This window comes from Pelobates fuscus, chromosome 4 (assembly GCF_036172605.1).
Source record: "Pelobates fuscus isolate aPelFus1 chromosome 4, aPelFus1.pri, whole genome shotgun sequence".
Lineage (NCBI taxonomy): Eukaryota > Metazoa > Chordata > Amphibia > Anura > Pelobatidae > Pelobates > Pelobates fuscus.
The window spans coordinates 93,583,556-93,830,199 of NC_086320.1; the positions used below are offsets into that span (position 1 = coordinate 93,583,556).

The following is a 246,644-nucleotide window of genomic DNA, read 5'->3' on the forward strand; positions in this document are numbered from 1 at the left end:
TGCGGCCTCCTGGATGTCGTGGAGTTGGTGCGTCTCTGCCCCTTGTTGGATTAGGAGAGCTCGGGGGAGTCGCCATCGGTACCCGATCTTATGCCGTTGAAGTAGAGTGGTTAGGGGCCGGAGCGACCGACGCCAGGCTAAGGTGCCGTTGGATAGGTCGGCAAAAAATGTCAGCTCCATGGATTCAAATTGAAGAGGTGTTTTTCCTCGCAGGGCCGTGAGTACTGCAGCTTTTTCTCGGCCATTTCGGAACGCAAGTATGACGGCCCTGGATGCTGTGGCTGGTGCTTTTGCGGGCTTGGGGACCCGAAAGAGGTCTGTAGGCTTGATCTCTGTGGCTTGCCTGGTCGGCAGGATGGTTGTAAGCAAGCGTTTCACGACATGTGGTAGCTCGGCCTCCGGTACTGCCTCGGAGACCCCTCTGATTTTCAGGTTGTGTCTCCGTCTGGAGTCCTCTTGTGCCGCGGAGCGGTTTTCCAGCTTCTGGGCCTGTAATTGGAGGTTGTGCACTGCCTGTTGTAGCGTGGCAATGTCCTGTGCATGGGCCTGTGTAGACCCCTCCAGTGTGCCGATGCAGCCTGTCAGACCCTGAAGGTCGTTTCGAAGCGCCGTGACATCCGCCAGGATATTTTTCTGCAGGTCAGCCAATAGAGATTTGAGGATCGCCGTGGTGACCAGCTCAGAGTCTGTGCCTTGTTTGCTGAGTTTAGGCGTTTGCTTTGGGGCAGGAGCAGGTAAGTGTTCGTCCTCTGCTTCCTCCGACAGTTCATCCGAAAAGTCGGAGCAGCCGCCATGGAGAGCCGCCATGTTGGGCCCGTTTGCGTAGCCTGCTTGCCGCCACATGTCTCCTATTGTTAGCCCTGGGGTGGGCTTGCCCGGCATCGGTTTCTTAGTTTTTCGTCCCATGTAGTCTCGGGGACCTTTACCGTCGTTTGGCCAGTCTTTCCGCTTTTAATATCTAAGTTGATCAGGATATAGGGTGATAATTTAACAGGGTGTCATGGTCCTTCCCAGGTTTGGGGATTGAGAGAACATTGGCCTCTCTTTTGCAAATAGAGAATTCTGTATAAATGCGTTGTAACACAGGAGAAACTATTTTGTTAAATATTTTATAAAAAATCGCTGAGAATCTATCTGGTCCTGGGGCTTTGGCATTTTTCATCCATTTTATTGTATTTTGGATCTCAAAAATAAAGAGAGGTCTATTTAATTGTTCTACATTTTTTGATTTGGTTTTAGGTAAGATACAGTTTTTTTTTTTTAGAAATTATTTGATAATATTGTCTTGTATTTTCTCATTTCAATTAGTTTTTAAATTATATAGAATATGATAGTAGGATCTAAATGCTTCCACAATTTGTTTAGGGGATAGATAAGTTTTATTCCTTATCTTTATTTTAGATATTCGATTATTCTTTTTTTTTTTTTTTTTTTTTTTTTTTATTAGAGAGGAGTATGTAAATTGTATTATTATTTAGATACCAATTTTGCTTTAAAATCAAGTTTCTATTAATTTTTTCTTGGTTTGATTTTAATTTGATTTAGAATTTGCATAGACTTTTTTAGAAGTGTTTGAACTCGGATTATCTTTATTTATTTTCTCTTGTTCAGGTAAAGATATATTATACAATTTGATAAAGATTCTCCGCGTTTTTGTTTCCACCTGTGAGCCAAGTTTTACAGACCTCTCATATAGAATTTAAAGGATCCCATACTGAAATTGAAGCTTCTCCGTTATCATTAATTTCAAAGAAATCGTCAGCTTGTTTTATAAACTTATCCGTCTGGGCCAGGTGAACATAAAAAATAATTTAGTCTCAATGTTGCTTGAGGAGTATATTCTCTATTATTTTTAATCTTTAAAAACAAAGGTTCATGGTCTGACCATGTAATTGAGCCGACCTTTAAGAAAATACATCTGTTTATTGACTGTAATTTGGTAGTAAACAAATCAATCCTTGAATATGAACAGTGTACGTTTGAGAAGAAGGTATAATTCCGATCTTGGGGCTGTAATACTCTCCATATATCATACAAATAATTTTTTGCAAGTAAATCTGATATATGTTATATTTGGGATCTATAGTTGCATGAAGTGGCAACTTTTTTTAAATCTAATTTGCTGTCTGAGACACAGTTAAAGACCTTGTGTTATCCGATCTATTCTATTCATTATCTTTTCTAAAAATGTTGTTGGAGATTGATTAGGACAATACATTTACTAATGAATATATTAGATCTCTTGATTTTACAGATCAGAATAAGGTATCTACCGTTATTATCCATTTCCTCAAAGATCAGCTCAAACTTGACCTCATTAGAAATCATTATTGCTACCCCTTGTTTTTTTTTCCCAGTCCATCATAGCTTGATAAACTTCTGGATAACGGGAAAATCTCCACAATTTCTTAGTCAGATCATCCCAATGAGTTTCTTGAACATACGCTACGTCTATATAATTTTGACATAGAGTATGATACAATTGACCTCTTTTATATGGAGTATTCAATCCCCGAGCATTGATTGATATAAATTTAAGTGTCATTTATATTTGTTTTATTAATTTGAACCTTTCGTTTTTCAAGCCAATGTGCTCTTCCCTGCACTAGTTCCCTCTGAAAAATTATTACATTAAATAATATGTAAAAGGGAAAATAACTTCTTTCATACATTACATACATACACCGTTTATACTTTATGCAAACACCATATGTGATCAGAAAACACATTTCCGATCTGACCTATTTCCATTTTAGGCCACACTTAAGGTGTACCGACTTTCTATCATATTTTATTAAATTATAAATGCTTTTGTTTCTGTTAATATTTATTTTTCTTTTCATATTAGACCTTACTGTTTTATCAACATTTCCTTATATAGTTTCCTTTTTAATTCAAGAAGAAGAAAAAAAAAGTTATGTTCGTAAGTGCTATAAGTATTGTAATTTCTTTACTTCTAACAAATATTAGTGTTATCATTTTAATATTTAATCATATACCAATAAAAAATGTTATATTCTATTTTCTAAGTTTTATAAGTGTTACATTGTGTCAAAATCCATATTATGTAAAACCAATTAAGGTTTTAACTGTGATATATTTGTATATTCTTTTGTGTTGAGTGTTTAATTAGTAAGACCATTTCCATAGTCTCACTAAGTATATTGTATATAATTCCATAACTTTATATTATCTTTTCCATATATGAAAAAGTCTAATCTTTAGATTTAACACAGTGCCCCTTCCTTTTAACCCCAACTTCCTTATAATACCCTGTATAATGAGTAAATAAATAAAATTTAAAAAATTCTCTCTTCCCATTTTCCCTTTCTTTCCTTCTCCCTTTATTAATTAAATTTTCTAGTTTTTATAAGTGTTACAATGTGTCAAAATCTATCATATTATATAAAGCCAGTTAAGGTTCTAATTGTGATATATTTGTGTATTCTTTATTGTTACATATTGTGTGTTTAATTAGTAAGACCATTTGCATAATCTTACTAAATATATTGTGTATAAAATTCCATTGCATTATATTAACTTTTCTATATATGAAAGGTCTACTCTTTAAATTTAACATCGTGTCCCTTCCTTTTTAATCACATCTTCCTAAAGAATAGTGAAAAAAAACAAAAAAACAAGAAATTAAATATAAATATGTCTCTTAACCTAGCTTCTATATATTAAACTATGCATATTTTTCTTTTTTTCCTCTTTCTTAACTTTACCCTTGTATCAATTAATTTTATACAAAGGCTATATAATTATACAAGTGGGTCAGATATATAGAGATACAAAACCAAAGCAGGAGAGCATCTATCTCATATTGCCTCAAATATTATCTATATAGTTAATTTAAATAACAGTTCAAGTTTTCATGAGATTTCGAGATTATTAAGACAAAAGCTTTTATGGGCAGGTTCTGTAATTATTTTTCTTAGGAGAAAAAAAAATTGTTATGGAAACCATCCTTGGTTTTGCCATGTTAAAATGTTCCACTTTTTCAGTTCTTCTTTTGCTTGCATTGGGTTCAAATAATTGTGCATTCTACCTTTGTGATTTATTATTAGTTTGGTTGTGAATCCCCATTGATAATCGTTCTTCTTTTGTCTAAGAATCGTTGTTATATTTAGGATATGTCTTCTTGCTGTTAAGGTGGCTGCTGAGATATCAGAGAAAAATTTGATATCTTGATGTTTTTCATCTGTAAGTGGATTATTTCTGATTTGTTTCCTAATTGTGTCTTTCAGATGATGGTTTGCAAATCACACAATAATATCTCTAGGTGCTGTCACCTCTTTAGGTTTCCTTGACCTGTGGTATCTTTCTAGCGGATGTGCCCCATATGAAGATATATCTGTAATTGAAGCAAATAGTTAAGTTTCAAATTCTTGATTTATGACACTTTCAGAGACACCTCTTATTTTAAGATTTTTCCTCCTAGATCTGTCTTCTAAGATATCTTTGTTTCTAAGGATTGAATTTTAGATTTGAGTTGAAGATTGTCTGTTTGTACTTCCATGAAGTCACTTTGAAATTTATTTTATAGATCCGCTTGTTAAGAGAGTTTTTGACTTATGTTAGTTACTTAATTTTTCAGTTCCAACTTGTTCAGATCTAAATCTGAGATCATCCATCATAGAGATTAAGGAATCTTGAGAAATGGGCGGATTAGTCACATGATCTTCTTCTTGTGATTTTCCTTCTGAGAGAATTGATTGATCTTTATTCAGTTCTAATGATTTTCTCTGAGTTCTGGAGCTTTAGGAGAACCAAGCAGATATATAGATTTGTTTTTGTCATACATTAAGGATTTTTCTTTTTTGGGAGCCATTTTTTTTCACTTTTCCTTCTTTCTCTTTCCTTTTTTTTCCCCCTTCTTTTTTTCCCTGTTTATCTTCTCTTTTCCTTTCTTCTGTTTTTTCCTTTTATTTTTTTAGCCTCATTTTTATCACTACAGTTTCTCATCACTCTAATAAATTGGCTCTTTGGGATATTTGTATCCATGATTACAGCTTTCCATTCCAGTTAAACTGTTGGTGTCTACTTTCTTGAAATAGGTTTTTGTTTTGGTTTGATCTTGGTCGATATAGATGGTTAAATCCCGAAAATCCACTCTTTGTAAACAATGTGTGGAGATGGGAATATCCCTTATGTATTATCCTTTAAATAGCTTAAAAATTGGGTTAAAAGTTCCTAATTTCTTCTCCAAATAAAAAATATATAGTCAATGTACTGCTTATTAGTTACCTAGTATTGCGCCCAGTTTGTCCTTAAGAAAATAAACTTTTCTTCTCAATAGACCATAGAGAGATTTGCATAACTGGGCACAAACTTGGTTCCCATAGCAATTCAGAAGTTTGTGACACACTAGTTAGTCATCAACACTTTAGCAGCTATCATCAATTTCAGTTATACTGGATTTTTTATTTAAATCACTATGAAAAGTATGGTAGCAGCTTAGGCAAGTAGGAATGAAAGAGATGTAACCCCTGTTACAGGCTGAAGGGGTAATAAACCCTGCAGTGAATCATAAAGGAAAAAAAACAAAAAACAACCAATGGTAATTGATACTGAAGATCAGGTAAATTAGTTACAAGTAATCGCAATCCTTATTTGGGAACCAAATTAAGGTTGGGATATGTGTTTATTAGATCGCTCCCTATTTGGTATTCTTATAGGGCAATCCTGCAAAAGCATACAAAATTTGGGAGCTAGGTTAAAAAAAAAAAATCATTGAAGAAGCTATTACAGCGAAACACATTTTGGCACACTAGGACTGGACTGCAAAAGACTGGATAAGTGCTTGACATTTATTTGTTTTTATTTTTCTGTTTTATTCCTGTTAATTATAGCACGTTTTGGCACTCTGTCCTGTTCCAGATTGTGGAGTGTCACCCCACAAATTGACACAAGGCATTTCCACCTGAGAGCCAAGGCATATATGGGCTCTTGTAAAGAGAGTCCTTTTTACATTGTGATTTTAGGTCTGTGTCATATAGATATACTGCACCATAATCTCCTTTACCTGTGTATCTTGAGATCGATACTCATCCAAGATGGTGGGGTGCCGTGCTGCCTATAAGAGCACATCTGTTCTATTATAGAGCCTTATCCTCAGGCTCTGAATATTGTGAGTGATCTACTTATTTCATTAGCATACTTGCACTTTTTTAGTACCATCTGCACTAGTATTGTTCTATTTTTTTCTCTTTTCATGTTACTACACATCGAGACTTGTATACTCTTCCAGAAGGGGTAAGCGATTATACATTTGTTTATTAGTCAGCAGTCCACTCACTGATTACAAGTTCATATCTTGTTAATCATTTTTTGGTGTATTTTTAGGGTGACGGAAGGAAGGTATCCCCTCATGGGTGTTTAAGAGCAGCTACCTACTAAGTTTACTTTGAAGCGTTTTCTTTGCACACCAAACTCACTTGTGAGTTATTACTGTTACCCAGACAACTTCAGCTCATTGAAGTGTTCTGAGTGCATTGTCCCATATCCCTTAACCCTACAGTGGTAATTATTGCAGTTTGTGAGAAACTACAGTAATTACCTCTGAGGGTTAACTCCTTCTCCTGCCTGGTTATAGGTTTAATCTATACTTTGAGCTGGAGAAATCTTCATTAACCCTTTAAGGACACAACACATGACATGTGTGACATGTCATGATTCCCTCTTATTTCAGAAGTTTGGTCCTTAAGGGATTACATTAAAAGATTAAATGAGCACTTTAGTGTCCTGCAGCTGTTAAGGTGTCCAGCCTCCCTCTGAGTGTATGAAAAGGTAAAATTACTTACCTTTTTTTTTTCCCATCACTGTACTGCTTTCTCCATGGTTGTCCTGCTTTCTTACCTAGGACTGGTACATGTCTCCCTAACTTCCACCCCTCCAGTGGTCCACTGAGTCATGGTGCGCCTGACCAGGAGCAGCCCTGAAACTCTATGGAACTCTGAAGCGGATCGCAATTTGCTAAGACTTCAATGAGGGCGCTCTTGGTCCCTGGACCAGCTATCAGGGCGCCTTTTGGAGGGATGAAAGAGGGAGTGTCGAGGCATCGAATTACACCAGGGACTTGAGAGAGGTCCATGTTCCCACGGAAAGCGGTCATTTTAGGTGACTAGGAAATACTACTCAGCTCATGAAACACCACGCTGGATCAGGGGCTAGCGACCAGCTAAAACTCTACGTAACCTCCACGTAACTCGTGCTAGCCACATCCTATCCGGTAGCTTTTTTGACTAAGTGGGTGCTCTAATCCATGCTTCCTGGGGACACTGGTTGTGTGGGGATATGGGCAGGGGAACAAAGTTATATTGTATTTTCTGCACGAGTGCCAAGTTGTCTGGTCACTAGTTAAATTACCAACTCAGGAACAGACACCAGGGATGTTGCAATTGACCCCAAGTATAAAAAGCGATGTTTTACCAATAACCACTGTGCAGCTCTGACCCAGGAAGCACCTCTAGTGGCTTGTGGTCTGGCAACAAGAGGTGTTCCTGGGCTGTAATGTAAATAGTAAGCTGTAGTTGTTATAGTGTCTCTTTAGGTGTGTAAGGTATATGTTTGCTCAGCTTACATTTGTTTTCCTTAATAGATGACACCAGTGGTATCATAACCTATGATAGCCTTACATTATTGTATAGTTATATTTTATTTTTTATTAAAAAAAAAAAAAAATGGGGCTTTCTAATCTCATATGTGACATGCTGTTCTGTTCACCTTCTGACCATAGCCTGATTACAAATGCTACTTTCTTATTGGACACCCGCTAACCATGTCTCAGCTGTATGAATATGTGATTTTATCCTGTGCCTTAATAAAAAAAATTTACAATCGGAAGGATGAATATTAAACTTTCTTTTTCCTGCAATCTATATTCATTCACCTTTCCATGTATTGGACAATCAGCTCTGTGTGATACATTTGGCATTGCTGTTCTCTAGCTATTCATATTTGAACATAGACAAATACTGACCCCTACTGGGCTTACTGCTTCTTTGTGCCAAGTAGCAATTAAAGGGAAAGATTTTTACTTGTAGAGATATCTGTGCTTAAAATAGGCCCTTCTCCAGGCTTAGAAAACAAATTTCTATGAGATAAATAGTAACATAAGGAAAATAAGATTTCTTTGTAGCAATTTAGTGTATCATATCTGAGAATTAGGCTCATGATATACCGTATATACTCGAGTATAAGCCGACCCGAATATAAGCCGAGGCCCCTAATTTTATCCCAAAAAACTGGGAAAACTTATTGACTCGAGTATAAGACTAGGGTGGGAAATGCAGCAGCTACTGGTAAATTTCTAAATAAAATTAGATCCTAAAAAAAATATATTAATTGAATATTTATTTACAGTGTGTGTATAATGAATGCAGTGTGTGCGTATGTGTGTGTGTATGAGTGCAGCGTGTGTGTATGAGTGCAGTGTGTGTATGAGTGCAGTGTGTGTGTGCATGAATGCAGTGTGTGTGTGTATGAATGCAGTGTGTGAATGCAGTGTGTGCAGGGCCGGTGCAAGGATATTTGCCGCCGTAGGCAAAAAACATTTTGCCGCCCCCCCCATATGTCCTGACTTCCCCTCCTCCTCCCTCAGTGGTCCTTACCTCCCCACCCCCGTGTTCCTTCACCCCCCCCCCCCCAGTGGTCCTGACTCACCCCTCCCCTAGTGGTCCTTATCCCACCCCCTCCCTCCCATAGTGGTCCTTATCCCCCTTCTCTCTCCCATAGTGTTCCTTATCCCCCCCATCCCTCCCATAGTGGTCCATATACCCCCCCCTCCCTCCCATAGTGGTCCTTATACCCCCCCTCCCTCCCATAGTGGTCCTTATCCCACCCCCTCCCATAGTGGTCCTTATACCCCCCCTCCCTCCCATAGTGGTCCTTATACCCCCCTCCCTCCAATAGTGGTCCTTATCCCCCCTCCCATAGTGGTCCTTATCCCCCCTCCCTCCCATAGTGGTCCTTATCCCCCCCTCCCTCCCATAGTGGTCCTTATCCCCCCCTCCCTCCCATAGTGGTCCTTATCCCCCCCCCCTCCCTCCCATAGTGGTCCTTATACCCCCCTCCCTCCCATAGTGGTCCTTATCCCCCCCCCCTCCCTCCCATAGTGGTCCTTATACCCCCCTCCCTCCCATAGTGGTCCTTATCCCACCCCCTCCCATAGTGGTCCTTATACCCCCCCTCCCTCCCATAGTGGTCCTTATACCCCCCTCCCTCCAATAGTGGTCCTTATCCCTCCCCTCCCATAGTGGTCCTTATCCCCCCCCCTCCCTCCCATAGTGGTCCTTATCCCCCCCTCCCTCCCATAGTGGTCCTTATCCCCCCTCCCTCCCATAGTGGTCCTTATCCCCCCTCCCTCCCATAGTGGTCCTTATCCCCCCCCCTCCCTCCCATAGTGGTCATTATACCCCCCTCCCTCCCATAGTGGTCCTTATCCCCCCCCTCCCTCCCATAGTGGTCCTTATACCCCCCTCCCTCCCATAGTGGTCCTTATCCCACCCCCTCCCATAGTGGTCCTTATACCCCCCCTCCCTCCCATAGTGGTCCTTATACCCCCCTCCCTCCAATAGTGGTCCTTATCCCCCCCCCTCCCTCCCATAGTGGTCCTTATCCCCCCCTCCCTCCCATAGTGGTCCTTATCCCCCCCCTCCCTCCCATAGTGGTCCTTATCCCCCCCCTCCCTCCCATAGTGGTCCTTATCCCCCCCCTCCCTCCCATAGTGGTCCTTATCCCCCCCCTCCCTCCCATAGTGGTCCTTATACCCCCCTCCCTCCCATAGTGGTCCTTATACCCCCCTCCCTCCCATAGTGGTCCTTATCCCCCCCCCTCCCTCCCATAGTGGTCCTTATCCCCCCCTCCCTCCCATAGTGGTCCTTATCCCCCCCCCTCCCTCCCATAGTGGTCCTTATCCCCCCCTCCCTCCCATAGTGGTCCTTATCCCCCCCCTCCCTCCCATAGTGGTCCTTATACCCCCCTCCCTCCCATAGTGGTCCTTATACCCCCCCCCCTCCCATAGTGGTCCTTATACCCCCCCCTCCCATAGTGGTCCTTATACCCCTTTTTTTGTTATTAATTTTTTTTTATTATTATTATTATTATATTATTATTTCTTATTTTATTTTATTTCGTCCCCCCTCCCTGCTTGATATATGGCAGGGAGGGGGGCTCTCCTTCCCTGGTGGTCCAGTGGCAGTTCAGTGGGGGGGAGAGGGGGGCTGGCAGAGCTGTACTTACCTGTTCTGCAGCTCCTGTCAGCTCTTTCCTCCTCTGCGCCGTCCGGTCAGCTCTTCTGTCAGCTCACACTGTAAGTCTCGCGAGAGCCGCGGCTCTCGCGAGATTTACACTGGGAGCTGACCGAGGTGCTGACCGGACGGCGCAGAGGAGGAGAGAGCTGACAGGAGCTGCAGAACAGGTAAGTACAGCTCTGCCAGCCCCCCTCTCCCCCCAGTCTGTATTATGGCAATGCAAATTGCCATAATACAGACCTTGACTCGAGTATAAGCCGAGTTGGGGTTTTTCAGCCCAAAAAATGGGCTGAAAAACTCGGCTTATACTCGAGTATATACGGTAATATGGAAAATAATAGACTCAGATTAAATAAAAATCACTTTAATTAAAGGATTTAATTCTTTAAGAAGTAGTTGTGGTGGTAGGAGTCTGTATGTGCAGCGTTTTTGCTTGAAACGCTGTACATCCAGAGAGAAGGTTACTATATTTAACATTCAGAGAGAGCTTCAATTTAAGTCAAGGGCTAATTACTTCTGAATGAAAATTTGAAACTGTGGGCAATGAGGTAATCCATAAGAGACGTGTTTTATGTATGTGGCCAGCCAGGGCCGCCATCAGAAATTTTGGGGCCCCTAACTCAGCTCAGGGTGTGGGCCCCCGGGGGCACGCCACCACGCCCACCCACAGGGGCCGCCTCCAAATCCTGCCCACAGGAATACACACACAGACACAAAAGGACACAGATACACAAACACACATATAGGCATACATACATACTGACAGATACACAGATACATACTAACATACATACAGACACATACTTGCATACATGCCGACATGCATATGTACATACTGACATACACACAGCTCATTTTTCAGTCACCCTCCTATTTCTTGCCTTTTCCTTGCAGGAGGGTGGCTGGGGCTGATGGGAGTTGGCGTGGCTCTTCCTCTTCAAGGCCTCCTCTCTGTCTCTCCACTTGTGTGGAGTGAGATGGGAGGAAGTTACCGTCCGTTTTTTTAAAGGGTCCCGATCATGCAATTACATGGCCACAGCGCTGACCGGGCCCCTGAAGATATAGGGCCATCGGGTGGCCCTAAGTGCGTGGGGCACCCAATGGGCGCCATGAGCGTGCGGGCCCTGGAGGCAGCCAGATGGCTTCTCAAGGTTGCTTCTCCAATATAGAGGTAGTAGTAATTACTTCAAAATGTGGGAGATACATGAAAAGTGTTGACCCACTTAGAGTTTATAAGGCTTCCACTTGTGTGTGCGTACACACACGCACCATATATCTCTAAAAAACATTATTTATTTTGCATTCAACATTTCAATTCACAATCTGATCAGTATGTATTTCATCTGTGTACAAGAACAGTTAGAATATTTTTTTACAAACAGAATATTGTTAGTTCTAGCCCCAAGAAAGGTGAACTCGAAAAGTAATCCAATTAAATCCTGATTTACTAGACAAACCAATTAATTAAAAAAAACCAATATGTTTCTCTAGGTTACATTGGTTTGTGCATTTATGCCACATTTGGGTTTATTTACTAAATTCCAAATTGTGGAGAATTAAGATTTCAATTTAAAAGCAAAAGGAGCTGATGTAGAAAAAATAATATAATCTGCAGATCATCTTAAAGTAATACTAGAACAAATTGAATTTTGTTTGTTATTTTAGCATAAATAAATGAAAATCAGCCTTACATATAATATAGAATCTTTGAGATGAGTACATTAACACTGACAACATTTATTATTCATATTATAGATTGCTACAAAAGAGTTTAGTGAATAATATTCGAAGACACTTTAGTGTCCGAAATTCCAGTTTATTTTGAAATTCTAGGCAAAACCCCCCCAAAAAACTAGAAATTTAAATTAGCTGTGGTATATTCACTAAACTCTAAAATGTAACAAACTGCAATACAATAGAAAAACAGACTAAATTAGTCAAGCTATAACTAGACTGTAAGCTTGTCTAAATAGGGTCTTCATCTGCCTATTGTTCCTGTAACATTTTGTAATTGTCTCATTTATTGGTAAATTCCCCCCTTCTATAATATTGTAAAGCACTCCTGAATAAGTTAGCACTATATATTAAAACAATAACAATGACAACAACAACAACAACAATATAGGCGAGATGGAAAATGTTTCCAGAGCACCTATTGTGGCTATAATTTGGTATTTTGGATTTCAATTAACTAGGTTCAGAGTTTAGTGAATAAACCCAAGCTATGTTTTCAATTCAACTATTCTAGTTTAAAAAAACCTTTACATTTACTTTGTGATCCTGCTAATTCTGATTTTTATATTTGAACGTATCCTCCTAAACAGAAAAGCCATGACCCTGAAAGAAACCCCAACCTCCAAGGTATCATATCAGAGAGCCCCAGGTCAAGCACATCCCAAGCTGTTGCAGGGCTCACAGTGAGGCCATGGCACTCAGTGACAGGGCTCCCAGTTTGAGGCCATGGCTCTCCATGACAGGGCTCCCAGCAAGGCCATGGCACTCCATGACAGGGCTCCCAGCGAGGCCATGGCACTCCATGACAGGGCTCCCAACGAGGCCATGGCACTCCATGACAGGGCTCCCAGCGAGGCCATGGCACTCCATGACAGGGCTCCCAGCGAGGCCATGGCACTCCATGACAGGGCTCCCAGCGAGGCCATGGCACTCCATGACAGGGCTTACAGCGAGGCCATGGCACTCCATGACAGGGCTCCCAGCGAGGCCATGGCACTCCATGACAGGGCTCCCAGTTTGAGGCCATGGCACTCTATGACAGGGCTCCCAGTTTGAGGCCATGGCACTCTATGACAGGGCTCCCAGTTTGAGGCCATGGCACTCTATGACAGGGCTCCCAGTTTGAGGCCATGGCACTCCATAACAGGGCTCCCAGCGAGGCCATGGCACTCCATGACAGGGCTTACAGCGAGGCCATGGCTCTCCATGACAGGGCTCCCAGTTTGAGGCCATGGCACTCTATGACAGGGCTCCTAGTTTGAGGCCATGGTACTCTATGACAGGGCTCCCAGTTTGAGGCCATGGTACTCTATGACAGGGCTCCCAGTTTGAGGCCATGGTACTCTATGACAGGGCTCCCAGCGAGGCCATGGCACTCTATGACAGGGCTCCCAGTTTGAGGCCATGGTACTCTATGACAGGGCTCCCAGTTTGAGGCCATGGCATTCTATGACAGGGCTCCCAGAGAGGCCATGGCACTCTATGACAGGGCTCCCAGTGAGGCCACGGCTCTCTATGACAGGGCTCCCAGCGAGGCCACGGCACTCTATGACAGGGCTCCCAGTTTGAGGCCATGGTACTCTATGACAGGGCTCCCAGTTTGAGGCCATGGTACTCTATGACAGGGCTCCCAGTTTGAGGCCATGGTACTCTATGACAGGGCTCCCAGTTTGAGGCCATGGTACTCTATGCCAGGGCTCCCAGTTTGAGGCCATGGTACTCTATGACAGGGCTCCCAGTTTGAGGCCATGGCACTCTATGACAGGGCTCCCAGTTTGAGGCCATGGTACTCTATGACAGGGCTCCCAGTTTGAGGCCATGGCATTCTATGACAGGGCTCCCAGAGAGGCCATGGCACTCTATGACAGGGCTCCCAGTGAGGCCACGGCTCTCTATGACAGGGCTCCCAGCGAGGCCACGGCACTCTATGACAGGGCTCCCAGTTTGAGGCCATGGTACTCTATGACAGGGCTCCCAGTTTGAGGCCATGGTACTCTATGACAGGGCTCCCAGTTTGAGGCCATGGTACTCTATGCCAGGGCTCCCAGTTTGAGGCCATGGTACTCTATGCCAGGGCTCCCAGTTTGAGGCCATGGTACTCTATGACAGGGCTCCCAGTTTGAGGCCATGGTACTCTATGACAGGGCTCCCAGTTTGAGGCCATGGTACTCTATGACAGGGCTCCCAGTTTGAGGCCATGGTACTCTATGACAGGGCTCCCAGTTTTAGGCCATGGTACTCTATGACAGGGCTCCCAGTTTGAGGCCATGGTACTCTATGACAGGGCTCCCAGTTTGAGGCCATGGTACTCTATGACAGGGCTCCCAGTTTGAGGCCATGGTACTCTATGACAGGGCTCCCAGTTTGAGGCCATGGTACTCTATGACAGGGCTCCCAGTTTGAGGCCATGGCACTCTATGACAGGGCTCCCAGCGAGGCCATGGCACTCTATGACAGGGCTCCCAGCGAGGCCATGGCACTCTATGACAGGGCTCCCAGTTTGAGGCCATGGTACTCTATGACAGCGCTCCCAGTTTGAGGCCATGGCACTCTATGACAGGGCTCCCAGTTTGAGGCCATGGTACTCTATGACAGGGCTCCCAGCGAGGCCATGGCACTCTATGACAGGGCTCCCAGTTTGAGGCCATGGTACTCTATGACAGGGCTTCCAGTTTGAGGCCATGGCACTCTATGACAGGGCTCCCAGTTTGAGGCCATGGCACTCTATGACAGGGCTCCCAGTTTGAGGCCATGGCACTCTATGACAGGGCTCCCAGTTTGAGGCCATGGCACTCTATGACAGGGCTCCCAGTTTGAGGCCATGGCACTCTATGACAGGGCTCCCAGTTTGAGGCCATGGCACTCTATGACAGGGCTCCCAGTTTGAGGCCATGGCACTCTATGACAGGGCTCCCAGTTTGAGGCCATGGCACTCTATGACAGGGCTCCCAGTTTGAGGCCATGGCACTCTATGACAGGGCTCCCAGTTTGAGGCCATGGCACTCTATGACAGGGCTCCCAGTTTGAGGCCATGGCACTCTATGACAGGGCTCCCAGTTTGAGGCCATGGCACTCTATGACAGGGCTCCCAGTTTGAGGCCATGGCACTCTATGACAGGGCTCCCAGTTTGAGGCCATGGCACTCTATGACAGGGCTCCCAGCGAGGCCATGGCACTCTATGACAGGGCTCTCAGTTTGAGGCCATGGTACTCTGTGACAGGGCTCCCAGAGAGGCCATGGCATTCTATGACAGGGCTCCCAGAGAGGCCATGGCACTCTATGACAGGGCTCCCAGAGAGGCCATGGCACTCTATGACAGGGCTCCCAGTTTGAGGCCATGGCACTCTATGACAGGGCTCCCAGTTTGAGGCCATGGCACTCTATGACAGGGCTCCCAGTTTGAGGCCATGGCACTCTATGACAGGGCTCCCAGTTTGAGGCCATGGCACTCTATGACAGGGCTCCCAGTTTGAGGCCATGGCACTCTATGACAGGGCTCCCAGTTTGAGGCCATGGCACTCTATGACAGGGCTCCCAGTTTGAGGCCATGGCACTCTATGACAGGGCTCCCAGTTTGAGGCCATGGTACTCTATGACAGGGCTCCCAGTTTGAGGCCATGGTACTCTATGACAGGGCTCCCAGTTTGAGGCCATGGTACTCTATGACAGGGCTCCCAGTTTGAGGCCATGGCTCTCTATGACAGGGCTCCCAGTTTGAGGCCATGGCACTCTATGACAGGGCTCCCAGTTTGAGGCCATGGTACTCTATGACAGGGCTCCCAGTTTGAGGCCATGGCACTCTATGACAGGGCTCCCAGTTTGAGGCCATGGCACTCTATGACAGGGCTCCCAGTTTGAGGCCATGGTACTCTATGACAGGGCTCCCAGTTTGAGGCCATGGTACTCTATGACAGGGCTCCCAGTTTGAGGCCATGGTACTCTATGACAGGGCTCCCAGTTTGAGGCCATGGCTCTCTATGACAGGGCTCCCAGTTTGAGGCCATGGCACTCTATGACAGGGCTCCCAGTTTGAGGCCATGGTACTCTATGACAGGGCTCCCAGTTTGAGGCCATGGCACTCTATGACAGGGCTCCCAGTTTGAGGCCGTGGCACTCTATGACAGGGCTCCCAGTTTGAGGCCGTGGCACTCTATGACAGGGCTCCCAGTTTGAGGCCGTGGCATTCTATGACAGGGCTCCCAGTTTGAGGCCATGGCTCTCCATGACAGGGCTCTCAGCGAGGTACTCAGTGACCGGGCTCCAGGTAAGGTCTAGCTCACCGGAAGGGGGAGCGAACTTATTATAATGTCCCTGGATTTGCGACACCTCCATTTGTGGCCGTCGCGCATCACTTCCGGTCGGGTAGCTGAGAGAGCTGCTTGTTCGCGCAGGCGGGAAATCGCTTTTTGCCGCTGTGAGCCCGGGGAGGTCTGCTCACTGACTGACTGGCCCCTGAACCTGTCCCTCCCACCCCCCGCCTGCCACAGAACGTGGAGCAGGCTGTGTTTCCAAACAGAGCGTGCGGCCATTGCCTTAGTGCTCGGCAACCATGAGCGCGGCCACGGGGGAAGAGATCATCCGCATCGCCAGGAAAATGGAGCGGATGGTGCAGAAAAAAAACACGGTGAGTTCCTTGCAAGCCGTGCTGGAGGGGTGGGGAGGTATAATGGTACAGGCTGTCCGTACCGGGGTAACGGCGGATAATCTGAGTAAGGGGGAGCCCTCACCCTCCATCCCCGGTTAGTTGGTTCGTTCTGGGTTGCAGGCGCCCTCGGTGTGTCAAGGCAGGTGCGCGCACCCGTGTCAGACACTGTGCACCCTCTATCACATCTCCCAACATTGCAATAGGACAAAGAGGGACGCTCTAATTTTAGGGGTGGGGGTGTGACCAGAGAATGGGCTGTTCAGGGAAATTCTAGGTGACTTACTGATCATTTTATACAAATAAAATGCAATTTGGAACAAGAACAATGTATCTCATTCACACAGACTGATTTCTAAACCCATTTATCGTAGTTTAACCCCTTAAGGACCAAACTTCTGGAATAAAAGGGAATCATGGCATGTTACACATGTCATGTGTCCTTAAAGGGACACTGTAGGCACCCAGACCACTTTTGCCCATTGGAGTGGTCTGGGTGCCAACTCCCACTACCCTTAACCCTGCAAGTGTAATTATTGCAGTTTTCTTTAAACTGCAATAATTACCTTGCAGGGTTAAGTCCTCCCCTAGTGGCTGTCTATTAGACAGCCACTAGAGGGAACTTCCTGCTCTATAGCACAGGTTTTCTGTGCTAGAGCGTCGCTGGACGTCCTCACGCTGTGTGAGGACCTCCAGCGTCGCTCAATTCCCCATAGGAAAGCATTGAAAATCGCTTTCAATGCTTTCCTACGGGGTGCGCTAATGCGCATGCGCGGCATTGCTGCACATGCGCATTAGGTCTCCTCGGCCGGTGGGCGGGATCAGTCTCGCCCACCGGCCGACGTATGCAGAAGGTGGAGCGGCGGGGGAGGAGCAGGCAGCGACGTGGGACATGTCGCTGCCTCAGGTAAGTCACTGAAGGGGTTTTCACCCCTTCTGCAACTGGGGATTGGGGGGTGGGAGGGAGAGGAATCCTGCAGTGCCAGGAAAACTGATTGTTTTCCTGGCACTGGAGATTCCCTTTAAGGGGTTAAAGGAACACCGCGGTCACTGCAACAACTTCATCTTATAAAGTTGTTATGGTGCCTGGAGACCACCCGGTGCTTTCTTATCTTGGCCTACAAGGCGGCCTCCAGCGCCGGTTCTGCACGTACTTGTATTAAGTAATACAAACAGCCCACAAACACAACACAACGGACAATCCACATACACACACAATATCCCACAAGCAGCCTTTCACATGCAATAACTCAAGCAGCCCCCCCCACACACCACCAAGAACATATAAATTCCCCAAGCAGCCCCCTTACACAGCCCACATTCATAGGTATCATACGCTGCAAAGCAACTGCACAACCCATAAATAGCACAAGCGCAATACAGCAACATACACACTGATTTTAAAAATTAGGATCGGCACGCCATGGGACTTTAAGATGTTCTTTGGCACAGTACTACTAAAAGATTTCTTATCCCTGCCCCTAGACCATAATGATAATGTTTAGTAAAAGGAGCATTTTAAACTTTTGTAGCACTTCAGCTTTCAGTGTCTCCTCTGGCTTACTTGGCACTTTTTAAATTAATTTAGTGCTTCTCTAAGGGAATCATTCTATTGCTGGTGTGTGACAATTACTGTGCATGTGTCATAGTACCTTAATGTACAGGATTGTCTCTGGTGATGCTCACTAGCAAGGATCTCTTGTGGATGGAGTGGAGCTGTGGCCAATAGACAATTTTGCAGCAGGAGTAAGACAAAGTAACCTGTTCTTTTTTGTTTTCTCAGTGAACAGGAGCACCCCCTAAATCTATAATGTGTTGTTGTTGTTGTTTTTTTTTTTAATGCTAGAGCCTTCTAACACATCCTGTTATCAATTTTAACTTTGTCCAATCAGGAGCAGTTATCCCAGCACTCTTAGCCACTCACTGTCATTCAGATTGGGCAAAATAGTATAGAGCTCAGTTTTATCATCCCCATTTGTTCTTTATTACGGAACCCTGGCTTTAGCAGTCTGGATGTGTGTCTCCATGGCTATGCGCCTTTATGCTTCGTGTTCCCCAGGTTGTGCTTTACACCAATACTTGGATGGGAGCCTGGACGAATGCCTTGTCTGTTGTGAGCCCCACTCTTGGAGGAACCTAGATGCCCAATGGAACCGTGGTTGGTCAACTTTACTCAAGGTTTTTGTTAAAGCCTTAAATCTTTTTGTTTTGACAATCCACTACTGCTGGATCCTATAGCTACTGAGTAACAGTCAGAGTCAGACATATACTGATCAGATTTTTCTTTCAGTGTCTGTTATGTTATTCATTTTTTAAATTTAATTTTAGTTTCTAATTTGTGGCCTATTATCATATTTCAGGCTTAAAGGCTGGCACATTTATAAAATATACTGATATCTTGATTGCAAATATTGGAATCTCCTGAAGGACTTCATTTTTGTTTTTTGCACCTGATAGGATTGCTGCATGTTACTGCATTCACCTGCCCTTACCTTCATTTATCTCCTTCTTCTGATACATGAATGCCTTCTTACTTTCTCTACCACTTTGCTTGACTGCGTACTGCATTACAAACTGGGCTTATCACTTCTTGGCGTTCAGAAGTTCTCCTGGGGCAATGCCAGTTAATATTTCTCTGTTTATATTTTGTGTGCCCTCGTTGATATATCAACATTATGCTATTGAGGATGAGGCCTGATATAAACTCGTTTTTGTTTTGAACTCTGTTGTAACATTATCTGCATTTGTTCACAACTCATTTGTCTGTTTTGTATCTTGTACGAGGTGCTTTCCTTTCATTTTTTTCTCAATAAGACTTATTACTATAAAATGTTTAATAACTATGTGGAGAAGTGGAATATATATATATATATATATATATATATATATATATATTTTTTTTTTTTTTTTTTAAATCTTGTTTTATTGATGTATTGCAATTGTGAAGACAAAAAGTGGTAGGCACACAGACCGCTGTATATGCAAACATATCCATAACACCAATATATACATTTTACATAAGTTCAGTTACTTTGTTAACTCTTTGATAGTTGCCAACGGTATGGTGCAGAACCGCCAGGTAATGGAAAATAGTATGATAACATGATATGTAGATCGATCCCCTGCATTAGCTGCTACCTGAATTTTCCTTTATTACAGTAAGTAAGCCAGTGCTATGTGTGTCGGCGTCCTGTACTAGGTGATATTAATTTATAGTTGGTTTGAGAAGTGGAGTTGTCAATGTACTTTATTCCTCTTCATATGGGAAAACAAAGGGTGCAATAACTTATAATGGGACGATAAAGTATAGTGTGATTTTTGTAAAAGAACTACATATATCTGAGTAAACGATTGAACTTCTGCATAAATGAGATAAGCATTTAGAATATGAAATACTCAGTTTTAACCCAGTAATAGATTCCAAGGTATTGGCCCTCAGCATTTGTGCATGTAGTTGATCTTTGTGACTAAAAAGATGTGTTCACCTTATTTTATGACTCAAAATATGTTTTTCTGCATACCGTATATACTCGAATATAAGCCGAGGCCCCTAATTTTACCCCAAAAAACTGGGAAAACGTATTGACTAGAGTATAAGACTAGGGTGGGAAATGCAGCAGCTACTGGTAAATTTCTAAATAAAATTAGATCCTAAAAAAATTATATTAATTGAATATTTATTTACAGTGTGTGTGTGTGTGTGTGTGATGCAGAGCCTTGGTGGGGGGGTGGGCATTTTTTTTATTATTTTTTTATTATTATTTTAATATTAATTTTTGTTTTATTAGTAATTTTTTATTTTTTTTATTTACATTTTTATTTATTTTCATCACCCCTCCCTGCTTGTTAGCTGGCCAGGGAGGGGGGCTCTCATTCCCTGGTGGTCCAGTGGATGGCTGTGTAGGAGGGGGCTGGCAGGAAGCATTTACTTACCTTTCCTGCAGCTCCTGTCAGCTCCCTTCTCCTCCGTGCCGGTCCGGTCAGCTCCCCTGTCAAGTCCCACTGTAAGTCTCGCGGCCGCGCGGATTACCGTGGCAACGCTCTGACCCCGCAGCTCTCGCGAGACTTACACTGGAGGAGAAGGGAGCTGACCGGACCGGCGCGGAGGAGGAGGAGGGAGCTGACAGGAGCTGCAGGAAAGGTAAGTAAACGCTTCCTGCCAGCCCCCAACAGCCCCTTGTCTGTATTATGGCAATGTAAGTTGCCCTAATACAGACATTGACTCCAGTATAAGTCGAGTTGGGGTTTTTCAGCACAAAAATGTGCCAAAAAACTCGACTTATACTCGAGTATATACGGTACTTATTATTCGGTCTTGAGTTGACTTGAATCCATTTTATGCCTAGCTTTTGATGTTCTGTATTTTATATACTGTACATTTAGCAGATCGTAGCCTTATTTTTATTTATTTTTTTTATTGGTAAAATTATGCATATGACATTGTTCAGTTGGAAAATTGGGAAAATACATTGGTTCCAATTACTGATGTGCCTGTTATCAGTGGGGCCATTGTAATGACATTGGGGGGATGGGACCATTTTTGGGTAGCAATCCAGGTGCTATGAACCAGTGAGGTAGAAGAATCAGATTGGTGAATTGTCTCTTATTGTTTTTAATACCACTGAAATTTTCTGAAGACATAATCACAAGGTTTTCAAGAGGCCTATAAGTTCTCTGGAATAAAGTAGTGTTTTAGTGTTTTCTTACTGCATAGCTCACCATTTATATTTATTTATTTTTGTCCATCATTCAATTAGAGTTGGATTTTACTTGATTCACTTTTTAATTTGATGTACTTGATTTTAGCATAATGTATAACAACTGTACTGGGGTGGGCTGCGGGGCAGGCAGGGCTTATACAGTTCCGATGGAAAGGATAGTATTTCTTTTACCACAGTCTAGCAAAAGTTTAGAAAGACCGGGAAATGTAAAGAGTAATGAAAGCTCAGTTGAAATTCATGCTCATATATAATCTTTCTATACAGGTGGGAGCTCTCGATCTGTTGAAGGAACTTAAAAGTCTGCCTATGACCTTGGAACTTCTTCAGGTAAGTTTGTTATTCCGCATTTGAGTGAGAGAAAAATGTGAAGACTAAGGCTGCTACATGTTATGGTACACTATAATTCCTTGATTGTCGAGTATCTTCTATAGTCCACAAATCTCTGCAGCGCTGTGACTAGCCATCATTTTAACACACCAAACTACTGGTAACATAAAAAGCATTAAACAGTTGTGTTTTTAAAAGCAGCAAACATTTATAGAATGTAAAACAGAAAATGCAAGCTAGGCAAATGTTATTGTAGATACAAAGAAGCTGACTGCTTTTAAATCTAAAATTAATTCCATATGATGTCCATGTCTAAGAATTCTAATGTCTAAATTGAAAATGCAATAAATAAAATAAAAAATAATAATAATTCCATAGAAATCAAAAGAAAACCAAGAACTTGATTGAAAGATTCAATCACAATATTTAATTTGGATTTATTAAAGAGTAGATGTGAGTTAAGTCAGGTCTATTTAAATAATGTTTTTTTTTTTTAAATGTAAAGACTAATTCTTGCCGGTTGTTGTAATTTTAATATTTCCAACCAGGTGGAGACTTCATCTTCAGAGTAATAACTGTTCAGACCAGTTTAACAATTATATCAGAGCTGATTTTTATATATATATATATATATATATATATATATATATACCATTGTACATGATTATGAATAGATAATTTATTGCAAGGGGAACTATATCCAATTTAATAGGTTAAAGGAAAACTATAGGGTCAGGAACACAAACATGTGTTCCTGATCCTATTGTGTTACAACCACCATATAGGTGGCTTGTCCCCCTTTTCCCCTTTAAAAGGTAATAAAACCTATATTGTTTGCAGCGCAGGTCTGCCAGCGCTAGCCAAACTTTATGATTTCAGCCAATCCAATGCTTTACCATAGGAGGCAGGGCAGGGCCAAAAGCTAGCTTGGCCCATCAGCACCCCCTTATAGAAATCCATTGAATCAGTGCATCTCTGTGAGGAAAGTTCAGCTGCTTGGAGACGCCGTACGGAAGCACCTCCAGTGGCCATCTGAGACATGGCGACTGGAGGTGTCCATAGGGGGCAATGTAAGCACTGCCTCTTACAGCAAAAGGCCTGCAGGGAATGATTATACTCCTTATAACAACTACATTAAGTTTCCACCAGGTGCTCCTCGATGCTGGATTATATGCATCTGACTTCTGCAGAGTCCAATGTCGATCCCGCCAGTCATTCATTGGCTGAATGTGTCAGCAGAGCTCATTTAGAAAATGAATAAACCTGTGTGTAAAGTGTATGCACAGAATTGACATTAACCAGCATAAAACTCTTGCTCTCCGCTGGATCATGGCGTTACAAATGGCACTGCCACCTCTGACAGCAATATAAAATATCTCAATATATGCAGAGATTCATTCTGAAAAGCTTCAAACACAGACTCCAAGCACCATGATCACTCAAAGGCACAGAATTGGTCATGGTACTTGGATTAACCGTTTTAAAGTAAGCTGTGCATAGGTTTGTTGAAGAACGATGGGAATCAGGTATTTTTCTGAACTTTATTTTATTAAAAAATTCAGTGAAAAGGTGCATGTTTTCTCTGTGGAGTCAAGGTCAGTTAACTTTTAGAATTGATGTAAATGTTACATGAATATACAGCATCATGCTACATAACTAATCTTGTTTTCATGCTGAATAACCTTTGGACTATCATCTAGTTTTAAATAGATTTTTCACCCAAAATAATTTTATTAAAATAAATCTGATTTTTGAAGAAAAAATTAAAATTAATATTTTATTTTTTTAATCCATTTTTTTTGCACCCTGACTTATTGCTGTGTAAAGCTTCTGCAACTGGTTCACCAGCGCTTGTGACATTATGTGGTGACATATTGCACTACCAGCCAATGCACAGAAATCCCCTTCTGCTTTTTCTTTCTAGAATTCTATTTGTTTCTTTGAGATTTTGTTTCAGTATTTATGTTGATCCTCTGAACTCAATGAGCAGACACAAGTGAAAACCATTAAAGGTCCCTTTAACTGTACTGAGTGACTACAACAGCTGTGTGTGTGTTACAACTGTGCATTGCATTCTGACTGTGATGTGGAGTCACACATGGTTTTGTTCTAGTCTGAGTTTTGGTAACATGAGTTTTCTAGGCTGTTATACATGCTTAACTGGATACAAGCCTGAGTGTGTTGTGGTGGCAGTGCACACCATCAGGTGTTGGGAGAGCGGGGAAGACTTTTTTTTAATTTTATTTTTTTACTAATTGTCTTATGAGTGTAATACACTACACTTAGGCATACTGTATTTAGATGTGTTGCAGTGTTGATTTGTTACGAATTAGGAAAGTCAGACTGTACTTGCTTCAGCTGAATAGTAGTGATTTTACTCTACCATGGCAAATAATTTACGCAGGAGGTGTTTACATTAATTGTGGTCCTCCGCTTCATGGCCTCCATTGGGGCTACCACTGGGGCTCTGGCACATTCCTCTGCCGTATGAGGAAGGGTTAGCTTGGAGGCCGCTGATGGGAACAATGGGGAAAAAACAGTATATCTGGCAAGGAACAGAAGACTGGAATCAGAAGTGCTGGGTGACAGAGCCCCAACTTTAGGGTTAAACGGTTGCCAATGACGGCAAGAAGGCACCTTAAGTGGTTTGGAGTGCTGATTTGGAGTTTGGAGTGCTGATTTAAGAGCTGATAATGTCACATCAAAACCAGCCTTTAAAGCATCACTGTAACCACTACAACCTGCTGAACTAGTAATGGTGACGAGTGCCTTGGTGCCGTCCCAGGGTAAGTATGTCAAAGTGTTTAAGAACGGTTTGACAACTTACTTGACAAATGCCAGTCTCATCATTGACTAAGAGCTTTAGACTTCTCAGTACACATAGCTTCGGGGGGCACAGGAGTAACCATTGGCACACTCCAGGTAAAATGTGAGACTGTTCTCAAATTATTTAACTAATCTGCAGTGGTTATGGTGCTTTGCGTGTTCCTTTAGTTCCTCCAGTGCGTCAGTCATGGCAGGTAAAACCTGCATCGAGGAGTGGGAGTCAACGTGTTTAGACTTCGCCTTCACCTTTTACACGGGCACCAGGCACAGTCTAGGCAGAGGAAAGGGATCCCCTGACTCAGGAGGGCAGGGGTCGCTAGTGAGGGCATAAGCATGGAATGCAGGGACTGGGAGAAGGAGGAAGAAACAGCACCCATAGCTGAAGCAAAAGCTTTTTGCAAGGAGGATGCCATAGTGGCATCCAGCAGGGCCTGAAATTCCTGGGAGGCCATAGCCCCTTCAGGATTGTCAATATTAAAATCACCAGTGGGGCCTTCAGGCCCTTCCTCCCTATCCTGCATGTTGACAAAGTAATAGGTAAAGTATAAAAAAACTAGGGAAATATACCTTTAAATAGGTAAGTATAAAAGACTAGGGCATATACCTTTTAAATGAGCAAAAACGGAAGGGTTGATTGACCCACAGAAAAACACAAGGGAAAAGGAAAACCTGCCCGCTGGTGCACTCAGGGGACCCAGAGACCAGACCGCACAGCAGCAGAGTGAGCGACCGATCAGCCTGAAGGACTGCCCAAAATGGCCGCCGCACGTGCAGAATATCGATCGCAGACTGATTCCTGACGGGGGAAGGGGCGCGTGCACCCTACCCGCGCGGGCAGCCCGCGATCGAGGAGAAAAGCAGGAGAGCAATAAACAGCCGCGGCAAAGTAGAACAGCCGCGGCTAGGAAAACAGCACCGGGTCTCGCACGGCACCTGCAGGGAGAGCGCAGGGGAAAGCAAACGGTTGAGGGGAAAACCAGGGCACAAGTTAGGGGCTAGCCCGAGCACACCAGCGGAAGGCAGGCATAAGAAATAGAAAAAAACAGCTGCACAGATAAGGCAACTACACACAATAATAATGAGCAAAGATAATAAACATTAACCCCTTGAGGACGCTAGACGGTTCAGGACCGTCACCGGCATTTTTCCCTTGCCGACCGACGACGGTCCTGAACCGTCCTAAATTTAAAATGTACTTACCCGATCGCCGTCGTTCCCCCGGCGGCGATCGGCGGTGCTCCCGGTGTGGGGAGACTGCCTGCAGCCCAGACAGTCTCCCCATGGCGGTTTAGGACCCCTGGGGCCATGTGATCGCCCAACAGGGCGACCACATGGTCACAATAGGTGTCCTAGTCTCTGCCTGCAGGGGGACTGTCTGTGCTGACAGGCAGTCTCCCTGCAACTGTAAAATCATAAAAAAATTTAAAGTGAAAGTTAATAAAAAAAAATATTATATATGATATATAGACATATATTATACCTATATAATATAGGTCTATATATCATATATATAAGTGTATTTTTATATTAATATGTACATATATTAATATATATATAATATATGTCTATATATCATATATATAAGTGTATTTTTATATTAATATGTACATATATTAATATAAAAATACACTTATAATTAATTTACACACGTGTATATATATAATATATATAATAACTATATATAGTATATATATATTATTATAAAATACTAATAATAAATAATTTAAATTAAAAAAATTAAAAATAATAATAAAAATTAAAAAAAATTATATATCTATACGAAATTTTATTCTAACTGTATTTTGATATTAATATATATATTTATATCAAAATACACTTAGAATGAAATTGTATATATAAATAAATAAAAAGAATGCGAACTATTCATATGTCCATATACAAAATTACATAAATAATTATATAAATATACACGTAGACTTCAAATATATAAATATGCATATATATTTAAATTCTACGTGCGTATTTATGTAATATTTTTACATAATTAAGTTATTTTATTGATGCCCAGGCCGAAAGTCCAGAGAATTTAATTTGCTATCACTGTATTTTACCCTGTAACGTTCTACGACACCCTAAAACCTGTACATGGGGGGTACTGTTTTACTCGGGAGACTTCGCTGAACACAAATATTAGTGATTCAAAACAGTAAAACATATCACAGCGATGATATTGTCAGTGAAAGTGACTTTTTTTTGCATTTTTCACACACAAACAGCACTTTTACTGATGATATAATTGTTGTGATACATTTTCCAGTTTTGAAACACTAATATTTGTGTTCAGCAAAGTCTCCTGAGTAGAACAGGATCCCCCATGTACAGGTTTTATAGCGTTTTTGAAAGTTACAGGGTCAAATATATGGGTCAAATATTTTTACATTGAAAATGGCCAGGTTGGTTACGTTGCCTTTGAGAGCGTATGGTAGCCCAGGAATGAGAATTCCCCCATGATGGCATACCATTTGCAAAAGAAGACACCCCATTTGCAATACCTTGGGTTATGTCCAGTCTTTTTTAGTAACCACTTAGTCACAAACACTGGCCAAAATTAGCGTTCAATTTAGTTTTTTACTTTTTTCACACACAAACAAATATGAACGCTAACTTTGGCCAGTGTTTGCGACTAAGTGGCTACAAAAAAATTCTGGGCATACCCCATATTGAATACCCTGGGTTGTCTACTTTTAAAAAAATATGTACATGTGGGGTGTTATTTAGCAATTTATGACAGATAATAGTGTTACAATGTCACTATGGATACATTTTTAAAATGTATGTTTTGAAACCGCAATATCCTACTTGTACTTATAGCCCTATAACATGCAAAAAAATAGCAAAAAGCATGTAAACACTGGGTATTTTTGAACTCAGGACAACATTTTGAATCTATTTAGCAGTTTTTTTTCATTCGCTTTTGTAGATGAGTAAAAGATTTTTCACATAAAATTCAAAAAACTTGTATTTTTTTCAATTTTTCATCATATTTTTTCATTTTTTTTAAATTAAATTACATGAGATTATATAAATAATGGTATGTAAAGAAAGCCCATTTTGTCCTGAAAAAAACAATGTATAATTTGTATGGGAACAGTAAATGAGAGAGCGGAAAATTACAGCTAAACACAAACACCACAAAAGTGTAAAAAGATGCCTGGTCGCAAATGTACAACATCGCAAAAAAGTCCGGTCCTTAAGGGGTTAAACAAGAAAACAATAATATCAGGAAAAAAACAATAACAGGAGCAAAATATTTAGCGGTCTGTGGAAGCAGCAAAGAAAGACGGGGATTGTGGGAGACACAGGCCTTATATAGTCACTTTCTCTGTTATGTGATTGGTTGCCTGTGTACCTATACAGTTTTTTCTTTCATTTGCTGAGGAAATAAAGAAAGAGTTATGCATAATATGAGCCTCCGTGTCTTTAATAAAATGTACCAATTTCTCATTGTGCCCTGTTATATAACTTGATCTGTAAGGTATAGCAAGAAGGAAAACACAAAATCATTTAGTTTAAGTTTAGAACACTAGATGGTGCTGTTGTGCCCCACAAAATAACACATAACTTTTTTATTTTCTTTTTTTTTATTCTCATGAGTTGCTTCATTTTATTTTACATTTTCAATAAACAATGGCAAGTAACGTAATCCGTTTCAGGGACATGAAATACGAAAAAGATCCTTTTTTTTTTCATTTCTCCTCTTCTCTGCGGGTTTTCACTTTGCTACCTGCCAGATGCACAGGGCAGATTGTGTAACGATTGGTAGATAGCTTAGATAAAGTCCCCAAATTGCAGAGCAGAGAAGTGTGGATTTCTATTTTTTAAAGGTTACTCCAATCGTCATAACCACCACAGACCACTGTAGTGGTTATGATGTAAGGAGTGTCTTGACCCGGTTCCCAGTAATGAGGTAAAACCATTTAGCAACACGACTGTCTACTGACCTCTCTGTCAATGAATGCAATTCTGTGCAATGGAACTTTAGGGCTGGCTGATAACACCCCAATGATGCTCCTGGAGGTGGACTTAAATGTGTATGTGCAGTTTCATAGCAAAATGCTGCACATACAGACTTAACCCCTTAAGGACCAAAGTTTTGGAATAAAAGGGAATCATGACATGTCACACATGTCATGTGTCCTTAAGGGGTTAAAGCACCATGACAACTTCAAATCACTGAAGTGGTCATGGAACTTGGAGTAACCCTTTAAATTTATCTTTTCATACCACACATGCATATTAGTTAAATATAGGGAAATGTAAATTTGCAGTCGTAAATGAGTGTGTTGCAGTTTCAACCCTCTGTCAGTTCTAGGAACGTTTGAGATGCTAGTGTCTTGCATCACACCTGCAGATAAATCAGAACATGTTATTTTGAGAACTCCTCTGCACATTTAGAATCACGTCCTTAAACAAATATTTGTTTCTGACTCGAACATTTCCAGAGAAAACGAAACTTCTTCCCAAAAGCCAAGTGCGAGTTTTCATTTTCTCATGATACGTTGAGGTTAGAAACCACGCCATTTAACCCAATAACATTTCACTTTCACTTTGATTTTTAAGCTTCTATTTAGTCAGAGCATAATAACCTGTGAACAAAAGGCACAATACGATCTTGGCAGGCTGACTGGCACATGTTTACACACACGTCCAGTTGTAGGGTTCTGGTTTTATTTTTATTTTCCTAGCTCCCCCTTTCAGCTTCATAAGCGTTCTTCTGCTGAAACGTATGGTTTGTGATGTTAATGGAGAGCTTCAATTTGTAAGAAAATTGAACATTGCATTGTATACAGGATCATTAAAATGCTGTTTTACCCTTTATTATACTCTATTTTATGTGTGTTAGTTGTATTTTATGTATGTTATATTTTAGCTGACGTGCTCAGCTAATGAATGATTTTAAAATATAGATAAAACTAATATTGTTAGTGGCTTTTTTTTCCCCTCCTGCCCACAGCATAGTAATAATCCCCCCATGCCTTTATATTTGTAATCTGTGTTTTTTTCCTTGTGTTAGATCTCCATACCTAGGCAGAGCGATTTTCTTCTCCTCTGCCCATAATGTTTACTGTTTGCCCTTCTGTGGGATTCATATTACTGGTGGATTGTGGGTGCTTTTGATTAGCAGCTGAAACAGAGCCCTGTTTAAGAGCGATGCTTTGTCAGCTTGTCTGCCATAATTAAAGGACCACTATAGTCACCCAGACCACTCAATGAAGTGGTCTGGGTGCCAGGTCCCTCTAGTTTTAACCCTGCAGCTGAAAACATATCGGTTTCAGAGAAACTATGTTTACACTGCAGGGTTAATCCAGCCTCTAGTGGCTGACTCCCCGACCGCCACTAGAGGCTGCTTCCACGATTCTCAGTGTGAAAATCTCATTGAACTCACGTTGGACGTCTATAGGAAAGCATTTGAAAATGCTTTCCTGTAGGCGGTTTGAATGCGTGCGCCTCTGGCAGAGGGAGGAGAGGTCACCAGCGCCGGGCTCCCTCCCTCCCTTGGAATTCGCTTGTTGATTATTTACTATTCACAGTTTAACCCCTTCAGGACGGGTGACGGACAAGGTCCGTCATCCAGGGAATACCCTTAACGACGGGTGACGGACCTCGTCCGTCACGCGGTAAAATTAACCCCAGATCGCCGCGATCGTGGGGTTAATGGTGCTCCCGGTCTGCCTCTGTATTAGAGGCAGACCGGGAGCACCGGATCGGGCTGCCCCAGTACATGTACCCGCTCTGACAGCATGTCAGAGCGAGCACATGTGCTGTGTATACTTACCTTCCGCCTCCCTGCACTTCCGGGTTCAGTGTGAAGTGCAGGGAGACGGATCAGTGCTGATCCTGCCCCCTAGTGTAAAAAAAAAAGTAAATTTAAAATCCCACCCCCCTTTACCCATTTTAATAAAAAATTAACCCCTTCCCTGCCAATTGATCACTGACTACAGTGATCAATTGGCAGGGATTACATTTTAATATGATCTGATTTTTTTTTTTTTAACCCCTGAGGGGTTAAATTTATTTTATTAATTAATTTAAATATTTTAAAATGATAAATTTAGCTAGCTGGGGAGGGTGGAAGTTAGTGGGGAATTGGGGGATTTAGTGTTAGGCTAACTAGGGGTTAACGTTAAAAAAAGTTTTAAAATAAGCTTTAAAAAGTTAAAAAATTAAGATAAAAAAATAGTTTTAATAACGTTTAACCCCTTCAGGACGGAGTCAATAGTGCACGTTCTGAACAAAACGTAAACAAAAACTGGAATTTGCGCTATATGTCTGTTCAACCGTAATTCACCTCTTTCATATTAAATGCACCCACACTTATTATATATCATTTTGTTCAGGAGAAACAGGGCTTTAATTTCATATAAAATATTTATATATGAAACAATTTATTATGAATAAAATAAAAAAAACTGTGAGAAATTTGATTTTTTTTTTTTTTAATTTGTAGTTCCGCCTCACATTTTAGCTGTAAATGTCATAATACTGTTAGGTTTTACTGCAACAAAATGCACATATTTGTAATCAGCGATGTCTCACGGGTACAACAGTAACCCCATTAACAGGTTTTATGGTGTTTTGGAAAGTTACAGGGTCAAATATAGAACGTTCCATTTTCAAATTGAAATTTGCCAGATTAGTAATGTTACCTTTGAGACGGTGTGGTAGCCCAGGAATGAGAATTACCCCCATAATGGCATACCATTTGAAAAAGTAGACAACCCAAGGTATTGAACGTGGGGTATGTTTAGTCTTTTTTAGTAGCCACTTAGTCACAAACACTGGCCAAAGTTAGCGTTCATATTTGTTTTTGTGTGAAAAAAGCAAAACACTAATATTTGGCCAGTGTTTGTGACTAAGTGGCTACTAAAAATGACTGGGCATACCCCATTTGCAATACCTTGGGTTGTCTACTTTTGCAAATGGTATGCCATCATGGGGTAATTCTTATTCCTGGGCTACCATACGGTCTCAAAGGCAACATAACTAATCTGGCAAATTTCAATGTCAAAAAAATGAAATGCAAGGCTTATATGTGACTCTCTAACTTTCCAAAACACCATAAAACCTGTACATGGGGGATACTGTTATTCTCGTGAGATTTCACTAAACACAAATATTAGTGTTTTAAAACAGTAAAACATATTACAACAATAATATAGTCCATAAAAGTGCCGTTTGTTTGTAAAAAATGCAAAAAACGTCACTTTTACTTAAAATATCATCGTTGTAATACAATTTACCAGTTTGAAACACTAATATTTGAGTTCAGCGAAGTCTCCCGAGTAAAACAGTACCCCCTATATACAGGTTTTATGGTGTCTTGGAGAGTTACAGGGTCAAATATAGTGCTTGCGAATTAAATTCTCTGCACTTTCTCCCTGTGTTGTCAGGCATGTCAATCAAATTTTAATTAATCAAATGACATAATTATGTTAAAAAATTACTTGAATATACACGTAGAATTTTAATATATATGCATTTATAGGTATTTAAATTCTACGTGTATACTAATGTAATCTTTTATGTAATTATATGTATTTATCTATATATATATATATATATATATATATATATATATATTTGCGTTTATTTGTATTTTATATATAGATAGATATACATAGAATGTCATTCTAAGTGTATTCTGTTTCTAATATATATATATATATATTAATAACAAAATACAGTTAGAATGAAATTACATATGAATATATAATTTATTTTAAATTGTTTCAATATTTTATTTATTTAATTATTTATCTTATTTATTTATTATTTTAATTATACGTGTATATATATATATATATATATATATATATATATATATATATAATATATATATGTAGATCTATTATATATATATATATATATATATATATATAATATATATGTAACGTCATTCCAAGTGTATTTTAATACTAATATATTAATATTAATATTAAAATACACTTTGTATGAAGTTACATATATAATATGTATATATATATTATATATATATATATATATATATATATATATATATACATACATATATTATATATATATAAATACTTGTATTTTATTTTAACATGTGTATTTTTTTTTTTTTATACTTTCCTACCAGCAGGGGGACTGTCTAATATTTTAGACAGTCCCCCTGCTGGCAGATCCATCGCCAGCTATAGGGGGCCATGTGATCGCTCTTTGAGAGCGATCACATGGCCCCCGGGGGCCTCATTTGCCGGAGGGGGGCTGCCTGGGCTCTCAGGCAGCCCCCCAGAAGAGGATCGCGGCGGAGGTGAGTACACAGTACCTCCTGGGGGCTTCAGCCGTTACGGCGTTCTATGCCGCCGAAACGGCTTTAAAGCCCTTTAACCCCTTAAGGACACATGACGTGTGTGACACGTCATGATTCCCTTTTATTCCAGAAGTTTGGTCCTTAAGGGGTTAAAGCCGCGACGGCATAGAACGCCGTAACAGCGTTAAGGGGTTAAGTAAAAAATTAAAAAAAATAAACCCTTTACCCAGTCCAAATAAAAATTAACCCCTTCCCTGCCAGTCGATCACTGCCTACAGTGATCAAAATACAGATCACAGTATTATACTGTGATCTAATTTTTTTTAACCCCTGACGATTAACTTTTATTTATTTTTTAACCCTCAGGGTTAATTTATTCAATTAACTAATGTAAATATTGTATAATTAAATATTTTGCTAGCTGGGGTGGGTGGGAGTTATGGGAAAATGGGGAATTTACTGTTAGTGCTGCTTACTGCTAGTTAGGGGTTAACGGTAAAAAAAAAAGCTTAGAAAAATGTTAAATCTGTAAAAAAACAGTTTTACGAAAGTTTAAGAAACTTTAAAAAAATTAATAAGCATAACAAAAGTTTAAAAAATAGTTTTAAAAAGTTTTAAAAAGTTAAAAAATACATTTAATAACGCTCATTACCACTACACCTGGTACAAGCTAGCGGAAAAATGATCCCACGCTAAGGTTCAAAATATGCCTTTTGAAATACCCTGGGATGTCTTCTTTAAGAAATGGTATGGCTTTATGGGGTATTTGGATTATATAGCCTGGTATAATACTCTAAAATGGGACATGGGCACAGCGTAAAAATGTAAAGTTTGAAAAAAATGCAATGGCTGTGTCCCAAATGTGCCCCTCCGATGTCCACATTTACCTGGCAAAGGTAAATACGGGGGTATTTTTGTACTCAGCCGACATAGCTGAGCAACATATAAAGTATTATAGAGTGGTGGTACACATAAGGTTTGCAAAATATACTGTGCAAACTCACTTTGTGTGTCAAAAGGGCAGAAAAAACGCTTATTACCACTACACCTGGTACAAGCTAGCTGAAAAATTATCCCACGCTAAGGTTCAAACTATGCCTTTTGAAATACCCTGGGGTGTCTACTTTAAGAAATGGTAGGCCTTTGTGGGGTAGTTTGAATTTAAAACCTGCGAAGATGCTTGGAAATTGCACATAGGCCCAGCGTCAAAATCCAAAGTTCTGTAAAATCTGATATGGATTGGTCTCCAATATGGCACTGTAGCTTCACAAAATAGTACCAAAGACATTCATTGGGGATGTCTTTTTACTCAGAAGACTAAGCTGAGCATAATTTGGAGGTTTTGAACTTAGTGGCACATATGAAATATACAAAATGCCCAGCAAAAATGCAATCCGTATGTAAAAAAAAATGCCCCAAATTATTATTTACCACATACTTTGGCATATATTGGTGAAAAAATGGGGGCATGCTAAGGCACAATATGCACCTTATGATATACCCTGGAGTGTCTACTTTTACAAATGGTAGGCCTTTGTGGTTTTTTTTTTTTTGAACCGTCAAACTGTTATAATACCCCAAATGGAAGCATAGGCTCATTAAATCCGTCTCTCAAAATTCTACTGTGAATACTGACAAGGACAGGTCTCCTATATGGCACTGTAGCTTCACAAAATAGTGCCAAAGACATACAATGGGGGTACCGTTGTACTCAGCAGAAGTAACTGAACACATAATAAAACTTTGTACAGGAATAGCACACACCAACTTTACAAAATACACATGAGAAGTTCTTTGTTATACGTTTGTGTGCGAAAACCCCCAAAAAACACAATTTTACTCCAATATTTAGCAGAGGTTGGCGGTAAAATGGCTACGTAGAAAGTGTCAAAACAACCTTAGGTAAATAGCCTGTGGTGTCTACTTTATACAAATATATACTTTTGTGTGGCAATTCGGTTTTCTTTTATGGCTATTAAGCTTACAAGACAAACATACCAAATTCTAAAATCTCTCCACATTAAAAGTTTATTTTACTCCTTGTGCTTTGTGACCTGTAACTACCACAAAAAACTGAAAATCCCAGACACATTATATATTCTGTAAATCAGAACAACTAAATTAATTTATTTTTAATTACTTTCCTTAACCTGCACTAATTGTGCACACATTATTATTGCAAAAACTGTTAAAAAAAATCAAGATTTTTCATTTTTTTTTATTTTTCTGTATTTTTTTTATAATAAATAAGCATTTATGTATATATATATATGTTACATCAAATTAAAGCCCTTTCTGTCCTTTAAAAAAACGGTATATAATATGCGTCGGTGCAATACATTAGTAAAATGCAAATTGCAGTTGAACGCAAACAGCAAAAAAATGCAAAAAATGCTTGTGTCATTAAGTGAAAGACAAGCTTCTGAAGCTCTGTCCTTAAGGGGTTAACCCCTTAAGGACAGAGCTTCAGAAGCTTGTCTTTCACTTAATGACAACAGCATTTTTTGCTGTTTGTGTTCAACTGCAATTTGCATTTTACTAATTTATTGCACCGACGCATATTATATACCGTTTGTTAAAGGAACGAAAGGGCTTTAATTTGATGTAACATATATATATATACATAAATGCTTATTTATTATAAAAAAAATACAGAAAAATGCAAAAAAAATAAACATTTTGAGGTTTTTTTTTACAGTTTTTGCAATAATAATGTGTGCACAATTAGTGCAGGTTACGGAAAGTAATTAAAAATAAATTAATTAAGTTGTTCTGATTTACAGAATATATAATGTCTGGGATTTTCAGTTTTTTGTGGTAGTTACAGGTCACAAAGCACAAGGAGTAAAATAAACTTTTAATGTGGAGCGATTTTAGAATTTGGTATGTTTGTCACCACAGGCTATTTACCTAAGGTTGTTTTTACACTTTCTACGTAGCCATTTTACCGCAAAATTGTGTTTTTTGGGGGTTTACCACAAACTTATAACAAAGAACTTCTCATGTGTATTTGATATATACATATCAAGTACCGGTATATACATATCTGATATATACATATCAGTATACCGGGCACATGAGCTGGGACAGCCGGATCCGGTGCTCCCGGTCTGCCTCTAATACAGTGGCAGACCGGAGCACCATTAACCCCGCGATCGCCGCGATTGCGGCGGTCTGGGGTTAATTTTAACAGGTGACGGACGAGGTCCGTCACTCTTCGTTAAGGGTTTCCCCTGAGTGACGGACCTTGTCCGTCACTCGTCATTAAGGGGTTAACTATTAAACATTTTGTTGATTACTACCTGCTTGCTACAAAAAAAAATAATACACAAGGTTATTAAAGGGACATCGGCACTGGATTAAGGTAAGTTGCTGAAGGGTTTTTTAACCCCTTTAGCTCAGCGGGAGGGGGGTCCTGGCAGGACACACCCCTAATAACCCTATAGTGCCAGGAAAAAGGGTTTGTTTTCTTGGCACTATAGGATCCCTTTAAGGAAAATTAGTCCCTACTTTTCCTTATATAATATATGAAAACTAGAGTCATCAGGAAAACAAATGGAGATTCAGACACAGGAAGATATAGAAGCAGATTGTTAATTTTATTAAAGGACACGGAGGCTCCTAGTATGCTATTCTTTCTTTTATTCCTCAGCAGCAAAATAGAGAAATACTGTAAATATTCAACAAAATGTAAATAATATCATTTACCCCAAAGGGTTAACCATATATAACACATTAACCAATGAGAGTGTCCCTATCCTAATAATGTCCCATGTGACCTTAAGCCACCCCTCTTTCTTTTGCTGCTGCCTCCTCAGCTAAGTACACTTTTACATCTCTCTACATATTTGGAAAATTATCTATTTATCTCTGTTTAGTTTGGTACATTTGCCTTAATTTAACCTTGTTGCATTACCTATGCCTTATTTGTCCTTTTTTCTGTGGTAAATTATTCGTTTTTTTTTATCACTGTTTTATTGCTGTGTTTGTTGCTCCCTTTTCACTCCCCTCCCTCAGTCACCTGGTCAGTTTGATTATCTTCCGACCAGACTTTTCTACCATCCTGCTTTGAAGGGACCTCAGTCTGAGGCTCCCTCCTCGCACCGGGTACCGTTTCCCGCGGTTCTCGGCGTTAGCTACGGCCAAGTGCCGCTCGCGCATATGCACATAGCGAGTGCACATCACGGCGGCCATGTTTTGATTGGCGGTTTTGCCGTGCTTTTTCCTAACGCGGCCAATACGCTCACCTGGGGGCGGGAACGTGTCTGTGTTACTAGCCTGCTCTACTGCTCTAACTGTGCCTAGTTTTTTCGTGTTACTCAGCTTTGCATATTGTTTTACTTGTGCTTCTTAAAGCTGTATTGCTTAAATAGCTGGTGCCTCTTAAAGCTGTATTGCTTAAATAGCTGGTGCCTCTTAAAGCTGTATTGCTTAAATAGCTGGTGCCTCTTAAAGCTGTTGGCTTATTTAGCTAGCTGCTAAACTGTCACACTCCACAGATAGTAGTGCCCAGTTAAGGCTAAAAATATTTATCTGTCGGTCATTTAATCCTTTGCTCCTGGCCACGCAATTATTGAAGGGCCACAGGAGCAAATGGACTCTGAAGAGTTGCATTCCCTCCTGGACGCGGCTATGACGAAGTCCGTGACACAAGCCATATTTACCGCTATGTGGGCCATGTCAGACAATATCTCACTGTCAATTACCAAGGCACTGAAATCCTCCACTTCTAACCCCCCAGAGGATAATCCGGTAGCCCCTAATGGGCGTAAGGCTGTCAAAAAGTCCAACCACCTGGACAAAAATGCCTCCAAAACAATACAGACGGACAGATCATGTGGTTGAACTACAACAAGGAGCCCCCCACCGGGCAAAATCGGTGAGGAATTGGAAAAGGGCTAGAGCCCTTATTGAATCCTCCGAATCTGAGTCGGAGTAAGAGGAGGCACAGAGCGAGTCCGACGAGGAGGACTCTTGTGACCCCAGTTTTTTATCTCCCTGAGCACAGCTCCATGACAGGAGCGGGAGTAGACGACTCCGCCCTGGTTGATCCGCAAGGCAAACCACTTTTTGACCCGGTCACCTTGCAACGCCTGAGATCGTAGGAGTGGTATCCCCTAGAGCAGGTTGCAAAATATATTGCTGCTCGTATTAGAAAACCACTCGACAAGGTGGCACGGAGCAAACTCCGGGCGGAAAGCCCACGCCCCACTATTCCGGATATGGCATGCGCCACCCCTGACGTAGACCCCAAAATTGCCCAATTCTTGGGGACATCAGGCTGGAAAGCCAAGAAGGGCCTGGATTTTGCCTGGCGGAATTGCCAGGACAAGGTCCTGGATATCCTAGGGCCAATTGCAAAAATGTTCGACATGGTCGAAGGCGCAATAACAGGAGGTACCCCGGTGGATTTAGAGGCGCTCAGGGGGTGGATCCAGCGAGCCGTATGCCTGCTGGGCAACACCAATATGGCGGTAGCCACAGAACAGCACATGGCAATCTTGATAAAAATAGAACCTAAGCTAGTGAACCTAGCTATTTCAGAGCCTGGACCCCAGGCAAAAGCCCTCCTATTTGGAGATACTTTTGTTAAAGAGCTAGGCACATATGTAGGCACCTTTACGGCACTTGATAAAGCTCAGGCCAACATGAAACGAGTGTTCCACCAGAGAGTTTTTGGCGGGGCCGTCAGATATTGGGGCCGTCAGCCCGGCCGAGCACCCCAGGGTTCAACCGGGGCTACCGAGGCCCCATACAGTCCAGGCTTACAACACCTGAACCCAAAACTACCACACCGTTCTTCCCAGTCCGGGGCAGACCATGGCAGTCTTGAGGACCCAGAGGTTCTTCCTATGGCCGACAACCTTATGGTAAGTTCTATACCTCGACATCTGGCTTCACTAACTATGGTAGGCGGCAGACTGTGTCATTTTGTCACTGCATGGCGCAAGCTCACTGCAGATGCATGGATCCTTCACACTGTTCAGGGATACTCTATAGATTTTGTACACTACCCTGTTCAAATACAACCCCCCAACCGCATGGTGTTTCCCACTCACGACCAATACCTAATATCTCAAGAAGTACAAGCCTTAGCCTCCAAGGGCGCTATTGCAGAAGTCCTCCCTCTCACACCGGGTTTCTTAAGCAACCTCTTCCTGGTTCCCAAAAAGGGCGGAGGCGTCCGTCCAGTCATCAACCTACGACCCCTAAACATGTTTGTCACATACCACCACTTCAAGATGGAAGGCATCCACTCTTTAAGAGATCTCCTGCTTACAGGGGACTGGATGGTCAAGCTCAACTTGAAGGATGCGTACCTCACGGTTCCGATGGCCGAAGAGTGCCAAAACTTCCTACAATTCCAATGGGAAGAGACCTTATGGCGATTCAAATGCCTACCGTTTGGCCTATCGCCGGAACCATGGTGCTTCACAAAGCTCATGAAACCAGTGGTCGCCCTCCTACGCAGCAGAGGAGTTCGACTCATAATATACCTGGACAATATCCTCATAATGGCGCAAGACCCTCATATGCTCCACGAACATTTCTCGTGGACGAGGACTCTACTAGAAAACCTGGGGTTTCTAATCAACTGTGAGAAGTCGGTCACCAAACCCTCTCAGTCAAAAGAAGTCCTGGGATTCACTATAGATGCTGTGAACGGAGCACTCCTACTCCCGACAGCCAAAGTCAAATCCATCAAAAAGGAAATCAGGCGGACTTTAGCATGTCCCATTCTTTCCCCATTCTTTCCTTGAGACAACTGGCCAGGATTGTCGGCCTCCTCTCAGCGTCAATCCAAGCCATATTCCCTGGGCCTCTGCACTACAGGGCACTCCAACGACTGAAAGCCAAATACCTTTGCTCAGGGCACTCATACTCAGACTCTGTTCCTCTCGACTGCACCGCCAAAGAGGAACTCAAGTGGTGGCTACAACACATGGAAGCATGGAACGGCCGAGCGATCTTCGGAAACCACCCCAGACATCATAATGGAATACGATGCAAGCAAGCTCGGCTGGGGAGCGTGCTGTGGAGCTATCTCCACCAGAGGAAAATGGTCCCTAGAAGAACACAAACTACATATCAACTGCCTAGAACTGCTAGCAGGATCATTTGCTCTACGGAGTCTTTTAAGTATATCGACCAACTGCTCCATTCTATTACGCATGGACAATATATCAACGGTCCGGTATATCAACCACCTCGGGGGCACGAGGTAAACAATACTAGCAGAACTGGCGAAAGATTTCTGGCAATTCTGTCTGAACCGCAACATTTCGGTACAAGCAGAGTACATTGCGGGGATGTCCAACGTAGTGGCGGATTGGAACTCCAGACACCTACGAGATGCCAGCGACTGGCGGATGAACCCGGTCATCTTCAGCCACTTACAATCACTTTGGGGCCCCCGGACATCGATCTCTTCGCGTCACGTTTGAACACACATTTGCCAAAAAAAAGCTGGAGGCCGGATCCGGAAGCTCTGGCGACGGACGCTTTCCTCCAACCATGGCCGAAAACCCGCCACTACGTTTTCCCTCCTTTCTCCCTCATCGCACGAACTCTACTGCATCTCAGACGTCACCGAACCTCCCTGATCCTCATAACCCCCTTTTGGACGTCTCAACCCTGGTCCATAGATCTCCCGAGATTACTACCGGTGACAACCGACCTCATACGGGATTCCGACGGGAACTCACACCACATTTTACTTCAGGGACATCTCAAACTCTTGGCATGGCTCCTCTCAGGGGACCCTATTACATCACAAATGTTCCACAGGCAACTCTGGATCTCTTGGCAGGAGCTTGGGCCCCAGGAACAAGGAAGTCGTACCTACATGCCTTTAATGCATGGAATGGTTGGTGCATGGAACAACACATGGATCCCATATCTGCAAATGTGAGTCAGGTTCTGAGTTTTCTGACTTCACTTTACGACTATGGTCTGGCATATCATACAATTAACTTGTATAGATCAGCGATCTCGGCAGGCCATCAAGGCTGGAATGGACTCCAAGCAGGAAAGCACCCAGTGGTGTGTCGACTTCTTCTACGTGGCATCAAGTTTGCACGCCCACCAAGACCTAAATATGCAGCCTTATGGGATGTTGGCCTAGTTCTCAGACTTTTCGAAAATTGGCCAAGAAAGGAACTCCCGGTCAAGCAACTCACTACTAAGTTGGTTACGCTATTGTGTCTAATCTCCTGTAAATATGTCTCAGATGTCAAGCACTGGACCTCACGGCACGCTCGTTTACACCAGAAGGAGTCTCCTTCAACATATCGAGACGTACAAAGACAACCATTACATCAGTCTTCTACCCAGCCCTTCCACATAACGTTAAGTTATGTCCAGTAGCCTGCCTAAAGGAATATGAGGCAAGGACGGTCTCGATTCGTGATTCCCGGTATCCAGATCTGTTTCTGGCACTCCGACAACCTCACCATCCGGTTTCTACTATCCCCATATCTCACTGGGTTAAATGGATCATGGAGTCGGCGGGCATTGATACCTCCACGTACGGAGCACATTCTGTAAAGGGTGCTATGGCATCAAAAGCCGTTTCTCTAGGTGGTAGGCTAGAAGACCTCCGTGCAGCTGATTGATCCAGAGAATCTATGTTCCGAAAATTTTATTTCCGACCAATTATTAATTTTTCCACTTGAAAATCATGCAGCTTTGAACTAGCATAATAGGAGCCTCCGTGTCCTTTAATAAAATTACCAGATTTTACTAATTTCGTGACGTAAAGTCATGATTTTATAAAGGACACGGAGGCGAGTATTATCCCACCCAATCCAGGTAAATTACGCCCTCCCTGTGAATATACTGTCATGTAATGGGGCACGAGTTGTGTAACAATGTGATTTATTCTTTCACCTGATGACTAGTACTAAAATGAAAAATTGGTTTTTGGTAGATAGGATCGTAATATAATATGGATATAAGATCCAAGAACGTATTTTACCATTTCATTTCTTTGTTTTACAGCCTCCTAATTGGGTTGTCATTCTGGTCCATGCCTGCCCATACAAGTTCAAGCAGAATGTTGCCTGTTTCATCTCGAGCCCGTTGCTATAAGTTTCTGGAAATCACGGTTCTTCACTTTATTGACTATATCGTTTTCTGTTTGAGGAAGTGTTCATCGACAACATCAAAAGAAAGGAGTGGCTTAAGGTCACATGGGACATTATTAGGATAGGGACACTCTCATTGGTTAATGTTATATATGGTTAACCCTTTGGGGTAAATGATGTTATTATTTAAATTTTGTTGAATCTTTACAGTATTTCTCTCTTTTGATGCTGAGGAATAAAAGAAAGAGAATAGCATAATACTCGCCTCCGTGTCCTTTATAAAATCATGACTTTACGTCATGAAATTAGTAAAATATGGTAATTTTTCCTTTTTCCATCTTTGTAGGTGATTGGGATTATTAGGCAACTTATTTATCTTTAACTGGTAATTTTTGGTGACTTCATTGCTTTAGTCCAAAAGTGGAATTTCTGCATTGACTTTTTAAATCTGGTGCTGCAGGACCCCCTAGTATTACTAACTAAGTTTGTACTCAAAAGTCAGGCACCTCACTTTATGGTACCTCTGCCTTGAGAAACCCACATTACTTTCGACTTCTACTCGACGGCTCTCAGCCTAATGGCACCATAGCCCCTACATCGCCATGTAGAGCTTATGATGCTTAAATTTCCCTTTTAAAGAGGATCTTTTCGTTTTAGATTTACTAAAATCATATAACATTGTAAAATTCATTTTCAGAGGTTCCTAAAACTAAGTTTGACATTATTTGACTATATCACCGACTTGAACAAAATATTGGCACTATCTGGTATCCAAATAAGTTGAGGGGGGTGGGGGGTAGATAACTTTGCAAAAGTAAAAAATAAAAATAAAAAAAACATTCAGAACACTGCAATTAATGGATCTTTGCACATACCCACTTCAAATACAGTTTCACATTATTCTTCCCCCATTGTTTATTCTCTTTACAGTCCACCCGGATTGGAATGTCTGTGAACGCCATCCGCAAACAGAGCTGTGAGGAAGAAGTGACTTCTCTAGCAAAGGCTCTTATAAAATCCTGGAAAAAGCTATTGGGTATGTGAACGGAGAGATAATTAATCATGCAGTGGTTAAATTGTGTAGAACTAAATAATCACTTTACCATAACTTAAAAAATATATTTTATTCTTTATTAATTTTTTTGATACAGACCACAGTAGCACATGTATCAGACACTTGCAATCTACGGGTGGTAGTCTGTTTCCAAAGTACTCTTAATTTTAATAGGGATCCAATCTGAGGAGTAGGGGTTTAATGGGCCACTAATGTCACATAGACCACTTCATTAAAACGTGGTCATGTGATGCTGCAGCTCATAGGTAAATATTTGAATCAATGCTTTACTATGAGAAGCATAGGAGGCACTCGCCATGCATGTGTATTAGCTCCCCAATGTTGCAGCAGGAGAAGAGGTGAGCATCACAGAGAGAGCCTCTTCACTGGAAAAATGTGAGAGAAACCCTTTTATTTTATTCATTTTATTGCAAACAGGGGAGAGGGGGAATACTCTATACAGGGATACTATAGAGTTAGGAATACAGTCTTGCCTCAGTTTTAATTGGTATACAAGATTGCACTTCAAACGGTACATGGTGAAAGTGCACTGTGGCGTCTTATAAGCATTTTTATTCCAACAGCTGTTTTAAAACCTGTAAGAACAAATACCTATTTATTAATTTGATTTCCTATCCCTAGATGGCCCCTCTGGTGATAAAGAACAAGAGGAAAGGAAAAAGGAGCCTGCCCTTCAACCCCAGAGCAGTCCAGAAGTGAAAGAAGAGAGGTATATTATGGGTTCTTTGTGCTGTAATTAGAATATTAAATGTCCAGCTTAGTGGTTTGAGCGTAAAGTTTGGAATTCGCTTGTTTATTATTAACTATTCACAGTTTAACTATTAAACATTTTGTGGATTACTACCTGCTTGGTACAAAAAATAATACAGAGGATTATTAAAGGGACATCGGCACTGGATTCAGGTAAGTGGGGGTTTTAACCCCTTCAGCGCTGTGGGAGTGGGGGGCGCGAGGGAGGGGGGACCTATTAAACCTATAGTGGCAGGAAATCGGCTTTGTTTTCCTGGCACTATAGGATCCCTTAAATGTTAAAGAAATATCATGTTCTATATTTGAACCTAACACCACATACATTTATGTAGCCATTCATACTCCATGCAGTTCTTTGTGAGCTTAAAAAGAAACATGACTTGCAGACGTGCTTTAAGGGTTAACAGGGGTTTTTCTTCCTTCCTTAAGAGAGTGCAGATTTCTTGAGAATCTGCACTTTTCTAAAGCTCTTAGGTTGCACTCTCCCGGCTGTAAATCAGACTATTTCTGACATGCTTTGAGTATTCAGTTAGAGTTATGAGAGGGTTGTTGCATGTGGGCCCTGCTCCCTGTTGCTCCTCTATGTGAAATATTGATTTGTGAGTATCTCCTGGAGGTGAAGCAAAGCTGCAGAATGGTTTCCTCTCGTGACTCAAATGGACGAAACCTTAAATATATATATTTTTTTCTTTTCTTTTTTTTTTTCCATTCATTTATTTTAGGAGAGGGGGATACAGTGCACTTTACAACACTCCAGCGTTATCAATAATTGTATTTTTTCATAATGCTGGAATGTCCCTTTTAAACAGTCTGACTTTTTTAAATGTTCTGTGCACGTGAATAAATCACTCCCTGGTAAACTTCAGCTACATGAGAATTACAGTTTTGTTCTCTGGTTCCTTATTTACTAATCCTTTAATTTCATGGATTCGTAAACACAAGTAGACTCCACAAAAACAAATCCTGACATTAAAATAAGACTGCATCAAAAAAAGCAACAAACACACATTGGGAAACGCTCACCCATTCACAAGCAGTGGAGTCCTAGAGCGGCGGAGGTTAATCCCAATACTACAGATTAAGCCTAACTAATAACATTGAAGTAAAACATTGCCTAAACGGTGAATTCAATGTAGCAATCAAAAATTGGCTACATATTGTTACAATTAACCACATACATGAATCAAATGTTATAAAGAAACTTCATATGGTTTGTAACTTAAATGTTACAAATCACTGTGTGAAGTTCAATAAATAAAAAATAGGATTCCTATCTAGTTAAATATAATTATGTTGTAAAGTATAACCGATTCTCTTTCTATTGGTTTTATTTTTTTTAATCAAGAAAGCTGTTTTTCGTGAAGTGCCTAAAAATGCCTTCCTTAGTATCCATTGAACATTTGAAAGCCTAATTTGCAGAAATAAAGAGTTTACCAATAGAGATACCTAAAAATTGTCAATAGACCTCCCCGTAGGAAAGCATTATTCAATGCTTTTCTATGGGGATTCTGGAGGCGCTGGAGGTCCTCATGCAGAACGTGAGGATGTCCAGCGTCGTTTAAAACACCTTTTCGTGTTTTAAGAACCCGGAACTCCCTCTAGTGGCTGTCGGCTAGACAGCCACTAGAAGAGGACTTAACCCTGCAAGGTAATTATTGCAGTTTATAAAAACTTGCAGGGTTAAGGGTGATGGGAGTTGGCACACAGACCACTCCAATGGGCAGAAGTGGTCTGGGAGCCTGGAGTGTCCCTTTAATTAAAACCGAAACATACTTTTTGAAATAAAATAACTTATTTGCCTCAGGTGTTTTATCTTTCAGGAGGGTTGATCTATCTGTATCAAAGCACGTTGAAAAGTTTTATCTAAAGCAGATTTGGAATAACCTCTATCCTTAAATATTTGTCCGGTTTGATGCAATTTAATCATTTACGACAGTCACAAAAAGTGGCCTGTTGAGATGTTCTTAGCCTGGTGATGTGGATGGCAAGATGTAGCTAGAAATAAATTGTTGCAAGAGCACTGTTTCGGAAACAGAGTGGTTTGAATAGTTATCACCACGTGTACTGAGCAATAAGTCTTTAAAAAGGGAACTTCAACCTCATCAAAACTAGAGGTGAATTTTAAATAGTATCCACTGAATTAATGTGGGTGGACAAAAGATTCACCCCAAATTATCAAGAGTTCCTCAATATGACCCTTCTATAAAATTATATCCAAGTTATGGGTGAAAGTGCCTCTAAAGATGCTGGACCCTTCCCACCACCTCAGAGAGAGCTTTTTTTGTTTTTGTTTGGTTTTTTTTACACTTATTTGGTGTGTTTTTTTATGCTATTTTAAAATCGAATTTTCAATTTTTTGCTATCTGTAGGCTAAGAATCTTTCCTGGGGATTCAATTATTTATTAATGCCTATATTCTTATGTCAGCAGTTCCAGTAGCAACTCCGGCATCCGGAAAGAAGAATGTCCACCCCCCTCTGATGGATTTCTTACCTCATTTCCACGAGCACCGAGCACTTCCGATTCAGTACGGATAAAATGTAGGGAGCTATTGGCTACAGCTCTCAAAACAGGAGGTATGACCATGAAAAGTATAAACAGGTGTTATATTAGTCACCTTTTATCCTTAATGCAGAATGTCAAAAAACCTTTTATATGTTTTGTTTTGCTTTTGTCAATAGATGTTTTTATACTTGAACATTTAAGCTTTAGTGGAATTAAGTGGTTTTGGTGTATAAATCATGCCCCTGCAGTCTCACTGCTTGATTCTCAACCATTTATGGGTTTACAGAAAAAAAAAAGAAAATCTCTGTAAAACTCACTCCACTAACATCCAGTGCCAATGAACTTTGATTTTGGAAGTTTTTCAAAGAAGACGTGCTACAGATAGATCTATTATCTGTTCCGCTGGTCATCAGAGCCGTTAGTCTTTATTTTATTTTTTTCCCCTGCACCATATTATTTGTACTCAAGGGACCAATTGTAAGATAATTTCAGAGATGCTGAATCTACCATGACCCCCACCGGTAATCCTGTTTACAATTGTTAATAACCATATATAAGTGCACTGGGTTCTGACCTCCTATTGTGTTTTCTTCTTTATCTTAGATGACTACATTACTATTGGTGCAGATGATGAGGAGTTGGGGGCTCAGATCGAGGAAGATATCCTTTTTTTTTCTTCCTTACTTCTACTTTTTTCTTTTTTTTCCCTCAATGATGTTTCAATCAAGAAAGTGACCCCAGTGTATAACACTCATACCAGTGATGGCCAAAGGTTTTTTTTTTTTTATTAGATTCTAATGCACATCCACAAACATTTTTTAAACAGCTGAATTAGTCTATTACTGGTAGTGTTATTGATATTTGTAACTGAAAGCTGCTTGGCTATGCACTGCATGTACAGCAATGACAATGCAGCAAACAGACAAAACAGTGATTTTGGGTTAGACAGTTGATGATTTACATTCAAGACCACTCAGAATTGCTGCCCATATTGTGAGAAGAGGTGAAGGTAGCAGAGGCAGTATCTGCTTAATTTTTAGTAGACCTTTTTTTTTTATAAAATACCAAAAAGAATGCTGACCTTTTTGATACACTATTTGAGAATACTGTTGTGGGCAGCAGTCTGTGCTGTTAACAAGATGATATTTAAACCTTTCCACATTGCATACCCTCTTGTATGAAGCCTCTTATTTCACCCTGCACATTAATGTTGACCTGTACTTGGTGAATTGCATTAGTCACCTGAAACGGCTAGATTCACTTCTGCCATTCATATTCTCTACGTAAGCGTAGCTTCCATATGCAACATTACAAGCAATAATTGCATGTGTCATAGGGTCATGGTATTTCATGTAGTTAATATAACACTTGGAAAACCTACAGTATGCCTACACTCCTGCTAGACCTTTTGTGCTACTATTCTGAATTTACTTTACTGAGGTTAGCATGTTTCCTTAAGTCCTCTGCACCAGTGTTCCAAGAGTTTAAAAACACAGACGCAAAATACAAAAACAGAGTGCGAAGCAGAATTGCAAACCTCAAAGATGCAAAGAACCCAAATCTGCGAAGAAATGTCCTATGTGGCAACATTGCTCCTGATGTATTTGCTAGAATGTCTGCAGAGGTACGTGTTTATAATAATTTTTTTTTTTTACTGTACAGTTGCTCCAACTCTTTTGCATGTAGAAGGAGTCAACAATATGCTTCCTACTCAGCAATCGTTTGTTAAAACGTATCTGAAATCATGTCACTTTGATCCCACAGCAACTGGAGCACACTGTACTGTCTTCTCCCCAGAGGCCTTAGCCTGCCCTCAAATTCTCAGTAGGGACTTGATGTAAATGTTCCAATGACGTCAGATGCATTAATTGCAGACTGCTGTAAACATTCAGCTTTTCTGACCACTTTGTCTGCATGGGCTGCATTTTAAAGTCTTTTTAAATTGAATCCAGTGACATTGACTGTTACGTTCTTCTCTAGTAACCTTCTAATTTTCACTAATAAATCTAGAGTAATAGGTAACAAGGAGGCTCTCCATCAAGGAGTCGAAATAGCAGTAATGGAATGCCCACTCAAGGTTCTCCCTAGTATAAAGAAAGTATAAATCTAGAACAGCTACCTTCTAGGCTTCAGTCAAAACTTGGCAATGTTTAAATGAATTAACGAAATGAATAAAAATAGCAATGGCAAAATTTAAGACCGCTCAGTTGGAGTTCTGGATTTATTATTGTTTATTTTTTATTATTTCTAATCTGTAATGGTTACAGTTGTTAGCATGCTTGTAAAGACTAACTTGAAAGTATATATTGCTTTAACGTGTACTCAATTCTTGCACTTGACAATTTTATCTCACCGACTGCAGACATAACATGATACATTTAAGGATGGAGGCTTTTTTTTCTCTTTGTTCTTGTATGATTTGTGAGGAAACTGCATCTCTAATAAGATATATTTAGATTTGAAATTTTTGCTCACACAATCTCTAGGAAATGGCAAGTGATGAATTAAAAGAAATGCGGAAAAACTTGACCAAGGAAGCAATCAGAGAGCATCAAATGGCACGGACTGGAGGCACAGAGACTGACCTGTTTACTTGTGGCAAATGCAAGAAGAAGAATTGTACTTACACACAGGCAAGTGCACCATCGTAGCAGCTGCATAAAATTAAAATGATCTCAACTTGAGTTGCATATTTGGATGTGAATCTGGCATAACCTCTCCCAATGTGGCATATAAACACACTTGACACTATCTATGTTTTGCATTAATTCTGGTCCTACAAATCTCTGCTTATTTATTTGGTTATGGTATAGGGAAGTTGGAGTAAGTTTTAGAATGCTCAAAAGGGAAATTTTATTCACTCGTGCCGAAGGTGAATTTCAAGTTTAAGGCCAGCATAGCTAACTTTTTTCCAGTTCAGCCATTTTCACCTTAAATTGAAATTCTTTTTTTAATTCACCGGTTGGTGAATAACCCTGTCTGTTTCTTCAAAGTAGGTCGCTTACCTTGTATCGCTTAAATTTTTCTTGAATCAGATTTTTCATTGATAATATATTTGTGCAAAATTTAGAATTTGAGCAATTGTTAAAAATAAACCTTTTATATCTTTGAATCTCAGGTTCAGACACGCAGTGCTGATGAACCTATGACGACATTTGTTTTCTGTAATGAATGTGGAAACCGGTGGAAGGTAAGAATTTTTATTGCATACATACAATGTTATTAAATTAAATACTCAATTAACCACCTTAGAAATATCACCAGTGGAGAATGAAATTAAAAGGCACAATTACCCTTTTAAATTCCAAGGATTTAAGAGAGTAAAAGATTCCTCCAAATCTTCAAGACTGAATAAAAGTTGGGAGTGGAAAATATATATGATTGCACTCGCAGAATATATAAGGGAGTAGGCGTATCTACCAACCAAGGATACAATCAGTATTTCCAATTCCTTTCTGAGAAGACTTTTCTAATTGTGCATAAACATAAAAAGAATGGTGAAACCTAGTATGTACCTTTTTATAAACAAGAAACCTTTAATAAAATTGCACTTAAAAGAATAAACGACTATCACCAATAACTGGTATCTTCAATGAGAGCAGGTGTCCATCAGGAAATAGCAGCCCTACGCATTTCAGTCTGCACAGGCCTGGGGGGCAACAGATTCAATGTATCAAAATCACACCCTAATCAACTTTTTTTTTTTTTTTTTTTTAAATATCCTACAAGTCCTTTCAATAAGAGATTCGTCTTGTGTATGCCAGCATCGGCCTGCTTTTATTCGCTTCCACTTCATGTTTTCGTGCCTTTTGGTACGTTGAACTACAGAAGATGCTATTTCTATGGTCCCACCTTCAAACTCTGGCAGCACAGTAGTACAATATATAAACCTAAAAAGTGAGCAGATAGAGTGAAAAGGCAGAATTAAAAAAGGAGAGAGATTGGATTCACAGCAACATAATCATGAAAAACAATAAGAATGAACAAATGACAATAAAATAGAAAAAGGAAAAGGAATTAAAAATTTAAATTGATAGTGAAAAATATAAAAATAATAAAAGAATATAATTTAATATTCTTTGAAATAAATTAGAAATAGAAAATAAAGCAATGACCAAGAAAATTTAATTAAATATATATTTATATAAAAAAAGGGGGGGGGGAGGGGGGAGGCGGGATAGTTTTTATTCAGCAATTAAATAGTGGTTTACCTGGGTGTTATATTCTAATAGGGGGTTATCAATATGCAAATACATTTTAACTAGTTTGTTGCAGGGGGAAGGATCTTGGAAATAGATGGATGATACAATACACCTGTCATCTATCTTGCATCTATCACACCTTTGTGAATCAATGTCGAGACCAATTTATGGATATCTCTCTGAGCATCTCTACCACTTTTCCATCTTATCTATTTTAGTCTCTTTGGTCTTTCTGTCTTCTTTTTTTCATCTTCCCTCCCTCCCTGTGTCTCTAGTTCTGTCTTAGTCTTTAAAAGACCTTTATTAGTTAAAATAAACATGAGATGCTAGAGACCCAAAAAGATAAAAGTTCAGATGCACACTTTGAAGAATCCAAGAGATAAAAAATAGGCACATCAGAGAGAAAATTGAACAAAAAATAGACTGATGAAATGGAACCGTCTTTTTTTTCCGATTAATTTGCCCTCCTCCCTTAGATTATCGATCTCTCCATCATGTATCAGTTTTCCTATATTTTCTTGAAGTCTGCCTCCCAATTTTTGTTGCATCTAATATGAGATGCAACAAAATTGTGAGTTGTCTTTTTCCCTTTTGCCATTTTTTAATATTTAACAGTATATTTACAGGTTTTCCTATCTTTTTCTACTTTCTTGAGATCCATGTGTTTTATCACATTATTGCATACATTAAGCCCCTCTTTCCTATCTTTTGTTCCTCTCATCCTTTTTCTCAGTTTAACCTCTGTCAGTGTGTCTGCCTTTCCATTTTTCCTATTCTCTCTTTTATTGTATCATTGTCAGCTCCCTTTTTTTCTTGGTATCTCCGTACCCAGCACTATACCAATCTTTCTCTTGGCTCCCCTGTGTCTATCTGATATCCTCTTCAGTCGCTCTGATGCCCAATTCGTTTACAATTATTTATTTTTATGCATGTGTTTCAGTCCTCCACTCATTTGAGTCCCCCACCATCTGGTGATGTCACAACTGCCCCTCACCTTTGTCTTTGTTTTTAATAGTGTTTCTTACTTACATCAGTCCCATTTCACTTGCCATATTCTCATGCTTTGTTGGTGCCCAACCCCAGGAAACCTGAGAAATAAGCTTTGGATGGATAATTTATTGTTGCCCCTGCTACTTTGCACTCTAGAAGGGCCTTGTGAGATCACATTCATATTCCAGATTGAGGCAAATCTCCACATCATGAGGGTGGTGGACACTTGGGTAACCGGGTGGAACTAATGTTCAGTTTTCACACTTTTTAAGCCTCAGGAGATTTGTGAATTGTAGTTCCCAGATCTCATTGCTATGTACACAGTGTACAGATAGTTCATGTTTGTTTTTTCTTATCTAAATCAAAATTTTCAAGCGACAGAATATTAAACTGCCTTTGTAAATAATGTACCGTATATACTCGAGTATAAGACGAGTTTTTCAGCACATTTTTTGTGCTGAAAAACCCCCACTCGTCTTATACTCGAGTCAATTGTCTGTATTATGGCAATTTACATTGCCATGATACAGACAAGGACCGGGGGCTGGCAGGAAGCTGTAACTTACCTTTCCTGCAGCTCCTGTCAGCTCCCTTCTCTCTCCTCCGGTCCGTGCAGCTCCCAGGTCAGCTCCCTCTGCAAGTCTCGCGAGAGCCTTGGGGTCAGAGCGTTGCCACGGGTTACTATGGCAACGCTCCACGCGGCCGCGAGACTTGCAGAGGGAGCTGACCTGGGAGCTGCACAGACCGGAGGAGAGAGAAGGGAGCTGACAGGAGCTGCTGTGAAGGTAAGAGCTCTCTGCCAGCCCCCCTCCTACAGCCCATCCACTGGACCACCAGGGAGTGAGAGCTCCCCTCCCTGGCCAGCTAACAAGCAGGGAGGGGGGACGAAAAAAAAAAATCAAAAAATTATAATATAAGAAAAAAAACCAATATTAAAATAATAATAATTAAATAATAATAAAAAAATGCCCACCCCCCACCAATGCTCTGCATCACTCATATACACACACACACACACACACTGCACTCATACACACACACACTGCACTCATACACACACACACTGCACTCATACACACACACACTGCACTCATACACACACTGCACTCATACACACACACACTGCACTCATACACACACACACTGCACTCATACACACACACACTGCACTCATACACACACACACTGCACTCATACACACACACACTGCACTCATACACACACACACACTGCACTCATACACACACACACACACTGCACTCATACACACACACACTGCACTCATACACACACACACTGCACTCATACACACACACACACACTGCACTCATACGCACTCATACACACACACACTGCACTCATACGCACTCATACACACACACACTGCACTCATACGCACTCATACACACACACACTGCACTCATACGCACTCATACACACACACACTGCACTCATACGCACTCATACACACACACACTGCACTCATACGCACTCATACACACACACACTGCACTCATACGCACTCATACACACACACACACTGCACTCATACACACACACACACTGCACTCATACACACACACACACACACACACTGCACTCATACACACACACACACACTGCACTCATACACACACACACACACACTGCACTCATACACACACACACTGCACTCATACACACACACACACACACTGCACTCATACACACACACACACACACACACTGCACTCATACACACACACACACACACTGCACTCATACACACACACACACACACTGCACTCATACACACACACACACACACTGCACTCATACACACACACACTGCACTCATACACACACACACACACTGCACTCATACACACACACACACTGCACTCATACATACACACACACACACACTGCACTCATACACACACACACACACTGCACTCATACACACACACTGCACTCATACACACACACTGCACTCATACACACACACACTGCACTCATACACACACACACTGCACTCATACACACACACACTGCACTCATACACACACACTGCACTCATACACACACACACTGCACTCATACACACACACACACTGCACTCATACGCACTCATACACACACACACTGCACTCATACGCACTCATACACACACACACACTGCACTCATACACACACACACACACTGCACTCATACACACACACTGCACTCATACACACACACTGCACTCATACACACACACACTGCACTCATACACACACACTGCACTCATACACACACACACTGCACTCATACACACACACACTGCACTCATACACACACACACTGCACTCATACACACACACTGCACTCATACACACACACTGCACTCATACACACACACACTGCACTCATACACACACACACTGCACTCATACGCACTCATACACACACACACTGCACTCATACGCACTCATACACACACACACACTGCACTCATACACACACACACACACTGCACTCATACACACACACACACACTGCACTCATACACACACACACACACTGCACTCATACACACACACACTGCACTCATACACACACACACACACACTGCACTCATACACACACACACACACACTGCACTCATACACACACACACACACTGCACTCATACACACACACACACACTGCACTCATACATGCACTCATACACACATACACACACTGCACTCATACACACATACACACACTGCACTCATACACACACACACACTGCACTCATACACACACACACACACTGCACTCATACACACACACACACTGCACTCATACACACACACACACTGCACTCATACACACACACACACTGCACTCATACACACACACACACACTGCACTCATACACACACACACACACTGCACTCATACACACACACACACTGCACTCATACACACACACACACACTGCACTCATACACACACACACACACTGCACTCATACACACACACACACACTGCACTCATACACACACACACTGCACTCATACATACACACACACACACACACACTGCACTCATACATACACACACACACACACACACACTGCACTCATATACACACACACTGCACTCATATACACACACACACTGCACTCATATACACACACACACTGCACTCATATACACACACACACTGCACTCATATACACACACACACTGCACTCATATACACACACACACTCAATACGTTTTCCCAGTTTTTTGGGGTAAAATTAGGGGCCTCGGCTTATATTCGGGTTGGCTTATACTCGAGTATATACGGTATCTGATATATTTCTGCCCAATCATTTGGGACTGCAAATCTTCTGTGGCTTGAAGTCTGCCATACAGGGTTTCATATCCTTAAAACCTCTCAGACTCTGCCCAGCTGCATCACAAACTATTAAAACTGTTTTAGATAACACTGCACTCATACACACACACACACACACACTGCACTCATACACACACACACTGCACTCATACACACACACACACACACTGCACTCATACACACACACACACTGCACTCATACACACACACACACACTGCACTCATACACACACACTGCACTCATACACACACACACACACACACTGCACTCATACACACACACACACACACACACACACACTGCACTCATACACACACACTGCACTCATACACACACACACTGCACTCATACACACACACTCTGCACTCATACACACACACACTGCACTCATACACACACACACTGCACTCATACACACACACACTGCACTCATACACACACACACTGCACTCATACACACACACACTGCACTCATACACACACACTGCACTCATACACACACACACTGCACTCATACACACACACACTGCACTCATACACACACACACTGCACTCATACACACACACACTGCACTCATACACACACACACTGCACTCATACACACACACTGCACTCATACGCACTCATACACACACACTGCACTCATACGCACTCATACACACACACACACACTGCACTCATACACACACACACACACTGCACTCATACACACACACACACACTGCACTCATACACACACACACACACACTGCACTCATACACACACACACTGCACTCATACACACACACACACACACTGCACTCATACACACACACTGCACTCATACATGCACTCATACACACATACACACACTGCACTCATACACACATACACACACTGCACTCATACACACACACACACACTGCACTCATACACACACACACACACTGCACTCATACACACACACACACACTGCACTCATACACACACACACACTGCACTCATACACACACACACACACTGCACTCATACACACACACACACACTGCACTCATACACACACACACACACTGCACTCATACACACACACACACACTGCACTCATACACACACACACACACTGCACTCATACACACACACACACACTGCACTCATACACACACACACACACTGCACTCATACACACACACACACTGCACTCATACATACACACACTGCACTCATACATACACACACACACACACACACACTGCACTCATACACACACACACACACACACTGCACTCATATACACACACACTGCACTCATATACACACACACTGCACTCATATACACACACACACTGCACTCATATACACACACACACTGCACTCATATACACACACACACTGCACTCATATACACACACACACTCAATACGTTTTCCCAGTTTTTTGGGGTAAAATTAGGGGCCTCGGCTTATATTCGGGTTGGCTTATACTCGAGTATATACGGTATCTGATATATTTCTGCCCAATCATTTGGGACTGCAAATCTTCTGTGGCTTGAAGTCTGCCATACAGGGTTTCATATCCTTAAAACCTCTCAGACTCTGCCCAGCTGCATCACAAACTATTAAAACTGTTTTAGATAACTTTAAGTTGTTGTTGCTGTTGTAGACCTTCAACTCCCATGATGGATGGACTGTGAGTTAATTATCTTATGGTAACTGTAGTTGCATAGAAGCTGTAGTGCTGTGGTGTATGCAGCCATTACCTTATTCTTTAGAAGTCCTGTCTCATCATTGTAGTTGATGTTAAGGGGGTCTGTCTATTCAATAAAAACCGAATGGCATGCGAACAGCCACTGAATGCTGTTCTATTGTTGAGCCAAATTATATCGAGCCAAATTTGGTATTTTGTGAATAGACCCTCAAGGTGTGCGATCAATGTGCTTGTAGAAGTTCTTACAATGTGTATCCTCTAGTTTTAATAGATGCATTTTCATGTATATTTTTTCTTTTTCTGTTTTTCAGTTTTGCTGAAAGGATACTGTTGCAACCTCTTTCGTGACCTGGAAGAGACTTTTTTTGTAATTTGGTAAATCAAGTAGTTTTCTGAAAAGAGAATTTTTTAAAACATGGATTCAAACCACATGGATATTTTTGGGGTTTTATGTCACAATCACTAGTAAATAAATCATCTTCCTTTTCCCAAAAGGAAGAGAGAGCCCCAATTTTTATGGTGCGTGCAGAGGGGTTTAATTTTTATAACTGTCACCATTAAACTTTTACCAATAATGCTATGGCAAATGTTTTTTTTTTTCCTTGAGTGTACTAAACAAATGTTGTTATTCCTGAAATAAAATGGAAAGGTGTTTTTGTACCAAGGGATATACCGCTGCATTGTAATTATATTTGAATTCTGGGAAGTGTCTGTAAATTAATGGAAGATGATTATTGCTGTTAATAATTTTGCAGCTGGTGATTTCCTCTACCCTCCCCAATATTGCATCAAGTAGCTTATCATTCGAGCTAAATTTGATTGTTACCCCCTTAATTCTACATTGTCCTATTTAACTCGAATATATTCTTGCTTGAAGCAGGTGTCATTTTCATTTTCCCTTATAACAAACATACTAAGGAAGTATACTCCAGTTTTTAAATCCAGTTTAAGAATATTATGTAAACTTGTTATATTTTTTTTTTTTTTTTGTATGTCGCTCCTCCTCATCAATACTTTTCAGCAAGTGTTATGACCATTTTTACTTTATAGTTTCTCAAAAGATGTATATGAAATGTTTTTGTATTTTATTTAAATACCGGTCTTGATAAAATGTGCAAGACACTTACAAAAGCATGCAAGACAGTGAAAAGAAATGCTACTTATGTAGGAACTGCAAACCAAAGAATGTGAGAGTGTACCCTTGGCCATGCTGGTGGGGCCAAGTGCTTTTTAAATCCCATAACAGGGCATGCAAATTGTCTGTGGGTGTACTGGCCATCTATGATTCTCTGCAGTAGTTTGCTCCATGGTTAGTAATTCCCAAAATGGTAGCCTATTCATATACCCATGCTACCCAGTCTTCGGGTTCCATGGCAATATACAACTTTGCCTATATCTGATGGATTTAAGTGTAACTTGTAAACCTGTTAGGAACCACTCATAAAATGACCCATTCCAAACTGAGAACAAGTATGTTTTGGTTTTGTTTTGTTCCCTAGTTTTTTTTGTCTTTGTTTTTTTGTTTTTTGTTTTGTTAATTTGGTGTTTCATATGCTCTAAATGTAACTTTATTAAAATGATCACAAAGACCTCGGCAGTTTGCACATTGTTCTGCTTTTATTATCACTTGTCTATATTCTTTATCACTTCCTGCTCTTATTAAGTTTGTGGTTTGCAAATCCTTATGTCCTTTATGTCTCACAGATGTATTTTTAAAGGGTTACGCCAACCAAAAAAAGTTTTTAAAAAACCTACTAGTTTTTATTAGAGTAACCCTTCCTATCTTGCTTCCCCCTTTCCCTGGGCCCAGTCCTCCTGCTGATGTCACTCCCATTAGTTGCTGTTGGAGTAACATTGGGGTTTGATAGCTGTAGGAAGGACATGGGTTGTACAGAGGGGAGCCATGCTGTCAAGCATCCTGTATGCAGTCCTTTTTATCCAGGCTGGCTAATTACACCACGATGATGCTGCTTGAGGTGGAGTTACACTGCCGGCAGCAGACAGGTTAAACTCTGTATGTGCGGTGTTTCATAGCGAAACATTGCACACACACTTTTTTTTTTTTTTTAATTCTGCAAGGTAAATTAGTGTTACTAAATTTGATTACATTTTTTTCAACTTATTCACATCCTTATGAAACCAGGAGAGGTCATGTATCTTGATTTAAAAAAAAAAAAAAAAAATGAATAAAATATATAATATAAACCTAAACACTGGCTCCACATTCCTAATACCAAAAAGAAGTTATTCACTAAACTGTGAATCAAAAAGGAAACTCAAATTTTAGCCCAGAATAGCAGAGTTCGAAAAGTGTTGGCATTGGATATTTTTTCCATCTGAACTTCTTATCACTTTCAAAAACTCTCTAATTTAGGAGAAAGCCCCAAGAGTGAATTATGGAGGGACTGGAAATATGATTTATTGACCTGATTTTTCCGTAATTCCTTAATCTTAAGATGATCATCAAACTGAGATCAAAATATTAAAACTGTTTTGTAAAGTGTAGCTTTGCTCCGTCTCTAAATAAGAAGTAATGCAAGCTTTACAAAAGTTTTCTCCATTGAAGTGTACCTGTTGAAACAAATATAATTTCATCTTGAATCACCCAGAATCCCGTTTTTTTTTTCTTCTATACATTGTGCTAGCAGAATTGCTAGCAAATGCATAGATTTCTCTAAAATCAAATGCCAAAAGTCTTTCCTCCACACCCCCCTTCCTGTCAGTCATTTTAGTCTGTGCTTATCCTGTATATGTTATATGTCTGTTATAAGGGGAACCCTCCTCTGGGTGTCTCTCCTGTTTTAATTCAGTCTAAGGGAAATAAATACCTGCAAGTGGAAGTAGGAAGGAGGGGCAGGCTCTGAGTGAGTGCAACCGCATGGAGAGAGGAGAGAAACAGCCTTGATTTATTGCAGCAACTTTGGACAGGCATCTGAGAAAGGAGAGAGAGAGAGAACAGATGAGTTTTAGTTACAAAAAGCCATCCTAAAGTGTTGGGGATTTTAACCTGTTATGGTAAGTAAGTCTGTGCTTCCAAAACAGGGAGTTATAGAAAGTGTAACACCCACTGAAAATATAGGTCTCCGCAGAAATGGACACTGTAGGCATTACAACTTTTTCTTATTGAAGTTGTTATATTGCCTGTTAATTAATTTAATTAAAAAAAAAAAAAAAAAGCGAGGACTGTAGTGTTAAAAATACAGATACGTATTCCTAACACTTCAGTGTTCCTTTAATATCTGAGCTTTTTAAAGTATTTAGGGAAGAAACACTAAATTGTATAACATGAGTCAAGCCAGATTAGAAAACTGCAAACGTATACCTGGCATGACAGGTTCACTTTAAAGCAACAAATCTATAAAAACATTTCCAACATCATTGAGTTTAAAAAAGGGTTTACAGATAAACATTATATAGCTTGATTCATTTGGGAATGCAACTTATTTCTCTAGGTAGATTTAGCAATCTTCAGTGGTGATGGCATTTTTAAGTACTCTATGACTATTACAGATTTAAAAAGTGTTGAAATTGTGTGACGTTAACAGCTGATCATAATCTAATTTGCTTATGAATTTACAGCAAGCATGTCAAACTTGAGGCCCACAATGAATATGTTTGCGGCCTGCCTGCCGCTTTGTGCAGTGGCTTATATATTTGAAAGCTTGGCCTGTAGTTGTGGGAGGGACTTGGATTCCCTTTAAAAGGGTTGCCAATCCACTCCCACCTTACCGTTACTGGTCTGGCGAGTCTGAAATGTTTACTTCCGGTTCAGACCGCCATCTTGGATTTTTCTTACCTGTTTCCTCATGGTCTCTTGGTCTGGTGCTCTCCTGGGTGGTCCGGTGCTCCCCTGGCTCTCCTTCCCGCCGCCGGCGTCCGCACAGCTAGTTAGTTACTTGCTGCCGCAAAAACCGTAAGTTAGGCCCTCCGTAAAGCAACCGCTGCAAACTTCCCGGCTTTACACGGCGGAGCCCCGTTCGTTTCAACCTGCGTTCGGTACTTTTTCGTTTAAATACAGCACGCCGCTCGGCTAAATTCCCTTTGCCACTCGCAAATGTTCATATCACTTAAACTAACGAACGCTAGCATTCGGTTATACACATAACAATTTCTTTTCGGTTCAAATTACAATTAAATGTATCTATTCCTATGTATCTATACTCCATCTAGTTCATGCAACTACTCATGGAATAAGCACGAATTTCAACCAGTACTCCAGGGGAATTTCGCCCCTACTGGTCACAAACGATATTACAGTCACTCATAAATTCTACTATAAATGTATATAATGTTCAAACCTAGATTGGTGTCCTGATTTCCCTGACCTTTTCCCACAGGTTTTTCTAACCAGGGATTCGTACTAGGATTGGTGAATTCTGACATCTGTATCAATTATATTTACTTTCTAGGTTGGTTGGAATTTAATTATGATTCATGTAAAGGCCAACAATACCTATGAAATTAGTTAAGTGTGTAATTTACTCTTCTAGGTTATCATTCATTGGACGGTAGCTTTTACAAGCAAGAAAGCAGTCACTTTCTCTCGGTTAAATCCCCTCTGCAGAGTGTCGGGTAGGTTCTGGTTTTAGGGCCCACGATCTGGCCAAACCACTACCTTATATTCTGAAATTTATATATCATCTTATACCCACAGGTCAACTACTCGATATTATCACAGTCACTGTTTACCTCTTCATTGACAGCTTGGCCTGACTCACATATCAGGTACTATGCCAGAACCCATTCCTTTCTATGCTTTAAGGGGTACTGGTCCTAGGTTATGTGGCCCAATTAGGTAAATTTTTCTGGTCTTAAACCATAGGCTAGTGGTCCTGCGAGGCCAACATCCTCATACTCGGAGGTACTACGCCCATCGGGCCAAATCATAGCTAGCCGCCTCGCAACAATGCAAAGAGAGGGCCTCACCTGTCACTCCCATTCTTTCTTATGCTTTAATTGACACCGAAAGGCCAACACCCTGCCACAACGTTCAGTGGCCTCAAAAACTTCCCCTCGGGCCCACGCATAGTGCCTCTCAAGCCGCTTGGCAACTAGCAGGGACTGATCCGTCACGGTCAAAAGCTTAATTGTTTCGCCGCTTTGTATTTAGCTAGCCCACCAGTACCCACCAAAAAAAACTCATTACATACGACTGATTATACCATTTTATAATTTCAGTTATGTCACTAACTCCTGATATCCCTGAGGAACTTTCACTACCTAGCACACCCGCTAGGCCTGCTACCCCTGGTCCTGGTACAGATGTGAATAGCCCTGCATCCCTTAGATCATGGACAATACCATGTCTCACAGCAGAACTCAGAAGACGCTGCATCCCTTTCCCAGCTACGGCTAGGAAGGCGGAGTTGTTCAGACTACTGAACACTACCACCGACAACTCAGAGGCAGGGGAAGGCCCTAGTGGGACTCAATTACCAGCTTTTCATGCCATGATGACTTCCCTAATGGCATCCCTTGGCACAATAAGTGACAGGCTGGATAAATTGGAGGCCGGTGGTGCTAGTCAGTCCACTACCAATACGACGGTCACCAGTCATCCTCTCACTAATACCATGCCCGGTAATACCCTGGAATCTACGGCAATTATAGATTCTATTGATCCCTCGCATATGGTCCCATCTCACCTTTAAAAAGGACATTCTGGAGGGCAAGGACGTTAATCTGGTGTCATTGCTCATTGCCTCCCAGGATGTCCTAGAGAACAGGACCTTTGCATATGGGGATATTTCGATAGTACTAAGGGCTAGATACCCCCGGCTGAACAGAAAATTGACCATCCCTGAATTCGTACTGGGGTTTGGGATTTATAGAGATGTATACTGCTCTGTTTACCCCGGGAAAAGAGCAGAGATGGATGCATACGTGCACAAATACGGTGGTACTGCTTTTTACGATTACCACCGTTCCTTCTCTGCAAAGGTGGCTGCGGCTCTGGCTCAGTTCAATTTAAGCATAAATTGGACACGGAGCTATTCTGCAGGCACTTTGCAGGCCTCAGACCCCCAACTTGTGCAGTGTGCGCATCAGCAACACATAGCTCTAATTTCTGCCTGAATTCGGCTGAGGTCGAACAAAACCAACCAGCTGCTAACCTCCAAAGACCTACTAGAGGTTTAAAAGACAAACTGGGCAGGGATATTGTCTTTTTAGGCAAATCCCAAGTGTGTAATAACTTTAATGCAGGCAATTGTGGTTTTAGCTCTTGCAGATTGATGCATGTATGTTCACACTGTTTTAGGGCCCATTCCAAGACAATGTGCCCAAATAAAGCATTCCCATAACCATATCTCACATGCGTGAACCTCAGCTTATTCACCACTTTGCTACATCTACACCCGTCACGACATTTCAGTGACTATCTCATAACAGGACTGACTGAGGGATTTCACACAGGGCTGATACATTTACCTACAGGCACACTGGAATGTGACAACCTACTATCCACACTAGATGACCCACAGCTGGTACACAAACTCATCATGACCGAGGTGAACCAAGGCTTCTTGCTGGGTCCTTTCACCACCCTTCACTTCTTGGAGAACCAATCCCATTGGGATTGTCACGGGAAAAAACTCACTTAAACCTAGACTGATCATTGATTTATCTGCACCACATTCCTCCACGGCCCCTAGCCTAAATTCACTCATACCTTCTGAAGAATTTTCACTACATTATGCCACTATCGACCATGCCATAGGTGCTATCATTAAAGCAGGCACAGGGGCATGGTTAAGTAAAACGGATGAATTAAATGCCTTCAAGTTACTTCCCATGCACCCTTCACTTTGGCACCTTCACGGCATTAAATGGCAAGGATTATATTTTTTCTTCACCCGTCTCACTTTTGGCTCCAAAAGCAGCCCACGTATTTTTGATACATTTGCAGAGGCTTTGTGTTGGTTATTACTTAATGTGTGTAAATGTCCTTCAGTTATTCACTATCTAGATGATTTCCTCACGATTGAGAACAACACACTTCCACCGAGTAGTTTGAAACACATGTTGGCTTTGTTTGAATCACTCACTATCCCAGTCTCCCCACACAAGACATTGGGGCCCGACACCCATATGCAATTTTGGGAGATACAACTAGACACTGTACGTATGCAGGCTAGCCTCCCTCATGACAAAATTGAGCGTATCCTGGCAAGCATGGAACACTACCTACGGCAAGGTTGTTGCACCAGGAAAGAACTGCAATCATTGCTGGGATCGCTCAACTTTGCGATGAGAATCATCCCCCAGGGCAGATCTTTTATTTCACACCTACTATCCCTATTTCCAAAATTCACCTCGGACACTTCAAGTATTACATTAGACGACCACGCAACCTCTGATTTACGTATGTGGGGAGTTTTTCTCACCTCTTGGAATGGGCGAGCCATGTTTATACCACCGCACTCTGACACTTCCCCCACACAGTGGACAGATGCTGCAGCAAACACAGGTTTTGCAGCCATCTGGGGAGACCTATGGCTTTGGGGACCATGGCCAACCGAGGTCAAATCACTACTTAAATTCAGAGACCTCAGCTTAGTTTGAACTGTACCCCATCGTGGCGGCGGCGGCCATTGCCTGGGGACCACATTGGTCCGGTCACACGGTTAGGTGCTATTCGGATAATATGGCTACATGCCATATTGTCAATAAAGGCGGGTCAGCATCCTTGGTAATTATGAGACTCTTAAGACGACTCGCATGGGTAGCGGCCACCTGTCAATCCTTTATCACATGTATTCACGTTCCAGGGTGCACAAACACCGATGCTGATCACTTGTCTTGATTTCGTTTTCAGGATTTCTTCACGACACTACCCACTGCCTCCAGACTGGCAACTCCAGCCCCACTTTTCCAAGACATGATAATGGATTAAAAGCTTTGTTAGATCACGCACGTCACATTTCTCACCTCGCACTTTCAGTAAACACTAGAAACACATACGATAGGGCGTTCCACATATTCAAGAAATTCATTACTGAATTCCACATGCACGACATGTTCACGTTAGAATCAATATTGGGTTTCACTTCCTTTTGCCACATTAACCTTAAACTATCATTTAACACGATAAAACTGTACCTTACTGGCATTCAACATCACATGCTTATCCAACAACCCAACGCTACAGGTTTCCTGTCCTCATATCAAATTAAGACAGTACTTAAAGGCATTAAAAAATTGGACGCACATGTCCCCTCACAGAGACAACCCATAGACAACAACATATTCCATTCACTAATCAATTTATTAGATTCTTCTCCTTTCGAGCCCAGGACTAATACCGTAATAAAGACAGCTATATATTTAACCTTTTATGGGTTCCTCCGACCCAACGAATTCATGACTAAGACCATTACAACCCCCGACTACCTAAGAACTATGGACTTGCAAAAACATAACGACCATTACCTACTAATTTTAAAACAATCAAAAACCAGCGCCGTAGGTCATACTATTACAATCCCCTTGTATCCTACTCATAATAAATGGTGCCCTGTACAAGTTTTTGACGCTTATCTTCTTTCACTCTGCAAACAACCTTTACAACCTTTGCTCGAACTGCATGGTAACATTCTGACTACAACATAGTTTATGCTTTATGTACATCTACTATTGACTAGGCTTGGCTTAAACCCCAGTCATTTCTCAGGTCATTCTTTCCGAATCGGGGCAGCATCTACAGCATCTGCTAATCACATACCCCCGCACATTATCAAGACAATGGGACGCTGGTAATCCTCTGCTTACACACTCTATATACCTAATCCCGTTAAAGAATTAAGACCAGCCTTCTGTGACTTATCTAAATAAAGAGAAAGTTGGTCACCGTATTATGTCTTATGGTATTTTATTTTTGCCCACTTTTATTATAGGCCTACTGCTTTGTCGGTTCCGGCACACCACAACCGACTGGTTCCAACTCATTGATGTTATGGTTATTATATGCTAGATTTCTGTATATGGCTATATTGCCCCGGCTACAAATTTGAAGGCTTGGCCTGTAGTTGTGGGAGGGGCTTGGATTCCCTTTAAAAGGGCTGCCAATCCACTCCCACCTTACCGTTACTGGTCTGGCGAGTCACCCCACCCACCACTCCCTCTATTAACAAACACCCTCTAAGGTAGGCCCACTTTTATTACAGGCCTACTGCTTTGTCGGTTCCGGCACACCACAACCGACTTGTTCCAACTCATTGATGTTATGGTTATTATATGCTAGATTTCTGTATACGGCTATATTGCCCCGACTACATCTATATATATATATATATATATATATATATATATAAAATATATTACCTGTCTGATTCTTGCCTTCCCTCCCATGGTCACAAGAGTGCAGAGTTGGTCAGCCACTCCCCCTTCCCTCCTGTTCGCAGTGCCAGAGGAGCGTCTGACCTGTTTGCAGAGAAGAGCTGGAACTGGAGGACAGGCGGCTCGTCTTAAGGTAGGAGAAGAGGGGCTTGGGGGACCTTCCTGTGTAGTGTTTAATTGGGGGTGGGGTGCAGTGTATTAATTTAGGGGTGGGAGGGGGCAGTAAATTAAATTGGGTAGGGTGAGGTCAGTGTATTAAATGGGAGCAGGGAGTGGGGACAGTGTATTAGATTGGATTTGGGTAAATGTATTCGATTTGTGGGCAGTGTATTAAATTGGGTCTGCATGGAGGCGCTAAATGCTCCCCATGGAGATGCGGATTTGCCGCACAGCTTTTTGCCACACATGCACAATAGCCTCCCAATGCTTTCCTGTGGGAAAGCATTGCATTGGCTGAGATCATAAAGTTTGATGATCTCAGCCACACTCATAGCACTTAAAAATCAACAAGATAACGTCATTTGTTTTCTTACAACTGTGCAACAGCATACATTCACCATTACCAAACTTTTCTTCATATGTCAAGGTAGTTTGACTGAAACATTGGTTATATGCAAATGCTCTTAGTAGAATGGATGCAGGGAGCTTCAGAAAAGGGCAGGGGACAATGAATTAAATAGTGTGTAGAAATTGGAAGAAAAGGGTATTTCTAAAAAGTTCATTCTAACTCTAGGTACCTAACATTCTACTACAATACCTAGACCGTGTTAAAACTGAAACCGTGTACAAGTCAGCAGTCAGTCGCCGTTAGTCTGTATTACTCAGAGCAACTGCTTAGAACATAAGTAAACTGCAGGACCATCTCCTAATTAATTGTGGAAATAATCTATAGGAACTAAAATAAGTAAACAGCCTGAATGTACCATTATAACTGTATTATTTGTAAAGCACCAACAAACTCTGCAGGGCTCAATAATAGGTTGTTTAATAAACAAATATTTGCAACAAGATAAGTTTGCAACAGGGTCCTGCTCAAACAAGGTTACATATATAAAATAAATGGCGTATGTGACAGAGGACCAAAGAGAAATGGAATTGAGATCCAAGAGTCTATTTAGAAACCTTTTGTTAAGGCTACAGAATAATGGTACTGTTCTATAGACTTCTATTGGTGGGGGAGTTGGGGTATTGGCATTCGTGTTTTTTTGTTTTGTTTGTTTTTTAAATGGGAACTCGCTTTGGGAGATATCACTGAAATGTCTTGCACTTTTACGCTTCCTCTTTCTGATGACGGTTGGCTCTATTCGATTCCCTAAATCAGGGGCTCTGGAACTATAAACGTTGTTGCTATAGCTTGCAAGTGTTTCTGTGTGTATTAACTTAGACACACACAATAGAACAAAAAAAGGTTGCGCCTAAAATATACAGTAAAACATATAAGAGTGTATAATAAATAATATAAAATAATACAATTTAGGGGCGGAGCCAGCAGCGGAGCTGCACGGACGCAAATTCAGACAGCTCCGGCTGACTTACTAAAATCTCGCCTAAATCTAAGCCCATACACCCCATCCGCACACCTAACAACCGGCAACAAGCTCAGGAGATACACCCGCACCGATTAATGCCCTTCTTCCTCCACAAAAACGCGCCGAGGCGGAGACGCAGGCACGGGGCCTACACCACGCCTGAGACCCTGGACTGGGGGACCCTCCTAAGCGGCACATACGACAGCTTGGACGAAGCTTACCTGCCCGGCTCACCACCGGAACCCGAACCGGTAGCTCAGATGCCAGCCATGGGCCGACGCTCGCAGAAACAACACCCCCCGGCTGCTCACCAAGACATAGGAGCCCTGCTCCAGAAACAAGCGCCGCCAAAGATGGCGCCCACGGTAAGCACACAGGCCGATGCACCCGAACAACGGGACCAACTGGAGAGGGGCAAAATACTCCCCACAACTCAAATGCCCACAGACACCAGTCCCACAACCAAACACGACCTGAAAATTCTGCTTCAAGACTTCCACAAGGTACTAGCAGCTGAACTAGCAATATTGAGAGCTGACATGCAAAACACGACTGACAGAGTGAGGGCCACTGAAGAGGACATAGTGGACATCAAAGCTGACCTCTCCCAGGTACATACAGAGGTGCAACAGCTTACCAAATCCCACCAAGCACTAGCCCTGCAGCTCACCTCACTAGAGGACAAACACAGACGCAACAACGTAAAAATCCGTGGCATACCAGCCACTATCTCACCCGACGAATTGCCTCATTATGTGAGACGGTTGTTGGCAAGCATCCTACCTCAGGCCGTTGCAAAGAAGGTAGCAATGGACGGAGTGTATAGAATCTCAGCCCCGTCCAGGGCCTCACAAAATACAGACCGAGACGTCATACTGCACTGCACTACATCCCAGGACAGGGGTCGCATCATGGCAGCACTAAAGGGCAAAACGCCACTGCCATTCGAAGAAGCACAACTGACCTTTTACCAAGATCGACCCTACAATGGCGCAAAACCCTAGCACCGCTCACCACACAACTGAGAGCAGCTGGCGTAGAGTACCGATGGGGAGCTCCAGGAACTCTCATGGTGTCCCACCAAGGACAAACTCACACCCTCACCTCTCTCTCCGAGGCACCACCACTCCTCACAGTCCTGGGACTACAGACACCATCTTCCGCTCCAACGAGACCCACCTCTACAAAGTTCGGGGATCCCGCCACAACCAGACCATTCACCCCAAGAGCGGCAAACGAAAATCAACCCACGACCTGACGGTCGGGAGGGCCATATTGACACGGACTGACACCTGAAACTTACCGTGGCAGCTACTGCCCCAGTTATCAATACCTATGATGTATACACATATGATGTTAATGTTTGTTTACTTGTTACTCTACCAACACCTCATAAATCAAGCCAGGAGCTCATCACACAAGCTCCTTTAACACTAGTAGTAACACTACCAGGCGAGATACCCCTCCCCCCCCCGCTACCCCCCATAGGTTAGGGGTACTAATCGAACCAAGTGCATACACAAGTGGAAACACACGGATCCATCAGGGTACTAACCCCCTAGACTAACAGGGCTTACTAACCCCCTTAATCACTTGGCCCCTATTCCCCTCAGTGACAAACCTACAGTAAACTGAATACCTACCTACCAACACTGAGCCTTACCTCTCGAACATCTACCTACCCTCTTGCAACACCCCACAACGCACAACTCTTAGTACACAACTTGTCGAAACCTCTTCCTAATGTACGTTGTATAACCCTGTTTAATATAAAAATGTAAAGCCATAAAAAAAAAAAAAAAAAAAAAAAAAATACAATTTAATATTAAATGAAATATAAATGGATAATTGGCAATAGTCCAAAGCACTTATCATAAGTCCATAATGGTAGATGCCGTGTATAAGAACAGGGATCCTGAGGCGTAAAATGGGGTGTGTCTTCACAAAGGTGTCCTTGAAATCCAGTGAAGTAATATGTGAAGAAAAAAGCAAGAGGAACTCCAATGGCACAGTATATAGATGAATAAAATGGTAAATAAAATAAAAATAAAAGTAGTCTTACTCACACTTTTCAGAGCTAAAACCTAGCTCTGATATAACGCACGTGAAGTGTAATAATCCCCACTCAAGGATATGCGGAGTAATATTGATTGGCGAGTATCTGGCTCAGATTCAATGTCCAAGTTGGTATTATTCGACCCAGGGAGATAAAATAAAGTATATAGTGCTCTCTGTATAGTAATTAAAAGGTATAAAAAGAGAATAAATATACTACTCACAGTATATAGAGCAGGCTTGTACTGCTCAATGTAGGCGCTTGGGTGGTATCATCCCCACCTAAGGATTCTTTAGGCTTCTCGTCAGGTAGATAGTATATGTATAGTCCGGTGAAAAAGAAATCAAAATGGCTATAAAATGTTTTATGCCAAAGTATTTTCTTTATTGTAAAATAATAAAATTAATATCTAAACGCGTTTCGCCGCAAGGGCTTCTTCAAGTAGATAATAGGTATATATCTCAACAGAAACAATTGTCGTAGGTTTATACACCACTTATTTCTCCTAAACAACTCTCAGGGCTATTGAGAGTGAAAGCTACTATGTAAACGACAGGATAACTAAATGGCAGAGTATTCGGTATATATGTAGAAGGAGGTGATATTGGGACATAAACCTCAATTTTAAACTATCAACTGAACCTTGTAATGTTTGTTTTACTTTCTGTCATTTACCAGTTAATACTATATTAATATTTGTATCTTCTTCTGTATTATATTGTTTCGAGGTTTAGGATTACTCTCCCTATACATGATGCAACTTAAAGGTAAAGTTACATCTATCACGAACGCACCTTACTTCATTATTTGTCTGCACTAGACCGGAAATAATGACAAAATCTCCCTTAACACCATCCACACTTAAACATAATAATATCACTATTACTATTTTAACGCTGCCACCACCAAGACAATTTATAAATGGGGTGCCTTGGTTTCCCAGGTCAGTCAATAATAAAAACCCACCAAATATTACTTAGCATAATATCTACGTAATTGCAAAATACTAACTAGTCTCTTCAGGTAACTTTTTTTTTTTTTTTTTTTTTTAATTCTTTATTTTTTGTTGTGCAAGCGATACAAACGAGCCTGTTTTGCCACAATAGCAGTCACAAGCGAAATAGATTCTTACAGTGTCAAACATGGCAATTAGATAATCTGCACAATTTTATATTACTAGTAATCAGGCATTAATCTGACAAGGCAACAATAATAGATATAGCGACATTAACTGAAATAACATAAGAGTAGGTCTAGAGGTTAAAGCATTGGTTTTCAGGCTTAGAGTGCTAACATTGCTTGGGTGGGTAGTCATTATAGTATGGTATTACAGTAGGTAGGCATTTAGGAATGCATATGGTTAAATTAATAGAATGCTTCGCAACATGCTAGGTATACAAGATCGAGCTAAGCCTACTACTGTGGCTGCCCGTAGGTGACAATGCTGCCTAACAGGCAAGAGTTGCAGGAGATAACGCCAGAGGAAAGCACTGTATCTATATAGCATAAACATGACAACATGGTGCTTATCTGAGCTGTTACGGTACGATAGATGTAACTTAGATCCATTATTATAGATCATTAGAGTGATATAAGCTTTCGATCTGAGAAGCAGGTTAAGAAACCCCACTGGGTAGAAAATACAGGACATACAATAGATGTCATTATGACAGAAAGGAAGATAAGGAGAAACATATCAGTGAAAATGCCCATGTAGGCAGTAAACAATAGCATCGGTACATTCTCACATGAGCGTCTGCTTCCTTTTATGTTTTGAACGACATCGTGTTATCAAGTTAGATAGGCATATATAAGTATTATAGAGTAACATTCGGTCATATTGGCTGACTGTGTAAGTAAGATTAAGGAGTTTTTATATTATATGAAGATTACAAGCTATTAAAAGTTTTTTTTTTTATGGCATACCGAGCTAATCTAGACATGCATAGAACAGTTCTAGTTGAGCTGATTACATGAAATGTGCTAGTCGTTTAGATGTATGCCTCTGTAGCGTAGTAAACAGTATTAAACAACGAAATAAACAAACAGATAAACAAACAGAAGCGTGAATGCAGCTAGACAATTTGCTTGTGACATGTTTTTGCTGGAATGAACAGTTCTGCTGTGTTGCTTAGACTACATGCTATGTGTGATATGAGTGTGATTACCGCTGGGCATTTAGGTAAACTATATAAAGTATTAAACCAAGTATACGTCAGTGGGTCTATACTAGTAAGCTCGGATGTACATTGCTGAGTCAAACTGATGGCAATACACTATTATTAATCAAAGAAATAAGAGATAACAGCATTCACCTAGAGACATGTGTGAGTTGTGTGACTATGTAAGTATGCTTTGCTAGGCTGTGTGTGGTGTAGCTTGCTAGCTACGAGAATGTGCTGTTGGCTATTTGGGCTCCTTGCCTGCTGTATGTGCTCTGTCATAGCATTCCATGGAGCTGTCTAGTTTTATGAGTTAAGGCAGATACTAGCGTGGGATTTGTGTGTAAGATTTGAGTGGGTAGTCTGGAACCCTGGTGTGGAAGACATGGGTTTTCAATATGATAAAACGAAACTAAAGCGAAATAATACGGTAAAAACCTCTTGCCCTCCCCTGGGGTAGCAGTCTGATAATGTGGTGATAGAGTCCATGTTGCAGAGGAGAGTCAGTCCTTGGCCACGTTTGCTCATCCGATTCCTGCAGAGGGGGCCACGGCGACATCCATATGTAGCGGTATGTCTTCTGGCCATAATGGACCCTGGCGGGTCGGAGTGTGGAGGAAGCAGGTGGGTATTCCGATTAGGCTAGTAGGGGGTGGCCAACGGCTGCCTCTGCAGGGTGGGCGCCAAGAGTACCTTGCAGTGCTTGTGTGTTGGTATGTTTGCTGTGATGGAGCTCTCTGGCCCCAGGCCCGTGCTGAGGTCCTCTTCTTCGAGCTGCTGTCCGGGGGCCTTGCATAGTCCAAGTCTCTCCTTGTATGGGGAGGATGGGTCGGGGTCTTGCGTTGCCGTGTGAATAGAATGCTCTGCTTGCATGGTCGGTTCCGGAGAGCTGGTCTCTTGGTGCCCCCAGGTCCAGGTAGGTGGTTATTTCTTGTGGCGGGTGCTGTATAATGTTGTATGCCGCCATGTAAACCGCAGCCATTTCATGCTTCCCACCGCTGGGTTTTTGCCTCGAGGTCCCGTTTGGGCCTTGCCTCTTTTGCCTCCAACTTTGCCCAGAAAGCGTCTAGGATGGCATCAAGTCTCGACTCTAGGCTCTCCTGTGGTGTCTGACCGCATTTTGTGCTTGTTCGCTGGACTCTGCTTTTGCAGGGGAGTGTGTCCGCCATCTTGTATGTGGGGTTACTCTCTGCTATTTCGATGCATGGGCTGCCAGGAGCCATCCGCTCTGCAGTCAGTGGGGTGTGGACCGGGATATTCCCCCCGGCCCAGAGGGGGGGGAACGGGACTCTTTGTAGCCCTGCTGGGGGGACAGCCAGGGGACGAGAGATCGGCTGTTTCTCCCGCCTGAAGCCGCCGCTAGTCCGTAGCCACTCATTCAAGTTTTCGACGGGCGGCATCCCAGTTTTCCGGCCCGGAACACTACAGCCGTCGTCCACGACAGGTAAGTACCCCTTTAGTGCGGGTTTTGAGTGGCAGGAGTCTCGGAAAGAGGCTCGGGGCAGTTTTTTGGCAGAGCGCTCCTGCAAGTTGCGACCATCCGCCATGCTGGTCAGGCCCCGCCCCCAGGTAACGTAACTCTTAACCAGACAAAGGCAGAACTTAATAAATTAATATTTATTATGAGCAAAACAAATTATTTACACCAACTCGGAAAAACAAAAAGGATAAAATAACAGAAGTCCTAATTACTTACTTAGGTTTTCAAAGGAAAACTTCTGCACAGGAGGCCAATGGCACACATGCCTGATTTGCCTGTTTCCAGCTCCCACTGCTCTCTGGTCACATCTCTCTGGCCACACCTACTGTGCCCATGTAGTAGCTCTAAGAGGAAGAAACCAACAGATTTCTGCAGCACTAGAGATGGATTGACTCAATGAATCTCTATGAGGAAAGTTCAGTGTCTGCATGCAGAGTGAGGAGATACTGAATGTTTGGATGCATTTTAGGCATCCATGACCCAGGAAGGATCTCTAACAGCTATCTGAGGAGTGGCCAGTGAAGTTATCACTAGGCTGTAATGTAAACACTGCATTTTCTCTGAAAAGACAGTGTTTACAGCAAAAAGCCTGAAGTTAATGATTCTACTCACCAGAACAAATTCAATAAACTGTAGTTGTTCTGGTGACTATAGTGTCCATTTAATTGCTGCCAATATGTTATATTCTAGTATTAGCTGGTAGGCAACTTGCAGAACACCAGATGTTGTGGACTACATTTCCCATAATGCTCTTGCAGTCAAAAATCTTGCAAAGCACACAAAAGATGCGACAGGGAACACTCCCAGGGTACTTGCGCTGTATCAACATCCTTCATCTCTTTTATTTTAGGGTCTGTATGCTGGGCTCGTTGCACTATCTGACTCTGAACCTCTGGTTCAGAATCAGAGAGTGGCTTAGCGACAGACTCCTGCTCCTGAGCTGGCTGGGGTGTATGCAGGGTTTGTGAGATGGTGATAAGCTGACAAGTTTCCTGGTTCCCCCAACAGTAGCTCCCCTAAAGACATCCTCCCTGGACCCACAAGCTGAGTCCAGGCCCGGACTGGCCATCGGGCACATCGGGCAAATGCCCGGTGGGCCGCGGTGGCCGTGGGGCTGAGGCCGGCAGGGGAAGTCCCAGGACTTCCCCTGCCGGTCTATGCAGGGCTGGCACTATCCGAGCGCCGGCCCCGCTGTATTCCATGACGGGCCGGTGGGGAGATCAAAGCTCTACCTCACCGGCCCACTTGGACAGACCTGCGGCACATGCGGCTGGGGAGGGAGGGAGAGGACCCGGCGGAGCTCTATCTTGCAACGATCATGGCAACGACCGGATCTCGCGAGAGTGAACTCTAGCCCGCAGGCTAGAGTTCACTTACCACTGGACCACCAGGGATTCTGTTGTGTGATTCTGCCCGTCCCCCCCTCTCTCTCTCCCAGGTACCAGCTTGCCGGTCCCCCCCTCCCAGGCTAAAGGTAAGAAGGGAGGGGGGGACATAATGCCTACTTTTTTTTTTCACACAACACAGCCCTCTCACACCCATCACACACAGCACACACAGCCCTTTAACACACAGCACACACAGCCCTTTCACACACAGCCCTTTAACACACAGCCCTCTCACACCCATCACACACAGCCCTTTAACACACAGCACACACAGCCCTTTAACACACAGCCCTCTCACACCCATCACACACAGCCCTTTAACACACATCACTCTCACACCCATCACACACACAGCACTTTCACACACAGCACTCTCACACCCATCACACACAGCACTTTCACACAACACAGCACTCTCACACAACGCAGCACTCTCACACAACGCAGCACTTTCACACAACACAGCACTTTCACACAACACAGCACTCTCACACCCATCACATATAGCACTCTCACACACATCACACACAGCCCTCTCACACTCAGCCCTCTGACACACAGCCCTCTCACACCCATCACACACAGCACTTTCACACAACACAGCACTCTCACACACATCACAAACAGCACTCTCACACACATCACCCACAGCCCTTTCACACACATCACACACAGCCCTCTCACACCCATCACACACATCACACACAGCCCTCTCACACCCATCACACACAGCACTTTCACACAACACAGCACTTTCACACAACACAGCACTTTCACACAACACAGCACTCTCACACACATCACACACAGCACTTTCACACAACACAGCACTCTCATACCCATCACACACAGTACTCTCACACCCATCACACAACACAGCACTCTCACACACATCACACACAGCCCTCTCACACATAACACTCTCACACATAGCACTCTCACACACATCACACACAGCACTCTCACACCCATCACACACAGCACCCTTACACACATCACACACAGCACCCTCACACACATAATAAACAGCACCCTCACACACAGCAGCCACACACACAGCAGCCACACACACATCACACACAGCACCCCTCAAACACAGCATCCATCACATACACACTACATCCCTCACAGACACCCACTGCACCCCTCACACATACACACTGCACCAAACACACACACACAATACTTCCGAACATATTTATATTATATATATATATATATATATATATATATATATATATATATTTACACAACAGCACCCCTCACGCACATACTGCACTCCTAAACACATTATGTTCCAGACACACACTAGATCCCTTACCCAACTCTGGATCATATACACACACTAGATCCCTTTATACACTCTGAATCCATTATATACACACACTCACTAGATCTCCTACACATTTTGGGTCCTTCAAACACACACTAGACTCCTGTATACACACACACTGCACCACCTACACACACACACTACATTCTTAAAATACACACTCTGGATCCCTTATAAACACACTAGATTCATTGTAAACAAACACATAATACACCCCTAAACACACACTCTCTACAATCCCTACAAACACTACATCACCTATATACACACACACACACACACTATAGCCTGTATGCACACACTTACTACATCCCCTATACACACATTCTCTACAGCCCCAAGCCACATTTGCACTACATTTCACCAAAAACACAACACGACTAAAACCGACCTTATTACACAATACCACACCACAATCAGCTCACTCTACACACACGCAATCCCACAAGCAGCCTCTCTCTCTCTCAGCTTGGTGCTCAGCAGCCTCTCTTTCAGCCTGGCGCTCTCTCTCAGCTGGCGCTCTCTCTCAGCCTCCTGATATTAAAGGATAAGCTGTAGTCTTTGGTTTGCGTCTGCTGAGTCCACCTATTTTAACACGGTTTGTAAGTAACAATCCAAAGGATCTCCAGATCTCGCTACATCACGGACAAAAGCTCCTCTCGCGGACAAGTATCTCCTCTGCAGTGTTTGAGGCATCACTTTGCACTGCTTGTTGCATATTATAGTCCACCAGTGCATGTATTAGTTCCTATTTTGTTTTTCCCCAACAGAGAATAGATCTCTCCTGGCAAAGCTGGTCTAGCGCTGCCTTGGATTGCACCTGGTACATTTAGTAAATAAAAGATTGCAAAGAAAAAACAGAGAAGGGGGAGGTGGGTAATGTTGAGGTGTAAATATATCATATATGCACTGAGTTCAGCCTTTGGAAATTTAGACACAATTTCTTCTAGTGCCTGGATTAACCAACAAATCCAGCAACATCAAAATCTGGTACAAAAATATGAAAAAATCTTTTAGTTATTCCACCACTATGCCACCAATATGTCACGAACGCACCCTACTTCAATAAAGGGTTAAAGTTCACTATTTGTCTGCACTAGACCGGAAAGAATTAAAAAATCCCCCTTAACACCACCCTCACTTAAACATAATAATATTACTACTACTATTTTAACATTACCACCACCAAGACAATTTATAATTGGGGTGCCTCTGTCCCCCAGGTAAATCAATAATAAAAACCCACCAAATATTACTTAGCACAATATCTACAGGGAGTGCAGAATTATTAGGCAAATGAGTATTTTGACCACATCATCCTCTTTATGCATGTTGTCTTACTCCAAGCTGTATAGGCTCGAAAGCCTACTACCAATTAAGCATATTAGGTGATGTGCATCTCTGTAATGAGAAGGGGTGTGGTCTAATGACATCAACACCCTATATCAGGTGTGCATAATTATTAGGCAACTTCCTTTCCTTTGGCAAAATGGGTCAAAAGAAGGACTTGACAGGCTCAGAAAAGTCAAAAATAGTGAGATATCTTGCAGAGGGATGCAGCACTCTTAAAATTGCAAAGCTTCTGAAGTGTGATCATCGAACAATCAAGCGTTTCATTCAAAATAGTTAACAGGGTCGCAAGAAGCGTGTGGAAAAACCAAGGCGCAAAATAACTGCCCATGAACTGAGAAAAGTCAAGCGTGCAGCTGCCAAGATGCCACTTGCCACCAGTTTGGCCATATTTCAGAGCTGCAACATCACTGGAGTGCCCAAAAGCACAAGGTGTGCAATACTCAGAGACATGGCCAAGGTAAGAAAGGCTGAAAGACGACCACCACTGAACAAGACACACAAGCTGAAATGTCAAGACTGGGCCAAGAAATATCTCAAGACTGATTTTTCTAAGGTTTTATGGACTGATGAAATGAGAGTGAGTCTTGATGGACCAGATGGATGGGCCCGTGGCTGGATTGGTAAAGGGCAGAGAGCTCCAGTCCGACTCAGACGCCAGCAAGGTGGAGGTGGAGTACTGGTTTGGGCTGGTATCATCAAAGATGAGCTTGTGGGGCCTTTTTGGGTTGAGGATGGAGTCAAGCTCAACTCCCAGTCCTACTGCCAGTTTCTGGAAGACACCTTCTTCAAGCAGTGGTACAGGAAGAAGTCTGCATCCTTCAAGAAAAACATGATTTTCATGCAGGACAATGCTCCATCACACGCGTCCAAGTACTCCACAGCGTGGCTGGCAAGAAAGGGTATAAAAGAAAAAAATCTAATGACATGGCCTCCTTGTTCACCTGATCTGAACCCCATTGAGAACCTGTGGTCCATCATCAAATGTGAGATTTACAAGGAGGGAAAACAGTACACCTCTCTGAACAGTGTCTGGGAGGCTGTGGTTGCTGCTGCACGCAATGTTGATGGTGAACAGATCAAAACACTGACAGAATCCATGGATGGCAGGCTTTTGAGTGTCCTTGCAAAGAAAGGTGGCTATATTGGTCACTGATTTGTTTTTGTTTTGTTTTTGAATGTCAGAAATGTATATTTGTGAATGTTGAGATGTTATATTGGTTTCACTGGTAAAAATAAATAATTGAAATGGGTATATATTTGTTTTTTGTTAAGTTGCCTAATAATTATGCACAGTAATAGTCACCTGCACACACAGATATCCCCCTAAAATAGCTATAACTAAAAACAAACTAAAAACTACTTCCAAAAATATTCAGCTTTGATATTAATGAGTTTTTTGGGTTCATTGAGAACATGGTTGTTGTTCAATAATAAAATTAATCCTCAAAAATACAACTTGCCTAATAATTCTGCACTCCCTGTATGTAATTTCAAAACACTAATTAGTCACTTAAGATAACATGATTCTTAACCAGACAAAGGCAGAACTTAATAAATGAAAACAGTCACAAAAATATATGATAAATTATTTACACCAACAACAGATAAAAATAAAAAGGATAAAATAACAGAAGTCCTAATTACTCACTTAGGTTTTCAAAGTAAAACTTCTGCCCAGGGGGTCTCTAACAAGGAAGGATGATGGTGACTCACTCAAAATTAGATCTTGGCCCCAAGCAAGTACACCAACATCCCTCCAAATCATTGGATATATGGATTATTAAGTCTTGCCCAGGGGTGGAGTTAAGGCATACCTAAAGAAATAATAAGTGACCACCTCCTTTGTTCCAGACCAACATCAATCCAAATGGAAACATTTGGCTCTATCTTCTCTTATGTACCTGCCACAGAATTAATAATTGCATCTACGAATTTGTTATTATTTTCCCATTCCATAGACACGTTGCGCGATCCAATAGGATGGACATCACAATTCCTTCCCCTATCATCAAGTCAGGCCACTCATGTTTGGGCTGGATTAGAAGGTGGCGCTAGTCACATTCCAAATATAACAAAAATGATGCTTAATTATTATTCTGTGGGGTAAATATGAATGTTTCTCTTTGGATATAATACTGGAACAAGGCTAATGGCCATTAGCATATCAAAAGAGATTGCCTCATAATTTACAAGGTACATGCCAAATGGATGTAGAGACATTAAGACTTTTTCCAAGCGTAGAACCTCAAACCTTGCAGAGCCTTGATTAATGAAAAGACAATATTCTATAGTGCAATAATAAATTATGCTCCCTTGCCGTAACAACATCCTAGATTGCAGAATTCCTTAATGGATGAATTGTATTTAGTTGCATCTCTTTCCTGAGAATAATGACTTCAGTTTTACAGTAAAGGACATATCTGTGCTAAAAATATAGTCGGACATAGTACATGTATTGGAAGTAGTATGTAGTAATTAAGGGAATTTTTCCCCTTGTGTTTTCGTTTTCATTCTCACTCCTTGTGATGTCATGCATTATGATTATAATTTTATAATTAATTATGCAAATTATCATGGCCGGGTATGTTTTTACAAAGGCAACCTTGCTTATCATTTTATTTGCCAATACTGCCTGCACAACTACAGGTTAAAGGATCACTATAGGGTCAGGAACACAAACATGTATTCCTGACCCTATAGTGTTAAAACCACTATCTAGCCCCCCTGGGCCCCTCCTGCCTCCATAAATATAGCAAATTATTACTGTATTCAAGCCAGAAGCTGTAGATCTGCATGCTATTTGCCTAAAAAAAGCACTCTGCTGACATCATCAGAAGTGGTAGCCTGATCCAATCACAGTGCTTCCCCATAGGATTGGCTGAGACTGACAAAGACGCAGATCAGGGGCAGAGCCAGCATGATTCAAACACAGCCCTGGCCAATCAGCATCTCCTCATAGAGATGAATTGACTCAATGAATCTCTGTGAGGAAAGTTCAGTATCTGCATGCAGAGTGAGGAGATACTGAATGTTTGGATGCATTTTAGGCAGCCATGACCCAGGAAGGATCTCTAACAGCCATCTGAGGAGTGGTTAGTGAAGTTATCACTAGGCTGTAATGTAAACACTGCTCTGGAAAGTGTTTACAGCAAAAAGCCTGAAGGTGATGATTCTACTCACCAGAACAAATTCAATAAGCTGTAGTTGTTGTGGTGACTATAGTGTCCCTTTAATTGCTGCCAATATGTTATATTCTAGTATTAGCTGGTAGGCAACTTGCAGAACGCCAGATGTTGTGGACTACATTTCCCATAATGCTCTTGCAGTCAAAAATCTTGCAAAGCATCAAGAGGAATGTAATTATCAGCATCAGGAGTGCCGAATGTTACCTACCCGATTCCTAGTTGTATAAAACGCAAAATAGTTGACAAATTATATTGTAGAAAGTAAAAACTGGAAGGGGAACTTCCAGGATTTAATGTTTTCTTATCCACTTATATTTAACAAATATTATCTTTACTATCAATTTAAAAGAAAAAATGAAGCATCACATGGGAAAAAAAATAAGTGTAAAATAAAACAAGTTATAGGTGATTTTCAATGTTTTGTTCAATGGTGTAATTTCCAGAGAAGTGACAGTTCCTCTTTCTATCTTATAGGTTTTGTATCATTGTTTCCTGAATATATCATTAAATACAGAACTGAGTAAATGTTTAATTTAAGAAAAAGTTCACAAAATAGGAACTATAGAAAATGCTGAACATTAAAAACTCAGACACATTGTAACAAATATATCCCTATCCAATACTAGCAGAATGGATTAATTACTGATACTTACACTATGATATGTTCTTTTTATAGGTTTTTAAATAATTCCCCTCACCCCATCCCCCCACTTCCCATTGAGTACTTGGCTGTTGCATTTTACTTGATCTCAGGAGCTAAAATAGTCAGAATTTTGCTTGATAAGCCACCTCTAATCACTTGTTGTTATTTCTAAAAACACTTTGACCCTGGAAAATACAGTCTGGATTTTCGTTTCATTTTATTCCTTGTGCGTACTTGGTTCTGTGGTTTTAAACAAATCGGTGACAGGTTCCTTACCTTTAAGTTGATCAAGACTGCCCTCTAATGTGAACTGAACAAGAATACTTATGTTTGTAACCCCAGCTGTCTATCAGCAAAGTTAGTGTTGCAAGTGGCTTTACACAAAGTATGTTGCCGATGGCTGAAAAGGTTTCTCTTTAGCATTCACCATAGTGCCTTCTGTCACTGCCTGTATATGACATTCCCAAATATATATTTCATCCATATTGTAACATACGCTTTTTTTGCTATTACCTTTGCTGTGAGCAAGCAGCAGCACTGCTACAGAGGACAGGGTGGGTACAGAACAGAACAGGGAGTGTGTGATCTACTCATCTGGTAGGTGCAGACCAGAGTAATTGCTCCCACATGGTCTGGCACTCACTAACGAGTCAGAGTGCAGCTTTCGGCATTCCATTATTGCTCTCTGACTGAGCTCCAAATTCGAGATATTCGAGAGGGAGAGATTAATGTGGTCTGCACCTGCAGGAGGTGCAGACCACATACTTGCACACCAGATGACCCATCCCAACAGAATGCTATGTAGGAGGGAGGTAAGTTTAAACACTGTACACTTAACACACAGACCGCAAATATCACACAGCCTGTGCCCACCACACACTTGAAGGGGCAACTTAAATCTGAATGGAAAATAGAGGGGAAATGTTTTGACTATAATTGGAGACATTCTTCAAATTTGCTTTTTTTTTGGATACCATTAGCTAATACCTATAGCTTAAATGTAGTTGTTCTGTTGAGTATATTATGACCCTGCAGACTTTTTGTGTTAAACACTGCCTTTTCAGAGAATGTTTACATTGTTGCATCACCTCCAGGGACAGTCACTCAGAGGGCCACTAGAGGTTATTTCTGGGTCAGTGTCTCTACACTCTGCATAGAGGTGCTCAACATTCCTCATAGAAATGTATTTATTCAATGCATCCAATGCATGAGATGCTTATTGGCCAGGGTGGTGTTTGGCTCTGCCCCCGCGGGCTCTGTCTCCTTGGTTGAGATCATCAGAATTGACTATCTCAGCCAATCCAATGCTTTCCCGTAGGAAAGCATTGTATTAGCTGAGATAACCAATTCTGATGTCATCCAAGGAGATTTATCAGGGGTGGGGCCAGCACCGGCAGACCTGCTTGGCGCTGGAATAAAGGTACGTTTTAACAATTTTTTTTAAGGTGGGCCAGGGGGCTAAACTGCATTTTTAACATTAGAGTCAGGAATACATGGTTGTATTCCTGATATTATAGTGCTCCTTTAAGCTTTTCACTTCCATTCCAGGGGGGACACTGATCAAACCAATCAGTGTTCTATCCCTACAAATGCTGGAAAAGTGCATTGCGGATGACGGACAAATTTGCTGACAGGGAGAAGAAAGAGAGTCTGATCAGTGTGATTATGCAAAGCGGGCTCTGGTGTTGGGTTTCTCTATCTCCATTTTTGTCCTTAGTGGACTGTTCTAAGACCGAGATGGGTGAGTATGAGTGAGGTCGAGAAGGCTAAAGAAACTCCCCTAGCTGTGAGTTGTGCCACGCAATTCAGTCTGACCAAGTTTATAGTAAATTTATCAAAGCTTCTCTTACTTTACTTTGGTTTGTATATTTGTTTTAAAGTGTTTGCTTGCTGGTTTAAAAAAAACAAAAAAAAAACAATTGTCATGTGATGCATGTCCTTTTAATGTATTAAAGAAAAGGAACACACACTGCTTGTATCACCATGGACTCAAAGAGCTGAGACCTCATCATTCTGATCATTCTGCTCAGAGGTACATCTAGGATCATGGTACACATTTTGCTATGAGGAGCTAATTTATTTCAATGTTTGTTTTGGGAGAGCGTTCGTGTTACTTGCTTCCTTGTGTATTCCATCTGACACATTTAATAAATCCGTTGGATGTTACAATGTATTTACATGTTAATCCATTGAATTTCATTAGGCTGGTGAACTCGTTCCATTCTAAACCTCTCACATGTGCATGTATTTCAACTATTTTACAATGAACACTTTCTGCTTACAGGCATATTCACATAATTTTCAGATTAGAAATCATCAGGTAAATACAGCCGTTTGGATAAAACTATTGTGCTTTATTACAATTTATTAATTTTTTGCTAGGGAATGTAAATATCCACATTTAGGTTCACATTTTTTTTTAATTATTTCTCCCTTTGCAAAGAAACAAAATAATAAATTATTGAAAACTAAACATTTATAAACATTCATACCTGAAAAAATCCCATTTGTTTAAATTTGCATCTGAGCCAGGCTCAATATTATACATAATTTTTTTAAATATACTTTTTCTTGGTCAGCACACCATTGGTTGGTTTGTGCATACGTACTCGAAGACAAGTGGAAGTACCAACACTCTAAAGTAATGACTGTATTTGTTCTTCAGTGTTCTCATGAATGTAAGTGTTTAAACCTAGTCTGGCCAAAACAAATTATCCTAAAACTTCAAGGCACTTCCACCAGAGTCACTCTTGCCTTTGAGTACATGCAATTTACTGTTGTAAAAATACAACTACTATGTTCAACCTTTGCATGCCAGAGGGACGTGCAAGCATGCTGCACATTTCTAAGACACTCAAAGGGATAATATGCAATTTAAAAATGTTCTCCAGCTATTTTTGGAAAAGGAAACAAAACAAAAAAAGTTCCTAAAGTTGATCACTAGCTGCCAATAGGCATGGCAATTAAGGGCCATTAGCAGAAGATAGGATTTACAGTCCATATTAAAATAAGCCTGAGTATAGCTTTCAAGTGAAGATCTTGGTAGCGTTAAACTACCTGCCAATGATCATACCCTCTTTTTCATTTGTTTTAAAATAAATAAAAAGAAACAATAAAAATGATAAATATAAATACAAAACACACACACAAAAAAAAAAAGAACAAAACTAAGACTCATTGGTGTTCTCCGATAAGGACTGAAGAAGGTTCTTGTATATTACAGAGTTCATAAACCGTGGGTAGGAGTCTCTGTGCATTAAGGTGTAAATTTGCAGTTGGGCATCATCAAAAGTGTGTTGTGTAGGTTCAAGCATATTTCTGTTAATAACTTCCCTCACTCTGGAGTCCAGGCTGACCTGCAAATTAAGCACAAATATAAAGAGTAATGCATATTGTTCATGCAACCTTTCCACTACCACCACACTATACACAGAAAATGTACCACTAACCGAGACCACTTGCTGTGAGCAAGACAATGCTGGTGCATGCTGAGCTATGATAATAAAGGTTCTCTAGGTACTCATAAAAATATCATTAAAGGCAGGCAGTCCGCGTGATTGGCAGCTTTTGTCCCTGCACCTATAATCTCAAATGTTATTAATGATGTTATGATGCATTGTTCAAGTCTATTATACCTGCACGGAAAGGTCACACTGAAAAATAATGAATTTCTTGCACACCAGGCTTTGAGAATGTCCCCCTATGGGATCTCAGTTGGCAATACTTTTAAATGTCTTCCAGTTCATACAGATACATATTTCTGTTTCCCTAACATCTCCACGAAGTAATTGTCTGAATATTTCATTTCATTGTTGCTACTGAAATAAAGTGCTCATTAGAAAGTGTTATCCAGGTCTCCAAAGATCTTACAGAGTCGATCCCGTAAGGTATTATTGCGAGGTGTCAAGTTTGATTCTCTCGCATGTCAAAAAAGATGTAACTTGTTTACCAATTGTGAGAACAAAACAAAATTGTTAGGTATTAAAATAGTTTTATACGTCTACTGGGGTTTATTTTATGTAACAGTCTGGATCTAGGCTTATTCTTCTTCTGTTGGCATAACCAAATAATGAGAACATCCCTAAAACATCATCTTTCAGCAAAAATCTGGCTGAACCAGACGTTGTGTATCATTAGCCTTCATTGCAGTCACTGCATCATAAGACTTTTTGGTACAGAACCCATATTCCATTGAGCAACGATGTAACAAAATTATGGTGTGTTCCTTGTTGGATATTCTCACAGGCTAATGCCTGAAGACTGAAGAATGATGGCTAAGTTATAAACATTAACAGGAATGGCTTAATTGCAAGGTAATAGGGGCAGCTGTTCTAGAACCCTTCAGGGACTACAAGCCTACACTTCGGGATTCTACTACCACAATTTTTTCCTTAATTATGTTAAGCATGTGTCAGACTATTGTACGAGAAATAAGACATAACAGAGTTAGTTACTATAATAAAGGAATGAAATGCTTTTCTTACTTCTCAGCAAGTGTAAAGTCAAAACAATGAAACGACAAAGCACATCCTGAACTGGATGGAACAGTATACACTTTGATACATCCTGTTCATGGAATACTTTGACAATATATAAAATATTTTTAATAATAAGAAGACGTTCGGGGGTAATGATGCAGTTTCACCCACTGTGCAGTGGATGCCAACTAACTATGCTGCAATCACCTACTTACCTGCACTGCTAAACACCAGCATCCGACAGCAAGTGGCAGTTGGCTGGGCTCTCTCCATAATATGTGATTTGTGTTAATGAAATAAATTACCTCTTTGGGAGACAAAATAGAAATGTAGTCCTCGTATATTAGTCGTGCTTTTTCTTCTATCACATTTTTATTGGATTCATTTTTAAGATCTTCGCAGGCCATCCAGAAAAGCATGTTCTCCTCACTGAATTCTGTTCGTAGGAATTCACGAAATGCGTTCCTTCCAGCGGGCGTATTCATGAGCTTGTCAAACGATTGTCCCCACGAGTATACATCTTCAAGTGTAGGGGTCGGACTGTAATGATAAAATGAAGGACATCTTTATCAAATCTTTTAGAGATTATTAATGTCTACTATCTAATTGTCATGTTGTGGAAATCACTGTAGATAATAAACACTTTTTATATCAAAGATCTGACAGAGTAGAGAATAAGTTAGGTAGGTGAAAACATTTTTAGGAATATGATTGGGGTTTCCACTCAATATTTTGAGAAATATGAAAAAGGAAGCATGTTAAGTGTAAGTAGATGTTTTGTTTCTAACTTCACCGCAATTAGTTTACCGGTATTTCAGTTTTTAAAGATTTGGGCATTCAGCTGTGACTGTGTGTGTGTGTCTATCACACAAATCTATCTATCTATCTATCTATCTATCTATCTATCTATCTATCTATCTATCCATCTATCCATCTATCCATCTATCCATCTATCCATCTATCCATCTATCCATCTATCCATCTATCTATCTATCTATCTATCTATCTATCTATCTATCTATCTATCTATCTATCTATCTATCTATCTATCTATCTATCTATCTATCTATCTATCATTCAGTGATTGTCTAATGCAGTGATAGTAATAATGTTACAGGTACCACAATCAATTGCAGTAAAATCTTCTTTTTTATTTATACTACAATTTCTACAAACCCCATATATAACTAGAAAATATGAGAGGTTTTGGCTCCTAACGAGCATTAATCATGCATGGTAAATGAGATTTTATTGCAATAGACTGGTCGTCTTTTACATTATTACCATTACTGCTACAGCAGGGAATGCTAGCAGAATGCTTGGGTGTATAGGGAGAGGTATTAGCAGTAGAAAGAGGGAAGTGCTCATGCCGTTGTACTGAACACTGGTGAGACCTTAGTAGTATTGTACGCAGTACTGGAGACCGTATCTCAAGAAGGATATTGATACTTTAGAGAGCGTTCAGAGAAGGGCTACTAAACTGGTTCATGGATTGCAGGATAAAACTTACCAGGAAAGGTTAAATGAACTTAACATTCATAACTTGGAGGAAAGACGAGACAGGGGGATATGATAGAAACATTTAAATACATAACGGGAATCAACACAGTAAAGGAGGAGACTATATTTAAAAGAAGAAAAACTACCACGACAAGAGGACATAGTCTTAAATTAGAGGGGCAAAGGTTTAAAAATAATATCAGGAAGTATTACTTTACTGAGACGGTAGGGGATGCATGGAATAGCCTTCCAGCTGAAGCGGTAGAGGTTAACATAGTAAAGGAGTTTAAGCATGCGTGGGATAGGCATAAGGCTATCCTAGATATAAGATAAGGCCAGGGAATAATGAAAGTATTTAGAAAATTGGGCAGACTAGATGGGCCGAATGGTTCTCATCTGCCGTCACATTCTATGTTTCTAAATGGCCGTTGTCTGCAGACCAGACATCCAGTCATGCAGAGAAATTAGTTACTTCATGTTCCTGTGTGTCGTTTTTCTACTTACCTCCATACAGCAATGAGAGAGCCTCAAGCTCAATCCCAATGGACAATCTAAATACAGCCTGTATAGGTTTTTATTTAAAATGAATATTTTCTCACTGTAGGAGGAATGAATAAAGACTGCAATGGCAACTGCTTTCTTTCAACTGTTCGAGCCACTAGAGATGGGCTGAGACAGCAGTGTAAACACATCTTTTTCTGGCTGCCCAGCCTGCAAGACATTCTCTTAAAGCAGCCCTTTCAGATGAAATAGGAGGGAGGGAGGTCAATACTTATAATATTATATGTTAAAGTATGTTGATTCTATGTGTCATGAATAAATTAGACTAGGGACACCAAAAGCAGGACATGATAAAGCTATACATGTGGCTAAATTCCCACATCTGTTACCTGACATAAGAGTATTAATAAGGCTTCCGTAATGTTTGAGTTTATGTAATATAGATGTCTACAATTCAATTTTCCACTGGCTAATATATATGTAAAATATAAATGTGAACTCCCATGGTACAGTTTAACTTTAATAATTACCTTTCTTCCCAGTTTGGTATGCCATCACCTCTGATTTCATTAGACGCCCTCCGTCTTTCATCTTCTGGATTTCTAACAGTGAGGCTAAAACAACAAGAAATATATTAGAACCATAACAAGAGTATACACAAAATATACTCCAGTGCTAGAAAGGGCACACAAATACTCGCAGCTATAACTTATTATAGTGCTTTTAGAACTCTCATCATTAAATCAATTGTCAAGCAATGTAACCTATCGGAGTCTCCAAGGTTATTAAATAAATATGGAATGACCAGTTTACAGTGTGTTTCCAATAAGTGAGCTAAATATTGCCCTAAAATCCCATCGTTTTCCTTTGGACATCACTGACCTCCAACAAGTGTGCGCCAACAATGTCTCTACATTCAAACAATCAAACTTTTTATTTAAAAGTTGCAATCCTTTCTTATGTAACCAATTACATTTGAAATCTAGTTTATGGTTGTAACATATTCATTTTCCATATATTATATAGGGTAAAGAATATACATTTTGGAAAGTGATTCACATGGATAGAAGTGATTAAGGGTAATTCATTATGTGATATTATACTTTAATTCTGACGTTTGCTTTGTCAATAAAAGTCAATGTTGCAATCTTTAGCACTGTAATACATGAGGGTATTCGTGTAGATCTGTGCGGTTTGTTGCTGGTCAGATTGAGACAACTTTACATCACAGCCCATCAACAATGGCTCCCGAAGTGAGAAGGCTTCATTTTTATATGAAATTTATACTTTGTGTATCATTGTTTCGGAGGCTGTAAAGCATTATGGAGCGTGTTGTATGACAGCTCTCCCCAACTCTAAACAATACATATGTAGGTCTTTAACTATATGACTTACTTAATTTAGACTATGAAGTCAACAAAATATTTCCTGAATATTTCCTGGATAATTCCTGAATATTTCCTGAATAATCCTGAACATTTCCTGAATAATCCTGAACATTTCCTGAATAATCCTGAATATTTCCTGGATAATTCCTGAATATTTCCTGGATAATTCCTGAATATTTCCTGGATAATTCCTGAACATTTCCTGAATAATCCTGAATATTTCCTGGATAATTCCTGAATATTTCCTGGATAATTCCTGAATATTTCTTTGATGTCACTCCAATCTACAATCCCTAACACGTGTGTTTGGTCATATGGGATGGTGGGAAGTAGAATATTTACATCAATAAAATCATCACTATAATATCTCTACATTCATTTTGCATTGTGATATCAGATGCCCCAATTTAGATAAATATTAACTACTGCACCATATTTAAAACTTTACCCCAGAATTACTATGTTCACCCCTAAGTAGCTATGATCACAATCACTTCTTGTACAACACATTTCAGTATACTTATAGATTAATAGCAGATAGAAAATAATAATAATAATATATACATGTAAAATTCACAATCTTTTTTATTTCTGCAATATTAAAACGGCAAGAAGATTTTTATTTTTTAAATTCTTTATTTTTGTAGTGCATACGATTATAACATTTGCTTGTGAGGTACCCCAAAGGCAGTCCTCTAGCACATTATAAACAATTTAAACATTGGGGTAGACGGTGGGTCTAGCACTTTTTTTGTAAGGATATAAACAGTAGTGAAGTACGTTGCTTAAGTTTTTTCAGTACATAACAAGGATGTACGTGTCTTGAAACTGACTATTTGTGGGTAGGAGCTATGTACAGTTGAATCAACAAGGCTTCAGGTTAGACATTATATGCACACTTATGCTATGTCTTCATAAGATTTCATGCTCGCTGTTTTAAGTGTGTGACTGCCCTAGGGCTTGCTATATGGTTATGCTTGAACACGCATGAGTAAGAAACATTTATTTTGTAGATTAACGACAGGTCTGATGTGGTTGTGTCGTGATAGCAGGAATATTTTACTGAGGACGTTAGGGGTGAGCCCTGTCGTATCAGGTAAGTGATGAGTGAGGTTTGGGGTTAGAGCTATAGCCCATGTCAGGATATTATGACCCCTGGGTGTGTATAAAGAGTGTTGGCAGAGGCTAGTGTGAGTTGTCAGGGTGGTTACAGCAACATAATGTGTAGGAGAGTGATATAATAACATTATAGGAACCTTGGGGACAGAACGAAAGTCACTTTGCGTTTTGTGCGCTATTGGTTCTGCCGTGTTACTGTGGAAGTTCGTGGGTCCCTCAGCCAATTCCCGTTATGGGGTAGTTCTGTGCATGGGCTTTCTCCCGTGCTTCTGCTCTTGGGTTGTTAAGCCTATGTTTCTCCCAGCTCCCCTTCGGTGCTGAAGATTTTTAGTTAGTGTCTATATCACTATTGTTAGTTATCAATAGGACTAGAAAATTGACCAGTTGATCATAACGATTGAATTATTGATAAAAGCACAGCCAAAACCCTGGACACAGGTAAAACACAGCATATAATTTCCATGTCTGCTAAAGGGCACCCTATTACAATTCCCCTTGCAAGTTAGTAGCATCCATATAATAACTGCCAATATCACCAACAGATACACTGATACACCAACCCTTGCGTCATGGAAAATATCATTGTGGAGCCACAACCAGAGGTTTATATTTACTCTAAGTCCCAAAGGACAAAGGAAGTTACCTAGAACTCAATTTAATAAAGTATTAGAGTGCTGATGCACCATGGGTTGTTGACTATAGGCTAATATGTTGGCCATTGTTTGGTTGGATGTGCAACCAAATTATTTGCTTCTAGTTATCAAATCAGTGGGATTATAATGTGATGCTTCTGCCATTGTGACTTTTATTGGAGCTGCTAGTTCTAATATATAACATCCCCTTAACGACACAGCTTCAGTAAAATGCCAGCATGGCGGAACAATTCCGTCATGTGCCCTTAAGGGGATATAACAAGTTGAATTTTAACATTTTTACAAGGCAGCTATGCTTTGTTTTAGTCTATTTTGGTCTAAAATTTTTAATTCACTTTGAATTCCTGACAGCTTTCACTTTAATGTGTTTAGCTGCCACTGATAGGACGAGCTAGAGTGCATGGTTATATGGATTTACAGAAAATAAATAGCATATTTCCACTAAATAGAAAACGAGCGCAGGTCATCAGTAGGTAGATTTATACACATTTGAAATTCCTTTTATATATGCAGATTTAATATTTAATGATAAATCTTACACAGCAAAGCAAGAACAAGGAAGACTCCCGTTGCTTAAATATCAGCACAATCATACCATAGAAAAAAATTTATGTTTAACATACCATGAGCAGCTGCAGCAGCAACACCAACAGAAGCAACAGGCATTCGAGCCCCGGTTTCCAACCCCTTGCTGGGGCTGAGCGGTGCTCACTGTATCCTGATGCACTGACATCTGCCTCTTGCGCATCTCCATCCGCTCTGATCCCATGGGCTGGAACAAAGGCAAACAACTGCATCACATACATGAACAAAAAAAATAAAAATCAAGCTTGTCAACTAAATAATCTCTACGGACTTGGAATCGCTCACAAGGCAGTTAACCGTAAAATATGCTTTAAGCAGCCGTTAAAAGCTTCTAAGAATCCATACTCTGGACCAATGAAGCAAAAACAGACAATGTTCGGAGAGTTCCTTTTCATTACCCAGAATCCCTGCTCACAGGGGAAGAGCTACACAAGAGGTTGGTCTATGAAGTTGCTTATTTTATTATTCCATTGTTCAATAACGACAGAGAGGATTTGTATAATGTTAAAGGGGAACTTTGACTTCTCTAGGAATTACACCACCAAATAAAACATTGAAATCCCCAAGTACTTGATTTGATGCTTTATTTTCTTTTAAATGAATATTAAAATATTAACTCAGTGACATCACAATCCTGTTCAAATGAGGCACACCAGGGCACACCCAGGAGGAGGGGAAATAGAAACGCTGTTTAATTTTTTTTTCTTTTCTCTTCGCTGTTTGCCAGGAGGAAAAGGCAGAGCTTATATAATGGTTGAAAAGCAAATGTGAAAGCATGCGCAATAATACAGCATTGAGGTCTGTGGACGCAAGACCATGGGATCCTCAATAGATACAGCTAATATCTCTACAGCTGTCACTGGTGATGGCTGGGAGATTGACACTTCTAGACAGCGGTAGCTCTGCCCATTGACACTTCTAGACAGCGGTAGCTCTGCCCGTGTCAGGCGTAGGAAAGATACTGAGACAAAGTAGTCCCTCAGTATATCTTTTGACTGGTATGGAATTTCAGTCAGTATTCGAATGTCATAAATATTTAATCTTCTTTAGCTATGAAATACTAATTTTATAGAGGGGTTAAGAGTGCTACTTTAACCCCTTAAGGACACATGACATGTGTGACATGTCATGATTCCCTTTTATTCCAGAAGTTTGGTCCTTAAGGGGTTAAAGGGACACTCCACCGGCCAAGTAAAATGAAAAATAATTAAAATATTACTGTTTAGTAGATATACCCTAAATAGAAACATGCATGCAATTAATTATGCATTTTTGTCATTTGTTATATATTTAAAAACAGCTTATAAAAGCTGCACTACTCTTGTCTGCAGTTTTTGCAAGCCCTCCCCTTCTTCACCAGTCCAGACTTGTTGTGGCTGTCCAATCACAGATTCCCAATGCAGCTCAGTTAGAAATCTTTGCAAGGCAGGTGCTCTGAGCAATTACTGCCTCTTGAGATTATCTGCACTGAGCTAAACAAACCAGGAAATAAAATTGTTGCCTGTTTGAAAGCCAAGGGGGTTTAGCCAGGTTAATTTATAAAGGTGCCAATTTCTTTTGAAATCTGCACTTTCTAAAAATATGAAAATAGAGGACACACTTTCACACATAAAGCATTTCAGAAAACATAAGAGCTTTATGGGTCTGGAGTATCCCAATATGTGTACTAGGGACTATGATTCACTGAACAATGGTAGAGAGAATGAGCTAAAGTGGAGTTAAATCATTTATATTTCACTTGTGGTATAAATCTACTGTTATGAAAACTAATGACTCGATTTTATTTTCATTTGACAGTTCCAAAAATTACTTTGATTCTAGAATAAGTGAACTATCTATGGTACATTGGTAAATGCTGCATTACTGTAGTTAGTACATTGTTTATTTTTTAAGAGTAAAGATACATCCAACATGCATTGTCAGAGAGTACAGTTTGTTTTCGGTACAGATTCTCTTTCATGGAAAAATGTGTTACATAATAATTGTGCACACAGACCACACAGGCAACTGTGGCACACGTATTATTACTGGAGCGAATGTTAGAAGAATAGTTAATTAAAGATAATCTCAGTCTGTTCATTTTTCTATTTAACCCCTTAAGGACACATGACATGTGTGACGTGTCATGATTCCCTTTTATTCCAGAAGTTTGGTCCTTAAAGGGTTAAATTTACTTTAAAATTAGGAATGTCCAATGGACTCTGCTGTATCCTCAGTCTACATACATCACTTTTGTATAATTTATTCACTATACTGAAAAATGTAGTAAATATAAAAACTCAGAACTGTGAAATTTGGACTAAAAATGATTGGATCAATTCATGCCTGCAGACTGTCCCAATTTTGGCAGAACAGTCCTGATTTTGGGTCCTTTCCAGGGAACTACCCCCAACAGTCACAGCACGAGCACACTTTCGTTATGTTTAGGACACTAGGACCCTGTAGAGGGTACTGAAACAATGCTCCATGAAGGGTCAAACCCAGTGGCCATCCAAAATGATTAACAGGCAGCCTGGTGTGTATTCACACTAGGCTAACCTGCCAATACTGTGCATGGACACATCCCTTTCTCTGTGGGTCTGCCCCCCTTTTGGGCAGAGCCCTTTCCCTTTACTCTCCTCCCACCGGTGTTCCGTTCCTGGGACTGCCTTTGTTGGAAGGTATGTTAATTCTACAGCTTAGCTATAGCTACAGCTTAGCTGCGCTCTAACTCCCACTACTCTTGGGCGGCAGCAACGACCATAGTACACATCAGCCCCAATACATACAGTAAAAACAAACAAAAAAAGTTACCTGCGCTCTCTACCAAATCCTTATGTATATTTAAACAAATGGAGGTTATTTAGTTCCTCCAATGGCCATTAGAGGGAATGCCCACCTTCCACGTCAAGGCAAACCTCTTAGGTGGGTCCTACACTAACCATTCACCTTGCTTCCTTGAGCTTCTGGCATACCTACAGCTTGGCTATTTTAGCCTTAAAGGAACACTCAAGGCACCAAAACCCTGTCATGTCATTGAAGTGGTTATAGTACCCTGAGTCCCCGTATTACCACAAGAAATTCACATGAGAATTCTCCTGAGATTTTGCTACATTTTTTAATTAAACCACTGATGTGCTGGACAATCAGGACAGCATAACATCATCCCACATATGGGAAATTTCATTTTTGGAGAAATTAAGGGGAAAAAATTAAAACAAAGGGAAAATTAAGGGGAATAAATAAAAGAAGTAGAAATTACTAGGAATAAATAAAAATAAAGGGAAATAAGTTGTGATTTTTTTTCAAGATAGATAAGAATCACTTGTTTTTATTCAGGCAAAAATAGGTGCTATCCTCTGTGCAATGAGATAACTAAAGAGAAATTGCCATGGAAACCAATATAGTGTTTCTCAACATTTAACATGTTGCCCCCCCAAAAAAAACATATGTTGGGGGTGATTTATATTTGACTGGTTTCTATGGTGATTTGGCCTTAATTAACATGTTGTCCCAGAATAGTACCTGTCTTTGAATTGGAATATTATGCCCATGATATATTTCTTGGCTATCATTACACACCACCATGAAGGAAAATGCCCCAATCCAGTATAAAATAAAGTATTGGTATGCCCCAAGGGGAGTAAGCAATATAATACAATACAAAACAAATAAATTAGAAAACATACAGAGATACCAGAAACATTGCATTTCATAGCCACAAACTTCATGCTACAATACCAAATTTAAAGGAACACTATAGTCACTTAAATTACTTTCGCTTAATAAAGCAGTTTTAGTGTATATAGACCATTCCCCTGCAATTTCACGGCTCAATTCACTGTCATTTAGGAGTTAAATCACTTTGTTTCTGTTTATGCAGCCCTAGCCACACCTCCCCTGGCTATGATTGACAGAGCCTGTATAAAAGAAAAAAAACTGGTTTCACTTTCAAACAGATGTAATTTACCTTAAATAATTGTATCTCAATCTCTAAATTGAACTTTAATCACATACAGGAGGCTCTTGCAGAGTCTAGCAAGCTATTAACATAGCAAGGGATAAGAAAATCTTAATTAAACAGAACTTGCAATAAAGAAAGCCTAAATAGGGCTCTCTTTACAGGAAGTGTTTATGGAAGGCTGTGCAAGTCACATGCAGGGAGGTGTGACTAGGGTTCATAAACAAAGGGATTTAACTCCTAAATGGCAGAGGATTGAGCAGTGAGGCTGCAGGGGCTTGTTCTATACACCAAAACTGCTTCATTAAGCTAAAGTTGTTCAGGTGACTATAGTGTCCCTTTAAGCGTAACAGTAAGAGGCTGTTCGTAAATGTTACACTGTATAAAGACACTTCTCCCTTAACCCCTTAAGGACACATGACGTGTGTGACACGTCATGATTCCCTTTTATTCCAGAAGCTTGGTCCTTAAGGGGTTAAGAAAGCCCACCGTTAGAATAATAGCACATTTAATCAAATGCTTTTCCTTAGAAAGACTTCCGTTTGCCATGGAACTGGAGAGAAAGCTAACAAATATTCATTGCATCATAATTAAGTCATTACGGCAGACTTAGAGATGAAACCAATGTGAATACATGCTAATATTTAGATGGCAAAGAAAAAAAAAAGAAAATGGATTAATTAGCAGGAGAAACATCAAAGAGTGGAAGCAAAACGAAGCATTGTTCACATGCTGTTTTATACAAATGTTTAGCCGTCAGCTACAGTAATTTGCATGCTTGCTACCAGAGGCACACTCCAAAAAAAAGCCAAAGTCAAATGAGTCCATGGAGACGCTGTACATAATAGTAATAATAACAACAACGTATTTAACCAGGAAAAGGACATTCAGATTACTCTGGTTTTCAAGTACGTCCTGGGGATGTTACCGTAGCCCAACATCCAGGGGTTGTTACTATTACCCTTCAACACAAAGTCTACATATGCTTGCTGGTATATTAACCATTTCTCTGACACCAACCTGCAAGTATTCACGGAGTTACTGCTTAACATAAAATAACCGCTGATAGCAAAATATTGCACATTTCGTTTTTAATACGTTCCCCATGGGCAAGTGGTAAGCCTTGCACAATACTCCCTTCCAATATGATTTCACAAAAAAAAAAATATGAAAATAAATAAAAAGATTTCTAGCTAATCTTGGTAATATTGCACACAGAGCTCCAACAGCTTCATCGGTGATAATGATAGCCTGTAATAAACATAAACATGGTAAACTCACCATTTGAACAAATGCATAGAACATACAAATGATGTTTGGAATTTTAACAAAAATTATCATTATGTTTTGTCCCCAAAATCTTGAAATGAATGTGCAAAATATAATAAAAAAAAGAGTAAATCTGCATGCTGTATGCTTTATAATAATAATGAATAATAAAAACAATCATAAATTAAATGTGAGCAAGACGTGGATTGTTCAGCATATTACACTCTCTCTATATCTCTCATTTCGCAATTTAATAAATACACCAAAAAAGTGAGAATAAATTGTTATAATTATCAAAATGAGATTGAATAGTTGTACATAGTGCATATTTCACTAGTCACGCAAAAGGAACTGGAATTAAACCCAGAACAAATTAAGCCTACTTTAGGAACCGCATTGATGCCTAGACCTTTGCAATGAAATCATCTCGTTCTATTGATGATATTATTAAAAAGTAAATGCACATTTGCAATATTTTGTAGGATGATTGGGGCTCACTCTATGCATGCTGCTTCCCAACATCTTGTTATATACACATCACAATTTATTACAGCTTTACAGGAGATGTGTATTGGAAAATTGCACCTTCTGGGATTCCCAAGTTCCTGTCTTGTTTTCAACATGTTCTCCAGAGATCATTGTTATTATCGTTCTCTAAACGGGTAGAAGTACAACTGAGCCCTTGATAGAATTCTCCTTTTGAAGCAGCGATTCTTGCTAGGCTTGTAGTTCCACACGTTATGATGCATGAGAATAAATCGGTAAAATGGGATTCGAGGGTCCTATTTCTTCACTAGCACATAATAAATGATCAACTATTTCATAATTATGCAACAACATATATTCAAAATGTATTTATTGAGTGAAAACCTAATTTGAAAAAGAAAACCTTAAAATTTGCAAATGTTTGGTTTTATATATGCATTAGGAGAATTACTAAAATTAATTTTTCTTAGAATGTTTGTTCAGATGTTGAAACACACCATGTTTGTCAATGAATGGCTGAATATAATTTTTATAATATAATATAACGTATTAAAGATGTTCTGTATTCTTCTTTTGGTTGGCATGTTTATTTTACTTTTTTGCGTATTGGCAAAGAAACAGTTAATGCGTTAAAGGATAGAGGCTATGCAAAATAACTAATAAACAGGTAGCTATTTGAATATTTTGCAAAAATTTCTGATACAAAAGAGAATTACTACAGGCATGCAAAGCTTGTAGAACAATTGGGCTCGATATACTTCACTATTGTATATTTTTTCCCTTGTGGGGAATTGTGTATTCACATACTTCCCTATACTGTATAGGGGTAAGTGCACTTTTGCTATAGCGCTCTACAAAGTGTACTCTTTTGGTGGTTTTGCTCCACCTGTGTTACCTGTTCGTGAAGGCATGCAAAGCTTATCTAACAAGTTGAAGTATCCATCTTAGAATACTATGTGTAACACTTTGCAAATGGATGTAAAAAGGCCAGCAAATAAAGGAAGTGTAACATTTAACATAATTATTTATGATTCCTGTGTGCAAGTTTGTTTAAGAGCTCATGGAATTTGGATTCCCCATTCTGTTCCATTCCACAAATAGCATAGTTCCAGAAGAGTTGACTTTCATGAAAATCCATCAAACATCTATGAGCAGACCCTGAATAAAATATGTCACTGAAGAAAATGTAGAATATGCGATGAAGTGTGTGTGTAATGGCCAGATAATGCCATTATAGGTATATGGAAATAATAAACCATGAGTCGGAAGTTTGAGTGATTTTCTTAGAGGGGCACTCTAAGCACCATAACCACTGCAGTGCCACCACTGCAGTCACGTGGCCCAGTTAAGAGTCAACTATTTTGAAATATTATTTTGATAATTAATTATGTCAAATTCTCGAGTTTAGGATTGGGTTAAGATTGCAATGTATTAACCAATGAGTGCTATAGACTGTAAGCTCATCCTCATCTACCCATTGTTCCTGTACCACTTATTGTTAAATGTTCTCCCTCTATAATAATGTAAAGTGCTGCGGAAAAAGTTGCCACTATATAAATGCCAATAATACAAGTTAAGCAGAAAGATTTAGGGATATGGGTTGGGTCAGGATTTGTACAGAGTTAGGGCTAGCAATCTGGGTTTAACGTTTAGTTTAGGTTATAAGGTTAGGTTAGGGCATGAGTTAAACATTTAAAGAATAAAGGAGTTTGATGTTTTTTTACCCATAAAACAACCAAAAATATATACTTATATATATCCATTGCCATTGTCATGAGTAAATTCCAGTCTCTGTATCTGACTGCACTTAAGTTTGACAAGAGTAAATGCTGGTAGTCCAGTGTGTATAAATGTTTAAATACGGATGTACTTTGATCATGCCTAAAACAATGAGGTGCATTGACATCTAGGCTCATTACATATTTTGCCATCTGTTTCCTATAACCCATATGAAATGACACATTCTGGACCCAGCAGGACAAAGGAGTATGTTCTGGGCCTCGGCTACCCGGTTATATATACTCTCCGTATGATAACTTGTTGGCGTGCCTCATGATTCGTCTTGAGACTGTTTACTGTCTCCCTGTTCACATATTCTCTTAGCAATACCCTACGTTTCGCTGACTTCAAATATTCCCCCTGGATGCTAGCACTTATTTTAAAACATTTCACCTGTTCCAATTAAGACTACTTAGCTTGTCAGGATTTTAAAATGAATCGACCTGAATTCAGCGTGCCTATTTGCCGATACTTTCAAAGATGATAAAGGTGCATGAACTTAACTACTTCCCTGTGATAAGAGTGATAAGTCATTAATGGATTTATGGATGTTTTTATAAAACAAGGATAATGACTTGTTGAAAGTCATGTGCTCTCAGCTCTCCTGGCTGTTTAGGTTGGATGGAATGAATACTGATAATGTAGAAGTATAAATTGGGCATTACCAGTGTAGTGGAGGAGAGGCCTGGTGTTTGGTGACATGTTTGTTTTGCCAAACTGCTCCCAAACAGTTTAACAAGAAATGGAAGATACACCAACAGAATCTAGGCAAAATGAACACTACACTGAGATGTAGCAGCTGTCCCTTCCACCCTTTCCTCTCAAACTGGTGGGTATACCATCTACAGGCTGTGTTACACTATAGATTTCACACCAGCGATTGTACATCATATTTGTGACAGAAAATGCCCTGGCGGTTTGGAGGAAATAATTAAAAAAACAAACGTGCACCTTACTATGTGTTCAAAGGCAAAACAGAAGCCATTTTAATCTCAGAAAGGTATTTCTTTGCAAGGTCAAATGGTCTCCTGTTTTCTGCAGGATCACTGGAAACGCTCTTCTAATTTCTTTATCACACTGCATTGGGGGAGAACTGGAGTCCATGGATTACGCGTCCATCAAGCTCAGCCTTTCTTGCATCTGTTTTTGCTATTGATCCAACAGATGGTAAACAAAAACAAACAATTTTAAGTACTTTCTAATTTTGCAAGAAACTAGGAAAACATTCTTCTTAACCCCAGAATGGCAGTCAGCTCTCTCCTTGGATCAAGAAGCTGTTACCGCACATATTTACAATTATATCACTGTATATTATGTTTTTGCAAGTAGTTGCTTTTTAAAACATCTGTACAGACTCTGATAAAACCACCTGTTCAGGCAGAGAACACCACATCCTTACTGTTCTTACTGTAAAAGACCTGCCGGCTTAGACTAATCTGCTCAAAAGGAAATGCTGTCCTAATTTTTGCAATTTTTATAGAACCATATATGACCTTCTCCCACTAACACTTTGTGTTTCATTTGCCTGGCTATCTAAAACTGAAATCCAAAATTGAGATCAAAGCTGTACTGGAAAAAACTTATTTATTAAAGGGATACTGTAGGCACCATAACTGCTTCATCTAATTGAAGTTGTCATGGAGTCTGTCCTACCATTCAGCATTAAACCTTATTTCATGTTTGATGCTAAATAAGAGTCCCCAGCAGCACCTTCCTTCTGTGCTGCTTTGGCTAATGAGGAAGTATTAGTCTGAGCAGCGATAGGCAGCTATGGTTTGCTCAGAGTGTCAGCTGACTGCATTCAGCCTATCATAGTGCCATTGCAGGTATTATTATTATTATTATTGCCATTTATATAGAGCCAACAGATTCTGTAGCGCTTTACATTATTTTGAGAGGGGGGATTTAAATATAAATAGGACAATTACAAGGTATAAATTAGTAAGGCTACAAAGAAGTGTGTAATCTCTGCCTTAGCCACACCTTAAGTAGGGATGGAGCTCTGTGAAGCCAGAAACCCTCATTCAGTGTTAAACTGCTTGAAAATGGTTCAACACGGGATAGAGGGACTGTGCCAGGGGACTCCATGTACTATAACCAATTCAATGATATAACGTGGTTTTAGTGCCTACAGTATCCCTTAAATACATTAATTTTATTTATTTTGGCTTAATTTTTTTGAATTCACAGTTTAAGTCACTACAATAACTTTTAAGTAAATTAGCGTTTTATCCCAATAAACAGGTAATTTCTAACACCTCTGTAATATAAGCATCCTGCTAGCTATGTGTCATCAGTTAGCATGCTGATTAGCCATTACCGCATTCACCAGTGCCTTTCTACACAACTAATATCTCTTTGACTACTTACACAAAGCCCTATGTTTATATATTGGCAAGTGTAAGTTTTAAGTGCACTAATGGGCTGCTCTAAAAGAAAATCTGAAAAAGACTAAAAGCGGCCAAAACGCCTTCAACAACTGACCCCATATTGGATGTGTTATTTTTTTTAAATAATAGGTTGGGTCCATTTGCCACAATTAATATTTAATTTATTAAAATGCACTGGCCCCAGAAATGACCTAGAAAAAAACTCATCACATAGGGTAGTATTTTCCACCTGTGCGCAAATCCCTTTCAGCTTTATTGAACTAATCAAATGCCTGTTCATCGCTGGAAGAACAAATTGATTTTTTAGGCAATCCATAACGAATCAATTCATTCGTCCATTGATAACAGGAATTTGAAATTGATGCAGGTATTTTTCTAAAGTCACTCCAACTATTGCATCTCGGGCACGAATTCTTTATTCAGTCTCAAAATCAGCCTCATGGCTTAGTATTGTGTAACTGTCTCATATTGTTTTTTTTTTTACATTTAGAGAACACATCATGGCAGGATCACATTACGTGATAACATAAAATCAAGCAATTAATATATTATTTATGACAACAATTACTATAAGTTATTGCTTACATAGCTGTTAACTTACCTTCTTGCCAGCAGGTTCCCTCTTACTTCCTACCCTCACCCTACATGACACTCCCCAAAGCATGGAACATATCCTCAATATCACCAACATGCCGGCTTCATTGCCAGCGAATCAATCTGAATGGAATGACATCAGTCAAAGGAAAACATGGCAGAACAGCCAATCCTAGTTAGATGTCACCACTGTACCTTTACTGTTTATCTTCATTTTTGGCATCTCAGATCTGTGTTATCACTATCGATAGTGTTCTAGCACATAAACTGCAGATAGAAAAGACATTTAGGGGTCTACTCACTAAACAGTGACATGACAACACAAATCAACACCATGACAAACTACAGGTTTTTTTTTGTTTGTTTTGCCTTTTTTTTAGTTTTAAATATGTTTTCAAATGACCATAAATGTTTTTTAAATGTCTCCTCATTTCAGCAGGGTCTTCTTCACCTGTGTCTGTTAACGTTATTTTTTTCCTGTGAATTACATGGACTTAAATATCCCTATTGTTGAACGGTACAGTGCTGCAGAAAATGTTAAATGAAAATAATAATAACAATCGTAAGAATCATAATAGTGACAGGAATCCTGAAACAATATTGAGGTGAAAAATGAAGGCTAGAATTAGAAATAACTTAAAATACAGGATTGAAATATGCAATACAGTAATTGAAAACAGTGTATACCTGTATGTAAAATGCCACCAGTGTCAAACTGGAATCTGCACTAATTCACAACCTCTTCTCAATCGCTCCCATCTGCTGGTGATCTCTTACCCGTACTGCTAAGTCGCATTTACAGGACTTCTCAGAGGCTGCACCATTCTTATGGAACAGCTGTCTGCTCCCATCAGACACTCCCACAGTCTTCAATCCTTTAAAGAGCCATCATCACAATGAAGCGGTCAGGGTGCACTTTCAGGGTAAACACACCTCTACTGGCTGTCTTCCTAACAGCCACTTAAGGTGTTTCCTCGTTGACAACGGAGTCAGACTTGGTACCCAATCAAATGCTGCTCCTAGAGCAGATTTGATTGGGACAGCATGCCGATTTACCATGTAAATCCCAAATCATTCCAAACATGCTGTATTTCATTTTGTGTTTCTACACTCACCTCCTCTTCAATGTAAGGTCCTTTGAGCAGTGTCCTCAACAATCTATGGCTCCTGTCAAAATTTATCATAAGTGTGTCATTTCCCCTTTATAACAATGTCAAGTGCTGCAGAATACATATATTTATATATATATATATATATATATATATATATATATATATATATAATATATATATATATATATATATATATATATATATATATATATATATATATATATATATATATTTATATATATATATATATAAATAAAAGAAAGGTAACCTTGGCACTCACCCTATATAAGAAACTAAAAATGTTTTTTGTGCCTGGGTGCAAACCTCAGCGTTGATATATAAAGCAAAAGTTGGAAAAAAGGTGCACTCACAGGTCTTGATTCAAATCTTCATTGGTTTATTCGTGCAAATTACATGTGCAAAAAAAGAACTCCCTAAAGGGGTCGAAACGTCGATCAGGGAGTTCTTTATTTGCGACGTTTCCTAAAGGGGTCGAAACGTCGATCAGGGAGTTATTTTTCTGCACATGTAATATGCACAAATAATCCAATGAAGATTTGAATCAAGACCTGTAAGTGCACATTTTTTCCAATTTTTGCTTTTTATATATATATCCAATAATAATAATTATTATTATTAATTACCATTGCATGTAACTAATAAGCACTGTAAAGGTGATCAATGCTTCTGGTGAAATAGGCCATATACCGGTGATGGCTACTTAAACAAGTTATATCCATTAAGGTAGGTCATTCTCATTCAGGTAAATAAACATCCACTGACACCTGGGCTCACATTGCTGTTATTTCTATACAGGACAACACTACAAGAACAATTTTAGAGTGTGTTTCAAGCCATCATTTCTATGCAGATAAAGACAGTCTAGCTATTTACTAAAAAAAAGCCATGCAGGTTTATACACAAACATGAGAAGTGTCACAAATTCAGAAAGAATACAAAGTGAAATTGAGCACAACTGAAAACAGAGTCAAATTTTTATTGAAAAACTTTTCCGGTTTGGCTTATTTAGCTTAAAATTTGAAATTCACTATGAATTCACAATGAGTTCCCAAATCTTCACACTTTAGTGAAAAATACTGGGAGTCTGTTAAAGAAATCACCCTTTCTGAGTAATCACTCACATATAAATTCTCAATCTATAACTGAAGAACTTAATAGAAATATCTGCTGGCATTGATCATAGAAAAATATTATGAATAAAGAAGTGCAGTTGCAACATTAACCCAAAAATTAACTGCCAAAATAGCCAAACTCATGCCTCCCAACAGTCATGTTTTTTTGTGTGACAGTCCCGAACTTGGTGTCCTGTTCCTTCCTGCTTCAGTTCCCTAGTGTCAATCATGTAGGGACACCATGGAACTATCCCCAGGCAGGGGACACTAGGGCGATGCAGGGAGTGCTCAGGAGGTAATATCCAGTAAAGTACAGGCACTGTATGAACCTGTAGGATCCATCATCCAAAGGATGCTTTCATGAATGTGAACACTAGCAGATCCACTGCTAGTCCTGTACATAGTTCGTTCATAAATATATAGTACATGAATTGTATTGTCCTGCAGAATGGATAATTCATTGCTGCAGGCAGAAAATCAGATCCTAGGACATATGAAAAATGATGGATATAGCAACCTTGTTGCAGAGCATCGCCTTGAACTGTAGTTGTGAACTTAATCTTCATGGAATTCCATTGGAGGTCCTGGCAAAAATCATCAATTCTTCTCACTGTGCAGGTTTCTGAACACCATTCTATTCAGACTGAATACTTGCATGGACACCTCTAGGCACTGTAACCATTACATCTAATGGAATTGGTTATAGTACATGGAGTCCTCTGGCACTATACCTCCATTTAGTGTTAAACCATTGGTGAGCAGTTTAACACTGAATAAAGGTCTCTGACCTCCCATAGCCAGACCCTTACTGGAGGTATGGCTAAGGCACAGATACCAATTCAAACCAGTACAGGTGGCTGTGATAGGGTGAAAGCAGTCAGTGTCCCCAATGCCCCTCTTTAGTAGTATTGGATTACCTCCTAGATGATGTCACAGGAAGGGGAACAGACGACAACGCCGAGGGAGGCTCAGCGGTGGAAATGGGTAAGTAAGAAACTTTTCATACAGGTTTTTACACAGCAAAAGTAGTGACCCTGAATCTAATCAGGTATAAGGAATAGGAATACAGGTTTGTATCCCTAATGCTATAGTGTTACTTTAAATCAAAGAGCAAGGTTTTAGATAATTGGTAATAGTCAACCGCAACATTTGAACTTGTCGCAAATACTTTTCTACATCCGTACAATAAAAGCATGTAATTTCCTAACAATCATTTTTATTTATTATGATCATAAAATATTTACACATTTTTTAGCTGTTTTGTGATGTGTGGCTTTAATAAGCCTGCCAGTGTTAATTTATTTATATAATTGCTGTAAATGAGCCTGCATGCTAATTTGCCTGAATTGGAAGTGTTTATTAGTAAGACAGAAGTGCAATTTGCTATATAACTTTAATAATATGGAACGTAATTTAAGATCTTAATCATTAATTAAATCGCAATCACCATTTAGTATTTTTAATTTGCATGTGTTAATGAACTAAATAACCATATAAAATAAAAAATGACCAACAATATATGAAAAATCAAATTGTAAGCCACACGTTTCATGCGGCAATGTCTTCCAATATTCTTACTAAACTGCAGTAGGTTTTTTAATGTAAACTGACCTAAAATGAGCTGTATCAATGTATGGTGCGGTCACGTAGGCCAGCATTGTCAGGGAAACCTATGTTTATTTATCCCTGATATTTAACAGATATGTATTGGATAAGGTGTGAAATCTAAAACTAAAATTAGAAATCCACTCCTCTTTTTTTGACAATCTCTATTTAGATTTAAAGGGACACTATAGTCACCAGAACAACTACAGCTTATTGCATTTGTTCTGGTTAGTAGAATCATTACCTTCAGGCATTTTGCTGTAAACACTGTCTTTTCAGGGAAAATGCAGTGTTTACATTACAGCCTAGTGATAACTTCACTGTCCACTCCTTAGATGGCTGTTAGAGAGCCGTCCTGGGTCATGGCTGCCTAAAATGCATCAAAACCTTCAGTGTCTCCTCCCTCTGCATGCAGACACTGAACTTTCCTCATAGAGATTCATTGATTCAATTCATCTCTATGAGGAGATGCTGATTGGCCAGGGCTGTGTTTGAATTGTGCTGGCTCTGCCCCCGATCTGCCTCCTTGTTAGTCTCAGCCAATCTCTATGGGGATTATGATTGAATCAGGCCACCACTTCTGATGATGTCAGCAGGCAGTGGGCAACATATAAATGTGACAGAAGCAGTGGTTTCCAGCATCAAATGCATTGTAACAAAGATACGACATGGGACGAAGACTCCATACACCAAGCTAATCACACGCTGAGGAGGATTCTGGACATAATAAAGGATGAATAGAGATGGGGATGAGGGAAGAAGGGGAAGAAATAAGATAAAAAGGGGGGGGGGAAGGATTAAAAAAACCCTATAGATTGACAGACCTCTCCTCCATTTCATAGCCCCCCTGGAGGTCCAGGTGACCATTATTAATCCGTGCCTAGGCTGCCAGGAACACTCCCTATAAAATCATCTGGGTACATTCCCTATAAAATCATCTGGGTACATTCCCTATAAAATCTCTGGGTACATTCCCTATAAAATCTCTGGGTACATTCCCTATAAAATCTCTGGGTACATTCCCTATAAAATCTCTGGGACCAGTCCATATAAAATGTCTGGGAATACTACCTATAAAATCTCTCCATAAAATCTTCAGGGAGTGTCCTTATTTCAGTCAAACAACATTAGGTCAGAGCACCCGAGACTCTCCTATCAAGTTAGTCATGTCTAAGACATTGAACTTCCTCTGGAAATAAATTCAAGCCAGGGTGTCCATGTTTGTGTACATCTCTCTATGGTACCCTTTAGTTTCACCGTCAAGATATTATGCCATGGTGTAAATCTATCCACACCTAGAACTATGCATGTTTAAAATTGACTATAGATAGAGTACAATTGTCATTTTGTTATTGTCTCATTGTTAAATTTCCCCCTTTGTAGTATTGTAAAGCTCTGGGGAGTAAAACATATGATAATGTCTGGTTTTAGCCAGATAACGGTACATATGTTAGCAGGTATCTACTTTTTGTCACAAAAACAGTACATGTTCAAAATATTATTTTCGCTTCTATGTTAATGTTTTATACTATGTCTAAGAAGATATTACAATTTAAAAGAAAAAGTTACATTTGGAAAACTTTTTATCCCTCCCAGATTTCTGTGCATATACTAAAAAGTGATCTGCAGCTTTTGCCAGCTGTCTTTAGATAAAACCAAAAGAAAAATATGTATAATTAATTGCATGCAAGTTTTCATTGGCGGAATATCTGTGAAATAGTGAACATTTTGTTTTACTCGGGAAATACATTGTCCCTTTAAGTTATCTTTACTATTATCTCATAAAAAATATTTCAGAATAAAAAAAAAAAAAAGGAATTTTTTTCAAATATTTTTATTGAGTTTTTAAAAATATATATATATACATATAATGTAATAACAATAAACATATCAACGATAATTATTTTTTATTGTTATTTTATTGAAATGTAACATACTGTTTGCATCTACACTATATTAATTAAGAAAATAGTTTAGTTATTATGTCATTTTATGGCATGCGTGTGAAGTGCTATGAGCTCACCAGATATAAGCTGCCAGCCAACAGATGTATATTATTACTCTTCACACATTTAAGTTGTATCTCCTACACCCTTCCTTCTTTATATCTCACCATGCATTTTATGGCATGCGTATAAATATATCATCTTAAATACGGTATATCGAAAAATTAAATACCAGTATATAATATATATTATATAGAAAATCTATAGTGCTCTCTTTTTACTCATTTATATATATATACAATACACAAGATCCAGCGCACTCACTTATCCACTAAACAGCAACTTCAATATTGACAGATTTTATTCGTTTTTTTTAAAAACCACCAAATCTAGGCATATAAGACACAGGTTTGATAGAAAATAGACATCATTCTACGACACTCTGTAAAGTTAGGAAACCTGTGTCTTATCTGCACTCATGTCTCTTTAACCTCTGTATCACAACTTAACTTTGAATTCTATGTGTCGTCTTGCTCAGAAATGCTTTAGACTTGAGAAAGGGAGGTTCTCCCGAAAGCTTGTCATTAAAAAAAATCTGTTAGTCTAATAAAAAAGTTATTACAAGATACAAATTGTATCTGTTTTTACACACACACACACACACATTATATTATATATATATATATATATATATATATATAAATAGTTAAAGATTTGCTTAGCTTTCATATTCATTAGTTCCAATAACCAATAATATACATCTGTTGGCTGGCAGCTTATATCTGGTGAGCTCATAGCACTTCACACCTTACTCTTCACACATTTAAGTTGTATCTCCTACACCCTTCCTTCTTTATATCTCACCATCTTTCTGCTATGTCAATTCTTCATACCTTCCTTTTATGTTAATTTTTCACTGAATAATTTGACACTTAATGCTGATCACTGGCCCTTAGTTCTGTATTTCTTCAATTGCCCCATTCAAGTAAACAATAGAAAAGCAATGACAAAATCCTCACAAATTGACATGTAGAACCTAAAGACACTATACCAACGGCAGACAGAAAATATCATTTGCAAAAAACTAAGGCCAATTTAATTTTACACGTCTATACAAGTTTTCAATAATATTAATGTGATTCTATTTTCAAACCTTGGAATACATCACGTCTTCTAACATTAACATTAATTCAACCTGTTAATAAGAGGTTAAATGCTTCCCAAGTTTAGCCATTCATGGAGGATAAAATAAGTATCTTCAACATGTAATTAACGCTAAATACAGGATGACAAGAGGGTGGTGGACACATTAGGAAAGCAGGGAATAAACATGACACTTCTAGTAAAAAAAAAATAAGTCAAATTGTGCACCCCCCCAACAAAAAAACATCATCACAGACCAAATAAAAGCTTTTTTTTTTTTTACCTTAAGGACTCTTCTCTACTCATAGCGTTACCTGAAAAATCTTTTATTAGATGTCCTAATTTTTGGTGGAGACTGCGGATCTCAAAGACTATGATGCAATAAGCTATGATTATTGTGCAATTAGCTGACAAATCTGCTGAAGCACTAGCACAACGGAAACTTCACATATCCTCTAATAAGTAGTTTGACAGATGCAAATGAAATGCACACGTGTTCATATTAGAGGCTCAGCTGGCTGTGTGAACCACCAAGCCCAATCAGTGTAATGAATTCACAGAATTGGACACGCCATGGCATTTTCTTTCCAAACAGGTATAGATAGCCAGTCACACTGAGCTGTTGTGAGCTAAAATTGCTATGAAACCTTGCCCCGTGGCACACATATTCCAAAGTCTGTAGACCATAGCAGCTGGTGGTGCTGTAATTAATGTTCATGTATTTCTAGTAATTAGAAAGAGTGGGTTATATAGGTCTTCAAGATATGGCTTGGTTTAGATGCAGAACTGTGAGCAATTTCTGGTTTTATTAAAAAGAAATCTACTAAGGTTCCACATGACATTCTATGGCTTAGGCTGTGGTATATTGCTCAGTCAACTAAATCAACAGTATACAGTGCATCTCTAAATGCATTGAAGAGAGCAATTGCACTAGTACACCGTGCACTCATACCAGTCTATCACAACACATATAACCATGACTTGCATGGATTCAATGCACATTCCAAGAAGTGGTTACATGTACTCAACAGGTCAATGATTTGCCCTGTTGCGTACTTGGGCGAGTCCATTAATGCTGTGAGCGCACTCATTGACATCAGTGAGCATGACATCTGCAACTTCCTCCAGCTGTTTATTTCTTGTTGAAACCAACAGGTGATGGAGGTATAACCTGTAGATTCCCCCCCCCCCCCTGACATCAAAAATGATGGCATCCCATGCTAACCTAGATAAGTTATCTTACCTTAACTTTTAAGTTGTTTATATCATTTGCTGGTATGGGGATGCAGTAAAGAAAGTAGAGCAAATATGAAGCCTACAGTCATATTGTAAAGTTAGGAAATCCCCAAATCCTAAACACCCGGGACATCGTCAGAACTGGTTGTAAAACCACTGTTCTTAAAGAAACACTAAAACGTTACAAATACAAAACAGTATTTCTAATGCTATTGTGTTACTCTGCCTGTCACTATAAGTCTCCCCCAGTGAATAAAGGGTTAAAATTGCTTTTCACACATATCTTCCCAGCACTAAGGTCTCTCGGCATTGGCCATTTTTCTCCTTTTCCCAACACGCTATGCCGATGGAGGAACCTGATATGTTCCTATGGGGATTTTAATGACGTTGGACATTCTCATGCAAAGAGTGAGGACGCCCAACATAGTTTCACATCGCTGCCTAATACCACAGGACTGACGTTTGGAGTCTGCATGTAGGTGCTCTACTACATTCCTAATGCTAATGCTCCCCATAGGGATTTCAACGCATGCGCTCTATGTTTTCAATTATTTTCTTTGGTAAATCCTTCCTATGGATTGAGATCATCAGTATTGCCAGTGAGGTGTGTATAATGCTTTAATATGGTTAATTAAGTAGAGTGGGGGGCACTAATCTAAATAATTATAATAATATTCTTGCATTCGTGATACATGTTTGTATTCTTAACGCTAAAGAGTTCCTTTAAATGTTCAGATTTAAATTTCAATACACTGCAACCTCAACATGAGTTCATGTCCATGGGCATCCGCCTAATACTAGATATGTATCCAAATAAATCTTGATGCATTCAATGCGACTACAGTATCTCCCCAAAGTGTGCATACAGACTTTAACTACATTATATGCCATCTCTGTAATGATTCCCTTTCTTTGTTAAAGATGGAATACATGTACCTTTTAAATACTGGCATTTTACCATCTTAGTATGTGGAATTAAACATTCTTCTACAATCTAGAATAAAAATATAGTCTTCCATTCAAAAATCTGGAAACCGGGGGGCGTGGCCTGGCGGCGGAACGAAATGGCCGCATAGAGACTGAGCTCCTCCGGCTCCACTCTGCCACGCACAAATAACCAGCCACGGACACGGGAATGGGGAAGCACACCAAAGCAGGGAACACCCCCAGACCAACGGGGACCTGCCAGGTGAGCCAGACCGCTTCCATGCGGCAGTTCTTGGCCGCAGGGCCGCTAGGAGAAAGAGCCAGTGGGCACATGGGAAGGCAATCCCGGAAAGATAGCCCGAGTAGCCCTAGCTAGGGAACACAGCCAGATCCCCAACCGAGCTCCCCCACCTTACAGGGCGACCTCAACGGGGAAGCACGAATGCTAGGGTAGGGGTGGGAGTACGTAAGGGACAAAATGAGGCCAACCAGGTACATACAGCAACCACACCAGCCTGCAAGTTAGCACATAGATACACAATGCCTCACAAAGGGGGGGCTGGGTAGCAGAGGTGTATCAGGTAGGACATGACCGACTCCAGGGGTTTGCTCACAGACATGCACCTAAGTGGGAGGGGGAGGGCTGGAGCTGGGCCAGGTAGCTGCCGACACCGCCCGTACCGACCAGATAGCTCCAGGGAGGAGGGGGGCCGGGGGACATAGGAGACCCAGACAGGAGAGAGTTACACCACACTTGGCCCTTGGAAGGGGGGAAAAGTGGGGTAGAGGTCACAAGGCAGCGCTCCCAACAGACAGGGGCACATAGAAGTTGGCGAGGGGACTCGGCGGTGCCGACAGGTGCGGCGCAGTCGACTCCTGCTTAGCCCGTACCCTAGCCTTTTCTTTTTGTGTTTTTCTCCTTATCCTTCTAGTTCTCATTTTATTGGTGCTTCGATACCGACAAGGTTTATTGTTATATTCTGTTGTAAAGTTTGATATTTGTAGCTGACGCTCGCCTCTTCCAGCGGAGCCCACGGGGACAGGGGACGAACCCGCGAGGGGTGACCTGCCCACGAGGTGCACGCAAAAGCCAGTCGCCCCCATCCACCCCGACCAATCCCACCCACCACACCCTGATCATTTAGAACCGTACCAAATATGCCACGCCACACCACGCACAAACGAGCCGAAATAAGATTTCTCTCCATTAACGCTAAAGGTATGAATGTACCCGAAAAGCGCTCACACGCCCTACGACACTTTCATAGCCAGAAGTCACAGGTAGTTTTTATCCAGGAAACACATTTCAAAGAAGGCCAAGTGCCCAGACTGACGGACCGACACTACGCACAGTGTTTCCTAAGCAATAACCCTGAAGGGAAATCCAAAGGTACAGCGATACTAATTCACAGATCGCTGCACTTTGCACCCACCGACACACTACGAGACGACCACGGACGATTTGTTTGCGTCAAAGGAACGATCGCAAACCGCACATACACGTTCGCGAACCTGTATACCCCCAACAAACGCCAACACCAATTTCTCCGCACGACACTCAAAAAGATTGAGGGGTTTGCGGAGGGTTGCCTGGTCGTGGGTGGCGACTTGAATGTGGCCCTGTCGCCGAACATAGACACATCTATGGGGTCCTCCGCAACTCCCCAACACATCTTGACCCATATTGCGAAAACAATGAAAGAGTTGCGACTAGTGGACTGCTGGAGAGCGCTTCACCCTGACGACCGTGACTACACTTTTTACTCCATCCCCCATAGGACATACTCCAGAATAGACTACTTCCTTATCCCGCATTACTACCTGACCGAAGTAAGACGAACTGACATCGGGACGGCGACGTGGTCCGACCACGCCCCGATCACGATGACACTAGTCTCCCCACTTTTCAGGCCCACCTGCAGTAACTGGAGACTAAATGAATCAATGCTAAACGACGTAGTAACGACAACGGAGGCCAGGGAACGACTGACACAATACTTTACAGAAAACGATACGCCTGATGTCACACCCCTCTGCCTCTGGGAGGCCCATAAAAGCGTGATTAGGGGCCACTTTATAGCAAAAAGTGCCGCGTTAAAAAAAGGCCAGATCACGGGAATCGGATGATCCAGGAACTACTCCCGTACCCTGGGGTCAGCTCAGCAGGCAACAGCGGACACATACCCGCACCCCACGGAACATTTGATTAGGAACTAGCCTCAAGTTCCTGTTGGACTCTAACCCCCAGTTTCCGAATGCGAGGTTTACGTTAAACCCGAGACTGCTCCACCTGCCAGCCGTAAATATAAAACTACCGCTGCAACCTCTATATTCCATTTCCCATAAAACGTTGCTGAGCTTATTAGTGCATAAAACGTAGCTCTGCTTACCCGCTATACCTGGCAAGCTACTCAAGACCGAGCCTACCTATAGACCACTGTGCATGTTGTATTATGTTATTCCTGTCATGCTGAATGATATTACATAGCTACTGGTTAATAGATGCTAAGTATTATAACCTATAAGATTTGCCTTTGAACAGCATACAGCTTGTACTATTGTTGCCTACCGTGGTAGGATTGTAAACCTTATGTGACTTATTGCAGTTTTAAAATGTGCAGCTCAAATACACGACCGCAGGCTACCACTATAAGGATGCTCTTACAATGCTAATAATCTTTGCTGCCTAGGGCCACTACGGTGAGGCATATAGCTGGCCCTGCACCCAGGGATGCATTGATGGTGATCTAACTAGCATGGTTACTTACGATATGATAGAAGTACCCTAGTAATAATATACCCGACATAACCTATACCCTAGTACTGAGCACCCACGAGAGCAAAACGCACAAGGTATAAGTAAAGATGATAATTTTGCTTTGTTATATATAATTACTAGCACTCCCCTGTTCACCCTTAGGGCATAAGCAGCCTATGATAATCTGTAAATATCTGCAACACTACTTAGGTAGTATTTTGTTGTGTTCTGATTCGGTGGTTTCTGGAGCGAATCCAGCCTGACTCGCGCTAAATTTGCTTAATGCATGTCTGCGAAATTGAAGTGTACACTGTTTCTCCCCTGACAGCCTAACTTGACAGGCATTGTTCTCGGTTCTACTATGTTTTTGTTACAACTCAGTCTAACTCGCTGGAATAAGCAATAATCATTTACTTTATTTTATTTTATTATCCTGTTTAGCTATGAACACCAACTTGTATGTGAAGCTTGTCTACGCTATTTTGATCACTTTTGTTTCTCATCCAAGCTTGTAACACTATGTCTACTTGAATGTTTCACAAAAAAAAAAAAAAACCCATGGCAATCTTTCTTTGAGGTGCATTGTACACCATCTTGATATTATCTCATGTTACCCCTCAATGCCTCCTCTTTCTCTTCTGTACCCCATGACGTATATGCCATAATAAAAGAAAGATTTACAAAAAAAAAAAAAAAAAGGCCAGATCCGCTAAACTTAAAACCTTAATAGCGGATATACAGGAGCTGGAACATAGGCACAAACAAACCCACCTACCAGCAGACTGGACACAACTGACTGAACTACGGAGGGAACTTTCCACCATTCTGAACGCCACTCACAACAGGGCCTACCTACACACCAAAGCATTTTTCCACACTAACGCAAACAAATGTGGTGCCCTCCTTGCCCGCATGATCGCCAAAAAGAGAGCGGCGGCCTACATCCCAGGGATCCGGGACAGGGAAGGGAAGCTACAAAGCATGCCGACTGAGATGGCCGGAGCTATCCGGACATACTACGCTGGCCTATATTCGCTAGACGCACAAGGAGGAGACGAGACTAGAGCCGACAGGAAGACTAGGATGACAGACTACCTAGAACCGCGAATACGCAAGCACATCTCTCCGGGGGCGAGAGCGGACCTGGATGAACCAATCGAGACACACGAAGTAGCATGAGCCCTCAAAAAGGCCAAGGCGGGTAAGAGCCCCGGTCCAGGTGGCCTGCCCTCACGCTACTACAAGACCTACGCGGAGCTTCTCGTCCCTCGCCTTACGACAGCACTGAACGCGATCTGAGAAGGGCAACAGTTCCCGACGCAGACCTTGGCGGCTAACATCGCCTTGATACCCAAAGAAGGGAAAGATCCTGAACATTGTGCGAACTACCGCCCCATCTCACTTCTCAATTGTGACCTGAAGCTGTTCACTAAGATACTGGCACAACGAATACAGGCCTATCTTCCGAACTTGATACACGGAGAACAGGTGGGATTCACCCCACACCGGGAGGCACGGGACAACACGATCAGAGCACTGTCCCTGATACACGTCGCGAAGACTAGACAGGAGGGCCTTCTCCTGCTCTCAACAGACGCGGAGAAGGCGTTCGACAGGATCGCATGGGACTTTATGTTCCAGATCCTTGAAACGCTGGGAATGGGACCATCCATGATGGCCTGGATCAGAGCACTGTACTCGCAACCTACAGCTCGGATCTGCATAAACGGGGCCTTCACCGACCCCTTCCAAATACGGAACGGGACCAGGCAGGGCTGCCCACTCTCCCCCTGCTCTTCGTACTGGCCTTGGAGCCGTTCCTGAACTCGGTACGCAACAACCCGAACATCCCTGGGCTGAGGGCAGGACATGGAAAACATTCAGTTGCAGCATACGCTGACGATCTCTTGTTTTTTTTTACCGAACCCGAAACATCCATGCCCGAGATCATGAAGGAATTTGAATCGTACGGAGCTCTGTCAAACTTTAAAATCAATTTCTCTAAATCCACGATCCTCAACGTATCCATCCCGGGGCCCAGAGCAGAGGCCCTTCAACGAGAGCTACCGTTCCGATGGTCTGACACCTCCCTGAAATATCTTGGCGCGGTGCTCACAAAAGACCTATCCCGCTTATATACAAAGCAAACTTCCAGCCGCTTCTGACCACCATACAGAAGGATCTACAAGATTGGGACCAGGTCCGCCTCTCGTGGTTTGGAAGAGTGGGTGTGCTCAAAATGAATGTCCTCCCGAGGGTCCTGTACCTGTTCCAGGCCATCCCTGCGGCCATCCCGGAGGCCTTCTTCACCTCCCTCAGATTGCTCGCCCTTAGGTTCACATGGCAGAAACAAAAGGCGAGAATTAAACACGACGTGCTCACACTACCGAAAGCCAAAGGAGGTCTGGCCCTGCCAGACTTCAAGAGATACCACAGGGCCACTCATATCCAAAGGATACTGAAGTGGACCAAACAAGGGGTGCAGAAACTGTGGAAGGATGTGGAAGCAACGCTAGTAGGGAGGCCGATGGCAGTCCTCCCCTGGCTGGACCCCCAACAGGGTAGACAACTAGCAGCCCCACACCCCCTAATTAAAGCTACCATGCAGGTGTGGCACACGATGGCAAGGCCACTCTCGCTCACACCACACCATCCCCAATGCTGCCACTAGTCCACAATCAAGCCTTCCCACCGGGAAGAGAACCGAGGTCGCTGGCTCTACTACTGGGCCACGAAATACCGAGGCTATGCCACACCATGGACAACGGCCACACTAGGATGCTGGAGGCCATGACGGGAACCCCCAATAACTCATTTATGACGCGATTCAGATACAGACAGCTGGCAGGGTTCATACGTGGAGCTACTCAAAGCAGGCACACCCTCAGACCACTCACAGCTTTTGAAGAGCTATGCATGGATCCGGACCCTTTGGCCAGAGGCCTATCAACGCTCTATGAAATGATCAGGCGGATGAGGAGGCTGCCGCCCCCAAGCTTCATGGGGAAATGGGAAACGGTTTTAGGCACCACATTCACACCTGACCAGTGGGACAAAATTTGCACCCTCTCACTTCACTGCGCACCGTCCAGCGGGACGCAAGAAACTGCATACAAAATCCTAGCCCTCTGGTACCGCACACCACTCCAAACACACCTATAGGACGCTGGAGGCCACGACGGGAACCCCCAATAACTCATTTATGACGCGATTCAGATACAGACAGCTGGCAGGGTTCATACGTGGAGCTACTCAAAGCAGGCACACCCTCAGACCACTCACAGCTTTTGAAGAGCTATGCATGGATCCGGACCCTTTGGCCAGAGGCCTATCAACGCTCTATGAAATGATCAGGCGGATGAGGAGGCTGCCGCCCCCAAGCTTCATGGGGAAATGGGAAACGGTTTTAGGCACCACATTCACACCTGACCAGTGGGACAAAATTTGCACCCTCTCACTTCACTGCGCACCGTCCAGCGGGACGCAAGAAACTGCATACAAAATCCTAGCCCTCTGGTACCGCACACCACTCCAAACACACCTATACAACCCCACGAAAGACGACACATGTTGGCGATGCACCACACACACGGGTACATACCTACACATATGGTGGGAATGCCCGATCATCCGACCATACTGGACAGCCATACACAAGATCATCAAAAGGTTTTCAGGTACCCCACCACCCTTAGATCCCGCAACATTCCTGATCCATCACACTACGACAAAAACGTCGACCTATAGAAAATCCTTAACCATCCGGATACTTAATGTGGCCAAAAGCCTGATCCCTCTTTACTGGAAAAAGCAATGTGCACCCCCTTTAGAAACATGGTACCAACGGATAGAGGAATTAAGGGCGATGGAGGAGCTCTCCCTGCTGGCAGAGGGGAGGACACAGGCGTATATGACAATCTGGACACACTGGATCTTGACAACGACCAGAGCAGACTTCCGAGACTTGTTGACTGACTGAAGAAGCCTGACTTGACGAAATACTATCAAAACCGGAACATGAACGCACAATCACGCAGGGCAGATACCGCAAACCAACCTAGTACGGAAACTAGCTCACGCCCCTCCCCCCCTCCTATCACACACCCCCCCCTTCTCCCCGGGGGAACCCGCGAGCGGAGAGGCGACACAGCAGAGAGAGTAGGCAGACGCAGAGAACCTGGACAGATGGGCGCCCGATATGACGAGGGACGCGAACTAGGGGTTCCCTGCTCGGCTTGAGACCTAACACCCAGACCGACCCAGTAGTGACAAAACCCACCGACGATGTAGACCTTAGGCCTGCACCTGTAGGACTGAGACGTCACACTGACACTCCATAGGGGAGTGAACCGTATCTCACTAAATACCAAGTCACAGATCAGGGATAACACCCGCTACAGTAGAGATCCCAGAATAGCTTTCGAGACCACTCGTTAAGGGGCAAGGCCCGCCTTCACTTATGTTGTAGGACCTGTGAGCCCTACCCGAAACGTTTGCTGACAGATGTTGGGTGACTTGCACGTCACCACTGTTATTTTTCTTTTATATCTACTTCATGTTCAGGAAGTACTCTGAAAAGTTCTATCAGCGGACCTGCGTGTCCATACTTAACACTGCATATATAACTTGAAATATTAATAAAAGGTTCTATAACTTAGCATGGCATCCCTTATGCAACTCCTCTGCTTTACTCATTATTCATTCTTTACCTTGTAATATCACAAGATAGTAAATTAAAAGGTTGGGTAACCTAAACGTTCCAACTGTCCAGTAAAAGCTGGAGGACCATTCCTGGCCATCACAAGACTCACAACTCAAAGTACTTGCAAGCCTTCACTATCATTCATAGCTAGCTATGAATGTATTAAACATTATAAACAAAATAACCCAGTTTCCCCTTTCTCCCTGCTCTTGAGTCCTTTTCTACAGTCCTCATCGACCCTCACTTCAATCGAGCCTGTCCAAACCCCCACTCAGTCTTTGGTAGACTTTGTGGGAGAAGTCAACCAGTTACAGCTGCACCTGCTTTTGACCTTGCCCGGATCTACTCACAAATCTGTGAAACAAATCAGGTTTATTGCATTAGCAAGACCTTTTACAGCCAGTAGGACTGCAACATTTAGTGTGGGTTTTTCTGTGATAAGCAAACGCAATAACCTATCTGCTGGTATTTTTTCCACATATGGAAAATACTTTTTGAAAGGGTAATAGGACATGGAAACAGCTGATATTTTATTACGCCACATGTTTTGGGCATGTGAGATACTTCTTTTAGCATGCCATGGTTTGAAGGAATAAAATAAATTAGGTCCAGGCACTCAGGATTGCTGCAGGAAGGCAGGTTTATTGGAACAAAACTAGCTTGATAAAGGTCTCTGTGTAGGCCAAAACATTGCATAGCTTGATAAAGGCCTCTGTGTAGGCTGAAACGATGCACTTTTTGTTCCAAAACCTGCCTTCCTGCAGCAATCCTGAGTGCCTTGATCTAATTTATTATTTTATCTACTAAACTGGGTTTTGCTAACCCTGGCCCTGATAAGCACCTGGATTACTAAATGTGAGTGCGGTATCCTCCGTTTGTAAAGTTTGAAGGAATGTCAGACTAGTAATCAACCACATTTCGGTTTATGATCGAACAGACTTACAGAAAAATATAAAATAAAGATAGCCAGTTACCACGTAGCGAGCTGCTTTTTGAGTGAAAATAGAATAGGAATAATGCAAAGTAACCTACTTAATGCCACAAAATCTAAATAAATCCAGGCTGGAACAGTGTATCAATGTCTGTCAAGAAGATTGTATGTACTATCGTCAATTATACTGAGCGGCCACTTCTTCACATCCAGCACCCATACCTATTCAACCATCAGCTCCCACCAAACCACATCCACATATCCACTACCCAATGTATATTTCACATCTAGCACATATGTGATTTATATTACTGAGATGATACACCATTACACTATATTTCAGCTTCCCATGGCACCCACTTCATATCAAATACATCACATTGTCTTTATGACGCCTTCAAATCACCCATCACTGAGATGACACTTACTTCCCAGCCAGCAGTCAGATCATCCATTTATTATGCACCTGTGTACCTGTACACCCTTCTTGGTCTTGTCTTTTGTTATTCACCATAAAGATATCTCCTGCACGTCCTCACACAAAATCATTTCTATCAGAAAATGTTTACAGTATTTTAAAAGCACAGTGAGTTCAGTATTCACAATTTCTAAAATCTATTTAAAATAAATCCCTTTTTGACTTATTAATGTATTGAAATTTTGACAAGGTGGCAGCCACACAAGTGCCCTAATTAGACATCAATAAACAGTATTGATTACTATGCTATTGATAGATACTTACTCTATTATTTGATAAACTTTATTTACCTCTCCCATTTGCAGCCCCTTAGTTATCCATTTTATTAATCTTGTGGACCCTTTTCAACTTGTGCAATGAAATAGATAAGGGACTGCACACGCTCAGCAATAGAAAATGTATCTGTGTGGCCGCTCAGCCTAAAATGGCAAAATACCCTGAAGAAGACAAAGCTGAAAGACGTCCGGGGACAGATTTTTCAATGCAGACCTTATTTGGACATTGAATCTGGCAATGTTTCGGCTCTGTCACAACATGTGAGCCTACTGCTTATTTACCTATCTTTTTTTGTCAATGCATTTTCCTTTGAACAAACCCTGCAGTTCACCATGAAGATGGCTTTGTGGGGTTGTCACCAGCTAATTCAGGTCATAAACTGTCCAGAGCACATTTCCCTTCTTTCATTGATAAAACAATTGCAGACTGTTGCTGGTAACACTAGCATTGGATCATCTCTATATAACTTCTAGTTTATTCCTTACTACTCTGGTATTTGACAATAGTGTCCTGTCTCAGGCAAGTTTCTGACCTGTTCTCCTTATCAATGTTTTAGCCTGACTCTACCTATTGTCATTATCTTGTCACTTCTGACCATGTTTGACCATGTCTCTGTCATATTACTCGTATTGGCTATCAACAAAACTCCAGCAGCTGAACGAAAGAAAGAGCTATGGGTGAAAATAAATGTTAATGTGTAAACTTTACTGGTGCGTTAATATCATGTTTACATATCCCTATATTTACCAAATATATATTTGTGAGATATGAAAAGTAAAACTGAATGAAGATATCCACACCTCTTCATCCTGCAACTGGTGTCGTCTTCACCGTAGCTCCCTGTCAATCATTGTATAAGCTTTATCATGTGCACTTGGCTGTCAGTATTAAGAAAACACAAATGAAAAAAGAAATAAAGCAATTTTTTGTTTTTTTCCTCTTCATTTGCAATGTTTGCCCTGTGTTTCCTTGTACCTGTATTATGAAGACATTTGCTAAATCTTGTAAATAAATTAAAGAGAAAACAGAGCAAGTGATGAAAAAAATAATACAAGCTGTAGGCGATTTTCAATGTTTAAATCAATGGTATAAATTCTACAAAAGTGACCGTTTCTCTCTGAATTCCTTCAATCGAAATGTGACATTCTTAAAGGGACACTCCACTGCCCAAATAACAAATAAATGAATCACTACTTAGTATATATATATATATATATATATATATACTAAGTAGTGATTCATTTATGCATACAGGATATATATACAGGGAGTGCAGAATTATTAGGCAAATTAGTTTTTTGACCACATCATCCTCTTTATGCATGTTGTCTTACTCCAAGCTGTATAGGCTCGAAAGCCTACTACCAATTAAGCATATTAGGTGATGTGCATCTCTGTAATGAGAAGGGGTGTGGTCTAACGACATCAACACCCTATATCAGGTGTGCATAATTATTAGGCAACTTCCTTTCCTTTGGCAAAATGGGTCAAAAGAAGGACTTGAGCGGGGCGTGGTCTGACTGCCGACAGAGATGGCCGCCTAAAGCCGGAGCTCCGCACCAGAGGCTCTTAAACTAGCACTATAATCAGCACCAACCTGATCCAAACTCGCCCAGACTCAGCCCCAGCGAACCCTAAGCTGCCAGCCCGCACCGATCGCGGATGTCCAGCCGCAAACCCGCCAAAAAGGGCCAAAAGGAAGCGCCATCAGTGGCGGAGATGTTCACGGCCCAGAGACCGTCGCCTCGTGGCACTGCTACCGACACGGGCCCCAGTGAAACACACCAGCCTGAAGCAGCCTCCACTGCCGCACTAACAGCCCCAGAGGCCTCTTCCCACGCCATCCTTAAATCGCTGGCGGAGGTAAAAGGATATCTCGCAGCTGAAATCAGCCGCACAGCGGCGGAAGTGAAGGCAGAGATTGCCGCCATTGGGGCCCGAACAACCGAAACGGAGCGCAGAGTAGCCCAGATGGTCACTGCGCAGAACGACACCGCTAAGGCCACCAACACCCTCAAACAAAAAATTACTGACCTAGAGATCGAACTGGAGGATATATCTAACCGGTCAAGACGCAATAATTTACGTGTTAGAGGCCTAACAGAAGCTGTGAGGGACGAAGACCTGGAACAGGTACTACTACAAACTTTCCAACAGCACCTGCCTAACATACCGGATTACCTCTGGCTGATTGACAGAGCACATAGAGCCCTCAGGGCCAAAGGCCCGAAGTCCAGTCCGCCAAGGGACGTCATTGTAAGATGGCACTATTTCCAGACAAAGGAAGCCATACTTAAACAGAGCAGAACAAAACCGTTCCAGCATGAAGACGCCGAACTGCAACTGTACCAAGACATCGCGCCTGCAACCCTCCTCAGAAGGCGGGCATGGAAACCAGTTACAGATCTACTGCGCCAGAAGGGAATCAGATTCGCCTGGGGGTACCCCTTCAAGATCATCGTCTTTCATGGGCCCTCACCATCCATACTGCTACCTTCAACAAATGTCCGAGACTTTCTAAAAGATCTGGATATACTGCTCCCAGAGGATCTGCAACTCCCGGTGACGGGCACCACGGACCTGCCACCATTGCCAGCTAGCTGGGAAGATCGCGACTCCCAAGTGGACTGAGTGATCGGACTGTAGCAAACCAGTAATGTATTAACTGACTCTGGACTTGCACACGCATCATAGCAACCATTTTATTAAATGCAATTTAATCGCTCACGGTTAGAGCAAGTTAAAGGGGATTTGAGGTCACATTTCGGCCTCGGGGGTTGAGGCTGAGGCAGGGGGTGTGTGGGAGGGTGACAAGTGGGGTCCACTAACTAAAGAAACATGGGTAGGAGGGGGCGACCAACGGGGCCCCAGGCAATACGTTACCACACATTGTGATAGGCCATAACTGGGACAAGAAAGGGGGGTAAGAAGCAACAGGAGGGGGAAAAAAACAAAAACAATAATAATAATGGAAAAAGCATAAAAAGACAAAAAATTGAAAAACAATAATAATAACTGAAATGAAAATAAACTGCATTTATGGGATGGAGGGAAATGCAAGCTTACAGGGAAGAATGGGGCGGGAAGGCAGGACAGAGTCCAGTAACTACAATAGACCGCTGTCCGAAGAGCGGGAATTTCGGGTCAGGTGACCTGGTGCTCCCGCCTAAATCGGAAACCGGAACGTAAGGATAAGAGAAAGGAATAGACGTTACCAAACATTAAAAGGGTGCCTCTTCCCCACCCCCATACTGCATAACCGCACTCTCCCGGAGGGCAGAAATCAGGATCCCTGTTAGCCGCAACTTAGCAGACAAAACATGGGTGGTGTACATAGCCAGAACCCGGGGGACTTCTGAACCCGCACAAGGCAGCACACTCCCTGACGCCACCCCTCCACCATAATACATAAGCGGTTTACTCCAAGCTTCGACTGGGGTATCCCCCCCCCCCCCAGACCAGAAAACCGAAATAAGGCGTAGTAACGTAGAGCGCAAAGGGCTTGATCAGGCAAGGAATATACGAGTGGACGACCCATCCCCCCCCCCCCCCGAGATACTCAGCAGACACAGGTTGTTTATTCTTTGGCCGAGCCTCGGCAGGGTGCATATCGGCTGAGTTTCCCCCCCGTTAGAGGAGATACCCTCAGCGCGGTGGATGCCCACCCCCTATAGCTCCTGGCGACTGGTAAGACCCGGATAAGTTAAATTTAATTTATTGTTTCACTATATTACGCTCATTGTGAACTTGGTTGGTTCACACTAAATATTGTACTGTTTTAATTAATTATTCATTTGCTTCTTCGTAGGTTGTATTCTCACTACAACCTCCTCTTTCTACCTACCCACTTCAATCTCTCCACCCTCCCCTTTCCCCCGTTCCGCACGCATACACAAGCGACTTAGAGGAGATTGGCACCTGAGGACGCATCTGCTGGGGTGGACGGCACCGGTTTCGACCTGAGCGCGAGATAGACTGACACCTCGCCCTAGGTCAGGTAAGCGGACGCACCATATCCCACACACAGTCATGGACCTAAAGATAACCTCACTGAACGTGAATGGGTTAAATATACCCAACAAACGAAGACTGCTTCTTAGAGAAGTGCGACGACAGAGGGCAGACGTCACATTCGTACAAGAAACCCACATACCTAACGGCTCCCACATAGCCTTAACTGATCACGTATATACAAGGGCATTCGCATCCCGAGCCCCATGGAAAAAAAACGGAGTAGAGATACTCATCCATAAAAAATGCCCCATACAGATCACAAATATACAAACTGATACAGAGGGCCGGTACGTGGTCCTGTCAGGCACAATTCACTCCAACACATATCATTTAATTAACGTATATGCCCCGAACACTCCCACACCAGGGTTCTGGGCAGAACTCGAGACAAGGATCTCCACCCTCCCAAGGGGCATAGTGATACTAGGGGGGGACCTTAATGCGACACCCTGTCCAGCGACGGACCGGGGAGGCGGGCAACACCTCCCACGATCACAATACAGAGGGGGACAGGACAAACTCCTAAACAACTTCATACTCAACACGGGACTACTAGATCCCTGGCATATCCACCACCCGAGTACACGTGATTACACGTTCTACTCTGCCTCCCATGCCACCTACTCGCGCATCGACCTATTTCTCACAAACAAATTGGGCATGCAGTGGGTCAAAACTACTGCGATTAACCTAATCTCCTGGTCAGACCACGCAGATATTGAAATAACCCTTAAAACTGCGGGCGCACGCACACCATGGAAGTGGAGAATGAACCCCTCCCTTCTTAAGAACCTACAGGTCCAAGAGAGTGTTAGACGCGAACTAACACTATATTTCCAAACCAACGACACCCCGGACATATCGCCCACAACCCTATGGGCGGCCCATAAGCCCGTTATCAGAGGCCTTCTTATTAAGCTAGCCACACAACACAAGAAGCAGAAATACGATAAGCTTACGGACCTACTCAAGCAATTACGCAGAACAGAGCAGCAACATAAACAAAACGCTACACCCACAACATATAGAGATTTACAGGAACTTAGACGGATGATCAGAGAGCTGATGGTGGACGAGGTCAGCAATGACATGCGCCACACCAAAAGACTCTTCTACGAGAAGTCCAACAAAATGGACACCCTTCTCGCAAGAGCCCTACGACCTAGAGCACATAAAACCACGACAATCATCGTCAAAAACGCACAAGGAACGGTCCTTACCAACCCCAGCGAGGTGAACGATGAATTCACACAGTTCTATGCACAACTATATAACCACTCCCCCACCCTGACAGAGTCCAATACCGAGTACATGTCGGAGCTTCAGGCATTCCTAGCCAGGGCCCGACTCCCGAAACTTGCCACAGACCTGACAGAGCCCCTGGGAAACGCAATAGAAATGGACGAAGTAGTTGCGGCTGTCGCAGGGCTTAAGGGGAACAAAGCCCCAGGCCCTGATGGATTTGACGGCACATACTACAAGACATTCAAGGACGACTTAATGCCATACCTAACCAACATGTACAAATGCTGGACACAAGGCGACATGCCACACCAAGACCTCTCGACAGCAGACATCACCCTAATCCCCAAACCTGATAAGGATACCACCAGCATCACCAATTACCGGCCCATATCCCTAATAAATTTTGACCTCAAAGCTTACGCAAAACTACTAGCCAACCGGCTGAACCCGCTCCTCACAGCATGTATACACCCCGACCAAGTGGGCTTCGTCCCCACGCGACAGTTGTATGAGAACACACGAAGAGCGGTGGACCTCATATGGAGGACGGGCGAGAAACAGACGCCTTCTCTGATCCTCTCTCTGGATGCGGAGAAGGCGTTTGATCGGGTCCTCTGGCCCTTTCTCTTCACATTACTGCGCGACATGCACCTACCAGACACATTTATCAACGCGATCCAGGCCCTATATGCGAACCCCAGAGCACAAACACTAGTACCAGGAACAACACAACGCCCCTTTGCCCTTAAAAACGGCACGCGACAGGGATGCCCCCTGTCCCCCCTCCTATTCATATTAGCATTGGAACCGCTCTTGCGGCTCATTAGGGAACACCCGGGGATCAGAGGAGTCAGGGTAGCGTCAGAGGAGTTTAAAGTTTCGGCCTACGCCGATGACATCATGCTGACCCTCACCAACCCGAAAGACTCAGTGCCAAACCTTCTTGATCTACTCGACGAATATAACCGCGTCTCAGGGTACAAGATAAATGTTGACAAATCGGTGGGCATGCCCATCGGACTCCCAGACTCAGACATCGCATGGCTGGCCAACACATACCCACTGAACATTAGCAGCCGCCCAATTAAATACCTAGGAGTGGCACTCCCCCCCGACCCTAAGGACCTGTATGCGGAAAACCATAAAAGACTGATAACCACACTGATCAAAGACATTACCAAATGGCATGAAAAACCCATCTCATGGATAGGCAGACTACACAGCGTCAAGATGAATATCTTGCCGCGCCTCCTGTTCCTCTTCCAAGCCCTACCGGTACGGGTCACTAAAGGAGACCTAAAACCAATTCAAACAGCAATAGACGACTTCATATGGGCAGGGAAGAGGCACAGGATAGCGAGACAAACCCTGTATACACCCAAAAGCAGGGGCGGTCTCGGGCTACCCCATCTCCACGCCTACTACCTATCCGCACAATTAGCGCAAATAATAGAGTGGCATTCGCCACCTGACACCCACCGATGGGTCGATCTAGAAACGATGATCATGAACACGGACCTACCGCAATATTGGATCTGGGTCCCCAAGCTGGACAGACCGGTTCTCTCTACGACCTGCCCAGCAATCCTGAACTCGATCAGGATCTGGGACGCCACGGCACACAAACACGCCTTAACTCACCCCATCTCACCCCTAACACCGTACCTACGCAATAACGCCTTTCCACCTGGCCTGACAGCTAGAGACTTTCAGGGAATAGAGAACACGGGCATCCAAAGATATCACCAGCTATACCAGGCAGGTACTCTCAGAACCTTCGAAAACCTCGCCACCTTGGCCCCATTAACCACAAAGGACCACTTCAGATATATTCAGCTCAGGGACTTTGCGGGTAAGACACAGGTGAGGGAGGCCGCTCATACCAGACCAACATTCTTTGAAAAATTGTGCATATCCGAAGGGCCACGTACCGGCCTAATCACCCTCCTCTACACCCAATTAAGCGCACCAACAGACAAGACATACACTCCCGCCTATGTCACACAATGGGAAACCGATCTACAACAAACACTAGAGGGGGGAGAGTGGCAAGATATCTGGGAAGCAGCAGCAAAAAACATCCATCTGTGTACTCCATCAAGAACAATGCTATAAAACTCTTATGCGGTGGTACACCACACCGGTTAAACTGTACCGCATGGGTAAAACACCCATTGACACATGCTGGAGGGGGTGCGGGGAGAAGGGTACGTACCTACACATGTGGTGGATGTGTCCCAAGGCAATGACATACTGGGAAGGAATAGCCCGCCTTATGACAGAAGTACTACACAAAACACTGACCCCGGACCCATGGTCCTTCCTGATAGCCAGACCAGTTGACGGCCTGACCAACAAAGAACAAAGATTGTTCAACAAGATATCCCTGGCAGCAAGGCGAGCCTTGGCGCATACCTGGCTACAAACCGACATGCCACAAATAGAAAAAGTCATCCACAACATCAAAGAGGCACACCTTATGGATAAATTGACAGCACAAATAAGGGACACATATCCTCAATTCATCAAAACATGGGAGCCGTGGGAGGACTATACTGATAGTTGAGAATGACATAGACACAGTGACGAATTTTCAGGAACACACGTTTTGGAGATGGCCACCGGTGCCGGCCACCCCGATCTCATGGATGCCCATTCCGCACGAACGCAACCCTGTACTACCCCTCCCCCCCCCCTCTCCCCTCCCTTCTCTTCTCCTCCCAAACTTCTCTACTTTTCTCCCCAACCCACTCTCGGGTCATATCATAAAATTGTTCATGTCATGATAGGGTGTATAAGACAAAGATACAAGGCCACAGGCCGCAAATGTATAGAGTATATTGATACACAGAGATAAAGAAAGGTCTACACGTGGATCGCAACTAGCATCTGAGCTAGAACAGAGGCCGAAGACATATCCTCGAGAGAGACCGATTGTCCTTACCTCACATGACAAGGATAGTAAACTAATGTATATTGAAGGATGAACCCCCATTACTGTTCATAATTGAATTGGCTAGATCAGTCTTGTGTAACCTGGTATGGAATATCTCATTGATCATTGTATATTTGTACCACTGGCAAGTAATTTTTGTCTGTATAACCATACAAACATATACCCTATAAGTATGTTATATCAAATAGACATGCATGAACTTATAAATAAAGATTTAAAAAAAAAAAAAAAAAAGAAGGACTTGACAGGCTCAGAAAAGTCAAAAATAGTGAGATATCTTGCAGAGGGATGCAGCACTCTTAAAATTGCAAAGCTTCTGAAGCGTGATCATCGAACAATCAAGTATTTCATTCAAAATAGTCAACAGGTCATTCAAACCATTCAAAATAGTCATTCAAACAAATATATACCCATTTCAATTATTTATTTTTACCAGTGAAACCAATATAACATCTCAACATTCACAAATATACATTTCTGACATTCAAAAACAGCCACGCTGTGGAGTACTTGGACGCGTGTGATGGAGCATTGTCCTGCATGAAAATCATGTTTTTCTTGAAGGATGCAGACTTCTTCCTGTACCACTGCTTGAAGAAGGTGTCTTCCAGAAACTGGCAGTAGGACTGGGAGTTGAGCTTGACTCCATCCTCAACCCGAAAAGGCCCCACAAGCTCATCTTTGATGATACCAGCCCAAACCAGTACTCCACCTCCACCTTGCTGGCGTCTGAGTCGGACTGGAGCTCTCTGCCCTTTACCAATCCAGCCACGGGCCCATCCATCTGGCCCATCAAGACTCACTCTCATTTCATCAGTCCATAAAACCTTAGAAAAATCAGTCTTGAGATATTTCTTGGCCCAGTCTTGACGTTTGCATACATTTTTTAATTGGGATATATATATATATATATATATATATATATATATATATATATATATATATATATATCCCAATTAAAAAATGTATGCATTTAATTATGCATTGTCTCATAGGGGTATATCTAAAACAGTGTGCAAAAGTTACATATACAGGGAGTGCAGAATTAATAGGTAAGTTGTATTTTTGAGGATTAATTTTATTATTGAACAACAACCATGTTCTCAATGAACCCAAAAAACTCATTAATATCAAAGCTGAATAATTTTGGAAGTAGTTTTTAGTTTGTTTTTAGTTTTAGCTATTTTAGGGGGATATCTGTGTGTGCATAATTATTAGGCAACTTAACAAAAAACAAATATATACCCATTTCAATTATTTATTTTTACCAGTGAAACCAATATAACATCTCAACATTCACAAATATACATTTCTGACATTCAAAAACAAAACAAAAACAAATCAGTGACCAATATAGCCACCTTTCTTTGCAAGGACACTCAAAAGCCTGCCATCCATGGATTCTGTCAGTGTTTTGATCTGTTCACCATCAACATTGCGTGCAGAAGCAACCACAGCCTCCCAGACACTGTTCAGAGAGGTGTACTGTTTTCCCTCCTTGTAAATATCACATTTGATGATGGACCACAGGTTCTCAATGGGGTTCAGATCAGGTGAACAAGGAGGCCATGTCATTAGATTTTCTTCTTTTATACCCTTTCTTGCCAGCCACGCTGTGGAGTATTTGGACGCGTGTGATGGAGCATTGTCCTGCATGAAAATCATGTTTTTCTTGAAGGATGCAGACTTCTTCCTGTACCACTGCTTGAAGAAGGTGTCTTCCAGAAACTGGCAGTAGGACTGGGAGTTGAGCTTGACTCCATCCTCAACCCGAAAAGGCCCCACAAGCTCATCTTTGATGATACCAGCCCAAACCAGTACTCCACCTCCACCTTGCTGGCGTCTGAGTCGGACTGGAGCTCTCTGCCCTTTACCAATCCAGCCACGGGCCCATCCATCTGGCCCATCAAGACTCACTCTCATTTCATCAGTCCATAAAACCTTAGAAAAATCAGTCTTGAGATATTTCTTGGCCCAGTCTTGACGTTTCAGCTTGTGTGTCTTGTTCAGTGGTGGTCGTCTTTCAGCCTTTCTTACCTTGGCCATGTCTCTGAGTATTGCACACCTTGTGCTTTTGGGCACTCCAGTGATGTTGCAGCTCTGAAATATGGCCAAACTGGTGGCAAGTGGCATCTTGGCAGCTGCACGCTTGACTTTTCTCAGTTCATGGGCAGTTATTTTGCGCCTTGGTTTTTCCACACGCTTCTTGCGACCCTGTTGACTATTTTGAATGAAATACTTGATTGTTCGATGATCACGCTTCAGAAGCTTTGCAATTTTAAGAGTGCTGCATCCCTCTGCAAGATATCTCACTATTTTTGACTTTTCTGAGCCTGTCAAGTCCTTCTTTTGACCCATTTTGCCAAAGGAAAGGAAGTTGCCTAATAATTATGCACACCTGATATAGGGTGTTGATGTCATTAGACCACACCCCTTCTCATTACAGAGATGCACATCACCTAATATGCTTAACTGGTAGTAGACTTTCGAGCCTATACAGCTTGGAGTAAGACAACATGCATAAAGAGGATGATGTGGTCAAAAAACTCATTTGCCTAATAATTCTGCACTCCCTGTATATATATCCTGTATGCAGCCTTGTATTTAAGCCCTTCCCTTCTTCTCCAACCAATACTTTCTGTGGCTGTCCAATCACAGAATTCCCAATACAGCTCAATGAGAAAACGTTACAGGGCAGGTGATGGGAGCAATGGCTGCCTCTTGAGTTTAATGCAACTGAGCTAAACAACCAGTAAGTAACAGGACAGATGTTTGATTGACAGCTACGGGTGTGTAACATGGTTACATTATGAAAATTCCAATTTCTATTGAAATCTGCACTTTTTGAAAATGAAATATACAGGCCACACTCTTCACACATAAAACACTTCAGTAAGATAAAATGCTTTAGGAGTGTGGAGTGTTCCTTTAACTACACATAGCTTTATATTAACATTACACATAGTGTTATAAATCAAGGACTGAAAGAGAAATAATTGTAGATGATGTATTATACCTTTTCTTGGGTCCATAAAAAGTTCAGTTGATTTTTTTAGAATGCTAACATTATTATTTATAATAAATAGAGATCTGTGTCCTAGGCAGTGTTTATTAAAAGCTAAAGATGAACTGTCAGCATTCTACTCTGGTCTAGTTCCTTTGTTGTTTGAAATTATGCAGAATTTCCCCGGAACCAGACACGCACTTCCTCTTTCTAGTGTATTAAACCATTGTTTTACAATTTCCCTATAATAATGCTGAGACGTAGAGCTTGCAAACCCAAATCCTCGAAACGTAACTACTTTTGACATTTTGAATTTTCTAGTTAAGACGTTGCTGAACTGCAGTCAAAACTATTTGAATATTAACCTTTTATCTTTTCAGGGTAGTGTACGCAGCATTACCTCAAAAAATAAAGGAAGCAGTTTACAGTACACTTCATCCTCCATCTATGACAAAAAAAAGGAGTTTATTCACCAAACACAGCATATCGGCTAAAATAGCTGGTTTAGAAAAATTCTCCAACTTGGCTATAGTCAAGTCTTGGTTAATTTTTCCCGAAGACTTATATTTCAGTTTTCAATTAGTTACAATTTGCTGTTGAGTTAATAAACCTCTGATTGTTCATAAGAAAGAATGACTTAATTTCGTATTAAATGTTCACTCTAAGCACCAAAACCACTTAATCTTGACCTTTTTTTGGACAAAGTAAAACATTGAGGTATCTGAGAAATGGCAATGTTTACATTTTGTTGAGGATACACCTTTGGTGGCTATCAGACTGACAGTCACTAGAGGGGTTTCCTCAGTGAAGACATTTGAAAATAGAAGGTCTTCACTTTCAGCATCATCACACACAGCATGATGACGCTAAATGCATACAAAGCTTGACTGGATTATATATCTCTGTATGAGAAGCATTTGATTGGTGGTGCACTTGCACCCATTCTCAATGCTTCACTATGAGAAGCATTGGAAAGGAGAAAGGTCACTGGAGGAAAAGGGACTGCACTGGGGAAACTGTTTCTGAACATTTGTTTGTTTTACTTTTTTTTAAACTAATACTTGGGAGGCATAGAAAGCTAAAAAATTATATGAACACTCTTACATTAAAATATTTATGTTTCAAGTAGCTCTTCCCCCCTCCCTCTCCAAAAAAAAAAAACAGACCGAGTCAAAAGATATCATAAGATAAAGCAGAAACTACTTTGTCTTAGGTTTGTTTACTAAACTTGACACTTGACAAATGGTAGGGCTACCTTTTGCCAAGCCTTGTCAGGTGTCAATTGTCACTGGAGATAGCTGAAGAGGAAAAAAACGTTTTCTGTGGAGGACCCCATACTCTTGCAGGATCTTCCATAAACAACATTGAAACAATCTCACGCATATCCTCTCGTCAATCGCAAAGGACAGGTTCAGGTAAGTAAAAATTACCTTCCTCTGCCCCACATGGCCAGCGAAATGCAAGTGAAGTGGTCACCACCTGGGGTCTTTGCAAAATATGTAACAACCCCAAAAGGTGACAGAACCGCTTTAATGTTAGAATGTCCTTTACAGAGATATTTTGGTGATGATTTGGTAACATTTGTTAAAAGAATTTTTGTTTTGCTTCATAAAAATTACTTATCAAGCCGAGGACTTTGTTCTGTTAGCCTCACTGAGTTGTGTACCACTTTCCTCCTCCAAACACTATATAACAAATAAACCCATAGCACACCAAAAAAGTATTGCACAAAAAGATTTATTCACATAATGTATTAATAAACACATACAGGTATTAATTAAATTAAATATGCAGAGTATTCACCTGACAAATAACCACATAAATTAGGCAAACAAAGTGCTCAATGCATAAACCACGTGTAACAACAGGTATAATCACCCGAGCTGGAGACCATAGCACCCCAACGTTTCGGCACTATGCCTTCCTCAAGGGAAATGTCTGGGTTTAAGCATGGGTTTATGGGTTTATTTGTTTTATGGTATTTGTCAACCTATAGGGGACACAGGTCACTTGTATTCATTTAGCGCCCTGCACTTTCATAACTGCATGATTCACAAAATTAACCCTTAACAGTTGAGCGCTTGCTATATTGTTTTTATATATGCTGTCTCCTTCAAACACTGCCAGAAAGGTCTGCTTGGGGGCCTGAGAATGTATTGCCTCCATTATAAACTTCTATACTGATTCTTTGCTGATGACATGGACTCCTGTTCAGGCATGATCACATACTGCATCCGTGAAAGGGGTAGATATGGACTGTATGGTATTTCTTATAATAAATCCTTTTTTTTCTGTTCTGTTGACTGTGGTGTTTATTCGCAAAACACAGAATTGTAGCGAGTGTTTAAAACCAAATTGCAAATTTACTATAATGTATTACTGCTACGTGGAGAAATGTTATTTATTTTCTCCAGTAATGAAAATGAAAAATCATGTTATTATACATGTTTTCCTTTGTAAGACCAACTACTAGTTCAAATGTAATTGTATATATCTTATATAACGCTATATTTCTCCTATACAATCTGTAATAAACTCTAAGCTGTCAAGAGCGGTACCATGTCATTTCCTCTTTAACCCTTCCATTGAGGAGTGTTTTTAGTTTTGTATAAAACACGGGATGCACGTATAACTCCAGGCATTAGTTATTCGATAACTATACCTGCAATATTAGCAATATTAGATTGCTCTATACCTGCAGGGCAAAATGGCGTACAGATTGCTAAATACCTGCTATAGCCGTCTGAAAATATCTGCTAAAGTGTTTGCAGAACTCTCCTAACTTAGTTCCAAGAAATTTGGTCTCTGCTAAAATATAAAATGCAATATAAATACGAGTATTTCAGACATTCAAACAATACATCCCCCCAAATTTGGCCATTCAGTGGGACATTTATGTTAATTTGATTTTACATTTTAGAAACCAAATTACCAAATAAAGCAAAAGTAATTTCCTGTTTTCCAAAACAGGGAGCAAGTAACTAGTGAAGAATAAAAACATTTAAAGGAGGGATTTGTTTTTGGCATCAACGATGAAAATCAGAAATAGCATAATATTTAGAATTTTAATTGTGAAAAAAATTGCAAGTTTCTCCTGCTGGGCTTATTTCCAAGTGGGGGCAGTAATGCCTAAATGTGAAAAGTAATGTCTCTTGTTTACAACAATTTGGTAGAAATTTGCTGGCTAACGTTTGCTGTGAGTTTTCCAAACATGAAATAAATATTTGAAGCAAACATGCAAATATTCCTATAACACTGAAACTATAGTTATCGCCATATATTTATAAAACTATTTACAGTAGCAAATATGTTCTCAATTAAATGATAAGTGTTAATTAAGCTAGTTGGAAGGACAGAAACAAATACACTGTCAGTTTTTTGCAATTGCATTTATCCTGGAACTCATGACTATTTGGCTAATGTGATTAATATAACCTTGCAGGGTTATTCAATAAACTCTGAATTTTAGCAAATGTAATGTGAATTTTAACATTTTGATATAAATAGCACATTTTTGCAATTGTTCTTCAGAATTTAGGTAATAATCCTGTTGTAACAGGGATTTATTATTTAAGCTTTATATTACAGAAATTGGACAAGAGAACAGCATTTTTTCAAGGCAAATTAATAAAAATCCAAAATAGCTGAGGCAATTCATTTTTCTAAATCATCTATTTTGGCTAAATATTTGTGATTTACATGACAATTCTCCACAACTTAGTGAATAACCCCCTCCTCCTCCCCCCCCAAATTAATGAATCTTACGAAGTATTCACAGGGATCCACTGACATAAGAACCTTGGTTCATTCCATGAATCTGAAGTGAATGTCCAGCAAACATGTCAGATGACCAGGTAAGAGCTATGATCAACTATATACATATTAAAAGAATCTTTATAATGGAATTTTTCCATTGCATTGCTTAGTTGGAACTGTGGGTGTCATGACAAACTGTTAATAGTGACATTTTTGTCTCTATTAATTGTAAGGCTCTCCAATTAAAATCAATGGTAATATTCCCTGTCTGCTTAGTCTCTTTTATCCATAGCTAGGCATCAGCTGCCTGAGATTGATGGTAGTTGTAACTCGCAGCCACTGAAATATGAAAAGAATTAATTAACTGATAATCTTGGAATGTACAGGTTGTGTAATCATTGCTGGATAAACAGACAGTAGGAAGTGGAGAAAGAAATATGTGTCAGCATTATGTCTGGAATAAAAAGACATGCGTGCAGTGCGTGTGGCTCAATTATTAGCATGTCACAGGGTTCCAAAGGATTATTAAATGACTCAGATAATCAATAGTTGGTCAGTAGCAAGAACAGTCTCTGTTCATAGCTACACAGGCACACAACCTGTTTGGAGTGATCAGACCCACTGCTATTTGCTTTAGGATTATTCAAAGGAAAATGGAGAATATTCAGCCAATAATATATATACAATTGACTTTAAATGTTTTACTTATAATGGTGACATATAGTGTGTATCATTGCAAACCTTTTGTGGTTATTCTCTAAACTGGTATTGACAAGGGAACAGTAATTTTAGGCCACGAGAGCAGAACTGTTAACAGAATTATAAATTAGAAAACATTTCTAAATTGGCTGTTTTAGGTCTTAAATCTGCAATTCCCTTGCCAGTTCTCCACAAATCCAGGTATGCTTTAAAAAAACAATATATACATTTATTCATAGATCCTCTCTGTATCAACACGTGAAATGCGTAGTGCGTAGTGCACATTTTGTTTAAAAATACCCCTTCCAAAGAGCGTTTAACAACTTGGTACTAAACTGCATCTAGTAGTATTTAAGAATATACATTGGTTTTAGCAACAGGAAAACTTTACAATAACATACAGCAGTACTTCCATATCGGTATGGTACTTAAACTGAGCTACAGCAATATCTAATTTAGGCACATACAGGATCCTGAGTGGCGTTTGATTACAATTTTTATTAACCTCATACAACTGGTAGTAGTTGATGTGAAATATGTTTGACAAATACGCTTGATATGTTTGACAAATAATAACTGTGAAATATTTAATTACCCATTAACAGTATATATCAATAGTAGGAATCATCAGCCATACAGTTAGGGAATATGATAAAAAAAAAAAGAGAGAGAGAGAAAAATTCTGAGTAAAAATATAATTAAGGAAATACAATAAACACAAACAAATATTTCAGCTAATTTCCTTTTTATTGAGCATTTGATTATGCATTGCCTCCTCATCGAAGATTTACATCAAACATTATAGGGGTTCGTGAAACAGAGATTTGTTCACTGACCCTAGAATTGGGAAGATTTGACAAACATATTGCAAATTTTAGGGCAAACTAGTCAAATAGAAAACTATCTAAAGACCATTTTCAGCTTGGTTATATTGCAATTCCCTTGCCAAATGACCACTACTTTCTGCTTAGTGAATAAAAACACTGCAATTTTGCTACTATTATTATCTGCATATTATATACCGTATATACTCGAGTATAAGCCGACCCGAATATAAGCCGAGGCCCCTAATTTTACCCCAAAAAACTGGGAAAACTTATTGACTCGAGTATAAGACTAGGGTGGGAAATGCAGCAGCTACTGGTAAATTTCTAAATAAAATTAGATCCTAAAACAAATATATTAATTGAATATTTATTTACAGTGTGTGTATAATGAATGCAGTGTGTGTATAATGAATGCAGTGTGTGGTGTATGAGTGCAGCGTGTGTGTATGAGTGCAGCGTGTGTGTATGAGTGCAGCGTGTGTATGAGTGCAGCGTGTGTATGAGTGCAGCGTGTGTATGAGTGCAGCGTGTGTATGAATGCAGCGTGTGTATGAATGCAGCGTGTGTATGAGTGCAGCGTGTGTATGAGTGCAGCGTGTGTATGAGTGCAGCGTGTGTATGAGTGCAGTGTGTGTATGAGTGCAGTGTGTGTGTGTGTATGTGTGCAGTGTGTGTATAAGTGCAGTGTGTGTGTGTGTGTATGAGTGCAGTGTATGTGTGTAGTGTGTGTGTATGAGTGCAGTGTGTGTGTATGAGTGCAGTGTGTGTGTATGATTGCAGTGTGTGTGTGTATGAATGCAGTGTGTGTGTGTGTATGAGTGCAGTGTGTGTGTGTATGAGTGCAGTGTGTGTGTGTGTATGAGTGCAGTGTGTGTGTGTATGAGTGCAGTGTGTGTGTGTATGTGTGCAGTGTGTGTGTATGTGTGCAGTGTGTGTGTGTGTGTGTGTGTTGCAGTGGTGGGGGGGTGGGCAATTTTATTATTTTATTTATTATTATTTTGTATTTTAATATATTTTTTTCCTTATTATTTTTTATTTAATTATTATTTTATTTTCGTCCCCCCTCCCTGCTTGATACATGGCAGGGAGGGGGGCTCCTTCCCTAGTGGTCCAGCATTGGCAGTTCAGTGGGGGGGGGGAGAGGGGGCTGGCAGAGATCTTACTTACCCGTCCTGCAGCTCCTGTCAGCTCTCTCCTCCTCCGCGCCGTCCGTGCAGCTCCCTCTGTCAGCTCACACTGTAAGTCTCGCGAGAGCCGCGGCTCTCGCGAGATTTACACTGGGAGCTGACCGAGGTGCTGAACGGACGGCGCGGAGGAGGAGAGAGCTGACAGGAGCTGCAGGACGGGTAAGTAAGATCTCTGCCAGCCCCCTCTCCCTCAGTCTGTATTATGGCAATGCAAATTGCCATAATACAGACTATTGACTCGAGTATAAGCCGAGTTCCGGTTTTTCAGCACAAAAAATGTGCTGAAAAACTCGGCTTATACTCGAGTATATACGGTACATATATTTAAAGTGATTGCCGTATTGAAACTTAACAGGGAAACATTGTTAATACATTTTTTTGCTGTCTATGTACAGGGAGTGCAGAATTATTAGGCAAATGAGTATTTTGACCACATCATCCTCTTTATGCATGTTGTCTTACTCCAAGCTGTATAGGCTCGAAAGCCTACTACCAATTAAGCATATTAGGTGATGTGCATCTCTGTAATGAGAAGGGGTGTGGTCTAATGACATCAACACCCTATATCAGGTGTGCATAATTATTAGGCAACTTCCTTTCCTTTGGCAAAATGGGTCAAAAGAAGGACTTGACAGGCTCAGAAAAGTCAAAAATAGTGAGATATCTTGCAGAGGGATGCAGCACTCTTAAAATTGCAAAGCTTCTGAAGCGTGATCATCGAACAATCAAGCGTTTCATTCAAAATAGTCAACAGGGTCGCAAGAAGCGTGTGGAAAAACCAAGGCGCAAAATAACTGCCCATGAACTGAGAAAAGTCAAGCGTGCAGCTGCCAAGATGCCACTTGCCACCAGTTTGGCCATATTTCAGAGCTGCAACATCACTGGAGTGCCCAAAAGCACAAGGTGTGCAATACTCAGAGACATGGCCAAGGTAAGAAAGGCTGAAAGACGACCACCACTGAACAAGACACACAAGCTGAAACGTCAAGACTGGGCCAAGAAATATCTCAAGACTGATTTTTCTAAGGTCTTATGGACTGATGAAATGAGAGTGAGTCTTGATGGGCCAGATGGATGGGCCCGTGGCTGGATTGGTAAAGTGCAGAGAGCTCCAGTCCGACTCAGACGCCAGCAAGGTGGAGGTGGAGTACTGGTTTGGGCTGGTATCATCAAAGATGAGCTTGTGGGGCCTTTTCGGGTTGAGGATGGAGTCAAGCTCAACTCCCAGTCCTACTGCCAGTTTCTGGAAGACACCTTCTTCAAGCAGTGGTACAGGAAGAAGTCTGCATCCTTCAAGAAAAACATGATTTTCATGCAGGACAATGCTCCATCACACGCGTCCAAGTACTCCACAGCGTGGCTGGCAAGAAAGGGTATAAAAGAAGAAAATCTAATGACATGGCCTCCTTGTTCACCTGATCTGAACCCCATTGAGAACCTGTGGTCCATCATCAAATGTGAGATTTACAAGGAGGGAAAACAGTACACCTCTCTGAACAGTGTCTGGGAGGCTGTGGTTGCTGCTGCACGCAATGTTGATGGTGAACAGATCAAAACACTGACAGAATCCATGGATGGCAGGCTTTTGAGTGTCCTTGCAAAGAAAGGTGGCTATATTGGTCACTGATTTGTTTTTGTTTTGTTTTTGAATGTCAGAAATGTATATTTCGCACAGTAATAGTCACCTGCACACACAGATATCCCCCTAAAATAGCTATAACTAAAAACAAACTAAAAACTACTTCCAAAAATATTCAGCTTTGATATTAATGAGTTTTTTGGGTTCATTGAGAACATGGTTGTTGTTCAATAATAAAATTAATCCTCAAAAATACAACTTGCCTAATAATTCTGCACTCCCTGTATATAAATCGCGCCATTTGAGTTCTCTTAAATCTCAGACATAGTGCATCTTTACTGTGTAAAAAGTTGCAATGTGAGAACAGTAAAATCAGATTGAGAATCAATAAAGTTATATTTACGTCCCTTTCTCGAGTATAAATCCAGTCTAGGAATCTTTTAAGTTAACATATAGACACTAAGACAAAAATATGGACAAATTGATTACACTTGCTGATAGAAAAAACTAACATCCACCTGCGCAGTTATTCCAAACACAAATAGAGTATTCCATAGATTATCACCTACAGAATACTACGTAGACTATCACCAATACAGTGCTACACAGACTATAACAATACAGTGCTACACAGACTATCAATAATAGAATTACTACATAGACTATAACAATACAGTGCTACACAGACTATCAATAATAGAATTACTACATAGACTATAACAATACAGTGCTACACAGACTATCACCAAATATATTGCTACACAGACTATAACGATACAGTGCTACACAGACTATCAATAATAGAATTACTACGTAGACTAAAACAATACAGTGCTACACAGACTATCAATAATAGAATTACTACGTAGACTAAAACAATACAGTGCTACACAGACTATCACCAAATATATTGCTACACAGACTATAACAATACAGTGCTACACAGACTATCAATAATAGAATTACCATGTAGACTATAACGATACAGTGCTACACAGACTATCAATAATAGAATTACTACGTAGACTAAAACAATACAGTGCTACACAGACTATCACCAAATATATTGCTACACAGACTATAACAATACAGTGCTACACAGACTATCAATAATAGAATTACCATGTAGACTATAACGATACAGTGCTACACAGACTATCAATAATAGAATTACTACGTAGACTAAAACAATACAGTGCTACACAGACTATCACCAAATATAGTGCTACACAGACTATAACGATACAGTGCTACACAGACTATCACCAAATATAGTGCTACACAGACTATAACAATACAGTGCTACACAGACTATCAATAATAGAATTACCATGTAGACTATAACGATACAGTGCTACACAGACTATCAATAATAGAATTACTACATAGACTATAACAATACAGTGCTACACATACAATGCTGCCATTCACTTCATGTGTTCCTTATTAAGGATTAATAAGTGTGTAGGGGTTTAGATAAACACCCCTCTCTGTCATATTAGAGATGTTACCTTAATTTTCTATGTTTGTATTTGCATTCAAGATACTCATGTAGTCGATAGTTTACAGTAAGAAATAAATGTGTAGAAACGCATGGCATGGCAGCCATAGTGGATCCTTATACTGTGATATCTGATAGAATGGGATATGGCAGCTATAGTAGATCCCTATACTATAATATCGGATAGAAAGCGATATGGCAGCTATAGTGGATCCTTATACTGTGATATCTGGTATAATGGGAGATGGCAGTTATAGTAGATCCCTGTACTATAATATCGGATAGAAAGCGATATGGCAGCTATAGTGGATCCTTATACTGTGATATCTGGTATAATGGGAGATGGCAGTTATAGTAGATCCCTGTACTATAATATCGGATAGAAAGCGATATGGCAGCTATAGTGGATCCTTATACTGTGATATCTGGTATAATGGGAGATGGCAGTTATAGTAGATCCCTGTACTATAATATCGGATAGAAAGCGATATGGCAGCTATAGTGAATCCATATACTGTGATATCTGGTATAATGGGAGATGGCAGTTATAGTAGATCCCTGTACTATAATATCGGATAGAAAGCGATATGGCAGCTATAGTGGATCCTTATACTGTGATATCTGGTATAATGGGAGATGGCAGTTATAGTAGATCCCTATACAGTGATATTTGATAGAAAGATATATGGGACAGATAGAGGATCCCTGTACTGTGATATCTGATAGAATGGGATTCAGCAGATATAGTTGATCCCTATACTGTGATATCTGATAGAATGGGATATAGGAGAGATAGAGGATCCATGTACTGTGATATCTGATAGAATGGGATATGGCAGCTATAGTGGATCCCTATACTGTAATATCTGATATAATGGGGTATGGCCACTATAGTGGATCCCTATACTGTATATCTGATAGAATGGGATATGACAGCTATACTGGATCCCAGTAATGTCATATCTGATAGAATGGGATATAGGAGAGATAGAGGATCTATGTACTGTAATATCTGATATAATGGGATACGGCAGCTCTAGTGGATCCCTATAGTGTGATATCTGATAGAATGGGATATGGCAGCTATAGTGGATCCAAATACTGTGATATCTGATAGAATGTGATACGGCAGGTATAGTGGATCCCTATACTGTTGTATCTGATATAATGTAATATGGCAGCTATAGTGGATCCCAGTACTGTGATATCTGATAGAATGGGTTATGGTATCTAAAGTGGATCCCTGTATTGTGACATCTGATATAATGTGATATGGCATCTATAGTGGATCCCAGTACTGTATATCTGATAGAATGGGATACGGCAGCTATGGTGGAACCCAGTACTATGATATCTGATAGAATGGGATATGGCAGCTATAATGGATCCCTGTACTCTGTATATCTGATAGAATAGAATACGGCAGCTATAGTGGATCCCTATACTGTGATAATTGATAGAATGGTATATGGCAGCTATAGTGGATCTCTATACTGTTATATCTTATATAATGGGATACGGCAGCTATAGTGGATCTCTATACTTTGATATCTGATAAAATGGGATACTGCAGCTATAGTGGATCCCTATACTGTGATATCTGATAGAATGCATTATGGCCGCTGTAGTGGATCCCTGTGCTGTATATCTGATAGATTGGGATACGGCATCTATAGTGGATCCCTATACTGTGATATCTGATAATATGGGATATGACAGGAATAGTGGATCCCTATACTGAGATACCTGATAGAATGGGATATGGCAGCTATAGTGGATCCCTGTACTGTGATATCTGATATAATGTGATATGGCAGCTATAGTGGTTCCCAGAATGGTGATGTCTGATAGAATGGGATACGGCAGCTATAGTGGATCTCTATACTGTGATATCTGATAAAAATGGGCTACTGCAGCTATAGTGGATCCCTATACTGTGATATCTGATAGAATGCATTATGGCAGGTATAGTGGATCCCTGTGCTGTGATATCTGATACAATGTGATATGGCAGCTATAGTGGTTCCAAGAACGGTGATGTCTGATAGAATGGGATACAGCAGCTATAGTGGATCTCTATTCTGTGATATCTGATAAAATGGGCTACTGCAGCTATAGTGGATCCAAGTACTGTGATATCTGATAGAATGGGATATAGGAGAGAGAGGATCCATGTACTGTATATCTTATATAATGGGATACGGCAGCTTTAGTGGATCCCTATACTTTGATATCTGATAGTATGGGCTATGACAGGAATAGTGGATCCCTATACTGAGATACCCGATAGAATGGGATATGGCAGCTATAGTGGATCCATGTACTGCGATATCTATTAGAATGGGATACGGCAGCGATAGTGGATCCCTGTGCTGTGATATCTTATATAATGTGATATGGCAGCTATACTCGTTCCCAGAACGGTGATGTCTGATAGAATGGGATACGGCAGCTTTAGTGGATCTCTATACTGTGATATCTGATAGAATGCATTATGGCCGCTATAGTGGATCCCTGTGCTGTGATATCTGATAGAATGGAATATGGCAGCTATAGTGGTTCCCAAAACGGTGATGTCTGACAGAATGGTATACGCCAGCTATAGTGGATCTCTATACTGTGATATCTGATAGAATGGGTACGGCAGCTATAGTAGATCTCTATACTGTGATATCTGATAGAATGCGTTATGGCAGCTATAGAGGATCCCTGTACTGTGATATTTGATAGAATGGGATATTGCAGCAATAGTGGATCCCTTTATTGTGATATCTGATATAATGTGATATGGGAGAGATAGTGGATCCCAGTACTGTGATATCTGATTTAATGTGATATGGCAGCTATTGTGGATCCATATACTGTGATATATGATAGAATGCGTTATGGCAGCTATAGAGGATCCCTGTACTGTGATATATGATAGAATGCGTTATGGCAGCTATAGAGGATCCCTGTACTGTGATATTTGATAGAATGGGATATTGCAGCTATAGTGGATCACTTTATTGTGATATCTGATATAATGTGATATGGGAGAGATAGTGGATCCCAGTACTGTGATATCTGATATAATGTGATATGGCAGCTACAGTGGATCCCTGTACTGTGTTATCATTGAGGATGTGATATGACAGCTCTGAATGCCTACACAAATGAATTCCTGCACCAAGCAGCAAGCACACATGAAGAATGATACACGGGTTCTGCAAGTAGTTACATAGTTACACATTGAACCACCACATCGCCCGATTCCCATTTCAAGATCTGTTCGTTATTTATATCAGACATTAAAGAGAAAAGAGAAGTGACCCCCGTCTGTATCCGCGCCAGCATCAGTCTGTCAGTAAATACACTTCCATATCAACAAGCATGCATTGCTTTCCATGAAAGCGTTCATTGCACTCTGTATCGAAACGTGACATTATATTCTAGCAAATCCAACGATAACGGAAACCAAACAAGAGCACCATTAATCCTCACATCTATGTTTCAATCACACAAAAAAAAAATGTTTATTTTTTATTTTTTTTACATCCACATCATTAATAATATTCTATTCTATATACAGTATGTATAGTTGATGATAGTATTTAAACATGGAACCCGTTGCTCTCCTTGTTATCGCTGCCTGCCCAAGCCAGTTGAAGAGAACCTTATCATACAGAGACATTTTAATTCCCATCGCCGGACGGCCAGCCGGAGAGCGGGAGACCCTCAGCTAATAGCCAGCGTTCCATTTCAGAATACTCACAATTTCACCATCAATGACGGCCGAGAGCTGCAAATCTTTGCCGTGATCACATCCGTTGAAGCTGGGCTGCTCACCCAGGGCCGGCTGCTCATCACCCATGCGCATGCGTGGAGGGTTTCTTCTTCAAGTGTGATGGATGGTGATTCTTCTTCTATATTCCTCTATGGATCCAGCGCTTTCCAAAAAGCAAACTGGCTGAGAGGGTGTCAGCAGCCTCTCTGGGAAGGGTGGCCGTGCCAGGTGCAGCCTGTTGAGGAGATAATGGAGCGCTGTGGCTGGTGATAGGGACCCAGTTTAGGCATGTGAGTGATTACATTGGAGTAAACCAGAAGTGAACCGCTGAATGTCAGGCGGACCGATTAAAGGCTGCTGTTTGCGAGCTAGCAGTGACAGCCTTCCTCTCACGCCGAATCCCTTGACATTACCATCAGCTCACTTTGGGCTGTGCTGCTTCCTGGCAGCGGGAAGGTGTGCACTACATTGTGTGTACAGGCAGCAAGTAAATATCACCCCATTCTACAATGGTTCGACTGATTATTGTGGGATGGCACTAGGGGCAACCTCTGCCCCCCCAGGACATACAACTCCTATCCAGCTCAGCCAGCAGGGGTCTGTCTCAGCAAGACCACCCCAGTGTGATGTGCACTATCTGCTGTAATGGTTCACTCAAAGGAACCATGTAATATTTCCGTTTTTTCTTTTTAATACATTTGCAAAGTTTTTTTTAACACTTAAATAATATAAACTCACAATGTTTATTAATTACAAGGTTAAATATGTGTCTAAAAGTTTCGTAAATGAGCCTTTATAAAAGTTTTTTTTAAAAGAATAATCCAGTTTCCGGTTAATTCAAATTGAAACATAAGGTGATATTACCCAGTTGTTGAAGCTGTACTATCACGGCCGCATCCGTTTTTTTAACCCCCGTCCCGACTCTAATACATCTAAAAGCCCCCCTGGTTGCCCCCAAATGCTCCTAAGCCCCCCATATTACCTATATTTAATGTTTATTTTCTGCTCCGACCTAGGTCCTGGGCGCCACCATCTTTGTGTGAGTAGATGAAGTCCCTGTGGAATATGTCATCTGCCAACACTAAATAGCGCTTTGAGATTCACGCACATGCCAAGTTCATCATTCAGACGTGAATTTCGACTATTCATTCATTCGTCAGTAAGATGAATGAATGAATAGAAATTTCAAACGAACAAACAAAGACCGAATGTCGTTGTTCGTTTGTTCGTTCGTTTATTACAAGGAAGGAGCTGCCGGCGCAAGCTCCCTCCTTGTAATATGTAAAAATAGAAGCATCAGGGAGCTGTGCTCCCCGCCACTTCCTAAAACCCCACATGTCCTCCCTCACTCTATGGGGTCAATATGACCCCCATAATAACATAAGGGAGATTAAAATCTCCCGAATGCCCCTACATGCTATGCCGCGAGTAGGGGCATGTCACCTAAACAGTGAGCAGCCTGTGGCTGCTCACTGTTGTGAACCCCCCATCTATTAACTATCTTTCCACCTATCTATTAACTAGCAGAGGTGACATAGTGTCCCCCCCGACACTATGACAATGAAGGGGATCTATTGTCCAAGTCTCGGCCCCCCACCCATGAGCGGTGGGTGGGGGCCCTAAGATGAAAAGGGGGGCCTATTGCCCCCCCGGTCCCCACCCATGAGCGACGGGTGGGGGCCCGAAGATAAAAAGGGGGGGAACCTATTGTCCCGGCCCCCACCCATGAGCGGCGGGTGGGGGCCCTAGTGACAATGGTGCAGGGACCTAGGTCCTCTCCCAGGTCCCCACCAATGAGCGGCGGGTGGGGGCCCTACATGAAAATAGGGGGGTGGGGGAACCTATTGTTGGCCCCTCCCCCAGCCCCCACCCATGAGCGGTGGGTGGGGGCACCAAGTCCCAGTAAATAAAAATAAATACTTACCATTTGAAGTCTTATTTTTTCTAAAATCTTTTTTCAGCCCCAAAAAAGGCCAAATTAAAAACAATAAAGCCCGTCAAATTTCTAAAATAAAAAAAGACCAGAGTGCAAAAAAAAAATCCACAAGAAAAAAACTCCCAATGCTAAAAATAATAATCCATATTCACCCAGCGAGGGCACCGCGCAGACTGAGCTCCGCATGGCGGGGACAGGCTTATAAAATCTTACCACGCCCTGCAAGTTGACTCAGGTGGTGATTGGTTGGTTTAATTCAACCAATAAGAGCGCTCTGATAGGTAAATAGTGAGCCTTACCTGATTGGCTCACTATTTACCTATCAGAGCACTCTTATTGGTTGGCTTGGAATCCAACCAATCAGAGTGCTCTGAGTAATTTTACACAGCGTGGGATGTTCACTCTGAGTGTCCCCCAGAACTAACTAGTTAAGATGAAATTATTACTAATAGTGTGCCTTGCAAAAATGATGATAACAAAAGACAGCCTATAAAAACTTAGATATGCTATTTAAATTTTTACCAAAAGATAGCTTACTTAAAGGAACAGTCTAAGCACAATAACCACTACAGCCCTCTGTAGTTCTGTAGTTAGTAGTCATATTAGTTATGTGCACCTTTCCCGTTCATTGGTTGGCAAAGATCATCAAGATGATTCCTCCTCCTAATACTGATCCTCCTCTCTCACTCTCCCTTCAAGTCAGTGATATCCACATAAGTCCATCCCTACAAGCGCGCTGTCTTGGCGTCATACTTGACTCTGGTCTCACCTTTGAGTCTCACATCCAGTTTGTTGCCAAGTCCTGTAGGTTCCAACTCAAAAACATAGCCCGCATCCGCCCCTTTCTTACGCAAGATGCTACCAAGGAGCTTGTCCATGCTCTAGTAATTTCCCGCATGGATTACTGTAACCCTCTCCTGATTGGTCTCCCCAAAAGCCGTACTGCCCCGCTACAGTCTGTAATGAATGCTGCAGCTAGACTGATTTTCCTATCCAGTCGGTCCTCTCACACCTCGCCCCTCTGCCAGTCCTTACATTGGCTCCCTGTATCCTATAGGAGTCAATTCAAAGTGCTAACCCATACATTTAAAGCACTGAACAATTCCAACCCCTCTTATATCTCTTCACTGATCCAGAGGTATGCCCCTCCTCGTACCCTCCGCTCTGCCCGCGACCACCTCCTGACCGCTGCTCGCACCCGTACGGCCAACTCACGCTTGCAGGACTTCTCACGGGCGGCTCCTCTCCTATGGAATAACTTGCCTACTGCCATCAGACTCTCCCCTAGTCTTCAATCATTTAAGAAGGGCCTTAAAACCCATCTCTTCAGGAAAGCGTATGGCCTCCCAGAGTAATCTCTCCCTTACATACCTGTCGCTTGCTCTCCTATGGGATAGTGCTTTGCTCTCTCCTCCAGCTCTGCTTCACTCCTACTTGATATTTCCTATCCTAATGTTTCTAATACCCCACCTCCTATAGACTGTAAGCTCATTTGAGCAGGGTCCTCTTCAACCTATCATTCCTGTAAGTTTTCTTGTAATTGTCTTATTTATTGTTACATCCCCCCCTCTCAAAATATTGTAAAGCGCTACGGAATCTGTTGGCGCTATATAAATGGCAATAATAATAATAATAATAAGATGTGCTGATGGAACCCAAGTAAATATCAAACTATTAAAAAATGGTGTGACTACTTATTGTGAGATGGCACTTGGGCACTCTTGGCTGTAAGCTATAGTTACTATGGTTCTTACAGTGTTCCTTTAATAGTATGAATGCTCAGCTGCTACAAGTACACTTACAGTGCTTTCAGAAAGTATTCAGACCCTATCTTTTTCACTTGTTTTTTTTTTATAGATTTTTTTTATGTTACAGCCTTATGCTGCAATCTATATTCAGTAGCCCCTAAAAACAAAGCAAAAATACAAAATACAGATTTTTAAAAACATCACATGGTATTACATGGTTTTTCTGAGTGAGCTCCAGCTATCATTTGTGGAGATGGGAGAAACTTGCGTAAGGACAATCATCACTGAAAGCACACCACTGATCTGACCCTTATGGCAGACTGGCCAGATTGAAATCCTATTCTAACTGCAAGACATAAAAATCTACTTACAATTTGCAAAAAAAAACTCTGAGAGCATGATGAACAAGATTCTCTGGTCTGATGAAATGAAAGTTAAAATGTTTGGCTTCCACTCAAAGGGTTATGTATGGAGAAGCCAGGGCACCGCTTATCCCCTATGTAATAGCATCCCAACTGAGAAGCAAGGTGGTAATCAGGGTTAAGAGAAAGCTAAACACAGAACAATGCAGAGATATCCTTCATGAAAACCTGATTCAATGCACGAAGGATCTCATACTGGGATGAAGAGTCACTTTCGAACAGTACAGTGGCCCTAAGCACCCAGCCAGAACAACACAAGAGTGGCTTAGGGATATCGCTATGTTCTTGAGCAATCCATCCAGAGTTCAGACTTAGACCCAATTGAACATCTTTGGAGAGACATGAAAATGGTTGTCCACCAACAGTCCCCATCCAACTTGACAGAGCTCGAGAGGATCTCCACATATGAAAATCATACTCAAAAAGACTTGAGGCTGTAACCGCTACTAACTGTTATTTAACAATTTTCTTGCATTGTCATTATGGGGAATTGAGTGCAGACTGATGTGAAATAATTTTTTTTTACAATAATTTAACTTAAGGTTTAAACATGGGGAAAAATGAATGGGTCTGAATAAATTTTGAAAGCACTGTTCAATGTTCTAAAGTATGAATTGTAGAGAATTCTGATTGAATTGAAAGTGATTTACACATTTTAGCCCACAGTAGCCCCACTGGAAAAAATGTCCAAGGCAATCCCTTTATTTTTGCCTAGAAGTTATATGAATCAAACAAATATGAAAATGAGTTAATATTGGTAAAAATGACAAACTATACATGGACAAACATTTTATCTTCTTTTGTTATCAACATTATTTTTTTTATTTTTTTTTAAGTTTGAGTTTTAAGCAGTACAGTAAGAGTTGGCCTCATAGTCTTTTAGCATAAGGCAGTATATACAAAGTATTAGTGAAAATGTAATTGCAATCACTCTCCTCAAGGTCTTTTTCCTAGGTTGTGTTCCCATCTTGATGTGTATTGTGGCTGAGTGATGTAGGCATATATAGATTTTACAGCATAAATACATCCATAAATTATATTTTGTAGCATTGCTTGCTCCAACCATGTCCCCTCATTGCGGCATAATGCGGATTCCCAGTGATACAAAGTCATCTGTATGCCATTAGAAATCAAAGGACTCCTTCAAGATGCCCAACTGGGTCTGAGTAAAAAGGTCAAATCTCAGGCTCCACACCTGGAATAATTGATCTTAAAGCCCAAACAGGCTCCTAACTCCACCTGAACCCTGAGAAGTATGGGCAGGAAATCTGCCGATGAGGTCAGCGAAAACAGAATATCATCTGCAAGTAGACTTAAAATACAAAATGAGACCTAGTTTTCTGAGTAATGGAGTAATAAAGTGTTATTGTCGTATGAGTATAGGTATAAGCTGTGAGAAGCCAAATGATGCCTCCTATCCACATGTCTGTGAGTGGAGGCTACATAATACTTTCAACATTCATTATATGGGAAGTGTTAGGTCTGATGATTGTCCTCTGTGGACGTATAATGTTCTAGAAATAAAGGCAATTTAAAAGGTGCTCTCTGTAATAGTTCCAAATAATCCAAGATGATAATTTCCCATTCCTATTGTTAAACTCATTAGAGGTTTTATGGCTAAATGTTCTCCATGGTCTCCTCGACTGTCAGATCTACACACAGTGAGATGCTCTGGAGTGATAAGTACATTCCAATCTTCTGCATACTTTAAATGTTCTTCCCAATGAAGTGAGGGCGGACTCACGAAACGTGTTTGGAGTTAAACGATATCCACTTAAACCAGGGATGCTTACAGGGAGTCTGGCGCATATGGTGCATATTTAAATCTGTATTCGTTTTTTAATTACTTGCTGTATACAAGTGCCTGTATGTGGATACTAATTTTGTGAGCACTTAATTGGGGGTTGATCTGTTGGTTTTATATGAACATTTGCAATAAATACTGCAAAATAAAAAGTGTTCAGTTGTGCTCTGTTTCAGATATATTGAATAACATATTTACTATTACTGGAAATGTTTCCTTGAAACATTGTCCAGTATCTCACTGTATACAGCTCATTACTTTTATAGTAGTTTTCCAAGAGTATTCTGGAGACTTACTGTGTGCCTATTGATTTTTAATCTCCGATATTGATACATCATTAGGTATTTCCATTGTTGTGTGTTCTCGCTGTACATCAATTGAATCCACCCAACATTTCAAATGGCCATGAAGTGGCATAATTGTTTTACAGTTAGGGCTTGGCTAATATTGGTAACTAAATTGGTAACTGAATATTTGGTAACTAAATTATCTATTGATAGTTGTTCAACTGCAAACGACATTCAGATCATTGCATTGTCTCATACATATTTATAAATTCCATATTGTGAATTGTATTATTGCAAACTGCTACACTGAGTTCCTGGGACAGAATATTTCTTTACATGCTGCAATGTTGCAGGATTGTCTGCAGAACAAAATATATCAATAACATCAACAACATGTTTTCCAGTCTCACCGGAGCAGGAATCGGGATTCCCTTACTGTTTAAAGTAATCAAAACAAGGAAAGTTGCTAGATGAACTCTTTTTGTGTAAAGAAAGGAGTGCATTGTAAACCTAATTAATTAGCTTTACATTCTCCTACAATGTAATGCTAATCTCATTTAATCTTGTTATGTTTTGTTTGTTTTGCTGAACTCTTATGGCGCACTAATTATCGCGTAGATTTTAGTGTGTACTTACTGTCCCTCTGTATTTTGTAATTATATATTTGCTAATGATCTTTAATCCTTGCAGCTAGATTAAAACTAGTACTGGAAGTACTCTCTAAATCATATTTGTATTTTAATAAAGACATATAATGGTGCTTACAGATTAAAATAGCCATTACAGAGTGGTTTATCTGACAATCTGTTATCTAAACCAAGATGAATGTCTAATCCGCCTTTTCATTTGATAATCAGTATCTAAATGTGGATCATCCACCTTTTGTAATTGGTTGTCCTCATGAAAAGTAAATAATAGATATCTGTGGATCATCTGCCCCACTTATTTGGGTAAATTCTGAATTCTAAAATAAGTTATCCATTTTTTGGTGACTAAATAAAATTATCTATCTATCTATCTATCTATGTATCTATGTATCTATCTATCTATGTATCTATCTATCTATCTATCTATCTATCTATCTAGCCCTCTATCTATCTATCTATCTATCTATCTATCTATCTAGCCCTCTATCTATCTATCTATCTATCTATCTATCTATCTATCTATCTATCTATCTATCTATCTATCTATCTATCTATCTCTCCGTCTATCCATATATCTATCTATCTATCTATCTATCTTTAACCTTATCATCTGAGACAGTTATCTGGATAACTAATCACAGGACTTGCATGGTCGTATTTCCCATGACAATTTTTGAAAGTTTGCTATTTTTGAAATCTGAAAGAAGAATCGCAGATTCTACCCATATATCATTGGATCAAGCTCTAATTTGGACAAATAATTCCTAAAAATAAATCCTACATCATTTTAAATCAAATATCTCCAACACTATTCATTTGACTTAAATAGCAACTTACAAATATATTCCTGAAAATAAAACCCTATAGCAAAAACGTAAAGTGCAGTTTGACATAAATGACATATGTTTCCTAGTTTGTAACTTGAGTACAAATTTCTAACAATGACAATTCTTAGCTTCAGCACCAAGGACAGCAGAAACAATTGCATACCACCACAAATCTCATGCTCACAAACTTCTAAAATTGCAGTGGCAAAGAACTAAATGTATCTCACATATGCAATATTTTTAAATATTAAACATTTTCATAATCAGAAAGTTTTCCTATAAACCTTGGTTTCATATATAAATATATCTGTGACTCCAGGCCAATTCCGTTAGCTTTGCACCTATCCCTGTCTCATTCCTGGGCCCAATTTAACTTTACACTGCAGAGAGCAACAGGAGGATGGCTTTCCCAAATAACTGGGTTAATCTCACAAGAGCAGGCAGTAGGTTGCTAGAACAGGACCTGCCAAAGACGTGGCACATTGGTGTTGTGCCAATGTATGATTATATACTGAAACTAAATGGGTTTTTGCCTGTCAGGTAAAAAACATTTTTTTAAACTGTTACATTTTGTGATAATTGAAGTTGGTGTTTAGTGAGTGAGTGTGCTGGATCTTGTGTTTTGGTTAAAATATTGGTTATTATTACTACATTACTTTACATTAGAATGTATTACAAACAAACACCATCCAGAATAAAGCATTTAGATAAAATGAATGGTTTTTAAGTGGATCTGCCATGTTTGATTTTCACAGTTACACTCTTTTAATTCTGTGTAGATATTGTGTGTTTTCCCTATGTGTCTTATCTTGAAGTTATAGCTTTGGAATGTGTGGAATGTTTAAAATCGTGTACTTCACTTCCTAGGATTAGAACACTTTAAGTCGTTGATGGTTGGAAATTACACAACAGTCATCTTTAACAGGAAAAAGGGTTAAACACTTTAAGGTTTATTGGTTAAAGTAAGAACTGGCACAAATTCAAATTTAAGGCCAAACTAGTCAAACTGCAGAGAGCCCGAGGAGGATGGATTTCCAAAGTAAGTTGGTTAATTTAATAATAGAAGGCATTAGATTGCTAGAAAATGACCTGCCAAAAATTAGCATTATCAAGATGAAAACAGAATTTACTTCTTTATAATTCTGCTATTTTGGATTACATTCTAAAATTCTAAATTTTCTCACTTTAGTGTATAACAAGTTAATTAACATGCTCTCTATTTAAAAAGTCTCAGAATGAACATCTATGAAATCAAATAGTTCCTATATATTTCACAAAACAATAACCTTAAAAAATACTTAAAACTTACACCATATATACAGAATGGTATGAATAATCTTATTATGCACAAAAACACATTCATCCTCTTGGCCCAAGTTTTGCATAGTAGTAATTAACTCTCTGTATTTCATTGTTTAATTATTAATCAACTAGCTAAACTGTGTGGTGTTTATCTATTATGAATTCATATATATATATACAAAAAGGAAGAAAGAAATGTTAAAATATAGAAACTTGTTAGTGAATATATAATTTATTTTTCTCTGTGGAACATTGCCTTGTGTTTGTGATATTAATTCTCCAGATAATAACAGTCATTAAAACTGCAGTTTAAATTCTTACATAATCAGGGTAGACGACCATTTTTGGAACTTGATAATTACATAAAATCATACGTATTATAATATGTATTTTTAGGTGTTCCTGCTTTGAAGATCTGGCGGCCATATTTAAATTTTTTTTATTTTAGAGGTCAGTATGTGATCGTTGACTAGAACAATGTTTGTTACATAATTTGGTAATATTGACCATAGTCACAGTATAATCTTGTTGTATATGTTTTCATTAAGGGAAATTAGAAAATGGTTGGCTGGTTTAACAATTTGCTCAAGAGTAATTTACAGGAACCCAGGGACCCTTAAAAAAGGAGTACCAGATTATAATATTCGAGTGAGAACCTTCTGTGTAAAAAAGAAGGACGTTAAGGAAAAGGAGGACAAAAGAAACATTTTATAAAACGTCAGGTTTAATGATGAAATATTGGTTTGAAAAGTAAACAAAAAGGAATAAAATTGCATAATTGACCAAGTTATTGATTTCCTTATATAAAATGTCTTATTTCCCTTACTGCACATCAAATGATACCCTTGTTCTAATCTAGCCCTGTCATATTCCTCGCCATGCATCACATGTCCTTACTTATCACACTCCCTACTATCTATTTTATATCTCTCCTCTGTCCATCTCACACCCAGATCCAATATTCATGCCACCTGCTATGCATCGCATAGAACCTCACCTTTCACTCATCCTATATACTGTGCTAATCATGTCTTGACCCTGACAACTATAGGAAACATTTTTCAACAACCATTTAATTAATTCTATAAAAACTACCAGACATGTAGCTAATATTTAAAACATAAAAGTGAAATAACACAATATTAAAAATGGCAGAAATATAAAATGGAGTAGATAAAATGGATTGGAATAAAAATTAGAAAAGTATGTACGGTAAAACTGTAAAATGTGAACTAATATGTGAAATTACTGAATAAATTACAGTAATAAAACACTGACCTTAACGGCATGAACAAACATAGATCTGAATTCAATTAATCAATAGATCAAATCAATAAAATAAATGTATTGAATTTAGATTTATGTTTATTCATACATTTCAGGTCCATGTTTTATTACAGTAATTTATCCAATACTTTATCCACATATTAGTTCACATTTTAAATACTTTTCTATTTTTCTTCTTTTCATTCAATTTTATCTACTCTATTTTATATTGCTGTCATTTAGTGATGTCGCGAACATAAAATTTTCCGTTCGCGAACGGCGAACGCGAACTTCCGCAAATGTTCGCGAACGGGCGAACCGGGCGAACCGACATAGACTTCAATGGGCAGGCGAATTTTAAAAGCCACAGGGACTCTTTCTGGCCACAATAGTGATGGAAAAGTTGTTTCAAGGGGACTAACACCTGGGCTGTGGCATGCCGGAGGGGGATTCATGGCAAAACTCCCATGGAAAATTACATAGTTGATGCAGAGTCTGGTTTTAATCCATAAAGGGCATAATTCACCTAACATTCCTAAATTGTTTGGAATAACGTGCTTTAAAACATCAGGTATGATGTTGTATCGATCAGGTAGTGTAAGGGTTATGCCCACTTCACAGTGACAGACCAAACTCCCTGTTTAACGCACCGCAAACAACCGCAAACAGTCCATTTGCACAACCGCAAACTCCCCATTTGCACAAGGTTGGATACCAAGCTAGCCATGTCCCGTCCCTTGTCCTCACTGATGTCATTGAAGGTCTCTTCCTCCACCCAGCCACGTACAACACCAAGGGTCCCCGAAAGGTGACAACAAGCCCCCTGTATTTTTTTTAAATGTACACTACTGTTACACCAGATATGAGTTGCACTGGTGTGACACTGTGCCCTGGCAGGCCCTGAAATGCACACGTGTGAAGGAAACTGACTGCTATTATATTACAGTCAAAAAAAGTGTTTGTTTTTTTAAATGCAAGCTATTGTGACACCAGAAATGAGTGGTGGCACTGGGACCACCTTAAAAATATTGGATATCGCTAAAAATCATGGTCACTATATACTTTTTCTACAAACCTCTAAAAGGAACCAAACTACTCATCCATCCGCTATACCACCTAGAACTAGTGCCCAGTTAAAATACTTGACTCTTACTTACACACACTCAGTCATGCCACACACATTTCACCACTACTCTCACTGAATCCCTCTGACTACGGCTAAATTCATCTTCTACATCAGAACACTACTCCTAAGATTGGGTTGTATCCATGTCTCGGGTCTTTCATTTAGAATAGGGGCAGCTTCGGTCTCCTTCAACACTGACACTCCAGTGCATATTATTAAAAGATGGGGCAGATGGAAATCCTCAGTCTACAACTGATATATTCCTCATCCCGAGAAAGAAATGAGGAAAGCTTTTAAAAGTTTGGCTTTGTAAATTTGATGCAATAAGTGTGTTTTTCTTTAATACCTTTTCACCCTCTTTGCATGAACCCGATTTACATATATTACTAATATGTTTCTGAACATATATATTATATTATTCACTCACTCACTCACTCTCTGGGCCGGCCTAAGACATCATGCTGCCTAGGTCCAACGATAAATGACTATGGGGGATAATGTATAATAAACACAGGTTACTGGCTATGGGGGGGATAATGTATAATAAACACAGGTTATTGGCTATGGGAGGATAATGTATAATAAACACAGGTTACTGGCTATGGGGGGATAATGCATAATAAACACAGGTTACTGGCTATGGGGGATAATGTATAATAAACACAGGTTACTGGCTATGGGGATAATGTATAATAAACACAGGTTAGTGGCTATGGGGGATAATGTATAATAAACACAGGTTACTGGCTATGGAGGATAATGTATAATAAACACAAAGACAAAAAAAAAATAATGAATGCAGCTTTAGAATTAATATAAATTGTATGCTGTCTAGGAGGTCGGAGGGTCTGGGAGGGAGGGTCTGCTGCTGATTGGCTGGAATGTGTCTGCTGACTGTGAGGTACAGGGTCAAAGTTTACTCAATGATGACGAATAGGGGGCGGACCGAACATGCTATGTTCGCCAGGAACTATTCGCCAGCGAACCGTTCGGGACATCACTACTGTCATTTTTAATATTTGATTATTTCACTTATTTTGTATTCTATCAGCTCCTGGATACTACCTTTTCTAGTAGTTTTTATAGTTATCCTTTTACCCGTGACAGCCTCGTGAATCCTGATCCAATTTAATATTTAATTACTCTACTCCTTCCACCCATCAGGGAAGCATACCCAACTCCTATTGAGTTGTCTTCCCCTGTACTCTACACACATTCATTTTAATTCATTCTACCGATCCCCTATCATTTGTCAAGTGATGTTGAACTTCCATGATACAATTATTGTGCTTATCAATAACTGCTGACATATCAAACCCAAAACACAGTGGAGTACTTGAAGTTATTTCTACAAAAAAAAAATAAAAAAATACCCTTCTGGAAATTGATAATTACTGAGATATATTTATACAATTTTGGGCATAGGTATAGTCATTGCCTATTCTGTGGATTTTTGTTAATGTAACTGTTCACTCTTCTCTCCATGGACACTATCACGCTGATGCAAGATTCCCATAAAACTGATGCTTTGGTCCTCCTGACCACATCTTCATGACATTTTACATAAAAAGTGTGTGATGTAATTGGTAATACCTGTTAACACCTATAATTTCTAAAGGGGACAATCTACAACACACAAGTTTAATACTATAGCTACCAGGTTCTTTCCTAACTGAACAAATCTAGTGATTTACCTAAAAACATTTGAACTCTAAGGGATAATATATTTTCATAACACAATGAAAAATAAACTCAAATCAATTTTTTTTTCAAGTATAACTGTCAAAAAACAGGATTTATTTTATATCATGCTTACTAATACCTATATTTTAAAGAAAGACATATTTGTGAAAGTAATACATTTAATTATATGTAATCCACACCTCTGAAGAAGCGGGACAACAACTTTATTTTACTATGAACGTGAACAATTTTTAGAGCTCATCAGGAATACAGCTCAACATATTTGCTCTCACATGTGTTATTCACAACAAAGACTAAAAAAAAAAAGAAAACAACTTACACTTCAAACAAATAACTCTAGAACTTTTGCAGCTATCGTCCTGTCAGTTGAGCACTAATCACCACCTTCATTAATCACTGATCAGGAGAAGTGGTATATGAAATCAATATGTTTACATCTTTGATGACAAACTGGTTTCCTTGATAAAGGTTTTACAAAGACTAGTACTGGTTCATGTTGACATCGAATGTCCAGGTTTAAACTTTCTTGTGTATTCAGCTACTCATGAGAACAAAGCAGACTGCTTCTTGGACTTCCATGCAACAAGTGGACCCTTCTCTGTTATACTAAAGCAGCATCTGATCATGCTCCGTCTATTATTTACATCAGAGGCCCAATCAGCCTCACTGTATGCTTCTAGTTTCAGGTCTCGATTACACTTCTTATATAATAACTCATAGCTGATGGTTTGTTTCATGTTTCTCATTACATGTTTATCAGTGACCAAATGTTGTTCTGTTGGTTTGTGACCAAATGTTGTTCTGTCTTTAATATTGTTTCACTACTGGCACTACTGATGAGACCATCCACTCATATTATCAGAATTACTTTATTTCATTTTCTAACTGGCTGCTTTAAACTGTACAATGACTTGTTCAATCTGAGAACTCATTTTTTCATTTTGTTATAACTTGTGGTTTTTCTACATATATTTCACAATCAACTGGAATGTGTAAGTAAGCTGTTTTCATATCCCTTTGATGAAGAAGTCATATTTTGCTTGCTAGTTGCCTTAAGATTCGTACTGACGTAATGTTTGCAGAAGTGGAGAATAGTTCTTCATTATCAACTCCCTTTACTTGATTATAACTATTAGCCAATTATCTCGCGGCATACGTTTCTAATCATTCAGTTTTGTTCTTTACTGTATACAGGTAATACTCGAAAAATTAGAATATCGTGCAAATGTTAATTTATTTCAGTAATGCAACGTAAAAGGGGAAACTAATTTATGAGATAGACGCATTACATGCAACGCAAGATAGTTCAAGCCATGATTTGACATAAGTGCGATGATTATGGCTTACAGCTCATGAAAACCCCAAATCCACAATCTCAGAAAATTAGAATATTACATGCAATCAATAAAACAAGGAGTGTACATAGAACAATATCGGACCTCTGATAAGTATAAGCATGCATATGGACTCAGTACTTGGTTTGGGCCCCTTTTGCAGCAATTACTGCCTCAATGTGGCGTGGCATGGAAGCTATCAGCCTGTGGCACTGCTGAGGTGTTATGGAAGACCAGGATGCTTCAATAGTGGCCTTCAGTTCTTCTGCATTGTTCGGTCTCATGTCTCTCATCTTTCTCTTGGCAATGCCCCATAGATTCTCTATGGGGTTCAGGTCAGGCGAGTTTGCTGGCCAATCAAGCATAGTAATCCCACGGTCATTGAACCAGGCTTTGGTGCTTTTTGCAGTGTGGGCAGGTGCCAAGTCCTGCTGGAAAATGAAGTCAGCATCCCCATAAAGCTCATCTGCGGAAGGAAGCATGAAGTGCTCCAAAATCTCCTGGTAGACGGCTGCGTTACCCTGGACTTAATGAAGCACAGTAGACCAACTCCAGCAGATGACATGGCTCCCCAAATCTACACAGACTGTGGAAACTTCACACTGGACTTCAAGCATCTTGCAGTGTGTGCCTCTCAATTCTTCCTCCAGACTCTGGGTCCTTGGTTTTCAAATGAGATGCAAAAGTTGCTCTCATCAGAAAAGAGGATTTTGGACCACTGAGCAACAGACCAGGTCTGTTTTTCTTTAACCCAGGTAAGACGCTTCTGACTTTGTTTGTTGTTCAGGAGCGACTTGACAAGAGGAATACGACATCTGAAGCCCATGTCCAGGATCCATCTGTGTGTGGTGGCTCTTGATGCACTGACTCCAGCCTCAGTCCACTCCTTGTGAATGACCCCAACACTTTTGAATGACTTTTTCCTGACAATCCTCATCCCTGCTGCTTGTGCACCTTTTTCTTCAACACTTTTCCCTTCCACATAACTTTCCATTAATGTGCTTTGATACAGCACTTTGGAAACATCCAACTGTCTTCGCAAATACCTTTTTGAGGCTTTCCCTCCTTAGGGAGGGTGTCAATGATGGTTTTCTGCACAACTGTCAGGTCAGCAGTCTTCCCCATGATTGTGATTCCTACTGAACCAGACTGAGAGACCATTTAAAGGCTCAGAAACCCTTTGCAGGTGTTATGGCTTACTTACCTGATTAGAGTGGGACACTGTGAGCCTAGAATATTGCACCTTTTCACAATATTCTAATTTACTGAGATTGTGGATTTGGGGTTTTCATGAGCTTTAAGCCATAATCATCGCATTTATGACAAATCACGGCTTGAACTATCTTGCTTTGCATGTAATGCGTCTATCTCATATATTAGTTTCCTCTTTTACGTTGCATTACTGAAATAAATGAACTTTTGCACGAATATTCAAATTTTTCGAGTATCACCTGTACACTCATTGACCACTGAAAGTTTATCTTCTGCCAAAGTGGATGTGACTTTTTCTCAGTAAAGCCATTTACACTTTCATAGCATTAACTGTAACTGAGATGAGTCTATGGCATCTTTAAATTTTTGTAGGTTGTCAAACACCCTTTAACAATAATCTATGTTTGTTAATACATTGTCATTACTTCTGAAATCTGAGACATAGTCGTCTAAGTAATGGGGGAGTGTTCTAGTTCTTTTAAGGTAACTTGTGCCATGATCATTCCTTGTTGACCATTCTTCTCGCTCCTTGAGGTTTCTCATTTAGAGGTCTGGATCTCTTCTGAACACTGTACTTCAGCAGTATTAGTTCTCAATAGAGATGCCATACGTTTTTGTTTAACATTCTTTATTTTTGGAGTGCATAGTTAGGCAGATACACTTACATTGGTAATTTTGCAAATATAAATGTGATTATAAGCATCACAGAAGGGCATAGCGGGGCATTTGCTCTGCGGTGGCTACGTGTCTGCACATCCAAATTGGGAGAGCGTCCTCCTCCTCCGCCCAGAGCGCACTAGGCTGCATGTGCTATCATGGAGTGTATGAGCCCCCAACGAGCTGACAGACTGTCCCCCGATTTGTCAAGTAAGTTGTGGGGTATGATTCTCTTTGAGGACTGTAACGGCTCAAGCAGTGAGGGTCACATAAGGCCTTTAAGGTCAGGTTAGTGGAGGAGCTTGTTGAGATGCGACCTTCCGCCATGAGTCAGGCCCTGCCCCCCTTGGTAATTTACTTTTGATTAACAGACATCTTGCCATGTCAAATATTGTTCTCCAGGTTCTCTCACCAGTACCATTTCGATGAGATGAGGTCTAATGTCTATTACTTTGCTTGTTCAGTAGTGACCAAAAACGCTCAGAGCACCTACCTTGCAAAGACTTCTCATTGAGCTGCATTGGGAAGTCTGTAATTGGACAGCCACAGAAAGTCTAGGCAGGGTTAAAAGGGAAGTGCTTGCAAAGTCGCCAGACAAGAGATCTGCAGTTTCTGCAAGCTGTTTTTAGATATTACCCCAGTGAAGAAAATGTGTAATTCAATGCACATTTTCATTGGGGTATATCTACTTTTATTTCTACTTTTTTATTTTTTATTTATGCAGTGGAGTGTCCCTTTAAGATAACAAATCATATTTAAAAAAAATTACACATCGCTTGCAGTGATTTAAAGGGACACTATAGTCACCTTAACAACTTTAGCTTAATGAAGCAGTTTTGTTGATTGGAACATGCCCCTGCAGCCTCACTGCTCAATCCTCTGCCATTTAGGAGTTAAATCCCTTTGTTTATGAACCCTAGTCACACCTCCCTGCATGTGACTTGCACAGCCTTCCATAAACACTTCCTGTAAAGAGAGCCCTATTTAGGCTTTCTTTATTGCAAGTTCTGTTTAATTAAGATTTTCTTATCCCCTGCTATGTTAATAGCTTGCTAGACCCTGCAAGAGCCTCCTGTATGTGATTAAAGTTCAATTTAGAGATTGAGATACAATTATTTAAGGTAAATTACATCTGTTTGAAAGTGAAACCAGTTTTTTTTTTTCATGCAGGCTCTGCCAATCATAGCCAGGGGAGGTGCGGCTAGGGCTGCATAAACAGAAACAAAGTGATTTAACTCCTAAATGGCAGTGAATTGAGCAGTGAGACTGCAGGGGAATGATCTATACCAGTGTTTCCCAACCCAGTCCTCAAGGCACACCTACCAGTCCAGGATTTAAGGATTACCCAGTTTTGTCTAAGGTGTTTTTTCTTTTTTTTCTAAAAACACCTTAGACAAAACTCGGTAATCCTTAAATCCTGGACTGGTAGGTGTGCCTTGAGGACTGGGTTGGGAAACACTGATCTATACACTAAAACTGCTTTATTTAGCTGAAGTAATTTAGGTGACTATAGTGTTCCTTTAACAGCAATTTAACATACATTATAAATTATTTCTGGCCATTATTCTAAAAAAAAAAAAAAAAAAAATGAAACTCAAAAGAATACTGCTGTCATTAACTGTAAATACAAGCTGATATGACAATAGTATTGCTGAGACTAGAAACGTGTTCAAATGACAAAAGCACGCAACACCAAATCTGGAACTTTTACTGGGAATGTATTTTTCATTCTATTCTAATTTTCCAAAGTAAAGGATTTAATGGACAGATAACAATGAAGGGGGAACAAATGCAGATTTAAAAATATAGTGTACATGACAAATGAAAGGCTTTACTGGAAAAGTAACAAAGATGAGAGAACAAATGCAGATTTAAAAAACAATTCTACATTAGAAATACTGGATTAAAATACATTTTAAAAAAATAAAACCAGCCACAATATAGCAAGTGTAGGCAATTAGAAAAACCATTTATAATGTATGTTGTTTAATGCGGAATAATTCAGCTGATGCATTTTGTGTCTCTGGGGATACTTAATCATATCCTTCAATCTACATTATGCTATATGTGTTAACTATATTTCTGCTTGCCTATATTTGTTACACAGTTTTCTTAAAAAGAATTCCAATAAAAATATGACGTTGTATTATATTCCCGAGCAGCCATGCCAGCTTCAATCCAGTGTTTCTGCCATTGACAATTTAAGATATGGCTGAGTGACAGGCCGTACCCTGAATAGGCAGGGAGGAACCATTGGGTCTTCTATTTGGAGTACAAGAATTACCAACTGAAATGCTATTCATTCTCCTCTGCTGTAGATGATAAGTAACTGGGTTTCAAGCACTGTAATGTACCATATTTTAAGTGCTTAATATATTTGGTCTAACCCAGTCCTCAAGTACCCCCTAACAGTCCAGGATTTAAGGATTACCCTGTTGTGTCTAAGGTGTATTTTTTTTCTTTTATAAAAACACCTTAGACACAACAGGTTAAATCCCTATAAAGCTACCATAAAGCTACTTAAGCAAGTAAGGTATCATCTTTTCTCTGTAATTTCCCTTTGTCTATATCATCTAAACCAACTTCAGGCACAAGGTAAATTTTATTAAGTCTACACCTTTACTACCATGTTATGATGTATACATTTTAATGTCATACATTTTTTGTTGCCACAGGCATTAGAGACTTACTTTAAAAGCTTGATTGTACTTTTCCTTCATTCTTCAACATGATCATAGACAGTAAATATGTGCAGAATGCTTGGAAGGGTTATTGATATCTCATGTAGAACATCTAGAATGTTTGGAGCCTGATATTCTGTACACTCTCATTTCATGGTTTGAAAGAAATGTGACCTGCATACTGTACCAGTCCTTGATTAGTCTGTACACCTAATATGGCTATTAAGAAAGCACTCTATTAGGATTGTTGGAGAATCTTTCTTGCTTCCGTAAAGAAAGACATGTATACACCTCGAAGTCAGTAACTCTCCATCTAATAAAAGTTGTCTCAGGTGATGTTTGCTACCTGGTCTCACCTATTAGAGAAGAATTTGTAATATACAATATACGCACCCAAAATTATTTTCCCATAGCCAACATAGTAGTAGATGAGACTCCTGAAACTGCCTATATTTGCTTATTTTATTTTATTTTATTTGTAATATACAATATACTCACCTGAAATTCTTTCCCCTCAACTAGCAGTATCAGGCAGCGATGTTGCCCGGAACTTAGAAGTGTGTTTTATACTCGCACAGATAAGTATATAAATAAAGTTTACAAAACAAACAAAATGAAGAACTACCACATTCAGAGAAGGCCATATAATTTTGTCCTACTGCCTGTGTGGAGAGATAGGACATAAAAGAATAGGTCAGCGATAGTGAAGATATTGCAGCACCACCACATTTAGTGTAAGTGTCAAATTTGGCAATTAAAGCTGTAACATGTGTACATTTGTACATGTACTCCGAATGTGTTAACATGTGTTATCTGGTAAAGATAAGAAACCAAGTAATATAATGCAATATATTCTATGTTCACTATAAGCCATTTTAGCAAATTGAGTCACGTTAGTTGCAGCTAGATACGTTGATTCATTACATTACCAGCAGATTTATACGCCTAAAAGATGCAGTTATATCTGTATCAATCTATATGAATTCTTTTCAAATAATTTTTATTAAACTTTTTAAAAAAAAAAACTATATGTATTCTCATAAAAAAATATAAATGTATGTGCTTTTAAAATACAGAATTATTTGGCCACATTGTATAGTATATACCAGATATTTAGTTATTTATAGTGTGCTCATAGACATTGGGTTGTAATTATAGGTTTGTTCTAAGTAATGATGGGCAAGTGAGAGCTGTAACTGAGTGGTTGCCTAGCAGCAAAGCTTCTTAACTCTCCTTCTCCCTAGTTTATGCCAAGTTACAATGAACTAAAGGCTGACTTAAAAATGTTATATGGTTTGAAGGAAACATCCAAAACATCTGCTTTGTTTTTTTTTTCGTTTTTTTTTCATTTGCATTGTATAAAATAATTCAAAACTTAACTGTTGTTAAAAATATAAATTGTGTTCCAAATGAGAATGAAGAAGAAGGATGATTGAGATGAATAGGTACCATTTACCAAAACACAGTCTTATTTATTAAAACTGGATACAAAGATCTAACAACTTCAACTTTTGGATTAGAAGGGGAAGTATACTAATCTGTTCACTGAGTGTTTGGATTATATCAATTAGAAAAACAATGATGGTGGATATCTTTAGATGTGATGTATGTTGTATATAAATGGTCTCTATGGTAGATTGTCTTGTTTTAAGTGTGTGTTATAGAACAAGTGTAGCCCTGAAATTTATTTAATATGATATTTACTAAGTTATTTATATGTATGTCTATATATTTTATTATTTTCCTTTCTCTTGTTGTATGTGAGATATTTATTGTTATGAAAAGTTTGATAAAGAGTCACTTACATCTGAAATATATAAGTTTTCCGTTCTGTGCAAAATGCAAATATTAACTTTTAGCAATTTTAACCCCTTCATTACAAATGCTTATGTAACTCTTCTCACCGTGCGGTAAACCTGATAAGTCAACAGTCATAAAGTGGTTAATTATCAACAGCACAATTTATGTTTAAACACAAACTCTATATAGATTTTAAGGTTTGAAAAATTACTAACATTAGTAAACAAACATTAACAAACAAAATTACCATATCAAAATATGTGAATATAAGTAGTGGTAAAATATAGCAAGTTATTTATATTGGTTCAAACATGGTGAATTCCATAAGTAACATTGAGGTGATTTATAAGTAGAACATTTTTATAACATTACATACCGGTACATACATACACCTAATTTATTAAGGTCTGAAGTTGTAGGAATAAAAAACAACAGGAATTTGAGACAAATCAGAACAGAAAGTTCAGAGGTAATTCACTAGATTTACAGATTTTGAATTCACTTCACTCTCCCACAAAGTCTAAAATAGCCTTTAATTGGAGACAATGGGATGTGTATTGTCTCTGAATGGCCTAAATTAATTCTCATGCATACATAACAACAGAGAACAGTAGACGGTGGATGATCCTTTGTGATCTCTGTCTTCAGTGGAATCTTCCTGTAAGCTAAAATCAAGAAGGAAGCCATTGCATAAGATGCCAGAAGTCATTATTACAAGAATTTACCCGAATAAATTATGCTTGAGCCTTTCAGTGTTAGATTGAAAAGTCTCTACTTGGTTGTTAGGTATATTTTGCTATTTTACACTAATGGTTTTCACTTATCATACCTAGCCCTTTTTTCTTCCATCGACCCTGTTCAAGGAATGAAATGTCATGTCCTACGCTACTAGACAGGCCTAAATGTTAAATATAGAAAATGTACTATAGCGTAACCTCAGAAGTGGAAACGGGCTATCACCAAGAGTGTACCTCACTCACTCAACATAAAATAAGACCTAAATGTTACTTGCCAGTGCAAGCCTCGAGGGTCCATGGCACACTCACCAAGGGTTAATTTTTACTTTCAAGGGTTTCAGATTAGATGGGTCGAATGGTTCTTATCTGCCGTCACATTCCATGTTTCTCTCGCCAAATTGAACACTAGGGTCATTAAACCTATCATCCATTTTTGTTCCTACTAGAAGATCCCTGTTTTTTTTTTTATCAAGGTGTCTTATCGGGAATTTACTATGAACTCCACTCCTTGCTATCTTTCAATCTTTCACTGATAAAGATTTACTCATTGTCATCAAATATTCCAGCTATACTACAGCCCCTTGTGAACTTGCACTCAAACAATAACATGTTTCCTCAACTTCTACTCATTGTATTGTACCTCCCCATCCTTTTTAAACCAAGCCCGCCATTTCTATCCTGACTTCTTCAAATTGGCAGCTATTAGCTCTGTTTTCGCAAAGTTAACCATTGAATCTGCTTTGGTTTCTGACCTTCTAAAGCTTTTTGAAAGTGCGTTCACAACTCTCGATAATGGTAGCCTGTATAGTCTGCTGCCTAAGGATCTTTAGGTAAAATAGAATTAAGAGAATCCCATTTTCATCTTTGTTAATCAAATGCAAAAATATTGTAGGCACATAAATGATTAATAATTATTAAAGGAACACTAAAGGGTCAGGAACACAAACATGCATTCCGTGCATTCCGTGAACCCACTTTCATCCTTAAATATAGTAAAATCTTACTTGTATTCAAGCCTGTAGCTGCTGGCTCTGATTCTGTCTGCCTCTGACCTGCCCCTGTCTGCTGACATCAGCAGAAATGGTGGTCTGAGCCAATCACAATGCTTCCCCATAGGATTTGCTGAGACTGTCAAGGAGGCAGATCAGGGGCAGAGCCAGCACAAGTCAAACACAGCCCTGGCCAATCAACATTTCCTCCTAGAGATAAATTAAATCAATGCATCTCTATGAGGAAAGTTCAGAGGGTGGAGACATTGAATGGCAGTGCTGCTTACTCTGCAGCACTGCCCCAGGAAGCACCTCTAGCACCCATCTGAGAAGTGGCCAGCAAAGTTATCCCTAGGCTGTAATGTAAATACTGCATTTTCTCTGAAAAGACAGTGTATACAGCAAAAAGTCTGAAGGGAATGATTCTACTCACCAGAACAAATTCAATATGCTGTAGTTGTTCTGGTGACTATTGTGCACCTTTAAACTTGTGCATGCAGAAAAAAGGTTGTTTCTTCTAACATTTGTTTTTCTTTTGGTGGATTTGAGATTTGTCCATTGGTGTTTTAGTTCGGACAGATTTTATCCATGCAATAATTTTGGTAGGCACATTTTCTCGCCATTTGCTCTTGTTTTTTTCCCTCCGTTGGTCACTTCTCACATGAGCTGTGAAAAAAATCAATATTGCATGGCTGTCCCATAACCACCAGTCATATTTTTTCCCATCAATCATCTCCTTTTCTGGCTCAACAATGGGACTCCGAATCACAAATCATACAAAACGTCTTGTCCATTGTCCGTTTAGCTTATTTCTTTTATTTCATGTCTCTATGGCGTTTGGTCTATCAATCGATTGCACAGAATACGGATGGAACTCACTTTATTTGAAACCAAATGCGGATGATGTTCTCATCCGTAAACTTAATATAACCCTGTGTATCCAGGTATTTTGAAAAAAAAAAAAGCTTTTTGATGCCAGGATATATTACATGGGTTTGGAATGAAAGATGTTACATCAAAACACAAATTATGGCAATAGCAGTGAACTCTATGCTATATAGTACATCACGGATTGGTGCCTTTATTTAGACATGGCCATAACACAATCACAAATAAATATCAAAGAAGAGGTTAAAAATATTTTTTTAACCCCTTAAGGACACATGACATGTGTGACATGTCATGATTCCCTTTTATTTCAGAAGATTGGTCCTTAAGGGGTTAAACCTACAGACATCAGATGTGATGCATGTTTTGTGCACTGTAGCAGCTAATGAGCTTTTAAAACTTTCTGAGATTTAACTTCAAGCAGAATGAGAATATTTCGGCAGTCAGCAGAACACAAATTTAACCTACATTAAATATCAAACTTTGTCCCTATGGGATGTGATTCTGCCAGTTTTAGAATTTCTCTAATTAACACGTAATCAGGCAAGTAGCGTTATGTATCACTGAATAATGAGCTAAGTAGTATGCTGTGGCCATTGAGTACTGAGTTCTTTAACCCTGATCTGATGGAAATGATTCTCGAATAGCAAACAACATATCGGAAAAGAATCTGTAGAAGATTGAAATGTATCTCATTTTACGTAACTATGTAATATAGGAAAAGTACATCCTGGCATTTTGTACGAGTGATTCTTAATCTCCTGTTGCATAATAGTTAAAAAGAAATGAATAGATCATGTGTCAATCCATACTGATTTCCTATGTTTATTATTTTAAAAACGATTTTCTTTTTTTATTATTACTGGAATATTTCCTTTTATATTCTCCCAAGTGTCCAGAGAAATGCATCTTAGGTAGTTGTCTGTGGAAATTCTGAACAGACGTTTATAAAATAATCTATGAAAAATACATTAATGGAAGGACTCATTGCACATGCCAATTAGATACAACTCATATTCCACTATTAACCCACATTACTGGAATTCAGCGGAGTTTGACTTCAGAGGTTTAAGCTTTATGATTGTATGTGATTTAAAGAAACATTTCAGTGAATAAGACTATAACAGTGTACAGACTGTTAATAAGATAAAAAGCCCCTTTCTGAATTCAGGAGAACTTGATTAAACACCAACAGTTATTCTCTCGTCTATAATTGATATATCACAGTTTCCATATTTAGTCAAGTGATTTCTCAACCTGTCAGGTTCCATGATAAATGTGTTAAGTAATGCAAACCACAAGCCTTATGGATAAGTTCTTAGACAGTTAGTTGAATACATGGAATCAGGCCCGTCTATAATATGATTAGGACCCTGGGCAATGCATTTTCTTGGGCCCCCTGGGCCCTGCTCCTCCCATCCCTCCCCCCAATTATGCCCAATGCACAATCACACTGACAGATGTACTGGCACATACAGACACAGACAGACATTAAAACATTCACAGATACATACTGACACACAAATATATATTGGCAGACATACTGACACACACACAGACATACATACATACACACACAGACACATACACTGACAGATATACTGACACACACACAAACACACACACTGACAGATATACTGACACACACAGACACATACACTGACAGACGTATTGACACACACACAGGCATACTGACATACACACAGACACACTGACACACACACAGGCATACTGACATACACATAGACAGACGTACTGGCACATACACACAGACAGACATTAAAACATTCACAGATACATACTGACACACACATACACTGACACACAAATATATACTGGCAGACATACTGACACACACACAGACATACATACATACACACACAGGCACATACACTGACAGATATACTGACACACACACACACAAACACATACACTGACAGATATGCTGACACACACAGACACATACACTGACAGACATGTTGACACACATACACTGACAGATATACTGACACACACAGACACATACACTGACAGATGTATTGACACACACACACAGGCATACTGACATACACACAGACATACTTACACACAAGCATACATTTAGCCAGCACATTTAACCATCCAGGTTCTTACCTTTTTCTGGAGGCTGGTTTCACTGGTCCAGTGGCAGGCTGAGGCAGATGGGAGTTCTCCTCTGGAACTCCCCTCTTCCTGCCATTCTCCTCCCGCGCGGCTGTGATCTTCGTCGGGAGGAAGTGACGTCACTTCCTCCCAGCCGGTACAGGAAGGGGCCCAGTCGCGCTGTTTAAGCGTCACAGCGCCAGACCGGGCCCCTGCTCACACATGCTCCCCGGGTGGCCCTTAGTGCATGCAGGGCCGGCCTTTGGGGTGTGCGAGCTGTGCGGCCGCACAGGGCGCCATGCCAGTAGGGGGCGCCATGCTGCTGACACAGCTCACACATGGCCCCAGTGAAAGCTGTGAGTGAATGCTCCGAGTCAGAGCTCTCCCCTAATGCTGGTCACGCTGCACAGCAATTATAGTAGTGCTCTGAGCACCCCTAACACAGCACCCAGATTTTATTATCCTCCACTCTGGTGTATTAGAGAGCCGGGGGCGGAGCTACACGACCAGCGGGGGCGGAGCTACAAACACTGAACCCTCTGCCTGGTAAGTGAGAGGGGGAAGCAGGAAGGAGTGCCTGCTCCCTCACATAGCTTCACACTGCCCTGCTCCCCCCCACCTACCCACTGGGCTCCTGCTCCCCCCCACCTACCCACTGTGCCCCTGCTCCCCCTTACCTACCCACTGGGCTCCTGCTCCCACCTACCCAAAGTGCCCCTGCTCCCCCCCACCTACCCACTGTGCCCCTGCTCCCCCCACCTACCCACTGGGCTCCTGCTCCCACCTACCCACAGTGCCCTTGCTCCCCCCCACCTACCCACTGTGCCCCTGCTCCCCCCACCTACCCACAGTGCCCCTGCTCCCCCTTACATACCCACTGGGCTCCTGCTCCCCCCACCCACCCACTGTGCATCTGCTCCCCCTTACCTACCCACTGTGCCCCTGCTCCCCCCACCTACCCACAGTGCCCCTGCTCCCCCCACCTACCCACTGGGCTCCTGCTCCCACCTACCCACTGTGCCCCTGCTCCCCCTTACCTACCCACTGGGCTCCTGCTCCCACCTAATCACTGTGCCTCTGCTCCCCCCCACCTACCCACTGTGCCCCTGCTCCCCCCCACCTACCCACTGGGCTCCTGCTCCCCCCACCTACCCATTGGGCTCCTGCTCCCCCCCACCTACCCACTGGGCTCCTGCTCCCCCCACCTACCCACTGGGCTCCTGCTCCACCCCACCTACCCACTGTGCCCCTGCTCCCCCTTACCTACCCACTGGGCTCCTGCTCCCACCTACCCACAGTGCCCCTGCTCCCCCCCACCTACCCACTGTGCCCCTGCTCCCCCCACCTACCCACAGTGCCCCTGCTCCCCCTTACCTACCCACTGGGCTCCTGCTCCCCCCACCTACCCACTGTGCCTCTGCTCCCCCTTACCTACCCACTGTGCCTCTGCTCCCCCCCCACCTACCCACAGTGCCCCTGCTCCCCCCACCTACCCACTGGGCTCCTGCTCCCACCTACCCACTGTGCCCCTGCTCCCCCTTACCTACCCACTGGGCTCCTGCTCCCACCTAATCACTGTGCCCCTGCTCCCCCCCACCTACCCACTGTGCCTCTGCTCCCCCTTACCTACCCACTGGGCTCCTGCTCCCACCTAACCACTGTGCCCCTGCTCCCCCCACCCACCCACTGGGCTCCTGCTCCCACCTACCCACTGTGCCCCTGCTCCCCCTTACCTACCCACTGTGCCCCTGGGACTGTGTGCAGCACAAATATCACACACATATATGACACAATACAACCATTACAAATATTACACACAACCTACATGCCTATCACACACACACCACGCACTCTACATAATATTATTATGCACCTGGTAGAGGCACCGACCAGATTCTTAGCATACTGAATCACCAGAGATCCTCATGCCCCCCCTCCCTGCAAGGTAACAGGGAATACATTTTTGTTTTTAAATAATTATTACTTTAATAAATATTATATATAAACATAACAAATATTGACACACACTACACATGGATGATGGGGTATGACTGGTGGGAGGGGGGGCGCTGTGATGAATTTTCGCACAGGGTGCCTAAAGGCCTAAGGCCGGCCCTGAGTGCATGAGCCACCCGGCTTCTTAGTGTGCGGGCCGGTGCGGCTCTGTGCAGCCACACCGCCCGGTCTATGGGGGCAGCGCAAATCGCGGGGCCCACGAGGCAGCTGCTCTGGGCCCCCCAGGAGCAACTGGGCCCGGGACAGCTGCCCGGTTTGCCCCGCGTTAAAGACGGCCCTGCATGGAATCAATTTAGGGTCTATCAAAGCGCCATCAACTCAAAAGTGGTGCAAAAATGTGAGGGGTGAGGGGTCATCAATAAAATATGCTCACTGGTCTCCATGGTGATTGCACTTCTTTTAATACTTTGCACCATTTTGTCAGAACACAAAACTCTGATAAATCTCCCCACCCAATGAATCTGCTCAGGAAAAGGAACTTGGCCTTCGTGCAGAGAAGCATATATCTCTATGAGGAGAATTGTCAGCATGTATTACGTCTTCACAAGGAAGTGGCTATAGTGGCTGTTTGATTGACAGCTACTAGAGGCATACCGACTGACATATTACCATTGCTGTTTCTCCCAAACAGTAATGTTTACATTTGTCATACTGCAGAGACAGGGCATATGCACCAAAATCTCATTAAGAAGTAGCAGTTGTGGTGCTTAGAGTGTCCCTTTAACCCTTAAGGACCAAACTTCTGGAATAAAAGGGAATCATGACATGTCACACATGTCATGTGTCCTTAAGGGGTTAAGCATGGTTCCGTGACTAACAGTTGAGTAAGGTCTGACAGTATTTATGCTGAATGTTTGATATTCCAAAATGTATTGCATTATATAGACATAAAAATTGTAAACGTGTCAGCAGTACTATTATAGCTTGACACTGCCCGTCATTGTTTATTTTGTTTTCAGTTATGTGTTAATCAAACACCGTCTTGTATGTTTAACCCCTTAAGGACACATGACATGTGTGACATGTCATGATTCCCTTTTATTCCAGAAGTTTGGTCCTTAAGGGGTTAAATACTGCATGGCTTTGGTGACATCATCACAGTGTACGTAGGGTTAAGAAGATTCTCACATAGGTTGCCACAGCTATCCAGCTGGGAGCTGTGACAATGGCAGACAGAGCTCCTCAATATCCCATTTTAAAAATGATTCATAAATAATTCATTTTTATTATTTTACATATATGTATTACGTCATGTCACTCTAACCCAAACAGATCAACACTGCAAAATTAGATGACATTAAAAACAATGATAATATTAGTAATAATAATAATAATAATAATAATAATAATAATAATGTGCAACTGTGACCTTCTTTACTGACAGGGTTTTATTTCAAATCTGATAAGATATATAACACGTTTCAAATGTGTTCATTTACACTCCTTGTTTTAAAAAAGTGTAATACTGCAACATTCCAGCAGATGGAAGTGTTCTTCCATCAACTGACATTTACCAAGCAATGTACCTCGATTTCTTCATCTTAATTATACTTTTTGTGCACTTTTTTTTTTTTATTTTAAGAAGGGTATTAAGTACTGCTAAATGTACACATTTAAAGTTAGCTTGATTCCGTATTATACAGAATCAATAAAGACATCGTTTTTGTAAAACAGCAACTGGACACTGTAAATCCCATGTTTTAGTACCTTAATGTATATGTCTGCGCAGCACATTATGTTATAGTGTTCACCCAATGAATTTGCCATATAAACTTTAATTACAAAAATACCAGTTTTAAAAAGATGTTTTTTCCAATTTTTTCCAATTTTTTTACATTTTATAGACACTTAGTGTTTAGCTTGGTATACATATACTACTCAGCCACAATATTAAAAGCAACTGCCTAATATCATGTAGGTCCCCCTCATGCTCCCAATACAGGTCCGATGCTTAGAGGCATGGAATCCACAAGACCTCTGAACGGGCCCTGTGGTATCTGGCACCAAGACATTAGCAGCAGATACTTTGAGTTCTGCAAGTTGCGAGGTGAGGCCAGGTATGTTCCAGCACATTCACTATACTGAGAATGCGTCATAAATTCAAACTAGATTTCAAATTTAAGACCTAAGTAGTCCAGCTGGAAAATAGAGCTGACTTAGGAAATTTCCCTAATTTGGTTATACTGGCTTTAAATTTTGAATTCACTTTGAATTCTCACTTTAGTGAATAAATCTGTCCTGTTTTGTTGTCCTAGGCACACTTCCCCTTGATGGGACTCACACTGCACCTTTCCTACTTCCTAAAACAAAGTGTAAATGTTTAACATATTTTGACATTGGTCAGTAATTTAGTACGTCTTTCTTGCAGATGTTCGTATCTCTAGTGCTGACAAATAGCCCCCTGTAACATATTATATGCAGATATCAAACCTTCACAGGAAGAAACAAAAAAGGGCATTTTCAGATCCGATTTCAGTACAATATGGCTATTGTATTCATACATTTGATAAAAGTATTTATTATTTTATAAAGTTAATTGTTTTTTTTTTGTTGTTTTTTTACTAAAATTAATTTTCATTTATGTTTTTTATAGCTTCGAAATATGCTCAGTGTGACCCGATGATTTCCTATAAATTCTTACCCTTTAAGTGGTTGTTTATTCTGAGTGGCAGCTTACTCACATAGGACTCCAATTAAGGGCAATTTGTCTTAACAGAAAGATTTTAAGCAGTTTGTTTTATTGTATTTCTGCCATTGATTGCAATAAGGTGAGCTGTTTGCTAGATTAATGCACAGTAAGAAAATACGACTTGGCTAAACTATTTTTATAAAAATAGAAAAAAATGTTTTAGGACATCCAGATTTCGGTCATATGTTGGTTCACCTCAGCAGAATTTTGAAATTAAAATTTGGAAACCAAATTAGAAGAACAGGAAAAGGAAAATCATCGTGCATCTATATTTATACATAATGTATTTCGATAGGAGCATTTTCCTAAAATTAAAAACAAGAGCATTATTAAAACTTTTTTTATATTTGTTTATTATAGATGAAGATTTTTTTAAAAGCTCATCCTTTTTCCACTCTTTTGCTCACTTCTCACTTGATCTGTAAATAAACATAATTTAGTGATGCCCCTCGCCATCAGTCAACTGTTTTTTTTTAGCACCATTCAGAATCACAACCGTAACCCCAGCATGTGTGTATTGCACGGTTTGGTTGGTCTGTGATTCGGTGTACATTTCAGCTGGGAGTTAAGGAATTTGGCTGATCACCCAATCAAATTGCATTTTGCCCCAAAACAAATCTCCAACTTTACTGGTTGTTATTGGAGGTTGGTCACTACTGTTAACCCCTTAAGACCGCAGCCAAATGTACAAGTTGTGATCCAAAAAAAACGTAAACAAAACCTGGCATTTGCGCTACATGTCTGTCCAACCGTAATTCACCTCTTTCATATTAAATGCACCCACACTTATTATATATCATTATATTCAGGGGAAACAGGGCTTTCGTTTAACATCAAATATTTAGGTATGGAACATAATTTAATATGAAAAAAATATTACAAAAATGGGAGAAAATAAGAATTTTTTAAATTTTTTTTAGTTCTACGTGACATTCTAACTGTGAATGTCATAATACTGTTTGCTTTTACTGCAATACAATACACATATTTGTATTCAGCGATGTCTCACGTGTAAAACAGTACCCCCTATGTACAGGTTTTATGGTGTTTTGGGAAGTTACAGGGTCAAATATAGCATGTTACATATTTCAGTTTTTTCACATTGAAATTCGCCAGATTGGTTACGTTGCCTTTGAGACCATATGGTAGCCCAGAAATAAGAATTACCCCCATGATGGCATACCATTTGCAAAAGTAGACAACCCAAGGTATTGCAAATGGAGTATGTCCAGTCTTTTTTAGTAGCCACTTGGTCACAAACACTGGCCAAAGTTAGTGTTAATATTTGAAAATGCAAAAAACTAATTTGAACGCAAATTTTGGCCAGTGTTTGTGACTAAGTGGCTACTAAAAAAAAAAAACATACCCTATTTGCAATACCCTGGGTTGTCTACTATTGCAAATGGTATGCCATCATGGGGATAATTTTCATTCCTGGGCTACCATACTGTCTCAAAGGCAACCTGGCGAATTTTAATGTGAAAAAACTGAAACGCAAACCTTATATTTGACTCTGTAACTTTTGAAAACACCATAAAACCTGTACATGAGGGGTACTGTTATACTCAGGAGACTTCGCTGAACACAAATATTAGTGTTTCAAAACAGTAAAACGTATCACAACAATTATATCGTCAGTGTAAGTGCCATTTGTGTGTGAAAAATGCAAAAAATGTCACTGTCACCGACGATATCGTCGTTGTAATATATTTTACTGTTTTGAAACACTAATATTTGTGTTCAGCGAAGTCTTCCGAGTAAAACAGTACCCCCCATGTACAGGTTTTATGGTGTCTTGGAAAGTTACAGGGTTAAATATAGTGCTAGCAAATTAAATTCCCTATAGTTTCAGCATGGGTTGTCAGGCAGGTCCCGCTAATTGTAATTAATAAAATGACCTAATTATGTAAAATTATTACATAAATATATGCGTAGAATTATTATATATATGGGTGTGTATATATATATGTGTGCATATATATGTATATCATTTTTTTTATTATTTTTATTTATATATAGGTATATATTTAGTGATATATACGTATATACTTATGTATATAGATATATATATATATTATTTCGTTCTACATGTATTTTGATATCAATATATATATATATTAATTTTAAAATACAGTTAGAACGAAATTACGCATGTTTATATATTTTTAATCTATTTATTTTGTATAATTTTTTTATTTTATTTAACGTATTTATATATTTATTTATTTTTTATTATATATAAATATATATATATATAATAAAAATTATATATATATTTAATCAATATCATTGTACGTGTATTTTGATATTAATATATATATATAATTATGTATATATTAATATTAAAATACATGTAGACAGTGTATGTATATTTATGTGTATATGTGTATATGTGTATATGTGTATATATATATATACTTAGATCATATATATAATAAATATATATATGATCTAAGTATATATAATCTTATTTTTACACTGTTTTAACTGATTTTATTTGAATTTCAGACAGCAGGGGGAGTACCTGTCATTACAGGCACTCCCCCTGCTGGCACTGCCTTGGACGGCTATGCCGTCCATGTGATCGCGGGGTCCTCGCAAGGACCTCGCGATCACATGGCCCTGGGGGGCCGAAGAGGACGGAGGGGGACTCCCTGGGCTCCCAGGTAAGTCCCCCATACCGCGATCGCCGGCGTGGGATCGCCAGCGACCGGGTAAGTACATAAGATCGCAGGACGTTCTATGCCGCCCTGCGGATTTTAGAGCCATCTAAATAAGGACATCATAGAACGTCCTGCGGTCTTAAGGGGTTAAAGGGACACTCTCCTAAAGCACTTCATTGTCCCATGGGTGCAGCAGCAATACATTGTTCCAAGCTCTAAAAAAAACTGTTGTTCTTGCTTATTTATTTTATTTTGTACTTTGAATTTACAAATTGTAAGTTTGGTAGAAATATTATACGGGCAAATGAGACCTGAGCGTGGATTTACTGAAGGGCAAGCTACTGAGTTTCTCTAAGCTTTTGTCGGTTCTCAGAGTTCACAAATTCTCTGTTTTTGATGCAATGCATTAACTTGGCTCTCTCCAAGTTGAAAGTTATCAGCTACCCTGACGAGGACTAAAGAAGGTCGAAATCAACGTATGGGGTTGCTGTATCTTTCGTGCAGACATCACTTGCATTTTGCTTCTTGACATCCCTTATGGGTGGGATCATTCTGATATGCAATGGAATATGTTCTCCCTGTAATGGCACAAGTGAACAAAGACTATTTTAAGACCTGGAGCTGGGATTTACCGAAGGGCAAGCTATCAAGTTTCTCTACGCTTTTGTAGGTCAGCGTGCTCATATTCCCTGTTTTGTTTACTAGTAAAATAAGTTATTTTTGCTTGTGCCTCTTTTTTGGAATTCCGACACAACGACCAAAATATTTCTTTAGTAATAAAGTGCAAATCTACATGTGCATGCCCAGTAAGTGTATGTATGCTTTATGTCTGCCTGCCACAACTCGCTTTAGAAGGAAAAAATTTACATAATTTTAATATGGCTGAGTCAGAGGCCCTGAATGATGGGGTCTGCCAGCACATTGAGAAAAATCATTAGTGGAGGAGGATACTCCACTGTGTGAATGCCCAGACGCCAGGCCAGCTGCAAAAGAGGAGATGCTAGACTAGCTGAAAGAGAACAGAAAATTACAAACAGCAGCGCTGGTGAGACCTGTATCTGAGGACCAATAAAAGGGTGCAGCACATCCTGGATAATCTGAAGAGCACTGGTGGTGGAGCACATTCAGGTGACCTCCAGAGTCAAACCATATTCAAGGTCTGGGAAACCATAGACCTAGCAAGCTTTGCACAACTATGAAGAAAAACTAAGAAATGATCTTTGACATTCCTACATTACTCTGGAAAGAGCCTGAGTCCCAGAAATGCAGCACACAGCAGTTTGATAACTTGCTAGTGTGTGGCTAACATATGTCTCTATGTCAGCCATCAGGACCCTAATGGCCTCTCCATCCAGTCAGTACCTCTTGAGGACCTGAGAGGGGGTCAGGTGCAGGAAGTGCACCTTGGGATGATAAATTCTCTCCCCTTAGATAACCCTCCCTAGGCTGTAATTGGCTGTCTCTGACCTCTGACCCCAAAACTTTTGTGCGCGTCTATGATGTGACGCGGCACGCAAATCGGCGCCATCTTTGATGTGGGTGAAGGTAAGTTTCCTATACAAGTCCGGTCTGCAGTGGCTGGCGTTCCTAAGAACATCGCACCTGCCGGGGACCGGAACGGAGAGCAGCTGCCCGCCGAGCCCCAGGTTAGTTAGAAACATCTCTGACGGAGTGGCTGCTATGTTTGAGTGCAGCCACACCGGCAGAGATGTCAGGAGCCATGACAAGAAGGCCTTCGACAGGGTCGGCTGGAAATATTTGAGTCTGACTTTAAAAAGAGTAGGCATAGATGGGTGGATGCACAAAGCTACAATGGCCCTTTACAAATCACCTTCAGTCAGAGTTGTAGGACAAAACCTCTTATAAAATAAAAAACGATCAGGGATCCAGCTTGTACCACTAAAATGGAAACATGAAATACAACATAGTGTAATAAAGTTACCACTTTGAACACTCGCTTCACATTTCAAGGTTAAAGTAGAAAATAGGTTAGCGCTAATAATATAATAGGTAGGCAGCAACCGTACAGAGGGTAACCCTCTTACCATCTGAAGTGAGAATGTACAGCAAAAAGAGAAAAAGGCTGCGCCAAGATAAAACAAAATAAAATATATGAATAATAAAATTAGTCCCAATATATATAGGAAAAATAAAATGTCTGTTTCACACGTTCCACTGGTAGAGTGTTCCCTCTTTCTTTGATACTTCAAATCCTCTCGTTGATATGGAAAACACAAAGGGAAAAGGACCAATCGTGCAGAGTGTATAAGATACGTGGCAATAAAATAATAAGATGTATTACACTCACATTTACATGAGCTATAACCAGCTCGGGGGTAACAGGTGTTCAGCAGAATAATCCCTGCTTGTAGGATATTACGAATTCTTTTCCTCTTTGGGTCTGATGGTATCCAACTCTCAGGAGAAGGGAAGAATAGGAACAACAAATAGTACTCTCTGATGATATAATGTGGTATAAATAAACAGAAAAGGAAATATACTCACAAATTGAAGTGCAGGTCACACTGCACTTGAGATATAGCGTGGGCGGTATAATCCCCACCTCAGGATATATAAAATGCCAGGAAAAGAAATAATAAAAATGTTATATGTGTAAAAATAATAAAAATCATATGAATGGCACAGAAGTATAGCCAAACTTAATTTATTATTTAAAATACACAATAAAATCCATTAACGCGTTTCACCACTGGGGTTTTATCAAAATGGAATAACATTAAAACCTGGCAAGAATAGAATATATAGGAGCACTGTTACTTTAAAAATGGCGCCAAAAGTAGCATCAATTAGCATAAGCCAATCAGAGTTAGGCATAATACAAATTGGAAACAAGACTTATAGTAATAATAAAAATAGGGATTATAATAGATGAAATAAAAGTCTGACATGTGACAGTCATAATGTATAATGTATAAATAGAAAAACGAAGCTTCTAACTAAAACGGTGCTATATTTAAACATAGAGGAAGTGCGTCACGTGACCCGCGCGGCATTGTGGGGAATGTAGTGCGCGGGTCACGTGATCGCACGCACACAAATAAGCTGGCCGTCCTGTTAATGGGCGGTATGTGTGCGCGCCGCGTCACGTGACCCGCGTCACACAAGGGCAGTGTAATGCACGGGTCACGTGATCGGCGCAAAGGCGCTTGGGATATGAAGTAAAAAAAAAACGAAATGGGTTATAAATGAAAGTAACCTTATTTGGGCATATATGAAAAGGCAAAAAATAATAAGCATATTACTGGGAGAATAAGAGTAGTACATGACAGTTAGCTTATTGTTGGCAAACATAAGAAGTATATACAGTAGCAGCATTATAAATAGTCATCACAGTGATAAAAAAAATTGTATATACAGTAGCAGCATTATTAATGATTATCACAATAGTAAAAAAATGTAATAGCAGCATATTATTAAGCATCCTATACAGAGAAATTCTAAAACCAAAATATCTCAAGGGGCAACAGATGATATATATAAACATATGTAAAAACATGCATATATAGAAAAGAATAAAATAATAGTAAGACATAAGAATAAAAATATTAGAATAAAAATATTAGAATAAAAATATCTACTGTGTGGTCAAATTGGGGGTATCCTAGACTATAATGCCGTAGGTAACAACTATGAATAGGATAGCCCCAATATGACCACAATGAAGCAGATAAAAAGTATATTAATTAAGTATCATAAAAAATTGAATAAATCAAAGTCTACATTTAACCTAAGCCTTGGAGGGCTAGAGTCTGTAGATTAAATACCCATTGTCAGGGTTTCTTTGCGTTTTAAACAGCAACCCTTTCTGTTTCAGTGATTGAGTTTTCAGCTGCAATTACTATGAGTTTCTTCTGCGTGTTGCCACGGTTACTCACCTGTGAGTAGTAATCAACCCTGCTGCTAATCAGTTCTACCTATTTAAGCCCAGAACCTCCTTGCCCTTGCGTGGTTTCCTGTTTCCCAGAAGTCTCCTTGTTCCTGTGTTTCCTGTTTGCTCCTGGTTCCTGACTCCGGCCTTGTTCCTGACTCTGCTGCTCTCCGTGCTCCTGATCCTGGCTTGTCTGACTACCCGCTCTGGTGACTGACCCCTGCTTGATTTCTGGACTTTGCTTTTGTTATTTATTTGTTATTTATTAATAAAGGTGTGTTTGCATCTACTTCTGTCTCTGTCTGGTTCCTGGTCCCTGACATTACGCAAGGGCCATGAATACAGATGGTACAGGCAAGACACCTATACCTAACCTGCTTACCCAGTGGGACCAGCAGAACCACCATTTGGACCAGTATGCCCATCTGGATCCAGTACCCGGACAGCCTGCGATTGCGGCTGCCTCTGCCTCACTTCCTGTTCTAGCACCGGTTGTAGCCTCCAAACCTGTAGCGGCTAGAGAAATGACTGGGTCTGTCCCGCTCCCTCAATATTTTGGGGGCAACCCAGCTCAGTGCAGAGAATTTATAAATCAGGTTAAAGGATACCTTGAAACCCTGCCCCAGGGATTTCCTACAGACAGTGACAAAGTTCACTTCATGATTTCTTTGCTGTCTGAAAAGGCCCTAGCTTGGGCAAAACCTCTCTGGGAGGCAGAGAAGCCTATTATTTACAATTACCCTGAATTTGTTGCATCCTTCAAAAGGGTTTTTGATATTCCAGCTCGCTCCACCCCTACTGCCGAACTACTCATGTCTAATGCTCAGGGCACAAAAACTATTGTCGAGTATGCCAGTGAATTCCATACCATGGCAGCAGAGGGTGGCTGGAACAACGAGACTCTCGTGGCTGCCTTTGCACAGGGTCTCTCCGATGTGTTTAAAAATGAGATTGCAGCCAGAGAATTACCTAAAGATCTTGAGGAACTGATATCATTTGTCACCCTCATTGACATCAGACTCCGAGAGAGATCCTCATCCAAGGAGCGCCTGCGGAGGCCTCTTGTAAATTTGGCACCGAGCTTTTCTTGCCCACCCAAACCTCCCTCACCTCCCATGCCTCCTGGTCCTGAGTCCTCTGTCTGTGTGGAGACAAGGCGGTTAGGCTTCTCACGCCTCTCGGTCGAGGAGAGAGCCTTTAGGAGGAGGGAGGGTCTGTGCCTATACTGCGGACACCACGGTCACGTGTTAAAGTTTTGCCCGATTCGTCCGGCAAAGGGCCCGCACCCAAGATACTGTCAGGGGCAGATCTTGGGTGGTCTTTCTGCAGACCCAGAGATATGTGTGCGCAAACCCTTGGTGCCTGTTATCCTCTCCTGGCCTGATTCATCCATTGAAACCCGGGCATTTCTTGATTCTGGGGCCGCAGGCTTGTTTATAGATTGTGCATTTGCAGCAAAGCACTCTATACCCTTACAGTCTCGCAACTTCCCACTAGCCTTCGAAGCCATCGATGGCAGACCAATACAGCCAACCCACGTGACCCAAGAAACCGTGCCCATATCTCTGGCTGTAGGGGCTCTACATCATGAGACGATCCAATTCCAGGTCATTTCCTCTCCATATTACCAGGTTGTTTTGGGATACCCTTGGTTACAGAAGCATAACCCCACAATTGATTGGCGCAAAGCTGAGATATTATCATGGTCCCAGCAATGCACATTGTCCTGTCTCCAGAAACCGGTCAAAGTTTTGGGCGCATGTTCTGCCTCTTCCTTACCCGCTGAGTACCAAGAATTCCAAGATGTATTTGACACGGGTCAAGCCAGCGTTCTGCCACCACACCGTCCGTATGACTGTGGTATCGAACTCCAACCGGGTACCAATCCTCCCCGGGGCCGGATTTACCCACTGTCTGTAGACGAGAATCGAGCCATGGAGGAGTATGTTACCGATGCACTGTCTAAGGGTTTTATTCGGAAGTCATCTTCTCCTGCCGGGGCCGGCTTTTTCTTTGTAAAGAAAAAAGATGGCGAGTTGAGACCCTGTATTGACTATAGGGGTCTCAATCGCATTACTATTAAGAATGCCTACCCCATTCCATTAATCACGGAATTATTTGACCGCCTCAAGGGAGCAACGGTCTTCACCAAACTTGATCTGAGAGGGGCATATAATCTCGTCCGGATAAAAGAGGACCACGAATGGAAAACCGCATTTAACACCAGGAGCGGCCATTACGAATACCTAGTAATGCCCTTTGGTCTTTGCAATGCTCCGGCGGTTTTCCAAGAATTTATAAATGACGTCCTGCGAGATATGCTGCAGCAATGTGTGGTGGTTTATCTTGATGATATTCTGATCCATTCCACATCTCTCGAGAACCATCACGCAGACGTTTCTCGTGTATTACAGAGACTTAGAGAAAATAATCTGTTCTGCAAATTGGAGAAATGTGAGTTTCACTGCTAACAGGTTACATTCTTGGGATATGTTATCTCAGATGCTGGATTCTCTATGGATCCGGAGAAACTTTCGGCTGTACTAAAATGGCCTCGACCTACGGGTCTTCGCTCTATACAACGGTTTCTGGGCTTTGCCAATTATTATCGGAAGTTCATACGCAACTTTTCTTCCTTGGTTAAACCTCTCACGGACATGACCAGGAGAGATGCTGATCCACAGCATTGGTCACAGGAAGCCATTACTGCCTTTGAGTCTCTCAAAGTCGCCTTTGCTGCTGCTCCTATACTGGCACACCCTAACCCTGCCTTACCATTCATTCTTGAGGTCGATGCGTCTGAGACAGGAGTGGGCGCCCTCCTGTCTCAACGTCCTAGCCCAGAGAGCTCCAGGCATCCGTGCGGGTATTTCTCGAGGAAATTGAACCCGGCGGAATGCAATTACCAGATTGGTGATAGAGAACTTCTAGCCATAATTTTAGCTCTCAAAGAATGGAGGCACCTTCTTGAGGGTACTTCAGTGCCAATCCTCATACTCACAGACCACAAGAATCTAACATATCTTTCTGAAGCTAAGCGACTTTCCCCCCGGCAAGCTAGATGGGCTCTCTTCCTATCAAGATTCAATTATGTGGTTTCTTACTTGCCCGGTACAAAAAACATTCGGGCTGATGCCTTGTCTCGACAGTTCTCCCCTCCATCTAGAGAGGAGATAACCCCTACTCCTGTGATTCCTCCGGACCATATACTGGCAACCATCCGTACTAACCTCACCTCACCCCTAGGCGAGGAGATTCTGGCTGCACAAAGTAATGCTCCTCCAGAGAAACCTAATGGCCGTTGTTTTGTACCTATTAACCTCCGTACGAAACTATTGAGTACATACCACAACCCCAAAGCAGCTGGACATCCAGGCAAAAACCAGTTAATCTGGTCCGTATCCCGGCAATTTTGGTGGCCTAGTCTCCGCTCGGATGTCACCGCTTTTGTAGCTGCCTGTCCTGTGTGCGCTCAAAATAAAACCCCACGACGCCCTCCAGTGGGTCTCCTGCAAACCATACCTAATGGTGAACGACCCTGGACCCACTTGTCCATGGATTTTATCGTAGATCTTCCGGTCTCCCGTGGCAATACAGTCGTTCTCATGGTTGTTGACCGATTCTCGAAGATGTCGCATTGCATTCCCTTGAAAAAACTACCAACTTCCCAGGAACTTGCAACAATTTTTGGTCGGGAGATCTTTTGTTTGCATGGGTTACCCAAAGTGATAGTCTCAGATAGGGGTAGCCAGTTCGTGTCCAGATTTTGGAGAGCTTTTTGTACGCAAATGGGAATTCAGCTTTCCTTCTCCTCGGCCTACCACCCGCAATCCAATGGTGCAGCGGAACGAGCTAACCAAACACTGGAACAGTTTCTGCGTTGCTACATTTCTGACCACCAGAACAACTGGTCTGATCTGCTACCCTGGGCGGAGTTTGCCCACAATAGTGCGATTAATGCCTCCTCCCGGCTATCCCCATTCCTGGCAAACTATGGGTTTCAACCGTCCATGTTGCCTGATACGTTCTTGCCACAGGAGATACCGGCATTGGAGGAACATCTCAGGGAACTCCGTTCCACTTGGGTGCAGGTTCAGAGTTCTTTGCAACGTGCAATGCAGAACTACAAACTCCAGGCCGACCGCAGACGCCTTCCTGCACCTACCTATCAGGTCGGAGAGAGGGTCTGGCTGTCTTCCCGCAACCTACGCCTCCGTGTTCCCTCACAAAAACTGGCACCCCGATACGTTGGGCCATTTCGTATACTTCGAAGGGTTAACCCTGTAGCTTACGCACTTGACCTTCCTGCTAACATGCGCATCTCAAATGTTTTCCATGTTTCCCTCTTGAAACCGTTGGTTTGTAATCGCTACACCACCTCAGTGCCACGTCCACGTCCTGTTCTGATTGACAATCATGAGGAATATGAAATACGCAGCATCATTGACTCACGGGTCTTCAGAGGACAGATCCAATACTTGGTGCACTGGAAAGGATACGGTCCAGAGGAACGCTCCTGGGTTCCAGCCTCTGATGTCCATGCACCATCCCTCCTTCGTTCCTATCACGCCCGCTTCCCCATGAAGCCCGGACCCACCAACAGAGATGGGGGGGGAGTCGTTGAGGGGGAGGTACTGTCAGGGTTTCTTTGCTGTTTTAAACAGCAACCCTTTCTGTTTCAGTGATTGAGTTTTCAGCTGCAATTACTATGAGCTGCTTCTGCTTGTTGCCATGGTTACTCACCTGTGAGTAGTAATCAACCCTGCTGCTAATCAGTTCTGCCTATTTAAGCAGCTAAGCCCAGAACCTCCTTGCCCTTGCGTGGTTTCCTGTTTCCCAGAAGTCTCCTTGTTCCTGTGTTTCCTGTTTGCTCCTGGTTCCTGACTCCGGCCTTGCTCCTGATCCTGGCTTGTCTGACTACCCGCTCTGGTGACTGACCCCTGCTTGATTTCTGGACTTTGCTTTTGTTATTTATTTGTTATTTATTAATAAAGGTGTGTTTGCATCTACTTCTGTCTCTGTCTGGTTCCTGGTCCCTGACACCCATTCCATCTCGTTTCTACCTAAAATGTTCATTATATTGCCACCTCTCCAGGGAACTTTGCATTTTTTTATTCCAATACATTTAAGAAATTTTGGATCCCGATTGTGTTTTTCAAAGTGTTTTGATACAGAGTGATTGGCATATCCATTTTTTATATTTCGGCAGTGTTCTGCTAGTCTCGTTTTAAGGCATCTGGTAGTCATACCAACATATTGGAGGCCACATGGGCACTCCAATAGGTAGATAACATTGGTAGTGTGGCATGCAATAAAATCTTTTATAATATAATTCTTATTAGTTACATTGGATTTAAAACTGGTAACTTTAGAATGGATAGCGGGATTAGTATTTTTGCATACAATGCAGCGTTTGCACTTATAAAAACCCGTCATTCCATTTAAAAAAGTTGGTTGTGTATTTGTAACTTCTCTCGTGTAGTTATTGGTAAAAATAGATCTAAAATTTGGTGCACCTCTAAAGACAATTTTAGACTGTGTCGGTAGTGTTTCTTTAAGAAGGTCATCTTGTCTTAGAAGGTGCCAGTGTTTTTTTATAGTTTTTTTAATAAAACCACTTTTATTGTTAAAGTTAAAAATTATGGGAAGGGTAGGGACTTCTAAAGTATCTTTTTCTTTATAGATTAAGAGGTTTTCTCTGGGTTTATTTCTTATTGTTTCTATAATGTTATCTAATTGTGTGGGTGAGTAGTTTTTTTCAATGAACTGTTTTTTTAAAAGCAGTGATTGTTCATTAAAATCATCAATATGAGAGCAATTCCGTCGCATTCGTAAAAATTGGCTTTTGAGAGCGCTCTCAAGCCATGGTTTGTAATGACAACTAGTCTGATCAATTGCTGTATTGGTATATACTTTTTAAAAAAATGTTTTTGTATGTACTACTCCTCCTTTGATAAAAAATACTTAAGTCTAAAAAGTTAATTATATCTCTGCTATATTCGCATGTTAAAACAATCCCTCTATTGTTTGAATTGAGATGTGAGATAAAAGCATTAAGTGAGTCTTCCGAACCTCTCCATATAAAAAACAAATCATCGATGTATCTAAAATAGGAGACCAGGTTTTGCTCCCACGCATGTTGCCCCCAAATGGCACTGGATTCCCAGTCGGCCCAGACACTCACAACCACTCACACAAAACCCACAAACCCAACCACTATTACAAGAATCACTCAGAGACCCCTATTGCACATACAAACAGGTACCAATTACTATCCATTGATTCTGAAATAGAAAGTGACGATAATTTTTTAGAGATTCAGACACACCCACACACTTTCATGAACACACCGTACCCAATAAGGGCCAAAAAAAAGAGCTCTAAGTCCAGAGGCAAACGAAGTGGTAGAAGACAACAAAAAGACTAGAGAGACTAGAAAGACAATAACCGCCCCCAAAGAGTCAGATACTGGCATTTTTAACTTATCACAAAAAAATGTAAGTGCAGCACAAATTTCAGTTTTAAGCAAATGGCTAAAATATGCTCCGACCAACTCTTTTAAACCATTTCAGGCATTTTTAGATGTAAATAAATTTATATGCAATGCCACACTGAAAAGATTTTATAATTCACATGACGCAAACACAAATCCCCCTCCTCTTCCCTCTCAATCCCTACAGACAAACCTACATATATCAATACAGATTTGAAACCACAATCATCCTTTTATCCCTATAATTTTAAATCATCCCCTCTTGTAATGTTTGAAAAATCCGTATTAAGAGATTTTAATAAAATTAAAGGGACACTCCAGGCACCCAGACCACTTCTGCTCATTGGAGTGGTCTGGGTGCCAACTCCCACTACCCTTAACCCTGCATGTGTAATTATTGCAGTTTTTCATAAACTGCAATATTTACATTGCAGGGTTAACTCCACCTCTAGTGGCTGTCTATTAGACAGCCACTAGAGGTCACTTCCTGGGTTCTAGCACAGGTTTCCTGTGCTAGAGCATCGCTGGACGTCCTCACGCTGTGTGAGGACCTCCAGCGTCGCTCAAAACCCCATAGGAAAGCATTGAAATGATTTTTCAATGCTTTCCTATGGGGAGACGTAATGCGCATGCGCGGCATTTCCACGCATGCGCATTAGGTCTCCTCGGCCGGTGAGCGCGATTAGTCTCGCCCACCGGCCGACGTAATCATTAGGAGCGTCGCGGAGGCGGAGACAGCGGCGAGGGACATCGCCGCTGTCCCAGGTAAGTGACTGAAGGGGTTTTCACCCCTTCAGTAACCGGGGATTGGTGGGTGGGAGGGAGAGGGACCCTCCAGTGCCAGAAAAACGGATCGTTTTTCTGGCACTGGAGTTTCCCTTTAAATATAGCAAATATGACACTCACAATTTAAATAGATCAGAGAAAACAGCTATGAAACAACTTCAAGAAGATAAAAACATTGTTATCAAACCCGCAGATAAAGGTGGGGGTCTTGTTATTCAATCAAGTGCTATGTACATAAAAGAAGCTTATAGACAACTGAAGGATATTGATGTATATGAAAAATTATCTAAAGACCCAACGCCCTGTATACAACAAAAACTAAATATCTTTTTACAAAAGGGATTAGACAAAAATATTCCAAATTAAAAGGGATTTGACTATTTATTTATCAAGAATCCCCAAATTCCAGTAATTTTCTGCCGAAAATACATAAAGATGCTCAACACCCCCCCGGTAGACCCATAGTGTCAGGGATCAATTCCACTCTATGCAATTTATCCCAATACATTGACACCCTACTTCAACCTACAGTTAAACTCATGAAGTCTTATCTGAAGGATTCTATGTCATTATTAAATTTTTTTAATGGATTTTATTGGGAACAAGATTTTATACTCGTTACATGTGACGTTACCTCTTTATACACTATTATTCTGCATCAACTTGGTTGTAATGCCGTCAGAACTATGCTATCTAACGAAAAAAGAGTCCCAGAGACTCAGATTGATTTTATTGTAGAAGGCATTAATATCATTTTAAATAATAACTATTTTTGGTTTTTTAACTCATTTTACCTCCAAAAGAGAGGGACAGCTATGCCAACCTCTTTATGGCCGACTGGGAATCCAGTGCCATTTGGGGCAACATGCGTGGGAGCAAAACCTGGTCTCCTATTTTAGATACATCGATGATTTGTTTTTTATATGGAGAGGTTCGGAAGACTCACTTAATGCTTTTATCTCACATCTCAATTCAAACAATAGAGGGATTGTTTTAACATGCGAATATAGCAGAGATATAATTAACTTTTTAGACTTAAGTATTTTTTATCAAAGGAGGAGTAGTACATACAAAAACATTTTTTTAAAAAGTATATACCAATACAGCAATTGATCAGACTAGTTGTCATTACAAACCATGGCTTGAGAGCGCTCTCAAAAGCCAATTTTTACGAATGCGACGGAATTGCTCTCATATTGATGATTTTAATGAACAATCACTGCTTTTAAAAAAACAGTTCATTGAAAAAAACTACTCACCCACACAATTAGATAACATTATAGAAACAATAAGAAATAAACCCAGAGAAAACCTCTTAATCTATAAAGAAAAAGATACTTTAGAAGTCCCTACTGTGACGAAACCAACCTCGCCACTGAGAACTGGAGAAGCCTGGTTGCCCGCCTGCTGCCTTTGGACTATGGCCCTGGGAGATTGGGCCCTTTACAAACAGTATTCGGCCCTAACAGAGTGCATGTCACTCATTCTGGCCCTTTAAATACAGTGGGGCCATTCGGTACTTGCCCTGTGTGAGCAGTGATACCCCCCAGATAGCTATGCCATGGAGCCTATTCATATAATGAAAGACTATGGGAAAGACTTTGGCTCCATGGCAATTAAACTGTATTTGTGTGGTCTGCGTGCCATTCACCTAATAATGTGCACGCAGACCTGAGCTATCTGGGGATATGTTAAATGTCTGTGTTTAATGTATAAAAAGTGACTTTATGTATTTTAAAGAGTTTTATGTTGTTTTGCAACCATGTGGTTAATGGAGTCTGCCTCTAGTCCTGGATAATTAGATTTCCTCTCCAATTATCTCCAGGGCAGAAGGGAGGAAGCCAGGATGCATTGTGGGGATGTTTTACTTTTACTGTTTGAGCCAGAAGGAACAAAAGATACTTTTAGTAACTTTTTAACCCCTGGTCGGATTCATGCCATTTTTTAATATGTTGTTCCCCTGAATGGATTGATTGTGGATATGTTTTTTTATGTGAATGTGATGTATGGTTTTAAAGTTATGAAAGTTGTGTAAAAGTATATTTTGAACTGTACACATAATGGGATTAAGTGTCACACTAAGGGGAGGGGATGTGTGGGAGGTAACATCTATGTTATTGGTTATTTTATGCCTCCCCCTGGGTGTGGCCTGTATGTGTACTCATGTAATAAAAACCAGGCTGGGTGCCCAGCACCTCAGACCACTGCTTGACCTTCAACACGGAGCCTTGTCTCGTTCTTGGGGGGATTCACTGTATGCTGTTGGAGATTTGACTGCTAGGAGTGTAAGCTGATGTCTGCTTTTCCTATTCATCTGCTAGCAGCTATTTGTGAGGTTCCAGCTGGAGTGCTACCTTATTCACCTATATCCAGTTCGTGAGTTCTGATGTTCTGCAGTAGCTGTGCCTTTCTGAGGAAAGGGGATTATCGCCTAAACTGGGTTTTATCCTCTTGTATGCTGAAACGGTCCGTTACAATTGGTGGCAAGCGGCGGGATCGTTCCTACAGCCAGAAGGACAGCTACAGAACACCATTTCTTTGGATTTACAATTTGAGGGCAACGCATGTCTGAGTACAGCGACCCTGACAGCACCAGGATGGAACCAGCAGTGGAGTACAATAAGGGTGACATGGATGACCGGGATGCAATAAGGAAAGGCATCTGGTACCAGGCCCTGGATAATGTACAATACCAGCGGGGTGAGAGTCTCCCCAGTGAAGAGCAGCGGTTGCAGAAGCAAGTGGCCAGGCGGATGCCCTTCCTGGGAGAGCAGCCCCTGGAGGAATGGGTGAAGGAACTAGAGCACCGGGTATGGCAGGAGCTATGGCTGGAGGATGCCTACCAGGCGCTCTGGTGGTATATGGCACAGTATATACCCTGGACAGCCGAACATGACAAGCCAGAGGGAGAGGAGTTTGATGGTCCTGGCTTGTTATGGGAGTCCTTTGCAGAGCCTGGCTTCGGGAGCCCTGCGCAAACCAGACTGCAGGACATTTTCTATGAGAGGGAGGCTAGGCATGAGTGGGATGACCCCCATGAGGTAGAGCAAGACCTGGCTCACCTAGCAGCCCTGGAGTGGGAACTGGAGCAAAACTACCAAGATCTCTTCCGCTTCATTGGGAAGGCTCAGCAGGACAGTAAGGTGACAGACCCAGATCCAGACCCCTTCCGCTGGGAAGATATTGTAGAGATTTACTGGGAAGAACCCCAGGTGGCCTGTAGAGATGGGACCGAGGTCTCTCCACCGGCCCTGCAGGGAATTGGGAGCCCAGTCTCCATTCCCCAGCGGCAGGCTGAGTTACAGGGGGCAGAGGTAGTTGGTCCCACCCCCCAGCAGCAGAGTGATATGCCGGGAAGGCAGTGTGAAGTGCAGGGAGAGGAGAGCAGCGTCCTCCCTCCCCAGCGGCAGGCTGAGTTACAGGGGGCAGAGGTAGTTGGTCCTACCCCCCAGCAGCAGAGTGATATGCCGGGAAGGCAGTGTGAAGTGCAGGGAGAGGAGAGCAGCGTCCTCCCTCCCCAGCGGCAGGCTGAGTTACAGGGGGCAGAGGTAGTTGGTCCTACCCCCCAGCAGCAGAGTGATATGCCGGGAAGGCAGTGTGAAATGCAGGGAGAGGAGAGCAGCGTCCTCCCTCCCCAGCGGCAGGCTGGGTTACAGGGGGCAGAGGTAGTTGGTCCTACCCCCCAGCAGCAGCATGATTTTTTGGGAATTGGGAGCCCAGTCTCCATTCCCCAGCGGCAGTGTGAAGTAGAGGGAGAGGAGAGCAGCGTCCTCCCTCCCCAGCGGCAGGCTGAGTTACAGGGGGCAGAGGTAGTTGGTCCTACCCCCCAGCAGCAGCGTGACTTTTTGGGAATTGGGAGCCCAGTCTCCTTTTCCCAACAGCAGGACACTGTATTAGGAGAAGAGACAGTCGGTCTCCCTCCGCAGATGATGGAAGTATGCATGGGAGAGGAGCTTATTACCACCTCTCCCCAGCGGCGGATTATTAATGGGCAGAGTGTTCTATCGGGAGAGGAGCTTGTTACCCCCTCTCCCCAGCGGCAGTTTAATGTACCAGGGGGAGACTGTAAGCCCCCCACCGGTGCAGATGGGACCGTGGTCTCTGCACTTACCACACAGGGGGTAGGGATGGTCGGTCCTACCCCCCCACGACAGAACTATGTATCCAAGGGGGAGACAACCGGTCTCCCCATTCAGCAGCAGAGCTATGCAACGAAGGGGGAGACAATCCGTCTCCAGCAACCAGACTACTCCGGTGGTAGTGCTGGCATCAGGACAGAGTACCGCTGGTCTCTGCCCACTCAGCAACCCACCAAGGCAGCCTACCAGTCCCCTGCACAGCCGGGGTGAGGCACCTGGACATGGACAACTTTCTCCTCTACCCAGGTGTAGTAACCATTTATTGTGGGTGGGCTGTACTGATGTTTCTGCTTTGTGGGTGGGTTGCTGGACTAACAAGGGCACTGACCGGCAGGAGGTCAGGTACCCTGTTAGTCTTTTTGGAAAGGGGGAGAGATGTGACGAAACCAACCTCGCCACTGAGAACTGGAGAAGCCTGGTTGCCCGCCTGCTGCCTTTGGACTATGGCCCTGGGAGATTGGGCCCTTTACAAACAGTATTCGGCCCTAACAGAGTGCATGTCACTCATTCTGGCCCTTTAAATACAGTGGGGCCATTCGGTACTTGCCCTGTGTGAGCAGTGATACCCCCCAGATAGCTATGCCATGGAGCCTATTCATATAATGAAAGACTATGGGAAAGACTTTGGCTCCATGGCAATTAAACTGTATTTGTGTGGTCTGCGTGCCATTCACCTAATAATGTGCACGCAGACCTGAGCTATCTGGGGATATGTTAAATGTCTGTGTTTAATGTATAAAAAGTGACTTTATGTATTTTAAAGAGTTTTATGTTGTTTTGCAACCATGTGGTTAATGGAGTCTGCCTCTAGTCCTGGATAATTAGATTTCCTCTCCAATTATCTCCAGGGCAGAAGGGAGGAAGCCAGGATGCATTGTGGGGATGTTTTACTTTTACTGTTTGAGCCAGAAGGAACAAAAGATACTTTTAGTAACTTTTTAACCCCTGGTCGGATTCATGCCATTTTTTAATATGTTGTTCCCCTGAATGGATTGATTGTGGATATGTTTTTTTATGTGAATGTGATGTATGGTTTTAAAGTTATGAAAGTTGTGTAAAAGTATATTTTGAACTGTACACATAATGGGATTAAGTGTCACACTAAGGGGAGGGGATGTGTGGGAGGTAACATCTATGTTATTGGTTATTTTATGCCTCCCCCTGGGTGTGGCCTGTATGTGTACTCATGTAATAAAAACCAGGCTGGGTGCCCAGCACCTCAGACCACTGCTTGACCTTCAACACGGAGCCTTGTCTCGTTCTTGGGGGGATTCACTGTATGCTGTTGGAGATTTGACTGCTAGGAGTGTAAGCTGATGTCTGCTTTTCCTATTCATCTGCTAGCAGCTATTTGTGAGGTTCCAGCTGGAGTGCTACCTTATTCACCTATATCCAGTTCGTGAGTTCTGATGTTCTGCAGTAGCTGTGCCTTTCTGAGGAAAGGGGATTATCGCCTAAACTGGGTTTTATCCTCTTGTATGCTGAAACGGTCCGTTACACCTACCCTTCCCATAATTTTTAACTTTAACAATAAAAGTGGTTTTATTAAAAAAACTATAAACACTGGCACCTTCTAAGACAAGATGACCTTCTTAAAGAAACACTACCGACACAGCCTAAAATTGTCTTTAGAGGTGCACCAAATTTTAGATCTATTTTTACCAATAACTACACGAGAGAAGTTACAAATACACAACCAACTTTTTTAAATGGAATGACGGGTTTTTATAAGTGCAAACGCTGCATTGTATGCAAAAATACTAATCCCGCTATCCATTCTAAAGTTACCAGTTTTAAATCCAATGTAACTAATAAGAATTATATTATAAAAGATTTTATTGCATGCCACACTACCAATGTTATCTACCTATTGGAGTGCCCATGTGGCCTCCAATATGTTGGTATGACTACCAGATGCCTTAAAACGAGACTAGCAGAACACTGCCGAAATATGAAAAATGGATATGCCAATCACTCTGTATCAAAACACTTTGAAAAACACAATCGGGATCCAAAATTTCTTAAATGTATTGGAATAAAAAAATGCAAAGTTCCCTGAAACGAGATGGAATGGGTATTTAATCTACAGACTCTAGCACCCCAAGGCTTAAATGTAGACTTTGATTTATTCAATTTTTTATGATACTTAATTAATATACTTTTTATCTGCTTCATTGTGGTCATATTGGGGCTATCCTATTCATAGTTGTTACCTACGGCATTATAGTCTAGGATACCCCCAATTTGACCACACAGTAGATATTTTTATTCTAATATTTTTATTCTTATGTCTTAATATTATTTTATTCTTTTCTATATATGCATGTTTTTACATATGTTTATATATATCATCTGTTGCCCCTTGAGAGATTTTGGTTTTAGAATTTCTCTGTATAGGATGCTTAATAATATGCTGCTATTAAATTTTTTTTACTATTGTGATAATCATTAATAATGCTGCTAGTGTATATACATTTTTTTTTATCACTGTGATGACTATTTATAATGCTGCTACTGTATATACTTCTTATGTTTGCCAACAATAAGCTAACTGTCATGTACTACTCTTATTCTCCCAGTAATATGCTTATTATTTTTTGCCTTTTCATATATGCCCAAATAAGGTTACTTTCATTTATAACCCATTTCGTTTTTTTTTTACTTCATATCCCAAGCGCCTTTGCGCCGATCACGTGACCTGTGCATTACACTGCCCTTGTGTGACGCGGGTCACGTGACGCGGCGCGCACACATACCGCCCATTAACAGGACGGCCAGCTTATTTGTGTGCGTGCGATCACGTGACCCGCGCACTACATTCCCCACAATGCCGCGCGGGTCACGTGACGCACTTCCTCTATGTTTAAATATAGCATCGTTTTAGTTAGAAGCTTCGTTTTTCTATTTATACATTATACATTATGACTGTCACATGTCAGACTTTTATTTCATCTATTATAATCCCTATTTTTATTATTACTATAAGTCTTGTTTCCAATTTGTATTATGCCTAACTCTGATTGGCTTATGCTAATTGATGCTACTTTTGGCGCCATTTTTAAAGTAACAGTGCTCCTATATATTCTATTCTTGCCAGGTTTTAATGTTATTCCATTTTGATAAAACCCCAGTGGTGAAACGCGTTAATGGATTTTATTGTGTATTTTAAATAATAAATTAAGTTTGGCTATACTTCTGTGCCATTCACATGATTTGTATTATTTTTACACATATAACATTTTTATTATTTCTTTTCCTGGCATTTTATATATCCTGAGGTGGGGATTATACCGCCCACGCTATATCTCAAGTGGAGTGTGACCTGCACTTCAATTTGTGAGTATATTTCCTTTTCTGTTTATTTATACCACATTATATCATCAGAGAGCACTATTTGTTGTTCCTATTCTTCCCTTCTCCTGAGAGTTGGATACCATCAGACCCAAAGAGGAAAATAATTCGTAATCTCCTACAAGCAGGGATTATTCTGCTGAACACCTGTTACCCCCGAGCTGGTTATAGCTCATGTAAATGTGAGTGTAATACATCTTATTATTTTATTGCCACGTATCTTATACACTCTGCACAATTGGTCCTTTTCCCTTTGTGTTTTCCATATCAACGAGAGGATTTGAAGTATCAAAGAAAGAGAGAACGCCCTACCAGTGGAACGTGTGAAACAGACATTTTATTTTTCCTATATATATTGGGACTAATTTTATTATTCATACATTTCAAGGTTACACTCACAAGATGATGAATTAAGTCAGGCCCTCAAGGTGCCTCCCCTTAGATAGGTTTTTTTTTTCTTTGCTGGTTACCACGCCAAATCCGGTTATAAGGAAGTCCACACACTCCCAATGGTCGGGTACAAAAAAGATTTATTGGCTTTTAAAAAAATTATATATACACTAAATAAAAGATAAATAATAAATAAATTATTATGGGCTGTAATTTAACAACAGAGATAAAAAATGCAATTAAAACTAAATATGGCTTTGTATGGTCTAAAAAAGTAATAAATGATCTAGGAGTGAAAACAGCAACAAAAAAAATGAACACGTATGAAAATTTATTTTTTGAAATTATTAAAAGCCACAAATCATATACCCTGAAAGACTGGAAAAAAGTGGAAGAATCGTGGATAGGTAGAGCTAATATAAATAATGCATATCTATCACCGAAATTACTATATTTATTTCAAATGCTCCCTCTCAAAATTCCAGATAGTTGGTTAAAGATGATACAAAGGACTTTTAATCAATATATTTGCAGGGGGAAACAACCAAGATTAAATCTTCCATTACTTTCTAGAAAAAAAAGAGAAAGGTGGTCTAAATTTCCCTAATATTAAGTATAAGTATTTTGCAAGTATAGTTACTCATATATATATAATCTTCAGCTGGATACTGAATTTAAGAAAAACTGGTATGTGATGGAAATGAATAGTCTGGCTAAATCTAATGTATTTCAAATAATATGGAATTGTTATCATGAACCCCTACCTAATAGTGAAAATTACATTTTAAAACATTTGAATGAGACTTGGGATTCTCTTAAAAAATTCCTAACTATTAAGGGGTAGATTTTTAGCTTTATGCTATTGGAGGTACTGGAGGCCAATTTGGAAAATTTAGCCTTAACAAACTGGAGAAGATGTAATATTACAACTATAGACCACATAATAGAAAATACTAAAATAAACTCATTTTCGGATTTAACAATAGAGTTTAATCTCCCTTCATCTGAGCTTTTTAACTACCTAAGAGTAAAATATACTTTGAAACAACATTTAAGGTTTAGTAAAACAGGAATAAATGAGGATTTACGTAGTATTTTTAACCAAAATAAAGTTTATAAAGTTCTCTCCAAAGCATTGAGTATGACCAAAATGAATAAAAATGAGGCTCAAATTAATGCTTTAGTAAAATGGGAAAATGAATTAAATATTCAAATTACAAATATAGAAAGGTATAAATTATTAATAGAGACAAGGAAAACTATTCATTGTATAAGCTTACAGGAGACTCAATATAAACGTATTAACAAGTGGTATCTGGTACCTTCAAGGATAGCTAGAATGTTTACTTTGTCAAGTGATTTCTGTTGGAGGTGTGAAAAGAGTTGAGGTTCATACATACATATCTGGTGGAGTTGTCATGAAATAAAGAAGCAATGGAAAATATTTTTTTCTTATATATAAAATGATACAATATAGATTTAGGATTGTGCCAGAGGTAGCTTTATTACATTTGAGATGGCCCAAGTTAAAAAAAGATGGAAAGAAATTTCATTATGCATTGTTTTGTAGCTTTTAAAATTCTAATAGCCAGAAACTGGAAAACTAAAAATGTCCCAGTATGGAAAAATATAATAAATCAATTGTTATTTCAATAACGAATATAGCTGGCAATTAATGAACACTCAAATATTAATGAACAAGACAATGTAGAGATGAAATATCTGATTAAGAAATTAATGCAAAATGCTGCCCCTGTAAAAGTGCCACTTGGAGCTGTGGCCCCTTCTGCTGCCAATGGACGGGCCGGCCCTGCATCCTACCTTAACATTCATGGTTTAGGGCGATTTTAGTGGATTATTAAGTTTTTTAAGTGTCTACTATTTACAATGACGAGCATAAAGCTTACAGTTATCAGTACTTAGCGTGTAATAAGGTTTGCCTGGTGGGGTCATTGAGCAAGCTAAAAATGACTCACTTAAAATAAATAGGTCACCTACATTTTTGTAAATTGTAGCCAGTTTTTTTTTCGCTTATAAGAACACTAGTTGTTCATATTAACTAATCTCATCTACGAGAGAAATCAGCATGTGATCCAAGTGCATTTTTATTTACTGAGAGAACAGACCGTAACAAGATTTAATCTGTCTCACACTAGGCTTCTTATGCAATAACAACTGACTAGACTTACTGTCTTAGCAATGCATAGGATCACAACCAGATGTGATACAGTTTCCAACAACCTAATAAATCCAGCGCCAAAGATTAAAAGATCAGAGTTTCTAATGTATGATGTTCTAACCATTAATAGTAGGTAGACAGACAGATACGTAGACAGTTTGTTCAGGTTTCCAACTTCCTCGAATATCCTGTATACATATGCATGTGTGTCTGTGTTTGGTAAAAACTAATGGTGGGCAAGAGTTCTGTGACTCTTCATGGATGTAGGGAGGGATGTTTGGGATTTTTAAAATCCCTGCTTGCCTTCTTGATTGATAAGAGGCGTCTTTTAAAGTAGGGCAAGAAGGCTCTATTAAGACCACACTTGGTTTAAGATCAGCAGATGGGGCATACTTATGTCCTACATTTATGCTAGGTGCTCGGGTACCCCCTAGTCTAGAATCAATCCTTATCCCACCTCCTCAGTGTCAGGGTTCTCACCATGCCATACAGATATCTGTTTATTTCAAGCTGTTCTAGCCTTATTATTCCTTGCTATGTCTGCAGCACTAGGGGCTGGACTTCATCTGTGGTCATTGCAAGTGCTTCACCTGACTCAGATCAGTTATCAGCAGGGTATATAAATACAGCCTCGCCCAGGGAACTTTATCAAGTCTTTGATCCTGCTGTGTGTGTTCAGTTCCTGTGTTCCAATCTCTTGACCCTTTATTCCATAATGACCCCGGCTTCTGTCTTCGGTTATCCTGATCTCTGCCGTCTCTTGACTTCGGCTACACTTCGTTAATCCTGACCTCTGGCATCCTTTGACTTTGGCTATCCCTCGACTATCCTGCTGTTTGTGTCCTTGTCAGTACTGTATTTGAATCACCTTTCCTGCACAGCCCCTGTGCACACATTCACAGTCCAGGTGGTTTCTTATCTGGTCACCTTGGACTGTATCCAGGGGCGTATCTGGAGCATTTTGCAACCGGGATGGATCCTATATTTGGCAATCTCCCCCCCCCCCCCCACTTAAAAATATAAAAAAAACACCCACACATTTTTTCAATGTATTTAGCACTGAGCAGTGTTTGTGTGTTTGAATGTAAGCATGTTTTTGTATGGAGAATGTGTGAGTGAATGTACGGGTGTGTTTGCACGAATTGGCATTTGAATGCCGGCGTGTATTTTTCTGTAGTGTGGTTTTTGAATATGCTGGTGTGTTTTTTTTTTTTTTTATGTAGTGTTGCCATTTGGATGCAGGGTTGTATTTGTGTGTAGTGTAGGTGTTATGGACAGAAGAATGCTGAGATGTTTGCACATATACACATATATTCACATATACACACACTGGCACACATACACAGACACATAGGAATACGCATGCAGTTACATAGAAACACAGATACAGACAAACACTGACACACACACATACAGACACATAAAGAGAGACACACAGCCACAGGCACACATACAGATAGAGACACACACATACAGATACACTGATACAAACACAAACACACACATACACAGATACAGATATACTAACACACATACAGATACAAAGACATACTGACACACATGTATAGTGTATGTAGTGTGTTTGTATATTGAATGTAGTGTGTTTGTGTAGTGGATGCAGTGTGTGTGCTTGTATAGTGGATAATGGTGTGAGGGAGAGGGTGATGGTGAGAGGGATAATTGTGAGAGGGAGGGGGTGATGGTGAGAGGGATAATGGTGAGAGGGAGGGGGTGATGGTGAGAGGGATAATGGTGAGAGGGAGGGGGGAGTAATACTGTGAGGGGGGTGTGATGGTGAGGGGGAGGGGGTGATGGGGAGAAGGAGGGGAAGGTAAGGGGGGGAGTTATACTGTGAGGGGGGTGTGATGGTGAGAGGGAGGGGGGTGATGGTGAGAGGGAGGGGGTGATGATGAGAGGGGTGATGATGAGAGGGGGTGATGGTGTGAGGGAGGGGGGTTGATGATGAGAGGAAGGGGGGGTGATGATGAGAGGGGGGTGATGTGAGGAGGGGGTAACGTCAGGGGTGATGGTGTAACGGGGGGTGATGATGAGAGGGAGGGGTGATGGTGTGAGGGACGGGGGGTGCTGATGAGAGGAAGGGGGGGTGATGTGAGAGGGAGAGGGGGGTGATGGTGTGAGGGATGGGGAGAGGGGACTAAATACCTTAATTCCCTTGTGGTCCGGTGGCCATAATATCCAGTCTGCAGCTCTGCAGAGCTGCAGACCATGAATCTTGCGAGATCCAGTCAGAACGTTGCTGGGGTAATCGCGGCAATGCTCTGATTGATCAGATCTTGTGAGACACATGGTCTGCAGCTCTGCACACTGCGGAGCTGCAGACCGGTGTCTGGGAAGGGCGTAGGAGGGGCATCTCACCCGGCGGCATATCGAGCAAGCCTCCTGGTGTTGGGTCCTCAGTCAGTGACCCAGGACCCCAGTGGTGTATCCTGGTTTTGTGCTGCCCTAGGCAGGACAAAACTCAGGCGCCCCTCTCCCCCCCCCCCGCGCCACCCCCACCCAACCCTTCCCCCCATCCCGCCTTCTAAATACACACACACATTCACTGACAGATACGCATACACTAGCTAACACACACACAGTCAGACACACATACACAGTCAGACACACAGTCAGACACACACACACACAGTCAGACACACACACACACAGTCAGACACACACACACACACATTAACAGACACACACACAGTCAGACACCCACACACACCCACACACACACACACACACACACTGGTGGTCCAGTGGCTGCTGTGCGCTGGCGGGTAGGCGGCTGGCGAGGGAGCTCTTCCTCTGAGCTCTCTGCTCAGCTCCCTCGCGCGCCACAGAGTGAGGATGGGAGCCGGAATATGATGTCATATTCCGGCTCCCAGCCTCACTCTGCGGCGCGCGAGGGAGCTAAGCAGAGAGCTCAGAGGAAGAGCTCCCTCGCCGCCCGCCCGCCTGCCCAGCCCATCAGCCCGACCGGCAGCCTTGTTAGCCGCAAGGCTAACAAGGCATTTGCCCTGGGCATTTGGGGGCGGCGTTTTTTGCCGCCCCCTGGAAAATGCCGCCCAAGGCAAATGCCTTGTTTGCCTTGCGGCTAAAACGCCCCTGCAGGACCCGACACAGTCTTCCCTGGGCACCCCCCTTGTCAGTGGCACCCGGGGCGGACCGCCTCCCCGCCCCCCCTTAGTACGCTACTGACTGTATCTATCTGCAAGGGTGAGCATACATATCTGCGGTACAGACTCCCATCTCAGTTAAGAACCCTGACACTCAGGTAGACAGCTCTGCCTGAGGACATCCAGAGTCAGATTTTTCATCTTAGGAAAGCATTAATGCAGGGGAGCGACAGTGCCAGAAATACAGTTTTGTATGTGTGTTTAGAGAGGGAAAGTCACTTTTTTTTTATAATTGACAATTTTTATTGTATGTTTTTGCAAAACTGCAAGCATTTATGGGGGTACAGAATAAAGAAAGGGTATAGGGGGTAACAATGCATAATAAAAAGACTGATGTGGCTTGCCGTGACTTTTACAATTTTTTCGACTTGTGCGTCTGAGGTTGGCAAGTGTGGTGACCAAGTTGGGTTCTGTATCCACTCTTATATAACATACTTAACTTATTTACAAATAAAGAAAACTATTTACGACATATGGTCAGTTTTGTGTACCTTGTGTGTCTAGCATATGGAGCTCATTGACTGGGAGACCCACTCGAGTGTGCTCATAACTGTCTGTCCAGCCACCATTATGTGTCCTCCTAACCTCTGGATCCTCTGGTACTGGAGCTATTTTCCTTGATTTTGCCAAGACCTTTGACACAGTAGACCATGGCATTCTTTTGCAAAACTGTAAAAACTCAGGCATTGGTGATCGTCCGCTAACCTGGTTTCAGTCATATGTTTCAGACCGATTGCAATATGTGGCCATGTCTGATAGCGCCACCCTCCCTCTTCTAGTTACATGTGGTGTACCCTAAGGCTCCATACTTGGCCCCCTGCTATTCCCATTATTTATAAATGATCTGCCTAACGTCTGCAAATCCTAAACTGTACACATGTATGCAGACGACCCTGTAATATACACTAGTAAGGGTAGAAAGGTTGATAGAGGTTAACAAACTCTTCCTAAGCACTGACAAAACAGTTACAATGATCTTTTCAAACGGTACCTAAATTACACAAACTACAAAATCAACAACTGTGTATCAGAACAAGTTCAAATAGCACACTGACAGCAGTCTGTTCTTTCAAACAGTCGCGGCTCTAGACTTTGTGAGGCCTTAGACGAAACTCAAACATGAGGCCCCCACTAACACCCAAAGTAAAACAAAAAATGGGTGTTGCATTGTGTGTATAAGGTGCTGTAGTTGTATTTGAGGACAAGATTACAGCGCTGGATACAGAGAGCTAATCTCTGTATTCATTGTACAGAGGCTTGCAGTGTCGCTGCGGGTGGTAAAGGGCTGTGGCAGGGATAGGGGGCTGAGACAGGGTAGGAGGTGGTAGAGGGGCTGTGACAGGGCAGGAGGTTGTAGGGGGTCTGTGAAATGGTAGGAGGTGGTGGAGGGGCTGTGACAGGATGTCATAAATATCTTGTTTTAATAAACTGATTCCCTGGTGGTCCGGTGGGCTGACTCAATCCCTGGTGGTCCAGTGGGCTCCCTATATGGTCTGCAGCTCCACCAGGTGCAGAGCTGCAGACCACGTGGTAAGTCTCGGGATCTCCAGTCAGAGCATTTCCGTGGTAACATGCAGCAATGCTCTGATTGGCTGAGCTCTCGAGACACCTCAGTCTGCAGCTCTGTACCCAGCAGAGCTGCAGACTGGAGGATGGCTCTTAGTCTGGGCAGACTGACTGGAGGGGCCTTGCACCCGGCGGCATTATGGGCAAGCCGCTGGGCCCCCTCCTGTGTTGGGCCCTCAGTCATAGACCTTAGACCCAACATGTCAGTCTGCCCTATGGCGATTTAGGCATCCACGAGGCCCCAGATTGTGCAAGGCCTTAGGCGGCCGCCTAAATCGCCTAATTAGAGAGCTGCATCTGCTTTCAAATATCTGGGTATGTTGTTAGACCCCAATCTATCCTTTGGTCTTCACATTGTAAAAATCTCTTCAAAACTTTACCCAAAACTAGGTGCCCTGTACAGAAACAAATCCTGCCTAAGCCCTACAGTAAGGAAACAAATGCCAATGCCGGTCATTGATTATGGGGATGTACTGTATGCACCCGCACTTCAAAACCCACCTTAATAAACTTAATACGCTATATAATTCGTTCTGCCCCTTTGTACTAGAATGGAATTACTTTACCCACCATTGTGACATGTTAAAACAGCTAATCTGACTATCGCTGGAGTCCCGACGCACTCTTCATCTTTCCAGCCTTGTGCATAAGAGCATTTCTTGGAAACTCCCACCCTACCTGAGTATAATGCTTTCTCCAGCTGTTCCCACTTCCTATAACCTCCGATCCAGTACTAGCACGATATTTAGCATAACAAAATACAAAAATAATTTTCCTACAGAGCACCGCAATTATGGAATAACCTCAGGTACACAGTCAAATCTTCATTCAATCTAAAATCTTTAAGAGATCTATGGCAATATACCTCAGCACAAAATGCACCTGTCATGGTTGAATATATTTATCACCTGTTATGTGTTAAAATTATATATATATGTGTGTGTGTGTGTGTGTGTGTGTATAGATATATATATATATATATATATATTTGTGGTCAGGAAAATAAGCCGTATTGATGTTAATACCTTATAATTAACTAAAAGTCAGTTGTGGTGTTCCGAAACCAATGTTCGGGCGGGCCTGTAAATAAAGAGGGCCCACCAAGATGCAACTGAATAGAGGGAGTGGTGGGTGGGGTATGGAGGTAGGTTTGAGTGTATATATAGGCCGGATCAACCCCTACCACAACTTCAGGCTCCGCCTTCCCGTTTGTGGTCAGGGAAATAAGTCATATTAATGTTAATACCTTATAATTAACTAAAGTCGGTTGTGGTGTGCCGAAACCGATGTTCGCGCGGGCCTGTAAATAAAGAGGGCAAAAAGAATATTTAACCATGCCACTTTAATATGTAATAAATCATTACAATATACATGCAAACGTGACTGTATACTTAACTAGCTAATTCTTGAAAGGCTTGTCTTAGCTCTTTATCTGGTTGTGGTATATATCGATTGTAAGCCAATGATTTCCATCGTTCCAGCTTTTTAATTATGTGTACCGGAACGTTTTGGCTTGAGGCAGCGGCTGCTGCTCCTATGCGAAATTTAATCTAAATGTATCCATCCTGGTAAAATATTTTATGAATAAATAAGTAAATAAATTTGGACATGTGCAGTACTAATGAAGGAATGTCTAACTGCCCCTGCTCTTGTACAGAATCTATTTTTAAAGCAAAATCATTCTGAACATGGAAGTGCAGGAGACTTAAGTACGTTTTTTTTTTTACTTACCTCTACTGCATATTCTATTACTGTTATAAATTGTATATTTAATTCATCAGGAGTAGTTTGTTAAAGGGAACCTACTGACAGGTTCACTTTATTTAAAACAATTTCATGTTACTAATATTGAGCATTTTTTTAAAACTATTCACGTGGCTATGAAATCTATTGTCGTTAAAGTTGAAATATTCAATTAATTATTTAATTCAACTCATTCTTATTCACTGTGCTTGTTTATTCACCGCTCCATCTGTCAACGGGTCAATACCACAAAAGACTTGTTAAAGACATATAACTCAACATAGGGCCTGCTGTCACAGAAATATTGACCGTCACTGGATCAATTAGATTGTCACTGTCAAAGACTGACATAAAGAAATGTCCCTCTGGGAGTGCTGTGCATTGTGGGAAAGGTATGACAAATACAAATTTTGAGCATTTAAAGAAATATAATTAAAAAACAAAAACTTTTATATATATTTTAATAAGCTCTCTGACAGTAACTACTAATGTTGACAGAGCATTTGTATGTGAACTACATTTGCCATGGTATTTAGCCAACTTTTGGATGCACAAACCACTGTAGAGTTAAGCTTCACTATTGCTGGTCTATGTTCTTAGCTATTGCAATTGCTCTGTACTTCTTTATTTTACTTATCTAGATTAGATATATTTTCATTTTCCCCAGAAGCATATTATTAAAATAATAACCAATACCATTTTTATGTCTACAGCTACCGACATATTGGAACGTAGACCCCATGGGCAATTTGTTTTCGAAATTGTTTCTGAGTGAAGAGGATATTAGTTTGAGCAATGTCTTATAATCACTCCGCAATGTATTTTTTATGACAAGGTTCAATGTAAAATATCAAAGCTCTCATGTGTGCAAAACCATTAAATGAAACAAGAAAATTAAAATGGAATGTGAAGAGTTAGCTGTTGGACTTATTTTTACCTTCATGGATCTCAAATTTTTACATTTTTGCCTGCTATAATAATATATACCAAAATCGCACCTTTATATGTGAACTAGTCCTGTAATGTCTAATCGTACCCTGCAGATGGTTGAAGACCATGCATGTTCTCTCTAGTCTTCCTGTGTAAAGGAACTTAATAAAGAGATTAGAACCCACTGTGTCCAGCAATAGTCCCCAGGATGCATGGCATAAAACAGACAATATGCCATTTGCCTATTACAGTGGTCTCCAAACCAGTCCTCAGGGCACGCCTACTAGTCCAGAATTTAGAGATTACCCAGTTGTGTCTAGGGTGTTTTTAGAAAAACAAAACAAAAAAACCTCCTTGAAACTACCGAGTAAGCTCTAAATTCTGGACTGGTAGGTGTGCCTTGAGGTCGGGTTTAGAAGCCACTTGACTAGTAAGTCCAACAATTGTGCTCTTGCAACCACCTCTCACAATAAATAGCAGCAATAGTGCAAGATTGCAAAATGTATATAATTTAGACACAACATTTCCCCAAATTTCATCATGGACATTATCCAGATGTTGTGGCAAAAAGTTGTGTCTTGGCAACATAAGCAATAAATTAGGTGTATGGTTTGTGCACATCACAAATATTTGAACTTTAAAAGAAAGGACAGATAATGCAAATTACGTACTTTTTACAATTAACTCTATGGACTCTTTTACAATCTTATATCTACTTTTATTGGCCAACTGCTACTTACTAAAATGCCTTTTGGGAACTGGTTACAGATTGTTAAATCTTAACCTAAAAAATAAATTTAAAGACATATATAATCATGGATGGTATCAAAAACTCTCAGGTACATTTCAAGATATATCCCCTTGAACTATTAAAATAAATACGTCTCTGCATTTCCCACCGCAAGGAAGAGTCTTCAAACAAAAATAAAAGTTTCCTTACTATTTTATTTGGAATATATATATATATATATATATATTGAGCAAGCAGGGGTGGACTGAGAACCCTCAGGGCCCCCGGGCAAAATAAATCAAGGGCCCCCTTACAGGCCCCACCCATACTCCGCAGCAAGCGCCACCCATGTCCCGCCTCCATGCACCGCCTCCAGCCACACCCTACACAATCTTTAGACACAAGGAACAAAAGTGCAATAATACCTTCAAGGCCCCAGTAGAGACTACAATTGAGGGCTAATGGGCCATGGAGGGGGGTCTTTCAAGTAGAGGCTATCTCAGTGTCCTTTAGAGAGTGTGTTAGAAAGAATCCCCTCCATGCCCTATTAGAGACTACAATGGAGTCTAATAGGCTTGGAAGGGGGTCTCTCCAACACTCTGGCCATCTCAGTGTCCCTGCTGGAAACAGTCGCCTCCAGGCCCCAGTAGAGACTACAATTGAGGGCTAATGGGCCATGGGGGGGGGGAGTATTCTAGCAGAGGCTATCTCAGTGTCCTTTAGAGAGTGTGTTCGAAAGAATTTCATCCAGGTCCCATTAGAGACTACAATGGAGTCTAATGGGGCCTGGAGGGGGGGTCTCTCCAACACTCTGGTTCCTATTCACAATATAGCAACACAACATAGCTCGCTGATACCTAGGCCAAGTTGGCTCCTCTTACCTTAATTACTGTTGTTGGCTGGCAGTCTGTGGGCTTGCTGGAAGGCTGTGGGCTTACTGGCTGTGGCTGGCAGGCTGTGGGCTTGCTGGCAGGCTGAGGGCTTGCTGGCTACTGCCGGCAGGCTGTGGGCTTGCTGGCTGCGGCTAGCAGGCTGTTGGCTTGCTGGCTGGCAGGCTGTGGCTTGTTGGCTGTGGTTGGCAGGCTGTGGGCTTGCTGGCTGTAAGCCTAACTGGTGGCCTGTGGGCTGGCTGGCTGGCTACTGGCCAGTCTGTGGGCTGGCTGGCTGGCCGGCCTGTGGGCTGGCTGACCGGCCTGTGGGCTGGCTGGCTTGCTGGCTACTGGGGCACTTGGAGATTATTTAAAGAAATAATCCATGCACAATAACCACTACTGCTCTGTGTAGTCGTTATGGTGCCAGGAGGGCCGGGCCCCCCTCCCAGAGTAAGTAGTCAAACCGTTTAAGAACAGTTTGACAACTTACCTGGGGTCTGCTGGAATATGAGGCTGTTGTAGGGTATAGGAGCAGTGGTGCAGTGTGTGTGTGTGTGAAAGGTTCAGTGTGTGTGAGGGGGTGTAGTGTGTGAATGTGTAGGGTGTGTGGGGCAATGTGTGTATGAGGGGGCTGTGTATGTGTGTGGCAATGTTAGTATGGGGGGGCTGTGTGTGTATGGGTGGGCAGTGTATGTGTGTGTGTGTGTGTGTGTGTGAGGCAATGTGTGTAAATGTGTATGGTGTGTGTGGGGGCAGTGTGTGTGTATGGGGGGCAGTGTGTGAATGTGTATGGTGTGTGGGGGTAGTGTGTTTATGGGGCTAGAGTTCACTCTCACCACTGCAACCACCAGGAATCCCAGGGCTAGAGTTTACTTTCGCAAGAGCAGTAACGTTGCCGTGGTAACCGCGGCAACGATCTGTGCTCGCGCAAGAAGAACCCAGAGGAGCTGCAGGCTGAGCTCCCGGGTCCTCTCTTCCTCCCTCCCCTGCCAGCTGCGGACAGGGGAGGGGGCAATTGCCCTCCTCTTACTCCCCCCTACCCCTCTTCTTACCCCCCTCCCCCTCTTCTTACCCCCTCCCCCTCTTCTTACTCCCCCTTCCCCTCTTCTTACTCCCACCTCTTCTTACTCCTCCCTCTTCTTACTCCCCCCTCTTCTTACCCCCTCCCCCTCTTCTTACTCCCCCCTCCCCCTCTTCTTACTCCACCCTCCCCCTCTTATTACCCCCTTCTTACTCCCGCCCCCTCTCTTCTTACCCCCCTCTCTCTCTTCTTACTCCCCCTCCCTCTCTTTTTACCCCCTCCCTCTCTTCTTACCCCCCTCTTCTTACCCCCTCTCTTCTTACCCCCCTCTCTTCTTACCCCCTCCCTCTCTCTTCTTACCCCCTCTCTCTTCTTACCCCCTCCCTCTTCTTACCCCCCTCCCCTTACCCCCTCTCTCTTTTTACCCCCCTTCCTCTTTTTGCCCCCTTTTTCTTTTTGCACCCCCTCCCCTCCCTTTCTCTTTTTGCCCCCCCTCCCTTTCTCTTTTTGCCCCCCCTCCCCTCCCTCCCTTTCTCTTTTTGCCCCTCCTCCCCCCTTTCTCTTTTTGCCCCCCTCCCTTTCTCTTTCCCCCCCCTCCCCTCCCTTTCTCTTTTTGCCCCCCCTCCCTTTCTCTTTTTCCCCCCTCCCCTTCTCTTTTTGCCCCCTCCCTTTCTCTTTTTGCCCCCCTCCCCTCCCTTTCTCTTTTTGCCCCCCCTCCCTTTCTCTTTTTGCCCCCCTCCCTTTCTCTTTTTTCCCCCTCTCCCCTTCTCTTTTTGCCCCCTCCCTTTCTGTTTTTGCCCCCCTCCCTTTCTCTTTTTGCCCCCCTCCCTTTCTCTTTTTGCCCCCCCTCCCTTTCTTTTTTTGCCCCCCCTCCCCTCCCTCTCTTTTGCCCCCCTCTCCCCTCCCTTTCTCTTTTTGCCCCCCTCCCTTTCTCTTTTTGCCCCCTCCCCTCCCTTTCTCTTTTTGACCCCCCCTCCCCTCCTTTTCTCTTTTTGCCCCTCCCCCCACCCCCACCCGTAGCGTGGCCGAGCTGCTCTGCGGGCCGCGGTGCCCGGCCGGAGTGGTAGGAAGGTGCACACTCATGCACCTTCCTGTCAGTCCGGCCGGGTACAGGAAACAGAAACTCCTGTTCCGCGTGCACCTTCCTATCAATCCGGCCGGGCACCGCGGACCGCAGAGCAGCTCGGCCACGCTACAGGTGAGGGGAGGTGAGAAGCTGCAGCCGCCTGAGGCTCTTAAGAGAGCGCTCAGGCGGCTGCAGCATTTAAAGGGGCGGCCGGCCCCCCTGATGGCGGGCCCCCCTCCCGGCCGGGCCCTCGGACCATGTCCGAAGGGCCCGACCGGTCAGTCCGCCCCTGTGAGCAAGGCACTCAATGGCTCTGTAATACAATTCCTTGCCTTGGTGCTAAACTAAGAGCACACACAAGACTTCTTCATAAATATATAGAAGCTTTTATCGACACAGACTCCTTGTAAAAAGAAAAAAGGATTGACGTTTCAGACGTACTCTGGTTTTACCAGGGCTCTATTTAACCTTCCAATGCAAGGATTCCCATGAGGAAGGCTTTCCCAAGTAAGTGGATTAATCTCATAAGAGCAGGAATTAGATTGCTAGGATAGGACCTGCCAACAAGCATTGTGGCAGGCTTATGCACTGTATGATCATATACTGTAAATGTCAGGTGTTTTCAAAAAATAATTTTGTGTGTGAGCATGGAAGTTGATGTTTATTAACAACCAGAAAACAATATATCTATATTTATGGTACTGATACCGGAGAAACTGACGGAAGCCAAGCACAGAGAGATGGACACAGGTTTCTTCAGGAAGGAAGAGATTCTTTATTCGATTCACCGACCGGGACTCAGAGGGACTAATGTCACCAAAAAACAGCAAAGTCTGAGTCCTGATCATACAGTGTAGGTCCCTTATATAGGCATGTAGCTCCTCCCATAATCAGTTCAACCTACACATACTCTTATCTAATCAACCGAATAGAGACCAAATTCCTGTTTGACCACATGGCTTGCCCAGCACAATGGAGGAGGGGAAATACTCGTATATCCTGTATTCCTACACATGCTCCTTACACTACTGATTGTATCGTTGCCACGTGCAACCAACCGACCGATACATCAACATATGCAAGTGCACATACCACGTGGCAATCTTGTCCTAGTAAATTTATTTTTACTGAGATTCCACCACAGTACCAATGAGGCTAGAAAACTTGTCTTGAATACACACAACAATTTTTCTGTACCCTCTCTTAAAAGCATTGCTTCCCAAGCTTCACTCTCGTAATGGTATCACTTTGTAAAGGAACATTCAAAGCATCACTTTAGAACAGTTTTACTTCTTACCTGGTGTCAGCCGGGTGCTACTCCCCACCTTCACTACCTAAGCCAGAGAGCCGGAAGCTCTCAGTCTGGTTTATGCCCTGATCTATAGGGCTTAGCTCAGGAGGTTTAATGGAAATGCCTAAGCACTTTGTCATTAGACAAAGGGTCAAATCTGTCATTTAAAGGGACACTATAGTCACCTGAACAACTTTAGCTTAATGAAGCAGTTTTGATGTATAGAACATGCCCCTGCAGCCTCACTGCTCAATCCTCTGCCATTTAGGAGTTAAATCCCTTTGTTTATGAACCCTAGTCACACCTCCCTGCATGTGACTTGCACAGCCGTCCATAAACACTTCCTGTAAAGAGAGCCCTATTAAGGCTTTCTTTATTGCAAGTTCTGTTTAATTAAGATTTTCTTATCCCCTGCTATGTTAATAGCTTGCTAGACCCTGCAAGAGCCTCCTGTATGTGATTAAAGTTCAATATAGAGATTGAGATACAATTATTTAAGGTAAATCTGTTTGAAAGTGAAACCAGTTTTTTTTTTCCATGCAGGCTCTGTCAATCATAGCCAGGGGACGTGTGGCTAGGGCTGCATAAACAGAAACAAAGTGATTTAACTCCTAAATGACAGTGAATTGAGCAGTGAAATTGCAAGGGAATGATCTATACACTAAAACTGCTTTATTTAGGTGACTATAGTGTTCCTTTAATGTTTTACAGAATTATTATTTTCTTTGTATTAGTCCCAGTACTGTCCTACTGGCATTCAGTTACTGGAATATTTTCAGTTTCTTCATTTTTGTTCATTTTTAAAACTTCACTAGAGGCTTTCACTAACGTTCACTGCCCAGGAATCTAGCAATTTACTTGTAGATTTTGTATATCGAGGAGGTGAACTCTCATTAGCACTCCCCTCCCCCCATAGGTTCCTGGACACTTACAGCTATGAAATGGAATCAGGATTTTATTAAGTTTACAACCAGTAACCTGTGTTTATTATACATTATCCCCCCACAACCAGTAACCTGTTTTTATTATACATTATCCCTCCTATAGCCAGTAACCTGTGCTTTTATACATTATCATCCCATAGCCAGTAACCTGTGTTTATTATACATTATCCCTCCCATAGCCAGTAACCTGTGTTTATTAAACATTATCCCCCCATAGCCAGTAACCTGTGTTTATTATACATTATCCCCGAGACCCGAGACATGGATACAACACAATCTTAGGAGTAGTGTTCTGATGTAGAAGATGAATTTAGCCGTAGTCAGAGGGATTCAGTGAGAGTAGTGGTGAAATGTGTGTGGCATGACTGAGTGTGGGTAAGTAAGAGTCAAGTATTTTAGCTGGGCACTAGTTCTAGGTGGGATAAAGTGGTATAGCGGATGGATGAGTAGTTTGGTTCGTTTTAGAGGTTTGTAGAGAAAGTATATAGTGATCATGATTTTTAGCGCTATCCAATATTTTTTAAGATGGTCCCACTGCCACCACTCATATCTGGTGTCACAATAGCTTGCATTTAAAAAAACAACAACTTCTTTGACTGTAATATAATAGCAGTCAGTTTCCTTCACACGTGTGCGTTTCAGGGCCTGCCAGGGCACAGTGTCACACCAGTGCAACTCATATCTGGTGTAACAGTAGTGTATATTAAAAAAACAAAACAAGAAATTTGACTGTGAAATAATAGCAGTCAGTTTCCTTCACACGTGTGCGTTTCAGGGCCTGCCAGGGCACAGTGTCACACCAGTGCAACTCATATCTGGTGTAACAGTAGTGTACATTTAAAAAAAAAAAATACAGGGGGCTTGTTGTCACCTTTCGGGGACCCTTGGTGTTGTACGTGGCTGGGTGGAGGAAGAGACCTTCAATGACATCAGTGAGGACAAGGAACGGGACATGGCTAGCTTGGTATCCAACCTTGTGAAAATGGGGAGTTTGCGGTTGTTTGCGGTGCGTTAAACGGGGAGTTTGGTCTGTCACTGTGAAGCGGGCATAACCCTTACACTACCTGATCGATACAACATCATACCTGATGTTTTAAAGCACGTTATTCCAAACAATGTAGGAATGTTAGGTGATTTATGCCCTTTATGGATTAAAACCAGGCTCTGCATCAACTATGTAATTTTCCATGGGAGTTTTGCCATGGATCCCCCTCCGGCAATGCCACAGTCCAGGTGTTAGTCCCCTTGAAACAACTTTCCCATCACTATTGTGGCTAGAAAGAGTCCCTGTGGGTTTTAAAGTTTGCCTGCCTATTGAAGTCTATGGCGGTTCGCCGGGTTCGCCCGTTCGTGAACATCTGCGGAAGTTCGCTTTCGCCATTCGCGAACGGAAAATTTTATGTTCGCGACATCACTATATAGGAATAAACTAAACAAATACTCTACTTCTAGCATAGATGAGTGTACAATGTTTCACTACACTTTTATTTATGTTTTAGCTTCTACGACATTGTTTTTGCATGTCTTGCTGAATCTCTCATTTGCTTTCAAAGAAGCTGACTGCCTCGTATCCTGGACTGCTCAACAAATAAGTTAAGCAGATTTAAGAGCTGCTTTGGGCTCCCATCAATCTATCTAGTGTATAACTGAATCAATAATTTGTGTAAGAACCACACTCCTCCAACTTTATTTTGCATAGAACTCTTGTAAATATTGAGGTGCAATTATTTAAATGGTTTCTATCACCATTTCTTATTTAATTATGCCCTATTTGACATAAATGTTTAGGTAGTCCCACCAAAGATGCTTAATAAAAAGGTTTAAAATAAGTTTGTTTACTTAACTAAATTCAGGGATGGGTGAAGGTCTTGGCGCTGCTCATTGTGCCCCCTCCTGACGTCACAGGAGCCATGCTGTGATTCACTCAGAGCTTTCTCATAGAGAAGCTTTTGATTGGACCATTTAACTGGTTTAGAGAGCATGCACATATAAAATATTCACCAAATTCACATTAGGAATTCTCATGGGGCTTTCTCGGGACTCACAGGGAGTGGTGGGGGGGAAGAGGCCCTAAATCTATGCAATGTTGTTTTCCAGTGTTGTTGTTTTTTGTTGTTTTATAAAATCTTATGCGTACCAGTGATGACTGTAACCCACAAAATACAGAGTACGCAAGTGATAAGTGTAAAACCAATAACAATAAAAATCGCCAACGTGTAATTACTTTTTGTTTCTAATGAAGTCATCTAAAGTGCCTTAATACAAATAAAAAATGAAAAAATATATATAGCAACAAACCTAGCTTTAAATTCTACATGCATCTGGACCTTTAGGGTTGTTGCACATCCTCACAATTATAGTTCACAATTACCTACAGGTTTATTCAATAAACTATGAATTCACCAAGGCAAAAAAAAAGTTGGTCAGAGGTTTCATGGTAGTTCAGATGATACATTTTAGCAGTCGTTCACTTTCTTTGCTATTCATTGCAATTTGCTATACTGCCTCTGAATATATCTGATTAGAAATTAATTTGAATCTGTCTATTTGGCCTGACAATGTCTCAGGAAGTGCAAGGATTGCTCAGGAAAGATTTATGGACTAATTCCTACGCAATTTCCCCAAATGAATACATCAATACAGCCAGCAGGCAAATAGTTAAAAACTATAGTTAAAAAAATAGTTTATCCTGATATTCATTGGAACTTACCCATCACTATTTTTATATTCTCTGTATTTTTATTATTATTTTTATTGTTATTCATTTAAATTTTTATCTATTTATTTTCTGGCGCAACCTTTCTTTTTCTTTACTGTGTATTTCTTATATAGAGGGTTAGAGGGTTACCCTCTATAAGGTTGCTGCCTGTTCACTATATTATTAGCGCTAACCTAATACCTTTATTCTGGACTATAAATAGTTATTAACATTAAATAAATATCTGAAACCAAAGGCAGTACTGTGAGCATAAATAATACAGATAATATACAGTCACTCAAATTCCACTCCATGGAAAGTGGGACAGCGGCCAAAATGTTCAATAAGTGGGTCCAAAGGACCTTTTATCTAAGATGAAACTTGTTAAGTTGGTGATCTTTTACCTTTCCATTTAACCATGTGGGTGGGTGAAGTGTTCTAACTTCTAATATATGATTATGTTACTAATTTCCCTTGATTTCCTTGCAGAGGAATACCCAGATCTCTGCCATTTAAAACCACACTCCACTCACCATTGGTTAATTGGTTTTATGCAGAAGGATGGTCATTACCCAGCATATGAACAGTTCACCCATAGTGCCAGTGTATGCCCATTACCCATAACACTATGACAATGCCCTTGGCATACCCTAAGTATTGCTGTTGTTTAGTTGAGCGGAACAGAGATTTCTAGTACATAATTTAACTAATCTGTACTATCTTTATGAGTCAGTGTAAATGTGAAAATATAGGCATAGAGCACATTACTGGGCCATGGAATAGCTGATACAAAAAATAAAAAATACCAAAGAGATAAAAAAGATAGAGAAAATAATTTTCACTCTATCACGAAAGCTATAAACAAAACCTCATTTAGACCTATGAGAGGTTCCAATCCTGGTAATTTTAGAAGATTGTCCATTAATCTCTCCCCTGTTAGAAAACCCACGAAAGGGGTTTCAATACAAAGAACTAAACAACCACCATTTAGGAATAGTAATCAAGGGAGACCTTCTAACTATTCTCAAGAGACCAGGAAAGAACCATACAGACCAAAAGACCAGGCGGTAAAATATAAGAATAATCAAAGTCAATCCCATGATTTTTTAGAACAGGGCCCAAACCACAGAAAAAAGAGAGAAATAACTCAGTTCTTCTCCCCCAAAATGCCGAAAATAGACCTCACCAATCGATTTGCCCCATTAGGGAATTGGAATATCCCAGGGAAGAGGAGGAGGCTAAGTGGAGAAGAAACAGAGGAAGAGTAAAAGAATTTGGACTAAATAAGGGCATTTTTATTATAGGTGACATTAATATTAACCCTGATGAAATTCTAATACTTGAAAAAGGACTCAAATTTGCCCCAAATATTCCAGCGAACCCTTTTAATCTCTTCATAGATGTAAATAAATTTATACGAAAACTTTCTTTAAAAAGATTCTTTGCCAAGAGAGCAAATGACAGACCACAACTAAATACCACTTGTTCAGGATCTGAACATGCCATTTTTAAACCTAAGTCCACTTTTTACCCCAACGATAAAGGAAGCCAGATAGAGGCTTTTTCTAAAATGGTGATAAAAGACATAGAAAGATTGAATCCAAAAATAAAGACTTTTAATTTGACCAAAAAAGAAAATGATATTTTAAAAAATCTTAAAAAAAGAGAAGACATAATAATCAAGAATGCAGATAAAGGGGGAGGTACGGTGGTTATGTCCACTCAATATTATTTAACTGAATCTTACCGTCTATTGGGAGATAAAGAAACATACACTAAATTGAAAAACAACCCCAATAAAGACTTTAATCAAAAATTTAAAGAACTACTTTTAGATTATAAAACCCAAGATGTTATAGATGATAAATTATTTCTCTTTTTACATTTAGATTTTCCCAGAATTCCAACTTTTTATTTCCTCCCTAAAGTGCATAAGTCCACGACACATCCACCAGGCCGCCCCATTATTAGTGGCATCGACTCTCTGACATCCAGATTATCAGAGTATGTAGACTTCTCTCTCCAAAAATACGCCCAAGGCGCTAGATCATACCTGAAGGACACGAAAAACTTAATTCAGGTTTTAGAGTGTGTAGAATGGAGAGAGAACTACATGTGGGCCACTCTCGATGTCACTTCACTTTATACAATTATTGACCATAATATGGGATTGGAGGCCGTAAAACGAGTATTAGACTTAGACACTGATTTATCCCCCCTTTTAAGAAGCTTCCTTTTAGATGGTATTAAATTTATTTTAACTCATAACTTTTTTGGTTTTAATGGGAATTTCTATTTACAAACGAAAGGCACCGCCATGGGTACCAAATTCGCGCCAAGTTACGCTAATATCTTCATGGACAATTGGGAAACTTCCAAGATCTGGAATAATAATCCCTTTGGCGCGAATTTGGTACTATGGCGGAGATATATTGATGACATTTTAATTATATGGGATGGTTCTTTTAATTTATTTCAGGAATTTTTTAAATATATTAATACAAATAATCAGTCTTTGACTTTTACTCCCCACACAGATCCATGCATTATCAACTTTTTAGATCTTATTCTATACATAGAAAATGTAACCATTAAAACAAAAACATTTTTTAAACCTACGGACTCTAATTCTTTTATAAATATTAAAAGTGCACATCATCCCAACTGGCTGAAAGGAGTTCCAAGAAGCCAGTTTACCAGAATAAAAAGAAACTGCACAGAAGAAAAGTGTTTCTTAGATCAATCAAAACTTCTAAAAAACAAATTTATTGAAAAAGGCTATTGTCCCGAATTCCTAGACCAAGAAATACATAAGTGTAAAAATAACGCTAGAAGTGACCTTTTAATAAATAAAGTCAAGAATAAAAATGGGAATTCTAACAACGATTTTACTTTGTCTTTTGTCACCCAGTATAATGCCCAAGCTTTTAAAATTAAAAAGATTTTACAAAGACACTGGCCTCTCCTCTTAGAAGATGATCTTCTGAAAAAACAAATTCCATCTGCACCAAAAATAATTTTCAAGAGAAGTAAAAACCTTAAAAATACTCTAGCTCCCAGTACCTTTAGATTGAAAGGAACAGAAATTGGATCAACGGTATCAAAAGGTTTTTATAAATGTGGGAGATGTAAAGGGTGCAAATTTTTACCAAAAAAAACACAATTTTTTAACAGTTGGTCAACAGGAGAAACTTTTAAGATAAATTGTCACATCGATTGTAACACCACCAATGTAGTATATCTTTTAACTTGTGGATGTGGCATCCAGTACGTAGGGAGGACTAGCAGGGCCTTGAAAGTTAGGTTTATGGAACACTGTAATAACATAAAGAAAAAAATAACCACTCACTCGGTACCTGTACACTGTAACAACTGTCCTGATTTTAAACTGGAAACCTTTTTAAGCACGGGATTGGAAAAAGTGACCTTGGATGACAGAGGAGGAGATCTAATTAAAAAATTAAGACAAAGAGAAGGTTTTTGGATTTTTAATTTGAAGACTTTTAGTCCAAGAGGACTTAATGTTGATTTTGACATGGTATGCTTTTTATAATTACTTTTTATAATAATCTTTTTATAGAATTTGAAATATATTTTTCTATCAATTTTTATATAAATTCCATTATGTCATCCAATAGTCTCTTTTTTAAGATATAAATCTTAATATTCACGTTTTTTATTTTTCATATAATCACCCCTTATGTATATTATTATTAATAGTGGACTTTGACATTAAGTACTTTTTTATTTTTTATTTATGTATTTTTATATTTTAAATAATGATACTGAATTGTTTTAACTATAATTAATTTGTTACTTTTGGCTAAGAATCTGATAGACACTTCTCCCTCTTCCTTTCATGCCCGTTTTTTACCTTCTGGGACTACTTGCTTAATTCACGAGCGTGGAACGCATATTTGCGTTCCACACAATACCGGAAGTACACACATTTCGTACGGACATGAAAGAGAGGCTTGAATAGCAAAAGTGGAACGCAAATGACGGCACGATGGGATTGGCCGTATAGATGGCGGGATTTTGAAACCCAGGATTTAAAAGACGGACGGAGACCTTTTCTGTTTGCAGACCTTCTTTTATGCCCCTGAGGAAGTCCAAATTTGGACGAAACGCGTAGGGCGGAGGGACCACAACAGCACTTTTGGACTTTATTTGTATTTGTACTTTTATTTTATGTGTTCTTAATTCGGCGATTTTTCATCAGCCATGGGAGGAAGGATGTCGACACCATAATCCCTTTTTGACTGATACGCTGCATTACACCCGAATTTCTGTAAGTGTAACTTAATAAAACCATTTTGTTATATATTATATCGGTGCACTATGGTTTGTGTGTCTCCCCTTTTCCAATAAGGTTTTAAAGAAGATAACAGAGACTCCGTCAACTCCTTAAAAGATTGTTATACGCCTACACTGCGCTTCCATTCTGTGAGTGCAATCTTATTAGCGCATTATATGGTGTTTTAAACCAACTACACTATGTTCTTTTATGTTTATTTGTAGATTGTATTTTTTGCATTTGTATAAAGAAGAATAGAAGGTTCTTCTTACATTTCTACATTCTGGTAATTTAATTTTATATTTTTTACCACTGGAGAGCACGTGTGTTATATATATATTCCTTTTTTCCTGGGCCATGGACATGGCTGGACTTAGCATGACAGGAACATCTACAAACTGGTAAAGCTGTGTAAAAAAACCCAAAAAAACAAGCTGATCTCTGTCAAGGTTCTCACCGTGACATCCAGACGGCCAGATGTGGTCTCTCAGCCCACCTGAAGCAGATGCCTAATCAGCCAGATATAAAACACTTCCTCTCTATGAGGGCAGTGTCAGTTCATTGACTCTGGTTCCTGTGTTGGTGTTTGTGATCCAGTGTTCTCCAGTCGTCTCCTGACCTTGGTTTTTTCTTATCGTGTGTCCTGACCTCTGGCATCCTCTGACTTTGGCTTACCCTCATAAATCCTGACTTCTGGCACCCTCTGACTTTTGGCTTACCCTTGCTTATCCTGACTTCTGGCACCCTCTGACTTTTGGATTACCCTTGACGATTCTCCTACTTGTGTCTTTGCCTGTACTGCAACTTGGGGCAATATCATGCACAGATCCCGTGCACAGACTCGCAGGCCAGGTGAATTCTTACCTGACCACCTTGGCCTGTGTTTATTTGGAAGGGTGAGCATATATCTCTGCATACCGGACTCCACATCAGGTAAGCTCCTGACAATCTCAGAGTAAAACAGAAAACAATTGTCAGGACAGGTAGCAGACAGTTGAATAATCAGGAACAAGTCTTAAACTAGCCAGGAAAAGGAATAACCAAGAGCCAACGCGGTTGTATATAAGAGACCAGTTTAAATATAAAACAACATAAAGTGAAAACAAACAAACACAATAAATAAGTTAGATCCCTAATTAGCAGCTCTACATCCAGTGTTTTATTATAACATCACATGTTTGATATTGGCTGAAATATGCCATAAACCATCTGTCTGGAATCTGCAATGAAGAATATGTTTTAATAATGCACCAGAGTAAGAGATATTCCAGAACAATCAGCAACCACAGAGTGTTACAGTGGCATGACGCGGGTCACCAGCTGTGATACGAATAGGCAGCCAGAGGTCCATCGTTTGGCTACCTCTGCTGTGGATTTCTGATTGTTTACCTACAGATAAACCTAGTACATTTCTAAATGCTTGATTTTATTTGAGTTTTTTTTTTTACCCAATACTAATTTATTAAAAACTGACGAGTTCCCCGTTTAAACTCCATATTTTGTTTAATAAATGTCAAACGTACAATCCTTTACCGTATAGTAAACAAACCTTGCAGTATGGCAAGACTCAAGATAAGCAGTAATTGACATCCTAGATATGAAACTATATATATATATATATATATATATATATATATATATATACACATATACATATACATATAAATATATATATCTTTCACTCTTTAGATTACATCATTACTACAATCCCAGGCAAAAAATATATATATATATTACATCTACATCACTGGACTAAAACGGCTACAATCTCTACATATATATATATATATATATATATATAGCTTCCTCTGGTACCCTGCACACACACTTTCAAATGCAAAACATTGCCGGGTGCAATATAGCCATAGCCAAATATTATAGAAATAATGAAATAAGGCTTGCACTCACGGTCTTTTAAAGATAAAAGATTTCTTCTTTATTCCAAAAGTTAGAACATGTAATTTGTCATCAACGTTTCAGCCATCGTCCGTGGCTTTCATCAGGATCAGTTCAGCATCAATGCTAAAAAAAATGTCCCCCCCAGGTGACTAGGGGTCCCCAAACCCCTAGTCACCCCCCCCCCCCCCAAAAAATGATCCCCCTACGACCCCCCTCACCCTAAAAATAATGAGGGGGGACATTTAACGAAGAACCTGTAAAAAAAAAAAATAACTTACCATTCGATGTTTTCTTTCTTCTAAAATCTTTTTTCAGCCCCAAAAAGGCCAAATAAATATCCATATTAATCGACGCAATGAAAAAAAACCAAAACAAAAAAACGAGCGCAAAGACCGAAGAGGAAGCTAATTGAGCTGTTGTCTGTTCTCAGCACTTTCTGTGACTTGTTTTTTGCACTAATATTACCCACAGCTTGTGTCTTATTCAACCAAATAGTTTTCATTTCCCATGGTTTGGTGCAATAGAATAATTTGTATCAAATACTGTGTTTAAACTCAAAATAATATACATTAGAAGCCTATTCCTAGGACTGAATCCTTATTAAACTTGAAAGTATTTTTTTTTTTACTTATTACCCATGCATACATTTGGTCTAATATATGTGTTTGCTGTATATAGTTTTAATTTTTACTTTTCATAAAGCTTGTACTACTGTAACAAACCATTCATGACAGGTTGCTTGTGAGGAACGAGGACATTTTATAAATAGATTTGCTTATCCTATTTCCATGAATGGGTTAATTTGTTTTTGCCAAGTTGAATACAACATTCCTCATGAACCGAGAAGAATGTTCAATCTTAACAGTTATATCACAGTTCTATCTTAAAGGACCACTATAGTGCCAGGAAAACAAACTCGTTTTCCTGGCTCTATAGGGTCTTTAGGTCCCCCCCACCCTCAGGGTCCCACTCCCGCCAGGCTAAAGGGGGAGGAAGGGGTTAAACTCTTACCTTTCTCCAGTGCCGGGACTCGCCTCCCTCTTCTGACGTCATCCGCCGAATGCGCATGAGCGGCAAGAGCCGCGCACGCTTTCAATCAGCCCATAGGAAATCATTACTCAATGCTTTCCTATGGACGTCAGCGTCTTCTCACTGTGATTTGCACAGTAAGAAGCGCGGAAGCTCCTCTAGCGGCTGTCAATGAGACAGCCACTAAAGGCTGGATTAACCCTATTGTAAACATAGCAGTTTCTCTGAAACTGCTATGTTTACAGCTGCAGGGTTAACCCTAGATGGACCTGGTACCCAGACCACTTCATTGAGCTGAAGTGGTCTGGGTGCCTATAGTGGTCCTTTAACAGTTCCCTTGTTTTAGTCTATGTTAAAGGGACACTATGGTCACCAGAACCACTACTTAATTTAGAGGTTCTGGTGTCTATAGCCTGTTCCTGTAGGCTTTTCAACGTATGCACTGTCTTTTCAGAGAAAAGGCAGTGTTTACATTGGTACCTAGTAACTCAGATGGCCATTAGAGGTGCTTCCTAATCCAGTACTGCACACTGTGCAGCACTAGTTCAGCGACTTCATGCTTTGCACAGACACTCTAAATGTTCCCCATAGAGATACATTAATTCAATGCATCTCTATGAGGAGATGCTGATTGGAGCACCATAGCATTTTGCCACGTATGCGCAATAGCCTTCCAGTGCTTCCCTACGGAAATGCATCGGATTGGCTGAGATCATCAAGATTGATGGAGCCAGACATAGCCAGCTGCAGCGACATGTGTGCGGCATGAGAAAAAAGTTGAGTAAAATCACTCAGTAGTAAAATTACTGAAATTGGGAGAGGTGCCAGTCACCTAAACAGCCATTGCAGGACTATAGTGTCAGGAAGACACGTGTTAATATTGTACAGAATATGCATTGCCAATAATCACCAAACATATTTTTAATTTGCTGTAGAGTATCAAATATTTATTCCATTAAATTCCATGGCAGCTATAAAAAATACATAAACTGAGTGAACCTTGACTTAAGAACAATCAAAAAGATATCAACTCTGCTTCTTTGTTACAAAAACGTAAACATAAAAGTGGCATTCAATAAATAAGTGCTCTCAAAGATATTGAGTTAAATTGAATTATTCCTAGTGAACAGAAGGCTGACATTTCAGTTTCTAAATATTATAAAACAACAAAATACCCCGACAAAACACTCGCATTAGATGCTTCTTTCAGATTGCAAATATCTATGACAATGTGACAATTTGAAGAACCACTACAACACAGGATGAAACTGTAGTCAGAGAAAAAAACAAAACAAATAAAAAACAAACAAACAATAAAGTTACACTTAGACGATGTGAAGAAAAAGTGGCATTTGTCTAATAAAAAAATGCACCAGAATGTTTGACTATTTATAAATAATAAATCACTTACTCAGTATTTCGCGTTAAAGGACAGAATCGTCAACTGAGAATAAAACTGAAAAAATACACATTTTTATACAATCCCTTGGTCTATACTTAAATCACTAAGGAAAAATAAAACGCCCTAAAAATAATATAATTTTTTTTACCTTGAATAGCCGGAGAACATCTTTGCTGTTTTCGTCTTCATGTTCAGCTTTATGATTTTTGCCGACACGGAAACTAACCGTATATCTCCTCGCTCGAAGTGGAAACAGGAGCTGTCTCCACATTGGTAAAGTATGGCCTCGTTTCCTCTGGGCCCTTGTTCTCCAAAAGATTAATAAACTGTAGATTTTTGTCTTCTCTGTGTATTTTAAAGTAAGGATCAAACATGAAGAACTGCATTGATGGACAATCTACTAATGCATCCTTGGTTAAAGTGTGGTTCACGTTTTGCCAGGCTTTTCGTCTCTGTGTTTACAGTCATGATGAAGGCATACAGGATTATCTTTCTGTCTCTGAACTAGTGCCTTACTTACCCTGGGAGCTTTAGTAAAGTGTTCCGGCTTACAGATTTAAGCTTTTATATTCAATGCCTTGGCCTACTGTGTGTGTCGAAGAAGAGAATATTGCATACTACTGTCTGTATTACAGTTTACACAGACAATGCACGTACAAAGTGCCGAACATTCAAATACATAAAGTCCATAATAATGTGCTATATGAACAAAAAAGATTGGTGCTATGCAATACAACTTTTCAATGGTTCCTAATGAGACAGATGGCTCGTTTTACATTATAATCCTTTTCTGCCTCAGTGAAAATAGCATTTTAGCTGAATTACAGAGACGATGGGTTAGACTGGAAGTGGCATTGTTTCGTCTGTGCTCATGACCTAGATTTATAGGAGCAATTTGCCGTACTTTAATTGTGATTTATTGACATTGCTTTGCAAAGGTACACAATGATATTTGTTTTAATCTGTTCTGATTTAGAAAATGACAGGAAATATTTTATTATAATATGCAATTTTTATACAGGAAAGATTTGATGAGCTGACTCTTCAGTCGCATACATAACATGGAAGGATTTAAATTAGTGAACAAACCAACATCAAACACAATTCATATATATATATATATGTGTGTGTGTGTTTGAGATATATATATATATATATATATATATATGAATTGTGTCTGGTATATATAACGCCTGAGCAAGGCCCTCAAAGTCTCCCTGCAAAACATTTACCCTGGGTGCTAAAATCCAGCCAGAAGAATAAATAAAATTAAGTGAGTGCTCACAGGGCTTACTTTTTTAGGTGTTCTGCTCCTTTACTGAAGCTGTGTGTTGCAGATACAAAGGGAGATTGACATTCAATCTGATTTGGGACATTTCAGTCCCAAATCAGACTTTAACAAGAATCGTGACAGAGTCTGATTTGGAACTGAAACGTTAATATGATATTAAAAAAGTAGAAGCTTAATATATTACTATTACTGTCTTACAAGTTTTGAACTGGATATGTTAAAGGGGCACTACAGTCACCAGAACAACTGCATGGAAACGCTGAATTTTCCTCATAGAGATGCATTGATTCAATGCATGTCTATGAGGAGGTGCTGATTGGTCAAAACGGCGTTTGGCCCCGTCCCCTTGCCAATTTTAGCCAATCCTATGCTTTCCGCATGGGAAAGCATTGGATTGGCAAGAAATCTGCAATTTTGATGATTTTACCAAGGGGGCGGAGTGAGTGCCGGCGGACCCGTGGAGAGATGAAAATAAGGTGAGTTTTAACCCATTCTGAGAGGGTAAAGGGGGGGGGGGGGGTAAGCCACCTAAATGGTGTGTTTTCACTATAGAGTCCAGAATACATGTTTGTGTTCCTGCCCCTATAGTGATCCTTTAACCCCTTAAGGACACATGACATGTGTGGCATGTCATGATTCCCTTTTATTCCAGAAGTTTGGTCCTTAAGGGGTTAAGATATAACTTCATTTTTCAAGTGGAACAGCCTGTATTTCTCTAAGATTCATCTTCCCACAAATGTTCAGTGATACTTAGCTCTGTATTGGTTGGTAAAGCATTAATAATATCATGGCTTGAGAACTGGGAAACCCAGGTTAGAATCCTGGTCAGACTATCTAACCAGTAAATATCATAGGACAAGACATCTAATAATCTATATCCTCCTACCGTAAATCTGCATAGATTGCAAGCTCGTTTAAGCAGGGTCTTGTTCTCCTCTAAATATCCTCTTCCTATAATTGTAAAGTGTTAAGGAATATGTAGGCGCTATATAACTGCTAATAATATAAGCCTGGTTATTATTATCATAAGTTTAATGGCAACATATTCTGCAGAGATTTACAATATCACAATGGTTAAATAAAGCTGCAATTAAAAAACAAACAGATTAATGTGAATAAAAACTATTTTAAAAATTTACATTAGAGCGTATGATTTTCACAAAATGGCTGCCTATACCATGATAGATTCCCATCTAGCCTAAAAATGGTCAACAGTACATATCTGAAAACGAATGAAACCTTTATGTATCTTCCCTGGTTCTATAATATGATACTATTATTGCTATAGGCTGAGTTGTTTCGGCTAATTATGTTGCTACATTTATCTTCTACGACCCAATGATGATTTTTTAAAATGTATTTTGTTTTAACATTGTATGAGAATTAAAGATTTTTTTTTAATTTAACAGATTCCTTTTTAAGTGAGCAGAAAATAAGGATATGTGGCCATTGTTCAATTACACAGAATTTTTAAGAATGCAAATAGTTTATTAATATATTCACACATCGTTATCTACTCCAATATATAGGGAAATGAAGTTTATGAATTTCAAACAGTTTGGATTTAATTTGCCTGATACACTCTCTACTCACTGATCCATGGGGGAGCAGCTACACAGCACAGAGAGTCCAGACAGCAGCTCCCAGCCTGCAGAGACAGACTGCAGCTCAGGGAAGTGAGGGATGATTGGAAAGGCAGAAGGGACACATGGGGACACTGAGACACAATGGGACACATGTGGACCCTGAGACACTAGGGGACACTGAGACACTAGGGGACATATAGGGACACTGAGGCACTAGGGGACACAGACACTAGAGGAAACTGAGACACTAGGACACATGGGGACACAGACAATGGGAGACCTGGAAACACTGAGACACTAGGGGACACTGGAAAACATGGGGACACTGAGACACTAGGGGGCACTGGGACACATGGGGATGCTGAGACACATGGGGACGCTGTGAGACATAGGGACATTGGGAGACACCGAGACATTGGGACATGGTGACACTATGTCCCAATTTCTCCCAGTATCCCCATGTCCCCCATCCAGTGTCGCTAGTGTCTCAGTGTCTCCAAGTCTCCCAGTGTCTGTGTCCCATGTCTCTCAGTGTGCCTAATGTCCCCATGTGTCCCAGTGTCCCTATATGTCCCAGTGTCCCCATGTCTATGTCCACAACTGACCCCATGTCTCCCAGTGTCCCCAAGTGTCTGTCTCCCAGCCAGTGTCCCCTAGTGTCTGTGTCCCCTAGTCTCCCAGCCAGTGTCCCCTAGTCTCCCAGTCTCTGTGTCCCTAGTGTCTTAGTGTCCCCAAATGTTTCAGTGTCCCCATGTCTCCCAGTGTCTGTGTTCCTAGTGTCACAGTGTGCCTAGTGTCCCCATGTCTCCCAGTGTCCCTATATGTCCCAGTGTCCCCATGTCTATGTCCACAACTGACCCCATGTCTCCCAGTGTCCCCAAGTGTCTGTCTCCCAGCCAGTGTCCCCTAGTCTCCCAGCCAGTGTCCCCTAGTCGCCCAGCCAGTGTCCCCTAGTCTCCCAGTGTCCCCTAGTCTCCCAGTCTCTGTGTCCCTAGTGTCTTAGTGTCCCCAAATGTTTCAGTGTCCCCATGTCTCCCAGTGTCTGTGTTCCTAGTGTCACAGTGTGCCTAGTGTCCCCATGTCTCCCAGTGTCCCTATATGTCCCAGTGTCCCCATGTCTATGTCCACAACTGTTCCCATGTCTCCCAGTGTCCCCAGTGTCCCCTAGTCTCCCAGTGTCCCCTAGTCTCCCAGTGTCTGTGTTCCCATGTCTCTGTGTCCCTAGTGTCTTAGTGTCCCCAAATGTTTCAGTGTCCCCATTTCTCCCAGTTTCCCTAAATGTCTCAGTGTCCCCATGTCTCCCAGTGTCCCCATGTCTCTCAGTGTCCCCGGGTATCTCAGTGTCCCCATGTCTCACTGTGTCCCCAGTATCCTAGTGACATGGGGACACACTGAGACATTGGAACACTGGGCAACATGGGGACACTGACACTGTGATACATAGGGACACTGAGACACTGGGTGACTTGCGAGACTGAGACACTGTGAGCAATCCATCTATACAGCAGAATCAAACTGTGAGTAGTTTGTTGGTGATTTTACAGAATTTTCTCTGATGTCACTCCTTGTGATTATACAAATGATTAAGGCTGGTATTTTTTTTCCAAGAAATTGGCAACCCTAACTACTCTTCACATACTCTTGCTTAAAGGAGCACTATTGGGTCAGGAACACAATCATGTATTTCTGACCCTATTATGTTAAAACCACCACCCTGGCCCCTTCTTGCCTCCCTAAGTATAGTAAATATAACTTGTATTCAAGTCTGCAGCTGCTGGCTCTGCCTCTGAACTGACTGTCTGCTGACATTATCAAAAGTGGTGGTCTGAGAAAATTACAATACTTCCCCATAGGATTGGCTGAGACTGTCAACTAGGCAGATCAGGGGCAGAGCCAGCACAAGTGCAACATAGCCCTGGCCAATCAGCATCTCCTCATAAATATAAATTGAATCAATGCATCTCTATGAGGAAAGTTCAGTGTCTGCATGCAGAGGGTGGAGACACTGAATGGCAGTGCTGCACACTAGGCAGTACTGCCCCAGGAAGAACCTCTAGCAGCCATCTAAGGAGCGGCCAGTGGAGTTATTTTCTCTGAAAAGTCAGTGTTTACTGCAAAAGGCCTGAATGGAATGATTCTAATTACCAGAACAAATACAATAAGCTGTAGTTTTTCTGGTGACTATAGTGTCCCTTTAAGTTTGGAAGCTTAAGAGGGATGTATGGGAACAAAACTTGTGTGGACTGGCTGACAATACAATTAGTTTAGGTAATGCAGACGTTGGTCTCTCTAACACTGTGGCATGTCCCCTTTTTTTTACACTTACTACATACATATTTTCTCTTTCTCAGACTATATACCAGGAACTTCTGCCTGCTAGTAAGAAGGTAAGGAGACAAGTGGACCAGCGAGTGCTAGGGGACAGTCCTTAGAAAGCATGGAGTGAGCGCATCATTAGACGCATTTATGTCAAGCTCAGGGTGCTACCTGCATAGTATGCCCTTAGTTGGACAGCCTGCAGGATTGGCGGGCAACCTGACATGCATTCATGCCAGGCTGTCCTTCAAATTCTTTGGACAGACATGCCCCCTTTTTGGGCATGTTCTCCCCGTTTGGCAGGTCTGGTCACGTGTTCTCCCCTTTTAGCAGGCCTGGTCATGTTCTCCCCTTTTGGCAGGTCTGGTAGCACCAGTGGCCCACCCTTTTACCCCACCCATTGACTTCCTGCTTCACTGGACACGGCTGTTAGGGGTTATGGATTTACTTGAAAGATGAAAGCATAAATTAGAGAGAGATTAGCATAGAGTATGTGTTTTCTCATAGCTGCATCCTATGAGTTTCCCTCCAGCACCATCTCCATCAGATACAGGACGCTTGGGAGGTATGACTGTTTTAGTGTTTTTGGTCGATAAGATTCCGTAATTAGGCCCATCATAATTGTCAGCACCAGGCCCAGTGTGCTCTTAATCCGGCCCTGGCTTTGTGTTCAAATCTGTCTTGTTTTTCATCAGACTCAAATTGCCCCAATTCAAGTGTAAATATCATCTTCCAAATATAAGTAAATATTTTAGACATTTGTCAATGATAATCACGTTCGGCACATATAGCGCCACTAGAAGCTTCCCAGTTTTTTTTCAAATCACAATATGTATCTTGAGATACCCACAGTCCCATTCAATGCTCAAAGCCCCAAGCATAAATTGAGAAAATAAAATCTTACAGTTACATCTGACGTTTTATATTATTTTTTAGTTTTTCATGACACAATTATTTCAGACAAGCAAGAATTATAGCCCCTTTCTATTTTTCCATTTCTATAAGTATTCTAGGTTTTATTGTTTTACTCCTATAATATAGCATTTCTGTTGCAAGAAAGATAATCAGGTTAATCAAACTGATATTTCTTGCACAGTCACGCAGAATGCTAAACTAACTGTGCACATCGAACATCATAATTAAAAAGTTATTTGTTTTTATAATATCCTGCCTTTATAGTATGAAAGCCACTGCTGATAAAATACATTTTCTGCAGTGCTCCCACTTGGCTACAAAGCTTGGAAAACGCCATTTCTGTAATGATTTGCAGTTACGCAAATCTGTGACCGCAAAAGATATATTGAGAGGAACAGTGCTATTTGCAGCACCACTTAGCACTAATGCGTTTTGAATTCACGGACGACGGATCAAGTAGTATGGCTTAACATTTGTGTGTCACTTGCTTAATAAAAATGCAATATGATATTTAACAAATCAAATAATCTAATTTAACATTGGAAAATAGGAGACAGGCAACATTTGCAGAGTGTACATATAAATACAACAACCGAATGCAAACAGCTTCGTTACAAATGAGAAATAAAAACCTAGCAGCATACAATATCAACAATTTATCTCAAGCAGATCATTAATAAATAATTATAAATAATCAGAGAGTGTATTATTTTTACAGTCTGTATAAGGTATGATAAACAAAATGGCTTCAATACTCAAAATGTAAATGGACAGTATTAAATCCACAAACATAAGGCATAATGAAAATATGGAAAAAAGAGAATAGCAAGAGAAGTGAGAAAAAAAAAAAAAAGCACGAAGCTTTGTTGACCGGTGAAGTTTTAAGACGGTGGAATGAAAGACTCCTGACCCCAAATTTGGACTGCCCTTTACATCTGTAGCCACCATCTTCTGATCTGTGGCATTTGTCCCCTTAACTTTCTGCACTCAACACCGAATGGCAGTCCCTTTCCAGTGCAGAGTTACCCATGCAATACTCAGAGATAGTTATAATATAGTGATATCCATACAATTCTCAAATCCAAGAACAATACAGAGATACCTATGTGATAAACAGAACAGAGTGCAACACAGAGACTCCCATATCATGCACAGAGCCAGGTACCATACAAAGATACCCACCCAATACAAAGAACCAAGTGCAAGTAGGAGATAGCAATACAATACACAAAGCTGAGCACAACACAGATAAATATTAAATACACAGGGATTGGTACTACAGAGATACCCATACAAAAAGCAGCGCTGGATAAAATACAGAGATAAAGCACAGAGCTGGGCGCAAAAAGGTGATACCCATAACTATCCCACACAGACAGGATCACTGTGATGCAGTGGTGGAACTACCGCTAGTGCAACCGATGTGGATGCACCGGGGGATCCAATTGCGAGGTCCATGTACTTAGCATGGTGGGGAGCAAGAAGACAGAGCTGCTCCAGAACTCACACTCCCATTAATCTCAGCCAGTATCAGGGTCCCAAGCAAGGTAGCTGCAAATATAAAACTTATGACATGTATGTGTGCATGTATGTCAGGGTATGCATACTGTATGTCAGGCTCTGTGCATGTGTCAAGGTGTGTGTCTGCATATGTGTGTCAATGTATGTATCTGTGTGTCAGTGAGCGCATGTGTCGTGTGCGCACGTGTCGGTGTGTGTATCTATGTGTGTGTATGTGTCAGTGTGTTTATATGTGTGTATCTGTGTTAATGTGTATGTATATCTGTGTAAGTATGTATGTTTGTATGTACATACATCCAAGCAATCAAACAGCAACAAAACATGCAAGCACACTCCTGCAGTCTAACACAAACATTACATACAAATACATGCCTGCATTCAAACTCCAAAATGATAAACAAACACATTCCCTTCACTCAAACACCAATACTACACACAAATGTACATTCACTTTTAAAAGTCAACATTACATCCAAGCACACCCTTGCATCAAACACAAATATTACATACAAACACACCCCTGTATTAAAACACTAAAACTATATACACACACCAATTCATCACCAACATCAACACTACACACAAAAGCACACCTGCATTAGAAAAGTCAATACTACATACAAACACACCAGCATTCAAATGCAAACAATACACACAAGTGCACTACTACATTCCAATGGCCAAAGTATATACAAATGGGGATCTTCCTTTTGGCCACTCTTGCACTAGACAGGAGCCCAAAAAACTTTCTTGCACAAGGTCCCTTTCTACATTAGTTCCGCAACTGCTCCAAATAGTGATGACACACTTCTCCACTAAAGTGCACACTTAAGTACTTACAGATAGGCAATTATAGTAAGTAATGTACATTTGCCTAGATTGATAGAGGCACAGAAATACCGAAACACAGCTTCAGCTGTGTGGCTTTAAATGATATAGGGCAGTGATGGCGAAACTTTTTCAGCCCGAGTGCCCAAACCGCAATACATGCCAAATTTTTTTCCTTAAAGTGCCAACACGGCAATTAAACCTGAATATTGAGGTTTAAGTTTAGAAAAAACAACTCGTACTGTTGTCCGAACTAATTAACAACTTTTGTTTTAAAAGAACACAACGACAGAGTTCAATGATACAGATTTTAAATAATGATATAAATAGATAAAATTAAACTTATATTTATTAGTATTTCCAACAAATGCAAAACATACACACACACACACCCACACACAGACTGCTGAATACAAACACACAGTCTGCTGAATACACACACAGACAGACTGCTGAGTACACACACAGACAGACTGCTGAGTACACACACAGACAGACTGTTGAGTACACACACAGACTGCTGAGTACACACACACACACTGCTGAATACACACACACACTGCCGAATACACACACACACACACACTGCTGAATACACACACACACACTGCTGAATACACGCACACACACTGCTGAATACACGCACACACAGACTGCTGAATACACGCACACACAGACTGCTGAATACACACACAGACTACTGAATACACACACATACTGCATTGAGGGGTGTAGTGTATGTGTTTGTGTGAGGTGCTGTGTGTGAGGGGTGCTGTGTGTGTGAGGGGTGCTGTGTGTGTGAGGGGCGTGCTGTGTGTGTGAGGGGGGTGCTGTGTGTGTGTGAGGGGGGTGCTGTGTGTGTGTGTGGGGGGGTGCTGTGTGTGTGTGTGTGGGGGGGTGCTGTGTGTGTGGGGGGTGCTGTGTGTGGGGGTGTGTGGGTTGCTGTGTGTGTGTGAGGGGTGCTGTGTGTGTGTATGAGGAGTGCTGTGTAAGTGTATGAGGGGTGCTGTGTGTGTGTGTGTGTGTGTGTGAGGGGTGGTGTGTGTGTGACGGGTGCTGTATGTGTGTTTGTGTATGAGGGGTGCTGTATGTGTGTTTGTGTGTGAGGGGTGCTGTGTGTGTGTGAGGGGTGCTGTGTGTGTGTGTGAGGGGTGCTGTGTGTGTGTGTGAGGGGTGCGCTGTGTGTGTGTGTGTGTGTGTGTATGAGGGGTGCGCTGTGTGTGTGTGTATGAGGGGTGCTGTGCGTGTGTGTATGAGGGGTGCTGTGCTGTGTGTGTGTGTGTGTATGAGGGGTGCTGTGCTGTGTGTGTGTGTGTGTATGAGGGGTGCTGTGCTGTGTGTGTGTATGAGGGGTGCTGTGCTGTGTGTGTGTGTGTATGAGGGGTGCTGTGCTGGGCTGGACTAAGGGTACTGTGTGTGTGTGAGGGGTGCTGTATGTGTGTGTGTATGAGGGGTGCTGTGTGAGAGGGGTGCTGTGGTGTGTGGGGAGGTAGGGGTGCTGTGCTGTGTGGGGGGGTAGGGGTGCAGTGTGTGGGGGTAGGGATGCTGTGTGGGGGGGTAGAGGTGATGTGTGTGGGGGGTAGGGGAGGGGTGCTGGGTGTGGGGGAGGGGTGCTGGGTGTGGGGGAGGGGAGGGGTGCTGGGGAGAGGAGGGGTGCTGTGTGTGGGGGGAGGGGTGCTGTGTGTGGGGGGGAGGGGTGCTGTGTGTGGGGGAGAGGGGTGCTGTGTGTGGGGGGGGAGGTGTTCTGTGTGGGGGGGAGGGGTGCTGTGTGTGGGGGGTAGGGGTACTGTGTGTGGGGGTATGGGTACTGTGTGTGGGGGGTAGGGGTACTGTGTGGGGGTAGGGATGATGTGTGGGGGGGTGGGGGTACTGTGTGTGGGGGGTAGGGGTGCTGTGTGTGGGGTAGGGGTGCTGTGTGTGGGTGTAGGGGTACTGTGTGGGGGGGTAGGGGTACTGTGTGTGGGGGGTAGGGGTACTGCTGGGGGGTAGGGGTGAGTGTGTGTGGGGGGGTAGGGGTACAGCTGGGGGTAGGGGTGCTGTGTGTGTGTGGGGTAGGGGTGCTGTGTGTGTGGGGATGGGGGTTAAACGTTGCTGTGTGTGGGGGGGGTAGGGGTACTGCTGGGGGGTAGGGGTGCTGTGTGTGTGGGGGTTAGGGGTACTGCTGGGGTGTAGGGGTGCTTTGTGTGTGGGGTGGGGGGGGTTAAACGTTTAAAAAAAAAAACAGATCCCTCACCTGCCTCCCGACCCGGAAGCAGAGTAGGCGCCTGTCGTTTCGGGCAGGCAGCTGCCTACTCTGCATTAATGGCGAACCTATGGCCGCGTGCCCACAGAAAGCGCCCGGCGTGCCACTTGTGGCACACGTGCCATTGGTTTGCCATCACTGATATAGGGAATACCAAGGACTCATAGCATGAAGCTGTGTAACAAATGTAATGCCTTCATAATACCATAATGCAACAAACTCACATTTTAAAAAGCACTATAAAACAGTGCAGCTGTTTTTTTTTATTTTTTTTATTTTTTTACAACTAATAAGTCCAAACCTCAATAGCACATTTAATAGATATGCATTCTACAATGGAATGCAAATGTCATAAGACAATGTTATAATTAGTACATCTACTGCATGTGTGCTCCACAGTGGATGCAAACATCCAAAGGCAATATAAAAACCTATAAAACAGAAAAAAATTCAAGTGTCAATGGCGCTTACTTATTTAAAAAAAAATAATAATCAAGGGGCGGAGCCAAGAAGCACACCGAGCTAGACGCCATTTCCAAGAGCTCCGACCGCACCACCGAAAAAGTGACTATATCTTTGGAACCAAGATATCTCCCGACGAAGAAATACCACCATCATAAGGGGAAAGCGGTTCTGAGTTGGCAGATGCCATTCATTTTTTCTGTGAGTGGCAAAAATCGACGGCGGGGAAGCCCGGCCTACCGCGTGGGAGTCCAGCAGGAACTGGGTGCGGCATACTGGGGCTTTCTGGACACCAAAGGTAACTTGCCCACAGAAAACAGCTATCCGGCTCCCTCTAAGGATGGGAAAGATATCGGCCAGATGCTGGCGGGCCCTCATGCGCACTAGAGGTATGGCCACTACACAGCCTGATACTGCTCCTACACCGTCCGCGGTGGGAATAGTAATAGCCAAAGTCCCAGCCACAGCAAATGGAACGGCTCCATGTACAAAACAAGACATACACAACTTACTTACGCACTTTCAAAACATGTGCTCAGCAGAATTGAATCTGGTAAAGACAGAAGTGCAAGCACTGGCTGACAGGGTACAAGGTACTGAGGAGGACATACTGGATTTTAAACAAGGGATGACTACTCTGAATGAATCAGTCCAGCAACTACGAGCACTGCACACCTCCCTATCCACCCGAGTGGACCAGTTGGATGACAGGGGAAAATAATGTTACATTAAAATCCGTGGGGTAGCAGACTCGCTCCCTCCGGAAGAAATTCCCCACTTCATAAGGCGCCTAGTCGCAACCATCCTGCCTGCGAAAACCGCCAAACTATTTGCCTTTGACAGGGCATATCGCATCACAAACTCCTCGCAAGTGCCCACCACAGCTCCTAGAGACATAATCCTGTGCTGTCAATCCGTCGCAGATAAACAAAGGCTCCTCATGACGCTAAAAGGGAAACCCCTCTTCAATTTGAATCAAACAACATCACCTTTTTTCCACGACCACAGCAGGCCCATATTACTGTGGAGAAAGTCAATGAAACTCATTATCTAAGCTCTACAAAGTGCAGGACTTGCTGACTGCTGGACTTACCCAAGATCCATCACAGGAACTCAAGAAGGGAAGATCCTGCGAACAACAAACCCCACAGAGGGTCTGGCCTTTCTCCAGGCACTGGGCATATCTGAGGCAACTCCATCGATGAGTACCAACCATCAATGGGACATCTCAGCGATCTCCCCCTTTGTGCCGGGGCGAGAACTAAACTCTCTGACTTAAATCTTGCTGACCAACTGTTTAAGTTCAACTTTCTACTTTTATAACGTTATTTATTTTAGTTTTGTTATTTGTGTATGGACAACTGTACCTACTTACTAATGTTCTACACACAACCGCCTCACGGTGTACAATTAGGTGCTGCTACAGCAACATAAACCCACCCAGTAGAGACAGCTTTCAATGCTCATAATATCACAGGTTGTTATAAGCCTACAATCCCCCTCCCCGCCCAGTTGCCTCATAGGTTAGAGGCCTACATACCACCTAGGAGATACACTAACGCCATAGACACATAGTCTCACTGCATAGATGCTTAATACTTTGACTACCTACCCCTTGTTCCTGGGCATCACTAATTTACCATTAGTTATTTTATTAAGAAAAAATAGGTGAACACACTAGACATCATTTTTTTTTGCAAATCTTGATTATGCTTATCACATGTTATACAATGAAAATGCTGTTTTGTTATAAATCACCTGCCAAATTAAAGAATTATTTAAAAAATAAAAATAAAAATCTATAGTAGCAGCACCTATCAATACATACACTACAATACTATATACCAAATACTATTTGTGTTCATCTAGGCTTTTCAACCATTGACAATATAAACAAAAGTGTTTATATTATATGCCATACAGAAGGTGTGCTGTGTCTTTAATCACTCCTTAGTATGTCCTTAAGTGTTTTAAGGAGTGATTAAAGATACTGCACACCTTGTATTTGGCATAACATATGAACACCTATGTTTATATTTCCATTGATTGAAAACCCTAGTTGGACATAAATTCTACAATAGTTGACACAATAGAATCTTTAGAAATTAAGAACAATTAAACCCGCCTTCCTGTAGTGCCTTCGTGTACAGTGTATACTGTATGTGTTTAAGTGTACGCTTTGGTGGAGGCGTGTGTCATTATTTGGAGCTTCCCTCCACTACTGTTTGTTTTGAGTTAATTGTCTGGTGTTTTGGGGAAAAGGGAAAGGAGTGATATGCTGTATTAAATACACACTTGGTGTTAGTTTAAAAGTTATTATCTTTGTTATATTAGACCCAGAGAAGGCCTCAAAACATTTTTTTGGGCCACTCACAATTAATAAAGGCGTATCCCTTCTGCCTGTTAAACAATAGCAAAAGTATACAATCCCAAATATGTCTTAATTAGTAACTGACCAAATAAATATATTTTTTTATTTAAATTGATAGAAGAGCCAGATATTCTACTTGTGATACACTGTCTTGCCCTATTTTCAAATGTGTGGCTTTGTCTAAAAGAATATTAACTATTATTATTAGATACCCTTAGCTTTTGCTTTATTCTTGTGTTCATTGTTCCATTTGCCCACTATTCTCCATAATCACAAATGTTGCAGCTCTTTAGGAATCTCCCAAACAGTGGTTCCCAACACAGTCCTCATGTACCCCCTGTCTAGAATTTAGGGATTACCCAGTTGTATGTAAGGTGTTTTTAGAAAAAAAATAAACACACTTCAGACACAACAGGGTAATCCCTACATCATGGACTGATATGGGGTACTTGAGGACTGTGTTGGGAACCACTGTCCCAAAGGAAAAAACAAATGTTATCAACCACAGATATTTGGCATAGATGTGGTGCACCCACAGTGGATCTCCATAGGCGTGCGCAGCCTGTTGCATTAGGGTGTGCACCCTAAAGCACAAACACACACGTTGCGTGTATATGTATTTTTATGTACACATACACACACATACATATACATACATACATACATACATACACACACATATATGTATACAAATGTACATAGGTGCAGTGTGTGTGTGTAATTGTGAGTGGTGCAGTGTGTGTGATTGTGAGCGGTGCAGCGTGTAAGGGGTGCAGTGTGTGTGATTGCGAGGGGTACAGTATGTGTGTGTGTGTAATTGTGAAAGATACAGTGTGGTGTAATTGTGAATGGTGCAGTGTGTGTGATTGTGAGGGGTACAGTGTGTGTAATTGTGAGGGGTACGCCTATGTGGATCTCCACTGTTTTCATACATGTCCATTAATTCAATGATTTTGGCTAACTCTTCTGGACGACATGAAAATATTGCAATTACCTTGACTATACCTTACACCTAGTTTTAGTGTATTTGGTATGTTTTCTAGTAGATCTCTTCGTATAAATATATTAATAATCTGCAGTATCTAGAAAAATGATACCCCTACACCACACTAAAATGAGTAATTACAATATTACAATATTACAATATTACAATATTTCTAGGTAAATTAGTCTTTCTTTTTGTGGAGTGGCCTGATGAGCAAACAGTTTTACCAAATAAGGAATCCTTACATTAGTACATTAGATTAGCCAACCAAATCCAGTATCAAAAATTTCAAGAAACTACCATTAAGTATATGACAAAAAGCCCACATGAAAGAACACTGTAACTGCTTTAACAAATTGAAGTACCTATAGTGTCTGGGGTCTCACGGTGCTGTCCCACTTAATTCTATGAGATGAAATGGTTATAATGCATACACTAGTGTCCTTTTAATGCTCACTTATGCCATAATGATTATAAATCTACTTTCTATCTAACACTCTGTACAGCAAGCATGTCAGACATGCAGCCCACAATGAGTATTTTTGCGGTCCAGGGCTGGACTGGCCTGGAATACCAGCATACCGGGAACTTTCCCAGTAGGCCACCTGCCCTGGGGCCACTTTGGGCTGTGTGCCAGCCGCTGGATATGCGCATATAGGGTATGGATTCATATCCGGCCACTGCGCAGTGGCGATACAGTGCCCAGAGTGGCTGGCTGCGTGCAAAGCAGACCAGCCACTCCCTCTTCCCTGCTGCTCACAGTGCCAGAGGAGCATGTGGCAAGCTTGAGCAAAGAAGATCATGCAGGGCTGGACTGGAAGACGGCTTAAGGTAGGGGAAGAGGGGCTTGGGGAAACCTTCCTGTAGTGTATTAAATGGGGTGGGCAGTGTATTTGTCACGATTCGGGGAACCCAACACGCTAACACACAGACACACACACAGAAAGTGTGCAGTACCGGACCTTAGAGTGGCCGGGCTAAGCACACACAGAATAGTCAGGAGAAAAGCCGAGTAAGGGGAACCAGAAAACAGAATAACGAGAAACAAGCCGAGGTCAAAGGGTAGAAGAAAGTCACAAAGTCAGTATAACAAGCCAGGGAGTACGTAACCAGAAAGCACACGTTCAGTATCAATACTATAAAGCAAAGACCACAACAGGGCACTGAGAGACAGGAAAGGTAAGTATAAATATCCTTGCCTTAATTCTGATTGGATAACTTCCAATCAGAATTAACAAACACACGTGGGGGGTATCTATACCCCCCACTGTGATTGTTGTACTGTCGCTTTAACGCCGGGTCACGTGAGTGACCCCGGCGTACTGATATGGGTGCCGGCTCCCAGCGTGCAGCGTTAGACATGCTGCCGCTGGGGGGAGGAGGAGGAGAGGACGCGAGCGGCGTGTCAAGGAGAGAGGACGCCGCTCGTCGACCGGTAAGAGGAGGGGGGACCGCGGGCAGCGACGGACCGAGGGTGAGTGCTGCGAGCGGATTGCAGCCTCCCCTCACCGCTGCCCGCGGAGCCCTGACATAACCCCCCCTCGAGGACCGCCCGGAGGGCGGGAAGCCGAAGGCTTCAAAGGAAACCGCGCATGAAAGGAGCGGATCAAAGAGGGTGCGTCCAAGTCAGAGACAGAAACCCACGACCGCTCCTCCGGGCCGTAACCCTTCCAATCAACCAGATACTGCAACCGACCTCGAGAGAAACGAGAATCAAGGAGAGCAGCCACCTCATATACGTCACTAGAGACCGCGCGGAGGGCATCGGAACGCTTGAGAGACCCAGAGAACCGATTACAGAGCAAGGGCTTCAAAAGGGAGGTGTGAAAGGTGTTAGGTATGCGCATGGAAGGGAGCAAGGCCAGGGAGTAGGACACAGGATTCACCCTACGCAACACCTTATAGGGACCAAGGAACTTGGGCGCGAACTTCATCGAGGGAACCCTAAGGCGGAGATTCCTAGAGGACAACCAAACCCTATCACTCGGAGCATAAGAAGGAGCCGCACACCTACGACGATCAGCAAATCTCTTTTGAGTAGCAGCAGCACGACAAAGAGCAGCATGGACCTGATCCCACATCTTCCGTAAGGAGGCGAGGTGCTCGTCCAAAGCGGGCATTCCCTTGTCGGAGAACACACCGGGAAGGACAGCGGGTTGGAACCCATAAGCCACCATAAAAGGACTGACGCCAGTAGAAGAATGAGACACAGTGTTCCTGGCAAACTCAGCCCAGGGAAGGAGATGGGACCAGTTGTCCTGGTGTGCATTCGTGAAACAGCGTAAATACAACTCCACAGACTGATTTGCTCGTTCGGCAGCTCCATTAGATTGCGGATGATAGGAGGAAGTAAACAATAAGGAGACCCCCATCTCAGCACAAAAGCCTCTCCAAAACCGAGAGACAAACTGAGGGCCCCTGTCAGATACTATATCTTGGGGTATACCATGCAAGCGGAACACTTCTTTGGCAAACACCTGAGCCAACTGAACCGCAGAAGGTAGCTTCTTAAGCGGAATGAAGTGTGCCATTTTGGAGAACCTATCCGTTACAGTCAAAATTACTGTCTGCCCATCAGATGAAGGAAGATCCACAATAAAGTCCATGGATAAGTGTGTCCACGGTTTCTTGGGTACAGATAGGGGCATAAGGAGTCCCAGGGGTTTAACATTAGGGGACTTACACTGTGTATAGACACGGCAAGCCTGCACATAATCTACCACGTCTTTTTTGAGTGAGGGCCACCAAAACTGTTGGAAAAGACCCTTGTTAGTCTTGGTAAACCCTGGATGACCAGCCGTTTTAGCTGTGTGAAATAAAGTTAACAACTTCTTTCTGTGCTTGGGATTGGGATTGGTATGACTTGATACCATCAAGAAAAAGAGACAAGATAACCAAACGGGTAGTAGCTATTATATTAGTTGTGGGTACAATGGGCTCAGGAGTGGAGGTAATAGAATCTACAGGTTCGTACTGGCGGGAGATAGCATCAGCCTTGACATTTCGATAACCAGGCCTGTAGGTGATTATGTACTGAAAACGTGAGAGAAATAAAGACCATCTAGCCTGACGAGAGGATAAACTCTTAGCATCTGCGATATAGGATAGATTTTTATGATCGGTTATAACCAGAATCTTGTGTCTAGCTCCTTCTAACAAGTACCTCCATTCTTTAAATGCCATCACTATAGCTAATAATTCCCTGTTCCCGACGTCGCTCTGACAAGCGTTTAGAAAAGAAACCACAGGGAAGGAGGGGTTCGTCATACGATTGTCTTTGTGACAACACTGCTCCTATACCTGATTCAGAGGCGTCTACTTCCAGTACAAAGGGAAGGGAAGGTTCAGGATGGTGTAACACAGGGGCAGTGGCAAATGCCTTTTTTAGAGTCTCGAAGGCCACAATAGCATTAGGATTCCAAACCCTGGGGTGTAAACCCTTTTTTGTCAGTTTAGTGATAGGGGAAATGATGGATGAGAAGTTTTTTAACAAATTTCCTGTAATAATTGGCAAACCCTATAAATCGCTGTATTGCCTTAAGTCCTTGGGGAAGGGGCCAGGACAGTATAGCTTCCAATTTAGAAGGATCCATGCTGAATCCTTGTTCAGAAATAACATAACCCAGGAATTGTACAGAAGTCTGGTCGAATAAGCATTTTTCTAATTTACAATAAAGACCGTTCTGCAACAACCTCTTAAGCACTATCCTAACATGAGTATGATGTGTCTTCAAATCTGGAGAATATACAAGTATGTCATCAAGGTAGACTACAGCACAGACATGCAGTAGATCTCTAAGGACATCGTTTATGAGATCCTGAAATACGGCAGGAGCATTACACAATCCAAAAGGCATGACCAGATACTCGTAATGCCCACTACGTGTATTGAACGCCGTTTTCCATTCATCGTTCTCCTTGATACGAACAAGGTTATAAGCCCCCCTGAGGTCTAGTTTAGTAAAATATCTAGAACCTTTGACACGATCAAACAATTCAGTAATGAGGGGGATCGGATAGGCATTTTTAATCGTTATATTGTTTAGGGCTCTGTAGTCTATACACGGTCTCAAATCGCCCTCCTTTTTTGCCACAAAAAAGAAACCAGCCCTGGCAGGAGAGGAGGACCTTCTAATAAAACCTTTACTTAAGGCCTCCCGTATGTACTCCTCCATGACCTGGTTTTCTTTCACAGAAAGAGGGTAGACCTTACCCCTAGGAGGCATAGTACCCGGTAATAGGTTTATGGCACAGTCATACTCACGGTGTGGGGGTAGCTTATCTGCCTCCCTTTTTTCGAAAACCAAAGCAAGGTCTGCATACACAGAAGGGACAGAAACAGAAAGCGGTTTAGCCGTGGGCACGTTAAGTAAACAAACGGGATGTACTTGGGCCATACAGTCTCGTTGACAGGATTCCCCCCAGGAGAGTATGTCTAAACAACCCCAATCAAGTACTGGGTTGTGTTTAACTAACCAGGGAAAACCCAGAACAATGGAAGCAGTAGGGGAGTCAATAATTTGGAAGGTTAACCTTTCCTTGTGTAAAGCACCCACAGACATAACTATATCTTGGGTTTCATGGGTCACCAGAGGTTTCTCAAGTGGTCTACCATCTATGGCCTCAACGGCCAAGGGTGTGGCCTTTTGGTTCAAAGTCAAGGCTGCGGTTTTGGCAAAGGTCTCATCCATAAGGTTGTCTGCCGTACCTGAATCGATCAAGGCTTTGGTTCTTATAGTGGTTTTATTGACCAAAAGAGAAACCGTAATAAATGGTCTGGAGATGGACACATGAGGGGACAAAGTCATAACACCCGAGGCCGACCCCTCTCTAGGCCTTAGGTGCTGGAGTTTCCCTGTAATATAGGGCATGTATTACAGTGGTGCCCCCTCTTTCCACAATAAAGACATAACCCCTCCCTTCTACGATACGTTCTTTCAGCCTCAGTTAACCCCGTAGCACCCAATTGCATGGGTTCGGGGGATGGTTGCCTAGGAGCGGGTAACACTAGTAATGCAGTACTGGGTAGAGCAGGTAACACCCGTGTATCCAGACGTCTTTGACTACGTCTCTCTCTAATGCGGTTATCAATAAGGATTACATAGTCTATAATATCATCTAGAAGGACAGGCAGTTCCCTGGATGCTATCTCATCCAGTATGTAAGCGGCCAAACCCTCCTGAAAGGCTGTTACGAGGGCGTTGTTATTCCAAACCACTTCAGCTGCTAGAGTGCGGAATTCGATAGTATAATCCGCTACAGATCTGTTACCCTGTCGAACCCTAAGCAGAGCTTTGCCAGCAGAAGCAACCCTACCGGGTTGATCAAACGTGCGTTTGAATGCTGACAAAAAATCTGCAAAGGACATAGGAGACATATTTTCCCACATGGGGTTTGCCCATGCTAAAGCTCTCCCAGACAGGTGGTTTATCAAAAAGGCAATTTTGGATCTGTCGGTGGGATAGGAACGTGGATTCATCACCAAATGGATGTCAATTTGATTGAGGAAACCACGACACAATGCTGGGTCACCACTATAGCGCTGTGGCGGTGTCATATGGACTACATGAGCAGGAACGGGTACTGGAGTGGCAATGGGTTCGGGCACAGCAGCAACCGCCTCCTGGACGGCAGGCTGCAGGTGTGCAGTACGAGCCAGTATGGTCTGCAAAGCTTGAGCAAACTGATCCATACGGTGGTCCAAGCCATCCATTCTAGCCTCCTGATTAACTAGGAGCTGTGGTATGTCAGCAGGTTCCATTATGGCCCTGTTGTAATGTCACGATTCGGGGAACCCAACACGCTAACACACAGACACACACACAGAAAGTGTGCAGTACCGGACCTTAGAGTGGCCGGGCTAAGCACACACAGAATAGTCAGGAGAAAAGCCGAGTAAGGGGAACCAGAAAACAGAATAACTAGAAACAAGCCGAGGTCAAAGGGTAGGAGAAAGTCACAAAGTCAGTATAACAAGCCAGGGAGTACGTAACCAGAAAGCCCACGTTCAGTATCAATACTCTAAAGCAAAGACCACAACAGGGCACTGAGAGACAGGAAAGGTAAGTATAAATATCCTTGCCTTAATTCTGATTGGATAACTTCCAATCAGAATTAACAAACACACGTGGGGGGTATCTATACCCTCCACTGTGATTGTTGTACTGTCGCTTTAACGCCGGGTCACGTGAGTGACCCCGGCGTACTGATATGGGTGCCGGCTCCCAGCGTGCAGCGTTAGACATGCTGCCGCTGGGGGGAGGAGGAGGAGAGGAGGAGGAGAGGACGCGAGCGGCGTGTCAAGGAGAGAGGACGCCGCTCGCTCGCCCTGACAGTATTAGAGTGGTTGGAGGGAGGGAGGGAAGGAGGCAGGGCAGTGTATTGAATTAGGGGGAAGGGGCAGTCAAACTAACCTAATTGCATTCTACTAAGAAGTAAGTAGAAGTAAAGATCTGGGTGTTGCAGTGGATGTGATCTACTTGGATTTTGCCAAGGTATTTGATACGGTCCCTCACAATAGGTTAGCCTTCAAACTAAAAGAAATTGGTTTAGATGAATATTCTTGTGCTTGGGTAGAACATTGGCTTAAGGATAGAGTATAACGAGTTGTCATTAATGGTAAATTTTCAAGCTGGACAAAAGTGGTAAGTTGTGTCCCTCAGGGTACTGTTTTGGGACCGCTTCTATTTAACATATTTATAAATGATCTTGAAATAGGCATTGAAAGCCATGTTTTCATGTTTGTAGATGACATAACACTTTGTAAAGTGATAAAATGTGAGCAGGATATTGCTTTGCTGCAGAGGAATTTAGATAGATTGGGGATCTGGGCACTAAAATGGCAGATTAAATTTAATGTAGAGAAATGCAAAGTTATGCACTTTGTGGTCAAGAATACACAAGCAACTTACACACTAAATGGTAGTGAATTAGGGATAACCACACACGAGAAGGATTTGGGAATTGTTATAGCAATATGCAATGTCAATCTGCAGTTGCTTAGGTCAGTAAGGTTTTGTCATGTATAAATAGGGGCATAAATTCTCAGGATGAAAATATAATTTTGCCTCTTTATAAATCGCTGGTAAGACCACCTCTTGAATATGCTGTGCAATTTTGGGCACCTGTTTTAAAGAAGGATATCATGGCACTAGAAAAAGTGCAAAGACGAGCTACAAAATTGATAAAAGTAATGGAGCATTTTAGTTACGAAGAAAGGTTAAAGGGACACTATAGTCAACGGAACAACTACAGCTTATTGAATTTGTTCTGGTGAATAGAATCATTACCTTCAGGCTTTTTGCTGAGAAAATGCAGTGTTTACATTACAGCCTAGTGATAACTTCACTGGCCACTCCTTAGATGACTGTTAGAGGTGCTTCCTGGGTCATGGCTGCCTAAAATGCACCCACTTCTGATGATTTCAGCAGACTGCTTGTTTTTCTGAGGCAAACGGCATGCAGAATTACACCTTAAGGCTTGAATACAGTAAGATTTTGCTATATTTATGGAGGCATGAGGGGCCCAGGGGGGCTAGATGGTGGTTTATACTATAGTGTCAAGAATGTGTTCCTGACCCTATAGTGATCCTTTAAAAAATTTAAATATCTTTAGTTTATAATATTCGGGGCCAGTGCACACCATTATCTGGAAATCTATTCATAAACAGGGCTATACATAGGAGATGAGGTCACGCATTTAGGTTGGAAGAAAGGAGATTTAATCTAAGGCAAAGAAAATGTCTTTTTTTACAGTAAGAACTATAAGGATATGGAATTCTCTGCCTGAAGAGGTGGTTTTATCAGAGTCCATGCAGATGTTTAAACAGCAATTGTATAAATACTTCCAAAAACATAACCTACAGGGATATAATTTCTAATTAGTGGGGTAATAGCTGCTTGTTTCAAGGAGATATCTGACTGCCATTTTGGGGTCAAGAAGGAATCTTTTCCTAGTTTGTTGCAAAATTGGAAGCGCTATAGACTGGGTTTCTTGCCTTCTTTTGGATCAACAGCAAAAACATATGTGAGGAAGGCTGAACTTGATGGATGCAAGTCTCTTTTAAGCTATGTAACAATGTAAATTGGGGGAAAGAGGGGGTAGTGTATTAGAGTGGTGGGAGGGGGGCAGTGTGTTTAATTAGGGTAAGGGAGTGGGAGGGCAGTGTATTAAATTAGGGGGGATGGAGGGGCGGCAGTGTATTAAATTAAGGTGGACGGAGGTGAGGCAGTTTATTAAATTAGGGGGGCGGAGGGCAGGCAATGTATTAGATTGCGGGAGTGGCACAGGAGGCTGTGTTTTAGATTGGGGGGCATAGTCAGTAACTTGAAGTGAAGCTTTTGAGTCAATGATATATATGTACCCAGGATTACATATTGTTTACATGAGAATGATACAAGTAATTTTAGTTTGTGGTGGCCTAGGTCGAACTCTTTTTTTTTTTTGCGGCCCACATAAACGTAAGCCTTGTTTATTTGGCCCGAGGTAGCCGTTGAGTTTGACATGCTTGCTGTATAGCATTTATCCACCTAGGACAGTGGTTCCTAACCTTTTGTCAGGTTTCAAAACTGACATGTAAGACTTTTTCATTTATTATTTTATGATTTTCTCCTCTAGTGGCCTCCCTAGCCACTAAACCTTTCTCTCACCCTATCATCCTCACTTGGATTAACTAATGAGGAGGATTGATAAGTCTACTCCCAGCACACAACAGTGGCCTTGACATTGAAGTCTATGCTCTGATAAAGAACCTTTGTTCCTGGTAATATCCTGTATTTTATCTACATGATTTAATTCTGTAGAGAACGTACCTGCAGTGCCTCATCCTTTACTCATCTGCATTTCCTCATACTGAAAGGCACTAACCTGCATTACTTCATCCTGAACTTGCCTGAATTACATATTACCGACTTTCCTTTTAAGCTTCCAAGAATCCTGATTTGTGGTGTATTGCCTTCATTGAAGAATCTTAACTACTTCAATTGCTACATCACTGCA

At 41.2% G+C, this 246,644-nt stretch overlaps 2 protein-coding genes across 4 annotated transcripts; one reads left to right on the plus strand and one right to left on the minus strand.

Annotated features, from left to right (window-relative positions):
• Window positions 1–16,339: 16,339 nt before the first annotated feature.
• Window positions 16,340–57,029, plus strand: TCEA1 (transcription elongation factor A1). 2 transcript variants are annotated; one of them, XM_063451392.1, is made up of 10 exons: window positions 16,340–16,615; window positions 21,619–21,681; window positions 42,820–42,925; window positions 43,586–43,673; window positions 46,141–46,289; window positions 46,822–46,878; window positions 47,688–47,842; window positions 48,705–48,851; window positions 49,337–49,408; window positions 56,761–57,029. In XM_063451392.1, the coding sequence occupies exons 1-10, from the start codon at window positions 16,541–16,543 to the stop codon at window positions 56,767–56,769; spliced, it is 921 nt and encodes a 306-aa protein (XP_063307462.1). In that variant the 5' UTR covers window positions 16,340–16,540; the 3' UTR covers window positions 56,770–57,029. The 2 variants fall into 2 exon arrangements, with proteins under 2 accessions (XP_063307462.1, XP_063307463.1); XM_063451393.1 differs by having other exon boundaries at window positions 46,144–46,289.
• A 26,218-nt stretch (window positions 57,030–83,247) lies between these two features.
• RGS20 (regulator of G protein signaling 20) lies at window positions 83,248–223,750 on the minus strand. 2 transcript variants are annotated; one of them, XM_063450426.1, is made up of 5 exons: window positions 223,279–223,750; window positions 91,177–91,325; window positions 87,924–88,007; window positions 85,698–85,932; window positions 83,248–84,270 (listed from the first exon to the last, which is right to left on the minus strand). In XM_063450426.1, the coding sequence occupies exons 1-5, from the start codon at window positions 223,399–223,401 to the stop codon at window positions 84,082–84,084; spliced, it is 780 nt and encodes a 259-aa protein (XP_063306496.1). In that variant the 5' UTR covers window positions 223,402–223,750; the 3' UTR covers window positions 83,248–84,081. The 2 variants fall into 2 exon arrangements, with proteins under 2 accessions (XP_063306496.1, XP_063306497.1); XM_063450427.1 differs by lacking the exon at window positions 223,279–223,750 and adding an exon at window positions 144,366–144,885.
• Between the last annotated feature and the right edge of the window lie 22,894 nt (window positions 223,751–246,644).

Bases quoted from the DNA above. Each gene is read 5' to 3' on its own strand.
- RGS20 (XM_063450426.1), bottom strand. From the start codon at position 223,401: ATGTGGAGACAGCTCCTGTTTCCACTTCGAGCGAGGAGATATACGGTT. The intron at 91,326-223,278 runs GTAAAAAAAATT...CCTTTGTTCCAG, and splicing joins ATGTTCTCCGGCTATTCAAG to CCCATGGGATCAGAGCGGAT. The intron at 85,933-87,923 runs GTAATTATTAAA...TTATCATTACAG, and splicing joins ATACCAAACTGGGAAGAAAG to TCCGACCCCTACACTTGAAG.
- TCEA1 (XM_063451392.1), top strand. From the start codon at position 16,541: ATGAGCGCGGCCACGGGGGAAGAGATCATCCGCATCGCCAGGAAAATG. The intron at 46,290-46,821 runs GTATGACCATGA...TCTTTATCTTAG, and splicing joins TACAGCTCTCAAAACAGGAG to ATGACTACATTACTATTGGT. The intron at 46,879-47,687 runs ATATCCTTTTTT...AGTCCTCTGCAC, and splicing joins GGGGGCTCAGATCGAGGAAG to CAGTGTTCCAAGAGTTTAAA.